This window comes from Neoarius graeffei, chromosome 23 (assembly GCF_027579695.1).
Source record: "Neoarius graeffei isolate fNeoGra1 chromosome 23, fNeoGra1.pri, whole genome shotgun sequence".
Classification (NCBI taxonomy): domain Eukaryota; kingdom Metazoa; phylum Chordata; class Actinopteri; order Siluriformes; family Ariidae; genus Neoarius; species Neoarius graeffei.
Genome location: NC_083591.1, coordinates 5622017 through 5854832, shown reverse-complemented (window position 1 = coordinate 5854832; position 232816 = coordinate 5622017). Strand labels below are relative to the sequence as shown.

At 40.6% G+C, this 232816-nt stretch overlaps 7 protein-coding genes and 2 non-coding genes across 11 annotated transcripts in view; 4 read left to right on the top strand and 5 right to left on the bottom strand.

Moving 5' to 3' along the window:
- The first annotated feature begins 19386 nt into the window (after positions 1-19386).
- On the top strand, positions 19387-98090 carry vipr1a (vasoactive intestinal peptide receptor 1a). The gene is made up of 13 exons (XM_060905653.1): positions 19387-19620; positions 32617-32704; positions 40689-40793; positions 66252-66358; positions 70204-70313; positions 70836-70965; positions 77783-77936; positions 80875-80935; positions 88326-88392; positions 88472-88563; positions 91646-91775; positions 94717-94758; positions 96713-98090. Exons 1-13 carry the CDS (start codon positions 19573-19575, stop codon positions 96893-96895), a joined length of 1317 nt encoding a protein of 438 aa, XP_060761636.1. The 5' UTR covers positions 19387-19572; the 3' UTR covers positions 96896-98090.
- Positions 42277-42350, bottom strand: trnat-agu (transfer RNA threonine (anticodon AGU)). Its single transcript has one exon. It is a non-coding gene; the product is annotated as a tRNA-Thr (tRNA).
- Positions 98091-101967: 3877 nt separating the features above from the next.
- trnat-agu (transfer RNA threonine (anticodon AGU)) lies at positions 101968-102041 on the bottom strand. Its single transcript has one exon. It is a non-coding gene; the product is annotated as a tRNA-Thr (tRNA).
- Positions 102042-104930: 2889 nt separating this feature from the next.
- zbtb47a (zinc finger and BTB domain containing 47a) lies at positions 104931-124221 on the top strand. The gene is made up of 6 exons (XM_060905650.1): positions 104931-105185; positions 112665-113897; positions 114044-114191; positions 114280-114395; positions 114503-114647; positions 115912-124221. The coding sequence occupies exons 1-6, from the start codon at positions 105183-105185 to the stop codon at positions 116232-116234; spliced, it is 1968 nt and encodes a 655-aa protein (XP_060761633.1). The 5' UTR covers positions 104931-105182; the 3' UTR covers positions 116235-124221.
- On the bottom strand, positions 124199-135279 carry klhl40a (kelch-like family member 40a). The gene is made up of 6 exons (XM_060905651.1): positions 134075-135279; positions 133544-133704; positions 130895-131002; positions 130571-130756; positions 127722-127871; positions 124199-124550 (listed from the first exon to the last, which is right to left on the bottom strand). Exons 1-6 carry the CDS (start codon positions 135194-135196, stop codon positions 124439-124441), a joined length of 1839 nt encoding a protein of 612 aa, XP_060761634.1. The 5' UTR covers positions 135197-135279; the 3' UTR covers positions 124199-124438.
- Positions 135280-136520: 1241 nt separating this feature from the next.
- On the bottom strand, positions 136521-155914 carry hhatla (hedgehog acyltransferase like, a). Its single transcript, XM_060905232.1, has 12 exons — positions 155590-155914; positions 151422-151561; positions 149844-149911; positions 145529-145642; positions 143549-143743; positions 143193-143402; positions 142701-142872; positions 141785-141929; positions 141658-141693; positions 141271-141472; positions 137235-137376; positions 136521-137070 (listed from the first exon to the last, which is right to left on the bottom strand). Exons 2-12 carry the CDS (start codon positions 151525-151527, stop codon positions 136946-136948), a joined length of 1515 nt encoding a protein of 504 aa, XP_060761215.1. The 5' UTR covers positions 151528-151561; positions 155590-155914; the 3' UTR covers positions 136521-136945.
- Positions 155915-158739: 2825 nt separating this feature from the next.
- On the top strand, positions 158740-186814 carry ctdsplb (CTD (carboxy-terminal domain, RNA polymerase II, polypeptide A) small phosphatase-like b). 2 transcript variants are annotated; one of them, XM_060905648.1, is made up of 8 exons: positions 158740-159529; positions 169215-169378; positions 172155-172187; positions 173878-173979; positions 177043-177099; positions 177710-177802; positions 180084-180269; positions 184897-186814. In XM_060905648.1, the coding sequence occupies exons 1-8, from the start codon at positions 159454-159456 to the stop codon at positions 185020-185022; spliced, it is 837 nt and encodes a 278-aa protein (XP_060761631.1). In that variant the 5' UTR covers positions 158740-159453; the 3' UTR covers positions 185023-186814. The 2 variants fall into 2 exon arrangements, with proteins under 2 accessions (XP_060761631.1, XP_060761632.1); XM_060905649.1 differs by lacking the exon at positions 172155-172187.
- Positions 186815-188913: 2099 nt separating this feature from the next.
- plcd1b (phospholipase C, delta 1b) lies at positions 188914-214469 on the bottom strand. Of its 2 annotated transcripts, none has more exons than XM_060905647.1 (15): positions 214175-214469; positions 205560-205718; positions 201746-201974; positions 201479-201608; positions 201157-201385; positions 200092-200293; positions 199454-199598; positions 198450-198602; positions 194488-194634; positions 194251-194410; positions 194032-194151; positions 193558-193736; positions 193290-193422; positions 191113-191262; positions 188914-189362 (listed from the first exon to the last, which is right to left on the bottom strand). In XM_060905647.1, the coding sequence occupies exons 1-15, from the start codon at positions 214200-214202 to the stop codon at positions 189271-189273; spliced, it is 2256 nt and encodes a 751-aa protein (XP_060761630.1). In that variant the 5' UTR covers positions 214203-214469; the 3' UTR covers positions 188914-189270. The 2 variants fall into 2 exon arrangements, with proteins under 2 accessions (XP_060761630.1, XP_060761629.1); XM_060905646.1 differs by lacking the exon at positions 214175-214469 and adding an exon at positions 206803-207085.
- Positions 214470-217383: 2914 nt separating this feature from the next.
- Positions 217384-232816, top strand: part of afg3l2 (AFG3-like AAA ATPase 2) — a 26660-nt gene continuing 11227 nt past the window's right edge. The window contains exons 1-8 of the mRNA XM_060905645.1: positions 217384-217515; positions 217678-217791; positions 227327-227417; positions 227582-227656; positions 227781-227890; positions 228234-228383; positions 228488-228562; positions 231854-231978. Coding sequence (XP_060761628.1) covers positions 217699-217791; positions 227327-227417; positions 227582-227656; positions 227781-227890; positions 228234-228383; positions 228488-228562; positions 231854-231978 — 719 coding nt within the window. The 5' untranslated portion in view covers positions 217384-217515; positions 217678-217698. The remainder of the gene's footprint in view (positions 217516-217677; positions 217792-227326; positions 227418-227581; positions 227657-227780; positions 227891-228233; positions 228384-228487; positions 228563-231853; positions 231979-232816) is intronic.

Below are 232816 nucleotides of genomic sequence, written 5' to 3'. Positions count from 1 at the left end.
CTATATAGAGTTCTTTTAGTTCATTATAATGAACTTATTCATTATAGTCCAGGTAATTTCCTCATTATCTGTGCTGCCTCTTGCTGAACTGCATGTACAGGCAAGGTAGCCTTGTCATAACTCCAAAGTAAGATGTGTTTTATGAGTTTCCACTTCAGTAGAACCATTTGTGACCGTAAATGCCTGGGAAAATTGCCTGCCATGACACCTCCCCTTTTAGCATTGCTCTTCACTAAATCACCTCAGCTGCCAGCTGGAGAATGGTGCTGTACAGCTCTCAGTGACAGAGCTATAAATATCTTTAAACATAATGAAAATCCCTAAAACTGACAATCTTCATATCTGCTGCCTGTAATCCAGAGTGATAACAGGTCAAACAGATTGAGATTTATTGCCTAAGTGTCTTAAAGGTGCAATCAGTGTTTACTGTTTATTTTTAAAGGTGCGGTCAGTGATTCTTTTTTTAAACCAGTAAAATTTGCTCTGTGGTAGCAAAATATATGTAAATTAAATGTGAGAAAATACAAATTATGTGGTATGTTAACATCAAATCAGGATAAGTAGACTTTTGTTGTTGCCTTCTGTTTCTATTTTGATCTTTTGGGCAAGTTTTTAAATTATAAATACAATTTATGGCTCAAGAATTGATCTAGTGGTGTGTGATGGTCTGATTTCACTCAAGAACGAAAGATCAGAAGCCTTTTAAGCATGGTTTTTTTTTACGTAAAATGAATGTACACAGACAAGACGATCAGCGATATGATTGGATGACTGATGCAGGCAACAGCTAATGAACAAGGTAGGAGGAAAAAAAAGGGAAAATTGTAAAGACATGAACAAACTTTATATGAACATTTCTGACTGTACCCCTATTTAAGATAGTGAATGCTAATCACACGTGCAACATCTACTTTTAGTTTTGTCAGGCAAGTTTCAACGAGTTATAATTTTTTTTTTTTCCTTTCATGGAAACTGTTGTGATCTTGGAGCTGGAAAGACATGTTTGGTCTCTTTTCTTTTCTTTGGCATTGTCTGTTGTTTTTCTTGGTGTGTGTCCATTTCCCGATATTGTAAACATGCACAGCTCTATAATAAATAGGTTTCTAGATTTCTATTAATATCTGTGATACCTGACAGGTTACTTTGAGCATCAAGAATGTAGGAAAGCCAAGAGGACAAGGAAAAAATTAAATTGAAAATCCTCTGATAAATGGGTTAAACCCTCATTTCCATCTTCATAGTATTTTTATAGTACATCTTTCTCTGTAAAGCTCTGCTCTTTTTCAGAACGAGAGGAAATTATTTGTTTACTTATTACTCTTTCCGAGAACACTCGGTAACTCAAAGCCACAGCTTTTGTCCCTGACCTTCCCTTCAGTTACACTGGAATTGAGATTTAACCAGATCTGATGTTCACTTTAGTGCAGTCAGAAAGGTGAGTGAGGTAAGCTGTTCGGTCTCTGAGGTGGATAAGCGACCCTACAGCATTGGCTCAGAACTGATTAAGCCAGAGCTTTTGCGCTTCAATAGAATTTCTCAGCACTTAATCACGTCACCTTGCCATTCAATTATCCTTCTCCACAAAAGCATCTTTAACGATGCGTTCCTCCTACCAGAGCACAATCATGGTGGCTGCTTTGGAACAAAGTGTTCGTCTTAAAGAAGTTTATCATCTGTAGAACTGATCACTCATTAAAATGTTCAATACACAGCACTTCTGAATTTGAGATTCTGAAGGTTGTGATTTAATTTTCAATAACAGCAAATAAGAGATTTAAAGCACTTGTTCTAATACATTAGCGTTTCTATCGTAACAACATACCCAGTGACAGGCGTTCCACATTATTGGATTATTGGTGCGGTGAAGTTTTCTGTAAGGAGAGCTTTGTTATCGTTGATGGAAGAATTCTCCAATGTCAGCTCTTTGTAACAGTCAGAAATAAAGCTGTAACTTTGTTTTCCATCATAGAGCAGTGCATAGAATGGAGCACCCCTCTCTACATCAACTTCATCGACTTCAGGAAAGCCTTTGACAGCATCCATAGAGACAGTCTGTGGGCTATCCTGAGGTCCTATGGAATCCCAGGCAAGCTCGTTAGACTCATCATTACCTTCTACCAAGACTTTGAATGCAGTGTCATCCTTGAGGGCACCCAGACTGAATGGTTTTCAGTCAAGACAGGCGTGCGACAAGGATGCATCCTATCACCAATACTGTTCTTGGTCTCCATCGACTGGGTCATGCGGAGAACAACAGAAGACGTACCTAGAAGCATCCAGTAGACACTGTTCACCCAACCAGAAGACCTTGACTTCACAGACGACATTGTTTTCCTCTACTCAAAATTCGACTCCAGACAGCAGAAAACTAGCAGACTGAGCAACAAAGCCAAGTCAGTCAGCCTTACCATCAGTAAAAAGAAGACCAAACCCATGTACATCAACATCACCCCACCAACTCCTGGCCTTACCCTAGATGATGAGGAACTTGAGCCTATGGAAGACTTCATCTACTTCGGCAGTCTCATCGCCGCGGACAACGTTGCAGAAAAGGACATCAAAGCCCCCCTAGGGAAGGCCTGGGGCGCTTTTAGTAGATTCTGCACCATATGGAAATCAAAACAGCTCAGCCTACAGACCAAACTTCGACTATATAACAGCAATGTGAAGTCCATCCTCCTGTATGGCACAGAATGCTGGCGCATCACGAAGAAGGACAACAGAGCAGTGGAGGTCTTCCACAATGGATGCCTGCGTCGACTGTGTAACATCTTTTGGCCGAACAAAATTTCAAGACCAACTCCTCCAACATCTCCATAGACATCAAGACCAGATGTTTGAGAGGGCTGGTTCATGTGCTCAGAATGCCCCAGGGACGGGTTGCTAAAACAGCCCTGAGATGGACACCGCCAGGGAAGAGAAAACGAGGCAGGCCCAAAACCACCTGGAGAAGGACAGTGTTGGCCGAGCTGAACGAGATGAACATGACATGGGGACAAGCACAGGCAGCAGCACAGGACTGGGCAGGGTGGAGAGCGCACGTTGTGGCCTTATGTCCCAGTAGGGATGAAGAGGATTAAGTAAGTAAGTTTGTTTTCCATCATAACAAAAGTGTTCAGGCAGAGAGATTGTTGTTGTTGTTGTCTTAAGAGTTTGGTGAAGGAATGAATGTTTATAGCTGCTATAACTTAAGTGATAACAGGAACTAACTTGTTTTATTGATGCTCCACAAATGACTAAATTAACAACTACAATAAATGTAAATATAAATAGAAAAACATATAATAGTGTTGGAAAATTGTGTGGTATGAGAGGAATAAAACCCATTGGGATGTGTTGTCAAAGACAGAAAGAATAATTTGACATTTTAATAGAAAAAAGAAATGAATGAATGAATGAGCTAGTCAACATATTTTAAAATAAAAAAGAATGAACAAAAAAAGAAAAGTTATTTGATGTTTTTGTAGAAAGAATGAAAGAGCTATTTGACATTTTAATATAAAGAAAGGAAAAAACAAATGAATGAAAGAAAAAAGAGCTATTTGATGTTTTTCATTCATTCATTCTTTCTTTTTTTCTTTCTATTAAGAACTATTTCATGTGTTTCAATAGAAAGAGAGAAAGAAAGCTATTTGATGTTTTGAAAGAAAGAAAGAAAGAAAGAAAGAAAGAAAGAAAGAAAGAAAGAAAGAAAGAAAGAAAGAAGAGCTATTTAATGATTTAGTAGAAAGTAAAAAAGAGAAAAGCAATTTCACGTTTCAATAGAAAAAAGAGCTATTTGACGTAAGAAAGAAAGAAAGAAAGAATAAGCAATTCAATATATTTTAATAGAAAGAGAAAAATAAAAATGAAAGAAAAAAGAGATTTCATGTTTTTATTCTTTCTTTCTCATGTCAAATAGTTCTTTCTTTAATTCATTTTTTCTTTCTTTCTATTAAGCACTATTTCATATGTTTTTATGGAAAGAAAGAAAGAAAGAAAGAAAGAAAGAAAGAAAGAAAGAAAGAAAGAAAGAAAGAAAGCTATTTGACATTTTGGTCGAAAGAAAGTAAAACAGAAAAAAGTGATTTCATGTTTTAATAGAAAGAAAGAATGAAAGAGCTATTTGACAAGAAAGAAAGAAAGGAAGAAAGGAAGAAAGGAAGAGCTAGTTGACATATTTTAATAGAAAGAAAGAAAAATAAAAAACAAAGGAAAATAGCTATTTGATGTCTTTCTTTCTTTCTTTCTTTCTTTCTTTCTTTCTTTCGTCAAATAGCTTTCTTTAATTCATTCATTCTTTGTTTTTAGTTAAGAGCGATATTTTTTAATGGAAAGAAAGAAAGAAAGAAAGAAAGAAAGAAAGAAAGAAAGAAAGAAAGAAAGAAAAAGCTACAGTATCTTCATGGTTTCTTCCTGGAGCTTCCAGCACAAATTCAAGGCAATTCCATGTCATTTTATCATGTATACATAAATATGTTTCTCTGTGGTGACTTCATGACCGATGAACAGTGCCGTTATGATACACTTCATTTGTTTGCATGATAAATAATTCAGTATTAAATCTGCCTGAAATTGGGTTGCTCACACAGCAGCATAGCTCTGTGCTCAGGACGTTGCATTGTGCCCTTACTGTATACCCTTCTAAATTAGACAGGATGTGAATGGAATACAGAACATTGAGATGATGTTGATTATCTCTCTGTCACCTGACGAAACGGGACCAGAGCTCGGGGTCTGCAATTAACGTAAGTCAGATCCTCAAACTGACTGAAATGCCACTGATTTAAGTGACACTAGATGTGATTTCTGAGCTCATCCAGGGTTATAATCAGCGGTGAAAGCAAGGAGCACTAAACTTTTCCACTCAGGGCCTGGCATGACCGAGAATATGTGTTTGAGTGGAATTAAAGGGACACCTGTGAGACTAAGGTGTTGATTAAAGTGGTGACAAGTCAGAGCTCTTATTGTAGATTACTTATAGAGACTGACAATACTGTCAGATTAAATATGCATATAAGGTCGATGCTTAGGTTTCCAACTGCATGTAGAAACTCAGTGAGGAATGGAACTTTTTTGGCCTGAGTAAGGCTATAGTCCAAAATCAGGACTAGCTGAGACCGAGTCAAGACAAGTGGGACGAGTCCAAGCCAATGTCAAGTCCAAAATGAAATCGAGACTATGTCAAGACTGAAACAGAAAGCAATCAAATCCTTTTCCAAGTCAAGAATTTATTTCAGTGTCATATACACCAGGCCATATTTACAAATTCGATTTGAATATTCAATTATAAATATGCAAAAAAAAAGAAAGTTTACTTGTTTGTTGATCATCCTGCCGTAAGTAAAGAGTTAGAAGATTTTTTAGCAGCTTATATCAACACTCATTCTTAAATAATTATTTGAATGAATAATTATTTTCATTCTATCCACATTCACTGGATATGAGCAATCGCACGCTCTGATTGGCTACTCTACTACTAGGATATCAGCTCATATACTGTGAGTAGAGAAAAGCAAAATGGCAGAGCGTGTTGCTTAACCAAACGAGGATGAAATAAAACCTCTACTTGAAAATAAAACCCCCCAAAAATAAAAAAGCAACAAAATATGGAATGAAAGTATTTGATGGTAAGAACGTATCTATTTTTATTTTTCAAGAATTATTATTATCGCAGGGCGGCACGGTGGTGTAGTGGTTAGCGCTGTTGCCTCACAGCAAGAAGGTCTGGGTTCCAGCCCTGGGGCCGGCGAGGGCCTTTCTGTGTGGAGTTTGCATGTTCTCCCCGTGTCCACCCGGGTTTCCTCCGGGTGCTCCGGTTTCCCCCACAGTCCAAAGACATGCAGGTTAGGTTAACTGGTGACTCTAAATTGACCGTAGGTGTGAATGTGAGTGTGAATGGTTGTCTGTGTCTATGTGTCAGCCCTGTGATGACCTGGCGACTTGTCCAGGGTGTACCCCGCCTTTCGCCCGTAGTCAGCTGGGATAGGCTCCAGCTTGCCTGCGACCCTGTAGAAGGATAAAGCGGCTAGAGATAATGAGATGAGATTATTATCGCATTTTTCACAAATTGCTCCTGTCATTTCGCCAGTTTTTTGCATTCTAAGCTGAAATGATTTTGTTGGACGTTTTGTATGAAGTTTTTTATTGATCAAATTTGCTAAAAATAAAAATGCTCTGTTTCTCAAAATCCAGTGAATGTGGATAGAATAAAATAGTTATTCCACTCAATCTCATCGTACATGGCTTATAGACAACTCGGTGCTACGCGCCTCGTCAGCGATCGGCTCATGTACGACTCGATTTCACGGAATAACTTAAATATTCTGGTTTCATTTGCACATAATGCCAATGATTAGGGTATATTTTCTAAAAGAACACAAACATCATTTTAACAATCTCTCAGTCATGACCAAGAACAATCCCCAAGTCCAATCACAAATGTCAATAAGTCTAAGACAAGTCAAAGTCAATACAGAAAATGTCTTGAGATCAGACTCAAGTTCTCCAGCCCAAGGCCTGGGTGTGTACCTGAGCTGGAAGTCTGTGTTTAGAAAACACCACCAGTTTGTCAGCTGTCATTTCATGACTGTTACAGACAGCCGTTGCTTGTATATGAGTGTGATGATGAGTATTATGACTGTTAGTAAGGAGCCTGTATGCACAGTGACGCTATCGGTGTTTGCATAGTGCTCTAAACATCTCATCTCATCATCTCTAGCCGCTTTATCCTTCTACAGGGTCGCAGGCAAGCTGGAGCCTATCCCAGCTGACTACGGGCGAAAGGCGGGGTACACCCTGGACAAGTCGCCAGGTCATCACAGGGCTGACACATAGACACAGACAACCATTCACACTCACATTCACACCTACGCTCAATTTAGAGTCACCAGTTAACCTAACCTGCATGTCTTTGGACTGTGGGGGAAACCGGAGCACCCGGAGGAAACCCACGCGGACACGGGGAGAACATGCAAACTCCGCACAGAAAGGCCCTCGCCGGCCCCGGGGCTCGAACCCAGGACCTTCTTGCTGTGAGGCGACAGCACTAACCACTACACCACCGTGCCGCCATTGCTCTATCTGAAATATCAGCAGTGTCATTATGGTCTGTAAATTCTGGCTCTGCCATTTCCTCAAACTCCTCATCACTTCTGCATATACAGTGGTCATTGAAAGTTTGTGAACCCTTTAGAATTTTCTATATTTCTGCATAAATATGACCTAAAACATCATCAGATTTTCACACAAGTCCTAAAAGTAGATAAAGAGAACCCAGTTAAACAAAGGAGGCAAAAATATTATACTTGGTCCAATATTACATATCTGTGAGTGGCAAAAGTATGTGAACCTTTGCTTTCAGTATCTGGTGTGACCCCCTTGTGCAGCAATAACTGCACAGCAAATTCCTCAGTGTTGAATTAACACTTTCAGAGTTAATTTGTGTCCAATTGGACCTATATAAACACAGTAGGGTGTTAAATCAACACTCTGGGTGTTAATTCAATACTGGGGATTTTGCTGTGTGCAACTAAACATTTCCAGTAATGGTTGATCAGTCCTGCACACCGGCTTGGAGGAATTTTAGCCCATTTCTCCATACAGAACAGCTTCAACTCTGGGATGTTGGTGGGTTTCCTCACATGAACTGCTCAATTCAGGTCCTTCCACAACATTTCCATTGGATTAAGGTCAGGACTTTGACTTGGCCATTCCAAAACATTAACTTTATTCTTCTTTAACCATTCTTTGGTAGAACGACTTGTGTGCTTAGGGTCGTTGTCTTGCTGCATGACAGTTCATGGACAGATGTCCTGACATTTTCCTTTAGAATTCGCTGGTATAATTCAGAATTCATTGTTCCATCAATGATGGCAAGCTGTCCTGGCCCAGATGCAGCAAAACAGGCCCAAACCATGATACTACCACCACCATGGTTCACAGATGGGATAAGGTTCTTATGCTGGAATGCAGTGTTTTCCTTTCTACAAACATAATGCTTCTCATTTAAACCAAAACTTTCTATTTTGGTCTCATCCATCCACAAAACATTTTTCCAATAGCCTTCTGGCATGTCCGCATGATCTTTAGCAAACTGCAGACAAGCAGCAATGTTCTTTTTGGAGAGCAGTGGCTTTCTCCTTGCAACCCTGCCATGCACACCATTGTTGTTCAGTGTTCTCCTGATGGTGGACTCATGAACATTAACATTAGCCAATGTGAGAGAGGACTTCAGTTGCTTAGAAGTTACTCTGGGGTCCTTTGTGACCTTGCTGACTATTACACGCCTTGCTCTTGGAGTGATCTTTGTTGGTCGACCACTCCTGGGGAGGGAAACAATGGTCTTGAATTTCCTCCATTTGGACACAATCTGTCTGACTGTGGATTGGTGGAGTCCAAATTCTTTAGAGATGGTTTTGTAACCTTTTCCAGCCTGATGAGCATCAAAAACACTTTTTCTGAGGTCCTCAGAAATCTCCTTTGTTCGTGCCGTGATATACTTCCACAAACATGAGTTGTGAAGATCAGACTTTGATGATCCCTGTTCTTTAAATAAAACAGGGTGCTCACTCACACCTGATTGTCATCCCATTGATTGAAAACACCTGACTTTAATTTCACCTTCAAATTAACTGCTAATCCTAGAGGTTCACATACTTTTGCCACTCACAGATATGTAATATTGGATCATTTTCCTCAATAAATAAATGACCAAGTATAATATTTTTGTCTCATTTGTTTAACTGGGTTCTCTTTGTCTACTTTTAGGACTTGTGTGAAAATCTGATGATGTTTTAGGTCATATTTATGCAGAAATATAGAAAATTCTAAAGGGTTCACAAGCTTTCAAGCACCACTGTAATTGGTGTCAATGCCAAAAGTGCAGGTTTTTTTTTTATTCTGATTTTTTTTCGTACTTGCCTGCAATATTTTGTCATAAAATTAGGTTACTTTTTTTTTTTTTTTTTTACAAATTATGGCCAACCCTGACCAGGCAGGTACTAAGGATTCTATAAATACATCTCAGAAAGAAAAAAACCCCACATGCACCTCCTATTAGTATCTACTGTATATCTGTATCTCTTTTGAACACATGATCTGTTTATTCTGAATAACTGATTTGTATTGGGTTATGTCCCTTATAAAGAATTATGGGTAGATGGGTTCCTCACCCCTTAAAACTGCAGCTCATTATTCAGTTGTTCATCTTAAAGCATCTTCTTCATGCAGTCATCACTATGAATTAATTAATGATCAAGATGGAAAAGTGTCCAGGTACTAGAACTGCTTGGTACGGACCAATCACATTTTTCAGTTTGTTCATTTTGATAGATATGATCTTACGGTAGAAACAGATAGCCTTTTACTTTATTTTAAAATTCTTCATTTATATATATTTTTTTCTAAATGATTCTGCGGCCCTGTATGCTGAACAGTCAATGTAATCTAAATCCAATAATAAACATATTAAAAATGTTCTATTATTTTGGAAAAAAAACACCATAATCATTGATGTGGTGAAGTTTTCTGTAAGGACATGTTTATTTAGCATTTATAGAAGAAGTCTCGAGTGTCAGAACTTTGGTAAACTTTATGCTTTCCACCACAGGAACATCTTCAGGACAGAGGATGTGTTTTGTGTTGCGTTTCTCAGGAACAAGGTGCAATTTTTGTGTTGTGGCTCTTGAAGGAACTGCTGTAGCTGAGGAATAAAGCATTTCAGAATGTGTTGTTAATGGAAGATATTTGTGGTAATAGCCACTGCTTCACCATGTCACCCAGTCTTTAATTATTTTCCTACAACAGCATGACAATGAATGTTTTATTCCTTGTATAATGGACATACGTGGTTCATGACCTCTAAGTTTATGGAATTAAAATGCCATGCCCCATAATGATTCGCAATACTTTGCATAGAGAAGCTATAAATGAAATGCAAAATAGGAAGTCGGTTGAGCTGATTTGCATATTAACATGCAATAACATGCAAAAACCACATTTCATTCCAGTTAGCTTATTAAATTTTATAGAATCTGGATACAAGATGAGATCTTTATTAAATGGGTTTATTAGCTGAAATACAGGAAGTGGTGCAAAAATAGTCTTTAGATCCAAACGACAGGAATCAAAGTGTCTTGCATGGTCATGATGTGACGTCATGGCTGCGAAAGTTTCACAGCTTGCTCCTTAAAACCTAGCAGCAGTAATCAATTGGATGTGGATGGAAACAGCTCATTCGTGGCACATTGAATCCACAGCAGTGAAATAAGGAAGAGGAATTTTTGCACTGAGACAGAGAGCATTCTCATTTGGATAATGACAATAAAACTGACAGAGGAGTATATCACCGTCATGCATCGCAGCTGCAGTATTTCATCAGATGCTACTGATAAGACATTCTTAGACAGGGCATTCTGATATTCCAGAACTGGAAATATTCAGGAATTGGGTTATGTACAGTTGTGGTCAGAAGTTTACATACAATGACATGAATGTCATCTTGGATATGAATGCCATGGCAATATTTGGGCTTTCAGTAATTTCTTTGAACTGTTCTTTTTCTGTGGCAGAATGATTGTACAGCATACATCTTTAATAAAAAAAAAAACCTAAGCACTAGAATTTGGTGCACAAGTTTTAATTTTCTTTGGGTTTTCTGAAATCAACACAGGGTCAAAATTATACATACAGTGTCAAAAATTTACATATGCTTACTTAGATTATTAATTCAGAGGTGCTGAAACTTCCAAAATGTCTCTTATCTTGCCAAGGCCGAGGTCTCTTAATTCCTGTTAGTGATCATGATTGACTACAGCTGGTAACTTCTCTGTGCCTTCATAAAAAGGGTTTGTTTACAGCACTCATTGGATCGACCAACACACAGTACAATGGGAAAGTCCAAGGAGCTCAGTGCAGATATGAGAAAGAGGATAGCAAATATACACAACTCCGGAATGTCTCTTGGAGCCATTTCTAAACAAATGCAAATTCCAAGATCTCATTTCATCATCTCTAGCCGCTTTATCCTGTTCTACAGGTTCGCAGGCAAGCTGGAGCCTATCCCAGCTGACTACGGGCGAAAGGCAGGGTACACCCTGGACAAGTCGCCCGGTCATCACAGGGCTGACACACAGACACAGATAACCACTCACACTCATGGTCAATTTAGAGTCACCAGTTAACTTAACCTGCATGTCTTTGGACTGTGGGGGAAACCGGAGCACCCGGAGGAAACCCATGTGGGTTTCTGTGCAAACTCCACACAGAAAATATATCAGCGCTAACCACTACACCACTGTGCCGCCCCCAAATTCCAAGATCAGTTCAAACAATTGTATCCAAGTTATTGTGAGGTGTAGTCACTTTGCCAAGCCACTTTGCTTCAAGAAAACCCAAATTGTCACCCTCAACTGAAAGGAAATTGGTTTGGATGGTCAGGAACAACCTGGGAACCACCATGGCACAGCCCTGCCATGAACTGGAAGCTGATGGATCACTGTCTACAGTTCAGATCACCATGGACTAAGAGGTTGCTATCCAAGAAATAACCCCCTGTTCCAAAATTGACACCTCCAAGCTTAACTAAAGTTTGAAGCTGACCACACGGACAAAGAAAAAGCCTTCTGAAGGAAAGCTGTATGGTCAGATGAGACAAAAATTGAGTTGTTTGGCTACAATGACCACCATGTACAGAGGGACACTGTACCAGCTAGTCGTGGTGGTAGCAGCATCATGCTCTGGGGCTGTTTTGCTGCCAGTGGAACTGGTTCATTGCACAAAGTGGATGGAATAATGAAGGAAGACTACCTCAGAATTCTTCAGCATAAACCATCAGAAACTTCAACACAACTTGGGACTTGGGAGTTACAACAGGACAATGAACCCAAACACGCATCAGAGCTGGTTGTGGAGGATAAAGCAGACTAATATTAAGCTTAAAACAACTCCTGACTTCAATCCTGTTGAAAATATTTGGACCGTGCTTATAAGTCAAGTCCATGCCAAGAAAAAAACAAACAAATTTAATTGAACTCTACCAATGCTACCATGAAGAGTTGTGAAATATCCAACCAAAATTCTGGCAGAAGCTCATTCATGGTAAACAAAAATGTTTGGTCAGGGTGAATCTTGCGAAGAGACATTTTACCCAAATATTAGGTGTGCTGTATGTAAATTTATGACCCTGTGTGTATAATTTTGACCCTGTGTTGATTTCAGAAAACCCAAAGAAAATTAAAACTTGTGCACCAAATTGTAGTGGTTTTTTTTAATTAAAGATGGTTGCTGGGGGTGTCGTGGCTCGGGTGGATGGGGCGCCATGCTGTGGGTCCGGGGACCTGGGTTCGGTTCAGGCCCAGGGTCATTTCCCGATCCCTCCCCATCTCTCTCCCGCTCGTTTCCTGTCTCTGCACTGTCCTATCCAATGGAGGTGGAAAAAGCCCAAAAAAAATCTTAAAAAAAAAAAAAGATGGTTGCTGTACAATCATTCTGCCACAGAAAAAGAACAATTCAAAGAAATTACTGAAAGTCCAAATATTGCCATGACATTCATAACCAAGATGACATGTCACTGTATGTAAACTTCTGACCACAACTGTATATGCAGCAGACATTCTGATTTCAAATGAAATCTGTGTTATAGGTTCAGTGAATTCATGATTTCATGGTATGCGTCTGAAGCAGAAAATGGGTGAGGAAGTAATATTCTCTCCCTTAAATTATTGTAAGAGGAAGTGCTTATGGTCTGTTGGTTATAAAATCTGGACATCTACAGTGACGTGATGCTGCTAAGAACTGACGTAGAAGCCGTGTAAGGTCATTTAAAAAATCCAGATGAATAATGCAAGTACACTATCATGCAGTTATAATTACACATTTGAGACTTTTCATCCAAATAATTTAATTGTACCACTCCCTAATGACAACAGCCTCAGACATCCTTTGAAAACGAACTGACGAAACACTGACACAGAGACGGGTTAAATGGGTTTGATAGAAACCTCAATAAGAATTCAGCAGGCTTTTAAAATAAAAGTTCATTTTCCAGCCAGTCAATGTATGTTTCAGGGATCTTCAAGGATTCCACTTCAAGATTATTGAAGTAAGCTGATAATGGGTAAACACACACATCTCTGAAGGCTTTCATACAAGGAAAAGGTCCTTGTGTGAAAGGGAACTTGCATGTCCACATGTCCTTGACGTACACAAAGCTATTAAACCTTTACAAGCTAATTTGAAAGGTAAACACATTACGGTGTTCATTAGAGCTCAACAAACCCTGGAAAGTGCAGCTCATAAACCACCAATCGTTAGAATTGACCTGTAATATTCGCACAAATTCATATAATGAGTAATATTGATTATTTTTAAACAAAGGACTGTAGACTCTATTGGAGTGGAAAAAATAAGGCATAAGGAACAGTTTCTTTTTTATTTATTGCATACATGTCAACCTTTGGTCAATCACACCTGTATAACCAACCTCCAAAATCCGTATTTCCCTTATAAAATCCTTATAAGATGCAAATTAAAATAATTTATCTAAAATTTGAATGATAATTAACAATGATATATCCAAGTTACTTTTTATTCAATATTAATAACAATAAACCTTCAGAATGAATACAAAGCTCCAATGTTCGACAAAAACACAAAGTGTCACTCTAATGTTCTGAATTGTACTCCATGACAGCTTTTTTAGCACTCTGCACCAATACCTCATGAGGCTGCATGTCACAGCAAGTGTCTGTGTTGATCTTGCCGGAGTGCCCATTCAGAATCTTTTCAGTCGCTAGTGAAAGTCGCTCAGGTGGAAATACGCTTTTCAAACAAAATGTTACTTCCCGGTTGGCGAGATTCTCGCAATGCGGTGTGCGCATGCTCAAAAGTGGAACGAAGTCTCGCTACCACAAGATAACGCGCGATTTCATAAGAGTCTTTACTGGCTGTTTGTGCTTTCTGTGGTGTACAGTACGTTTGTAAATGTTATGCGCTCTTTTATCATCGTCGGAATTGATTATAGCTCTAAATAAATTTTGAAGTTTTTTTTAAAGAATCCGTGTAACTTTATTTGTATGCCCGTATACTACGTTTATTGAATCAAATCCGTATAAAATACGGACATTCCGTATAGGCTGACATGTATGTTATTGTTACCTGGTGGATAAATACTATAGATTCAGTAGGCTGGGATTTTACTCTACATCACATGAAAACATGATTTTCTATCATTCCTCAGATAATATAGCAAGCAGGATCGCTGACTTTGCTATTTAGCAAGCTAGCTGTCATGCTTGGCTTTCTGTACCATGCTGTGAGACATTTGTACAAAATAAACTGCAATGACCTGTGACCCTGTGTAAAAACATGCTTTTCTGTCCTTCTACTGGGAAAACTAATAAATAAAGTAACAAGCTAGCTGTCATGTGAGCTCACAGACTCACAGACTGTATTTTTGACCTGTTGCAGAGAGAAAAGAGTCGTGTGTGTGTGTCTCAGGGCTGAGATGTTGCTCTGCTGTAGATGCAGTAATCGTTAAAGTTCAGTCAGAATGGTGGGTAATGGAAGAGGATAAAAGGAAATCGTTCAATAACGTGGGTTTTATTTCAACAATAATAAATGTAAACACTGCCCCAGGGTCAGGAAACTCTACTGCACTCCCATTTCTGCCTTACAGGCATCTGTTTGTATACCTGTCTGTCATTCATCTATCTATCTATCTATCTATCTATCTATCTATCTATCTATCTATCTATCTATCTATCTATCTATCTATCTATCTACAGTGATGATTGAAAGTTTGTGAACCCTTTAGTATTTTCTATATTTCTGCATAAATATGACCTAAAACATCATCAGATTTTCACACAAGTCCTAAAAGTAGATAAAGAGAACCCAGTTAAACAAATGAGACAAAATATGATACTTGGTCATTTATTTATTCAGGAAAACAATCCAATGGGCGGCACAGTGGTGTAGTGGTTAGCGCTGTCACCTCACAGCAAGAAGGTCCGGGTTCGAGCCCCGTGGCCGACGAGGGCCTTTCTGTGCGGAGTTTGCATGTTCTCCCCGTGTCCGCGTGGGTTTCCTCCAGGTGCTCCGGTTTCCCCCACAGTCCAAAGACATGCAGGTTAGGTTAACTGGTGACTCTAAATTGACCGTAGGTGTGAATGGTTGTCTGTGTCTATGTGTCAGCCCTGTGATGACCTGGCGACTTGTCCAGGGTGTACCCCGCCTTTCACCCGTAGTCAGCTGGGATAGGCTCCAGCTTGCCTGTGACCCTGTAGAACAGGATAAAGCAGCAAGAGATAATGAGATGAGATGAACAATCCAATGTTACATATCTGTGAGTGGCAAAAGTATGTGAACCTCTAGGATTAGCAGTTAATTTGAAGGTGAAATTAGAGTCAGGTTTTTTCAAATCAATGGGATGACAGTCAGGTGTGAGTGGGCACCCTGTTTTATTTAAAGAACAGGGATCTATCAAAGTCTGATCTTCACAACACATGTTTGTGGAAGTGTATCACGGCATGAACAAAGGAGATTTCTGAGGACCTCATAAAAAGTGGTGTTGATGCTTATCAGGCTGGAAAAGGTTACAAAACCATCTCTAAAGAGTTTGGACTCCACCAATCCACAGTCAAACAGATTGTATCCAAATGGAGGAAATTCAAGACCATTGTTACCCTCCCCAGGAGTGGTCGACCAACAAAGATCACTCCAAGAGCAAGGCGTGTAATAGTCGATGAGGTCACAAAGGACCCCAGGGTAACTTCTAAGCAACTGAAGTCCTCTCTCACATTGGCTAATGTTAATGTTCATGAGTCCACCATCAGGAGAACACTGAACAACAATGGTGTGCATGGCAGGGTTGCAAGGAGAAAGCCACTGCTCTCCAAAAAGAACATTGCTGCTCGTCTGCAGTTTGCTAAAGATCATGCGGACATGCCAGAAGGCTACTGGAAAAATGTTTTGTGGATGGATGAGACCAAAATAGAACTTTTTGTTTTAAATGAGAAGCGTTATGTTTGGAGAAAGGAAAACACTGCATTCCAGCATAAGAACCTTATCCCATCTGTGAACCATGGTGGTGGTAGTATCATGGTTTGGGCCTATTTTGCTGCATCTGGGCCAGGACGGCTTGCCATCATTGATGGAACAATGAATTCTGAATAATACCAGCGAATTCTAAAGGAAAATGTCAGGACATCTGTCCATGAACTGAATCTCAAGAGAAGGTAGATCATGCAGCAAGACAACACTAATCACACAAGCCATTCTACCAAAGAATGGTTAAAGAAGAATAAAGTTAATGTTTTGGAATGCCCAAGTCAAAGTCCTGACCTTAATCCAATCGAAATGTTGTGGAAAGACCTGAAGCGAGCAGTTCATGTGAGGAAACCCACCAACATCCCAGAGTTGAAGCTGTTCTGTATGGAGGAATGGGCTAAAATTCCTCCAAGCCGGTGTGCAGGACTGATCAACAGTTACCGCAAACGTTTAGTTGCAGTTATTGCTGCACAAGGGGGTCACACCAGATACTAAAAGCAAAGGTTCACATACTTTTGCCCCTCACAGATATGTAATATTGGATCACTGTCCTCAATAAATAAATGACCAAGTATAATATTTTTGTCTCGTTTGTTTAACTGGGTTCTCTTTATGTACTTTTAGGACTTGTGTGAAAATTTGATGATGTTTTAGGTCATATTTAAGCGGCACGGTAGTGTAGTGGTTAGCACGGTCGCCTCACAGCAAGAAGGTCCGGGTTCAAACCCAGTGGCCGGTAAGGGCCTTTATGTGTGGAGTTTGCATGTTCTCCCCGTGTCTGCGTGGGTTTCCTCCGGGTGCTCCGGTTTCCCCCACAATCCAAAGACATGCAGTTAGGTTGACGTGGGGCAGCCTTGGGCTGAGGTGACCTTGAGCAAGGTACCGAACCCCTGACTGCTCCCCGGGCGCTCTGGTGTTGCTGCCTACTGCTCTGAGTGTGTGTGTGTGTTCACTGCTTCAGATGGGTTAAATGCAGAGGATGAATTTCACTGTGCTTGAAGTGCGCATGTGACGAATAAAGGTTTCTTCTTATTTTTATTTATGCAGAAATATAGAAAATTCTAAAGGGTTCGCAAACTTTCAAGCACCACTCTATCTATCTATCTATCTATCTATCTATCTATCTATCTATCTATCTATCTATCTATCTATCTATCTATCTATCTATCTATTTGTCTGTCCATCTGTCTGTCTGTCTGTCTATCTATTTTTCTGAAGTGGTATGTGTGAAAGAGGGAAGTGTGGGAAAATCCCATATAAAGAGCTGACAGTAAGGTATGATTGAGGAGTGTTTGCTCAACAAAACAACTCAGCACATGAAATAAATGAAATAAATGAAATAAACACTTGAAGATTGCATAGTAATTCGAAATATTGATACACAATTCATTCAGGGTGGATTTTTCCTTTTTCCTAATTACAGGAATGATATTGTAGGGGATAACAATTTAATTTCATGCAGCGCAGACGCACTGGTTTGGAGCCACATTTTATAAAGATCTCACAGGACATTTTTTGGATTCTTTTCCTTAGTGCTCATGTTCGACACATGGATTGTCCCAGGCTCACTTTCCTTAATGTTTGTTTTCATTTCATGACTCTCCCTGTGAAAAGTTCTTTGCTTTTAAGCTGGAGTCATTTAAACTAAAGGCTACAATAGAAATGGCCTTCACTGTGGTGAATTGTATTTTTGACCTGTTGCAGGGAGAAAAGAGTTGTGTGTGTGTGTGTGTGTGTGTGTGTCAGGGCTGAGATGTTGCTCTGCTGTAGATGCAGTAATCATTAATGTTCAGTCAGAATGGTGGGTAATGGAAGAGGATAAAAGGAGCTCCAATTTATATGTGTGTGTGTGTGTGTGTGTGTGTGTGTGTGTGTATATATATATATATGATTTATAAAATGATTTAAAAAATATAAATCAAGGAAATGATTGTAATGTTTTTCTACACAGTACTGTAAAAACAAACTGGTTTAATCAAAACACAGATAATGACTATTTCAAAAACATTCAAAATACCCCAGATATTGTGATTGTAAACAAATTAAAGAACTCTGTGCTTATTACAGAAGTGGGGTGCTGCTTTGATTCCTACATGGACACTTGCTATTATTCCAAGCTACTAAAATACCAACCATTACAGGAACGCATCCTCCAGCTGGGACATGAATGCAAGTTAATAGTATTGGTTTTTTGGGAGCTTAGGTCATATATATAAGAATGTTGTTAGAGGATTGCAGATAGGGGGACTGCAAAAGGGGGGCGCAAAAGTATTGGCAAAATATTGTTCTGTTTCAGCTATCATTGGTAACATGCAAATATGGAAACGAAGATGTTTTGTTTATCCTTGAAAGTCGATTGATTTATTAACAACAATATTAGTATAAGTGTGTAAGCCATTAAGATCTGTCAGCTGGTCAATAACCTCTTCCAAGTTATTTGGATCTTGTATTCTTTGTTTTTCTCTTGGGTCCAAATAAAAATAATCAATGTATGCGTGTGTGTGTGTGTATATATATATATGGGCGGCACGGTGGTGTAGTGGTTAGCGCTGTCGCCTCACAGCAAGAAGGTCCTGGGTTCGAGCCCCGGGGCCGGCGAGGGCCTTTCCGTGTGGAGTTTGCATGTTCTCCCCGTGTCCGCGTGGGTTTCCTCCGGGTGCTCCGGTTTCCCCCACAGTCCAAAGACATGCAGGTTAGGTTAACTGGTGACTCTAAATTGAGCGTAGGTGTGAATGTGAGTGTGAATGGTTGTCTGTGTCTATGTGTCAGCCCTGTGATGACCTGGCGACTTGTCCAGGGTGTACCCCGCCTTTCGCCCGTAGTCAGCTGGGATAGGCTCCAGCTTGCCTGCGACCCTGTAGAAGGATAAAGCGACTAGAGATAATGAGATGATATATATATATATATATATATATATATACCTGTGAGTGTTTAGTCCATGTCTATTTCTTATCTAGAGTGTTTATACTGTTTATATTGTTTATTTCAGTTATTCTATTTTTATTTATTGCACTGCCTGTTTGCACCGTGGGTCAGAGAGGACTGAAATTTCATCTGTGCTGTATGTCGAGCATGTATAGCATATTTGACAATAAAGTTGACTTGACTTTATTTCAACAAAAATAAATGTAAACACTGTCCCAGGGTCAGGAAACTCTACTGCATTCCCATTTCTGCCTTACAGGCATCTGTCTGTCATTCATCTATCTATCTATCTATCTATCTATCTATCTATCTATCTATCTATCTATCTATCTGCCTGCCTGCCTATGGCTGTCTGTCTGAAATTCTGATTGGCTGTTGCCTGAGCACGTGACTGAACGTTTGCGTCGTTGTAAAACGGAGGCACTTAAATAGCGCATGCTCTCCTGAATCAGAACCCGGAGTCGGGGCCGCGCGCGGAGGTTTCAGGTTCGAGTCCCAGGAGCGGGTTTTACACTGCGGAGCTCCGGTGCAGGGCTGAAGTTTTATTCCCGGTTCTGCAAGAAGAAGAAGAAGAGGGAAAGAAAAACACAACACGAGAAAACCAACCCGAATCACACCATGGCTGTGCTGAGGAGAGCGCTCGTGCTGTGGCTGACCTGCTCACCGGTGAGTTTTACACTTTCACACTGAGGAATAATCTCATCTCATAATCCCAACAATCTCATCTCATAATCCCAGTAAACTCATCTCATAATCCCAGTAAACTCATTTTATAATCCCAGTAAACTCATCTCAAAATCCCAGTAAACTCATCTCAAAATCCCAGTAAACTAATTTTATAATCCCAGTAAACTCATCTCATAATCCCAGTAAACTCATCTCATAATCCCAGTACAATTTCCAGGAACACGCAGGGGTTCGGAAGGGCACTGAATGGAGTGTGTGCTGTGGAAGCGCGTGACTTCTTCACTAACTGACTTCACTCGGAATATCACGACTTTTCCAGCTGTGCAGAAGCTTTTTTCCCCCCTGAAACTGCAACGCGACTGATGTTGGTGGTTGAATAGCACATTATTTAAAAATCGTTTAAAATTATTATTTAAAATGTAAAAAAATGATTTATTATTATTATTATTATTATTATTATTATTATTATTATTATACAGCTAGCATAATAATAATGAGTTTGCCTTCATTTGAATGATCTCCGTTCCATCTTATAATTGAGTTTTATTAAAAATGAGAGATCAGCTAAATGTGTTTTGTGACTGCAAATATTTGTCCATTCATTCATCTTCATAAAGCACTTAGTGAGAATTGTAGTGGATCCACGATCTGTGTATTGTCTATCCCAGGAACTCTGTGTGTGAGGCGGAAAACACCCTGGACTGGACGCCAGTCTGTCACAAGGACACACACACACACTCCTCATTAGAGGAATTTACAGTCCCTATTCCATCTACTGGCATGTTTTTGAGAGGTAGGAGAACCCGGAGGAAACCCACACAGACATGTGGAGAACAAATCAAACTCCTGGAACCTTGGAGCTGCGATCCTGCACCATGTAAATGTTATTTATAGAAGACATACAATTAAATTTGAGATTACATTCCATACAACACCTCGACAGTAAGTGTTTACCCGATGCACTATCTGTCACTTTGTAGGAGAAAAAGGTCACATGTTTTCCATAAACAGTGTGGGTTAATCATTCTCTAGTGTTTATCAGTGTCGAGTTATGAACGCTGGTGGAGCTTATGATTAGAGGGAGATGGTTTTTGGTTGGTGCGCTGTCTCTCAGGCTGTTTAAACACACTTGTCACTGTCACTGTCAATGATCCATGCAGCTTTTACCTCATCTTTCACTGTTGCGTTCGTTCGTCTACGTCTTTCATACTTTCATAAACATAAGACGTGCTTCTTCAACGCTGGGAATTTCTGCATACTCACTGTACTGGAGAAGCTTTGTGTGATAAAATGAAGTGTTCTCCTTCCTATTAGTTTTGGTGTAGTTGTCAAATAATAGCTTGTAGTTTGGGATTAAATCAGGAATAAAGCATGTAGGGGTATGCTGTTATGGGAAAATAATCAGTGACAGAGTGGAGAAACTAATAACACATCAAAGTTGATTCTGAAGTGTTTTTTTCCTCGTACACCACAGCAACTTGGGAATAAGTTTTAATTATTAGCCGAAATAATGACATTTTTATCCATTTATTGTTTCATGCTGTGTACTGATCAGGAAAGGTGTCGGTTTTTTACAGGCGTTTTATTCTTTACATCTGAGAGACCTGCGTATCCTGTTTCTTGCATGAGGAGCACATCGTCTACAAGATACCACTAAAAGACATCTTTATTATGTTATTATGGATAGATAAATGGTTAATATTCATGATGATCTGAGATCACAAACCTTTTGGAACACTTTAGGATTAAAAGGCAAATTTGCTTTATGAACATGAAATAACCCGACTCAAATACAGGATTAGGGTGAGTCAAATGAAAATCTTATTTTTTTCAGATATGTATTTTTTTTTCAATTTGTATTATTTACTGCAAATAGATGTCACAAACATGCATAATTTTTTTCCCATAATCTGCATTTTGTTTCAATGTTCCAGCGCTGAATGTTTATCCGGATTGTTCTAGACAAAAATGAGATTAAATTTTAATTTATGTTGCGCTTTTAAGGTTTTCATTTCACTCTGTTTCTTACTGTTATTAGCGTGATTAGAGCAGGGTTCTCAATTCTTTTGCACCGAAGGAACCCTTTCATTATATTAAAAAAAAATCATCAATAAATAAATAAATAACAAAATAAAATTTAAAAATGGATAAAACGAAGTAAATCAATCCATGGACTCTTTTTGTGTCCAGACTTACTTTATGAATGCAGTAATTTTATAAATATCACCCAGCTATAATATTAATAGGATTGTTATTAAGACATGTACAATAGCATTCGGGCTTTTATTGGCGCGATAAAGTTTTTATTCCTGAATTTTGGATTCTTGTTTTAGATTTCAGTTTACACTTATTTATTTAGTTTTACAGTTTATTTACTTCTTGTTTTTGATTTACTGAGGTTTTAACTAAAGCTATATCAAACACGTGACTAACTTTAAGGACTCAATAATAAATATAGTAACATTATTAATGGTGGTTTGTGACTTCAAATACTGTGATGAAATAAAAAAAAAGAAGAAGAAGAAGAAATAGGAGCCCTCGGCTGTGCTTTAAGGAACACGCATCATTAGAGCTTTTTATTCCTGACCGCACACCAGTTACACTGTGCTAGAATATGGATCATTCGTGTAGTACTTTTTTTTTAAATTTAGCATTTCTCAGTTTAACAAGTTGATGTCTGTAACTATCTGTTTATACATGGCATTTGACCTTTAGGCTTAGAACTTCACCAGTTCTGTCTACACAAATGACTGCAGGAGCACTGATCCAGGTATAACATACATCATGCAGTATTCTATCCACAGTCACTGGATATGAGCAATCGCACGTCTGATTGGCTACTCTTCTACTAGGATATCAGCTCATATACCGTGAGTAGAGAAAAAAAATGGCAGAGCGTGTTGCTGAACCAACCGAGGATGAAATAAAAACTCTACTTGAAAACAAAACCCCCAAAATACAAAAAAAAGCAACAAAATATGGAATGAAAGTATTTAACAGTAAGAATGTATCTTTTTAAAAAAATATTTTTCAAGAATTATTATTATTATAGCATTTTTCACAAATTGCTCCTGTCATTTCACCGGTTTGTTTATATTCTAAGCGGAAATGATTTTGTCGGATGTTTTGTATAAAGTTTTTATTTATCAAATTTGCAAAAAATAAAAATGTTACGTTTCTCAAAATCCAGTGAATGTGGATAGAACAAAACAGTTATTCCACTCAATCTCGTCTTACATGGGTTATAGCCAATTCAGTGCTACGCGCCTCGTCGACTATCAGCTCATGTACGACTCGATTTCATGGAATAACTGTTAATTAGATACTCTGATGATACCGTGATCATGGATGCCACTAACTCGCAGGAGCAGTTACAGGCTAAGATTGTATGGAATCAATTTTGTGCCAAAATGTTCATACAATACTTTTGAAATATCAAACAAAAACGACAAATCAAAATACAAAAAAAGAAAAAAAAGTCATTTTTTTTAGACTGGCAAACAAATTATTTGTGTAATTGTGCAAAATATCAGTCTATTACTCTTCAGAAAACTTTTATTTTTGTTCTGCATCTTTCTCAGTTTTGCTTGACGTAATTTATTTTGGTTGCGATTCCAGCTTTCTCGTTTGCGCTCCCTGACTTTTTGCTTACAGTTTTGGCACAAACTTCACGTGTGGGTGGGCTGTCCAGGAATGCATTCCCATTGGCTAACTTGTGTTTGACTGACAGCTACGCTCAGCCATTCCCCGGAGGCTGTTGCGGCCATTCCCTACTCGGATTCTGGCAGACTGTTTGACGAGTGACCGATCCATTGACGGTAAACAAGGATCAAGTGGACTTGAGTGGCGACTATGATATTGAATTAATTCAACAAAGTGTAAATTCAATATCATAGTCGCCACTGAAGTCCACTCGATCCTTGTTTACCGTCAATGGATCGGTCACTCGTCAAACAGTCCGCCAGAATCCGAGTAGGGAATGGCTGAGCGTAGCTGTCAGTCAAACACAAGTTAGCCAATGGGAATGCATTCCTGGACAGCCCACCCACATGTGAAGTTTGTGCCAAAACTGCAAGCAAAAAGTCAGGGAGCGCAAACGAGAAAGCTGGAATCGCAACCAAAATAAATTACGTCAAACAAAACTGAGAAAGACGCGGAACAAAAATAAAAGGTTTCTGAAGAGTAATAGACTGATATTTTGCATGATTACACGAATAATTTGTTTGCCAGTCTAAAAAAATTGACTTTTTTTTCTTTTTTTGTATTTTGATTTGTCGTTTTTGTTTGATATTTCAAAAGTATTGTATGAACATTTTGGCACAAAATTGATTCCATAAGATTGATACGCCCCTCCTAGAACTGCCACCTTATTGTGGTGGAGGGGTTTGTGTGCTTGAATGATCCTAGGAGCTATGTTGTCGGGGGCATTATGCCCCTGTCAGGGTTTCCCAAGGCAGACAGGTCCTAGGTGACAGGCCAGACCAAGAGCAGTTCACCAAAAACCCCTATGGAGAAAAAAGCAAGGACCATGACGTCGCCCGGTATGACGCAGCCGGGGCCCCACCCTGGAGCCAGGCCCGGGGTTGGGGCTTGTATGCGAGCGCTTGGTGGCCGGGCCTTTGCCCATGGGGCCCGGCCGGGCTCAGCCCGAAGAGGTGACATGGGCCCGACCTCCTGTGGGTTCACCACCCACAGAGGTAGCAGTAGGGGATTGGTGCAGTGTGGATTGGGTGGCAGTCGAAGGCAGGGGCCTCGACGATCTGATCCCCGGACACAGCGGCTGGCTGTTGGGACATGGAATGTCACTTCGCTGGGGGGGAAAGAGCCTGAGCTTGTGCGGGAGGTTGAGAGGTACCGGCTAGAGATAGTCGGGCTCACCTCCACGCACAGCTTGGGCTCTGGAACCCAGCTCCTCGAGAGGGGCTGGACTTTCCACTTCTCTGGAGTCGCCCGTGGTGAGCGGCGGCGGGCTGGTGTGGGCTTGCTTATAGCTCCCCAGCTCAGCCGCCATGTGTTGGAGTTTACCCCAGTGAACGAGAGGGTCGCCTCTCTGCGCCTTCGGATTGGGGAGAGGGCTCTTGCTGTTGTTTGTGCCTACGGGCCAAATAGCAGTATAGAGTATCCGGCCTTCTTGGAGTCCCTGGGAGAGGTACTGAGGGGTGCTCAGACTGGGGACTCCATTGTGCTACTGGGGGACTTCAATGCTCACGTGGGCAACGACAGTGACACCTGGAGGGGCGTGGTTGGGAGGAACGGCCTCCCCGATCTGAACCTGAGTGGTGTTTTGTTATTGGACTTCTGTGCTAGTCACGGTTTGTCCATAACGAACACCATGTTCGAGCATAGGGGTGTCCATAAGTGCACGTGGCACCAGGACACCTTAGGTCGGAGGTCAATGATCGACTTTGTAGTCGTTTCATCTGATCTCCGGCCCTATGTCTTGGACACTCGGGTGAAGAGAGGGGCTGAGCTGTCAACTGATCACCACCTGGTGGTGAGTTGGATACGCTGGCAGAGGAGGAAGCTGGACAGACCTGGCAGGCCCAAACGTATGGTGAGGGTCTGCTGGGAACGTCTGGCCGAGCACTCTGTTGGGGAGGTCTTTAACTCCCACCTCCGGGAGAGCTTTTCCCAGCTTCCGAGGGAGGCGGGGGACATTGAGTCTGAGTGGACCATGTTCTCTACCTCCATTGTGGATGCAGCTGTTCGGAGCTGTGGCCGCAAGGTCTCCAGTGCCTGTCGTGGCGGCAATCCCCGAACCCGGTGGTGGACACCGGAAGTAAGGGATGCCGTCAAGCTGAAGAAGGAGTCCTATCGGGCCATGTTGACCTCCGGGACTCCTGAGGCAGCTGACGGGTATCGGCAGGCCAGGCGTGCTGCAGCTCAGGCAGTTGCGGAGGCAAAAACTCGGAACTGGGAGGAGTTCGGGGAGGCCATGGAGAAGGACTATCGGTCGGCCTCGAAGAAATTCTGGCAAACCATCCGGCGCCTCAGGAGGGGGAAGCAGTACTCTGCCAACACTGTTTACAGTGCGGGTGGGGAGCTGTTGACCTCGACTGGGGACATTGTCGGGCGGTGGAAGGAATACTTTGAGGATCTCCTCAATCCCACCGTCATGTCTTCCACTGAGGAGACTGAGGCTGATGACTCAGAGGTGGACTCGTCCATTACCCAAGCCGAAGTCACTGAGGTGGTTTGCAAGCTCCTCGGTGGCAAGGCACCGGGGGTGGATGAGATCCGCCCTGAGTATCTCAAGTCTCTGGATGTTGTGGGGCTGTCTTGGTTGACACGCCTCTGCAACATCGCGTGGCGGTCGGGGACAGTGCCTCTGGAGTGGCAGACTGGGGTGGTGGTCCCTCTTTTTAAGAAAGGGGACCGGAGAGTGTGCTCCAATCACACTTCTCAGCCTCCCAGGGAAGGTTTACTCCAGGGTACTGGAGAGGAGAATTCGACCAATAGTCGAACCTCGGATCCAGGAGGAACAATGCGGTTTTCGTCCTGGTCACGGAACACTGGACCAGCTCTATACCCTTCATAGGGTGCTCGAGGGTTCATGGGAGTTTGCCCAACCAGTCCACATGTGCTTTGTGGATCTGGAGAAGGCATTCGACCGTGTCCCCTGTGGTATTCTGTGGGGGGTGCTTCGGGAGTATGGGGTTCGGGGCTCTTTGCTAAGGGCTGTCCGGTCCCTGTATGAACGGAGCAGGAGTCTGGTTTGCATTGCCGGCAGTAAGTCAGACCTGTTCCCAGTGCATGTTGGACTCCGGCAGGGCTGCCCTTTGTCACCGGTTCTGTTCATAATTTTTATGGACAGAATTTCTAGGCGCAGCCAGGGGCCGGAAGGAATCCTGTTTGGGAACCACAGGATTTCATCTCTGCTTTTTGTGGATGATGTTGTCCTGTTGGCTTCTTCAAACCAGGACCTTCAGCATGCACTGGGGCGGTTTGCAGTCGAGTGTGAAGCGGCTGGGATGAGAATCAGCACCTCCAAGTCCGAGGCCATGGTTCTTGACTGGAAAAGGGTGGCTTGCCCTCTCCAGGTTGGTGGAGAAGTCCTGCCTCAAGTGGAGGAGTTTAAGTATCTCGGGATCTTGTTCACGAGTGAGGGAAGGATGGAGCGTGAGATCAACAGGCGGATCGGTGCAGCCTCCGCAGTGATGCGGTCGCTTTACCGGTCCGTCGTGGTGAAGAAGGAGCTGAGCCAAAAGGCAAAGCTCTCAATTTACCGGTCGATCTACGTTCCGACTCTCACCTATGGTCATGAGCTTTGGGTAATGACCGAAAGAACAAGATCGTGGATACAAGCGGCCGAAATGAGTTTCCTTCGCAGGGTGGCTGGGTGCTCCCTTAGAGATAGGGTGAGAAGCACAGTCACTCGGGAGGAGCTCGGAGTAGAGCCGCTGCTCCTCCACATCGAGAGGAACCAGCTGAGGTGGCTCGGGCATCTTTTTCGGATGCCTCCTGGACGCCTCCCTGGGGAGGTGTTCCAGGCATGTCCCCCCGGGAAGAGGCCCCGGGGAAGACCCAGGACACGCTGGAGGGACTATGTCTCTTGGCTGGCCTGGGAACGCCTCGGTGTTCTTCCCGAGGAGCTGGCCGAGGTGTCTGGGGAAAGGGAAGTTTGGGCTTCCATGCTTAGGCTGCTGCCTCCGCGACCCGGTCCCGGATAAGCGGAAGAAGACGAGACGAGATTGATACGTTTACAGGAGCGGCGCAAGCAGAACTGCCTCAACGTCAACATTGCCAAGACAAAGGAACTCGTTGTTGACTTTCGTAAAGAACCTCCCAGTGTTCCCTACTCTGTCAGTCAACAACCAGCAAAGAGATCGGGTCGAGTCATATCGGGTCGAGTCACCTTGAGACAGTAATTGATCACAAACACTAAAAACATCTTCTCTAAGTGTCAGCAGCGCTTCTTTTTCTTGAGGAAACTCCGCAGACTTCAGTTTCACCAATCAGTCCTGATGGGTTTTTATAAATGTTTTATCGAGTCATCTATAATTTCTTTCAATATTTCAGCCTGGTTTGGGTCACGATCTAACATTTATCATAACCCACTAAACTAAATCAGAACACTGAGCGGTAAAATAATTGGATTTGTCCAGGAAGCACTAAAGAAGGACTAAATTAAAAGGAACACAAATGGCCTTGGACACCACACACACACACACACTGCACAGTCAATACTGTCTTTTACGTTCAGGTCAGAGATACAGATCACTCACCTTCAGGACTGAGAAAGCCGTGTCGTTTTGTGTCTACATCCATTAGACTTACTGTTAACATAATTTTGAATAACCCTGTATTTAACAGTTATTCCACGAAATCGAGTCATATATGAGCTGAGAGCCGACGAGGAGCGTAGTACCGAGTTGGCTATAAGCCATGTCTGACGAGATTGAGTAGAATAACTGCTTTATTCTATCCACATTCACTGGATTTTGAGAAACGGAGCATTTTTATTTTTTTATTTTTTTCAAATTTGATCAAGGGCGGCACGGTGGTGTAGTGGTTAGCGCTGTCGCCTCACAGCAAGAAGGTCCTGGGTTCGAGCCCCGGGGCTGGCGAGGGCCTTTCTGTGTGGAGTTTGCATGTTGTCCGCGTGGGTTTCCTCCGGGTGCTCCGGTTTTCCCCACAGTCCAAAGACATGCAGGTTAGGTTAACTGGTGACTCTAAATTGACCGTGAGTGTGAATGGTTGTCTATGTGTCAGCCCTGTGATGACCTGGCGACTTGTCCAGGGTGTACCCCGCCTTTCGCCCGTAGTCAGCTGGGATAGGCTCCAGCTTGCCTGCGACCCTGTAGAAGGATAAAGTGGCTAGAGATAATGAGATGAGAAATTTGATCAATAAAAACTTTATACAAAACGTCCAACTAAATCGTTTCCACTTAGAATGTAAACACACCGGCGAAATGACAGGAGCAGTTTATGAAAAATGCTACAATAAGAATTCCTGAAAACTCAAAAAAGATATGTTCTTACCATTAAATACTTCGTTCCATATTTTGTTGCTTTTTTTTGTAGTATTTTTGGGGTTTTGTTTTCGAGTAGTTTTTATTTCGTCCTCGGTTGGTTCAGCAATGCGCGCCGCCATTTTGTTTTTCTCTACTCATGGCATATGAGCTGATAGTGTAGTAGTCGAGTAGCCAATCAGAGCGCACGATTGCTCATATCCAGTGAATGTGGCTAGAATAAGAATTAATATGCCACATGTTTACATCTTGGTTTCTTTTGTGTTCCTGTTTATTGATTGCATTGTCAAGCATTCGGGAGCGATCTTTCCGTATCTAAGCGCATCCAAAGCGTTTGATCTTCTTTGAAGGAATGATTCATTCGGAATAGTTTTCTTTGCTGGATGAAACACCACGGCAACCACTTCTGTTACTGGTTGGTTAAGTGACAAGACAGCAGTAACATCCTTGATAAAAAAAAAAAGCCATGTTTCTTTTCATTAAATAAATCGCATATGTAATTGGTGCTACCATAATGCACCAATCCAGCTGTCAACATCTGTGTACATTGCTGCCAATATACCTCCTCCCACACAAATGACCAGAGGTGTTGACATGTCAAGCGGGGCCGTATGTAACTGAGACTAGATTAAGGAAGCCTGCAGCGGAGTGAGTCATGGTTGTCTTGTGGGCTGTACGTAGTCCAGCTGTGTAACTCATATCAAAGGTTTGGACTCTGAGGAGTAGACATATGAGTCTCTTTTGAGGCTAACAATAGCAGGGGAAAAGATTTATGTCACTACAGAGAGCCTCCAAGTAACCGAGATAAATCTCTCCAACCTGGTTTGTGTTGTGAAGGAATCCATTTTGTCAAGCGATGAAGCGAGAACTTTTAATCAAATTAAACACAATATGTGTGGTCATGTGGTTTTCAAGCAATGCACACAATCCTGAACCTCACATTCTGAAATAAGATTGATAAACTGGTAACTCATGGTCCTGTTAGTATATAGATATGTGTATGTTTTCAGGGGCTGAGGAGGTGGGCGGAGTTGGGAGTGTAAACTCTTGAGTCTCGATGAGGATATATTTGAAAATGAGCGCACCTCTGATTTGATAGTGTTAACATTTTTTTTTTTAAATAAATATTTCATGACATAGAGAAGTACTAAAAGGTCGACTCTGCATCAGCATCAGCCTTGCAAGGTTCAGGATGAGTTTAAAGGGGAACTGAAGTCATTTTAAAACTTGCTTCATTTCTTAATTAACGTGTTATTCGATTACGTTTTCGGTTTTATTAACCTTATATCGTGACTCGTATTGGCATATTATATTACACTGATCGGCCTTTTCGCTTTTTAGCCATGTTGAATGTAGTTCGTATGGTGCACAGCAGGTGTCGCTTATCTGCGCGATCTTCACGAGACTTGTGCGAGACTTCGAAACGTGAAGTGCCAGCACCGTCATTTTGAAAACTCTTTACACAGCGGCCAGATCGCCATATCATTCCAATTTAGATTAATTTCGAGATTTGCCAGCTTCATCAGTGATGGAGATTATTCCATACGACTTCAAACCAACGTGGCGTAGAGAAGAGTTGGAAAGACGACAGGATAAGGACTAGTCCGTCGCACTAGTATTTACGTCATTACTGTCACACAATTAAAACGTGCCAGATCAGGCGGCTGGTGGGTTTTCAAAATAATAAATACATGCATGTATTTTTGTGATAAATACATATTATACTGGCGGCACGGTGGTGTAGTGGTTAGCGCTGTCGCCTCACAGCAAAAAGGTCCTGGGTTCGAGCCCCGGGGCCGGCGAGGGCCTTTCTGTGTGGAGTTTGCATGTTCTCCCCGTGTCTGCGTGGGTTTCCTCCGGGTGCTCCGGTTTCCCCCACAGTCCAAAGACATGCAGGTTAGGTTAACTGGTGACTCTAAATTGACCGTAGGTGTGAATGGTTGTCTGTGTCTATGTGTCAGCCCTGTGATGACCTGGCGACTTGTCCAGGGTGTACCCCGCCTTTCACCCGTAGTCAGCTGGATTAGGCTCCAGCTTGCCTGTGACCCTGTAGAAGGATAAAGCAGCTAGAGATAATGAGATGAGAATGAGATGAGATGAGACATATTATACTGAGCGCATTTCCCGCATAATCCTCACTAAGGTTTCGGACAGCACTACAAAATGGCATCTACACTATATAGTGCCCTATATAGTGAGTAGGGAGCGATTTTGGACACGGGGAAAACTTCCGGCTTGATTAGGTCAGCATTCGAAAGAGGGCACACACGTCTTTTAGCAACATTGGCAGATGTTGGTCACTTTGATTTCCGCTGTACGTTTTACTTCCATCCTACGATGTCTCGCACAGGTCTCAGCGAATCTTGTTTACGGCCGTTGCTTTGACATATGGACTGATATATTACAGAGCATATTTCAAACACTCATAACTTGCTATAGCAGTGACAAAATAGCTGTCAGAAATGCATTCCTATATTTAATAGAATGAGATAAATAGAATTTTGATCATAAAAAACTTGCCTTCAGTTTCCCTTTAAGCAGTAGATAGCGTTTTGGGCCATTTTGTTAGCTCTGTCACTTCACAGCAAGAAGGTTCTGGGTTTGAGCCCCGTGGCCGACGGGGGCCTTTCCGTGTGGACTTTGCATGTTCTCCCCGTGTCCGCGTGGGTTTCCTCCGGGTGCTCCGGTTTCCCCCACAGTCCAAAGACATGCAGGTTAGGTTAACTGGTGACTCTAAATTGAGCGTAGGTGTGAATGTGAGTGTGAATGGTTGTCTGTGTCTATGTGTCAGCCCTGTGATGACCTGGCGACTTGTCCAGGGTGTACCCCGCCTTTCGCCCGTAGTCAGCTGGGATAGGCTCCAGCTTGCCCGCGACCCTGCACAAGATAAGCGATTACAGATAATGGATGGATGGGTACCTCCTTATCCTTCCCTCTTAACTTCCTCTCCCTTTTTTCTTTTCTCCTCTTCCCTTTTGTCCTCCCCTTCCCCCCTGGCTGAGAGGTGACAGGAATGAAAGGCAGGACAAGAAATAAAGGGATATTAAAAAAAATTTGAAAAACAGAGATAATAGAAATAAAAGAGCAATGACCAAAAAAAAACCCCAAGAAAGATAAACCAAAAACAGATCTGAAAAAAAAAATATATATATATATCACTCTTGGCGTATTTTTGAGCGATAAGGCGTACTAGCGTGCTCTGATGTTAAAATGCGGGGCTTTTACCCAAAACAGGCAAAGATTGGCAGGACTGGGAATATCATTGGAATAAATGCCACTGGATATCATGGAAGTGTAAAATCATAGTGACGATGTCGTTCCATGGCACAAGTCTAGTCGTGGGTGTAATGAATGTGAATGAGGGGGAATATTTACTGGATCATCCTTTTCCACAAAATGCCTTAGGAAGAGAAGATAAACTAAAAATAGACAGATTAACCACACACTGTTCACCCAAAGCAGAAAAGACAGAAAGTTGTACTGCTTTTTTGTTTTAAATAAAAGAGTTAGAACATCAGAGGAAACACAGAATGAAGACTGAAGAGAATTACGGACTTGAAATGTGTAAAATAATTTAGAAATCATGAATGCAGCTGTCTATTTGATTTTAAGTGTGTGTGTGTGTGTGTGTGTGTGGGCATATAATAGTTTGCTCCAATATCATTCTTAGTATGCCATCATTAAGACTTCATGCTCCAATGCATTGCTTAACCTTGAGGATTTTCTTCATAGATTAGATTCAACAATTAACAAAAGAACCACATGGATCAGTATTTTGCTTGGTTTTATTCAGCAAAGAGAGATGCAGGCGTGAGAACATTCTGCATTTTTATACACACTTCTAATGCTTCTTTACTTGCACTTCAGCACTTTATTCAGGAATGATTGCTGTAAGTCGCCCAAAATGATGTCATCTGTAACCTTTTATCTGAATGTCAGTAAAAATGCGAATCGCTGAAATGCATACAAAACAGCATAACCTTTGTCCTATCTGTTTGACCAGATGTTATCAGTCCAGATGTGCGGCATCAGGATAGCCCTGGAGATGGAGAAAGATGAGTGCTTGGCTAAGTTGCAAAATGTCACATCAGGTTGGTTATCTCTTTCACATTATCACTGCGTTGGTGTTTGTGAATATTTATTCGAAACGCTCCTGTTGTGGTGGTGTGTAAGGGGAGAATATCAAAGTGCAAAATCTGAAAACGTTCTGACAATACACAATATTGAAAAGCTATTAAAAGAAAACTTGAAACGTTCTTGCGTTCAAAACATCCTGCACGGTGTCTATCCACTGAGGTTGTCCAGAAGGCATTTCCTCTCCGATTCCTGAAATATCTCTCATCCTTTGACGCGACCCTGAGCTCAGTGGCTCAGCGTTTCTGACTGCATCCTATACTGCGCTTTTTATTCTGACTTGCAGGCTTCGTACCCGTAATTGTGAAGTAGACGTGAGGACAGGAAGTAGCAGTTAATTATATGCACATCTGGGTTTGTTGACTTTAATCGAAGCTATCCTGTCGGTCCCATGGCTGTAGCTAATCAGACTGAAGTGGAGTCCATTCTCTCAGCCAGACGTAACTAATCTACTGATTACATTTTTAATAGCTGAAGCAATGACAAGTTGAGGCAGTCTAAAGTTTATCATGTATTAAGTGGAACTTTGATATTAAAAAAGTTCACAGTTCTTTCAGGGTAATGTGCAAGAAATTTTCACATCCTGTTGGATACAGGTACATTTGCATAATCTTGAAATAATTGCTTTTGGTTTGACGTGAACTGCATGTACAGTGGATATAAAAAGTTTACACACCCTGTTAAAATGATAGGTTTTTCTGATGTAAAAAAACAAGACCACGGTAAATAATTTCAAAACTTTTCCCACCTTTAATGTGACCTATAACCTGTACAATTCAATTGAAAAACAAACAAACCTGTTAGGGGGGATAAACATCCATCCATCCATCATCTGTAGCTGCTTATCCTGTCCTACAGGGTCTCAGGCAAGCTGGAACCTATCCCAGCTGACTATGGATGAGAGGCAGGGTACACCCTGAACAAGTCGCCAGGTCATTGCAGGGCTGACACATAGACACAGACAACCATTCTCGCCTACAGTCAATTTAGAGCCACCAATTAGCGTAACCTGCATGCCTTTGGGGGAAACCAGAGCACCCAGAGGAAACCCACACAGGCAGCATGCAAACTCCACACAGAAAGGCCCTCGCCTGCCTCGAACCCAGGACTTTCTTGCTATGAGGTGACAGTGCTAACCACTACACCACCGTGCCGCCCAGGGGAAAAGCATAAAAAATAAAAATGTACAATAAGCTGGTTGCATAAACTTGCACACCCTTCAACTAATACTTTGTTGAAGCACCTTTTGCTTTAATTACAGCATTCAGTCTTTTTGGGTCAGAGTCCATCAGCCTGCCACATCTAGACTTGGCAATATTTGCCCACTCTTCCTTGCAAAAACGCTCCAAATCTGTCAGATTGCGAGGGCGTCTCTTGTGCACAGCCCTCTTCAGGTCACCCAACAGATTTTCAATTGGATTTAGGTCTGGGCTCCGGCTGGGCCGTTCCAAAACTTTTTCGGGGTCATTGTCATGCTGAAAGATGAAATTCCTCGTCATCTTCAGCTTTCTAGCAGACACCTGAAGGTTTGGGGCCAAAATTGACTGGTATTTAGAACTGTTCATAATTCCCTCCACCTTGACTAAAGCCCCTGTTCCAGCTGAAGAAAAACAACCCCAAAACCTGATGCTGCCACCACCATGCTTCACCGTGGGTATGGGGTTCTTTTGGTGATGCGCAGTGTTGTTTTTGCGCCAAACATACCTTTTGGAATTGTGGCCAAAAAGTTCAACCTTGGTTTCATCAGACCATAACACATTTTCCCACATGCTTTTGGGAGAGCTTATGTATTTTCTTTGCTTAGCCGGGCCTGGATATTTTTCTTTAACCCTGTCTCATAGTCCAGACATATGGAGAATACGGGAGATTGTTGTCACATGTAGTACACAACCAGTACTTGCCAGAAATTCCTGCAGCTCCTTCAGTGTCGCTGTAGGCCTCTTGGCAGCCTCCCTGACCAGTTTTCGTCTTGTCTTTTCATCAATTTTGGAGGGACGTCCAGTTCTCGGTAATGTCACTGTTGTCCCATATTTTGTCCACTTCTTGATGACGGTCTTCACTGTGCTCCATGGTATATCTAATGCTGTGGAAATGTTTTTGTACCCTTCTCCTGACTGATACCTTTCAACAATGAGATCCCTTTGATGCTTTGTAAGCTCTCTGTGAACCCTGGCTTTTTCTGGAGGATGCAACTGAGTACCGTAAATGTCTGAACCTTTTTTGGGGTTAATCAGAGTCATTTTAATTGATGGCAGGTGTGAACCCAAAAAGACTGAATGCTGTAATTAAATCAAAAGGTGCTTCAATAAAGTATTATTTTAAGGGTGTGCACACTTTTATGAGTCATTCTATAATTAGGGGTACATTTCATGTAAAGCAAAATCTCAAAATATCAGTATTCTTTTTCAATAAATAACCTATATGTTTCCATGGTACATACCCTCAAGTTCCTAAACAAATTAATTGCCAAGCTTAATCTTAAATTACTTTTAAAATATTTTAATGAAAATGAACATTTGATTGTTTATTTTGTCAACCGTGTTACGGACAAATGTTATGTCATCTTAAACATATATAAAAATACTACACATTTGAAAACACATTTGTTTGAAAGTGCTTAGGTCCATTAACAAGATGTTTTTAATTAATGTTATGGAAAATATGAATTTTGAGCTTCATAAATAGGATTTTATGGTTCACTGTGATGCAGAATGACCCTTTTTTCAACATAAATCCTTGTTACGTCGAATTTAGAGTTGTTCTCCCTCCTTATACAAGACTTCCCTATCCAGAGATAATCCCCAATCTTTTATTTTACAGTTCATCAAACACATAAGAGATTTATAGCACAAAAACACTTGCAACACAGTTGACAGGCAATGTAACACAATTGACGGGAGTAACACAGTTGACAGGGCAGAAGAACAAGAGGACACTTTTTAGGATAAAAAGAGCTTTTTATTGTTTTAAATTTTGCTACAAATAAGCTGATGAATTCAGGTGAACTGTTAAAACAACATTTGGACACAATTTCAGAGAAACGTAGCTTATTTAACAAATTGAACATATTAAATCATTCTGTTTGTTTGTCTGTCAATATGAAGATTAAGTGACAAAAACATACTCCTCCTCAACTGTGTCATAGCTGATGGGTAACACAGTTGACGGTAACACAGTTGACATTTCGGCCATTTTTAGAGTGTTGTGCTAACTGCAGACCTCAGAGCTTTCACTACAAGACCTTAATCAATTCATATTTTTATTATCTTTAGCTGTATACTTTGTAAATACAATTTCTAAATCAGGTTTATATGAACATGTTGACAACACAGTTGACAGACAATTAACCCTCTCTAGGACTATACAACAGTATTGATGAAAATATCGAAGAGGTGAACTCAAAATAGGGTTGCCACCTGTGTCTGACAAAAATCCTGGACATTTCGACCATCCAATCGACCTTTTTGCTTGTAAGCAACGGCGCCCTTCGCACATCTAACCCAAGACAAAAAAAAAAAAATCGCCCTTCTACGCTGAAATTGTATTGCTCTAATTAGTAAAAATGACGCTTTTGCTAGTTATTTGTTTAGTTAATTGCTTTACATAATAAAGCAGGTCTTCATTATTTTGGTTTATTTCCAACAGTTTTTGGTTGTGGACACCTGGGGGCAGTAGTGGGCACAGGTAAAAGGGGAATACATAATTAAGTTCTGTTTGTTTGCTTATGTGGAATAAAAATAATTAATTTTTCATTGTATCTAAGAATACCTGAATGTAACAATGTAAGGTGTAGTGTCAAACAGCTTACCTGATTGCTTAGAGTGTGGTGTGTGCTTTGCTTGTGCTTGCCTGTGCCTCTGCTGCTTGCTGCTCTTGGCTAAACAAATACATAGGAGGACATGTAACTGATATAACTGGGCACATACAGGAGTATGTACTACACTACACTATTTCATTTAATTCACCAAAACCTTACCTAATCTTCCATTTATATTTGGTGTTTTTCTTTGCTGCTGCTATGAGTCCTGGCTGATTTTCAATGAATGTCTTTAACTCAGTACAGGACAACTGAAAGTTTAGCCTGACTTGAAGCTCAGCCTTCACCACTGCAACAGAGAGTCTGTTTCTTTTATCAGTCCAAGCATCCTCCATTGCCCCTTTTCCACCAAAGCAGTTCCAGGGCTGGTTCGGGGCCAGTGCTTAGTTTGGAACCGGGTTTTCTGTTTCCACTGACAAAGAACTGGCTCTGGGGCCAGAAAAACCGGTTCCAGGCTAGCACCAACTCTCTGCTGGGCCAGAGGAAAGAACCGCTTACGTCAGCGGGGGGCGGAGTTGTTAAGACCAACAACAATAACAAGACCGCGAAAGATCGCCATTTTTAAGCGACGAGAAGCAGCAGCTGTACAAATGCGAAGTCAGCCATCATCATCATTATTATTGTTGTTGTTGCTGCTGCTTCTTCCGTGTTGTTTTTGCTTTGATATTCGCGCCAAGGTTTATGCAAACGTAGCGCCGTAACTGACGTATACAGCAACGTAAGTGACGTATTCAGCGACGTAATGACGTATGCAGCGACGTAATGACGTGGCTCCCCTTAGCACGTCGAGCTCGGAAAAGCAAACTGGTTCTCAGCTGGCTCGCAAGTTGAAATACCCATTTTGCCCATTATGTACAAAAAACCGGGACATTCAGTGTCCCGGATTTTTTTTTTTTTTTTCCGGGACAGACCATGAAAATCCGGGACAATCAGGAAAAACCGGGACAGGTGGCAACACTAACTCAAAACTTACCACACGGTCTTCAAATTTCCCACCAAAGAGGATATGACATCACATGATGTTGGTCACATGACTTAGGACCAAACCATTTGCCGATTTATGGGGGGGGTTTCAGTGGGTAACACAGTTGACATAAGTTTCTCGGACGCACACAAAATTCTTCATTTAATTTATAATATAAAGCATTTTAGGCTTTTAAACACTTTTGTCATATTATAATAATTACCATGAATAAATATTTGTAAAAATTTTAAACAAAAACCTTTTTTTAAAATGTAAATATGAAGACCAAACCTGACATTTGGAAAATCAGACAGCATAAAAACACCAAATTCCAGTATTATATATGCATTTTTGCAGAGTAAAATGATGTAATTTGTTGACTTTTTGTATTATATAAAAGAGAAATGTGTGCTAATGTACAAAAGATCATTGGCTGAAGTTAATAGTTAGTGAAATTGACAAATACAGCACATGGACTTGAGATGTACCCCTAATTATAGAATGACTCTTATGCAACCAGCTTATTGTACATTTTTTATTTTTTATGTTTTTCCCCCGAACAGATTTGTTTGTTTTTCAATTGAATTGTACAGGTTATAGGTCACATGAAAGGTGGGAAAATTTTTGAAATTATTTATCGCGGTCTAATTTTTTTTTGCAAAAGAAAAACCGATCATTTTAACGGGGTGTGTACAGTTTTTATATCCACTGTACTATTCCTAAAAGATGAGTGGCGTGGAAGGAAGGAATAGAACACACTGTGTCATGCTGTTATAGAAACATAATCAGTGACGGAAAAAGTGAAACTATTACTGTCCTGAAGTTGTGGCATGTTTTTGAAGTGTTTTTGTTCCTTTTACACCACAGCGATTTGTCAACATTTAGAATTTTTTTCATTAAAGAAAAACACATCATACTTTTATCCGTTTGTAGTTACATGTAATGATCTGGAACATCCAGGGATGGGTTTCCCGAAAGCCTCTTAAGGCTAAGAGCGTCTATAATTCCGACAATACCATTTATTAACTTTTTAAACACCTTATATTTAGTTGGTTTTTGGTTAAAAATGAACGCCATGTGACCTCATTGACTGGATTTAGCAGCTACTAATGCCTTTATCAATTACTAATGCCTGTATCGTGGATGCACGCTGCAAAGACGCTCTTCGTAATGTTGCTCTTAAGACTCTTTACGACTGAGTTTGGGAAAACCACGTACAGAGACAACATTCGTTGTTTAAAGGGATAGTTCGGGATTTTTGACATGAATCTGTATGGCATCCCCATCAATAGTGTCGTGCAAACACACTGACTTACCCCTGACAGCATCCTGTGAGTCCAGTTCTTGTCCAGTTTTGGTCCAGACGAAAGTAGTCCGGCAAGTTTGTTGGGGTCACAAAAGTAAAACGTTTTTCGTCTCAAAACAGTACGTGTTCAAAAGAGTGATATATTTGCATCACAAAACCGTTGCCAAATAAAAAGTCAGACCTCGAAATCGCTTGGCACTATTTTCTCTCCCTTCTTATCACTGCGCGCTGCCGCCAGGTGACAGCGAAACGCAGACCCACTAAGCTGGTGGGAGACCAAGGCTGCACTCTATCCACGGCTTACACACGTGATGGCACGGAGGATGTGTATAGTGGCAGCATCTGTCCCCCCAGAGAGGATCTTTTCAAAAGCAGGACAGATTATAACTGAGAGGAGAAATAGAATCAGAATTAACTAGTTAATTGCAGCAATTAAAGGAATAGGTAGGAAAAGGAAGGTGCAAAGACACCGCGCAGCGCCTGAAAACGGGTTTTCAGGCGCTGTGCACCCGTTTTCAGGCGCTGCGCGGTGTCTTTGCGCCTGCAGCGGTGCTTTGCCTGTGCTGTGGCTGAAAATAGTTCCAGATATAAAGTGGTCTAGTAAATCCCTTCGTGTTAATTTGCATTGATATGTGTACTCGATGTGAATGTACAAGTCATGAGAAATAATTATAAAAAATCTTCCGAAAGAGCCGGCTCCTTATAATAAGAAGAGCCAAAAGAGCCGAAATTACCATCACTAGTAAACAATGAATGAAACAGCCGTGGCTGTCGCCTGGCGGCAGCGCGCAGTAATAAGAAGGGAGAGAAAATAGTGCCAAGCGATTTCGAGGTCTGACTTTTTATTTGACAACGGTTTTGTGATGCAAATATATCACTCTTTTGAACACATACTGTTTTGAGACGAAAAACGTTTTACTTTCGTGACCCCAACAAACTTGCCGGACTACTTTCGTCTGGACCAAAACTGGACAAGAACTGGACTCACAGGATGCTGTCAGGGGTAAGTCAGTGTGTTTGCACGACACTATTGATGGGGATGCCATACAGATTCATGTCAAAAATCCCAAACTATCCCTTTAAGAGCGTATGGCTCTTTAGCCCTAAAGGGCAACGTTATCGGGAAGTCTACCCCAGAACGTTACAGCGGCTATAAACATTCGATCCCTCACCAGCCTGTTTTTTCTTTCTTGAGATTTTTTTAAAATTTATTATTCAAATTTATTATTAGATTATTTAGGATGCTTGCTGGACAAATTCCTTGTGAATGAGCGTGTTAATATAAAAATTAATCTAAACAAAATATATGATGTAGAAATCCTTCTGACCCATCAGAATCGAGAATTCACCAGAGTTGTGGTCTGATCATCCTCTCCAGCCGTTTCTGGACAAATCAAATCAAATGCCAGAAAAGTGAAAAATATTTGCGCAAGTTTGCACTAAAGAGTTCAGGCCTTGTTTTGAACAGCAGAAATATCAACATATCTGTGATATCAGAACCAATGAAATATTTCGAGGGTCGATTGTTTAAAAAAAAAAAAAGATGCACTGCGTAGTAATTTAGTCCTGGTTTGTTGAGAAGGTATTTTTTATCCCCCACCCAAACAAAGGTTGATACTAAGAAATGTGAGAAATTTAAATTTTTAGCTCACCTGGACCAAAGGTCCAGTGGGTTTATGCTATGGGCTGCTCAGGTCAGTGTTGGTTTCCTGTAGCAGAACTTGAAAAATATGACAAATAATATCTTGAAACTTGGTATATGTTTGGTATATAGGGTGGGTGATATAGATGACTCTGTCTTCTTGTTAAAAATTTTATTTGATGCTTTATTTAAATAATATTTTTCCCTCTCAGGCTGCAGTGGCGAGTGGGACTTCGCCTGTTGGCCGTCAGCATCTGTTGGACAGCTGGTCACCATCCCCTGCCCGAAATACTTCACTCACGTCAGTGACCGGGAAGGTAACGGCGTTATTGTAATCATTAAAAATGTCTAAACTGAATTGAATTGAATCGAATGCCTTGAAATATGAATCATCGCTGTGATTTTGTCTGCTTTGGTCAAACTCAAGTAGCAAATATTTATGAGCTGCGAATTTAGATGTATTCACAGTCCTGACTTTTTGTTTCATGCACTATCTTTTTTTTTTTTTTAAAGAAACCTTTATTTGTCACATGCACACTTCAAGCACAGTGAAATTCATCCTCTGCATTTAACCCATCTGAAGCAGTGAACACACACACACACACACTCAGAGCAGTGGGCAGCCCAGAGCGCCCGGGGAGCAGTCAGGGGTTCGGTACCTTGCTCAAGGGCACCTCAGCCCGAGGCCGCCCCACGTCAACCTAACTACATGTCTTTGGATTGTGGGGGAAACCGGAGCACCCGGAGGAAACCCACGCAGACACGGGGAGAACATGCAAACTCCACACAGAAAGGCCCTCGCCGGCCGCTGGGTTCAAACCCAGAACCTTCTTGCTGTGAGGCGACCGTGCTAACCACCACCAGGGCCGCGTTAACCCTTGCCGAGGCCCTGGGCAGACACCCCCCCGATGCCCAACCCCCGCCTGTTGTCAACTGCGCTCAGCAAATTCACCCCCTCAGACGTGCCTGTCTAACTAGACACAGAAACTTAAATAATGACAGTGGCACAATTAGAAATACTATTGAACGATAAAACTTTATATCCATCAACACCTATTTAATCGAGAAAAGGCAATGGTGAAACAGGCAATTGCATGGTGAAAAAATCCATCAGACATCACGGTTAACAAGTCTGGTTAACTAAAGTTTAGCCTCAACAAGCCTTTGAATGAGTGAGTCAATGAACAACATGTCAAGAACATAACCTCGGCCTACAACAGTTTCTTTAGTATTCAGAACAAGAACATTCATTTGGTATATAACCGTTCGTTTTCATTTTAGAATCCAGGCGACTTTTAACTTGTGAAAACAAAGAGCGATAACAAAGAAAGAAAAATATCTTGCTTCTCAGAAATAAATCTCAAAATGTTAGGCTATGTGAAACATTTCATCCTTTCACACACGTAATGTCCCAAACAGCAGTGGCACACAGCTTTGCGCATTCAGTTTGACAGCCATGGGTCAACTTACAAGGGCACTTTCCTACTTTTCCGGAAAGCGAAGTCATTAATTAAATCATTGAACTCAAGTTGGCGTAGCGTGTGAAGACATGGTGGACAGTGATCATATTGACAATGACGGGTGATTTATGCGACGGGACAAGGTGGGCTTCCTTACGGGTGGCGAAATGCATCAAAAATGTTATCAATATGATCAAAACTTCTGAAAATATCATTTCATATTTTCTAATCTGGCTACCTCCAAGGCCCCGGGCAGCTGCCCATGAAGCCCATTCGGATAATGTGTCCTTGACCACCACAATGGACCCTTACAAGGGGTTCTAATTATTGCCCTGTATTAAGGCACCACTGGGATTCGAACCCAGGATCTCCTGTTTACTAGACAGGCGCTTTAACCAACTAAGCCACGGCACCACGGTCTTTCTATAGTTCAATCATTTTCCACATTGAATCTGAGAAAACATTGCTTTAAAGGAACAGTCCACCGTATTTCCATAATGAAATATGCTCTTATCTGAATTGAGACAAGCTACTCCGTACCTATCCGAGCTTTGTACGACCTCCCAGTCAGTCAGCAATGTAGCTAGGCTCAGCATGGCCAATGATATTTTTTGGGGCTGTAGTTAGATGCAACCAAACTCTTCCGCGTTTTTCCTGTTTACATAGGTTTATATGACCAGTGATATGAAACAAGTTCAGTTACACAAGTTGAAACGTAGCGATTTTCTATGCTATGGAAAGTCCGCACTATAATGACAGGCGTACTAACACCTTCTGCGCGCTTCGGCAGCGCATTGATATCTGAGCTCCGTATCAATGCGCTGTCGAAGCGCGCAGAAGGTGTTACATCTAGATGTTACATGTAGTAACATCCAAGCTGGAAAGGAAAAAATAAATAAATAAATAAATAAATTTCATTATCCCACTGAGGAAAAAAAAAAAAACTTATATGGACCCACAGACATACTTAAGAGTCAACAATGCTGGAGCACAACTACAGGGCAAGTCCACTTAAACATCTCATCTCTCTAGCTGCTTTATCCTGTTCTACAGGGTCGCAGGCAAGCTGGAGCCTATCCCAGCTGACTACGGGCAAAAGGCGGGGTACACCCTGGACAAGTCGCCAGGTCATCACAGGGCTGACACATAGACAACCATTCACACTCACAGTCAATTTAGAGTCACCAGTTAACCTAACCTGCATGTCTTTGGACTGTGGGGGAAACCGGAGCACCCGGAGGAAACCCACGCGGACACGTGGAGAACATGCAAACTCCGCACAGAAAGGCCCTCGCCGGCCACGGGGCTCGAACCCGGACCTTCTTGCTGTGAGGCAGCAGCGCTAACCACTACACCACCATGGCACTTAAACATAAGGCACAAATATTTTAATACTTTATTCCACTTTTTTTAAGTATATCTTGATCAAAAGTTTAAGTCTAAGCTTAATATACTTAGACTTTTCGATATACTTTTCAGTATAACCAAGTATACTTATGTATAACTTTATTAAGTATATCTCTGATAAGTAAATAAAAAGTCAACTGAAAGCATACTGTCTTATTTTTAGTTTAAAAGAAGTATACTAGAAGCACACTTGAATAAACTTCTTTTTTTGTCTACAGTACCTCTGCGCAGCTGTAGATTAACAAGAGACAATGGCTGTTTCTTATCTTTTTACTAGACGTATCAGTGTCTTTCCTCAGCTTCATACTGAATAATGAAGCTGTACGGTTTACAATAAATACTAATGCTCGATCAGATCCTGTTCTCACATCGCTCCCGAGAAAGCATCATTACGTGGTACAGATTGATAAACTGTATACATGGTTTTGACCTCTGACCTCCCATCGGAAAGGCCGTTTTTCTAAAGCCGTGTGATTTATGACACCAAATTCACCTCGAGTACTTTGTTTTGTGTAAGCTACAGTATCTTAAGCTTTCCATCGCAGGAATTTGCACAGATGCTCCGTTGTTTATGTGCTCTAATCCCACTGCGTCTGGATGTTTATTTCAAATTCGCAAGGAAATTGATTTCTCTTGAAAAATCCATTTGAATATATACTCATAGCAGCACTCAAGATTTGCATGAACAGTCTGATAAATTCTGTGTGCTGTTAGTGAGTGTGTCGCAACTGCGAAAAAAGAGGAATACAGAGAGAAAGTGAGAGGTGAGGCTTTTATTTTACATGCTACAGTGACACAGAGCTTTATACCGCAGTGATGCTGAAGTCTCGAATCGGAGCCAGGAGAAGATGGTGGTTAAGTTTTAATGCCAGCATTGATTTTTTTTTTTATGGCGGTACGACAGTCGCAAATCACAGATTTATATTAATGCAGTCTTTCTAATACGACACGACTCCTTCACAAGGACTTGTATAACGGACTAATAATAATCATTGACATGGTGATAGTTTCTGTAATGAGGAGATGTTTATGTAACGTTTTTGGAAGGAGTCTCCAGCGTCGGCGCTTTGTAACAATCGGAGTAAAGCTGTCACTTTAAGATTTCAGACACGGGAAAGTCTAAGGACAGAAGATGTTGCATTTTCTGAGTCTTATTAAAGCTAGACGGCCTTTCGATTTCATAAAATCAGTGAAATTTAGTTCCGTCTGAAATGTGGTCACTGTGATATATGTTTATTTCTGTAATATCTAACAAAATATCAGCCATTCTGTGGCTGGGAAGTTATTTAATTTGAGGGGATTAAAGCAAATAATGTGCATGAAATCGCTCAATTTGCATAGTCAAACAGACAGAGGAAGTCCGTGTGTGTGTGTGTGTGTGTGCACATGCGCAGGTTTACCTTTGACCGTGCACTGACAGTTCCATCATTCCGTCGCTAAACAAACAGCTGATCACACCGAGGTGCTCGCTGACCGCCGATATTTATTAGTTTGGTCCTGCGTTTTCTTTCCTTCGTACAGTATATAACATTTCATCTCATCTCATTATCTCTAGCCGCTTTATCCTGTTCTACAGGGTCGCAGGCAAGCTGGAGCCTATCCCAGCTGACTACGGGCGAAAGGCGGGGTACACCCTGGACAAGTCACCAGGTCATCACAGGGCTGACACATAGACACAGACAACCATTCACACTCACATTCACACCTATAACATCTCATCTCATTATCTGTAGCCGCTTTATCCTTCTACAGGGTTGCAGGCAAGCTGGAGCCTATCCCAGCTGACTACGGGCGAAAGGCGGGGTACACCCTGGACAAGTCGCCAGGTCATCACAGGGCTGACACATAGACACAGACAACCATTCACACTCACATTCACACCTATAACATAACGTCTTTTATTTTTTCGCGGTCCGGTTTCCATCAAATCCTGCGCTCTTATTGGCTGGCAAGCGGGTCCATATCCTACGGTACGGACCCCAGTTACGGAATCCCGGATACGGACCCCTGGCGACTCGCTCGTTCACAACACCACCAAACATAGTAGCATTTATTTTCGCATTTCTCAGGAGAATAGCATTAATAGATAGCGATAACGACAGTCTTCACAGCGAAAATGAGTTTTACTACCCTGAGGAAGAAGAAATAAAAGAAAACATTTCAGGAGAAAGCTAAAAACCTGTAACTTGCAAACGCCGAGCAAAAACATGGCTGAATCCTGAATGACTAAATTTTGTATAAATAGGGGACTACATAGGCAGCAAAATGTATTTTTTTCCTGCCATGGAAGTGTACTTGTATACTGAGGAGGAAGCAATTTGCATTACAGCCGTGAATGAGGATTCAAAATGGCGGCTCAGTTCGGCTCGGTTTTCCCTTTCGGGCGCTCTCGTTTTCTGTTAGAATTTGGTAAAAAAAAAAATATATATATATATATATATATATATATATATACCAGCTTAAGGTCGGTCCGTATGGTGAAATACCGTGATCTCGGCCTTGAATACTGACCTCAGCACAGAGGGCCTCGGTCAGTACTTTCAAGACCTCGGTCACAGTATTTCACAATACGGACCTCCCAGCTGGTAAATAACATATTTCTTCTCGCTTTCTTTCTGTTACTGTAGTCGGTCTTTCACGTTTCATTCGCACACTCACGTCCTCCGTTTTTCTCTCCTGTTTCAAATTTGTATCCCACAATGCCTTGCGCGAATGGCGAAAGCCCACCACATGATGGTGCATAACGTAGTATCTTGAATTGGGTCATGGTGAAGCAGGAAAAAATAGTGGAGAATTTAGGGCCGTGTGGAGATAAATTAATTAATTTTTCTGTTGAAAAAAAACTAATAAAATTGGAAGTCTGTGATCCGAATTCAGGCGGCATGGTGGTGTAGTGGTTAGCGCTGTCGCCTCACAGCAAGAAGGTCCGGGTTCGAGCCCCGTGGCCGGCGAGGGCCTTTCTGTGCGGAGTTTGCATGTTCTCCCCGTGTCCGCGTGGGTTTCCTCCGGGTGCTCCGGTTTCCCCCATAGTCCAAAGACATGCAGGTTAGGTTAACTGGTGACTCTAAATTGAGCGTAGGTGTGAATGTGAGTGTGAATGGTTGTCTGTGTCTATGTGTCAGCCCTGTGATGACCTGGCGACTTGTCCAGGGTGTACCCCGCCTTTCGCCCATAGTCAGCTGGGATAGGCTCCAGCTTGCCTACGACCCTGTAGAACAGGATAAAGCGGCTACAGATAATGAGATGAGATGATTCGAATTCAGTAGCTTTCGGTCCACTCAACAAAAATAATTGGATGTCGGGGGGGATTCTTTTTATGACCTACACTTGAAAAATCTGAAAGGCAGTCTAGCTTTAAGACACGATAAATGCCTATTTGCATTCAAATGCTTGAAAGGACTTGGCCCGTCATATCTCCGGAACATGTTTACCCACAATTCTGAAATACATAACTACAACACTCGAAACAAATCTAATATTCACATGGTCAAAAGATCATCTGAGTCTGGTTATCGATCTTTCAGATATTCTGCTGCTAAATTATTTAACGCTCTGGAGTCTATAGTTATAAACTCTAAGTGTGTGAAATCATTTTAGTCAAACTATTGGTTATGTATATAACTAAAAATGTTCTAGATTAACTCTAAATTGTCCAGTGTGTACTAACCTTTGCGTCATTATAATTTTCACATTTCTTAAAGTTTCCATCGTCAGTACAAATAGCTATGTTTTAATATTTTTATCTACATTATTATACTTATTCTATTTGTTATTATATATTTGCCATATTTACAGTGGTGCTTGAAAGTTTGTGAACCCTTTAGAATTTTCTATATTTCTGCATAAATATGACCTAATTTTTACTACGAGTAAAAATCGCAGCTGACTAGATGGCGCTTTGCACCCAGTGGTTGAGAAACACTGTTTTCTTTATTTTTCAGAGGAAGGAGTACAACATAAATTTTGACCTTTAAAAAAAAGGTACCTTTCATTCCATCGAGATATGAAAGTCATTTTACTGATATGTAAATGAAACCTGTTTTTTAGTTCCATGGAGAAATGGCTTCCTTTACACTAATCTATATGATTATCGCCTGATACAGTGGTGCTTGAAAGTTTGTGAACCCTTAAGAATTTTCTATATTTCTGCATAAATAGGACCTAAAACATCATCAGATTTTCACACAAGTCCTAAAAGTAGATAAAGAGAACCCAGTTAAACAAATGAGACAACAATATTATACTTGGTCATTTATTTATTGAGGAAAACGATCCAGTATTACATATCTGTGAGTGGCAAAAGTATGTGAACCGCTAGGATTAGCAGTTAATTTGAAGGTGAAATTAGAGTCAGGCGTTTTCAATCAATGGGATGACAATCAGGTGTGAGTGGGCACCCTGTTTTATTTAAAGAACAGGGCTCTATCAAAGTCTGATCTTCACAGCATATGTTTGTGGAAGTGTATCATGGCACGAACAAAGGAGATTTCTGAGGACCTCAGAAAAAGCATTGTTGATGCTCATCAGGCTGGAAAAGGTTACAAAACCATCTCTAAAGAGTTTGGACTCCACCAATCCACAGTCAAACAGATTGTGTCCAAATGGAGGAAATTCAAAACCATTGTTACTCCCCACTCCCCAGGAGTGGTCGACCAACAAAGATCACTCCAAGAGCAAGGCATGTAATAGTCAATGAAGTCACAAAGGACCCCAGGGTAACTTCTAAGCAACTGAAGGCCTCTCTCACATTGGCTAATGTTCATGTGAGAGAGAACATCACCATCAGGAGAACACTGAACAACAATGGTGTGCATGGCAGGGTTGCAAGGAGAAAGCCACTGCTCTCCAAAAAGGACATTGCTGCTCATCTGCAGTTTGCTAAAGATCACACTGACAAGCCAGAAGGCTATTGGAAAAATGTTTTGTGGACAGATGAGACCAAAATAGAACTTTTTGGTTTAAATGAGAAGCGTAAGGTTTGAGAAAGGAAAACACTGCATTCCAGCATAAGAACTTTATCCCATCTGCGAAACATGGTGGTGGTAGTATCATGGTTTGGGCCTGTTCTGCTGCATCTGGGCCAGGACGGCTTGCCATCATTGATGGAACAATGAATTCTGAATTATACCAGCGAATTCTAAAGGAAAATGTCAGGACATCTGACCATGAACTGAATCTCAAGAGAAGGTGGGTCATGCAACAAGACAACAACCCTCAGCACACAAGTCGTTCTACCAAAGAATGGTTGAAGAATAAAGTTAATGTTTTGGAATGGCCAAGTCAAAGTCCTGACCTTAATCCAATCGAAATGTTGTGGAAGGACCTGAAGCGAGCAGTTCATGTGAGGAAACCCACCAACATCCCAGAGTTGAAGCTGTTCTGTATGGAGGAACGGGCTAAAATTCCTCTAAGCCGGTGTGCAGGACTGATCAACAGTTACCGCAAACATTTAGTTGCAGTTATTGCTGCACAAGGGGGTCACACCAGGTACTGAAAGCAAAGGTTCACATACTTTTGCCACTCACAGATATGTAATATTGGATCATTTTCCTCAATAAATAAATGACCAAGTATAATATTTTTGTCTCATTTGTTTAACTGGGTTCTTTTTATCTACTTTTAGGACTTGTGTGAAAATCTGATGATGTTTTAGGTCATATTTATGCAGAAATATAGAAAATTCGAAAGGGTTCACAAACTTTCAAGCACCACTGTATGTCCCTGTGTAAGCTGCCCACTATGGGAATGATAACATATTAAAATGAGCGCATTATTAGTTGTAAATAAATCCGTGTTTTCTTTTAATTTTAAGCATGTCTCTCGGATACACTTTCTTCATTTGGCTCCACGTCAGCATATAGCTTTAACTTTTTTTTTTCCGTCTCCAGCTTTGATAGTTGTTTTACAAACCCAGTCCAGATATAGTTCATGTCTATCAGGTCACAGCTCCTCCTTGAAGCAAGGGACAAGCTTTGCCTGTAAAACGGGCCTCTGAGGGATTTCTTTTCAAAGCTTATTCCAAACAGGGTTTGAGGGATTTAGGTGCTTCAGGGCAAAGTGGCGAGGATTTATCATCCTGCTGTCGAAAGCCTCTGGAGTTTGGTGATACTGGCCAGATGTAATGGGGGAAGCTTGTTCCAGACGTGGGAGTGGGATGAGCTGACGATACAATCAGCCCCCTTCAGGGTTATGATGGGAAAAGCAGATGGAGAATCGACGGAATGCTGCGCTGCTCTCTACAGAGGATGAAGCCGTATATATAATTGACTGAATGATGATCTCGGTGTCGTCAACAAAAAGGAACAAAGCGAACGAGCGCAAGAAAATTTACAACAACCATATTGAGAGATTAATATATGGATTTACGTTCCTCTTTTGACCTTTTAGGAAATCCAGCCTTCTTGATATTTTGGAAGTGAACAAAACATATTAAAAGCTGTGGGTTGTTGGTTTTGCTTTTTTTTTTTTTTGACGTTGAAGCTTTTATGAATTTACAATACATGCCAGTAAGAAATTCAAATAGGAGCATAAAGTGCGCATGGAAATATTTATATGTCTGCCTTCTTCATCATGACACTGATGATAAATAGCTTGGAGGTGCTTTGTAACCAATATGGCAGTCTGTTTCTCTGACTCCTCCTGACCATCCTCGAACACAATTTTCTAGTTAAAATTATGAAGACTGTCCAAAATGGATTAAAGTGTTTAACCAAGCTGAAGAGAGCACAAAATTCAAAAAGAGTGAATTTAACCAACCAATCGTGAGCATCTGTGAGGTCATGTATGCAGAAGAGGGCAGATAGCGCCCTAGTAAGTGTCACGTGATGGGAAGAGCGAGCTCACTTGCAAGTGGGAAGTGACAAAAAATGACCTAATTGAGTAGAAATTCAAAGAAAAAATACTTTATAAAGTGTATAATTACATAAGCACTAGCTAATAAAGAAAAAGCCTTTGAAAGAGTTAACGTGAGCTGCCTTAGCGATCAGTGCAGCGGTTACAGTTAAATTTAATCTGTCCAGGAGAGATAAAAGTCCTAGGATAGCTGTGAGCCTTGATGAAACACAGAACTAATGTTATTTTTGGAAAGAAAAAGGTGAATCAGTGTAATGTCGCACTTTCACCCAAATATTAGGCCACATTTTAAATACGTCATTATTTTCAACCACTGTGAGAATGAAGGAGCGGATGAGAGAGAGTCCAAGGACTAGGACTGAGGGAAGGTGTAAATTGAAGTGTGTATTTGTGTAACATTTTTTCCTCTGAGAGATCTTGGCCCCAGGTTAAAGCCAATTCATGATCTGTGTTCTATAGCATCCACACCAGAGGCTGAAATATTATGTGTTCATTTCTTACGTTTTAGCCTTTGAATGCATAATAATACAGTCAAATCCCAAGACCCATGTTTGAACTTAAAGCTTGTTATTTTCATTTTGGAGGTTGTATAGTGGGGCGGCACGGTGGTGTAGTGGTTAGCGCTGTCGCCTCACAGCAAGAAGGTCTGGGTTCGAGCCCCGTGGCCGGCGAGGGCCTTTCTGTGTGGAGTTTGCATGTTGTCCGCGTGGGTTTCCTCCGGGTGTTCCGGTTTCCCCCAAAGACATGCAGGTGAGGTTAACTGGTGACTCTAAATTGACCGTGAGTGTGAATGGTTGTCTGTGTCTATGTGTCAGCCCTGTGATGACCTGGTGACTTGTCCAGGGTGTACCCCGCCTTTCGCCCGTAGTCAGCTGGGATAGGCTCCAGCTTGCCTGCGACCCTGTAGAAGGATAAAGCAATGAGAGATAATGAGATGAGGTTGTATAGTATGACAAATTCACGAAATATCACATGATTTGCTCGCATTATTAAAGATGATATGAAATATGATATACACTGAAGCATCAGTGCAGATAGTGACGTACTGAGGGAAAGCGCTGGAATAGTTTTGGCAGGGTTTTTTTTTTAACATGGATGCTGTAGTGGTTCAGCGATCATTAGCTAGCAAGCTAGTTTGGAGTCCATTGTTAATAACTGACTGTAAAAATTTAAAGTAGCCATGTTTCAGAAGAAAGAGACCGCAGCTCAATATTCTTGCTTTAATATTGGCTCACACTTCCAAGGTTGGGATTTAAAGCTAGACTGCCTTTCAGATATTTCAAGCGTAGGTCATAAAAAGAATTTTCCCCGACACCCAATTATTTTTGTTTAGTGGACCGAAAGCTACTGAATTCGAATCATAGGCTTCCGATTTTACTAGTTGGTTTTTTTTAAATATAACAATTAATGAAGGGGCGGCACGGTGGTGTAGTGGTTAGCGCTGTCGCCTCACAGCAAGAAGGTCCGGGTTCGAGCCCCGTGGCCGGCGAGGGCCTTTCTGTGCGGAGTTTGCATGTTCTCCCCGTGTCCGTGTGGGTTTCCTTCGGGTGCTCCGGTTTCCCCCACAGTCCAAAGACATGCAGGTTAGGTTAACTGGTGACTCTAAATTGACCGTAGGTGTGAATGTGAGTGTGAATGGTTGTCTGTGTCTATGTGTCAGCCCTGTGATGACCTGGCGACTTGTCCAGGGTGTACCCCGCCTTTCGCCCGTAGTCAGCTGGGATAGGCTCCAGCTTGCCTGCGACCCTGTAGAACAGGATAAAGTGGCTACAGATAATGAGATGAGATGAACAATTAATGAATTTTGGGCCATGTGGCCTTAAATTCTCCGCTATTTTTTCCTGCTTCACCATGACCCAGTTCAAGATACTACGTCATGCACCATCACATAGTGGGCTTTCCCCGTTCGCGCAAGGCATTGTGGGATACAAATTTAAAACAGGAGAGAAAAACGGAGGACGTGAGTGTGCGAATGAAACGTGAAAGACCGACTACAGTAACGGAAAGCGAGAAAAAGAAAAGACGTTATGTTATATACGAAGGAAAGAAAACGCAGGAAATATCAAACTAATAAATATCAGCGCTCAGCGAGCACCTCGGTGTGATCAGCTGTTCGTTTAGCGACAGAATGATGGAACTGTCAGCGCACGGTCAAAGGTAAACCAGTAGGTGGCAGTAATGCAACACTGTGGATGCCAGCTGCCATAAAACCCAAAAGAAGAAGAAGGAGAACATGGTAAACCTGCGCGTGCACACATACACAGACTTACTCTGTCTGCTTGACTGCACGAAGCGAGCGATTTCATGCACGTTATTTGCTTTAATCCCTTCAAATTAAATAACTTCCCAGCCACAGAATGGCCTGATATTTTTTTCGATATTACAGAAATAAACATATATCACAAAGGGCAAATTTCAGAGGGAACTAAATTTCACTGATTTTATGAAATCGAAAGGCTGTCTAGCTTTAACTAAACTCACAAAGCGAAGTTATTTAATACCAGAAATTAATTCTTATATTCTTATTTGTTTTTTTGTTTGTCTTTGAGTTGAGTCTGCCTACTGCTCATTAATCTTCATTAACGTAACAAAATTATTTTAAAAAAATTTATATACAGTAAAAAAGCTAAATTAACACTCACAATCTTGAATGAATACCTCTCCTGTTGAATTTATTGTTAATGCTTTTAATGTTGTTTGTGTTCACTTCATGCTGAATGCAAATATAGTTGATTGAGCACTGTGCAGCAAAGTAAAACGGAAAACAAGTGTTACGAAACAGCGAGCCACTCAAATCCCGGAACAAGTCATAAATTCAAGGTGGAAGGGCTCTCGCGTGTCCTGACACGTCTGAACTTTTTACCCAGAAGCTTTACAGTAGACAGCAATTTATTTTATGAACAAAGTGATTTGCATGGCCATAACTTAGCTTGTGTAAACAGCGTGCTTTCTCACACCACTGCCACACAGGCAACGTCAGCAAGCAGGAACCGTCAGCGTGATCAGTAAAGATGGCTGTTTTGGGAATTGACCTGTTGGCTTTTACAGTTTTATTAGATTGTGCTACGAAAACAGGCTGCGTCTTACACTCTTGTGTAATGTGATAAATTCGTAGCTTTATTTAGTTTCAGAGGGAAATGAGTACTTCTGCCTGTCAGTTTTATTTAAGGTTGTCCATTTATTCCAGCCCATCCTCACATCTGTTAGAAGGTGTTAGATTTGGGTTCTTACTAATAGAAGTTCCACTTTTGGTGCGTATCCACATTCACTGGATATGAGCAATTGCACACTCTGTTTGGCTACTCTACTAGTAGGATATCAGCTCATATACCGTGAGTAGAGAAAAACAAAATGGCAGAGCGTGTTGCTGAACCAACCGAGGATGAAATAAAACCTCTACTTGAAAACAAAACCCCCAAAATTGTGATCAAGTATTTAAAAGAAGCATAAATAGCTTAATATAGAATATAGTTTTTTGTTTGTTTTTCCCCCCACCTGTTCTACACTCCAACCCAGTTGGTGGCGCTAATGCACCTTTAAATTGGTTTGCCAACCACCAAAAACCCCTAAAGAAGAAGAAGAAGCCAAACCCCCCCAAAAATACAAAAAAGCAACAAAATATGGAATTAAAGTATTTGATAGTAAGAACGTTCTTTTTTTATTTTTCAAGAATTATTATTATTATTGCATTTTTCGGGGGCAGCACGGTGGTGTAGTGGTTAGCGCTGTCGCCTCACAGCAAGAAGGTCCGGGTTCAAGCCCTGTGGCCGGCGAGGGCCTTTCTGTGCGGAGTTTGCATGTTCTCCCCGTGTCCGCGTGGGTTTCCTCCGGGTGCTCCGGTTTCCCCCACAGTCCAAAGACATGCAGGTTAGGTTAACTGGTGACTCTAAATTGAGCGTAGGTGTGAATGTGAGTGTGAATGGTTGTCTGTGTCTATGTGTCAGCCCTGTGATGACCTGGCGACTTGTCCAGGGTGTACCCCGCCTTTCACCCGTAGTCAGCTGGGATAGGCTCCAGCTTGCCTGCGACCCTGTAGAAGGATAAAGCGGCTAGAGATAATGAGATGAGATCGCATTTTTCACAAATTGCTCCTGTTATTTCACTGGTTTGTTTACATTCTAAGCGTAAATTATTTTGTCGGACGTTTTGTATAAAGTTTTTATTTATCGAATTTGCAAAAAATGAAAATAAAAATGCTCTGTTTCTGAAAATCCAGTGAATGTGGATAGAATAAAACAGTTATTCCACTCAATCTTGTTGTACATGGCTTATTGACAACTTGGTGCTCCGCGCCTTGTCGGCTATCAGCTCGTGTATGATTTGATTTCATGGAATAACTGTTAAATATATCTCTGGAAACACGGGAATTTATGTCGTTCAACCACTCTTAAAAATAAAGGTGCTCAACATTTTTCTGGTTTTACAATTAAATCAAGAATCACGATTCATGTAATGGTAAGAAGTGATTCTTCAGGGTGTTTTTTTTTTGTCGTACTCGACAAAGGTGATTAAAGAACCATTCATCAAAATGTCCTTTAGAAGAGTTCAAAACGCTTGATAAGAAATATAATGGTTTAGTGTGCGTGTATATGGAGGTGATTATAAGAAATTGTGCACTGATTGGTTGAGAAATTCTGACTATTTCTCGATAATCACCTCGAGCAACTCGACAAAATGGCTGCCAATCGCTTTGTCACCGTAAGTGAGGAAGAATTGCAGATTATGAAAGAAAATGCTGTTCCTAAAATAAAAGCACTAAAGACGCTCTGAAGTTTGGTCTATAACTATTCAAAGGTAAGGTGGACTTGTGATTTATTTTATCGATTTCAAAACAAAGTATGTGACTCAGCGTAGATAAGTGACACAAGTCTGTGAGCACTGTTTTAATATTTGCATGCTGTTTTGGAAGCTTTAAATAAATGATTTTTTAAATAAAATTTTTAAAAAATTGTCACTGGTGTATTTATACTAAAACAATTATCCGCCTCAGGCTTAGTGAATATTGATGAATAATAACCTCGACTTCATCTCAGTTATTATTCACCTCGCCTTCGGCGAATAATTGTTAAATAATGTGAAGTTCTCAGTGTTTATTACAGTAAATCCAACAATCATGATAGTGCTTCATCGCATAGAGCCATGGCTATAGACAAAATCAACGACTGTTAAAAAAAAAAAAACCCAAACAACTTGGACGGTGTGGCTCCAAGCCCTTCTGTTTGATAGAACTGAAGCCTCCGCCATGTTGTCAAATTTGGAGCCAGAACCTGCGCAGTAGAGATGAGAGCCGAAGTCAGGTATACCTACTGATTTTGTAGGCCCGCCCCCTTCTCCCAGAACCCAGGTCCAGCATGTTGCCAAGCCTGTCAATCGCTTCATTCTCAAGTGTATTCACACTTTACAAAAAAATAGAAAAATGGTTTAAAAACTAATTTCTGGGGGAAAATAAAAACATGCAGATATTAGCATAAGGAACACTAATGGTTTGAATTGGACACTGTACATGGAAAGACAGTTTAGACTAGAAAAGTGAAATGGAAATGGGCTATTTTGTCATTGAAACACACGAGGATGGGCGGAGCTACACGTTATACTGCAGCCAGCCATCAGGGGCTGTAGACCTGGGGTTGCTTCACTTGTATCGATGTTATGCTATCCATGTTTTTTAGTCATTGGACAAAACCAGTGGAAGCAGGTGAGGGTCAAAACCAGGAAATCATAAAACAAGGGTTTGAGGCTCGGATTTAAAGATGCGAAGACGGTACACACAGGAAGATTTTGTGAAGAGACAAAGAAACAACAAATACACAAACTATTCACTGTTTGAGTGAGCAATAACTCAAATCATCACTCTTTACAACCGCGGTGAGCAGAAAACAATATCAGAACGCACAATATGTCAAGTGGGTGGCACGGTGGTGTAGTGGTTAGCACTGTCGCCTCACAGCAAGAAGGTCCGGGTTCGAGCCCCATGGCCGGCGAGGGCCTTTCTGTGTGGAGTTTGCATGTTCTCCCCGTGTCTGCGTGGGTTTCCTCCGGGTGCTCCGGTTTCCCCCACAGTCCAAAGACATGCAGGTTAGGTTAACTGGTGACTCTAAATTGAGCGTAGGTGTGAATGTGAGTGTGAATGGTTGTCTGTGTCTATGTGTCAGCCCTGTGATGACCTGGCGACTTGTCCAGGGTGTACCCCGCCTTTCGCCCGTAGTCAGCTGGGATAGGCTCCAGCTTGCCTGCGACCCTGTAGGACAGGATAAAGCGGCTACAGATAATGAGATGAGATGAGAGACAATATGTCAAACTTTGAAGCGGATGGTGGAACCTGATGTGGTCTTCTGCTCTTATAACCCATCCACATCAAGGTTCACTCTGATCTGTGAACAGACAGTGGGGTTCTCGTGTTTGGTTCCAGAGCTTTGTTCATCATGTCGATTCCCATTCGATCACTTTCAGGAAACTCCTAAACACTCAACTCTTCCAAGAAAACTCAGCAATGCAGAAAAGCCTTCAGTACTCAGTATGAGTGCATATGAGGTGATTGATGACCCCGGTTACGACATGTTCTTGGAATTTTATTCCAAGCTAGCTTTCTTGCACTTGTGAGATTGTATAACTTGTAGTTTCACTGCCTGCAGGAGCTCTTACACCATCCTGTACTGAGCTGAGACTCACTGAAAAACACAACATGCCCAATGTCTTATTCTTGTTTTTCGGACTGATGAAAGCATTCCTCTGGCAAGGCTTCAATTCAGATCCAATCCCGTCTACAGCATGGACCATAATAGTAACACATTCTCCATCGAGCTCGTCTGTCCAGTCCCTTTTGCCAGAGATTATCTTGATTTATATTATGTGCATCTGTAAAAACACTCATATCTGGATGGTAGCTTGCATTCCAGTCAGGCGGGGCAGGCGATATGATCTTGTGATGTTGATATCATGATAGCAAGAAGATATTAAGTCAGAAACTTAATTTTTTTAAGTATCAGCACTAGCATCAGGTGTTGCAGCTTTTATATTTTTTGCTATTTATTTACTAGAGAGTTACTTACTAGACTAGACTATATTTGTATATTATAAGTTTAATTTCCGCTCATTTTCTTTCTCATAATTCTTCTATAAGTATTAGATTTAAAAAAAATCTGAATCCAGACTGGCCCTTATTTCAGTTTTGTTCGCATAACTAAGTATATTGTGACGTAATTTTTAAATAATATTGGCTGGCTTTTTTTCGTGGTATATCAGATATATTCCATTCAGCTAGCACGATATTGAACGAGTCGAAGACAAGTTGCTGAATGGAATATATCTGATAGACCATGAAAAAAAGCCAGCCATTATCTCATCTCATCTCATCTCATTATCTCTAGCCGCTTTATCCTGTTCTACAGGGTCGCAGGCAAGCTGGAGCCTATCCCAGCTGACTACGGGCGAAAGGCGGGGTACACCCTGGACAAGTCACCAGGTCATCACAGGGCTGACACATAGACACAGACAACCATTCACACTCACATTCACACCTACGGTCAATTTAGAGTCACCAGTTAACCTAACCTGCATGTCTTTGGACTGTGGGGGAAACCGGAGCACCCGGAGGAAACCCACGCGGACACGGGGAGAACATGCAAACTCCACACAGAAAGGCCCTCGCCGGCCCCGGGGGTCGAACCCAGGACCTGTGAGGCGACAGCGCTAACCACTACACCACCGTGCCGCCCCCAGCCATTATTATTATTATTATTATTATTATAGATACATGTTTCTTTCGGGTGTTCAACGCTTCTTTCTCTTTCAAAATTCTCTCAAAATCTTCCATATTTAACAAAGCAAACCTGGCAGCCATGTTTGTTCACAAATTGTTGCAGTTGCTCACTAGCGCGAACGTTTTACGTCCTCGACATGTGGCGTCATGTTGTCTTGACAGCTGTGCAATATCTTAAACCATATTCAACGCTCATTCTCCATTGGGTAGAGTAGAGTGACGTAATACACGTAGGATAAGCGATATGCTAACGATATTGCATGCTATCCAACCAAACGAATGAAACCCGCTAGAAGGGAATAGAACAGTGATTCCCAACCACTGTCAGCTGGGATAGGATCCAGCTTGCCTGCGACCCTGTAGAACAGGACAAAGCGGCTAGAGATAATGAGATGAGATGATACGATATGATGCAATGTTTTTGCTGTCCTTTGAGATTAGATGCGCTTATGGATTGAATTTTCTCTATTAAGGATTTTGTAGGTATTATTTCATTCACATTCATGCATTTTTTTGTATTCATGTTATTTTTCAAAGCATCTCAAAATGTCGTTAAGGTTCCAAAAGCATTCGGTTCATGGAGCTTATCACTCCTCTCACTGATTAAACGTGAGTTGAAATTCTGGACAAAAACAAGACCATCATCAATTCCACCCGTTCCACAGGGAGAGCAATTCAGCCGCTCGCTGAGGAAATCAGCCATATCTCCAGTGTCACACTTTTTTCCAAGCACTTTGAGCATGTTCCCTACAGAGCTATGAAGCGGCTTCCTTATTCGTCAAGAAAATGAGCTGAGCCGCATCGAACACATGACAGCGAATCATCTATTCAGTGTGTTCAATATTCATGCAGCTTTAGTTGACAGGCGACACTTTGCTTTAAATATTGACGACCTTAATACATCTCCGCAGAGATTACTTTTATCTCCTTAGTGTCCGTGTTGGATAATTATTAGACGTAAGGAATAAAAACACTTGGGTTATGCTGTTATAGGAAAATAATCAACAACAAGGTGGAGTGATGAAGCAGTTTGTCACCAAGAAACCATGAAGCACAACATCCTCTGTTCTAATTAATTAAAGCACGTTTTATCCATTTATAGTTACATTTAATGTTCTGGAACGTCCACAAAGCAAGTTAGCTCCTGTTATCACTTATGTTATAGCAGATAACTGAGAAAAGGCCAAACTGTTCTCTGGCTTTAGACATCCATATCATGGAAAACTTGGTTAAAAATTATTGACACTGGAGACTCCTGACAAAAAATGTGAAATAAACATGTCCTCACAGAAAACTTCACCGTAGCAACAACAACTCTTATTCTATCCACATTACTGTGAGTATAGAGAAAAACAAAATGGCGGAGCGCATCATGTCAGATATATCACTTTGTTATCAAGTATTTAAAATAAACACAAATAGCTAAAAGAATATAGGGTTTTTTTTTTCTTCCCCAATATCTCCTGTTCCACACTCCAGCCCAGTCGGTGGCAGTAATGCACCTTTAAGTTGGTTTGGCAACCACCAAAAAAAACTAAAGAAGAAGAAAACGGCGGAGTGTTTTGCTGAACCAACCAAGGACGAAATAAAAACACTACTCGAAAGCAAAACCACAAAAATACACACACAAAAAAAGCAACAAAATATGGAATGAAAGTATTTGATGGTAAGAATGTATCTTTTTTTAATTATTTTTCAGGAATTATTATTATTATTATAGCGTTTTTCACAAATTGCTCCTGTCATTTCGCCGGTTTGTTTACATTCTAAGCGGAAATTATTTCATTGGACGTTTTGTGTAAAGTTTTTATTTATCAAATTTGCAAAAAAATAAAAATGCTCTGTTTTCTCAAAATCCAGTGAATGTGGATAGAATAAAACAGTTATTCCACTCAATCTCATCGTACACGGCTTATAGCCGACTTAGCGCTACATACCTTGTCGGCTGTCAGCTCATGTACGACTCGATTTTGTGGAATAACTGAAATATGCTGTACAAGTCCCTGTGTAAGTTGTTACCATCCATCCATCATCTGTAGACACTTATCCTGTTCTACAGGGTCGCAAGCAAGCTGGAGCGTATCCCAGCTGACTATGGGCGAGAGGCGGGGTACACCCTGGACAAGTCGCCAGATCATCGCAGGGCTGACACACAGAGACAAACAACCATTCACACTCACGTTCACACCTACGGTCAATTTAGAGTCACCAATTAGCCTAGCCTAACCGGGCGGCACGGTGGTGTAGTGGTTAGCACGGTCGCCCCACAGCAAGAAGGTTCTCGGCGAGGGCCTTTCTGTGTGGAGTTTGCATGATCTCCCCGTGTCTGTGTGGGTTTCCTCCGGGTGCTCCGGTTTCCTCCACAGTCCAGAGACATGCAGTTAGGTTAACGTGGGGTGGCCTTGGACTGAAATGCCCTTGAGCAAGGTACTTAACCCCTGACTGCTCCCCGGGCGCTCTGATGTGGCTGCCCACTGCTCTGGGTGTGTGTTCACTGCTTCAGATGGGTTAAATGCAGAGGATGAATTTCACTGTGCTTGAAGTGTGCATGTGACAAAGGTTTCTTCTTCTAACCTGCACGTCCTTGGACTGTGAGGGAAACCGGAGCACCGGGAGGAAACCCACGCAGACACTGGGAGGAAACCCACGCAGACACTGGGAGAATATGCCAACTCCACACAGAAAGGCCCTCGCCGGCCGCTGGGCTCGAACCCAGAACCTTCTTGCTGTGAGGTGACCGTGCTAACCACTACACCACCGTGCCGCCCCAAGTTGTTACAGTGGGGCAAAAAAGTATTTAGTCAGTCACCAATTGTGTAAGTTCTCCCACTTAAAAAGATGAGAGAGGCCTGCAATTTTCATCATAGGTATACCTCAACTATGAGAAACAAAATGAGGGAAAAAAAAATCCAGAAAATCACATTGTCTGATTTTTAAAGAATTTATTTGCAAATTATGGTGGAAAATAAGTATTTGGTCAATAACAAAAATTCATCTCAATACTTTGTTATATACCCTTTGTTGGCAATGACAGAGGTCAAATGTTTTCTGTAAGTCTTCACAAGGTTTTCACACACTGTTGCTGGTATTTTGGCCCATTCCTCCATGCAGATCTCCTCTAGAGCAGTGATGTTTTGGGGCTGTCACTGGGCAACACAGACTTTCAACTCCCTCCAAAGATTTTCTATGGGGTTGAGATCTGGAGACTGGCTAGGCCACTCCAGGACCTTGAAATGCTTCTTACGAAGCCACTCCTTCATTGCCCGGGTGGTGTGTTTGGGATCACTGTCATGCTGAAAGACCCAGACACGTTTCATCTTCAATGCCCTTGCTGATGGAAGGAGGTTTTCACTCAAAATCTCATGATACATGGCCCCATTCATTCTTTCCTTTACATGGATCAGTCGTCCTGGTCCCTTTGCAGAAAAACAGCCCCAAAGCATGATGTTTCCACCCCCATGCTTCACAGTAGGTATGGTGTTCTTTGGATGCAACTCAGCATTCTTTCTCCTCCAAACATGACAAGTTGAGTTTTTACCAAAAAGTTCTATTTTGGTTTCATCTGACCATATGACATTCTCCCAATCCTCTTCTGGATCATCCAAATGCTCTCTAGCAAACTTCAGACGGGCATGGGCATGTACTGGCTTAAGCAGGGGGACACGTCTGGCACTGCAGGATTTGAGTCCCTGGTGGCGTAGTGTGTTACTGATGGTAGCCTTTGTTACTTTGGTCCCAGCTCTCTGCAGGTCATTCATTAGGTCCCCCCGTGTGGTTCTGGGATTTTTGCTCACCGTTCTTGTGATCATTTTGACCCCATGGGGTGAGATCTTGCGTGGAGCCCCAGATCGAGGGAGATTATCAGTGGTCTTGTATGTCTTCCATTTTCTAATAATTGCTCCCACAGTTGATTTCTTCACACCAAGCTGCTTACCTATTGTAGATTCAGTCTTCCCAGCCTGGTGCAGGTCTACAATTTTGTTTCTGGTGTCCTTTGACAGCTCTTTGGTCTTGGCCATAGTGGAGTTTGGAGTGTGACTGTTTGAGGTTGTGGACAGGTGTCTTTTATACTGATAATGAGTTCAAACAGGTGCCATTAATACAGGTAACGAGTGGAGGACAGAGGAGCCTCTTAAAGAAGAAGTTACAGGTCTGTGAGAGCCAGAAATCTTGCTTGTTTGTAGGTGACCAAATACTTATTTTACCAAGGAATTTACCAATTAATTCATTAAAAATCCTACAATGTGATTTCCTGGATTCTTTCCCCCCATTCTGTCTCTTAGTTGAAGTGTACCTATGATGAAAATTATAGGTCTCTCATCTTTTTAAGTGGGAGAACTTGCACAATTGGTGGCTGACTAAATACTTTTTTGCCTCACTGTACCATAGAATCAATAATGTATTAGAACAAGTTCATTGAATACAAACCTCTAATGTGCAGCTGCTGTTATAGAGAATTAATCAACACCTTTTTAACCAACTAGAATTCATGATTCGGTTTAAATCAGAAGGCAGTGCAATCAGTCGTGTGTGTACAGTCTAGAGTAACGTCCTGGTTTAAAGCAACCACAATTAACGGCAACATTTGAATAAATACAGTTTCAGTCATGAGGTCTACTTTGTTCTGATATACAATAGTCAGTTGTTGCCTTGTTGTGTTGGCAATTAACAGTTAATGAATAATGATTCTCAGCTGGTGCTCGTCATCCCTGATTAATCTGAATTTCAACATCTGGAGAGAGTAATTTCTTTTTTGCACAATAATAATGTTGCTGGATTTTAAGCCACATGTGGCAGGAAGTTGATGCTGATGTGTTAGATAGCCAAGAAGTCTGGGGTCAAAACACGGGCATATCGGCTCAGCAGATGTAAATCTATAATGAAGAAGTGGTTAAAACCTGAAGTGTTTAGAAAAGCTAAAGTGATAGAATATACAGTACGTAGTGTGTATAATATGCTGACAAAGCAATATGTGAAGCCATTTTTTTGATACATGATGGGGAATTTGGTGAAGTACGAGCAAAACAGCATTGTCTGAAGATTTTTTGATCAGGATTTTAACATGAAATAACTAAAAGAAATACTTAAAGTGCAGTGTATTGCATTATTATACATACAGGACACTTTTTCCATGGAATAAAAACACGTGTTCTGTTCCCTTCTAGCGGGTTTCATTCATCTGGTTTGATAGCATGCGATATTGTTAGCGTATCGCTTATCCGACATGTATTACGTCACTCTACCCAATGGAGAATGAGCGTTGAAGAAGGTTTACGATATTGCATGGTTGTCAAGACAACATAACGTCACATGTCGGAGGCGTAAAACTTTTGCGCTAGCGAGTGAGCGACTGTGACAGTTTGTAAACAAACACGGCCGCCAGGTTTGCTTTATTAAATACAGAAGATTTTGAGAGGATTTTGAAAGAGAAAGACGTGTTGAACACCCGAAAGGAATGTATTGCCGCTTTTCCACTACAAACGCGGCTGAGTCGGGCTGAGCCGTGCCGTGCTGAGTCGAGCTGAACGGGGCTGTTGGAGTTACATTTCGACTACAACCGCGCTGAACCATGCTGGCTGGAAGTGCGTGGACACATTGGGTGGAGTTAGCGAAAGTGGGTGGACGTCACGTGATGTCGTTAAGCAGCGCAAACAGTGACATCAGTGAGCTTTTAAGCAGTAGTCTCACGACCCGGATAGTAAACAATAAACATGGAGGACATGGAGTCGTTAGTGTTGCTGGTCTTGGTTCTGTGGCTTGCTGTCACCGACAACGCCAACAGATACTGGCAAGAGCGTATAGATGAGGCGAGGCACATAAGGCTTCATAATTCTCGTAATTCGTAATTCTTCTTCTTCCGGGTTTACGGTGTTTACAGATCCCAGCGTGCTCGCGGGGCGTGTGTGGGCGTGTGAGGACACTCCTCCTCACCAATCAGTGCACAGGGGAGTGTCTGCTCACGCCCCTAGCCTCACTCGGCACGGTTTGGCTCGCTTCAGCCCTACTCCAAAACGGTGCGAGTTTTAGGGGCTAAGTCGAGCTGAGTCGTGCTGTTTTTTGGTAGTCGAAACGCGAGCCGTGTCGGGCTGAAGTGAGCTGAAGTGAGATGAAAAAGGGTAGTGGAAAAGGGCCATATATCTATAATAATAATAATAATAGCAATAATATTGGCTAACTTTATTTCATGGTATATTAGATATATTCCATTCAGCTACTCGTCTTCGACTCATTCGGTATCATGCTGGCTGAATGGAATATATCTGATATACCATTCAACACCAGCCAATATTATTTAAATATCAAATATAATATCAATCAGTTTTACAAAGAATTAATAAGAAATCTAGGAAAACAGGGAACTAGATAAGTACAAACTTGTATCTAAGAGTATAGATGCACTGATTTCATGAAAAGTAACTAGATGAGTCTCAAGGTATTCGATACTGGATTTGGAGCTTCGGTGTTCTGTGACATTTTACCTTCCGCTGTCGATGTTTCTCTGCCCTGATTCTCGTATTCCTCAGAAGTAAACGGAGCGCTAATTAGAGGAGAATTTACTAGAAGCAGAGACAATGTTTTATTCATTATGTTCACCAATTCATGTCTCCAATTGCGATGAATAATAGCAAAGTGACATGACTTTAATTAGAAAATGTCATAATTAGATGGAAAACTCCACATTTCATCTTGTCAGTTCTTCGAGGTGACTTTTAAGAAAGTCATTGCAAACTTTCGGTTTTAAAATCCAATTAAGCCTTGGAAGCACACTTTTCAAGCAAAATTGCATTAGTTATGAGGAGAACTTCTCCAGGAGAACTGCTCCAGTCAAAAGAGACAAAAAGCAGCAAGAAGTGTCTAGTCTCACCTCCTGGGTCTTTCTGAAATTAGTGTAATGGTCCCTGTTATCTTCATGAGTCACTTCCCAGCAGGAAATGAAAGTGGGGAAAAGAGGAAGTTGAAAGGACTCGTTAAAATCTTTATTGAGTCTTTCTTCAACCAGGAGAGGAGAATTACTCCGAAGATAAAGAATTCTCAAGTCTTCTTGTCGTCTGCAGTAAATCGGACACTCTTTTCCGCTCTCGTTCTGCTTCTTCTTTTTGCCCTGATTTTCAGGAACATTTAGCAGGGTTTGAGTCCAGGACTGTCAGCTCTCTGTCCTCCTCTGTTTTTAAGAAGACATCATGATGACTTAGGAAAAGGTGAAGGTTATCGGCAATGTTTTAATTTCACGACAATAACAAAAAAACAAAACAAAAACCAAGTGTTGCCAGGGGCATGGTGGTGTAGTGGTTAGCGCTGTCGCCTCACAGCAAGAAGGTCCGGGTTCGAGCCCCGTGGCCGGCGAGGGCCTTTCTGTGTGGAGTTTGCATGTTCTCCCCGTGTCCGCGTGGGTTTCCTCCGGGTGCTCCGGTTTCCCCCACAGTCCAAAGACATGCAGGTTAGGTTAACTGGTGACTCTAAATTGACCGTAGGTGTGAATGGTTGTCTGTGTCTGTGTGTCAGCCCTGTGATGACCTGGCGACTTGTCCAGGGTGTACCTCGCCTTTCGCCGGTAGTCAGCTGGGATAGGCTCCAGCTTGCCTGCGACCCTGTAGAACAGGATAAAGCGGCTAGAGATGAAGTGTTGCCAGGCAAAACAAACCTCGCCCAGTAGCACTTTTATGATAAATATGAAGAAAGATATCGCGAAAAAACGATTTTGACCTTTTTGTTGACCTTGATTTTGACCTTGTGTGTGAACATACTTGGCCAATAAACATGGTTCTGAGTCTCCTTCGCACACCGTACTGCTCTCAGCCAATCAGAACACACCTTGCTGCTCTCAGCCAATCAGAACCCATCTGAATGAATATGAAGGAAGATATCACAAAAAACAATTTTGACCTTTTTGTTGACCTCTGACCCTCAAAATGTTGGAGGTTCTATTTGAGACCAATGCCCATCTATCCTAAAAGTTTCACGAAGATTTGTCCAGCTGTTTTCCCATAATATCATTAACAAACAAACAAACAAACCCCACCGAAAACAATACCTCGCCTCCTAGTGGACTCCGTCCCAGGCGAGGTAAAAAAAAAAAATGAAATGAGGAAACCACTGAGGAACTATTAATGATGGGAACATCTGGGAGATGAAAGCAATCCATGTTTTGTTCTATTTACATCACAAAGGATTATTATAATTAATTTACCCTATCTACAGGCTGAAATTTCAGCTTCTTCTGTAGAGACTAGCTGTATTACCATTGCTGCTGGAGAAAGTATTTCATAGCTTGGTTAATTTCTACCTTCTTTCTGTAGGTAATATATCGAGGCTCTGTACGGAGGACGGCTGGACGATCGACGACCCTGCTTTGAATGCTGAGAAATGCGGCTACAGCATCAATTTCACGGAAACGGACATGATGGTATAATCAGGAATTCCTTTAAAGCTTTTAATGTGGATCATTCATTCTCTGTATTATTGTAGCTGAGCTGCTTTCAAGGCCATTGGAAAACTCTCGATAGACTGTACACACGCCTCCGCCTGCATCATAGTAATTGAATTCTGTTTTAATGCAGCAGGTTTGAAACCAACAAACTCATTACGCATAAGCTATCTCATCCATAGGATAGCTCTAACCTTTGTGTAGTATGTTGCTCAGCAACCAAAGCTGACTCTTAACAGACTACGTTATGTGGCGGAAGAACTGTTGATTGTGAATATAATTAATATTAAATTATTTAATGAATACCAGATTTCATTGGTTTTGTTGCAGTAAAAATAATAAACCACTCGAGAGAAGGTTTGCAATTCTACATTCCTCTGGATTTAAAAAAAAAAGGACCTCTATACAGTAGGCTTGGCACGGTTATGGGAAAAAAACCGAACCGTACGATACGCCTGTTGCGGTGCAATACGCGTATAAACCGCAGTACCCCTATTTAAGATGTTCGCCAAAAAAAAAAAAGCCGAATGCCCGTATGAAACCACGTGGTTCTCTTTCGCGTGAACAGGGGTGATAGCGTTCAATTCCCTTTACTGTCTATCTGTGCATCTCAGAATGACACAGGATAATGGGCGAACTAGATTTTTTTTTTTTTTCCGGCGCCGCGGTACGCCAGAAATCCGGCGCGGCGCCGGAACGCTATCACCCCTGCGCGAAAGAATTGAAGTGACAGCGGAGTGTGGATGGCAAGTGCAAAAATGGCAAGTGGGAGTGGAGAAGGCAGGTCGTCGTACATAGAGGATGCCCCCGCGGCATTCAAATCAGGTGTGTGGGAACATTTTGGTTTTCCCATTACATGCGATGACGCCGGCAAAAAATCAGTTGACAAAAACGTCACAATATGCAAGCTTTGTAAAGTAAGTTCATTTTTATTTCTTCCAATTATGAAAACTCTGTATGTGACAAAAGACACCTGGTTCCTCTAGATGCCACAACATGGGTGCAAACACTCCTGACACTTTGTATAAATACTGTAGTAAATAAAAAAGCTGTTGAACTCATCCATGTCTTCCCTCTTGCTGTTTCAAAATACTACCTGGCTTTTCATCAGAGATTGTTCATAAAATGTGCTTATGTCAACTCAAACTCAGTTTGTGCATGATTATTTCATTGTAACTATAATTTTAACCTCTCTTAAATGCTGTATCCTAAACTATGTTTACTTAAGGTAAATAGTAGGCTATATGCCCAAATACAGAGTACTTAAGATTAAAAAAAAAAAAAAAACGCAATACGTACCGAACCGCAGACCTCAAACCGCAATACGTACCGAACCGCGACTTTTGTGAACCGTGCCACCCCTACTATACAGATTGTTCCAGCCAGGATTTTTATTACAAATGAATATGCTCTTAAAGTAAATATTCATCAACAGAATTAATTATTTGTAAAAATATAAAATGCTGCTTGCATAAGTATTCAACCCTTTCAGACTAGTACTAAAGGTGGAACTAACTTTCGCGACAATAACAACTTTAAGACTATTGGGTCAAGACTAAGTTCGTACCAGATTTAGTTTTTAGAGCTGGCCTCTGGTGTCCACCGGAGGGCGCTGCACCGAGGTGCAAGGTCCTATTGTTTTCCTAAGGATTCTTATTATTTTTCTTTCTTATTATTATTCATTTTCTTCTTTTTCTTCAAGACTTGGACATTTTTGAGGTGGTTCCCATGGGCGAAAACTCATGAAATTTGGTACACACATCACTCCTGGTCACTGCTACTCGGGGATACAGGCTTGGCCCTGGGTGTGTCCCGGGGACTCCATAGCGCCCTGAGACTTTTGCTCTGTATATAGAGGCTTTGCACCATCATGTGACCCCATAGTAACGGTAACTAGGGCGCCATGACAGGGGGCATGCTTGTAGTGCTTCATTCAACCGAGTTAGTTATTATTAATCGGTATGGGAAAGTTTTGCTGCGTTTTTGGATGTATAATTCGTTATGAACGAAACAAAGACATCAGATTTTTTAATTTACCAAAAGTAATTCCTCATTGGGGGAAAAAACTAAAGAGATTTGTAAACATAGAAGGGAAAAATGTGCAAAAAACTTGAACAGAGAGGTCAAAAACCATACGGTATGTTCATTTCCACTAAGGTAAGAATTAAAAAAAATTTATATTTCACAACTACAGCGAGGTGCTCATTCTTATCCAGTGAGGTGAACATGAGCAACAACACAGCAGCTTGGCAGAGCTGCTTTCGCTGAGGTGCATTTACATTCGGGGATCCTTCGGAGTGAGTTGTGTGCGCGCTTGGGACCCAGTCATTATGGGAAACACCTGATACTGATTTGAGCACAATCAGCACGCGCATGTAAGGACACAGAGCCTGTCATGTTTGTTTCTAGCCATGTTTATGGCTTTCGGTTTCGTTTCTGTTTTGTTTTTGTAAATATCACACCTGCTAATAAACTCTCTTCTTGCACTTAGACCCGTCTACCGTCACATACCTGACAGAATACTTGCGAAGTCATTATGAAAACAGAGTCCTGATTACGCTCCAATCAGTAACAGGTGTTTCCCATAATGATTGGGTCCCAAGCGTGTGCACAATGCACTCTGAAGGATCCCTGAATCTGATTTCTTTGTTTCGTTCAAAACGATTTGCACGTCCAGAAACGCAGCAAAACCTTTCCATACCGATCAATAACAACTAACTCGGTTGAATGGAGCACTACAAGCGTGTCCCCTGTCATGGCGCTCTAGTTACCGTTGCTATGGGGTCATGTGACAGTGCAAAGCCTCTATAGTTTCGCCTATCGGTGTCAAATTTGGTAGGTGTATGGGGTGCCCCAAGACGAATAAAATTGTAATGTACACTGTATTAGCCATACTCAGCAGGAAGTGAGTTATTTTTGGTTTTGTGCGTTTTGACACGTTACATTTTGGCATTCTCCTCCTAGGCAGTTTGTTGGATTCATGCCACATTTGGTATACTGGAGGTGCTCGGGCCCTTCATCGCCGCTTGCGGCTATGTATATTTTTTTCAGCAGCCTAAAGCAGATTCTCTCGTAAAAAAAAATTCCCTCTGTATTTTGCTTTATCCATTTCCCCGACAATTTTGATAAGAAGCTCAGGCTATTTGGATGAAAAGCATCTCCAGATGATGATGCCACCACCATTTTTCACTGTCGGAATGGTGGATATTGACGTATGGCCTGCATTAACCCCCCTCATATTCACTGGGTAACTCTTGTGCTTTTCTTTCATATGGTTCTTTTAGAGCAACAGTTTCTTTCTAGACACGCTCCTATGCAGAGCTCTTGAAGTGGTTTTCTGGTCCAGCCTTCACTCCCCTCTCAGCCACTGTACCCTGGAACTCCTTCAGAGTGACTGTTGGCCTCACCGTAGCTTCCCTCACCAGTCTCTGTCCTGTTTTCATGTTGTGTTTTGAGGGAAAGCTTTGTCTAATTAGTGCTTGGGTGGTCTGATGCAGCTTCCACTTCCTGAATACTGATCTAACAGTGCTTACTGGGATGTGTAAATGGATCAAAAGTACGGCATGTAATGAATTTTAAAAAATTGTAATTGTTCCCAAATTGCTGTGGTATCAGAGGAATAAAACATTTGTGAAGTGCTGTGATAGTAAACAATATATGTTGGGGAGGTAACAGGAACTTATTCTTCATCACATCACCTTGTCATTGGTTATTTTCCTGTAACAGCACAACCCAAGTGTTTCATTCTTTACTTATTTGACACATGCCTGTTTCCTGTTTGTGTTTTGAGCCTGTAGATAGTTATGAGTGTGTACTGTGTGCAGGATGTCTCTCATGGTGAATTCCTGCGCTCGGTAAGGATCGGATACACCATCGGCCACGCCGTGTCTGTCGCGTCCCTCATCATCGCCATCTTTATTTTGTGCTTTTTCAGGTAAGCCAGTGATTTCCCACCAGTTCGAACAGGTTACAGCATGCAGTCATTTGTTTTCCTCACGGCAGTTGCAGTGCGTCACTGAATTACGCCACTTTACGTAACTTTACTGTCCATTAAAACATATACTCTATGATTAGCATTAAATGGCTCCAAACAAGTCCGATATTCAGATTTCTGTCATCACCTTCCAAAACAAGCAGCACAGCATCTGTTTCATGTTATCTCTTTCCCATTACACAGAGGTGGCTCTGATAACACATCTCTGTTTATTGGCCACATCTTAAGTAGCTTTTCCTTTTTTGTGCCTTTTAAAGCATCATACAGTCAATTAAACAGGAACATGGCCTCGTGCATGCTATCATTTCCCAAATAAAAACAACACGCACCAGATGGTTGTTGCGTAGAGCAATTGCTAATACCGTACCTAGGACAGTATGTGTCTCAGAGAAGAAAGCAATTTGTGGATATGAAAGATATAGTTAGGAGATGGATAATGGTTTAATGGTGTTTCACATCCAGGAAACTCCATTGTACGAGGAACTACATCCACATTCACCTCTTCCTGTCATTCATCCTGAAGGCCATCGCGGTGGTAATGAAGGACGTGGCGCTCTACGAGGTGGAACCAGACGAGTGCAATCCTGGATCTGTAAGCAGTTTCACACCATAATTATTCCGTTTTTAAATCTCTAAGCAATATTTCTCAGTACTGAAATCCCAATTATTAGGCATGACTATTTATTACAAAAATGTCACTGTCCCAATATAGGAACAAAAGTGTCTTATTTAAATAATATTGGCTGGTGTTGAGTGGTATATCAGATATATTCCATTCAGCTAGTCGAAGACGAGTTCAATATCATACTTGCTGAATGGAATATATCCGATATACCATGAAAAAAAGCCAGCCAATATTATTATTATTATTATTATTATTATTATTAATGCATCTTTCTCTTTCAAAATTCTCTCAAAGTTTTCCGTATATAACAAAGCAAACCTGGCGGCTGTGTTTGTTTACAGATTGTCCCAGTCACTCGCTAGCGTGGAAGTTTTACGTCTCCAACGTGTGACGTCATGTTGTCTTGACAACCGTGCAATATCGTAAACCATATTCAACGCTCCTTCTCCATTGGGTAGAGTGACATAATACACGTAGGATAAGCGATATGCTAATAATATTGCATGCTATCAAACCAAATGAATGGAACCCGCTAGAAGGGAACAGAACATGTTTTAATTCCATGGAAAAAGTGTCCTGAATGGATAATAATATCTTTTATAGTGTCTTATATGCACTTTATGTAGTTTTTTTTAAAAATGTGAACAGCTCTGGCTACAAGGTAAATCACGAGTTAATATTAATGCAAATGTAATATTTGTGATCAACGACATTTAAATTTTTTATTTCTTAAATTTAATCTTACATCTTGTGTAAGACCTCCTTAATATGATATTTCTTCTCTCCACATTCAGTGGATATGAGCAATCACACGCTCTGATTGACTACCACTAGGATATCAGCTCATATACCATGAGTAGAGAAAAGCAAAATGGCGGAGCGTGTTGCTGAACCAACCGAGGACGAAATAAAAACTCTATCTGAAAACAAAACCCCCAAAAATACAAAAAAAGCAACGAAATATGGAATGAAAGTATTTGATGGTAAAAATGTATCTTTTTTTATTTTTCAAGAATTATTATTATTATTATTATTGCATTTTTCACAAATCACTCCTGTCATTTCTCTAGTTTGTTTACATTCTAAGCGGAAATTATTTTGTTTGCCGTTTTGTGTAAAGTTTTTATTTATCGAATTTGCAAAAAATGAAAAGTAAAAATGCTCCGTTTCTCAAAACCCAGTGAATGTGGATAGAATAAAACAGTTATTCCACTCAATCTCATCGTACATGGCTTATAGACAATTCAGTGCTACACGCCTCATTGGCGATCAGCTCATGTATGACTCGATTTCGTGGAATAACTGTTAAATATTTGATATTTATCTATGATAGTAGTTTAATGCTTATTTATATTTTTTAATTTAGATCTTTTATGAGTTCGAATGTACTTGTGACAAGTTTTTGACTCATTGTACATATCGACGATAAATAAAGCCATGATTGATTGATTGATTGATAAACTCCACCTACTGGTTAAAATCATCCTGAACCTTGCAAGGCCGATGTTGATGTAGAGTTGTGCATTTAGTACTTCTCTACATCATGAAATTTACATTAAAAAAGAACGTAAAACTGCACTCATTTTCAATTATATGCAGATATAATTGAAGAGGCCCCACCCTCTTCATCCCCTCCCTTCTTTAAATAAATTATCATTTCAAACATGATTAGAGTCCAAATAAATAAATAAATAAATCACCACTGAAGGCCAATAAAATCACTGTTGTCTAAAATGTCTAAAGTTGGAAAAAAAATGTCTCTAATGTCCCACTACTGTATTTTTCAACTCAATTTTCAATAATGAGCTTAAACAAAACAACCACCATTCCTGGTCTGTGAGATTTCTGCATTTAATTTAAAGGAACCATCCAACCTTCAGCTTCACTTTCAGGAGCTGTGAGAGATAACGCAGGCTACATTTTATCTCAGCATTTAGAGTCAGTAAGTGTGTAATATCAGGAATCAGAGCTACTGGGCCTCGAATAGAGCTCCTCCTGGAATGGGTTAATGGTCCGAGCATGAGGCGATTTCACCAGAGCAGTTCAAGCTTCTCTGAGGAATTCAGATGTGACCTGCTACTTCAGAAATCTGACCAACACCAGCAGCAACCTCGCTCTGTATGTGTGTGTGTGTGTGTGTGTGTAAATTTATCAAGGAGTGTTTGTTTGCTATTTTGCTTTTAATCTGCTTTCTGAGTAGCATTTGTAGCCTTAAAGGGATCCTCCAGCGGATTGATTTTCAAACTTATTTCATGTAAAATTAGTCGTAGATTTCAAAAATCAAACTTGCATTTTCAGAGACCAAATAGTTGTCGAGAAAAATGCATTTTTTTTTTTTTTAGAATACGAGATGGGCTTCCTGTGGTAGTGATGTATGTGATGACATCAGGTAGTGGTCGCTTGGTGCAACTCAGCAGTTTATATTCTCTGTTTACATCAGAGTTTTGCTAGTTTTACAAGTATTTTTACTGAATTGATCAGTTTTTAAATTAGTATGCCTCACTGTGTAGCATATAAATGCCACAATGATGCTAAAAAGCACTTAATAGTGTTTCCATGTTTAAAGCGAAACGGCCTTTCGATTTCATAAAATCGCTGAAATTTAGTTCCGTCTGAAATGTGGTCATTGTGAGATGTTTATTTCTATAATATCTCACAAAGTATCAGGCCATTCTGTGCCTGGGAAGTGATTTAATTTCAGGGGATTCCTGAGCAAATAATGTGCATGAAATCGCTCGCGTCGCGCAGTCAAGCAGACAGAGGAAGTCCGTGTGCGTATGCGCAGGTTTACCTTCTTTTGGGTTTTACGACAGCTGGCATCCACAGTGTTACATTACTGCCATCTACAGGTTTACCTTTGACCATGCGCTGACAGTTCCATCATTCTGTCGCTAAACGAACAGCTGATCACACCGAAGTGCTCGCTGAGCGCCGATATTTATTAGTTTGGTCCTGTGTTTCCTTTCCTTCGTATATAACATAACGTCTTTTCTTCTTCTCGCTTAACGTTACTGTAGTCGGTCTTTCACGTTTCATTCACACACTCACATCCTCCGTTTTTCTCTCCTGTTTCAAATTTGTATCCCACAATGCCTTGCGCGAACGGGGAAAGCCCACCACGTGATGCATGACGTAGTATCTTGAATTGGGTCATGGTGAAGCAGGAAAAAATAGCGGAGAATTTAGGGCCATGTGGCCCTAAATTCATTAATTGTTCTATTTTAAAAAAAAACCTAATAAAATTGGAAGTCTGTGATTTGAATTCAGTAGCTTTCGGTCCACTCAAGAAAAATAATTGGGTGTCAGGGAAAATTCTTTTTATGACCTACACTTGAAAAATCTGAAAAGCAGCCTAGCTTTAATAGTTTAATAATGGGCGGCATGGTGGTGTAAGTGGTTAGCACTGTTGCCTCACAGCAAGAAGGTTCTGGGTTCGTGGCCGGTGGGGGCCTTGCTGTGTGGAGTTTGCATGTTCTCACCATGTCTGCGTGGGTTTCCTCCGGGTGCTCCGGTTTCCCCCACAGTTCAAAGACATGCAGGTTAGGTTAATATGGGACGGCCTTGGGCTGAGGTGCCCTTGAGCGAGGCACTGAACTCCCAACTGTTCCCCGGGCGCTGTTAGCATGGCTGCCCACTGCTCTGGGTATGTGTGTGCGCTCATTGGTCACACGTGTGTGTTCACTGCTTCAGATGGGTTAAATGCAGAGAGGAATTTCACAAGTGTGTGATGAATAAAGTTGTTCTTTCTTTCTTTCTTTCTTTCTTTCTTTCTTTCTTTCTTTCTTTCTTTCTTTCTCTCTTTCTTTCTTTCTTTTTCTTTCTTTCTTTCTTTCTTTTTCTTTCTTTCTTTCTCTTTCTTTCTCTTTCTTTCTTTCTCTCTTTCTCTCTTTCTTTCTTTCTTTCTTTCTTTCTTCCTTCCTTCCTTCCTTCCTTCCTTCCTTCCTTCAACTTTTTCCACAATTGTTTATCACTTTCTAGAATTCTCTTGAATGAATATGTTTGTTTCGTGTTTTTTTTAATGTTTTCTTCTTTGCTATAAAAGCTATGTTTGCTAACAGGTAATGAAAGACTCCAAAAGTCTCACCCATATGTTTATGTCCCCGCTTCAACTCTCAGTGTTATTTTTGCATAAAATAGCAACTATCCATCATCAAGATTTATAAAATTTTAAGTTCACAATATAAAATTATTATTATTATTATTATTATTATTATTATTATTACCTATATTAATTACGTCCCAGAGTACATTTAGTTCACTACTAACAGATACAAGTTATCCAAAATGGCCGCCTCCATATCTCTCCCCTGTGGTGTTGTTCATGTTGTTTAGAGATTAGTGTGTCACGCTACATCCGAATATCACTTCAGGAATTCTGGATGAGGTTTGAGGAAAATAACTATATCTTGACGATTTTCCGAGAGCAGCATGTCGCTGAGTGTTTTTATTCCTTTCTGCATTGAACACGGCTCATTTTTCTTCCACGGCATGTTTTTTTTATGTTTTATGTTTTCATCTTTAATTACCTTACTTTTTCATACTTTCCTTCGACTCTTAAGAAGGGTAATCTGTATTGCTGCTGCTGGGTGTGTGTGTTGCTTTGTTTTTGAGACTGTGGGGATTTTTCTTAGTCACGTGTCTGGCCCATGGCTTTCTACCCTGCTAATGTGTTTACATTTCTCTAGCACGAGACAGTTTTATATCATTCGAGACCTGTAGTGAAGCCTTAAGGGTTCACACTCGTGCCTTTCACAGTAACATTTCTCATCTGGGATCAATGATGGGAGGCTTTTAGAGCTTTTTTCGCTGATATTCTCTCAGGAGTCCTTTCTGAATTCGGCAAACAAATGACACGTAATGAAAAACAATCCGCTGGTGGGTGACAGACTCCAGCCGCAGAGACCCATACACTGTGTGAGCGAGAGGTTTTATTCCCGCTTTTTGCCCTCATTGTGACTTTTAATGCCATTTTATATACATGTCCTTGTACTTTTTTTAAAATTCTTGATCAATGATGAGCATATCCATGCTGTTGTTTCAGTCAGCCTGGGACGTTTTTTAAAAAGTCTTGAAAAGTTTAACTACGTTGGTATTAGTCACATTATAAAGAAAAAGCTTGTGAGTAGAGTAGTCGTCGAGATCTTTGGTAATTTTCATGAGTGTACATCGCTGGTGTAGCAATTACACAGTTATCTACAAATCTCTACTGTGTCTCGTATAAACTCATGGATTAATTGCTAAATATTTGAATCATATTGATCCGCATTGTACCACAAAAAAACTTTTCTTTCAGTCACACACTTTTTCATTATTATTATCGTTCTTATTATTATGAACGTTAAAAGACCAGTATGTCTGTTATCTGAGGTGAGTACTGACAGCTGTGGAGCAGAGAGAGCTTTACCCTTCCCTGAAACAAACAGAGTTAAATCAGTCACCAGGTTTTTTTTTTGCTCAGTTTATTCTGAGGCACGGTGTTTGCCAGCTCCTTCAGAGCGTTTAGAGAGGTTGGTAATTGTCTGCCTAAACAATGTGTGTAACGAGCGCGTGCTTGCTGGTTTGGTTTGATTCCTGTGCATTATTATGGAGTATTATCCATTCAGGACACTTTTTCCATGGAATAAAAACATGTGTTCTATTCCCTTCTAGCAGGTTTCATTAATTTGGTTCGATAGCATGCAATATTGTTAGCATATCGCTTATCCTACATGTATTACGTCACTCTACCCAATGGAGAATGAGCGTTGAATATGGTCTATGATATTGCATGGTTGTCAAGATGACTTGATGTCACACGTCGGAGATGTAAAACTTCCACACTAGCGAGTGAGCGACTGGGACAATTAGTAAACAAACATGGCCGCCAGGTTTGCTTTGTTAAATGCGGAAAATTTTGAGAGAATTTTAAAAGCAAAAGATGCGTTGAACACCCAAAAGGAATGTATTATAATAATAATAATAATAATAATAATAATAATAATAATAATGTCTGGATTTTTTTCATGGTATATCAGATATATTCCAATCAGCTAGCATGATATTGAACTCGTCTTCGACTAGACTAGAATTACTAACTTATAAGCGGAATTAAACACTTCAGGACGTGTTTTTATAGATAAGTGGTCAGCTGTGTGTGTGTGTGCGCGTGTGGTATAGAGTAGTTTAAGTTGGTAATCTGTTGTATAAACACTCCATGCGTCACCTGGCCAGAAGGATACGTCATGTCTGTCACAGTGGCGATGTGCAAACACTCCACTTCCTCCAGCTCACCCACTCATCTAGTGTTGGTCAACACACCACACCTGATTAAAGAGCCCTAGAAATGTTCCATGCAGCACTCAGGCTTTATGGCACTATTTCTGATATGCCAAGCCACACTGATAACAGCTGATAATGAAACCAAACAGGATTCAGGATTCTGACGGAGCAGATCCCAGATCAGTCCATTATTCACACGCCATTGAATAAACAAGTGCCAGGGTTTGATATAGTTATTTCAGCAGTGCAAACGGTTAGCATTTGTGATGTGGAGTATACAGGGCCCTCTGCGATTATTGGTATGCCTTGTAAAGATTAGGAAAAAGGGTTAGAAATAATCCACCTTTTGGTGAAGTCGATTCGTCTCGCACTGAAAAAATGGGAAAATATACACCGTGTATCTGACTTTTTAACTTCCTTCCCTGATGTAAAGCAAAGCATTCTCTTTATATAAACGTGGCAGGAACGTGATGCTTTATGTACACACATGCTAAATGATATTAAACATGGGCTTTATTCATTACAGGTAGGATGCAAAGCTGCGATGGTGTTCTTCCAGTATAGCGTCATGGCCAGCTTCTTTTGGCTGCTGGTCGAGGGCCTGTACTTACACGCACTCCTCGCCGTCTCCTTCTTCTCCCACAAGAAGTACTTCTGGTGGTACATCCTGATTGGTTGGGGTGAGTGAGCGAGCGCAGCAGATTTACGGTTGTTGTGATGTCCGTAATCAACAGCACGGTTACGGTGAGGCCGGTTTGAGAGAGTTGTAGGAACAGCTGCGCTTCGGAGGTTCAGCCTGAAGTCCGAATCAGATTATAGCACGCTAACCGTATACAAACTTTTATTAGGGTGATAAACAGGTTTTTGGGTTTTTTTAAGCGTACTTAATTCAGCAAAAGAGCCTGTATTTATACTGATGGAACTTACACCATCTGGTTGTGGAATAACTAAACAAAACACTCAGTGTTGTGATGATGTAGGAAAATAATCAGCCATGGGGTATTGTGGTGTGGCTTGACGTGAACCTGAAGTTGATTATTTTTCTTATAACAGTGCATTCTGAAGTGCTTTATTGCTCTTATACCCAGTGTTGTAGTCGAGTCACTAAACCTTAAGTCTGAGAACAAGACTCCATCCGCATCATTTGACGGTCGCTGTTGCTGCCTTTATGTGAAAGCGTCTCTGCTGCTATGCTGGACTAACGTTACTGCTCGACTGCCCCGTTTTAGTTAATAGGCTACGGCTTGTTCATTGCTCAGCAAGCCCCGCCCACTATCAACAGGGCAAATAACATGTGAGAGGGTTAACACTAGCTAGTTCATCGGTTAGCAAGCAAGCCCCGCCCACTATCAACAGAGCAATGAACATAGCGTGTCACTTCCTTCTCTGGGTGGAGTCTTACCAAATGACGATTGAAGTTCGAGGTTGTCCCCGTCGTCTCCTCGATAGTTCTTCTACATGTGGAACACATCGCAGTGCATTTTTTCCCACGGCACGAGAAGTCTGTAGAAGCAAAGCGGACAATCCTAGGGGCGTTCTCTCCAGGCATTTTAGCGCCATTAACGTTAGTTTGTTCCTGAACATGACATATGAACAGGTGAATGTGCATTCTCTTGCACGAAATTAGTAGAAAAATTAATGTAGATATAAATGTCAATATTTTATGCCAAATTATTATGGCATGTTACAAAAAATAAAGAAAAAATCCGAGTCCTCGTCTCCAATTTACGAGTCTGAATGCAGTTAGTTAATGCACGAGTCTGAGTCTTCAGTGCGTAAGTCAAAGTCAAGTCACGAGTCCTTAAAATTAGTGCACGAGTCGGACTCGAGCACTACAAGCCTGCTTATACCACAATTAGATATATATACTAACAGCTTTTTCATTTTTTTTAGTCTTTAAAGCACGGCATGTACTTATTATCTGTTTCGAGTTACATTTTATTTTGTGCAGTGTCTGCAAAACAAGTTAGTTCTTGTTATTACTACATTATAGCACTTGCTATGAACAATTGTCTTTCTTTCCTTACTTTCTCTTAAAGGTTATAAAAGCAAAAACAGGAAAGATAAACCAAAAACAGATTTAAACAACAAAAAAAATCACAAAAACAAACAAAAAAACCGTTTCCTTTTTTTCTCTTTCCTGCTTTTTATTTTTTGTCATTGCTCTTTTATTTCTATTATCTCTGTATCTCTGTTGTTCTAATTTTTTTATTTATTTTTTTTTTATATCCTGTTATTTCTTGTTTGGCCTGTCATTCCTGTAGCCTGGGGTGCGAAGGGAGGGGGAAAAGGAGAAAGGAAGGGAAAGGGCGTTAAATGCTGGCTACTTTGAAGAATCTAATATATGATGATTTTTTATTTCTTTTTTTTTAACACTTTTTATTTATCACATAATTCCATAATGTCCCAGATGTTTCATAGTTTTGGTGTCTTCAGTATTATTCTGCGGTGTAGAAAATGGTCAAAATACAGAAAAACCTATGAATGAGTAGGGGTGTACAAACTTTTGACTTGTACGGTGTATATACTACTGTATAAATCTTAAGGATTTAATTTGCACTTCGAAAATCTACCTCTTCCCTTTGTTTATTACACATATTTTGTATTCACGATCTATGCACTGTTGTCTTTTGTTTAGTTTTGTTATATTGTACAGCTTTTGTGTTGGTGTAAAAAAAAAAAAGATTACAAAACAAAACAGCATGTTACTCGCAAACGGCAAAGTGTAACCTTTTCTATCCTGTAGTCCTGGTGGAAAACTAAAAGCTGAGGCTTTACCTCGGAGTCTTATAAAGCACTGACACTGGAGACTCCTTCCATAAATGTTAAATGAACGTATCGTTACAGAAAGCTGTTAATTTAATATAATCTCCATGTTAGTTGTTTCTACAGAAACGATAACGTATTCGAACGATGTGTTTATATAAACCTGCGATTTGCAGCTGTGCTACTGTACAGCTGCTGTTTATAGAAAATTAATCTGCACCCTCTGACCAATCAGAATCGAGAATTTAACGGCACGATGGTAAAACGAAGAAAGAACCATTTAATGTGAGAAATACCAGGAGTACGCAGCTGATTAATACTGTACAGTCCAGTGCTACATTTCTAAAATGATACGATGTGATATGAAAGGGCTTTGGGTCTTGGTTTCAGTGTTCTGACCTTTAAACTGTGTCTGATCTGATTTTTAAACTATGCAAAGACAACATCTTATGAAAAAACATCCTGACGCAACATTGAAAGTTGTGAAACTGAGAAGTAGAAAAAAACCTGACATTTGAGATCTCAGTGATCTGCTGTATGAAAAAATGCGTTTAAAGCAATCACCGCTGTGAATCACACACACACACACACACACACACACACACACACACACACACACACACACACACACACACAGAGTGTTTAAATAGCACAGTGTAATAGAACTGATAAACCCCTTAGATATGTTGGCGAAATATTTTCAAGATTAATATTCAAGTCCACTTATCTCTGCTCCCCAGCACGAAAGCCGCCGAGTTGTGCTGAGAAACTTCAAATGGTCACTGATGACCAAATGACCTTTCGCTGTCAGCTTTTCCTCCCAGCCCATGTGTGTGTGTTTCTTTCTAACAGGCGTCCCAGCAATCTTCATCACCATATGGAGCATTACTAAAGCCTACTTGCACGATGTCGGGTAAGTGCCTCTAGAGTACTTGTCATTTTCCCCATGGAGCCCTTTAAAAAACCCCACACACATTTGTTTAATGTATATAAACATTTATTCTGGAAGACGGTTGCATCGAGATGCCTCACGAAAAGCTTACTTAACCTCGGAAGCCGCTACACTATCAGGGTTTGGTGTACACAAAAGAAATGTCGTGTCAAAACACATTTCTTCAAATAGGAAAGATGAGTGGTCGGTGTTTGAGTTGGAGGAAGGCGGCATCACGTACAGTGCTTCGCTTTAACTTTATAGCAAGTTGAGTGTCCAAATTAGTCATTAAAGTGCAGTAAAGAGTCCATATGGTCGTATTTCTAGCTAACGAGAAAATTCCGCTTTAATGATGTAACCGTAACTGTTTGCTTTTATACTGGAAATAGATAATGTGTCATCCTTAAGGTCAGAACTGTTTATTTGTAGAACAGAGCGTTCATTTATATTTATTCATCTCACAAACGCTTTTTATCCAAATCAGAATACAAATGAGTCAGAATTTAATCCAGTAAAGGATTAAGAGCCTTGCACAATGATATAACAGCAGCTCTTACAACTCTGTGCTCACTAATGCAAATTTACTGCTGTAAATATAACTCTGGGCCTAATTTTGTGCTTTGGAACATTGTAATTCCTCAGGTTTTTTGATAGTTTTTTTTTTTGCAAGAAATGGCATCATTACATCCATGGATCGAAATGTAGTGTCTGTCAATGTTGTTTTATTCTATCCACGTTCACTGGATATGAGTAATCGTGCGCTCTGATTGATTGGCTATTCTACTACTAGGATATCAGCTCATATACCGTGGGTAGAGAAAAACAAAATGGTGCAGCGTGTTGTTGAAACAACCAAAAACAAAATAAAAACTGTACTAGAACACAAAACCTTGAAAAATACAAAAAAAGCAATAAAATATGGAATGAAATTATTTGATGGTAAAAACCTATCTTTTTTTTATTTTTTTATTTTTCAAGAATTATTATTATTATCACATTTAAAAAAAAATTGCTCCTGTCATTTCGCCGGTTTGTTTACATTCTTCATCTTTAAGCATTAAAATTTATTGAATTTTTTTAGACTGGTTCAAAAACTCAAAGAAGTTTGAACATTACATCACTGAAATGTCCAAGGAAGAATTACATAAATGTCTAAAGCTATTCTATACCTCGGCACAACAGCAAGATGGCGCTTTCTACAAATAAATAAATAAATAAATAAACACTAAAGTCAATTTGTGCAGCCATCAATAGGTTTTTAAGAAGTCCACCTAAGCGGAAATGATTTTGTTGGATGTTTTGTATAAAGTTTTTATTTATCGAATTTGCAAAAAATAAAAATGCTCTGCCTTTTAAAATCCATTGAATATGGATAGAATAAAACAGTTATTTCACTCAATCTCATCGTACATGTCTTATAGACAACTTGGTGCTACGTGCCTCGTCGGCGATCAGCTCATGTACGACTCGATTTCATGGAATAATTGTTACATCGTTACTTTTTAGTAAGGCTAATAAATAGTCACTTGAAATGATAGGGGTTAATTATAAAAACTATAACTACAAAAGTATACATAATCTCTCATCTCATTATCTGTAGCCGCTTTATCCTTCTACAGGGTCGCAGGCAAGCTGGAGCCTATCCCAGCTGACTACGGGCGAAAGGCGGGGTACACCCTGGACAAGTCGCCAGGTCATCACAGGGCTGACACATAGACACAGACAACCATTCACATTCACACCTACGCTCAATTTAGAGTCACCAGTTAACCTAACCTGCATGTCTTTGGACTGTGGGGGAAACCGGAGCACCCGGAGGAAACCCACGCGGACACGGGGAGAACATGCAAACTCCGCACAGAAAGGCCCTCGCCAGCCACGGGGCTCGAACCCGGACCTTCTTGCTGTGAGGCGACAGCGCTAACCACTATACCACCGTGCCGCCCAGTATACATAATGCTAACTTCAATTAAATGACCGTTTTACTAAAACCAGGAAGTGCTTTTAAATATCCTGATGCATGCTGTTTCGACATCTGGATGAGTGGAAAGTTCAGGAATAAAAGAAAAAACTCTAATGGCTTGAATAAATGGTACATATTTGGTCCATGTTGTTCTTCAAATGAAATCTGTGCTGTGATTATAAGTTTGAGAACCCCTGTATTACATAGACTGTTTAGTACAAAATCGTTAAAAACACGTTGTTAAAAACATGGTGCTGGTAGCATTTTGTCTGGAAATGTGCAAGATTTTTTTTAACGGTATTGCTTGCATTTTGTGCACAATAGCAATGGAAATATATTTAAAAATGTTAAATGTTATGCCGATAAATGTATTATTGTTGCTCATACTTTATCTCTTATGGTTTCTTCTTTTATTATTATTGTTATTAATATATTAATTCTTTTTAATTTCCATGTGAAACACTTTGTACTTAATATACGACATGCTATACATAATAAGCATTACTGAGAAATAGCTTCACTTCCTGTTTGCCAGATTCACTGTGGAATGCGATCGCAGAACAGAAAATGGTAATGTCCAGATTTCAGGACCTAAAAAGGCATGCCTTCAAATAACAGTCATGATTTTAGACCAAAAATATGAAGAGCAGTAACAAAAAAAAAAAAATAAGAATTTTATTATTATTATTATTATTATTATTATTATTATAGCGCCCCCGAGTGGTAAAATGGGACACATTTTTCTGGACTCCCTTTAGGCAGGGTTGTGAGTCAGTCCACCAAGTTTGGTGTCAATATGTAAAAGTGTTGCTGAGATATGGGCTCACCTTCTTGTCAGTGGCCTCACCGTTGAGATCGATTGGACGACAGCAGCCATGTTGTTTGCCCTGGCAAAATTCTTTGAATAACTTTTGGTCAGAATTATCTGTCGATGACGCGTACTGTACCAAATTTGGTGGTAAAAAATTTAAAATGGTGGAAAATCCAATATGGCGGACGTTAACCGTAATGAGCACATTTGAATCGAGGTGATCCAAGGGTTCGGGGGGAAATGATCGCAGCCCAAAGATAAATGGTTCAAAAGTTCTACCTTGAAATTTGGTCTGTTGGTGGCACTACAGAGATAGATGGATCCTTTGGACTGTCCTCTATCAATTTTCATCAAAATTTCAATTAAAAAAAATCAAACGAGAGGTTCTTTGGGCTGCCATAGCCTCCCAGGAAGTATAATAGAGAAAAATTCTAACAGTTGCGATGGGTGACTCGTACCTTCAGTGCTTGACTCCTAATAATATAAGTATTTATACATCTAACAAATTATTTTATCCAAAGGTTCAAACAGCAGCTCTCAAGCACTTCTAGGATTCACAACCTTACAGCACCAAACCTTAATCACTCAGACACTTATTTGCATTACGTGTGTGTGTGTGTGTGTGTGTGTGTGTGTGTGTGAAATATATTTGGATATATAGCCTGTCATTATTGTAATAAGCACAGCAGTGCTATACTCTTCAGAGTAAACAGAGACCGATACTTAGTGTCCATTAACATTATACAGACATAGTAGTTTCACCTTAAATACAACCCAGCCGTTTTCTTCTCATAAAACAGCCCGGGAAATATCAAAAACAGGATTAACTGCCCTCAGTAAATCTGGTAGACATAATGTTCAGTGCAGTTCTGCAGTGAAACTCAGATCCAGGTTTCAGTTTATGAATCATGCTGCCTGGAAGTGAACGGAGTGTTTGGCAAAAAAGACCAAATTACACACATTTTCTCATTCTCTAAAGGCACTAGATCAGCCAAGAGAGATAGATAATAAGTGATGGCTGTTTGTAAGCACCAGCTTTGCATTGTGCATAAATGATCGCACACTCGTCTCAAACGTATTCGTCTGACTTACTCATGTGGTTTCTGACACTGTTTTCTATAAAAATGGACAAAGTGACATCTCGGAGCTAAAAACTGCTGAGTCACGTCCTTCCACAGCACACACTCTGGTATCAGGGACTCGGGTACACTCAGAGCAAAAAGGTACTAAACCGTACCTTTTCTTGTTTTAACTTTCATGCGTATCTGTCATCTGTACACAGTAAACAGTATACTGTATATAATGTGTGTATAGTGTATCTTTAAGAAAGAGTGAAGGTTTAGCTGTAAAGGTACAACCCCATTTCCAAAAAAGTTGGGATGCTGTAGAAACTGGAAAGAAAAACAGAATGTGATTTGCGAAACTGAGAAATCAAGTCAAGTTTATTTGTATAGCGCTTTTATCACAAAGCAGCTTTACAGAATTTGAACGACTTAAAATATGAGCTAATTTTATCCCTAATCTATCCCCAATGAGCAAGCCTGTGGCGACGGTGGCAAGGAAAAACTCCCTCAGACGACATGAGGAAGAAACCTCGAGAGGAACCAGACTCAAAAGGGAACCCATCCTCATTTGGGCAACAACAGACAACATGACTATAACATTAACAGTCCTAACATAAAGTCAGCTTCGTTGATGCTATAAACCCCCCACCGATGGAAACCCGAGCGCAAAACCGTTCACGACAACCACAGTCCCAAAGTCAGCAAGTCAACTGCAGCCCTAAAGTCAGCAAGTCAACTGCAGTCCCCAGCCACAAAAGCACCACTGCAAGAGTCCAGAGCGTCCTCCAGGCACGACCCCCAACTGTCCACATGGGGCCGCCCTCCACAGGAGCGATGCGATGAGACTCCAACCAGACACAGGGCACCAGGATGGATCAGGCAGGTCCGAGGAGCAGAAGAGGTCAGCATCTCGATCCCAGGACCGACATGTAACTCAGAGGGACAGATTTTGGGGGGGAGAAAAAACACAGGTTGTTAGGTATGCCCAGTGTCACCTGAATAAGTAGGAACAGTGTACATATTGCACTGAGTACAAGCAGGGACTCCAGCAACTAACTATGACAGCATAACTAAAAGGGGAGAGCCAGAAGGTAACACAGGCATGAGGGAGCCCTGGGACATAAAGCAGCAGCCACTACACCATCAACAAACTCGAGTGAGCAAGCGAGTGGGGACTGACAGCATCCATACATCCCAGTTTACCAAAACACTCTATGTCTGAGGACCCTCCAGATCTACAGGAACACTTCAGAAAACCATCATTTGTGAAAACAGTTCATTACTGCATCCACGAATGCAAGTTAAAACCAGATATAAACAATATCCAGAAACACTGCCACCTTCTCTGGGCCCGAGCTCTTTTACGATGGACTGAGGTGAAGTGGAAAACTCTCCTGAGGTCTGACAAATCAAAAGTAGAAATTCTTTTTAGAAATCATGGACACCACATCCTCCAGGCTAAAGAGAAGAGGAGAGGGACCATCCGGCTTGTTATCAGTGCACAGTTCAAAAGCCAGCATCTGTGATGGTATGAGGGGGCATTAGTGCACATGACATGGGTTGCTTGTACATCTGGGAAGGCATCATTAATGCTGAATGATGTATACACGTTTCAGAGCAATGTGCTGCCATCCAGACAAAATATTTTTCAGGGAAGGCCTTCCTTCTTTCAGCAAGACAATGCCAAACTGCTTTCTGCACATATTAAAACTGCATGACTCTGTAGTAAAAGAGTCCGGGTGCTAAACTGGCCTGCATGCAGTCCAGACCTGTCTCTCACTAGAAAGTGCAAAATACAACAAAGGAGACCCGGAACTGTTGAGCAACTGAAATTGTATATCAGGCAAGAATGGGACAATATTTCTCTTTCAAAACTACAGCAATTGGTCTCCTCAGTTGCCAAACCTTTACAGAGTTGTTAAAAGTAGAGGTGATGCAACAGTGGTAAACACGCCTTTGTCCCAACTTTTCTGAAACATGTTGCTGGCACCAAATTCAAATTGAGCATATATTTTTCAAACAACAATAAAATTTCTCTGATTCAACATTTGATATGTTGTCTTTGTACTATTTTCAATTAAATATAGGGTTTCCATGATTTGCAAATTCTGTTTTTATTTACATTTTACACAGCATCCCAATTTTTTGGAAATGGGGCTGTCCATGACTTACATGTGTCTATATAGAAGATACCTACGAATGCTACTTGAGGCTACCACATCAGTGACGAGGAATAGTACTGTTTCGTACTGAGAGTGTACAATAGGAAAATTTGTATGAGTGATCTGAACAATATAATTCCGGAGTCATTTGAATATTTTTTTTTTAATTGTTGTATTATTGGGGCGGCACGGTGGTGTAATGGTTAGCGCTGTCGCCTCACAGCAAGAAGGTCCGGGTTCGAGCCCTGTGGCCGGCGAGGGCCTTTCTGTGTGGAGTTTGCATGTTCTCCCTGTGTCCGCGTGGGTTTCCTCCGGGTGCTCTGGTTTCCCCCACAGTCCAAAGACATGCAGGTTAGGTTAACTGGTGACTCTAAATTGACCGTAGGTGTGAATGTGAGTGTGAATGGTTGTCTGTGTCTATGTGTCAGCCCTGTGATGACCTGGCGACTTGTCCAGGGTGTACCCCGCCTCTCGCCCGTAGTCAGCTGGGATAGGCTCCAGCTTGCCTGCGACCCTGTAGAAGGATAAAGCGGCTAGAGATAATGAGATGAGATGAGATGTTGTATTATTTATTTATCAGTCAATTCATTAATGTATATATCTTCCTGTTTTTATTATTTATTTAATGCATTATATTTTAAAATCTCATCTCATTATCTGTAGCCGCTTTATCCTGTTCTACAGGGTCGCAGGCAAGCTGGAGCCTATCCCAGCTGACTACGGGCGAAAGGCGGGGTACACCCTGGACAAGTCGCCAGGTCATCACAGGGCTGACACATAGACACAGACAACCATTCACACTCACATTCACACCTACGCTCAATTTAGAGTCACCAGTTAACCTAACCTGCATGTCTTTGGACTGTGGGGGAAACCGGAGCACCCGGAGGAAACCCACGCGGACACGGGGAGAACATGCAAACTCCACACAGAAGGGCCCTCGCCGGCCCCGGGGCTCGAACCCAGGACCTTCTTGCTGTGAGGCGACAGCGCTAACCACTACACCACCGTGCCGCCTATTTTAAAATCATTTTTGTTATTTTATTTTTAATTTATTATTATTATTTTTTAAGCTGTTTCTATTCAGCTGGTGTTTTTGCACCAAATTATGTTTTTCAAGCTATATTTTTTGAGCCAAGCGTGTATAATGATGAATGAGACTAGCTGTAAGCCACATTAGCAAAACTAAAGAGTTCGGATATCAAAAAACGAGATACGTGGGGGGGTGGAATTGTGTACATTTTAATTTTGACCAAATCAATCCATGCACCATTAAACCAATGCATTTATTCTGTTCAAGCTAAAAGAAGATCAGAATAGAAAAATCTGAATATATTGAACATAAACGGCATTTGTCTTCTTTCCTTTTCAGATGTTGGGATTTTATCGATGACGATGTGTGGTGGATTATAAAAACCCCCATTTTGATAATAATCCTGGTGAGTTGCTTTGTCTTTTCCTGTAGCCTGGAATCGTAGCTAAAGATGTGTCATAATCAATGAATGTCCATATTTGCAGTTGAATTTCATCCTGTTCATATGCATCATCCGGATTCTTCGTCAGAAAATCAACTGCAGGGACATCGGCAGGAGCGAATCGAACCAATACTCGTGAGTTAAACATAAATCAGAGAAGGTTTATGGTTTATCATTACAGGCTTTATAAAGAGCATGTTCATTCCTTGTTGAATTGTGTTGTGTAATTATATTGATTTTGCTTGTAGTGAGGATTTAATATTGAAACTGCACACGTTGTGGACCTCAGACATAACTACATGCGACAGTGCTAGACAAAGAGCTGCGCATATGCAGTGGAGTTTGTGTAAAATAGAGTTCTGGCTCATAATTCTGACGCTGAACTTCAGCATGTTTTTCTTGTGTGATATCGGCTCGAGCAAAGTGCAGGATTAAGTCCAGCCCGCTGTCTAACAGTTTGTTGTTAGCGCAATATGTCACACTGAGGTTTATGCTTTGGGCTGTAAAAATTCCCAACAAATGTATGGAATGCCATCTGAGGCTGATATTAAATATGCAAATATGCCACGATTATTATTCTATCCACATTCACTGGATATGAGCAATCACGCGATCTGATTGGCTAGTCCATTACTACGATATCAGTTCATATACCATGAGTAGAGAAAAACAAAATGGTGGAGCGTGTTACTGAACCAACCAAGGACGAAATAAAAACTCTACTTGACAATAAAAACCCCAAAATTATCAAGTATTTAAAAGAAACAGAAATAGCTAAAAGAATATAAATGTGTAAAAGTTTTTATTTATCGAATTTGCAAAAAAATTTAAATAAAATGCGCTGTTTCTCAAAATCCAGTGAATTTGGATAAAATAAAACAGTTATTCCACTCAGTCTCATCATACATGGCTTATAGCCAACTCGGTGCTACGCGCCTTGTCGGCTATCAACTCATGTACGATTTGATTTCGTGGAATAACTGTTAAAGATCCTGCTTGTAAAGACCACAGAACTTTTTTTTTCATATGGACAACATTCCAGAGGACACATCTTAATCAGAGACACTGCTTAATTTGAGGACAGAAACGTTTAATTTTTTTTTAAAATCATGACATTTAAAGTCTTCTGTAAATGTGGCATGTGAGTGCTTGGTCAGCTTATCCTTCAAAGCAGTACGTTTTCTGTACAGGAAAGCACGTCATATTCACCAAAACATTGGAATTGCTGTTTTTTTATCAATTGTGAATTTAAAAATATCATTATAAAATAAGCTATGTCTCACACGCAGATTATAATTTCACAACCTTGATTTAGGGTCTCATGGCTACATTAAAGGTAGACTGCCTTTCAGATTTTTCAAGTGCAAGTCATAAAAAGAATTTTCCCCGACACCTAATTATTTTTGTTTACTGGACCGAAAGCTACTGAATTCGAATCACAGACTTCCAATTTTATTAGGGTTTTTAAAATAGAACAATTAATGAATTTAGAGCCATGTGGCCCTAAATTCTCCGCTATTTTTTCCTGCTTCACCATGACCCATTTCAAGATACTACATCATGCACCATAACATGGTGGGCTTTCCCTGTTCGCGCAAGGCATTGTGGGATACAAATTTGAAACAGGAAAGAAAAATGGAGGACGTTAGTGTGCGAATAAAACATAAAAGACCGACTACAGTAACGGAAAGCGAGAAGAAATGACATTGTTATATACGAAGGAAAGGAAACGCAGGAAATATCAAACTAATAAATATCGGCGCTCAGCGAGCACCTCGGTGTAATCAGCTGTTCGTTTAGCGACAGAATGATGGAACTGTCAGCGCACGCTCAAACGTAAACCTGTAGATGGCAGTAATGCAACACTGTGGATGCCAGCTGCAGAAGGTAAACCTGCACATGCGCACACGGACTTCCTCTGTCTGCTTGACTGCGCAAAGCGAGCGATTTTATGCACGTTATTTGCTTTAATCCCCTCAAATTGAATAACGTCACAGAATAGCCTCTTCTTTTGAGATATTACAGAAATAAACATATATCACAATGACCAAATTTCAGAGGGAACTAAATTTCACCGATTTTATGAAATCTGAAGGCCGTCTAGCTTTAATGTTGTGCACATAATTAACTTTATTTTTTTCGCGGTCCGGTTTCCATCAAATCCTGCGCTCTGATTGGCTGGCGAGCGGGTCCATATCCTACGGTACGGACCCCAGTTACGGACCCCGGTTACGGACCTCTGGCGACTCGCTCGTTCACAACAACAACAAACATAGTAGCATTTTTTGTCAACATTTATCTTTTTTATAAGATTTATTTATAAGATTTTAATCAAAAATCTTATAAATTTTTGCCAGCATTTCTCAGCATAATAGCATCATGGATAGCGATAACTTTACAGTATAGCATTAATTTTACAGCATGGATAGCGATAACGACAGTCTGCACAGCGAAAGTGAGTTTTACTACCCCGAGGAAGAAGAAATAAAAGAAAACATTTCAGGAGAAAGCTAAAAACCTCTAACTGTTGCTAACGCCGAGCAAAATGGCTGAATCCTGAATGACTCAATTTTGTATAAATAGGGGACTACATAGGCGGCAAAATGTAGTTTTGTTTTTTTTTTCCTGCCATGGAAGTGCACTTGTATACCAAGGAGGAAGCAATTTGCATTACAGCCGTGAATGAGGATTCAAAATGGCGGCTCGGCTTGGTTTTCCCTTTCCGGCACTCTTGTTTTCTGTTAGAATTTGGTAAAGAAAAAAATAAATATATTATTTACCAGCTTAAGGTCAGTCCGTATGGTGAAATACTGTGACCTCGGCCTTGAATACTGACCTCGGCCCAGAGGGACTCGGTCAGTACTTTCAAGACCTCGGTCACAGTATTTCAAGATACGGACCTCCCAGCTGGTAAATAACATATATGTATGTTCATGCTATAAAATATTATGTAAGAATAATCTGATTTGCTGGCTCAAGTGCTGAGTAATGAGTGTGGAAGCCATGTTGTTAAATTAAACCAAATTTGTCGTGATGAATGTGACATGACATTTACATTACATTCAATAAACAAGAAAAAGAACGTGACCTGCTTCTGAATACGAAGAACTTCCCTCACGTTAATATGTAACTTTTGAACTTAAGTTGCTGACTCTGTGCATTATCCTTTATGATTATGGGAGCGAATGTTCTGTGTTTGTTCTACTCTAATTTACAGGAGGTTGGCGAAATCGACTTTGCTTTTGATTCCTCTGTTTGGAATAAATTACATCATCTTTGCCTTCATGCCTTATCATGTACGGTCTTACATGCGGCTGGTGGTTGACCTTATATTGGGTTCTTTTCAGGTACGTGATAGAACTTTGACTCATGCTCATACAAGGTCTTTATTTCACTCTCATTGTTGTTTATCTGGTTCGGATTCCTGAAATGCCAAGAAAATCCATAACCTGGCAGTAGCAGTGTTGAATACGTCCTGAGATCTGCAGTCCCTTTCTCCTCACGTTAGCCAGACTTTTTTTTTTCTCGGGCAAAAATGGCTGTCAGGGGAAAGAAGCACCACCCCAGCTCATCTCTGTTTCTCCAGAAGTTAATAAAGTATGTGGAGAGTGAAATACTCCCACGTCTTTGGCAGTAAATATAGTTATGTTGAATCTGTTCAAGTGGCTAGAATAAATAGAATTCCCCAAAGCATCATGAAAGGTTATGGAATATCGCAGATCCTACTGCTTGTTTGAGAATCTATTTTTTGAGGGCTGTAGGGCGAACAGAGAGGGCACACAGACGTTACATGTGATCTTTCAGTGTGGACTCCATAAAACTGTCTTATTAGCTGCTGAAGAATTGCACAATATTGCACACATCCTAAATTCTATCTATCTATCTATCTATCTATCTATCTATCTATCTATCTATCTATCTATCTATCTATCTATCTATCTATCTATCTATCTATCTATACTGTATATATCATGCCCAGACATAAAACCTGTTTGTACGGCAATTGCACAAGTACTGTATGTACAGCGCCCTCCACAATTATTGGCACCCCTGGTTAAGATGTGTTAAAAGCCTTAAAATAAATTCAATTTTTATTGCAGAAGCATAATCACACTGAAAATTGTAGAAAAATGTAACCCTTAACTCAAGTGAATTTAAAAAAAAATCCCTGACTAAGAAATAATTATTTTTCATAAAATCACCTGTTCCACAATTATTAGCACCCATAACAATTCCTAGAAAATAAATGTAATTGAAGCATTTCTGTCATTTCTACTGTAGTTTATAAAGTTGATCAGAGGATCTAGGAACCTTTAATTAGTAATTCATCACATCCTGTTTCCCTGGAGTATAAATATGATGCGACACAGAGGCCTATTTCTCTTATCCACTCTACTCTTCAACATGGGAAAGACAAGAGAACACACCATTCAAGTAAGGCGGATGTGTGTCAACCTTCATAAGTCAGGCAATGGCTACAAGAAAATAGCCGCTCGCCTACACCAGCCCATATCTACAATCAGAGGAATCATCAAGAAGTTTAAAACAACTGGAACAGTGGCAAACAAGCCTGGACGAGGATGCAAGTTTATCTTGCCACCACGCACAGTGAGGACGATGGGAAGAGAAGTAAAAAGTTCTCCAAAGCTCACTGTTAGAGAATTGCATCGAAGAGTAGCATCTTGGGGTCACAAAGTCTCCATAACAACCATCAGGCGCTATCTACATGCCAACAAGCTGTTTGGGAGGCATGCACGGAAAAAGCCTTTTCTCATCTCATCTCATCTCATCTCATCTCATTATCTCTAGCCGCTTTATCCTGTTCTACAGGGTCGCAGGCAAGCTGGAGCCTATCCCAGCTGACTACGGGCGAAAGGCGGGGTACACCCTGGACAAGTCGCCAGGTCATCACAGGGCTGACACATAGACACAGACAACCATTCACACTCACATTCACACCTACGGTCAATTTAGAGTCACCAGTTAACCTAACCTGCATGTCTTTGGACTGTGGGGGAAACCGGAGCACCCGGAGGAAACCCACGCGGACACGTGGAGAACATGCAAACTCCGCACAGAAAGGCCCTTGCCGGCCACGGGGCTCGAACCCGGACCTTCTTGCTGTGAGGCGACAGCGCTAACCACTACACCACCGTGCCACCCAAAAGCCTTTTCTCACAAGCATAAACGTAAATGTCTGGAGTTCGCTAAGCGGTACTGGGACTTCAACTGGGACCGTGTGCTTTGGTCAGATGAGACCAAGATAGAGCTTTTTGACAACAAACACTCTAATACATCACAGAAGATGAGTATGCGGAAAAGCATCCCATGCCCACTGTGAATTATGGGGGAGGATTGGTGATGCTGTGGGCCTGTTTCTCTTCCAAAGGCCCCGGGAACCTTGTTAGGGTGCATGGCATCATGAACTCTTTGAAATACCAAGACATTTTAAATCAAAATCTGGTGGCCTCTGCCCGAAAGCTGAAGATGGGTCGTCACTGGGTCTTTCAGCAAGATAATGACCCTAAACATGTGGCCAAATCTACACAAAAATGGTTCACCAGACATAAAATCAAGCTCCTCCCATGGCCATCTCAGTCCCCAGACCTCAACCCAATTGAAAACCTGTGGGGTGAGCTGAAGAGAAGAGTGCATAGCAGAGGACCCAGGACTCTGGATGATTTAGAGCGATTGTGCAAAGAGGAACGGTCGAAGATCCCTCTCTCTGTATTCTCCCATCTTGTGAAATGCTATAGGAGAATATTAAGTGCTGTCTTGTTGGCAAAAGGGAGTTGTACAAAGTATCAACATCAGGGGTGCCAATAATTGTGGCACACATAATTTCATGTAAAATAATTATTTCTTAATGTGGGATATTTTTTTCCCACTGAATAAATGCACTTGAATTAAAGGTTGGATTTTTCTCTTTTTTTTTTTTGCATTGTTGTCCTATATTATTTAAAAAAAATGAATTTATTAGAAGCCTAAGAACATATCTTAACGAGGGGTGCCAATAATTGTGGAGGGCGCTGTACATTTTACATACTTTAAAATTTCTTTTAAACTCTGTATACATACTTTTCAGCGCCTCATCCTCTACATTTTACTATTATGCTGTAACTTGATGTTAGTTGGATTGCTGCCAAATGAAATTTCGTTGCTTGTAAATCCATCCATCCATCCATTATCTGTAGCCGTTTATCCTGTTGCTTGTACAATGAAAAATAATTTTATCTTAAGAACGCAGGACTATTCTTATCATTTATTTACTGTTTTTTCCTCCCTCAGGGCTTCTGCGTTGCCATCCTGTACTGCTTCCTAAACGGAGAGGTAATATCAACTTTATTTCTCATTTGAATCAAATACTTAACTAACTATTGGGGTTAGTAATACGTCAAACGAATTAAAAGCGCCATTTGTAATTTTTAATGCAAATTTTTTTTTTAATCATTATCTCAAAGATAGGGTGAGAAACCGCGTGGGTTTCCTCCAGGTGCTCCGGTTTCCCCCACAGTCCAAAGACATGCAGGTTAGGTTAACTGGTGACTCTAAATTGACCGTAGGTGTGAATGTGAGTGTGAATGGTTGTCTGTGTCTATGTGTCAGCCCTGTGATGACCTGGCGACTTGTCCAGGGTGTACCCCGCCTTTCGCCCGTAGTCAGCTGGGATAGGCTCCAGCTTGCCTGCGACCCTGTAGAACAGGATAAAGCGGCTAGAGATGATGAGATAGGGTGAGAAAACTGTGACTTGCTGGTCAGCCATGTGAGAGATCTCGCTAGTCGTCATTTGATGTTCCATGTATACACTATTAATACATCATCGCCCCCTAATGGATATATTTTGAATTGCAGTAGCATACAGTGCATACTTAAACTTATGGTTAATTTTGTGTTATTGATGTTATTGTTTTAGGGTGGTTTTGAGAACGAGGATTCAGGTCCTCCGAGTACTCACCTTTAGAAGGCCTAGCGCGAGCACGTTTCAGTCTCCATCAAAAAAAACCAAACTTTGGCAAATGATTCCAGGTGCAATGGATGAACAAAAAACAATTACAAGGCGTTGTAATTATACTCTAATGTCCAGTTGAACTTTTGTTGTAACATACTCTGTCAACCAATCAACAGTCAGGGGCCAAGCATCCGTATGTGAATGAACTTTGATTAAAGGTGTAATAGTCAGGGTGTTTAATTTTTTATGAGTATGCACAACGTAGGAAAAAAAACAGTTTAAGCTGTCGTCTCAGGACACATACCTGGGGGAAAAAAGCAAAAGTTTCAAAGCCTGTCTTCTGGTACAGAATTTTCCCGTTTTATATTTGTCAGGGGGGCGGCATGGTGGTGTAGTGGTTAGCGCTGTCGCCTCACAGCAAGAAGGTCCGGGTTCGAGCCCCGTGGCTGGCGAGGGCCTTTCTGTGCGGAGTTTGCATGTTGCCCACGTGGGTTTTCTCCGGGTGCTCCGGTTTCCCCCACAGTCCAAAGAGATGCAGGTTAGGTTAACTGGTGACTCTAAATTGACTGTGAGTGTGAATGGTTGTCTGTGTCTATGTGTCAGCCCTGTGATGACCTGGCGACTTGTCCAGGGTGTACCCCGCCTTTCACCTGTAGTCAGCTGGGATAGGCTCCTGCGACCCTGTAGAACAGGATAAAGCGGCTAGAGATAATGAGATGAGATATTTGTCAGGTGCTTTTGAGACACTGCCCCTTCGCCTCCTCATAAAAAATGTTCTAGGTTGTAACTTGTCTTTCAAGCTTTTGAATGTCCAAGTGTGAATAAAAGTGATGTCTTTGCTAATGGTAACTCTAGTCGAACTGCCATACATTTTGAGGGCGGAGCATGCTCACTGATTTAAATCTTATTCAACTCCACTCATTTAACCTTTTATCACAAATAATGGGGGAATGGGGAAGCCATAACCTAAAGGTTAGAGATGCAGCTTTGGGACCAAAAGGTCACTGGTTTGATTCCCTGGACCAGCAGGAATGGCTGAAGTGCCCTTGAGCTCCCCAGGCTGCACTGGGTATGTTGTACGTTGCTCTGGATAACAGCATCTGCTAAATACTGTTAATGTAACCTCCCATTGACCTGATTTTCAGTTTGCATTACAAATCTCCTCAATCTCCACCCATAAACTCAAAACGTCCTTGTTGGCTTAAGTGGTGTCCCAAACCACGCTGGGTGGTTACTTTTTAAACATATTTTGCTAATTTTCCCAATAAAGTGTTAATCTTGTAAAATTGATTTTTCATTTCTCTCATGCATTTCGAATTTCGACTTGTGCTTCAGGTGCAGTCTGAAATCAAGCGGAAGTGGCGACGGTGGCACATGCAGAGGTTTCTAGGCACCAGCACCAAATACCACCAGCCGTCTTTTGCCAGCAATGGCAGCACCCAGATCACTATACTGACCAAGTGCAGCCCCGGTACGCACCACATCTCGGGCTGCATGGACGACTTCTCGAGCATTTGAGATGACAGAATGGCCTAATATGCAAATCAGAACTCTTGTACACTCCCGGGTCAATCCTGAGCCGGTTTCCATCATCACAATGTGAACGGCATGGCAGTGGAATGCTGTGGTGTTTAGATGGTCACTGTTTAATAGGCATGTGGTCTAGTGTAACCATGATGTGAATGCTGATGTTCTTAATCATTCTGATAGCTAGGCCCAGCGAGGGAGACTGGGTGGTCAGGACAGATTTTCCCATTTATGGTTTCATTATCAGGAACCTTTCTGTCATGCAAATTTTTTTATGCCATGGTTTTATTCAAGAAAGATAAGGCAATGCAGATCCATTAATTTCGATTCTTTTTTTTTTTTTTTGAGAACCAAATATTTTAATCATCATGTCCAGCATCTGAGAGCGAACAAGACAGACAGAGGATTCCACTCTGAAGTATTTGAATGTCGAATATGTTGCGTTCAAATTCTGAATCATCCACAACTCTTTCTCACACGCGCACACACACGTCCCAGGTTCGGATCAGTGATGTGAGGCCTGACATTTCGGACTGTCACCTCCCTTCATCTGGGCCTCATTAGCCTGCCCTGGTTGGATTAAATTGTCACTTCTCAAACCCTTAATTACCTGTATGGTGACCTCAGAGGTGTGTATTAGGCCTGTTTTATTTCCCTTTTTTCGCTCTTATTATCACTTGGACGTGACCAGCCTGAACAATCTGTCTTCTTATCTGCTTTTCCTATTTGCTTGTTATCCTGTCCTTCCTTTCTTTTTTTTTTCATTTTAATTGCAGACCCCTGGTCTATTCCACTGACAGTCATAAAGAATGTTTCATTTTAATTCTTATGTATGTATGTATGTATGTGTATGGATGTATTTGGGGTGTTTTGTGCCTGTAATGGTATTTTATAGATCTCTCTGTAAATGTTGGTGTTGTAAGCTCGAATTTTGTACATTTGTACTGTATATGAAGTGTATTATTGTGTTGTATTCGTTCAGGCAGTTCAGAATACTCTTATTTTTTTATATTTGTAAATGTAATGTATCATTTTGGGACCAGACTGATCAGAATCACATTTTCTGTGGATTGGTACGATTCGCATGAATGTTTACATGCATGCTCCGAATTCATGTGTAGAAGAGAACACGTGTTTATGTACATGATGTTATCCTGAGATTGGTCAATTAAATTTTTTTCAGATATTTCTCATTCCTGAAAGCTGGAAAAATCATACATTTTTGTATAATGATGTGTAACTAGGGCAGACATGAGGACAGTGAATAAGAATGAAGCAGACGCTGGTGATGAGGATATAAGAGAGATAACATCTTTGTTTACCCGTACTTTAAAATACATTCCTTCTTTTATTTATTCCATCCGGTAAATCTCTTGTTAAATGATTCCCATATCCCCCCTACTTTCAGTGACGTTCATCTGGGCCCAATGCTTTCCGACATCCAGCACTCGACCCCACCAGACGCAGGGCTCAGACTGAGCACTCAGACTTGGTTTCTAATTTGATAAGGAACCCTGAATATCCCAGTGTTTTAATAAACTGGATGATCCAACAGCAGATGCTGGTCTCAGGCCACTGACACTCAATCTCATAAGACAACACGGTCTTACAGACTTTTCTGTAGAAAAGAAAGAAGAGTGAAGGTTATTATAACGGCAAGGATTTTTTTTTTAATAAAAAATGGAGCTATGAAAAAGAGCCAAACCTGACTGTGAAGATTCTCAGTCATCCAGGTCATAGTAACTGTGGGTGGTAAAAGAGAGCAACTGGACTTGCTTGAAGATTCTTCTGCTGATAAATGATGTCTTAGACCCCCACCTCTGTTCAGTGATGGCCGTTCCAGGTTGACAAAAATGGCTTCTTTAACTCCTCGCTCATACCAACGATCCTCTCTGGCTAAAATGCATACGTTGCAATCCTGAAATGAGTGTCCTTTGTTGTTAAGATGAAGGTAGACAGCAGAGTCCTGGCCTGAGGAACTGGCTCTCCTGTGTTGAGCCATACGCCTGTGAAGCGGTTGTTTTGTTTCCCCAATATATGAGTCCGTGCATTCCTCACTGCCCTGAATTGCATACATTACATTGTCCTGTTTGTGTCTGGCTATTCTGTCCTTAGGATGGACCAGTTTCTGCTTCAGGGTGTTACTGGGTCTGAAATGTACCGGAATGTTGTGTTTGTAGAAGATCCTCCTGAGTTTCTCAGACAGACCAGAAATGTAGGGAATGACAATGTTCTTGCATTTGTTCCTGTCTCCTTGTTCCTCAGGCCAGGACTCTGCTGTCTACCTTCATCTTAACAACAAAGGACACTCATTTCAGGATTGCAACGTACGCATTTTAGCCAGAGAGGATCGTTGGTATGAGTGAGGAGTTAAAGAAGCCATTTTTGTCAACCTGGAACGGCCATCACTGAACAGAGGTGGGGGTCTAAGACATCATTTATCAGCCACCTACAATGCAGTCCTTGGCACACTTCCCAGACAACTGAATGCACACCAAAACCCAGCTGTTTTCAGTGACTCACAAGAGGACAGAGAGAATCAGCATTCCATTGATCACCCTAACGACTCTCGAGGCCGTTCACATCCAGCCCCCAGTGACCCACACCAACAGGATGACTCAACGACACCTTAGGTGGGGTTTACATTAGACCGTATCAGCGGATCATCAGATTAACGTTTTTAAAACAATTAGCGTGCACACAGCAACGCCAATACACGATTCGCGTGCACACAGCAACACCAATACACGGATACGCTCGGCTCCACAGGCATCCTGTGCTCCAAATCACTCCACCCTGAACAGCGAGTGACCTCTGGAGGGTGCGCACTCCGGCCCTGCGCAGCTCACAGAGCGCGCGAGTGAAGTGCACGAGCAGTGATTCGGGACTGAGCCGCCGTGTGTGTGATCCCAGCGCATATCACTTACCACTTGCAAGTGGAAGGATGGCAAGCCTAAAGACAATCATAACTACACAATGGGCAGTATTTGCATCAGTATTTGCAGTATTTTCATACTTTTATACTCTTTAATCAAAGGTGATACAAGGCGGAAGTCCGCGCCGTTTTTCAGCAGTCGCGTCACATGACCAACGCCAGCGAATCAGGAAGGTGGATGTCACAGTGACGTTGTCCAATGACGACGCCAGCTAGAGCTCAGCACAGCGTATCCGCGTATTCTCAATGTTTACACAGCACCGGACCAGACACGATCTGGATTGAATACGTGGACCCTGGCGGATTCCCGTTTCCCGGCGTTTCCAGGCGTTTTAATGTAAACGGACAGTGCATCCGCGAAGAAAACGAGACAGATACGGTCTAATGTAAACTTGGCCTTAGATGAGCTTTTCATCCATGAGAGGATAAATACCTGATACTCCCTACTAGTCAGACAGAACTGAAGAAGCCTTTCGGATGAGAGGTGAAATGTCTTCAAGAATCTTCAAGCAAGTCCAGTTGCTCTCTTTTACCACCCACAGAGCCAAACCTGACTAATGTCAATGCATTTTTCATTAATGTGTAGCTAAACACTCTGCTTATTTTAGATTTATTTATTTGCACAACTGACTCACTGTTTGCAGTTTGGCTAAAATATGTTCCCTGAACCACAAGGACAAAATAGAAAATAATAAGCTGCTGTCTCCAAGGCATGGTGATGGATTGCAGGATAAAACAATGCAATCAGTGGAGATTTCACGCTAACCTGCCACATGGGATACCAATTTAACAAACCATTTTGATCTAAAAGCTTTGTTTATGCAGCTTAATCTATTACAGTGATGACTTTTTTTTGTAGTCATGTGAACAGGAAATTAAACAAGTTTTAAAAAGTTCTGGTTTTCAATGGTTCTATGTCATAAATGTGTAATAGAGTGAATAAATCAGTAATATTGCTTTTCCAGTTGCATCTTTATGAGGAAGTCACCTAAATTTTGACATTTGGTGAGTAATTATTACTGTATTATGTAGTGTATTAGGGTGCTATATGTCCAAAAGTTTGTGGAAAGAAGAGTGAAGGTTATTATAACAGCAAAGGAGAACTAAACCTGGAATGGGAAGTTCAAAAAGCACATATAGATGTGATGGTCGGGTGTCCAGAAACTTTTGGCTATATAGTGTAATTAAAGACTTGTAATTTAATAGTTAAAGTTAGTATTTGTATAGCTGTTATATAACTATCATGCTGTTCCTCAATCATAAGTTTCAACATGCAATAAAATTAATATAAAATGACTCAGATTCTATCTATCTATTTAATTATCTGTCTGTAAACCTCAGGCATCCACACAATACACTATGATTTTGATAATGTCAAACGATTTTGAGATTTGACGATACTACTGAATACGACTTGATTTAGTAATCTTTGATATGTACACTACTGTGCAAAAGTCTTAGGCCCCCATATACAAAAAAAAAAAAAAAACAGTGAAAGCTACTGGATTTTGGTGCAAAATGAAGAAGTGAGTGTGACAGTCAAAGTGTCCAGAAGAACTGTGGCTGGTTCTGTAAGATGCTCAGTAAAACCTACAGATCATTTCTGCATAAAACTGCACTCATTGGACCTGAGACTATTTTTTTTTTCAAGCAAAGGGTCATCTTATGTCAAATATTGACTTTGTTTCATTTATTATGGCTTACTGATTACTGTTTATAGTAATTTTAATGCTGAAACATTTCATTTAATTGTTTTTAAGCCATTTTTGATCGACAGCACATGTGGCATTCACACAGGACTGTATGTGACCAACTGAGTTCAGAATCTAGGCTCGGCTTGCTGTTAATACTCAAATGATGCAGAGGATTACTATTATTATTATAATTATTATTATTTTACCAATATCATGGCCATGGGCAAATCATCTTGCTAAGTTAGTTGCATTAAAAATACAGGTATGAATGTCTAAATTGGTATTTATATAATTAATAATCCTCAAATGATCTAGGTCTGATCTCTACAGCAGTAGTCTGTAGCTGACATTCTGTGCGAGCTGTTCATGAAATGAACCTTTTCAAGGAGAGAAAATGGACCATTACAAGGGGTTCTGATTAATGCCCCATATTAAGGCACCGCTGGGATTCGAACCCAGGATCTCCTGTTTACTAGACAGGCGCTTTAACCAACTAAGCCACGGCGCCACGCCAGCGCAGTACAAAATAGTTCTTTTTGAACCATGACGTGAATGATATTTCATTACCTGTTCTGATTCAATTGTCGATCCGACCAAATTACATCAAAACAGGATTCAAGGAAGAGAAAGAAAATATGTGCATTATACAAAAATAAAGCACAATTAAAGGTAAAACCACAATACAGAAATAAAATAGAGGTTATCTGCAATGTCAAGAGCAGTAATTTTAATAAACAAAAATCTAAAAAAAAAAAAAGGGAAAAAAAGAGATCTCTGTCAGGTACCTCACTTTCTCCGAATAACAAAAACGCATCACTGAGATAATAATGATGATGAAAAATATGGAGAAGCAAAAATATTTCCAATATTGTGAAATCAAAAACAACAAAACACGTGCTGCCTAAGAGGATCATTGGGATCTAATGATAATTTAATTCCTTGCAAATTTGAATCTCTAACCTACGATATGATAAAACTGAATCTTTAACAAATTTGAATCTTAAACCTTTGAATCCTTTTAATTTTTTTTAAACTTTTCAATCTTTGAATCCTTTCACCTCTGAACCTTTGACTCTTCAATTTTGAATCTTTAACCTTTGAATCTTTGAACTTTTGAATCTTTTTAATTGTCGAATCCTTTCACCTTTGAATCTTGAAATTTGAACCTTTAACATTTGACTCTTTGAACCCTTTGAATCCTTTAACCTTTGACTCTTCAAATTTGAACCTTTAACATTTGAATCTTTGAATCCTCTGAATTTTTGAATATTTTGAATCTTTGAATCCTTTCACCTTTAAACCTTTGATTCTTCAAATTTGAACCTTTAACATTTGAATCTTTGAATCCTCTGAATTTTTGAATATTTTGAATCTTTGAATCCTTTCACCTTTAAACCTTTGATTCTTCAAATTTGAACCTTTAACATTTGAATCTTTGAATATTTTAACCTTTGACCCTTCAATTTTGAATCTTTAACCTTTGAATATTTTGAATCTTTGAATCCTTTAACCTTTGACTCTTCAATTTTGAATTTTTAACCTTTGAATCTTTACATCCTTTAACCTTTGAATCCTTTCTGAGTTGGCCGTAGTGGTGTGTTGGCGGTGTTCTTGCGCCCCCGTGTGGCCGGTGCTGTGTTGTGCTTGTAATGACCGCGCGCTCGGTTCACTCGGTTGTGTTGAACCCGTTCAACTCTGCCACGAACTCACTGAACCCGGCAGTCGCGCGCGCGTGAACGGCGCTGGAGCTCGGGTGGGGGTGCGCGAGCGAGGGCGCGCGCGCGCACGCATGCGACAAAAAGAGAGAGAGAGAGAGAGAGAGACAGGGGCGCTTATTCTGTGGTTACACAAACTTTTTTTTTGTGCACTTACACACATATACACACACACACACAGAGAGAGAGATAGATCTGCAAAAATGAAACACAGCCCCGAGTCTTCCATTTTCGAAACATTTGCATGACAAATAATAAATAAAATAATAGCGTGAATACGGTTCTGACTTGGAGCCTAAATTATGGAATTTCAATTAAAATAAATAAACAAACAAAACCCTTAGAGCAGGGGTTTTCAAAGTGTGGGAGAGTCATCACCCCTCAGAGAACAAATAAACAACAGCGCCCCCCCTCACAATTTTTGTTGTTGCTATACTTAATGTTCCATTCGTATTTTTAAAAAATGGTTGTTGTACACATTTTTATTTTTTTTCTTTTACACATTTTAAACATCTGTGGTTTTTGAAAAATCTTTTTTTACACATTTAAAACATCTGTGCTTTTTAAAACATCCTTTTTTACACATTTTAAACACCTGTGCTTTTTAAAACATCCTTTTTTACACATTTTAAACATCTGTGCTTTTTAAAACATCCTTTTTTACACATTTTAAACATCTGCTTTTTAAAACATATTTTTTACACATTTTAAACATCTGTGCTTTTTAAAACATCGTTTTTTTTTACACATTTTAAACATCTGTGCTTTTCAAAACATCTTTTTTACACATTTTAAACATCCGCTTTTTAAAACATCTTTTTTTTTTACACATTTTAAACATCTGTGCTTTTTAAAACATCCTTTTTTACACATTTTAAACATCTGTGCTTTTTAAAACATCCTTTTTTACACATTTTAAACATCTGCTTTTTAAAACATATTTTTTACACATTTTAAACATCTGTGCTTTTTAAAACATCGGGGTTTTTTTTTACACATTTTAAACATCTGTGCTTTTCAAAACATCTTTTTTACACATTTTAAACATCCGCTTTTTAAAACATCTTTTTTTTTTACACATTTTAAACATCTGTGGTTTTCAAAACATCTTTTTCACACATTTTAAACATCCGCTTTTAAAAACATCTTATTTTTTTACACATTTTAAACATCTGTGCTTTTTAAAACATCTTTTTTTATACATTTTAAACATCTGTGCTTTTTTAAAACCTCTTTTTACACATTTTAAACATCTGTGCTTTTTAAAACATCTTTTTTTTTTACACACATTTTAAACATCTGTGCTTTTTTTAACATCTTTTTTTTTTACACACATTTTAAACATCTGTGCTTTTTTTAACATCTTGTTTTACACATTTTAAACATCTCATAGCATCGTTAGCTAGCACCTCTTGGCAGACAACACACTGTGGCAGTGGAGCATCTTCAGATCCAGTCCATGAAAATCCAAACTTTAAATAATCGTGGTCATACTTCCTTCTTTTTTTGCTTGGCCCAGACTCTGTCTCCTCACTCACTGTAGCTTTAGGGACTAAAAATCGATCCATTTTGTCTCTGGCGAAGGCTATTTTCCCTCACGTTGCGCCCCCCCCCGAAGAACTCTGGCGCCCCCTGGGGGAGGCGCGCCCCACACTTTGCAAAGCCCTGCCTTAGAGGACTAAAATGCGCGCGCAGGGAAATCGCACCGCTGTCGCTTTAACGGCACCGGAGCGGAGCGGCCCATCTGATCTCCCTGCGCCAATCAGCGCTTCCCTCAGTCCGCACGCGAACATGGCGAGGAAAAGGGCAGCTGTTGAAGGGAAGGACGCCGCGCGGATGTGAGGCGGAAGTCGGTTCTTTCATGGAGAGGGACCGCGCGCGCACCCCGGGGAGGAGAATCGGAGCTGGTTTGCACCAAAGAGCCGCGGATTACAATGGTGTGATTGAGCTTCTGATCCGGATCGCTCTCACTGCTCAGGCCTGGCTGTTTGTGCCTCCAGGCCTGAGCAGCTCTCTCTCTCTCTCTCTCTCTCTGAGTCAATCATTTCCAAAGCTTTCAAGTGCATGAGTTAGCTGGTGTGTGTGTGTGTGTGTGTGTGTGAGAGAACAGGACTCAGCACTGTTTACTCCCTGTCTTGCACATTGTAATGTTTTCCCTGCACCTAACACACCTGATTCAGTCCAATGGAGTTGAAGGTGGTGTCTTAGAGCAGAGAAAGAACTCAAATGTTCATGACCTGTTGACGTGGAAACACTCTCTTTAAAGGTGCACCATGTAATCTTTAAAGTGTTTCTAGAACTGTGGTATCATCTTAATGACACTGATTCCTACCAGCTCCCTCCCCTGATTCTGCAGAATGCCCGGATCAATCAGGCCTCTGTTTACATTTTTGTCGGTCTGGAATTTGGCTCCGCCCCCAATACTGACAGTTTCGTCAACAGTCTTAAAGGAGAACTGAAGTCATTTTTAAACTTGCTTTATTTCTTAATTAACGTGTTATTACGTTTTCGGTTTGAGTAACCTTATATCATGACTTCATCTCATCTCATTATCTCTAGCCGCTTTATCCTGTTCTACAGGGTCGCAGGCGAGCTGGAGCCTATCCCAGCTGACTACGGGCGAAAGGCGGGGTACACCCTGGACAAGTCACCAGGTCATCACAGGGCTGACACATAGACACAGACAACCATTCACACCTACGGTCAATTTAGAGTCACCAGTTAACCTAACCTGCATGTCTTTGGACTGTGGGGGAAACCGGAGCACCCGGAGGAAACCCACGCGGACACGGGGAGAACATGCAAACTCCGCACAGAAAGGCCCTCGCCGGCCACGGGGCTCGAACCTGGACCTTCTTGCTGTGAGGCGACAGCGCTAACCACTACACCACCGTGCCACCCCTATATCATGACTTGTATTGGCAATTAAATATTATACTTATCAGCCTATTCGGTTTTTAGTCATGTTGAATTTGGTCCACAGCAGGCGTCGCTTATCTGCACGATCTTCACGAGACTTCGAAACGTCAAGTGTCAGCCAGCCCTGTGTCCGAAATCGCTCCCTACTCACTATATAGTGACGACGCCATTTTGTAGTGCTGTCCGAAACCTTAGTGAGGATTATTTACTCCCTATATAGCGCACTCGAAGTATCCCACAATGCATCACGAAAAGTAGTGTACAATGATGGTCACTAACCAAAGCAATATATCCCATCATGCATTGCGGTCGTGCTGAAAGAAATCAAATCCAAAGTCTCAAATGTGATTTAATAAAAGGCAGCGGCAAAGAAGAAAGTATTCAGCCTTGATTTAAAAGAACTGAAAGCTGTAGGAACTTTGCATTGATTAATGTTGGAAATGCGCTCAGTATAATATGGATTTATCACAAAAACACTGTACATGCATGTATTTACTATTTTGAAAACCCACCAGCCGACTGATCCGGCACGTTTTAATTGTGCGACAGTAACAACGTAAATACCAGCATGACGGACTAGTGTCCGAAAGCGTTTTTTCATTTTACCAATGAGCTCACTGTGTAGTCCTCTATATAGTAATTCCCTATATAGGGAGTAGTGAACAAGTGAGTGATTTCAGACACAGGGTTTGATTTCCGCTGTACGTTTTACTTCCATCGTACGATGTCTCGCACAGGTCTCAACGAATCTTGTTTACGGCCATTGCTTTGACATATGGACTGATATATTACATAGTATATTTCAAACAATCATAACTTGCTATAGCAGCGACAAAATAGTGATTAAAAATGCATTCCTGTATTTAATAAAATGAGAGAAATAGAATTTTGATAATAAAAAATTTGCCTTCAGTTCTCCTTTAATACATAAGATAAGATGTACTCCTCAATATCATTACTTGTTAATGTAACCGTTCGGTTTTGATCTGTCTGTACTGAAGGAATTGACAAAGTATAATCTACAGTGCCTTGCAAAAAGTATTCATCCCCCTTGGTGTTTGTCCTGTTTTGTTGCATTACAAGCTGAAATTAAAATGGATTTTTGGAGGGTTAGCACCATTTGATTTACACAACATGCCTACCACTTTAAAGGTGCACATTGTTGTTTTATTGTGACACAAACAATAATTAAGATGAAAAAACAGAAATCTGGAGTGTGCATAAGTATTCACCCCCTTTCATATGAAACCCCTAAATAAGAGCTGGTCCAACCGATTCACTTCATAAGTCACATAATTAGTTGATTAAGATCCACCTGTGTGCGATCAAAGTGTCACATGATGTCTGTATAAATCAACCTGTTCTGGAAGGACCCTGACTCTGCTACACTACTAAGCAAGCAACATGAAAACCAAGGAGCCTCCGAACAGGTCAGAGACAAAGTTGTGGAGAAGTATAGATCCACAACTATACAAAGTTTGGTTATAAAAAATATCCCAGGGAGCTCCATTAAATCCATTATAGCAAAATGGAAAGAACATGGCATCACTACAAACCTGACAAGAGAAGGACCCGCCCACCAAAACTTACAGACCGGACAAGGAGGGCATTAATCAGAGATGCAACAAAGGCACCGAAGATAACACTGAAGGAGCTGCGAAGATCCACAGCGGAGATGGGAGTATCTGTCCATAGGACCACTTTAAGCCGTATACTCCACAGAGTGGGCGGGGCTTTATGGAAGAGTGGCCAGAGAAAAGTCATTGCTTAAAAAAAAATCACGTTTGGAGTTTGCCCAACAGCATGCGGCAGACTCCCCAAACACATGGAAGACGATTCTCTGGTCAAATGAGACTAAAATTGAACTTTTTGGCCATCGTGGGAAATGCCATGTGTGGCGCAAACCCAACACCCTGAGAATACCATCCCTACAATGAAGCATGGTGGTGGCAGCATCATGCTGTGGGGATGTTTTTCATCTGCAGGGACAGGAAAGCTGGTCAGGACTGAAGGAAAGATGGATGGCACTAAATACAGGGCAATTCTGGAGGAAAACCTGTTTGAGTCAGCCAGAGGTTTGAGACTGGGACAAAGGTTCACGTTCCAGCAGGACAATGACCCTAAACATATTGCTAAAGCTACACTGGAGTGGTTTAAAGGGAAACATTTAAATGTCTTGGAATGGCCTAATCAAAGCCCAGACCTCAATCCAATTGAGATTCTGTGGCATAACTTGAAGATTGCTGTACACCAACGCAACCCATCTAACTTGAAGGAGTTGGAGCAGTTTTGCCTTGAGGAATGGGCAACAATCCCAGTGGCTAGATTTGCTAAGCTAATAGAGACACACTCCAAGAGACTTACAGCTGTAATTGTAGCAAAAGATTATAAAGTATTGACTTTGGGGGTGAATACCTCTGCACACTCCAGATTTCTGTTTTTTCATTTTATTTATTGTTTGTGTCACAATAAAAAAAATGTGCATCTTTAAAGTGGTAGGCATGTTGTGTAAATCAAATGGTGCTAACCCTCCAAAAATCCATTTTAATTCCAGCTTGTAATGCGACAAAACAGGACAAACACCAAGGGGGATGAATACTTTTGCAAGGCACTGTAGGTGGCGCCTCAGAGATTCTGCCTCACGGATCGATCCGGGAGCAAACAGTCACAGACACAGCTGCTCAAAGATGTTTCTCAGTTTATTGTAGGACAAACATGAGTATATATTCACATTTAAGAGTGTGTTGTAGCTATGTGATTGGATCGTGACGATGATGATGATGATGATGATGATGATGGTGTGATTGACGAAGCTAATTTATCTATGCATGACAGGGTAACGTAGCATTACATCACTGGTTTAGAGTTCACTAGTTTATGAAAGAAGAAAGACATTCTGTACCATTACATCATCTGTCAGGATCGTAGTCTTATGAAAAGAAGAAAGACATTGCTGGTCAAAGTAATGTTCATTAATCAGAGAGCAGAATGTGCGAGTGAAGATAAACCTCAAGGATTTAACTTAACCAAAACAAGTAGCGATCAGAACAGCCTGTTCCAGTTTCAAGCATGCCAGACAAATATTTCTATCAGTAACTCTGATAATTTTAGTTATAAACGTGCTTTAAGAACATTTTCCCCTAAAATGCAGCGCACTGAGAGGAAGGGGGGGACACCTTGTCAATGTTTTCACCACAACTCCAGAGAACAGTGATGTCTAAAATTACAAACTGCCGCTTTAATGCTTGTGAGTTGAGCTTTGGTGTTGGAGAGCAGCGGGGATGAAATGTCAGCTCACACGCCGCTCTTAATATAGATCATTTGTAAAAGCACTAATGGATCAGAACAACAACAACAACAAAAAAAACGCAAGAAAACATTCTTCCTCCTGGATGCACTCAATATATTTTAAAGGTGCAGTCAGCGATTTTTACATCAGAACGCTGTTTGTAATATTTAACAAAATTCTCATGTTCAGACATGTTTAAATTAGTCATTAAAAAAAAAAATCTGCTCAGAACAGAAACACTGCTATCTGGTATCAGATTTCGGTGTCAATTCAAAACGCTTGCACTTGCATTGTAAACGACGCAGTGCATGGGTTCTGGGGTCATAACTTAAGCCAGAAGTGAAGCAGAAGCCATTTTGCTGGTGTTTTAATTAAAGGAACTGTGTCCGATTTTGAGTTTTCATCATCGTTATGCACTTAACTTCCTAGGGCTTAGCGGTCACATGCGTGGACAGCACTTTATGGAAATTCGGAACAAGAATCCACATATGTGGACATACTTTTTCTCTAAAAGTACATCTTATCAAAAGATGATGCTTAGTTTTTATTCTAATCAGGTTCTAATAAGCCCAAATAGCAAAGAGAAATAAAAAATGCATGTAAAAAAAACAGCTTGGGCCTTAGGAGGTTAAAGGAACAGTCCACCGTACTTCCATAATGAAATATGCTCTTATCTGAATTGAGACGAGCTGCTCCGTACCTCTCCGAGCTTTGCGCGACTTCCCAGTCAGTCAGACGCAGTCAGACGCGCTGTCACTCCTGTTAGCAATGTAGCTAGGCTCAGTATGGCCAATGGTATTTTTTGGGGCTGTAGTAAGATGCGACCAAACTCTTCCGCGTTTTTCCTGTTTACATAGGTTTATATGACCAGTGATATGAAACAAGTTCAGTTACACAAATTGAAACGTAGCGATTTTCTATGCTATGGAAAGTCCGCACTATAATGACAGGCGTACTAACACCTTCTGCGCGCTTCGGCAGCGCATTGATACGGAGCTCAGATATCAATGCGCTGCCGAAGCGCGCAGAAGGTGTTAGTACGCCTGTCATTATAGTGCGGACTTTCCATAGCATAGAAAATCGCTACGTTTCAATTTGTGTAACTGAACTTGTTTCATATCACTGGTCATATAAACCTATGTAAACAGGAAAAACGCGGAAGAGTTTGGTCGGATCTAACTACAGCCCCAAAAAATACCATTGGCCATACTGAGCCTAGCTACATTGCTAACAGGAGTGACAGCGCGTCTGACTGCGTCTGACTGACTGGGAGGTCGCGCAAAGCTCGGAGAGGTACGGAGCAGCTCGTCTCAATTCAGATAAGAGCATATTTCATTATGGAAGTACGGTGGACTGTTCCTTTAAAGGAGAACTGAAGTCATTTTTAAACTTTCTTTATTTCTTAATGAACGTGTTATTCAATTAAGTTTTCGGTTTTAGTAACCTTATATCGCGACTCGTATTGGCAATTAAATATTATACTTATCTGCCTATTCGGTTTTTAGCCATGTTGAATTTAGTTTGTTTGGTCCACGGCAGGCGTCGCTTATCCGTGCGATCTTCACGAGACTTGTGCGAGACTTCGAAACGTCAAGTGTCAGCCAGCCCTGTGTCCGAAATCGCTCCCTACTCACTATATAGTGACGATGCCATTTTATAGTGCTGTCCGAAACCATAGTGAGAATTATTTACACCCTATATAGCGCACTCGAAGTATCCCACAATGCATCATGAAAAGTAGTGTACAATGATGGTCACTAACCAAAGCAATGTATCCCATCATGCATTGCGGTCGCACTGAAAGAAATCAAATCCAAAGTCTTAAATTTGATTTAATAAAAGGCAGCGGCAAAGAAGAAAGGATTCAGCCTTGATTTAAAAGAACTGAAAGATGCAGGAACTTTGTATCGATTAATGTTGGAAATGCGCTCAGTATAATATGGATTTATCACAAAAACGCTGTACATGCATGTATTTACTATTTTGAAACCCACCAGCCGACTGATCCGGCACGTTTTAATTGTGCGACAGTAATGACGTAAATACCAGCGTGACGGACTAGTGTCCGAAAGCGTTTTTTCATTTTACCAATGAGCTTACTGTGTAGTCCTCTATATAGTAATTCCCTATATAGGAACAAGTGATCGATTTCGGACACAGGGTCGGTCACTTTGATTTCCGCTGTACGTTTTACTTCCGTCCTACTATGTCTCGCACAGGTTTCAATGAATCTCGTTTACAGCCATTGCTTTGACATATGGACTGATATATTACATAGTATATTTCAAACACTTATAATTTGCTATAGCAGCGACAAAATAGCGATCAAACATGCATTCCTGTATTTACCGTTCTGATAAATAGAATTTTGATAAAAAATTTGCCTTCAGTTCTCCTTAAAGACATTCAATCCTGCATTACGAGCAGAACAGTAAATAGTTCAGGATGCATGGGTTCCTTATTTCAGGTGTTGAGTTACTGGAATGTTAGACAGAAGGAGATTTGGATTTGAAGTACAGGCTTGATGTCAACTGGATTTGTGAATAAAAGGTTGTTTGTTGGCTGAGCTGGGGCTTTCAAAAAGGCATTATTCAATCCGCGCTGGCATGCTTGATGTCCACTGCTTGCTGAGTTTAGTTTTACGTTTGACTTGTGAGGTTAAGGTGGTTTACATGTAGCGAAATACTTTTCGCAAATTCACATGAGAATGTTTCTTGATGTACTTTAAATAACATCCATCCGTTATCTGTAGCCGCTTATCCTGTGCAGGGTCACGGGCAAGCTGGAGCCTATCCCAGCTGACTATGGGCGAGAGACAAACAACTATTCACACTCACAGTCAATTTAGAGCCACCAATTTAAAAAACCCGCATGTCTTTGGGGGAAACCGGAGCAAACCCGCACAGACACAGGGAGAACATGCAAACTCCTCACAGAAAGGCCCTCGTCAACCACTGGGCTCGAACCCAGAACCTTCTTGCTGTGAGGCAACACCACTACACTACCGTGCTGCCCACATAAGGTCCAGCTTTCTAGTAAAAGTCCACATTCAAATTTTGGGAGCTGGGCCAAGATATGAAATTATGTGGGAAAAAAAAGACGAGCGGAAAATATTTCTTCTAAATAGCTGTTGCGCCTAAAAAGGCAAAGTTGTCCAGGACAGTTTTGCTTTATTACAGTTCTTCCTGTCTGGCCTGTTTCCTTGTAGCTGATAGTGGAGAAGACGGCTGAGCACCCGTCAGGGGAGTACTCTGTGGTGGAGGACATGGCCCTGCATTGCACTTTCCTGATGGAGCGTCTGAACGAGCAGCGGTTGCTGCAGCCAGACCTGTGCGATGTAGATATCGTGCTTCTGCGCCACAAAGCCACGTTCCAGGCACACAAGGGCGTGTTGGCTGCCTACAGCCCCTTCTTCCACTCGCTCTTTGCCTCCAGTAAAGAGCTGCAGCGCGTGGAGCTATCTCTGGAGGCACTACGACCACAGGGGTTGGTGCAGATCCTTGACTTCATCTACACATCCAGGTTGCTTGTAAACAGTGGAAACGCACGCGATGTGCTGCGTGCTGCCACCGTGCTTCAGATGGCCAATGTGGCGTCGTCGTGCCATGAACTGCTCTCACGTGGCTCGCTGCAGGACGAGCAGCCTGAGCGGGACATCCAGACCTGGAGCAGCAGCAGTGGAAATGGAGGAGGCGGTGACTCGAACTTCTCAATGGAGATCAAGCAGGAACAGGACGCATCCAGCGCTAAGATCTTTGGCTCAAAGAGCGAAAGGAGCCCGTATGTCGCACACATTGGAGAAAGACAGCTTTTGGGGACAGGCAAGGAGGAGTGTAATATGGAGGTATCAAGAGACTCGGAAGATTCCTTCAACAGGAAACAGATCATTGTCGAGCTCAATCTCAACAACCAGACCCTAAACTTGTCCAAAGGATTGGACGGAAGCTGCTCCTCTAGGACACCCACTGGCTTTGACGCAGAGAAGGACAATGCTGACTCGGAGGAAGACGGCGAGCAAAGCGAAGGCGAGGACGAGGTACCGGGAGGGACAAGCGAGGACGAGGCAGGAGAAGCAACGCATCTGGATTTCAGCATTCCCAAATTCCTTCCTCAAAGATCTCGCAGACAAACCAGTTCCTCGGTGGATGCCATGGCGACAGTTACGATGAGAACAAGTATGAGGGTAAGGCGTGGAGGACGTGGGGGTGTGCGAGGCGAGGAGGAAGGAGAGGAAGGGCTTGGACAGGATGTGAGACTGGAGGAGAGACGGAGCTTCCCGTGTGTGAGGTGCCCACAGGTCTTTACCAACAGCTGGGACATGGAGATGCATGCCAACGTTGAACACAACTACATGCAAGGATGTGACAAATGTGGCACCCGCTTCCTTCTGGACAGTGAGCTGCTCCTGCATCAGCAGACTGACTGTGAGAAGAACATACAGGTATACACACACACACACACACACACACACACACACACACACACACACTGCTCAAGTAACAATGACTTCGAGGTACTTTAATGAATAGGAATTTGTCCTAAATTTCGTTTCTTTTTGTCATTGTTTTTGTCTCCGTTTCTCTGCAGTGTCTTACCTGCGGCAAAGACTTCAAGAAGCTTTGGTCCTTGCACGAACACAATAAAATCGTCCACGGATACGCTGAGAAAAAGTTCACTTGTGAGATATGCGGGAAGAAATTCTTTACCATGGCTCATGTTCGCAAGCACATGGTTGGTGAGTTCGCAGGCTTTTGACATTCTTATGGACGCAGGCCAAAGCCACTGCGTTTTCAAGCTTCCTGAACAGTTGCTTGTGCTTTCAGCTCACACGAAGGAAATGCCGTTCACCTGCGAGACATGCGGCAAGTCTTTCAAACGGAGCATGTCTCTCAAAGTTCACTTCCTGCAGCATTCCGGAGAGAAACCCTTCACATGTGAGGTGAATGTGTTCACCTGGTATTTATTATCCAATCAGCGATTGGAGTATGATCCAATCAGTGATTCGACAAATAGCATCTGTTTAATTTGTACTTACATATTTTGCAGAATTGCAACGAACGTTTCCAGTACAAGTACCAGCTGCGATCGCATATGAGCATCCACATCGGCCACAAGCAGTTCATGTGTCAGTGGTGCGGCAAAGACTTCAACATGAAGCAGTACTTCGACGAACACATGAAAACTCACACAGGTAATGTTTAATATATAGATTTCGGCACTGCCTAAAAGCAGAGCTCCCATCTGTTTCTGGGTTGTAGAATTTTCTTATATCATAGCCAGCCTCTTTTGTTTTATTTCTTTACCGGCTATAACACTGGCCACTAGGCGGCGTGTATGACTGGTAATTACTAACACTGGCCACTAGGCGGTGTGTATGACTGGCAATTACTAACGCTGGCCACTAGGCGGTGTGTATGACTGGCAAACACTGGCCACTAGGCGGTGTGTATGACTGGCAATTACTAACGCTGGCCACTAGGCGGTGTCTATGACTGGCAATTACTAACGCTGGCCACTAGGCGGTGTCTATGACTGGCAATTACTAACGCTGGCCACTAGGCGGTGTGTATGACTGGTAATTACTAACACTGGCCACTAGGCGGTGTGTATGACTGGCAATTACTAACACTGGCCACTAGGCGGCGTGTATGAGTGGTAATTACTAACACTGGCCACTAGGCGGTGTATATGACTGGTAATTACTAACGCTGGCCACTAGGCGGTGTGTATGACTGGTAATTACTAACACTGGCCACTAGGCGGTGTGTATGACTGGCAATTACTAACACTGGCCACTAGGCGGTGTGTATGACTGTAATTACTAACACTGGCCACTAGGCGGTGTGTATGACTGGCAATTACTAACACTGGCCACTAGGCAGTGTGTATGACTGGCAATTACTAACACTGGCCACTAGGCGGCGTGTATGACTGATAATTACTATTACTCAAAGTCAAAGTCCCTTCCCACACCCTGTGGCACATAGGGCGGCGCCGATCTCCGTTTCCATAGCCCTCGGCCTCTGGCCTATTACATAGCTAGGGTTACAGTGGGAGGCTAGTCCTTTGGTAACCATGAGAGTTTGACTCCTCACTCGCATCTGTGTTGCAGCGTGCCTTGCCAGATGGCAGTAGGCACCATTTTTATGACGGTCTTTGGTATGACCCGACCGTGAGTAGAACTCGCGATCTCCCGATCGAGAGTCGGACACGCTAACCACTAGGCCACTCACCGGTTCAATTACTATTACTATAACACTGGTACGGTGGAAGCACACACAGGACCGAAACCATCAGAAAACAACTCAATGGGTTTCTTTATGTATCCACACTCTATGCCTATGGGGCTCCGCTCACGCGGGCCGAGCTCTGCTACAAATGGTTTAACACAGATCGAAGGTTCTACTCATTCATATTTACTCCATTTTATTTTATTTTTTTCTCACATGTCGTAGGTGAAAAGCCGTACATCTGTGAGATCTGTGGGAAGAGCTTCACCAGTCGTCCCAACATGAAGCGGCACCGGCGCACACACACTGGCGAGAAGCCGTACCCGTGCGAGACGTGCGGCCAGCGCTTCCGCTTCTCCAACATGCTGAAAGCTCATCGTGAAAAATGCTTTCAGGTCAGGAACCCTACTACAGATGCTCCGCCCACAGAGTTTAACCCCACCCCTAACAATACATCATATGTGATGGATCAGAGTTCTTCGAACCCAAAGGACGTCAGCCCACATTCTGGGTTCCCAACTGCACAGACCGACTTGAGAGACGCATAACTATTGAACTGTTTCACTGTCAAGAAGAGTCTAGAGGTACTTCCTGTTTAGCTTTTGCATATAAACCAAGTATCTAATGCTCCTCAACCTGAAAAAAAAAACCTATTACCTTGAGAGGTAGAAACCTAGTGTGCCATATTTGGTATTACAGTATCTAGCCTTCAAATGTAGCTGCCGCTGATATTAATATTAACATTAAAATCAAAGTGTATGTAAGTAATTATAGATAGATAGATATATTTGCAATATATAGTAAATATACTGGAGAATTATAGCTACAGTTAAGGTCATTACTCGTCATTTAATAGCATTACACACATCTTAGCATTCCATGGGAAATCAGGAGGATTGAAATGCAGTTCTTGTTCTCGATGCAGTCGATAAAACAATCTTTTAAGCCTACCTGGAAATGTGATCTGCAGTTTTTCAGTGTTATGAGACTGAAGGTGATGATGAGGTCACTGAAGACACTTCAAAATCAAATTTGCAAAGTCAAACCAAAAAAAAATTTTTTTTCTCCCTTGATCACGGTTTGTGATCAATCCAATTCTTAAGCCCCGCCTACTAAAATTAGAAGCTGGACTTGTACCAGATTTAAGGATTATCTATACTGTTGTGTATGTGTATACATATATATATATATATATATATAGAATTGTTTATTTTAAAGAAAAATATGAAAAAAGTAAGAACGGTTCGGCAAATTAGGTTTTTTTTTCATATATTTATTTTATATTTCCTATCAGTATTACTTGTGAGTCTTAATAATTGTCTCTAAATCCTCAGTTCTCAATTGTGTTGTTTTAGATATTGAGGGCTTTCTTTCCAAATTTTCCTCATTATCTATTTTTGTTTTGTTTGTGTAAAAACCTAATGCACCTAAGCCACGTGATTTCCAATCTGAGGTCACAATAAAGAGTACCAGTCAAAAGTTCAGACACGCTTTCTAATTCAGTAGTTTTGTTTATTTTTATTCATTAAAAGTCATTTCATGTCTTAAAGCAATGATGGATGTTGTTTCACTTTACTTAGTCGTTTGGTTCTTGATAGAGTATGTACGGATTACTGTAGTTGTGGCATGGAGTAGGGATATTTACTGTATTTTTATTATTTACTACATTATCATATGACCTGTACGGACCCACGCGCACGCTGTTAATAAAACCATTGGGGAAAGTCATGTGACTGGGCAGATACGAATTTTTGAATCTGGTCCGGAAAAAGTCGTATGCGGCCCTGGACCCGTTTCCTTCGCTTCGCTGTTTTCCGCTGTTTTCGTTTTGCTCTGTGAATAATAAAGTGAATTTTATTATTCAGAGGATTTATCAGACACAGACCTAATGACTTGACTCTATCCAGCCGTTATCCGTAACCGCTTATCCTGTACAGGGTCGCGCGGGCAAGCTGGAGCCTATCCTAGCTGACTACGAGCGAAAGGCGGGGTACACCCTGGACAAGTCGCCAGGTCATCACAGGGCTGACACATAGACACAGACAACCATTCACACCTACGGTCAATTTAGAGTCACCAGTTAACCTAACCTGCACGTCTTTGGACTGTAGGGGAAACCGGAGCACCCGGAGGAAACCCATGCAAAGACGGGGAGAACATGCAAACTCCACACAGAAAGGCCCTTGCCGGCCACGGGGCTCGAACCCAGAACCTTCTTGCTGTGAGGCGACAGCGCTAACCACTACACCACCGTAACTCTGTTTTGCTTTCAAATCAAAATTCTTTTGTGTAGACGTCATACCGGTAGGCTTGTACTGATCTTATCTCCATGAGCTGACCCCAGTTTGAACTGACTTCTACTAACGATGGTTTCTTAAAATCATTTTCGTTTCGAGAGAACAGTTGTATTTTATACAATTCAAACCGTTATTTCAAACTTGTACAAAGGTGATTCAGCATATAAATGGTTTGCTGTCAATTGAATAAAAATTGATTGGTTCGTTTTTCGCACACCATTGTTCATTGTTTTCCATTGTGTATGCTAGTTAAAAAAGGTCATATGATAGAATGCTTATTGGCTGAGTTAGGTCGAAGCTCCCACTTAAAGGAACAGTCCACCGTACTTCCATAATGAAATATGCTCTTATCTGAATTGAGACGAGCTGCTCCGTACCTCTCCGAGCTTTGCGCGACCTCCCAGTCAGTCAGACGCAGTCAGACGCGCTGTCACTCCTGTTAGCAATGTAGCTAGGCTCAGTATGGCCAACGGTATTTTTTGGGGCTGTAGTTAGATGCGACCAAACTCTTCCGCGTTTTTCCTGTTTACATAGGTTTATATGACCAGTGATATGAAACAAGTTCAGTTACACAAATTGAAACGTAGCGATTTTCTATGCTATGGAAAGTCCGCACTATAATGACAGGCGTACTAACACCTTCTGCGCGCTTCGGCAGCGCATTGATACGGAGCTCAGATATTTCACACGCGCGCCCTCCGTGCATTTCTTGCGTTTTTTGCATGTAGACCGGCCGTAGGAGCACGTACGGCCGGTTGTGACCTAGGCTTTAGTCAATAAGTAAATAGTATTTATTGTTTGATCTCGAACACATCAATAAGGCAAGAAACTCGTCTACTAATTAACTTTTGACGATGCACAGCTGTTAATTGAAAAACACTCCGAGTGACTACCTGACTACATGAAGCTGGTTAAGATAATGCCAGTAGTCTGCAAAGTGTCATCAAGGTAAACACTGGATACACTGAAGAATCTAAATTATCAAACATCTTGGGTTTTTTTAACACTTTTTTTTATTTACATCATAATTCCATATATGTTCCAGATGTTATTTTATATGCCCTGTGATGACCTGGCGACTTGTCCAGGGTGTACCCCGCCTTTCGCCCGTAGTCAGCTGGGATAGGCTCCAGCTTGCCTGCGACCCTGTAGAACAGGATAAAGCGGCTACAGATAATGAGACGAGATGAGATGAGGTGTTATTTTATAGTTTTGATGTCTTCAGTATTGTTCTACACTGTAGAAAATGCAAAATACAGAACAACCTGTCCATGAATGAGTAGAGTAGGGGTGTCCAAACTTTTGACTGCTACTCTACGTTAATGTGTATTAATGTCTGAGGCATACCGCACCTTATTATAAGAATTTGAAGCACTTCCTTGTTGTTGTTTTATCCAGCAGGATGTTTGTTCAAGACGATCCAAACCAGTGCCAAGATAATGAATACTCCACCTTGCTCAAAGCAGACTGGAGTTAAAACAATCTTTGATGATATAGTCCTCATTTAGTTTTTTTTCCCGTGGGATGGATGTAGAAACACGGTGCTAATGATAATGGTGATGAGTGTAGTCCAGACACACTTTGGAATGTGCTATATGGAGACACGTGATATATTGAGATAGTTGAGACAAACTGTTGTTACCAATTAGACATATATTGTTATTCTTGATGCACTGAATCAGGAAAACCTTACCTATTAGCATGGGGGAAAAAAGTTTATATGAACCAAAAATAAAATAATTTACTGATATTAAATTCTAAAAAGTACGATTAAATTAGAGCTAAAAGAGAACATTTAGTTCAGTTGTACGTGAATATGAATTCAACTTACCTGAGTCTAATACTCAGCTGGATAAAGTAACTTAAAATATCTGAAATTACTGAAAACGAAAGTAAAAAAAAATTCCTCTAAGATAAAAATACTAGCAAATAGCAACTAAAAAAATCTAGACTCAATTTCAGAATTTCAAGACCTCTGTTTAACATGTACATTATTATTTACAGCACTGTGCAAAAGCTAAATTCGGATTTGTTGTGAATTATTTTTTCTCATTTTACTCTTTACTATATTCATAATCATTATTTAGATTTTTTTGTGTGTTCACATTAGAGAATCCCTTTACAAATACTTTCTTTAAAACCTTCGCACAATACTAATACTGTACATTAAAGTTCATAGGCAATGGTTTCTAATTTATGCACATTTGAAACTTTATATGTTAAAAAACCCTCTGTAATTTTCTTCCGGTCCCAAGAAGTATTGTTAATAAGTAATAATTAAAATAAGTTAGCGCGGATCGTGGCGAATTTCTGTTCGGTGATTTTCGTGACCACTCGGCACATGACATCGTTCAAGACAAACAAGCCGCTTGAGTTGAGTCCACTTCCTTTTACTTACATTGCCGTTCGGCTTGAGTGCAGACGTGCGTTCAGGAATTTCCAAAGAAAAACTATGCTTTATTGTTGTGCAGTGAACTGTAACAGCGGGACCGGTTCAGGAAGAAGTTTTTACCTTTTACCGAGAGAGGAGAAGAGGCGGAGAGAGTGAATTGGCTTTTTCCGAAAGAGGAGAAAAGGCGGAGCGAGTGGGTTGGCTTTTTCTGAAAAAGGACAGGAGGCGGCGCGAATGGGTTGGCTTTTTCTGAAAGAGGAGACGAAGCGGAGAGAGTGGATTATGCACGTGAAGCCAGAGGGTTGACTTTTTCCGAAAGAGGAGACGAGGCGGAGCGAGAAGGTTGGCTTTTTCCGGAAGAGGAGACAAGGCGGAGCGAGAGAGTTGGCTTTTTCCGGAAGAGTAGACGAGACGGAGAGAGCGGATTGGCTTTTTCCAGAAGAGGAGACGAGGCGGAGCGAGAGGGTTGGCTTTTTCCGGAAGAGTAGACGAGACGGAGAGAGTGGATTGGCTTTTTCCAGAAGAGGAGACGAGGCGGAGCGAGAGGGTTGGCTTTTTCCAGAAGATGAGATGAGGCGGAGTGAGAGAGTTGGCTTTTTCAGGAAGAGGAGACGAGGCGGAGTGAGAGAGTTGGCTTTTTCCGGAAGAGGAGACGAGGCGGAGTGAGAGAGTTGGCTTTTTCCGGAAGAGTAGACAAGACGGAGAGAGCGGATTGGCTTTTTCCAGAAGAGGAGATGAGGCGGAGCGAGAGGGTTGGCTTTTTCCGGAAGAGGAGACGAGGCGGAGAGAGTGGATTGTGTGCGTGAAACAAAATCAAGCACTCAAAGAAGAAACGGAGCAGCAACGCTCAAGCAAAAAGGAGAAGATTGGAGGTAAACATTTTTACTTTTGCTTGCAATTGACAAGTCAAGAATCCTGAGGGATCCTGTACAATCATTGTGGAAATGAGACAAAGGGATATTTCCTCGCCTAGAGTCGGCTATAAATAGTATAATGCCGCGGATGGAAGGCTAATGTGGCCTACCGGCGCACTGTCAAGTAATCGTTACTTATATCCACTAGGGAGGGCGGTTTAATTATTCTTCAAAAGGGCTCTTATTTAGTATTACGACAAAAGTAGGAATTTATCATAACTACCAGGATAAATCGTTTGGGCGCGAGTCTTGTTGAGGTCCGGCGTCACCGCGATCAGAGTCGGCTGAGTCGCTGTCCAATTCCGAGGCCACACGGTCAAACCAGTGAGCCACATTCACCGATTGCCTCGCAACGGCCATAGGTTCATACATATATGGTTTCACCTCTCGATATTCAATTTGGAGAGTTCCTACTTCAAAATCGCTTTCAGACATTTTACACAACCTCTCACGACCAAAGTCCGTACACGTGTGTTCGGTTCGCAAGTAAACACAGAACTGCTCCCGGTCTGTTTGGCTTAAATGACATCATGACGACGGTCCCCTGGCAGTGAAAGTGTGCATAAGTGAGATGTAAACAAAACTTCGGAAATTGGGCAAAACAGTATATTTTAACCGTTTTATTCAATTTTAGGGTGCAAATTAGACACTAGGAAGATTGAATTTGCTTTTTGGGTCATTCTTCTAGACAATAATGTTGATATCCTACGTTTCACCTCCGACCCTTGCCTATGACCTTTAAATACAATATCAGCACGTGTCTTGATGAAGCACCTTAATTTAACAAAGTGAAGCCCCTATTTTTTAACAAACTTCCTTTTAAGATCATTCCAGGAAGCTGGGAAGCATTTTTTTTTCCTTGCAAATTTATGATTTTATAATCTTGGAGAATTTATAATCTCTGAGGTTTTTTTCTTAGAAATTTCCTACTTTAATCTCAGAAATTCTGAGGGGTTTTTGTTTTCCGAATATTCTCCCTTCCCTCAGCTCTGTATTTTTCTTTTAACCTTCTCTGGCTCTAATATTCCGTCGTAGATTGCAAATATAATCTTTTCTTATAAGGTAAAGATTTATTCACCAGATTACCTCTGCACCTCTACGAGCTCAACTGTACTAGTTAAATAGTATCGTCTATAAATATAGTATTAAATATGTTGTACTGCGTGCAACCACGTGTCAGAAGAGTATTTTTTCCAGGCCAAATATAAGTTCTTGTCTTCGTTGACGAGATTAACGTGTTCTTTATGATTTCTACTAGTAAAAGCCAATCTTGTATTAATGGAGTTTTCTTTAAAATGTTTTTGAATGTATTTCTGTCATGAGTACGATACTTTCTGGACTATAAAGGCGAAACAAAATGATCGGAAAGCTAAATGTTCTCCTCCGTAAAACGTAATGGAAGGCTGAGAAGATTAAGATGAGTTTTCAGATAAACAATCAGTCAAAGCTTTACTTACTTTAAGGTTTGCATAACTATCCAGGTTTCTGTTGTGCGCAAAATAGAAGCGATATTTTAAAAATTACGGTAAAACACAATTGTGAATGGTCTCCGTTTCCACTGAGTGATGTTTATGCAATTAAAGCTGGGTTTTCTCCTCTCGCGATAGCTCTTACAGAACACACTTTTTTTTTAAGAAAGGTAGCATTTCCATTTGCTCATCATGTCCTATCGTGTGAAAAACACTCTTCCGTTTCAATTTTGCAAAATATTGCCTTATCGAATCACCTCATGCGAGCATTTGCGATATTTGAGTTAATATTTGCAGCTTCATGGAAGCACAGTACTTGATTTGTCTTTAAAATAGTAAGTCAAATAATTAACGCCTGCATTATAAACAGTGTTTATGCCTTCAGTGAATAAAATTGACATGAATTTTTTTTTTAAATACTATCAGCATCTTAACGAACATGTTTGCAATTGTTAACGTTGCTTTTGGTTTATTAATGCTTACGTTCTTGGGTTGTTCATGTTAACTAATGCGGTAAGTACTGCTAATATTTTATGCATTTTGAAATTTAGCAACATTTTAAGGATTGTGATGAACCATGTACATTATTTTCACAGTCGTTTATATGATAACAGTGAGTATAGGCTTTGTGTAAGGACACTTTTCAGAAAAAAAAGTCCAGCTATGGAAAGAGTCTCCAAGGTCACGCTTTGGAAGAGTCAGAAGAAAAACCGTAACTTTTCCGACATCTTCAGGATGAAAAAGTTTCCGGTAACATAATGAGCTGCTTTTTTTTTTTAATTAACTTTGAGAGAGAGATTAGTGACTGAGCGACTGTTTATAGCTGCTATAACATAAGTGAAAATAGGAACTAACTTGTTTCAACATTAAGTGTAACTATAAATGGATAAAAATTATCACGTGTTGTTCTTTAATCACGATCATGTTTATAGGAAATGATAAAACACTTCAGGATGTCCTACGTACTACAGTATGTTACCATTTATAGTCCAGAAAATACAGTTCTCACGCCTTGATTTGGCCTTTTGATATATGATAAAAATGAAGAAATGACAAATTTAAAGCATTACAGTGTCTGTAGTGATACCAGCGTGTCTGAAATACTGTTTGTACTTGATGTGCATTGAAAGAGGACCTTTTTATAGAGTGTAACTAATCCTGGTCTGTATTCGCTCATCTGCTGTACTGTTGTATCTGTAAAAGCCTAAAGAAAGCTGGGTTCATTCTTCCCACAAGTGTATTTCTGTGTTTTTCAATGAACGCTGTATCATTCTGTCCTGTCCTGTCCTGTTTTGTTCATTTCTCTTTGTTTAAACATGCGCTAATGACAGAAATGGCGTCCATGTTACCTGTCATAAGTTTTATGGATGACATGGCTGTTTTGCGATGTCAGAAATCACAAGACGTATATTACTCGAATCCAGTCCAGCATAACTCTCTAATAAAGATGTCTTTAATTCAAATATGCAGAAATCGCATCACACCTTTGTGCAGACACAACAATTCATATGTCGAATGAAAAATGAAAAAATGGTCCGTTCTTTGTCTCCACCTGCTCTCCAGGTTTTTTTTACACTCATACATCTTCCAGGTTTGTTTTTTTTAAAGTTCATGCACGTATACTTGATTGTGAAAATCGTTAATAGTTCAAGTGCTCGTCACACGCTAAACTTCAATCGATTATATCTTGGTGAGTCGTAAAGCATTGAGGCGTACTCCTAACACTGTGGCGCCTGAAGCGTAGCGAATCTCCCGCAGCATCCCAGACCAGCAGTTTTCCTCCTCATCAAACCTGTGAGGTCCAGGAGATCAGGATTAGTATCAGAGCGAAGTAAGAGTCACACTGAAGATTCAAAAAGACAAAAATTAATATTTCAAAACGTTTAAGGTTTGCTTGCTTAGTTTTGCACTTTGTACACAACACTCGTTTTTCATACGAGCTCTATCCGGGACATGAAGAACCAAAATCGTGACATAAATCTCTATATGTCACTTGTGAGGTAATCGATGAATTGTTTTGATAAATTTGGGGACTTTTTGTTTGTGAATGTGTCGATATAATAAAAAGAAAATCACACATTGGCTTGAAGGTATGACGTTTATCTTCTCGTGTTGAAAAACTTGCATTTTTCAGACGAAATACATTGTGGATCTGAGTGACGTACTGTATTTAAGTAATACTGGCTGGCTTTTTTTCGTGGTATACCAGATATATTCCATTCAGCTAGCATGATACTGAACGAGTCGAAGACGAGTAGCTGAATGGAATATATCTGATATGCCACGAAAAAAGCCAGTCAATATTATTATTATTATATTATTAGTAGTAGTATTATACATTCCTTTTGAGTGTTGAACATGCCTTTCTCTTTCAAAATTCTCTCAAAATCTTCCATAATTAACAAAGCAAACCTGGCAGCCATGTTTGTTTACAAATTGTCCCAGTCGCTCGCGAGCGCAGAAGTTTTACAGTGGTGCTTGAAAGTTTGTGAACCCTTTAGAATTTTCTGTATTTCTGCATAAATATGACCTAAAACATCATCAGATTTTCACACAAGTCCTAAAAGTAGATAAAGAGAACCCAGTTAAACAAATGAGACAAAAATATTATACTTGGTCATTTATTTATTGAGGAAAATGATCCAATATTACATATCTGTGAGTGGCAAAAGTATGTGAACCTTTGCTTTCAGTATCTGGTGTGACCCCCTTGTGCAGCAATAACTGCAGCTAAGCATTTGCGGTAACTGTTGATCAGTCCTGCACACCGGCTTGGAGGAATTTTAGCCCATTCCTCTGTACAGAACAGCTTCAACTCTGGGATGTTGGTGGGTTTCCTCACATGAACTGCTCGCTTCAGGTCCTTCCACAACATTTCCATTGGATTAAGGTCAGGACTTTGACTTGGCCATTCCAAAACATTAACTTTATTCTTCTTTAACCATTCTTTGGTAGAACGACTTGTGTGCTTAGGGGCGTTGTCTTGCTGCATGACCCACCTTCTCTTGAGATTCAGTTCATGGACAGATGTCCTGACATTTTCCTTTAGAATTCACTGGTATAATTCAGAATTCATTGTTCCATCAATGATGGCAAGCCATCCTGGCCCAGATGTAGCAAAACAGGCCCAAACCATGATACTACCACCACCATGTTTCACAGATGGAATACAATTCTTATGCTGGAATGCAGTGTTTTCCTTTCGCCAAACATAAAGGTTCTCATTTAAACCAAAAAGTTCTATTTTGGTCTCATCCGTCCACAAAACATTTTTCCAATAGCCTTTTGGCTTGTCCACATGATCTTTAGCAAACTGCAGACAAGCAGCAATGTTCTTTTGGAGAGCAGTGGCTTTCTCCTTGCAACCCTGCCATGCACACCATTGGTGTTCAGTGTTCTCCTGATGGTGGACTCATGAACACTAACATTAGCCAATGTGAGAAAGGCCTTCAGTTGCTTAGAAGTTACCCTGAGATCCTTTGTGACCTCGCCGACTATTACACGCCTTGTTCTTGGAGTGATCTTTGTTGGTCGACCGCTCCTGGGTAGGGTAACAATGATCTTGAATTTCCTCCATTTGTACACAATCTGTCTGACTGTGGATTGGTGGAGTCCAAACTCTTTAGAGATGGTTTTGTAACTTTTTCCAGCCTGATGAGCATCAACAACGCTTTTTCCGAGGTCCTCAGAAATCTCCTTTGTTCGTGCCATGATACACTTCCACAAACGTGTTGTGAAGATCAGACTTTGATAGATCCCTGTTCTTTAAATAAAACAGGGTGCCCACTCACACCTGATTGTCATCCCATTGATTGAAAACACCTGACTCTAATTTCACCTTCAAATTAACTGCTAATCCTAGAGGTTCACATACTTTTGCCACTCACAGATATGTAATATTGGATCATTTTCCTCAATAAATAAATGACCAAGTATAATATTTTTGTCTCATTTGTTTAACTGGGTTCTCTTTATCTACTTTTAGGACTTGTGTGAAAATCTGATGATGTTTTAGGTCATATTTATGCAGAAATATAGAAAATTCTAAAGGGTTCACAAACTTTCAGGCACCACTGTACGTCTCTGACATGTGACGTCACATTGTCTTGACAACCGTGCAATATCGTAAACCATATTCAACGCTTATTCTCCATTGGGTAGAGTGATGTAATACACGTAGGATAAGCGATACGCTAACAATATTGTATGCTATCAAACCAAATGAATGAAACCCACTAGAAGGGAATAGAACACGTTTTGATTCCATGGAAAAATACACTCCTATTTCCCGCTGACTACACATGCATTGTCAAAATGGCGAACCGGTTCAGGATTAAAATTCCTTTGATTAGTTTGTGTATTTTTTTTGGGGGGGGGGGGGGGGGGGAATGAAGTTTATTTTCTCGCGTTGAAAAATATATCACTTGTTCACTTCGCTCACTTATGATATGTACATTAACCACTCGAAGATAAACTGCATATCTTCGCGCAACTATGTAATATCCTCTATATATTATCATTTAAATCCCTTCTAATACACAGTTGTGCCTTTGAATATACGATATCTTGGCAACATGAGTGGAGATTATCATCAGATTCAACAGGGAACTCTTATTATAGCTAGTACTAATAAACTAGCATCTTAACATGAGTTAATGTAACACTTATTACTCTAGATATTAGCTAGCTATGCTTTAAATCATGATCGCTGCTTCTTCATGAACTTCTGACCCAATTTAGTGACATTAATCGCCGTTTCTATGCACGTTCTAGATCTGTGTGACTGCCTGATACATACACGTTTTCACTAAAAAAAATAATAAAATAATATTTTTTTGCATATTTATGTCAAAAATTATGGGGAACCTTGATGGTCCAGGGGCCCGAAGTGACTGCTTATACTACATTTTGCAGGAAATTTTCCTTCTCATGATTATCTGAAGATTATGAGCTGATGACTTGCCTCCAGATATCGTTCATCTCTGTGGGTTCCAGCTTCTCCGTGGTGTCACTGGGCATCATGGCGAAGCCTCCCACAGCATACAAAGAGCCAGCTAGTGAGATCAGGTTCAGAGAACTTCTCTCCTGGGGGAACTCCTCGAATTCAGACCACCTGAGTCACACAACAGCTTCTTTAAACTTATAACCTTAGAAATATCAGGAGTTGTCTTCTGTTTTATAAAATTCATCATTGCTATAGTGTGACAATGTGAACAGAACTTAAACGTCATGCTAGTGAACAACAATACACAATCCTCGTGTTCCTTTTGACATTAATTTGATTGATTAAACTTGTCCAGGGCTTGATAATTACCAAACCTAACTTTTATTTATCTGTCTAGTTCCCTTCTATGAAAAGAAATCTCATCTCATCATCTGTAGCCGCTTTATCCTGTTCTACAGGGTTGCAGGCAAGCTGGAGCCTATCCCAGCTGACTACGGGCAAAAGGCGGGGTACACCCTGGACAAGTCGCCAGGTCATCACAGGGCTGACACATAGACACAGACAACCATTCACACTCACATTCACACCTACGGTCAATTTAGAGTCACCAGTTAACCTAACCTGCATGTCTTTGGACTGTGGGGGAAACCGGAGCACCCGGAGGAAACCCACGCGGACACGGGGAGAACATGCAAACTCCGCACAGAAAGGCCCTCGCCGGCCACGGGGCTCGAACCCGGACCTTCTTGCTGTGAGGCGACAGCGCTAACCACTACACCACCGTGCCGCTCGTGAAAAGAAATAAATGCTTAAAACTTTGTGCAGTGTAATTTTAATACTGCTCAAAATATGACATTAACCTGTAGAATATTAGCAAGGGCTAACTAGCAAGGGAACTAGTTATTAATATTACTGTGGCACAGTAAGGATTATGTGAGGTTGACAGCCACATAAACCTCTGAACTTTTAGTTTAAATAAAGTGTAGGCAATATGTTTTAGGGTTTTTTTTGTAACATATTTGCTGATTAGCATACTAGTTGTAGCTAAATTTACATGCTATTTCTAATGCTTAGACTGGGAAACTGACTGACTAGCCAAGTTGGCTTAATGTTTCATCCCTCACAAAGGATGACTGTTCATCTCATCTCATTATCTCTAGCCGCTTTATCCTTCTACAGGGTCGCAGGCAAGCTGGAGCCTATCCCAGCTGACTACGGGCGAAAGGCGGGGTACACCCTGGACAAGTCGCCAGGTCATCACAGGGCTGACACATAGACACAGACAACCATTCACACTCACATTCACACCTACGGTCAATTTAGAGTCACCAGTTAACCTAACCTGCATGTCTTTGGACTGTGGGGGAAACCGGAGCACCCGGAGGAAACCCACGCGGACACGGGGAGAACATGCAAACTCCACACAGAAAGGCCCTCGCCAGCCCCAGGGCTCGAACCCAGGACCTTCTTGCTGTGAGGCGACAGCGCTAACCACTACACCACCGTGCCGCCCAGGATGACTGTTGTTCTATTAAATATAAAATTTCTTCTTGAAAAATTTTAAATAATGTATTTAATGTCTGAGTTTTTGGCTTGGGTTAGAATTGGAGTGAAAGCAATATATAATTTTAGACTTTGGTGTAACACATTTTATCTCATCTCATCTCATTATCTCTAGCCGCTTTATCCTGTTCTACAGGGTCGCAGGCAAGCTGGAGCCTATCCCAGCTGACTACGGGCGAAAGGCGGGGTACACCCTGGACAAGTCGCCAGGTCATCACAGGGCTGACACATAGACACAGACAGCCATTCACACTCACATTCACACCTACGCTCAATTTAGAGTCACCAGTTAACCTAACCTGCATGTCTTTGGACTGTGGGGGAAACCGGAGCACCCAGAGGAAACCCACGCGGACATGGGGAGAACATGCAAACTCCGCACAGAAAGGCCCTCGCCGGCCACGGGGCTCGAACCTGGACCTTCTTGCTGTGAGGCGACAGCGCTAACCACTACACCACCGTGCCGCCCCGTAACACATTTTATGATTAGCATATTAGCTAAAGAAAACTGTGAGACTGAGAAACCTGCTAAGTATTTAAAGTAAGCAAAAGCTGTAAAGAAAAAAATGCATCTAGACTTTCTATCTGGGGGTGTAGTGGTTAGCGCTGTCACCTCACAGCAAGAAGGTCCGGGTTCGAGCCCGTGGCCGGCGAGGGCCTTTCTGTGCAGAGTTTGCATGTTCTCCCCGTGTCCGCGTGGGTTTCCTCCGGGTGCTCCGGTTTCCCCCACAGTCCAAAGACATGCAGGTTAGGTTAACTGGTGACTCTAAATTGACCGTAGGTGTGAATGTGAGTGTGAAAGGTTGTCTGTGTCTATGTGTCAGCCCTGTGATGACCTGGCGACTTGTCCAGGGTGTACCCCGCCTTTTGCCCGTAGTCAGCTGGGATAGGCTCCAGCTTGCCTGCGACCCTGTAGAACAGGATAAAGCGGCTAGAGATAATGAGATGAGATGAGATGAGATGAGATGAGATGAGATGAGATGAGATGAGATAATCCCCTGAAACATAACCTGCACTACCACTCCAGCCCAGTAGATGGCAATCATGGCACCAACTCCATTCCCCTTCTGCCACTTCAGACAAACACTACAAAAAGTTAAATCTTAAAGATATGATCAATATACATACTTTTTTCAAAATTAATATTATAGTATAAAAGTAAAGAAGTTGAAGATTTGATTTGCTCAAGGCTGAAAATTCAGGCTTTAGATGATTAAGAAGACCAGGAAGTTAACCATAAGATGTGTGGAGTCAAGGGTATAAAATCAGAGATAAGTGTGGTTTGAGAAGAGCGTGTCACTCACGTGTTTTTAGCGATGTCATAAACCTCAGCTTTGCTGGTCAGGCCGTCATCAGTGACTCCTGTCACCACATAGATTTTGTTCTTGTGAACGGTGACGCCAAACAGGGAGCGAGCAGTTTTCATCGGCGCCAGCTCCTTCCACTCGAACTTCGAGGGCTTGTAGACACACATTCTCCTCAGGCACTTCCTTTTATATCGAATAAACCCAGAATCTGTAGTCATGAAAGGTGGCTAAAGGAATTCTTTGGACAAATATTGCTAGCATAATATCAGCCTCATTGTGTTCCTTTAGCTGGTTTTGAACAAAGAAAAAAGACAAACATACTTGCTGTCTGATTTTCCACCCAGGACGTAGATGAGCCCATTATGTGAGGCAGTCCCATGGCCATAGACTGAATACGGAAGCGGGTCTGATTCGCCCCATTTGAAAGATCTACATGAAGAAAAACAAAGACAGTGATGTCCTTATTGCATCTGAGGAGTATACATCTACAGGATGATACAAAAGTCCTGGCACAAGAACTGGTTTTAATTCAGTTGTTATTAAAAAAGATTACTTTGACAAACTAAAACAAATCAATATTTTATTTTTAAGAAATTGAAATCATATCTGGATTTCTTGTTCACAGGCCTTCAGTCAAATATTTAGCACAGACAGCATGCACAACATGAAGCAATAACTGTCGTTATATTTTAACATGTAATGCCCAATATTAGATTAGTAGCATACTCTTTGTTACATATTATTATTATTATTATTATTATTATTATTATATAAAAATACATTTAATTTACCACATCTACCATACAGTTGGAGCCTACAAAGATAAAACTGGCAATAAAACACGACTGAGCATGCTGTTCTAAGGAAATAATCAACAATGGGGTGGTGTGATGTTAGCAATAACAGTGCATCTTGAAGTATTTTATTTTATTGATACCAATTATTTTGCCAGTAATTAATTTAATTACATTTAATCTGTTGGAACTAGAAAAACATGCTAGGCCCTGTTATCATTTACAGTATTGCAGATATTTTACAGTTATTCCACGAAATCGAGTCGTACATGAGCTGATAGCTGACAAGGCGCGTAGCACCGAGTTGTCTATAATCCATGTACGACGAGATTGAGTGGAATAACTGTTTCATTCTATCCACATTCACTGGATTTTGAGAAACAGCATTTTTATTCTTATTTTTTGCAAATTAGATAAATAAAAACTTTATACAAAATGTCCAACAAAATAATTTCGGCTTAATAAACTGGTGAAATGACAGTAGCAATTTGTGAAAAATGCGATAATAATTATTCTTGAAAAATAAAAAATATATATATATGTTCTTACCATCAAATACTTTCATTCCATATTTTGTTGGCTTATTATTTTTTTTGTATTTTTTGGGGTTTTGTTCTCAAGTAGGGTTTTTATTTCGTCCTCGGTTGGTTCAGCAACACACTCTGCCATTTTGTTTTTCTCTCCTGACGGTATATGAGCTGTTATCCTAGTAGTAGAGTAGCCAATCAGAGTGCACGATTGCTCATATCCAGTGAATGTGGACAGAATAAATTATTATTATATAATAAAAATACATTTAATTTATTACAAGTACCATAAGGTTGGAGCCTACAAAGATAAAACTGGCAATAAAACACGACTGGGCATGCTGTTCTAAGGAAATAATCAACAATGGGGTGGTGTGATGTTAGCAATAACAGTGCATCTTGAAGTATTTTATTTTATTGATACCAATTATTTTGCCAGTAATTAATTTAATTACATTTAATCTGTTGGAACTAGAAAAACATGCTAGGCCCTGTTATCATTTACAGTATTGCAGATATTTTAGTTATTCCACGAAATCGAGTCGTACATGAGCTGATAGCTGACAAGGCACGTAGCACCGAGTTGTCTATAATCCATGTACGACGAGATTGAGTGGAATAACTGTTTCATTCTATCCACATTCACTGGATTTTGAGAAACAGCATTTTTATTCTTATTTTTTGCAAATTAGATAAATAAAAACTTTATACAAAATGCCCAACAAAATAATTTCGGCTTAATAAACTGGCGAAATGACAGTAGCAATTTGTGAAAAATGCGATAATAATTATTGTTGAAAAATTAAAAAAAATATATGTTCTTACCATCAAATACTTTCATTCCATATTTTGTTGGCTTATTTTTTTTTTTGTATTTTTTGGGGTTTTGTTTTCAAGTAGGGTTTTTATTTCGTCCTTGGTTGGTTCAGCAACACACTCTGCCATTTTGTTTTTCTCTCCTGACGGTATATGAGCTGTTATCCTAGTAGTAGAGTAGCCAATCAGAGTGCACGATTGCTCATATCCAGTGAATGTGGACAGAATAAATTATTATTATATAATAAAAATACATTTAATTTATTACAAGTACCATAAGGTTGGAGCCTACAAAGATAAAACTGGCAATAAAACACGACTGGGCATGCTGTTCTAAGGAAATAATCAACAATGGGGTGGTGTGATGTTAGCAATAACAGTACATCCTGAAGTATTTTGTTTGATTGATGCCAATTAATTTACCAGTAATGACAATTTAATTACATTTAATCTGGTGGAACTAGAAAAACATGCTCGTTCCTGTTGTCATTTACAGTATTTCAGATATAAACCATTGTTCCCTTACTGGCCTCTCTCTCTCTCTCTCTCTCTCTCTCTCTCTCTGTTCCCCCCCACCCCACCCCACCCCACACTGGATACTGGAAACTTCACCATATCAATAATTACACATTCTTAAATCTGTTCATGTGGAGTGTCCACTATACAAGTTCCAGGTTCCTACAGAAACGATAATGTGCACATTAAAAACAAGCACATTTACATAAATCTGTGATTTGCCTTGCAGCTGAAGCTTAAACTTATCGTATTTTAAGCAGAAAACAATTGATGGCATTTTTTTTTTATTATTAGAATGACTCCTTGGCTGTACTCACTGTCTGTCGTAGATCATGACAGTGTCTAAAGCATGCTCTCCCTCTTTCAGCTCTTTTCCACCTATGACAAAGATGGAGTTCTCGGCATCAGCGAGCCCAAAGAGGCAGCGGGGGTTTGGCAGCGAGGGCATCCCGAGCCATTCAGAGCTCACGGGGTCAAACTGGCAGAGAGAGAAGTGGAAGAACATGCAGCATACAAATGAGCTTGGGCTATTCTTTACTTCATTCATTCACAAAATGTACCTTTTAAGCTAAAACATTGAGATGAGGAAAACCATTAAGGTTCACAAAGTTCATAATGTGATAATAGCATCAAAGATCATGATGTATAAAGTAGCCAGAATGATTCATAAGCTTTGTAGCACTAACAGCTGGGCGAGATGAATCACTGGCATCATGTATGGTGCAAGTGATGCGTGACATACTGCATGCGTTTGTCATGCAGATGAATTTAGTGTTGATACAAAGCAACTAAGAAAAAAATAGCACCAATATGAGAGAAGAAGAAGAATAGATTTTCTGAAATATTACCTGTAGGAAGTAAGAGCTGAAGGGTTCATCTGTGTTTTGCTCGTTATATATGAGCCCTCCAGCCACAAAGATCTGATTCTCTTTGGTCACCATGCTGCAGTGATTTTTTGGTATATCTGTAGATGAAGAGGCTACATAGCATTCATTTTCAGCAGGGTCATAGGCAACTGTCCCCGTGTCGCTAATCATTAATATAAAGTCCTTTAGAAACATTCCAAAGCGTAGGTTATCATTCAGGATCCCAGGAAGCAGACCCTCATCGATTTTATCCTCATCTTCATCACCTACTGTGGCTCCTCCTTTCTTTCCTGATGGCCTTCTGACTTTGGGCAACAGTCCTTTTTGTGCATCCTTGACAAGCTGCAGTTCTTTCTTGAGCTCCTGGTTGGATTTGATCAACCGGTGCCCCTCCACTTTCTCCTTAAAATAAGCAGATGGCATCAGGCGAAACCGTATGCAGTGCAGGAGTTCTGGAAGATCCTTCCGCCTTTCAGTCTGATCATACTCGACCCATTGCATTAATGCTTCAAACACCTGCTCTTCCTTTTCCACATTAAGGGAATCACATGTGATAATAGCAGCTAGTTCTCCACATCCCAGCTGGTGGTAGTCCTGGTCCCGGATGATGACCTCAAAGCGGTCACAAATGTAGTCCCGAGCCTTTGCTGCCAGTCTCGGGCACTCCAGTAGTAGTCCGAGCCTGAAGATGGCTAGACAGTTGCTCAGCACCATTTTATGCTCCAGGTAGGATACACATACACTAAAAATGGAAGGAATCTGGTACATGTTGGCTGCCATGAAGATGTCCTGGACATTCTGCTCAGTCAAGTTGATGTCACAGGTATAGATGTACCTCAGGATCATCCCCATGATTCCTGGTTCCACATCTTTCAGGACTACTTCTCGTTTTTTGCTCTCCTCCAAGTCAGAGAGGAACATGGCTTTAAAGTACGGGCTGCTGGCAGCCAACACCAGCTTGTGGCAAGGGAAATCCTGGTCCTTAATCTTCAGGACACAGTCCACAAACTTGTCATTCTCAAGTAGTTCACAAAGGCCACCCAGAAGAAGCGACTGCTGGTACATACGTGGCTCTGTCACTGGGTCCACTGGCGCGGCGGCCATCTTACCAAGGTTCTTTGGGTACTGTTTAGTGTGATATTTAAGTAGGAGGGTGTCCGGCTCCTCTCCCACTGCTGGACTGGTCCTGTTAACGGTGTGACTCTATGAGAGAGAAATAGAGGCTGGTGTAGTGTCGCTTTGCCACTCAGCTGCCACTGGCTATCAGCTGTGTTTAATTTTAGAACTGAGTAAAGCCATAGGACTCGTATTTGGAGGACCTGACATTTGAGACACCTTTATCTTCCCTCCCCCTTTCCTGCCGCCATCTTGACTAGAAAATTCTAACCAACCGCTGACGTGTTGGTCAAGTAGACTAGCACAAGGATAAGATGGTGAAGAAAAATTTAGCATTAAGTTTGCTTGTTGATCAAAGACGAAGAGCAGAACATGCTTGAAATGTTAAGAAGAGAATGCTGTTGAGGGTCATGAGTTTGAATGCAAACGACCTGCACTTTGGTACACATTAGTATGTAGCTGTTCTGCCTCATTTACATAGTGGGAAGGGTTTCTTAATTCTAACCCAGAAAAGTCCAGCACAGTTTGCTTCCATCCATTCTTCCTTCCATAATTACTTCCTTGTGTAACTACGTTCTTTTTGTGGCTACTGCCTCACATAGAGGCTGTAGCCACTATGTCATCGTGTTGTTTCCCCTGGCCTCCAGTTAATCTTATGGTGGTACTGAGAGCATTTTTCCAACTAGTCTACTCATTCATTCATCTTGAGTAAGACCTTTATTCTGGTCAAGGTCATGGTGGATCTGGAGACCATCACTGGAGCACTGGCCATGAGGCAGGAATACAGCTTGGATGGGTACTAGTCCACACAGGAAGGACACCTGTGTTAAGGCATGGAAATAGCCAAGCTGGATTGGACATCAGAACTTGAACTGGGGAACCTTTTCATACAATCCTTAAAAGGTTCCTCAAGAGTTCTTTGGATGATTTTGAAAAGGAATTTTTAATGGAGATCCTCTCTGAAAGGAAAATTGTTGGTTGGAGGTTTCTACAGAACCTTTATTAACGGTTCCTCCAGAGGGAAAAGCCAAGGAACTTTTTAGTATGATTTTTTTTTTTTTTGGTCAAATGAATGTTGATGGCCCACATTATTAAAGAAAGTGAGCTGAATAATGGATATAGAAACTTTATTTCCATTGGCTCATGTATAACACAAAAATCAGTAACTAGTCAACATACGCAGGTTTATGTTTGATGACGTAGTATGTGTGTGATGCGCAAAAATGTGTCATCTAATCTTCTCACAGAAGATAAAAAGATTCGTGGATCAGCTTCCTTTTTAGAAACACTATGATCAACAAACCCTTATAGCTGTCTGTTAACATGGTTATGAAGTAACAGATTTGAAGCGATTATAAGAAATAGATTTTAATGTCCAGACAAAACCTGCTATATTCAATGACAGGAACAGACAACAGACAAGACACAAACCCATAAAGACTTTTCATCTTTAATCATTCTATATATTATATCTGCATAAAATATTTGGCAAGCCCATTCTCCAGACAATCCATAATAAATGTAAATAAAATGAATAAAAAAATGCACTTGGTTCGTATGTGGCAGTCTCTGAGAAAGGAGTTAGAAATTGTACGGCAAGTGCACTTGAAGCCTATTCACAGTTTAGAAAAAAACACTTGTTAAACAGGCTTGTTTGGAGCAGTGACCGTGGTGACGGGAGCTGCTTGGGTTTGGTATGAGAAGCTCGGATTCGGCAAAACGTCGCTGCCTGTTCGTTTAATCGGTTTTGAGTTTGCTCAGCTCAAGTTCTTCGAGGAGAGCCTGTTTTCGCTCGCGCTCCTTCACCAGCTGTATTCCGCAGTAGGTCACTAAGAGCACTGAGAGAGTGGACAGGGGGAAGCCTGGGGGGAGAAACAACAGCCAGCAGAGCAGCTTTTAGAAAATCATTATTTTATTTTTGGCGAAACTATTCCTTTACTAAGCATTGATGCAATTACATATGGACTCGACTGAACTATACAAGAAATAGTTCTGCACTATAATTTTATGTTAAAATATCACTTACCCTTGAACAACAGTCTCTTGGCCACCAACTTGGCAAAATCCAGGCTGTTCAGCGCGAGAACGTTATACAGGACGATTTGCCAGAAGTTAACAGCGTTGAACAGCCCTCTGATACGCCGTGACGTTGCCTCGGACATAAGACCCTTCAAAGAAAAAAAAAATGTTGTTTAACCCAACTGACCTTTATTGCATTAAAACAATTTATACCACAGCACTGTTGAACTGTTTATTCTGATTGGTCAGAAGGTGTTGATTAATTTTCTAACATCAGCTCTGACAGTACTTCTTGTTCGAATACAATATCTTTTCTGTAGTAACAACTTACACAGGGAATTAAATAGCAGATGCTCCATATAAACAAAATTTTATGTCTATATATATTTATTCTATCCACATTCACTGGATATGAGCAATCGCACACTTTGATTGGCTACTCTACTACTAGGCTATCAGCTCATATACCGTGAGTAGAGAAAAACAAAATGGTGGAGCGTGTTGCTGAACCAACCGAGGATGAAATAAAACCTCTACTCAAAAACAACCCCCCCCCCCCAAAAAAAAATAAAAAATTAAAAAGCAACAAAATATGGATTAAAAGTATTTGATGGTAAGATGGTATCTTTTTTATTTTTCAAGAATTGTTATTATAGCATTTTTCACAAATTGCTCCTGTCATTTCGCCGGTGTGTTTACATTCTAAGCGGAAATTATTTTATCAGACGTTTTGTTTAAAGTTTTTATTGATCAAATTTGCTAAAAATAAAAATGCTTTGTTTCTCAAAATCCAGTGAATGTGGATCGAATAAAACAGTTATTCCACTCAATCTCATTGTACATGGCTTATAGCCAACTTGGTGCTACGCGCCTCATCTGCTATCAGCTCATGTACAACCCCGATTCCAAAAAAGTTGGGACAAAGTACAAATTGTAAATAAAAATGGAATGCAATGATGTGGAAGTTTCAAAATTCCATGTTTTATTCAGAATAGAACATAGATGACATATCAAATGTTTAAACTGAGAAAATGTATCATTTAAAGAGAAAAATTAGGTGATTTTAAATTTCATGACAACACATCTCAAAAAAGTTGGGACAAGGCCATGTTTCCCACTGTGAGACATCCCCTTTTCTCTTTACAACAGTCTGTAAATGTCTGGGGACTGAGGAGACAAGTTGCTCAAGTTTAGGGATAGGAATGTTAACCCATTCTTGTCTAATGTAGGATTCTAGTTGCTCAACTGTCTTAGGTCTTTTTTGTCGTATCTTCCGTTTTATGATGCGCCAAATGTTTTCTATGGGTGAAAGATCTGGACTGCAGGCTGGCCAGTTCAGTACCCGGACCCTTCTTCTACACAGCCATGATGCTGTAATTGATGCAGTATGTGGTTTGGGATTGTCATGTTGGAAAATGCAAGGTCTTCCCTGAAAGAGACGTCGTGTGGATGGGAGCATATGTTGCTCTAGAACCTGGATATACCTTTCAGCACTGATGGTGTCTTTCCAGATGTGTAAGCTGCCCATGCCACACGCACTAATGCAACCCCATACCATCAGAGATGCAGGCTTCTGAACTGAGCGCTGATAACAACTTGGGTCGTCCTTCTCCTCTTTAGTCCGAATGTCCCTGATTTCCATAAAGAACTTCAAATTTTGATTCGTCTGACCACAGAACAGTTTTCCACTTTGCCACAGTCCATTTTAAATGAGCCTTGGCCCAGAGAAGACGTCTGCGCTTCTGGATCATGTTTAAATACGGCTTCTTCTTTGAACTATAGAGTTTTAGCTGGGAACGGCGGATGGCACGGTGAATTGTGTTCACAGATAATGTTCTCTGGAAATATTCCTGAGCCCATTTTGAGATTTCCAATAAAGAAGCATGCCTGTATGTGATGCAGTGCCGTCTAAGGGCCCGAAGATCACGGGCACCCAGTATGGTTTTCCGGCCTTGACCCTTACGCACAGAGATTCTTCCAGATTCTCTGAATCTTTTGATGATATTATGCACTGTAGATGGTGATATGTTCAAACTCTTTGCAATTTTACACTGTCGAACTCCTTTCTGATATTGCTCCACTATTTGTCGGCGCAGAATTAGGGGGATTGGTGATCCTCTTCCCATCTTTACTTCTGAGAGCCGCTGCCACTCCAAGATGCTCTTTTTATACCCAGTCATGTTAATGACCTATTGCCAATTGACCTAATGAGTTGCAATTTGGTCCTCCAGCTGTTCCTTTTTTGTACCTTTAACTTTTCCAGCCTCTTATTGCCCCTGTCCCAACTTTTTTGAGATGTGTTGCTGTCATGAAATTTCAAATGAGCCAATATTTGACATGAAATTTCAAAATGTCTCACTTTCGACATTTGATATGTTGTCTATGTTCTATTGTGAATACAATATCAGTTTTTGAGATTTGTAAATTATTGCATTCCGTTTTTATTTACAATTTGTACTTTGTCCCAACTTTTTGGGAATCGGGGTTGTACGATTCGATTTCATGGAATAACTGTGAAATACAGTCCTGTGCAAAAGTCTTAGGCAGATGTAAAGAAATGCTGTAGACCAAAAATGGCTTAAAAAATAATGAAATGAAATGTTTCAGCATTAAAAAATATTATAAACAATAATCAGTAAGCCATAATAAATGAAACCAAGTCAATATTTGGTGTGAGACGATCCTTTGCTTTAAAAAATATATAGTCTCAGGTCCAGTGAGTGCAGTTTGATAAGGAAATGAGCTGTAGGTTTTACTGAGCATCTTAAAGAACCAGCCACAGTTCTTCTGGACACTTTGTCACATTCGTTTCTTCATTTTGCACCAAAACCCAGCAGCCTTCATTATGTTTTCTTTTTTAATCTGAAAAGTGCTCTCTTATGGAATATACTGTTCTGACAGGTTACAAACTTTTTTTTTCTGTAACATTTAATTTTGTACTGGAAAAAAACCCCGAATGTTTGGAACTCTAAAATGTTTTTGTAATATTGTGACTCGATAATGTAGAAGTCATAAAATAGAAATCTATAACAAAGTTTGTATGGGAAAAAAAGCACAGTACTGAATATGCTTAGGTTTTCCATACGAAGTTAAATTAGCATTTTTGAAAGGAGTCTCCAGTATCAGCAAAGGCAAAGCTCGAATTTTAGGTTTTCCAAAATGGGAAAGTCTTCAGGCTTTTGTGGTTTCTTGGTAACAGCAAGTTGCGCTTATTATTATTATTATTATTATTATTATTATTGTTGTTGTTGTTGTTGTTGTTGTTGTTATTTTTGCTTTATTAACCTGGTGAGGAAAAAGACATGCTATTGAGGGAATGAAGGAATGTTTATGCTACTATAACGTAAATGCAAACAGGAACTTGTTTCATGGACCTTCACAAATTTAAGTGTAACTATAAATGAACAGCATATCATCATTTAATTAATAAAAACATATTACATGTATAAGAGGAATAAAACACTTCAGGCCATGTTGAAAAATCTACTTCAGGATGCACTGCACTCCCCGTCATTGATTATGTTCCTATAACAACATGCCCTGATGTGTTTGCATGTCTATTAACGTCTATATAATAAGCGGCAAAGTTTTTTTGTTTGTTTGTTTGTTTGTCTTGAGCTAACGTTGCCAGTCCTTGACGGATTTTCACCAAATTTGGCAAGTAGGTCGGAGCATGACCCGGAATTTTGCAGATATAAACAAAATTAATGTACGGGCCCCAGGGAGGTCCCTGGGGGGCACAACATCCACCCACCCCTCCCTTAATGCCTTTCATGTTACATTTATCAACACAAACTCTGGACAGATGTTCACTAAACCTGGCACGGAGATAGCCACAATTTGGCAGAACTCAGAAATTCCATATTTGGGCCCCAGGAGTCCCTGGTGGGCCCCTGGGTGGGTGTTCGATGGATCTTCACCAAATTTGACATGGAAGTCTGGGGACAACCCAGAATTTTGCAAAACCCGGGCAACACCTGGATAACCTGCTCATTCCTAATAATTCAAACCAACTGCTGTGCCTGTGATTGACAGTATCATACCTCAATGGTAGACAAAGGGGGCAAGGAGAAGAGCTTAGCCACCCACAGCTCAAAGTTCAGGCCGAAGCAGTTGAAGAAGGACCAAATGTACACCAGTTCACAAGGTCCGAGCCACAGAGTAGTGATGCCAAAGGTGCAGATTGTCGCGATCAGCTCCCTGAAGATTCCATCATGATTTCCACCAATGTAATCATAGACATACCTTGATAATAAAGAAAAGGAAGACTTGTTCTCTGCAGTATATCTTATAGTATACTATTATAAGCCTTTTAGATGCATATCTTGCCTTCTGTGCCCCAAAATATATCATTCTGGAAACTCGTTTATATATATTCTGTATTTTGTGTTTGTTAGAGCAGTTTACATGAGACGGTTCATTTTGCTCACTTGCATAGCCAGTCGTTGATTCCTCTGTCAAAGTGCCTAGAAATTTTAAACCAAATGTAATGAGTTAAACAGAATTGCTTTAAAAAAAATCTGTGTGTCAAAGCACATATAATGTGTCTATACTTACGTTTCAGCGAAGACGTACAGCATGGTGATACACTTAGGGGGCTGGGGAGGGTCCAGGTGGTCTAGCCGAGACACTGTATTGATAACGCCAAACATGACGGCTGATTTCACCCAGTCATAAACCAGGTTCGAGTACGCCAAACCAGCTGGAAGGAAGACAAAACCAATCCATGTTGACGTACGAAAATTCTGGAATAGACTCCAAGGAATTTGATTTACAGTGTTTACAGCTCTCATTGTTCACTTTTCATCACTCCTAATCTAGCACCGCCCCAAACCAGACACGCCCACTGAGGTGTTAATACATACGATTTAGCTGTAACATGGACAATTTTGAATTCTTCCTATGGAGATATGGGAGACACCTGAAAACTACATTTTTCTGCCTTTTTTTTTTTTTTGGAAAAGCAGCCATCAGACCAAATGTGAAGAACATTCTTAGTCCAAATTCTGATGGAAAAGCAAATTCACAAAAGCGGAAAAGATGTGCGATGTGAAAGACGCACATTTTCTCCTATTAGTACTTCACACCAACTTTACTCCAGGTGAAACTGTCAATTCTTGTGAGTAGAAAGAAACCAAGTGGGTGGGACTTGGACTAATTGGTCAATCAAAAAATGGAGGAGCTGCTAATTATTAATTAACAGACATTTGCCTCAGTGTTTTCTTACTGAGATTCATGACGAAAGATTTTTATAATGCACAATGATTTTGTAAAGCTATCTTTTTTTTTGTTTCTAACTTTTATATCTTTTTTTTTGGCTTGTTCTAATTTCAAATATGGATTTATGTGAAGTCTGACCTCTGTTGTGGACTATTCATGATAATTAGTGATAATTCATGATAATTAGTCTGGTCACATGCATCTAATTACTTTTGATGACTGTGTTACATTATGATAGGAAGCTGAAACTGACCTAATGACCAATCAGACAAGTCTTTCACCAGCTTCATGTCACTCGGGATAGTCAAAATATACAGGTAATGGAAAAACACGTCCACCACCAAAATGGCTCCAAGGTGCACCAAAGCCCTGATGGTGATATTCCACATCTCTCGATCTTTACGAATCAGGTTTGGGTTGTTGGCCTGAAGATAGAACATCATCGCATTATAGAACTCAACGGTTTAAAGGAATACTCCAGCATTTTCAACTTAATATTGATGCAATTCAAAAACTGCATTATAACTGAGCTTTGAGGAAATAAGTTTTCGCTCTTTTCTCAGCAAAGCGATATGTACTGAAATTCCCGTTTGTGGTAAATGCACATAGACAACACATGCAATGAACAGTGATTAGGTTGGAAACACTGAAGAACTCCTCTAATACACTGACTATGTAAATGTCAATGTAGCAGTTCTAATAAAGTTAATATCAAGGTGTTAGAAATGAAACATAAGAGACTCGCCTGCACGTGGAATCGATCAAACGTCATAATGGGTCCGAAGAAGAAGAAAGGGAGGTAGAAGTTGTACTGGATCAAATCCATGAAGCTGTAGTGGCCGTCCTTCTTCTCGCAGTTCTCCAATGCGAAACTCATGCAGCGCATGATGGAGAACCCACAGCCTCCATAGAACAGAATATCCTGGAACTCGAAGGTTCCCGTGACGAAACCACCCTAAACAAGCCAGAGAGCAATTCCAGAATCAGAAATAAATATGTCAAAGCTTATGGAGATGTTTAAAAGGACTGAACACTGATGTTTTATTCGTGGTACATTTTCTGCGAAATGAACGAGAACAAATCAGTAGCACAGCCGCCCACCTGCCAAGAGCTGAAGGGCTCCATCTTGAAGGTGGCCAAGCTGGTAAGTCCAGCCAGGAAGCAGAGCCACTTCTTCTTAACAAGGGCTACACTGTAGAGGAGGATGCAGTGAGACAGGACGAGAGAGACATACGTCCAGCCCATGATGACCAGCACAGACACGAAGCCATACAGCATGTAGATCAGAGACCTGTGCTGTGGATCAGGATAAAGAACGCATTAGAAAAGCAAAATAATCTATTTATAGCACACTGAGCACGAAGATTATATGGTCACAGAAGGTCTTGTATTAAAGAGACTTCTTGTTTCTACATTATGTTAATGGCATTTAGCAGATGCTCTTATCTAGAGTGACCTACAACATACCCAGAGCAGCCTGGGGAGCAGTTGGGGGTTAGGTGCCTTGCTCAAGGGCACTTCAGCCACTCCTGCTGGTCCAGGGAATCAAACCAGCAACCTTTTGGGCCCAAAGCTGCTTCTCTAACCATTAGGCCCTTTGGTTTGAGCATTAGTAGTAGTAATCTAGTACTATTATAAATAAATATAGTAATGTTGGTGGACAGGGTAATGAACAGTATTGAATTAACATTATTATAATTATTATTATTATTATTATTACAATATATTTACAATATACTTACTGTAGGTACTGATATTGTGATGAATAAAACAAAGACGACAGCATGCCCTGAAATGTTTTATTCTTCCTACTCCACAGCAAATTGACAATGCTAGCAAATTTTATTTATTAAAGTACGATACATCATACTTTTTATCCATTTACAGTTACATTTAATATTACGGAATGTCCACAAAACAAGTTCGTTCCTGTTATCATTTAGAAGCTACGTCTGTACACTTGTCCCCTCACCAGCCTCTCTGGTTTCTCATCTCATCTCATTATCTCTAGCCGCTTTATCCTTCTACAGGGTCGCAGGCAAGCTGGAGCCTATCCCAGCTGACTACGGGCGAAAGGCGGGGTACACCCTGGACAAGTCGCCAGGTCATCACAGGGCTGACACATAGACACAGACAACCATTCACACCTACGGTCAATTTAGAGTCACCAGTTAACCTAACCTGCATGTCTTTGGACTGTGGGGGAAACCGGAGCACCCAGAGGAAACCCATGCGGACACGGGGAGAACATGCAAACTCCGCACAGAAAGGCCCTCGCCGGCCACGGGGCTCGAACCCGGACCTTCTTGCTGTGAGGCGACAGCACTAACCACTACACCACCATGCCGCCCCGCTCTGGTTTCTCTCTCTCAAAATTAGTAAAACAAAAATACATCTTGTCATGGTTGCAAGAAATTTAAAATTACTGTCTTGAAGAATTTCCAGGGTCGGAAAACGTACAGCTTTACCACCGACTGTTACTGGAGACTCCTTCCATAACGGCTAAATACATAAATGTCTCCATATCAACAATTATGCATTTTCTTAATCCAAGTGTAAGATCAAGTGCTTTGATTTCCATTTTAACTCCTCCTGACCAATCAGAATCGAGAACTCAACCATGCTGTGGTGTAAAATGTCATAAGCAAGCAGTTATTAAGAAAACCGAATATAAAGCAGTATGACGTAAGCACTTAAGATGAGTTAATGGAAATGAAATAGAAACATGCAAATGTTAAAGCATTTAAAAATAACTGTTACCTTACATCTGTCTATACCAATCTTCCAGGAAGCAAAAGAAAAAAAACCCAATGCATTTGCTACTTAGGACAATACACAGGCAGTATGGTACAGCTTTACAGTGCTTTATTCAAAATCAATTACTTTTATAGTAAACGACTTCACACTTAGAAGAGATATATACACACTGACGTGCCAGTTTATTAAGTACAATTTAATAATGAAATAAGCTTTCGACTAAGCGTATGTCAATCCATGCAGTCTGTAAATGCACATGCATAAATACAGGTAGTTATAGTTGTTATGGTAAAAAATATGCTACTCTGAAACAATCTGACCCACCTTGGGAGAAATCATGGAGCATATTTTGGCGAAGATCACATGCCCAGAGAAGGCGAACAGGATGTGGTTACGGAAGGTGGTGAACCACATCGCCCACTCAAAGTCAGCCACATCCTGAGGAGAGGAAATCAATTACTACACCAGGTCCAGACATCTAAGTGAACAACCAAGAGCTGATCTTATTTCATCAGCTACTCAAAAAAATGGCTTAAAAATTAATGAAATTAAATGTTTCAGCATTAAAAGTAGACTGCCTTTCAGATTTTTCAAGTGCAAGTCATAAAAAGGATTTTCCCCGACACCTAATTATTTTTGTTTAGTGGACCGAAAGCTACTAAATTTGAATCAGAGACTTCCAATTTTATTCGTTTTTTTTAAACAGAACAATTCATGTATTTAGGGCCACATGGCCCTAAATCCTCCACTATTTTTTCCTGCTTCACCATGACCTATTTCAAGATACTACATCATGCATCACGTGGTGGGCTTTCCCCGTTCACGCAAGGCATTGTGGGATACAAATCTGAAACAGGAAAGAAAAATGGAGGATGTGAGTGTGCGAATGAAACGTGAAAGACCGACTATAGTAATGGAAAGCGAGAAGAAAAGACGTTATGTCATATATGAAGGAAAGGAAACGCAGGACCAAACTAATAAATATCGGCACTCAGCGAGCACCTCGGTGTGATCAGCTGTTCGTTTAGTGACAGAATGATGGAACTGTCAGTGCACGCTCAAAGGTAAACCTGTAGATGGCAGTAATGCAGCACTGTGGATGCCAGCTGCTGTAAAACCCAAAAGAAGAAGAAGAAGGTAAACCTGCGCATGCGCACATGGACTTCCTCTGTCTGCTTGACTGCGCGAAGCGAGCGAGTTCATGCACATTATTTGCTTTAATCCCTTCAAATTAAATAACTTCCCAGCCACAGAATGCCCTGGTATTTTGTGAGATATTACAGAAATAAACATATATCACAATGACCACATTTCAGACGGAACTAAATTTCACCGATTTTATGAAATCGAAAGGCCGTCTAGCTTTAAAAAAAAAATACTATAAACAGCAGTAAGCCATAATAAATGAAACAAAGTCAATATTTGGTGTGAGATGACCCTTTGCTCTAAAAAAAACAGTTGTCTCAGGTCCAATGAGTGCAGTTTTATAAGGAAATGAGCTGTAGGTTTTACTGAGTATCTTATAGGGTAGTCACACTAGAGGCGGAATGAGCCGGAATGCTGTCGGAATGAAAATTCTTCGTATATTCTGGGATATGGGTGGCACGGTGGTGTAGTGGTTAGCGCTGTCGCCTCACAGCAAGAAGGTCCGGGTTCAAGTCCCGTGGCCGGCGAGGGCCTTTCTGTGTGGAGTTTGCATGTTCTCCCCTTGTCCACGTGGGTTTCCTCCGGGTGCTCCGGTTTCCCCCACAGTCCAAAGACATGCAGGTTAGGTTAACTGGTGACTCTAAATTGACCGTAGGTGTGAATGTGAGTGTGAATGGTTGTCTGTGTCTATGTGTCAGCCCTGTGATGACCTGGCGACTTGTCCAGGGTGTACCCCGCCTTTCTCCCGTAGTCAGCTGGGATAGGCTCCAGCTTGCCTGCGACCCTGTAGAACAGGATAAAGCGGCTACAGATAATGAGATGAGATGAGATTCCGGGATATTCGAAGTGCATTCTAAAAATTCTGACTGCATTCTGAGTGCATTCCAAACATTCAGGCCCATTCTTGTGGCCGGCCCGAATGTTTTCCTCATGCTCAAAACATTCGAGGTGCATTCGAAGAGGAGAAATATCGAACAGCATTCAAAGTGTATTCTAACTGCATTCTAAATATTCTTACGGCATTCCAATAGCATTCGAAACATTCTGATCATGTTTGAGGGAAAAATCAAAATGGCAAGCCACTTCAAATCCTGCCAGAATGTCCCGAATGTGCCTCGATTGAGCCAGAATGCCGTCGGAATGAAAATTCTTCATATATTCCGGGATATTCGAAGTACATTCTAAGTATTCGAGCTGCATTCTCTTTGAATTCTTAGACATTCGAAACATATTCGGCGGCTATTCCGGGAGCGTTCTGACTGCATTTGAGGTGAATTCGTACAGCATTCGAGGCACCTTCTGACCAGACTTTGGGTGGTATTCGGGCAGCAATCGAACCGCACTCGTACGGCATTCGAAGTGCATTCTTAATATTCTTACAGCATTCTAACAGCATTCTAGGTATTCCTACTGTGTTCCAACTACATTTGAACTGCATTTGAAAGCTAATACACCCGGAATATGCAAGAATCATTCGAGCTGGGTTCAAAGTGCATTCTAAGTATTTGAATGGCATTCTTACAAAGCTGTAAGAATGTTGGTCAGTTTGAAATTCCCACCCGAATGTGGCACGAATTTTGAAAAATTTTTCATTCCGGCTGGTTCTGCTTGTTTCCTGCTAATTCCGAATAAGTGTGACGGGGCCTTACAGAACCAGCCACAGTTCTTCTGCACACTTTGACTGTCACACTCGCGTCTTCATTTTGCACCAAAACCCAGTAGCCTTCATTATGTTTTCTTTTTTAATCTTAAAAGTGCGCTCTTATGTAATATGCTGCTCAGATACAAACATTTTTTTCTGTAATATTTAATTTTGTGCTGGAAAACGAACATTTGGAACTCTAAAATGTTTTTGTACTGATTCTATAATGTAGAAGTCATAAAATAGAAATCTATAACAAAGTTTGTATATATATATATATATATATATATATATATATATATATATATATATATATGCAAATGTCTTGTATCTAAAATTGTAACAATTCTAAGAAATAAAGCATATTTATTTTTTTCGCGGTCCAGTTTCCATCAAATCCCGTGCTCTGATTGGCTAGCGAGCAGGTCTATATCCTACAATACGGACCCCAGTTACAGACCCCAGTTGCGGACCTCTGGCGACTCGCTCGTTCACAACAACAGCAAACATAGTAGCAATTTTTGTCAACATTTATTTTCGCATTTCTGAGGAGAATAGCATTAATTTTACAGCATGGATAGCAATAACGACAGTCTTCACAGCGAAAGCAAGTTTTACTACCCTGAGGAGGAAGATATAAAAGAAAACATTTCAGGAGAAAGCTAAAAACCTGTAACTTGCTAACGCCGAGCAAAAACATGGCTGAATCCTGAATGACTCAATTTTGTATAAATAGGGGACTACATAGGTGGCAAAATGTAGTTTTTTTCCTGCCATGGAAGTGCACTTGTATACCGAGGAGGAAACAATTTGCATTACAGCCGTGAATGAGGATTCAAAATGGCAGCTCGGCTCGGTTTTCCCTTTCGGGCCCTCTTGTTTTGTTAGAATTTGGTAAAGAAAAAAAATATATATTATTTACCAGCTTAAGGTCGGTCCATATGGTGAAATACCGTGACCTCGGCCTTGAATACTGACCTCAGCCCAGAGGGCCTCGCTCAGTACTTTCAAGACCTTGGTCACGATATTTCAAGATACGGACCTCCCAGCTGGTAAATAACATATATATATATATATATATATATATATATATATATATATATATATATATATATATATATATATATTCAATAAATATCCAGGCAAATTTCACATATCTTCAAAAAGGATTTCTCTTTCAGCTAAAAAAAGAAAAAAACAAAACACCCCACACCCTTTATGAATAGTACTGTATAATGATTGTATATTATAATAATGTAACCACTTTATCATGCATCTGTTTGGTTAGAATATGTTGATTAATTGTCTGTAACAGCAGCTCTGACATTGTTCCAGTAGTTTATCTCAATGCGTTCGTTCAAATACTTCTGCATTTCATGAGTAACATCTTATACATTACATGGAATTGTGTAGACATTCTACATAAACAGATTTTTTTTTAAAAGGTGCAATTGTTGAAACTAAGTTTTCTGTAAAAAGATTACAGGAACTACTTGTTTCACAGATATTTCACAACATTAAATGGAACTATAACCTGATAAAAAAAATCACCACTGACAAATTGCTGTGGTTTAAGAGAAATAAAACACTTGAGAATGTGCTGTTATTGGAAAATAATCAACGTTGGGACTTTTGCATCAGGCCGCATCACACCACCCTTTTGTATCGAGTGTCATGAATAAAATGGAATAAAGTTTTCATGAATACTGAAATGTGCATCTCTTCTGTGCACTGTAGTACTGAATAATTGATGTAAGCAATCCCAGCGAGCTTTATTATGGCTTTTCGTGCCGCTAATAAGCTCTACCTCTTTCAGTGAACCTGTTTGAGAATACAATCGCTCATATTCACCATTTTTCTGCCAAAGTAGTGCCATCCTGGTTTCACAGTCCCCTTAAAGGCCTTCCTGTTAACATTCTCTGGAAATACAAATAAAAAGCATGCACTTAGTGAAGGAAATACTGTAGATTTGATTTCCGTGCTTAATTACATTTTTTAAATGTGGAAATAGTGCATCTTAGAGCTCTACAGAGTCTGTGGGTCGATCCTGATCTCAGGTTACTGCCTGTGTGGAATTTCGCATGTTCTCACTGTGTCTGTGTACGTTTCCTTTTTCCTCCGGTTTCCTTTTCTCCCATTTCCCAAAAACGCACCAGTATGTGCATTGGCAATATTAAAAGGTGTAAATGAGTGTCAAGCTGTATGGTGCCCTGTATGAATTGCTGTTCCATCCAGGAAATGTTCCCGAGATAAGCATGTACCCCTTGCTGCAGAAGCAATAATCTAGGCGGTGGAGTCAGATCTGATCCAGCTCCTCCTCCCTGGATGGAGTCGAGCCAAAAGTTGAGACAATTCAATATGTTTCCTGTTGGAAATACTGTATGTGTTCTGACATGTTCTGTTCCATGTTGTTGGGTTAAGGGTTGGGGTAGGCTTATAGGAGGAGTTGGATCAGGTCCAGCTCCACCTCCTGGACTTTTGGTTCTGTAGCGAGCACTTTCTCAGGATCCACCATGACCCTCACCAGGATAAAGCAGTTACTGAACATGAATGAATGAATGAATGAATGACCATGATCACATGACGTAAGACTTGCTCCAATTTGTGAAACTGTGACTATATATATATATATATATATATATATATATATATATATATATATATATATATATATATATATATATATATATATATTTTTTTTTTAAACCAAAATAATTCTCAGTGTATATCTTTTCAGCATTATATATATAATGTGCAGTATATATTGATGAAAGATTGGTTGGAAGACTGCTGAGATAAACCTGACACAGAGATCTTAACAATATTTATTCAACTGTAATAATTCAGATCTCCATCTCTATTTGAACAGAAACCTGTCTGTGTTCTTGGAAAATGAATAATAAACAGTTATGTAACACCTATTGCATATATGTGGGAGGATGGTTGGCATTAAAAGCTCCTTGTGATAGTTATGTCATTCAAATGCGACACTGACTCATGATTCACTCTGAATAACTTCTCCAAGCGGTAGATCTGATGCTTGGCATCTTTTGGTGGAGGTCACAAAAAATTTTTTAAATGGTTGAAGATCAATTCCAGATTCATGACCGCTGTGTACAAGTTCTCGTCTATCCATTCGGCAAGTGACTTAACAATGAGACAGAATCCAATCCTGACCTGAGCTCTTCATTTCAACTTTCAATAACTGGGCTAAAATTATACTGAACTTCATTCCTTTTAATATTCCATAATGTTTAAAATAGCACCAAATCCCTTGTGGGATGAAGTTAATTAGACCTCCTTCTGCGTGTGATATAATGTGAGTCACTCTGATCCTCTCATCACTGTCCAGTACGTCAGTGTCCTTCATAAAACAGGCTATATTAACCACATTCGTATCACTTTATCCAGAAATGTGGTATAACTCACCGTTGGATGCCTCGATGATCCAGCTTCCTGCCCACAGCAGAGCCAGAGAGAGGACAGCTGTGTAGAGGTAGAGCTCAGCCTTCGGCAGAGCCGCCTTGATCCCCATGATTCAAATCTAGCACCGAAATACAAAGTGGAAACTGCAATCCAAGAGAGGAATGAAGCCAACAGATAGGCAAACAAATGTTACATTACATTACAGGCATTTAGCAGACGCGTTTATCCAGAGCAACATACAATGTACCCAGAGCAGCTTGGAGTTAGGTGCCTTGCTCAAGAGCACTTCAGCCATTCCTGCTGGTCCAGGGAATCAAACCGGCAACCTATAGGTCCCAAAGCATGCTTCTCTAACCATTAGGCCATGACTTCCCAAATATTACTCAAACAAGCATGGCTACTGTGTCTGAACATATAACTCATTTGTAATACACAGTCGATAAGACAATGTTGTCATTTCCAGCATTCTATTTGTATTGTGTGAACAGAAAATATATTATTATAGAAATTATGGTGCTATATTCAGAACATGGTGACTAAATACATTATAATTTACTCTGTAATCTATATTGTGCTTTTATACTGTCGAGCTCAGCACTCAGGACTTTATACATTACAAAGTATATAAAACAGTTCAATTCTGCTCAATTCGATTCAATTTCTCTTCAATTAAACACAAGTTCTTTCTCATTAATGAACTTCAGTTTGTATTCTGTAGTTATACCCTTTATTTCTTTTACTGAAACAATTTTTTACTGAGAGAGAGAGAGAGAGAGAGAGTCTGGCTTTTCCTTTCCCACGCACTACAAGCCATCTGAACGCTGATTGGTTGAAAGTTTTTGCCACCCTACATCCGCCCCCCCCATTCGTTTCCATGGTTACCACAAGTGCCCTACTACGACAGTATTTTCACATTTTGAGCTCATGCGCGCTCCTGTGAGTCAGCTAGCTTGTATCGTGTATTATAAACTTTTCAGTCTTTTTAAAAAACGTACATTTTTGAAGACATTCTGTTAACGTTCTGTTGATCATAATATTTTTTGTATCGCAGTGTCAGTTTAAACGGCTTTTAACGAATTAATCTGTCGGAAAAGGTCGACAGAAAAGGCGTCTCAGGAGTAGCATAGCACAAATAGCTTTGTTTTTTTTAGGATTTTTGTCTGATATTATAGCCTATGATGATTGTCAACATAAATTTATACTGTTATAATAATCTATATTAATACATTTAATTGGTTAATTAATGTGACCATGGATGTCGTAGGTACTATGTTCAGCGATTCTTTTATGTGAATTATTCTTTTATGTTAATTGTTCTAATTAACTCCAATTCTAAGGTCCCTTCACTGGCTTCCAGTAAGCTACAGAATTGACTTTAAAGCATTGCTGCTGGTGTACAAATCTCTAAATGGTACAGGGCCCAATTACTAGGGCTGTAACGATACACCCAACTCACGATTCGATTCGTATCGCTATTTTTGACCCACGATTCGATACGCCCACGATTTTTTTAAATGCTTTTTTAAAGTAGTAAATTTGACTTATTAACATTTACTTACTTACATTAACTATTTAATAACAAATAATTCAGACCACTGCAGAGAATGAGTAATATGTATGCAAAAATGAACAAATGTATATCCAAAGATTGCTTTATTTCTCAAAATAATACTGTTGAGCCGGAAGCTCTGTTTTATTCGGTTCTGAAAAAGTAATTTTTCCAAATCGTGTAAATCCGTTAAGATTTTTTTTGGGGGGTGGCTCTCTCACTGTCTCACTCTCATAGGGCCAATGATTTTCTGTGATCGCGGAAAACAGATGGAAATTACGGAATTTTTATGGTGAAACATTGCTCGCGTGTCAAAATGTAACTGCCGCAGAAGGCTTCCGCCCAAGCAGACATGCCTTTCCGGTCAAGTGATTGTGATTGGCTTGTGGCACACCTAGCCAGCCAATGAGCTGCTTGTTTACAGATTCGCTCCCCGCGTCGCAACCAGAATGGCGACCGCTTAAAAGAAATGAATGCTCTGCCAGTGGCGAGTGTGGATGTTGCGTGACTCGCAGAAGATTGTCGCAGGTCGGCGAAAAAACGACTTACTAATAGATATAAAAAAAAAGTAATTTAAGTAAGTTTAAAATGTAATTTAAATAAAAAGTATTCATAAATTGAAGTTTGGAAGCGCCTCTGTTTTTGGGCTGAGGAGAAGTTTGAAAGGGTGTACCGCGATTCTGCCTTCTTGTATCGCGATACGGATCGTGGCTCTGCGTATCGCGATTTCGATTTCGATACGCATATCGTTACAGCCCTACCAATGACCTCTCTGATATGTTGCAGCGGCCTAACCCAATCAGATCTACCAGATCGCAACAGAAAAATTTACTATTAAAACCTGTTGTTAAAACAAAGTGTGGTGAAGCAGCTTTTAGCTACTATGCAATACAGCTATGGAACCAACTCCCAGAGGACATCAAAAATGCTCCTGCTGTTGGCAGCTTCAAATCTAGGTTAAAGACCAAGCTGTTTTCAGATGCTTTTTGTTAAATAATTAATATTGTCTTCTATACATGTTTTTATAATCTGTACTTTTACAGTTTCTGCATGTTTCAAATTTTACTTAACTTTTATTCTATTTTATTCTGCTGTTTTTTTTCTTCTCCCCCTATTTGAACTTCTACTTCATTTTATTATTTTATTTCTACTATTGTTTAATTCTTATTATATTTTTCCCATTTATTTTATGTAATTTTATTCTCTATTGTTTACTGTTTTGCTTTTACTTCTGTAAAGCACATTGAACTGCCACTGTGTATGAAATGTGCTATATAAATAAACTTGCCTTGCCTTGCCTAATGAATCGACTCTTTTTAAAGGACTCAGATCTAATTCATCAAGTGAATAATTTCAAGTAATTTCTCTCTTTTTAAAAAAATATATTTCAGGGTTTTTTTTTTATTTGATATTAATGATGCCACCAAGTTGCTATGTTTTAGACTAAACTCACAGAAACAGTGTGGTTAGACTATATCACTCATAAGTGAACTGGATTGTGGAATAAAAATTTAACCATTGGTAGGAACAACTTTGCAAGCCATAGAAAGGGTTGTTTTGCTATTTTTCTTTTAAATTTACTAAAGTAAATGTGATGATGAAGATGATGATGATATTTCCACTCTGAGTGGTGAGCTAAATGAATAAAATCTTGCAGAGTTGACCGAAAGAGTCGAATCAGTAAATTGATTCATAATAAGCAACTGATTCTGGATAATATTAAGTAGGTCTAACTACGGATGTATAGTATTTACAGGACACGCCTACTACATGACACGCCCACTTCGCAGAGCCGCCATCTTGCACACTAGGACAGACCTCAAGTTAGGGGCTGTTAACATGCCTTATCTCAGGGGGTGTGTCGTGTACTGAAGTGGGTGTGTCAGTAAGAAAGTGGGTGTGTCTTGTGGTCTGTGAGACTGCAGCTAGACCCTTCTGCTGTGGACTTACTGGGAATGGGTCGGAGTAACGATCTGATGTACTATTCCATTTCCAATCAAAATACAGCACGTCACCAACCCTAAGGAAATCCAATTCCTCACAAAAATCAGTAGAAATATTTATGTTTCTTTTAGCATGGTTAGAAATCATACATTAATAAACACCATCTAAAACTTACAGAATAAACGAGTTTCTTAATGTGTCATGTACTACCAAAGACCTGAGCAGATACAAAATAATTCAATAAAAGTAGTGCAACCATTTGCTTGTCAAATTCGGAGAAGAACTTGAAGACTGTCTGAGCGACTTAAGTGTTGGTGTCCGTTTCACAGCTCCTCAGAAACAGCACCGTCAGCTACTCAGAGCAGCCTCTTCCTATTATAGCCCGAGCAGTTGCTCATTGCTGCAGGGCTTTCACGCCACTACGGGGATCTTTATAATAGTGTCCAATAAATAACACACAATGAACTTTTATGGAGCTCAGTTGATCCTGAGTTCATCATGTAAAGTGGCTGAACTAGCTAAATAAACTATTACTTTTGTTTTAAAGTAAACATGAAGAGCATGCACACTGAAATGTTTATTTTGAAGGATGGACTGCATGAGAAATTTCTTAGTAATTCAGTAAGTCTGCAGTAAAAGTGTGTGGAGATGAAGGAAAGATGATCAGTAAGTACTAACCTCAGGTCCACTCTTGAGGGAAGCCCAGATATCAACCTCCAACCAAAAGAATAAAAAATGAAAAGAAAAGAGTTAAGGGTTGAAGGTGCGGTTTGTCTTAATGCATCTGTACTGATTTGAGAGTGCCGATGTTCCGGCAGTGCGGCTGGTGGTGGATGTTGAGGCAGGAGGGAGGGTTGTGGGGTATATTTAGCTCTCACTCACTCCAGTACTGCAGTGGATAGTTGTGCTGCGCTGTGCTGTGTAAGATAAACCTGCTGTTGGCTACAAGATAAGCTCAGCATGGCATGTTACACACTGAAGTTGCTTTCGTCCTGGGTGCATGATGTTTGTGTGTGTGTGTGTGTGTGTGTGTGTGTGTGTGTGTGTGTGTAGGTGGGGAGTGTCTCAGAGAACTCAACTGTCCATCTGAAAAAACAACAACAACCCCATCAATATACAATATATCTGGAATTTTTTTGATGGGGATGATGGGTGGTAATGCAGCCTGAATTACTGACACTATGAACTTCATTAGTTTCTGACAGGGTACATCTCAAACTGTTGCCTCTTGTACCTGAGAAATTTGCAGATGACTGCAATTTTTAAATGTAAACTAGCCATTTATCAACAAAGTTGATGTTGTAGAACATATACAAGTTATAAAGTCCTTCCCTTACCAGCCTCTCTCTTTTTTTCTCCTCCTCTCTTTTGAAGTTAAGAAGAAAATGGAAAGCTGACACTGGAGACTCCTTCCAAAATTGTTTAATAAAATCAGAATAAGCAAAGCTGAAATAATGAGTTGCGTAAAAGCAGAGGTATGGATGTATACAGGACTAAAAAGTGAATATTTAAGCCACTGTGATCTTCCACAGTAACGTGTAAAAAGTAAAAGGCGATTGGACGTCATTGTGTCATTGAAGGAACCAACTACATGGACTAGTGATGACCATAAGATTGTGACATACTGTACTCTTAATATGACATATGGTTTCAGTTTCTACTGTCCTTAATATCCATAGTTTCTGTGCATGTTCTCCCCGTGTCCTCGGGTTTCTCAGGTTGTCCAGCTTCCGCCTACGTCTTAGGCCCAGCGTTCCCGGGATAGGCTCCAGATCCACTGAAATGCTATCCAGTTACTGAAGATGAATGAATGAATTAAAGAATGAATGAACCTTTTTATAACAAGGTATAATGCACCTGTCTGAACAAAACAAACAGCTATTATTCAAGCAGGTACACAATAAGGCCAAAAGTATGTGGACACCCACCCATAATGCTCATATGTGCTTGTTGAACATCCCATTTCAGATTTAGTTCCCCTTCGCTGTTATAATACGTTCCACTCTTTTGGGAAGGCTTTCTACTAGATTTTTGGTGCATGATTGTAGGGATTTGTGTTCATTCAGCCACAAAAGCGTGAGTGAGGTCAGGCACTGATGTTGAGCGAGGAGCCCTGGGGTGCAGTCAGTGGTCCAGTTCATCCCATTGGTGTTCAGTGGGGTTGAGGCTCTCTGACGCTCGAGTTCTTCTATACTTTGTGCACAGGTGCATTGTCATGCCAGAACAGGTTTGGGTCTCTTAGTTCCAGTGAAGGGAAACATAATATTACAGCGTACAAAGACATTCTGTACAATTGTGTGCTTCCAAGTTTGTGGCAACAGTTTGGGGAAGAACCACACGTGAGTGTGATGTTCAGGTTTCCACATACTTTTGGCCATGTAGTATATTAAGGAATCCTTTGCATGATGGCATTGCAGGTTTTTTTTTTTTTGCAAATTCCTCAAATGAAAAACAATTAAATACAAAAGGAACAGCTTAGTTTAGCTTGAAAACATTACAATTTATTATATTTTAAGTTTGTTTAGGGATTTCACAGGGTTTTTTTAACCATGATAAGAATGTGTAGCAAAAATGAGAGATCTATAGGTCAACTAGTCTGTAATCATGTGAAAACTTGTAGGTTTCAAGGAATTTTTCAATGAAATCGCGTAAGGCACATTTATTGGGAGGGCCTGAATGTCAAAGGGTGGGGCCCCGTACGGCTAGGGGGAGGGCCCAAGGCCCAGGGGCAATGGCTCCGCCCCTGTTAAGGTTAATAGATTTTCAAATTCAAATTTTATTGGTCACACATAGAACCATACAGTACATAGTACGATGTGCAGTGAAACGTTGTGTGTGTGTTTTAAAGAATGTCTGGTGACTTAAAAACAAAATGTACTTGCATACAAGAATAATAAAAAAAAAGAAAACTATAAAACAGAAAGAACGATTCTCATCTCATTATCTGTAGCCGCTTTATCCTGTTCTACAGGGTCACAGGCAAGCTGGAGCCTATCCCAGCTGACTACGGGCGAAAGGCGGGGTACACCCTGGACAAGTCGCCAGGTCATCACAGGGCTGACACATAGACAACCATTCACACCTACGGTCAATTTAGAGTCACCAGTTAACCTAACCTGCATGTCTTTGGACTGTGGAGGAAACCGGAACACCCGGAGGAAACCCACGCGGACACGGGGAGAACATGCAAACTTCGCACAGAAAGGCCCTCGCCGGCCACGGGGCTCAAACCCGGACCTTCTTGCTGTGAGGCGGCAGCGCTAACCACTACACCACCGTGCCACCCCAGAAAGAACGACTGATGGCAGAAAAAATATCGACAGGGATATGGTTTATGACGCATGCGCAGTACGCCCAGGAACATAGTTGCTATAACATCTTCGAAACGCTAGAGAGCGACATTTTTACATTTCATAGTTGACTGTGAGGAAATCCCCGTAAACACTGGCAAATTAAAAAAAAAAAAAAAAGGACTTGGCCATATTTTCGGTACTTTCTGAGCATTTTTTAAGCTAACGTTTTCACACTTAATACTTCAAAACCGTACACAATGAAATTCCGTGTAAAGTAATTATTTCATCGTATGTGGTTTGATATTTGGATGGAAGTGTCGAGAGGGTGAGAAATTAACCCTAACCAGCATTGCAAATATTTTACTGAATTGCCTCATAAATATCTTTTTTTTAATATAACTAAAAGGTGTTGTAAAAGTCCTTGGAGGCGGTGGCTGTTGTGTTGTGTTATGCTCGGCATGCTTTTATTTTTAATCAGATGGGAGGGGGTTCCTAGAAACTCCCACCTCCTCCTGCTGTGTGTGCCATGTATCTGCTGAATTTTAAACACTCGCCGCCACCATATTGGACGGAGAATACTGAAAACACGGATATTACAATAGCAGATTTGATGATAACTTGAGTTATTATATTGTTCCTGATCACCGGAATCCCCCTTTTTTATTTTTTTTTGGACCGTTCTATGTTTATGGCTTTTGTGGTAAACTCGTAGTTAATTCTAACTATTTAGTAGCGAAGCTCGAACTAGTTAGCTAACTAGCTAGTAATAAAGCAACATAGCGCGGATATATATAAAGATATACATCTGTATATAAAGCGTGCACGAACATTTTTTATGCGTATAATATCGGATATAAGCTTTTCAAATGACTCAATTTCAGCCGAATAATTCAGGGGTTTTGAGGGCTAGCTAAACTAGCGCGCGCGCGAGCGAGACTTGGCTCACTCCAAAACAACGCCGCTGTGCTAACTCAAGTTAGCAACAACAACACAAGGGAAAAAAAACAACAACCACCAACGCAGCTAGTTAATCAGTGCACGCCAGGGTTAGTTGACTAGAGAAATGGTTTATTAGAAAGGAAATCTCCTCAGGACTCGCTTCGCCAGTCCGCTTTTGCTTTCGGGATTAGCTTTTTTTCTTTTTTTTTCTTTTCTTTTTTTCTAGCTACGTCTACGCACTCGGAGTGGAGAAGATAACGTTATAACTAGCTTAGCTTAGCTTCGGAAACAGGAAGAACCTGTCGTTTCCATGGACAACACGTCCATCATAACGCAAGTTACGAATCCAAAGGAGGAGGAGATCTTATCGTCAAATCCTGAGAAAGGTAAGATTTACGATTGTGTGTGTGTGTGTACGCTATTCTAAGCTAGCAGTGTTAGCTGTTTAGCTCCGAGCTTCACTGACTGGATTTATTACTAAACTTTTTAGTGTTATTAGTTTGCATATTTAACAATATTAATATAAATGTTTGTTTAGTACACACATGACTTAAAGGAAACATTCTATAAGTCAAACTTTCTCCCTAGAAAAAGACCAAAGTATTTTCTGTATTAATGCATTTCATGAAAAAATAATTTTTTCACAGAAATTATTCTGATTATTTCGATACAATCTTTTTTCCCCCTAAAGAAATACAGTTTTTCTTCCTAACCTTCCATCCTATCAAGTACATCAAGTCCAAGTTGAAAGTTTGCTGAAGTTTTTATTTTTCAGATTAAACGGATTCAGTTCAGGGCTGGGCGATAGCACAGTAATATCGATATCGCGATATTATAACACAGTAGCTACACCTTTTCTGAAATTTTGTGAGAGATATTGTGGGGGTTTTTTTTAAGTGTTAAAACCAGTATTGGCACAGGACCACTTGAACATCAGCCCATATGGATAAGCATGTTTAGATTGGATTAGATTCAGAGTTGTCATTGTGCAGAGTACAGGTACAAAACCAGTGAAATGCAGTTAAAAATGTGATCATCTTTCTTTAAAAACTCAGCTATAAAATGATTTAAAAAAAAAAAAAAAACCCTAAACTTAGGCAAAACTGTAGTTTTCTCACATGCAAAAAAAGCTTTAACACAAGTAAAAGTATAAAATATAATAACTAATGCTGAAAAATAAAATCAGGTCTTTTTTTAATATATAAAAATTTAAAGTTTTTGAAACTAATTTCTTTTCCATTTGTTATAGAATTGGATCAGATGTTTTTTTTTCCCCTTAAACAAACAAACCCTCTTTTTTTTCTCTCTCTCTCTCTTTTCACCATAATGGATTTAAGTTCCAAAAAAGTAAAATTTTTGCACTTAATCTTTAAAACTGTAAAATGCCAAAAAAATTATCCTTTCTGTTCTGATTCTATTTAATTCTTAAATTAATTAAAATGTTATTTTTAAATATAAAAAATCTTTATTATTATTTTTTTAGATAATAAATGGAGTATCGAACGTTTGTAAAAACTGTGACCCGGCTTTATTGCTAGATCGTGAGCTGATCTGTAGCTATATCCTGATGCATGGTGTTGAAGTGCCTTTGTGAATCGTGACGATATTTTTGTCGTATTGCCGCACTTCTGTTAATAGCTTTAATAAAGGTGAGTTGCGACTTTCAACAGAATTTTTAAAAATGTAAAAATTTGCTCACGTAGTTATACCACTGATAAAGTAGACATAAATTGTTCATGTAATCTTTAGAACTCTGTAACACAGCTATTATTAATTATTAGTATTATTATTCTGGATAACGTTCGCTCCTGCTTGTTTATTTCTACAAGAAAAACAATTTTGGATAAATCAGATAATTGATTAAGTATATCTTCTTTGACTGTTTGGGGAAATCACTGAAATCACAGAGTTGCTTTTAACCTTGTTGAATAGCTATGTTGTATTAGTAGTTAACTTAGCTTTGTAAGTAAAGCTCATCAGGGTGTTGTGATTTTAAAAAAAAGTCACTGTATGAGAACCTCGTCTAAAAATATCTTGGTAAAAAGAAATGCAAAGCAATGGTGAAAATGAGGGGGAAGTATTTATTCTGACATCTGGGGGGAAGATCAAATCCTGTAATTGTTCCTCAGACTTAAATTTTTTTGAGAGACTTCTGTGAAATCTTTTACTGTCAGTATTTAGTGTGGTGGTGTTGAGGGCAGAGAGAGAGAGCGCATGTGAGCGAGCGAGCGGCTGTGAGGAAAAGTGACATGTTGGAGTCAGAAGTAGAACATTGGTTTAGTTCAGTTTTATATCTGTTGTATATGTTAAAGAATAAAACAGAGGTGCTGTGGTGAATCTCGGGTGAGTGGGTTGTGAGATTTTTGGGTGTAACAGAAAATTCAGAAATTCATTTTAATCATTTTTAAGAAAGTCACCTATGATATGACACTAACGACTCTCATGAACACTTGAGACACGTCAAATCTGAATCCTCGATTAGTGCTATTTTCTGTGATTTTTAAACCTCAGACAGCTTTGTATTTAAAAAAAAAAATCCCCCTCCCCCTTTTCGGTTGCTTGTTAACTGTGTAAGTGTAACCCTGCGTTTGAGGTTCTCTCAGTTCTGCTGTAATGACGGGTCTGCACCTTACATAAACACGGACGTGCATACACTCAGCTATTCGCGGTGAAAAGTAACAGGGCTGATGGCATTTTTGTCTCGTTACTCATCCAAGTCAGATCTGGGCGTTGGATCTCCCTGGTGAATCGAGCAACGAACGCTTCAAAGCTTTCACCTTTGACCTCTCGGACAGCTGCTTTTTCATTCAGGCAGAGAGCAGAGGTCAGGATCCTGCACGCTGAGATTTTCATAGTTGTGTGTAACATATCTGCGTTTACGCATTAGTAATTGGTGACATGATACAATATGTAATCACAGTCTACAATAGGTAAAATGTTATAGCTTACATTAAGTTGTTTCAGTGTTTCTGTCCCAGAGATAACATCTGTCTCATCAGGAAAGACGTAAAAAATTAAAGATAGGCTTGTAAGGTTTCATATTTGAGTTTTAAGCAGGTTTTTTTTTTGGTGAAGGAAGACAGAATAATCCAATAAGTGAAGCAAAGAACTCTCTTACTCTCCAAAGAACCTTTAAAGGAACCAGTTTTTTATAAGTTTATCACACGGTTTGAAGTAGAACTATTTAAATTGAGTCAATTCAAGAGTATGGTGTGTTGCATGAAAGACAAAATTGTGTGAAGAGTTAGTTTTTTGACAGTTTGACTGTTCACTAACTTGTCTTAATTCTGTCGACATTGCGAATTGTCGTCTCAGGAGTTATTTAGTCGACTCTAGAAATATTGGCACCTTTCAGGAGAGTACGGGTGAAAATTATCACATTAAAGAAATGACTGTTCACTAACTTGTCTTAATTCTGTCGACATTGCGAATTGTCGTCTCAGGAGTTATTTAGTCGACTCTAGAAATATTGGCACCTTTCAGGAGAGTACGGGTGAAAATTATCACATTAAAGAAATGACACAGAAGGATTGGAATTTTGCACTAATTTAGCGAACCCGCTTTCCTTGAACATATTACTTTTTATAAGAAGTTCTTGTGTTTCTCTCCAAAACATGTGGCGCTGTTATCCCTTAAAATGTTTTAGAATGCTGGCCATTAAATCCTCCTTGGGGAGAAACAAATATTAGAGGTATGTTTGGAATGGTGCATTGTGGTCTGATGAGACCAAATCGAACACTTTGCCCAGGAAGACAGTTGGATTGTTGTTATTACTACTTAAACCTGTCATACCCGCTGCTGTATGTATGTAATTTATTTATTTATTTATTTATAGTTGATTGAGAACTTTTGGTCTGAATTTGTAGTATGTAAGAATAAAAAAATTTTTTCACAGAAGAGTGTTCATGATCTACAAGTCTCTCTAACCTTGTTAGAGATTACAGGATTAGGCTTAGTGACGGTTTTCCTTCTCTGGTTTGGGGTGTCAATAATTTTGAACGCAATGTTTTGCAGGGAATTGACTACAGAAACAAGTTAGATATACAGCGTTATGTTTAAGTGTGCTAATAGCATTTGTGGTTTTAAGAAAGGTGCCAATAATTTTGCATTCAGCCGTATTTACGATGTAGAGAACAGAAGTATGATGATGTCAGGACATGGAGTTGATCAAATTTGAACAGACCTCCATCTGTTGCTCTCTGTGTGCGCCTGTGTGTTTTTAACAAACCCTTAAAGGTCATAGGCAAGGGTCGGAGGTGAAACGTAGAATATCAACTTTATTGTCTGGAAGAACAACCCAAAAAGTGAATTCGATCTTCCTAGTGTCTAATTTGCACCATAAAATTGAATAAAACAGTTAAAATATACTGTTTTGCACAATTTCTGAAGGGTTGTTTACATCTCACTTATGCGCACTTTCACCGCCAGGGGATCGTCGTCATGACGTCATTTAAGCCAAACAGACCGGGAGCAGTTCTGTGTTTACTTGCGAGCCGAGCACACGTGTACGGACTTTGGTCGTGAGAGGTTGTGTAAAATGTCTGAAAACGATTGCGATTTTGAAGTAGGAACTCTCCAAATTGAATATCGAGAGGTGAAACCATATATGTATGAACCTATGGCTGTTGCGAAGCAATCGGTGAATGTGGCTCACTGGTTTGACTGTGCGGCCTCGGAATCGGACAACGACTCGGCCGACTCTGATCGCGATGACCCCGGACCTCAACAAGACTCGCACCCAAATGATTTATCCTGGTAGTTATGATAAATTCTTATTTTTGTCTTAATACTAAATAAGAGCCCTTTTAAAGAATAATTAAACCACCCTCCCTAGTGGATATAAGTAGCGATTACTTGACAGTGCGCCGGTAGGCCACATTAGCCTGCCATCCGCGGCATTATATTGTTTATAGCCGACTCTAAGAGAGGAAATATCTCTGTCTCATTTCCACAATGATTGTACAGGATCCCTCAGGATTCTTGACTTGTCAATTGCAAGCAAAAGTAAAAATGTTTACCTCCAATCTTCTCCTTTTTGCTTGAGCGTTGCTGCTCCGTTTCTTCTTTGACTGCTTGATTTTGTTTCACACACACAATCCACTCTCTCCGTCTCTTATCCTCTTCCGGAAAAAAAACAACCCTCTGGCTTCACGTGCACAATCCACTCTCTCCGCCTCGTCTCCTCTTCCGGAAAAAGCCAACCCTCTCTCTCCGCCTCGTCTCCTTTTTCGGAAAAAGCCAACCCTCTCGCTCCGCTTCTTCTCCTCTCTCGGAAAAAGGTAAAAACTTCTTCCTGAACCGGTCCCGTTGTTACAGTTCACTGCACAACAATAAGGCATGATTTTTTTTTTATTTTTTTTTGAAATTCCCGAACGCACGTCTGCAATCAAGCCGGACGGCAACGAAAATACACGGAAGTGGACCCAACTCAAGTGGCTTGTTTGTCTTAAATGATATCACGCGCCAAGTGGTCATGAAAATAGCCGAACGGAAATTCGCCACGATCCGTGCTAATTTATTTGAATTATTACTTATAAACAATACTTCTTGGGACCAGAAGAAAATTACAGAGGGTCTTTTAACATATAAAGTTTCAAATGTGCATAAAATTAACACCGTTGCCTATGAGCTTTAAGGCTCTGCATTTGTTCTGTGAAAATTCAGTTGATGTTTCATTGATAAAATTATTTTACGTGTCACATCAGGAACATGCTAATATTCATGTACAGAATCTTTTAGCTGTATTGAGCATGCCCTTCTGTGATTTATTTGGGAAGAGTTGACATTTTTGTGCTCTCAAGCGAAAGTCTGTCCCTTTAGAAAGGCAGCATGAGCATCTGCGTAGCGTAACGGAAAAGTGTTCATCAGGAGATCATGAGTTCTAATCCTAACGATGCCATAGCTATCCTTGGCAGAGTGCAAAACCAAGCGTGCTCTGTGGGTGGGAAGGACAGACACTCTTTCTCCTGTCAGTCACCTCGACACTAGCCAATTGTCGGTGTCTGTGAGCTCATGTTTTGGACAAATCTGAACGAACATCACATGAGCGGTTTCTGAAAAAGAATTCGGACTCCTTTAGTAGTATTGGAATTTAATATAGAGATAAGTCAAAGCTGTAACATTGCTCATAGTAATGGAAAAATGTTTTGGGTTGAGATTTAAGTGTCTCCTACATAGTTTTATGGAAAAAATACACAAAGGGGGTTTATAATAAAAATAAATTACTTTTAAATATAAAAACGAATACAGTTGTACGGATTAACTTTTTGTTTTCATTTCAGTGTTATTTTCTGAATAATTTTTTTAGAGATCTTCACAAAAATATACATACTGTAAATTAATGTTTGTGGTAATTAACTATGTAATTAAGCATAAGATTTTATTGCATCATAGCTTTGCAGCCTTTGAACAGACTGCTGTAATTTTTTTTTTTTCTGAAAGTCATATGAGTTGTTTCCACCAAATGGGCAGGAGAGAAATCCAGGCTTTCTATTGGCTGTGTGATCATTTTGTCCCCTCCTTCATTCAGCGTGCTCTCTCTCTCTCTTGCTCGCGTGCGCACGCTGTCTCTCGTTTGCTGTTCGCACACCGGAGCCTTCTTTCTTCTGTCTGGAAAAGAAATGAAATACCAGCGTGCCCTTAAAATGGAGCAGGAGGCCCATAGACGACAGGGTGGAGTCAGGAAGAGAGGGTCTCTCATTTCATTTTCTCCTTCTTTTCACCCCCACCTCCCCTCTTCGCTCGCCCATCCCTATTTTTAAAAGGGCATTCTCTTGCCGGTGACCTCAGTGTCGGCGTTTGGAGCGCTCACTGTAGCTCTGGTATGCACGAGATTATTATTAGTGCAGGAGAGAGAGAGAGAGAGATGCGAGTGACTCGGGTGGCATCTCGCCACACTGGCGCGTGAATGCATTCTTGGGGGGGGGGGGGGGGGGGGTGCATGATAGTAGCGTGAACTTTCATATCACCAAGCGTTTTATAGCACACCTCTTCTCATGTGTCTTGATATGACTTCAGGATGGAGAGGAACCTTTAGTGCCACTTGTGTGTTGTTGAAAATAAAAAACGTTTACATTTACATGTGCTCTTGTTTCCTGTAGCGATTCTATCCTGTTTTAATTAAGCAGTGTCGTGTGAATTTTAAAATTTTTCACATAGTCACGTTTATCAGTTAAACCTTTTAAAGCTCTTATTAAAGTTTAGCCAAGTTTGGAAACTCTGAGATTTGTTCCAAATAAAGGCACCTGAACGTTTACTTTTCTATACTTGAGTGTAGTGTGACAAACCGAGCATCTCTCAACTGAGACCCCGTCCACACGTAGCCGGGTATCTGCTAAATCGAAGATATTTTTCTACGTTTTGGCCTGTCATCCACATGAAGACACATCAAAAACGAATATTTAAAAAAACTCAGGGCAAAGTGAAGATTTTTGAAAACTCCGTGTATGCCTTTTCGTGTAGACAGAGATAATCGGAGTTTTGCGTTTTAGAAGTCACAATCTGCGCCAAAAATGACAACAAATCTGCCCTGACTAGCTCGCCCCTGTCATGAGGGAAGTCGTTAGAACTCTCCGCGGGATACTGCTCCAAAAACAGGGTCAATATGTCCACATATTTGCTTTGACAATGTTCCCAATCAACATTTTCTTGCGTCTTTTGAAGTTTATACTCCAAAATTGTGTTTAGAAGCAATTCTGTCTCCGAGTCTGTCCAGACAAACGAGCTTGGCGCCATGTTTTATGTTTAGGCGGAAGTGACGCCAACAGAGGGCTATTCTGATGTGATTAGGGGGTAGGATTTGGGGAAATAATGCCATCTACAGGTTTGGAATGCTTATGAATGTGATTGAAAACGCAAATATTCGGTTATGTGTGGAAGGGATTTTTTTTCGAAGACGAGGCGGTGTGGATAAAACATTTTTATAAACGGGGGGGGAGGGGGAATGTTTGGTTTTAAAAATACCCGGCTACGTGTGTACATGGCCTGAAACTTATCTATATGTTGTGTAACGTCTGTTCAATGACATCGCTGTTGAATTCTCAATTCCGATTGGTCAGAAGATGTTAATTTTTTCTTTTCTTTTTTAAATTAGAAATGTTTATAGTAACATTTAACACAAGCGTGTCTGTAATGGATGTTCGATATAATCTAAAACTCATAATAATCAGATTAATTTGGTGAAGTTTTCTGGGAGGAGATATTTGTTTAACGCTTGTGGACAGAGTCTCCAGTGTCAGCGCTTCATAACAGTCTTTAGGACGGAGGAGTTTGCACTTTCTGGTTTCTTGATAAGTTGATTTTATTTTTTGCCTAACCTTGAGAGCAGGGGGAATGATGTTAATGTTTGCTATAATGTAAGTGATTTTATAGGACTGGTCTATATTTTGCAGATTAAATGTAACTATAAATGGAGAAAAAGTACATCATGTCCCTCTTCATGAATTAAAAAAAAACATGTTAAACTTTGTCAAGTTGCTGTGAGGAATGAAATGCTTCAGGTAGAGATGACGGTTTTCCGCGATCACGGTAAACGGACGGAAAACATGGAATCCAGCATTTGAAACGGGATGTCCAAAAAGTTTATTTACACAAATAAAATTAAATATTTTATATCAAATAAGCCATTACGGTGCCGGACTTCGCCTTTAACTTCCTTGGGGGATTTCCGAGGCTCACCCATAGCATGCATAAGTTGCATGTGCCTGTTGGCTGTTTGGTATTTGAGCTGGGTGTCCTAGCCAGTAGCTTCGCTGCTCTCATATAAAGATCGGTATTTACGTTGCTGTGCCGAAGTGAACAAAAATGGTGACCAGACCAGCGTCACGCGCACACGGGGGGGGGGATGGACAGAGATATACAGAGATATACAAGAAAGAGGAGAGACTGTGTAGAGTGAGTGTGTCTCTTTCTCTCTCCCTGTGTGTGTCTCCCTCTCTCTCTCTCTCTCTTTCAAGTATCTCTGTCTGTCTGTTTGCCCGTGTGTGCACGTCTCTGGCTCTCTCCCCATGTATCTGTCTCTCCCTTTGTGTCTGTCTGTCTGTTTTTTATTTTTTCTCCATGCATCTGTTTGTGTGTGTGTCTCTCTCTCTCTCTCTCTCTCTCTCTCTCTCTCTCTCTCTCTCTCATATATTATTCTTTTACTACTCACTTAAATTAGTTGCAGATACTCAGTTTATGATACTCTTCAGTCAACATGTGCCAGTACAATGTTATTTTACGAGTCATTTAGATTACTTGCAACTAATTCACTAGTAATTTTATTCTTTCTTTTGTGGAAAATTTAGGAAACTGTTAATCGTTTTTAAGTGACACTTAAATTTATTTAAATATATTTTTATTAATTTCCTGTAACATTACTCTAAACTTCTAAAGTTGAGTGACCTTGAGTGAAGTTCAATCTAAACAGTTGGTGTCATCTGTAAAGGTGGACAACAGGCAAGATGTCGTTTTATAATTGTTAAAGTTTTAAAACTAACAGACAGAAATTTTCAAATAATGAGAAGTTGACCAAAAAGACTCTGAAAAATTAATACAAAGATTTTTGTACATTTATTGAAGTAGAAAAGAAGTACTCTCTGTTGAATTTTTGAATGTGCCAATTTAAGAATTTTGATCATTTTTGTGAATTCAGCATTTATTAAACTTTACAAATACAAATCAAAACGTCATTTGCAAGTGTATTTCTTTATTTTATATCTACCACACATACACAGTGCTTTAAAGCAGTCCTAAGTCCTTAAAATTTGTGTGTCATACAGGAAAACCTGAAACCGGTGTTGAAATGGAATTTAGTAAAACTGAAATGGAAAGATCCTGAATTACGAAGCGGGAAATCATTGTCTCTAGCTTCAGGTCATGCTGTTAAAGGAAAAATAATCAACTTCATGGCAGTAACAGTAACTTTGCTTCATCACACCAACTCATCACTGATTATTTTCCAGTAACAGCACGAACCCGGGTGTTTTTCTTTTTCGTTCGTTTGTTTGTTTTTTTTTCTCCCTGTACCTGATATTTTTATTCCCATAAATTCGTCCCTGTAATGTATTTTGTGATGTTTATCTCCTGGTCCAGTTTCGCTGTCCAGCAGCAGCCTGAAGAAGAAAAGTCATCGCAGTTTATTCAGCTCCTTCTTTTGCTGCTTGCGGAGTTATGAAGTCGATCCTCCTGCCAACACAAACAACAACACCAGCAGCCCTCTGCCTCCACCTGTGGAGGAGAACGGAGCGCCACCGAAGGTGAGACAGAGGCGCGCGCACGTCACACACACCTCACTCGCACATTCACTCTCATGTATTAATTACATGCTTTGTGATTAATTCATCAAAATTGATCAATATTTTCTGTGAGAAGCATTTAAAAATATTTCATGAATTAGAATACATATACGTCCTCTATAACGCATCCTCTCTTGCTCCCTTTTCGGAGTCATAAATCTGCTGGATTTTGGATTCAGTTGTATTTCTCGATGGCGGCTTATAAACTGTGTCCGAGGACGCAATCTGTAAAGCCTCCATTAACCCTCTGTCCTGTACCGCAGAAACTGGCCTGCAGTCCATTCCGTTTTGCAATAGCCATTTAGCTATTGAGTTGATTTAAGCTTTTTTTTTCTCTTTAGTTTGTGTCTAAACATCTGTTCGAGTGTAGTTTATCTCAGCTGGTTGCTCAAAGTAGCATCAGGAGCTGAGCTAGGTCTGACCTCCGAGCTCACTGGTCAGTGCTTTGTCTTGTGGCAGCAATATTGCGGTTGTAAATACAGTACATGCATTTTTGCTGCTAGTCAGAAGATCCTACTTCACGCAGCATTGTCACTGCCTTCACGTGCTGTCGGAATTATGGGAAACGCGAGTTGCTGTCTTGGAAGTTGTGCATGAACGCCATCTCGAGTGGGAACTTCAGAATTGGGGTTTAACTTTCACCAGTACAGGCAGAGAAGAGGACATTTCGCTCCGACAGCAAAGCACTTGAACATGACATGCTGGTAATTCCGATTTCACAAGTGGGAAGGCAGCATATATTCAAATTGTGCACAGTGACCTATGGGGTCGAGGGGCCTCATCGAGTCGATTAATCTGTTCATTTTTCTAGATGCTTTATTTTTTTCTGTAATTATTTAATTGAAATTAAGAGGCTGTTTTGACAACACTAATAATTTGTTTTAATAATTAATTTTGAGGCAAGAAAGATAATTAGGGTGATGGTATTTAAAAGTAACATTATTAACAGTAATATAATAAACTTGGCATACTGTCCTCAAAATAAACTACTAAATACGTGAATGAAGTATTTAAGTGTTATTTTTAACAAGTCACTAATTTATTTTGAGGCAATAATAATTTAACCCTGAAGATTATAATAAATGCATCACAATTATAAAAATAAATATTAGGATTATTTATTTGTTTGTTTGTTTTTTTAAATTACTTTTTCTTTTGAGGTGAGTAAAATATCTTATTATTAATAATAAACATATTTCCATCCATCACACTTGGCTTAAAATAAATAGAAAGCAGTCAAAAATGTATCATTATAAATGGTTGGGCTTTTTCAATGATCTGTTTATTTTGAGGCAAGGATGATGTTATTAAGTTTTGTGTAATATCGGGAAGTGTCAGTATAAATTAAATGAACTGTACTGGTCCACTTTGAGCTGTACTTTTATATGTATAATTATAAATATTATCTTGTGTACAATTCCACTTTCAAACTTTGTCCTGAGGAAGAAACTGATCTGGCTTTAAGATTAGGAAAAACAAAAAAAGAGCTCTGATTTCTGACACTGAAACAATCCAGTAAGGAAGTGTGTGTGTGTGATTCCTCCACACGTTTCGAGGCGAGTGTGTGGCGATGCAGTTGTACACAGGCCCTCACTGGTGGCTTTTTTTTTTTTTTTAACATGCTAGCCAAGTTCGCCAGACCGTTACATTTACACTACAGACACCTCGTCTGATGGACTGCATTTGGAGTGAAACTTTGAACACCTTTTTGTTTTTGTTTTTAAGTTCATGTTTCTTGCGGCCGAACTGTCACTTATGACGACTTAGGCCCTGTTTACATTATTTCGAATCAGCGGATCATCAGATTAACGTTTTAAAAACGATTCGCGTACACACAGCAACGCCAATACACGATTCGCGTGCACACAGCAACGCCAATACACGGATACGCTAATCACATGACTAATTAGACGGCACGTCACATGATCCCAGTGCATATCGGGCATGCGCAAGTCACTCACTACTTGCAAGTGGAAGGATGGCAAGCGAACACCTTCTCCAGCAAATAAACACACCTGGCTGTGATGTTCATGTTCTCACTGAGTTTAAGCGCCTGAAGGAGGTTGAAATGTGTAAATAAACCTCAGTGCGGCTCAGCGCTTCCTCCTGCGCTCCAAATCACTCCGCCCTGAACAGCGAGTGCCCTCTGGAGGGTGCGCACTCCGGCCCTGCGCAGCTCACAGAGCGCGCGAGTAGTGATTCGGGACTGAGCCGCTGTGTGTGATATCCCAACTCCAGTGAATCAGGAAGGTGGATGTCACAGTGACGTTGTCCAATGACGACGTCAGCTAGAGCTCAGCACAGCGTATCCGCGTATTCTCAATGTTTACACAGCACCGGACCAGACACGAACTGGATTGAATACGTGGGCTCTGGCGGATTCCCGTTTCCCGGCGTTTTAATGTGAACGGACAGTGCATCCGCAAAGAAAACGAGACAGATACGGTCTAATGTAAACTTGGCCTTAGTGAAGTTGTCGATTAGGTTTTCAGCCCTTTAGTTAAATGGTGTATGAACTAAATCCATTGTTGTGACTGAAATTAGAAGACATCTTAAAGGTACACAGAACGACCCCCCCCCCTTTCCCTTCCACGTTCAGTTTTGCTTTGCGTGCCCATTTCAGCCTCATTGTTCTCTCTAAACCCTGGAACGTGTTGTGTGTTTGTATCCCCTCACCCCTGTCCTGTGTTTTGTGTATTCTCTCTGTCTTCATCTCTCCCGGTGTGTCGTGGCCCAGTGTGAGCAGGCTGAGGTCATCCCTGTGCCCGGTGTATGTATTACTCCTTTTCTGTTCCTCATGCTTGTGTGTGTGTGTGAAGGTTTTTTTTTATTATGAGTTTGTTTTGCATGCTGAAGGACTGATGCTCTTTGGGTTTTTTTCCCCCCATTACTGGCTCTGGTGCTCAGTTCCTTTTACCATTCTACTTCCTGTTTGCTTTGGATTGTGCACGTGCTGTGCTACATTTTCAAAATCGCTGCACTCACAGGAATGTTTCTGATAACGCTTCCTGGGTTAAGTCTTTTTTTTTTTTTTCCTTTTTTTTTGTTTTAAAGCAGGCGTAGGTTGTATAGAGGCTTTATGTTCACACATACCAGACATGCACTTGAGACACGGAATAAAAAACCACGTTAACACAATGGAGACATGTTGTTCTTCTTTTGTGTGTATTAGGATGCAGGATGATCTAATTTAATCACAGTATTGCTATTCTGTCACAGTACTCTCTTCTGAGATATTATGGGTATTGTGATATATATGTATATATTAAATAACTAAGAATAATTAAAACTGATTTGAAGTTTTGTGATGTTTTTACATTTTTTTTAAAACAAATTGATCAGAAATAGTTTTCATAAATGTTAACATATTTACATATTTTGTTTTTAAAAATGGTTTGTTTTAAAAATAATTGTTTAGATTGTAAATAACATTTTTAGATTTTTTTTTAACAGACTGATCATAAACCATTAATATTTTGTTAATTTAGTTTTAATCATTTTAACTCATTGTTAATGTGGTTTTAAATCTTCAAAATCTCACTGTTAATTTCTTTAAAGATTTTTACACACTGATTAGAAGCAGTTGATTATTTCAAACTAACTTTTAACTATACTTTTAAAACTGTTTTAAATGGGGAAGATAAAGCTAAGTTTTTGTGCACTTTTAAATCGTAAAACTAAAATATTTATTTTAATTTAAAAAAATGATTAGAAACACCTGATTTCTTGTTCAACTTTTTTTTTTAATCTTTAAAAGTGTCGTGTGTTTGTCTGTTTTTCGGAATTTTTTTCTTTTTCATTTTTCCTCCTTATCCAATGTTTTTAAGTTAAAGTGCCATTTAAATAAATTTTTCACATTTTCTCATGTAGCATAAGATGTAGTGTCATATCTGGCATTCTTTTTTTCTCCCAAATCTACATTGAAAATAAATCAAACGTCTTCACACAATGATTACAAGATATTTTCGTTATAACGCACACCCCTGCTGAAGTTGTACAGCAGCATCTTGCAGTCTGTTTCCCGAATAAAATATCAGCAGGAGAGGTTTTTTTTTTTAATATATATTTTTTAAAAAGCGCATGAGTGTGCGCAGTACGTTTCTCATGTTTTTGTGCTGCTTGTCACTTTTTTTTTTTTTTTGGCCCTTCAGAACTTGGACTTGCTTATTAGTGCTTATTCTCTGACCAAATACATATGCACTCTGAGAAAGCGTAGGCTCACCATCATGTGATTGCACAGCATCCATCTGACCCGCTGTCATCTCCTGTTTGCGTGTGAGCTTTTCCCTTTTTTCCCTTTTTCTTGGAATCTGTGGTGTAGAGCTGGAATGTTGCTGCTGACTGCATTCCTTTTGACATTTTAACATCCACCTCAAATTACTGCAGCTTCAGAAGGTTCTCTTTTAACTCCCTCTTCCTTCCCAGGACACTCATCCTCATCCTGTGTTCTGTCCCTCCAGCCTCCGGAGAAATATCTCCTCCCCGAGGTGAACATCAACGACTACGGAAAGAAGTGTGTGGTGATAGACCTGGACGAGACTCTGGTGCACAGTTCGTTTAAGGTAGGCTTATTCGTTTCATCTGGACCAGCCAAAGGATGCATCCTAGTGCTTCCCTGTCTCGGGTTCTGGTTACCAAGGAACTTTAACGCAGAGCTAGTTATCTAGTGAAGTGCATTAATGCTGAGTAATGAAAATAAGTGAACGCTCCACTTCCTGGGAGTGGTGAGAAGGGAGGATTGTGCATAGCTATAGTCTTTGTCCTCACCTAATAATGTCTTTGACGCTGTTTATTTTCCTCGACATGCCATAAACAGTTTGTATTACGTTCAGGTTTGTCACAGTTTCCATGTTTTATTCAGCTTATAATTTCCTTTGGTGTCACTCCACCACGAAACCTTAATGCAACTGGACTTCCAGTATAAACACAAACAAAAAAAAAGATAAACCAGCCTTCTATCTGTTAAAACATCAACAAATTAAACCTACTTCTCTTCCAGGCAATTAGGACCAAACCATTAATAGTCCAGATGTGCACTCTGTCATTTAAGCCAAACAGACCGGGAGCAGTTCTGTGTTTACTTGCGAACCGAGCACACGTGTACGGACTTTGGTCGTGAGAGGTTGTGTAAAATGTCTGAAAGCGATTGCGATTTTGAAGTAGGAACTCTCCAAATTGAATATCGAGAGGTGAAACCATATATGTATGAACCTATGGCCGTTGCGAGGCAATCGGTGAATGTGGTTCACTGGTTTGACCGTGCGGCCTCGGAATCAGACAGCAACTCGGCCGACTCTGATCGCGGTGACCCCGGACCTCAACAACACTCGCGCCCAAACGATTTATCCTGGTAGTTATGATAAATTCTTACTTTCGTCGTAATACTAAATAAGAGCCCTTTTGGAGAATAATTAAACCGCCCTCCCTAGTGGATATAAGTAACGATTACTTGACAGTGCGCCGGTAGGCCACATTAGCCTGCCGTCCGCGGCATTATACTATTTATAGCCGACTCTAAGCGAGGAAATATCCCTTTGTCTCATTTCCACAATGATTGTACAGGATCCCTCAGGATTCTTGACTTGTCAATTGCAAGCAAAAATAAAAATGTTTACCTCCAATCTTCTCCTTTTTGCTTGAGCGTTGCTGCTCCATTTCTTCTTTGACTGCTTGATTTTGTTTCACACACACAATCCACTCTCTCCGCCTCGTCTCCTCTTCTGGAAAAAAAACAAAACAATTCTCTGGCTTCGCATGCACAATCCACTCTCTCTGCCTCTTCTCCTCCCTCGGAAAAAGGTAAAAACTTCTTCCTGAACCGGTCCCGTTGTTACAGTTCACTACACAACAATAAAGCATAGTTTTTCTTTGGAAATTTCTGAACGCGCGTCTGCACTCAAGTCGAACGGCAATGTAAGCAAACGGAAGTGGACTCAACTCAAGCGCATTGTTTGTCTTGAATGACGTCACGCGCCGAGTGGTCACGAAAATAGCCAAACAAAAATTCGCCACGATCCGCGCTAACTTATTTTAATTATTACTTATTAACAATACTTCTTGGGACCAGAAGAAAATTACAGAGGATTTTTTAACATATAAAGTTTCAAATGTGCATAAAATTAACACCGTTGCCTATGAGCTTTAAGTTTTGCTCTGGATAGCTATGAGCTGAACACGTTCTCACTGTTTGGCTTTCGTTTCATATCTCCGATAACACGCAGTGAATTGGAAAAGTAAGCAAGGTGTTGGAGAAACAAGCTAGCAATGTGTTTCCTGTGTGTCACTGTTGCTATATTTTTAAAAGTTCCTGTTTTCAGCTCAGATTTTTAAAAAATAATAATTTTAACCTCCCCGTTCAGAACACAATAAGAACTAATATATAAAGTCACTTTCTTTAGAAGTTCTTTTAAAAGCACTGCTGAGCGAGGGACTGGGGGGGGGAGGAAGGAAAGAAAAGGAAGAGGAAACAAAAATAGAAGAGGAAAAAATAGTATGCACATGCATGTACAGATTTAGATTATTAATGCAGCTGGCTAAGCTCTGTTTAGTGTATATATGAGTGAGTCAAATGGAAACCTTAATTTTTTTAACAAAAATCTTGCACTTTTTATTGCAAACAGGTATCAAAGTATTTTTCTCTTCAGTGCCAGTGTTCATGACGAGTGTTTAGATTGGGCAAGAAAAACAATTTCACTAAATTCTAACTTGTTGCACTTTTAAGCTTTTTTTTGGGGGGGACTCACCTTCAGATCATGTCCCAAGTTAAATACTCGTCTTTAAACACTATTATCTTGAAGTGAAGTGACAGTCGTCTGTTTGGATCGATATTCTGACCAAATAATCATTTCTGCTCATTTTATATATGCTGCTGAAATGACCGATGAAATGAAGTGAAGTTTAGTTTAAAAAGTTGCTAAGAATTCAGTCATCACTGCTACCCCTAGTGAGATATAAACTTTTCATCCTGCTCTGAGTACGCGTGAACCCTGAGCTTTAGCGTTTGAATACAGCAGAGATCAGCGAAAGCTTCTGAGTGAATGAATCACTGACCTTATCTCGATTTGATCAGATTCAGTTTGTCTGGCCTTTTAATCCTGCTTAGTCGTCTAGCTAATCCTAATGAAAAGAACATTCAGGAGAGGCTGATGGTAGCGGTGACTAAACAGGTATTTTAGGAAGGGAGATTCCTCTCCTCGGCAGATAATTTAAGACGAAAGTCAAAACTGTCCAGGTGGCAAATAGTTACAAGGCATGTGCAGTCTTGAATTCTGTTTTAAATCGAATGTTGTGAGAAGTCCTACTTTGCAAGATATTCCTACCGCGTATTGCTTTCCTCAGGATAATGAAGATGTACTGGATAATTTACTGTGTTCCAGCAGTTATAACTTGTATTATTTTTATCCTTATTCATATTATTGAGCGTTGTAAGCACACAGGCGCCCCCTGCTGTTTGTTAAAGCAACTACTCGTTATATACAGTGCGCATGTTACTCAATTGCACAATATTTTCCAAGTGTCTGTTTTACAACGTGCCGTTTTTTAGAGATGAAATGGAGGGGGTTTTGTTTGTTTATTTGTTTAAATGTGTAATGATTTGTTGTTTATTGTATTTTCTTTCCTCACAGCCTATTAGTAATGCTGATTTCATCGTCCCGGTAGAGATTGACGGCACAGTGCATCAGGTACTATAATCAAAAGTGACTTTGCTTCTTCAAAAGCTCAATTATATTGTACACTTACACTGCTGTGCATAAGTATTCAACCCCTTAATTTTTTTTAAACACATTTTTGAAACTGAAATAGACTACTTTGGGATTATTTGTCCTGAATCTACACAAAACAGCCTGTAATATTGAATTGAAGTGAACAGAACATCTGCGTAGTCTACGAAATGTTCAAATAAGTTGCGATTGCATAAGTATTCACCCTCACCATTGCTGTGAAACTTCTGAATCAGTTGTGTTACAAAAGAAGTCATCGAGGAGGCCCTCTACCCACCTCCGTCAGTCATTTTCAGTGTGTGTCATTTTCTGCTTGTCTAAAAATCCAGCTTTCAGATGGCTGTTACCTTGTTCAAGTAATCCAGGATAGGCTGTATCTGTCCTGGTTGGCCTATTCATGATTACTTGCACTGGGTGGCAGCTTTACATCTACAAACAAGCACTTCTGCTGCCATTAGCGCTGTGTTTACAGAGAGATGAGGACAGGCCTGACTATGCAAAGCACACATCCTGAGTGGATTTGGGTGCGCGTTTGCTCAGAGTCGCAGTAAAGGGTGTGTCTGCGTTTCAGGTGTACGTCCTGAAGAGACCGCATGTGGACGAGTTCCTGCAGAAGATGGGAGAATTGTTTGAGTGCGTGCTCTTCACAGCCAGCCTTGCCAAGGTTTGATCGCCCCGTGATATCCCATAATACCCCTTTTAATAATACAGTTTAGTTTCATACACACGACACAGGAGCTTGCGCTGAGCTCATTTTACCACCTGTGGGCGTTTTTCTGCTGCACGCTCAAAAACATAGTCGACACATGCCTGAGGCTCTGGTTTATTTTTCAACAACTGGAACAGTAAATATTAACCCGCTCATACTGGCTGCAAAGTAAGTGTGTAAAAAATGGCTCGGTGGTTGCTTTATGATTTTTATTTATTTTTTAATTGTGAAATTTGATCAGTGATGCACAATAAAATTCCAACCTTTGATTAAATTCTGCGAAGTGTGTGCAGGTTGACAAATTTATAAAAATTACTGCAAATGAACTAGACTTTTATTCTGATCGTTCTTATTAATGGACCAAAAAAACCCTGAAATGGGCAATTCCATGTAAATGTCAACCTCACCATGCAAAAATAAAGCAACATGTAATACATCAAAACCACTCCCAGAGATATCACCTAGGCCTGTATTTTACAGATGTGAATAAGTTGAACCAATTTGTAACCAACCTAATATGTCACTGTCAGTCTTTCTTTCTTATAATGTAAAACCCAAGCTAAAATCAACTTTGATCATGTACAATTCTATATTATTGCCACAAGCCACAGAAATGTATGCTAAAATCCACAAAACAGCAAAACAATAGCCATCCTAAATATTATTTAAGAACTTTGATAGTTTTAGCTGATATTTAGAGAGTTTTTCAAAGGGTTATGGTGGTTAAATTGCTGATTTTCTAAACATATGCCATGTCTATTTCAGACGCGTCACATCCATAACGCTGACTTTTCCTTCCGAAACTCTGCATGAAATACAAAATATTTTAAACAAAGATTTTTTAATATTCACCTTGGACCCCTCTATCAAATGGATATCTTCATTTCGACATTAGGTTTACAATTTCAGAGTTTGATAAAAATGTACAGTCACCCAAGAAAAGTGATACTTTTTCTGTCACATCCATAACCCATCTTTTATTGGCATTTTCTGGCATGCCCTAGATGTACTATGGGAATTGTTCTTGTTCTATCACTTCTCCAGTATGGTACAGCCTTAAAATATGCAACACCTGTTTAAATACTGGGAGACAGTAAAACATGCACTGGGTCATTTGTTGCCATTTTGAGTTCAAGTGTCACGTCCATAACGCTGGAATTGCTCAAATACTAATATTAAAACCATTAACCAGTCAGCGACAGTGCAGCCAATTCCATCCCCAGTACTATCAGTTCTGGTTAATTTCAGGCTGGCTAGTTTTCCCACCTGACACATGCCACCATTCAGGTTTTCTGAAGTAAGTTTCTGTATTTTGTGCAGTGGAGGGGAAAAAAAAAGGCCTTTTTATAGGAAGTTAGATTTCTCATGATAGTCATCGTGCTGTGAGACTCTGTGGAAATTCACCCTGGTTATTTGTGATTGACCTTTTTTTTTTTTGATCACTTTTTCGTTGTACGCCAGGACTTCTTGATGTGACGTTTGACATGAACCATTTCAGAAGGCTTGTGAATGAGTTGTGAAATCTTCTCCTGCTTTTTTTTCCTCCCAACATCTCCCCCCTCCCCTCTCCCCACCCTTTTCTGTCTCTATGTGGCCAGCATTTGTTTTAGCTGCTAATGCATGGGTAAGTGTCTCTCCAGCCTCCATGACTCGTACAGAATGTGCGCTAGTAATGTAAGCGTGTTAGCCCACAGAGCCTAGAGCCTACACCAGCTTTCACGTCTTGCTCTTTTCAGTCAGGACGCCTCGTGAAGTTTCCTTTTTATTTTTTAATTTTTTTTTATTTTTGCCGTGACCATATCTGACGTCTCAGATGCTGCTTTTTTTTTTTGTATATGTTGTTTAGTTGTACATGGCACAGTAGTTGTTAAGAGTCAAAGGCCGGTGCTTGTAGATTAGCGCTTTCTTTGCTAGGACTCTCGAGCCTGCCTTTGTAATGTCTGATAGGCTGAGAGTCAAACGGCTGTGTGCTTATTAGCTCAGCTTTTCTGATCTAAATGCTCTTGTTTGACTATCTTGATTTGATTTAAATGAAGCAGGTAAGTCCCCTGAGGCTAAAATCACTATGGTGAAGGAGATTTGCATGCGGTTATTTCTAGAAACTGGCAGAAGAACCAGTTCTATTTGCTCTGTTCTTACTGAGGAGAAATTAGCAATACAACCACTTTTAGTGTTACAGAGCCATCCTGCACTCTACTCTACTCTACTAACCCTGTGACCTCCTTCTGTGCTGCAGTATGCTGACCCTGTGGCTGACCTGCTGGACCAGTGGGGAGTGTTTCGGGCGCGGCTCTTTCGGGAATCCTGTGTGTTCCACAGAGGAAACTACGTCAAAGACCTGAGTCGGCTCGGCAGAGAGCTGCACAACGTCATCATCGTGGACAACTCGCCAGCGTCCTACATCTTCCACCCCGAGAATGCTGTGAGCCTCGTCACTCTCACCAGTCTGACTCAAAAACTTGATTTATAGTATTTAGTTCGTAATAATAGTGAGGTGGTGATATTGTTACCATCCTGGATGATCGAACATTCTGAAGTGTTTTATTCCTCTTATACCCCAGCAAGTTCCATGGACCATGATACAGACATGTCTCCTCGCAGAAAACGTCAATCCATACAAGTCCCTATAAGGACGATAACCTATAATAGGGGTCACCAAATTTTTTTCTCTGGGGGCCACATTGTCGTTCCTGACTGTGATGGGGGGCCGGGGTGGGGTCAGCTATATAACATAGAATTGTATGACCCAGACAAATCTGACCACCAGCAGGCCTCATTGTGTAGTAGAGATTACTAGCCTGGCACAGCCATCCCCACTACTATATCCACACTACTATATCCACACTACTATGGAGCACTTGCATGTGACGTCACAGCCGATCCAGATTGTGACAGACGCCATCTTGTCGGTCAAACGCCATATTCCGCCTTCTACTTCTACTTCTGCTTTTACTTCTACCTTTTCTTCTGGAAAAACCTACTATATACAATTCTACTACAGTGGCTGCGGCTACAAGCTCTCCCTACCCGTGCACGTTTTTTATGTTTTTTGTGTGTATTTTTGCGTGTTGTTCGTCTGTATCGGACTTCAATATCCACTACAGCCGTATGGACTTACTGGACATTGGTTTCCAGCAGAAAATGACGGTTTGTAGCGATTTCCATCGCATGCACAACATTCCGGACGAGGAAAAAGAAAAAAAAACATTCCGGACGAGATAGCGAGACCAGCGGGGTCTCCGTGGATTGTTATCGGAAGCAAAGCGAAGGAGGCGGCGCCGGGAGCGGAAGCAAAAGCGAGGCTACAGGCAGAGCCGGCCTGTTGACTAAGCTCAGAAAACAGCCACTCAAACCTCCACTGCCAAGCCTCTACCTCTCCAACGCCAGATCCATGTAAACAAGACGGACGATTTGGAATTACAGCTAGAATTACCTTATTCTATTCTATAATCGGCTGGTCAGTGCTATACTCAATACTTAAGTGACTTACCCGTCCAATGAGGATTCTTGTTTACAAGATGCCACATCTGAGTCGCTGACAAATCCTGAATTTCTGTAAAGATAACTGTCCAGAGATTTATAAGCACGCAGTGCTTCACCACTGAACAGCGAGGGAAAGTTAATGAGGTAATTATACACGTCCGGGTATTCCGCTGGCAGTTCAAAATCCGGTCGTGAAAACTCCGTCCGGTAAGCCATAAGGGTCACAAATCTGTAGATCGTTTATTTTAGACATATATCTAGTTATCTGTTCATTAGAAAAATGAGCCGTGTAGTCCGTCGGTTGAAATTGATCCATTCTGTACACGAGTGCAGCAGCATTCAGCTGTGTTTTTGACCGACAAGATGGCGGTTGTGTACTTTCCGGTCACGTGACTGCAAGATCTCTATATCCCCACTACTATATCCACACTACTATATCCACACTTGATTCCTGGCACACATTTGTTTACCTTTACTAGTGGTTTGCAAAAGTAGTAATCGAGTCTTCACACTGTTTTAATTTGAAATACCACAGATATTCCATTTATTTATTTTCTAATAAAAATAACATCAAAGCTGTCAAGGTAAGAAACATCTGCCTAGTTGAGGTGATTGACACTGGCAAAGGTGAGTGAAAAATTATAAATTGTAGGTAGGCCTGTTCATATTATTAATAATATTAATAATAATTGTGTGCAGCACTTAATAAAGGTCAAATAAATAGGCCTATAAAATAAATACATTTAAAAAAACAGTGAAATTATAATATGATCAATAGATCACAGCAGATGTGCTGTGTCCTGCACGTCATTGCTCTCATCCATGGCCAAAGCAAAAAACTCGAATTCTGACGCTTTCTCATTCAGCTGGTCATACACGTTGTCCCCCAAATCTTCGGTTCGCCTGGTCATAGTAGGTGCGGAGAGACTCACCGCATTGAGCGCATCCTTGTCGGGACACACCTCCTCGGCCACAGCAAGCATGCATACTTTAACAAAGTCCCCATCAGTAAACGGCTTTCCATGGGTAGCTAGTAGGTGAGCTACCTTATAGCTAGCTCGGACAGCAGCCTGGTTGATCTGGGTTTGGCGAAGGAATACATTCTGTTCTGCAGCCAGTCCGCATTTCATGCTCCGAATCCTGTCTTCTCTTGTTTGCCCTCGCAAACTAGCATACTCTTTGTGGCGGGTTTCGTAGTGACGACGCAGATTATATTCTTTGAAAACCGACACACTTTCTTTACATACAAGACAAACTGCACGGTCCTTACACTGAACGAGAAAATAATTGGTGGTCCACTGTTCTTTAAAAACTCTGCACACTCTGTCAGCTTTTCGCTGACCGCTAGCCATTTTGCTGTCCTGAACACTGACAGTTCTCTGCGCGTGCACTGCCTGTCACTGCTTGATCGCGAGCATATGACGAAAATTCGGAAAATGTGAATAGTTCATTTTATAACTAAATATCAATTTTAATTGATAAAATCAACAAAATACAAGATTCAGACATGTTATTATTTGCCAAAAAGCAATTTAAAAAAAATAGGCCATGACCACTTTTGGGGATTGCCTCATAGGGCCGGTTCAAGTGGTGGGGGGCAGAGGGGCCGGTCAAAGGGGGGTGGTGGGCCGGAGTCGGCCCGCGGGCCGGAGTTTGATGACCCCTGACCTATAAGAACAAATGCTTAGAGCTGCTATTAGAGAAAATTTAATCCACACTTTTTGACCAATCAGAATGGAGAGTTCAACAGCGATGAAGAAACAAGATTCTCAAGTCTTTCCTGACGGGCTTAGCCTGGCAAGCCAGACTAAATGTGAATATTTAGCCCATGTTTACATTAGACCGTATCAGCGGATCATCAGATTAACGTTTTTAAAACGATTAGCGTGCACACAGCAACACCAATACACGATTCGCGTGCACACAACAATACCAATACGCGGATACGCTCGGCTCCGCAGGTATCCTGCGCTCTAAATCACTCCGCCCTGAACAGCGAGTGCCCTCTGGAGGGTGCGCACTCCGGCCCTGCGCAGCTCACACAGCGTGCGAGTGAAGCACACTAGCAGTGTTTTCGGGACTGAGCCGCTGTGTGTGTGATCCCAGCGCATATCACTTAACACTTGCAAGTGGAAGGATGGCAAGCCTAAAGACAATCATAACTACACAATGGGCAGTATTTGCATCAGTATTTGCAGTATTTTCATACTTTTATACTCTTTAATGAAAGGTGGTACAAGGCGGAAGTCCGCGCCGTTTTTCAGCAGTCGCGTCACATGACCAACGCCAGCGAATCAGGAAGGTGGATGTCACAGTGACGTTGTCCAATGAGGACGCCAGCTAGAGCTCAGCACAGCGTATTCGCGTATCTCAATGTTTACACAGCACCGGACCAGACACGATCTGGATTGAATACGTGGACGCTGGCGGATTCCCGTTTCCAGGTGGTTTAATGTAAACGGACAGTGCATCCGCGAAGGAAACGAGACAGATACGGTCTAATGTAAACGTAGCCTTAGTCTGGCCTCGATCCGTAGACATTTCCGACGGGGGTAGGAGGAACAAACCACTGTCTTTCAAACTGTCTCTGTGCGTATAGGCCAACGCTCTGACCAATCAGCGCAACAGTGACTGTGACGTAGTCAGAGCGACAGAAAGCAGTGGGGGAGACCTTGAAATAAATAATTTTTCAAAATGCGTATTAATTAATAAACAGGTTCTAGATATTAAGAAGTTTGGAGATAATGACCACAAGTTTGGAGTCTGTACCACATACACTTCTCCCCCCCCCACCCAAGTGTTTTTCAAGGGTTTGCTTAAACTGTTTTTGAGAGTTTTTGTTTAGTGAAATCATTTCCATTGAATTTAAAATAACGGGAAAATAAGAAACAATCAAAAAGTTATGTTTCAAAGCTGTTTATTAATTCTTCGTACTGCACAAACTAACCCCATCCTTTTGGCTACCAGCGGAGCCAGCTGGTAGATCAGACTTTTGCCATAGCCGGTCGGCAAAACAGCGAAAACGTTCTTCTTGAAAAGGAATGAGCGGAGAGCCTCTTCCTGCTCATGTTTCAACGAAAACTCCAAGTCTAATTCTTCTAAAACTGATTCCAAAGCGGAGTCAAACGTGCGCTGTTCACTAGCCGTAGCCATCTTTGCTGCTGCGCTTTCTCCAGCGTCGCGCAGCTTTGTCGTCACTCCTGCAAAAGCCCGCCCAAAGAATCCAAACAAAAACCTTGCGTTGTGATTGGCGGGCACGATTTGATGCCCGGGGTGTTTTTGTTTATATGGTGCGAGGCTAGACCCATTCGCTAGGCAAAAATATTTTTGGCCGCTAGGCGGGTGGGTCTAGTTTACTAGGCTATGACGGGCTATTAAAGAAAAAAAAAAACCCGCATCGTTGCTGTGTCTGTGAAGGAAGACAGTTCTTGGCATTGCTTAATGAACTTATGTTTGTGAGATGAGCGACATGAGTATAAATTAATTTTTGTGCACAATCTGTTTTAATGTGAATTTAAGTGTTGAGCTGTACCAGATCTTTTAACCCTGTGCGTTTTGCTCCACAGGTTCCTGTACAGTCATGGTTCGATGATATGACCGACACCGAACTGCTGGACCTGCTTCCATTCTTTGAAGGACTGAGCAAAGAAGAGGACGTGTATGGAGTTCTGCAGAACCTCCGAGGCAGGTAGCAAGCTGCACCGTCCTGCCTTACGCGGGCACAGACTTCACCTCCCAGCAGCCCACTGCTCACTACACAGGAAGTGCAGACGTCCCCGCCCCCAATCCCACGTCTGCGGCCCACGCAGCGACGAACATCCACTACAGACCTTTACTGCTCACGAGAGACCCACTTGCTTAAGTGCTTAATAATAAACCAAAAAACGCCAAAACCCTTCTTTTCCCTTCCGAAACGAGAGAATCCAGATCTTTGGGTTGTTGCTATGCAGGCGTTACAGGACTGTGGGTTTTCTTTCCTCTTTGCTTACCCAACAAAGTGCCTTTTTTGAATGTCATTTTTACTGGGAAAACATTTTTGTACGTGAAAATATTTCCAGAGATTTTCAGAATTCTACTCTTTGAAAACAGAGGCAGGTTGTTATTGTTTTTTCTCTCCTGGTGAAGGCAGTGTTATTGAGGCTGGAGGTTTTTTTTTTTTTTTCCTCTTAATCATCTCCATCAGTGTTCCTTTTGCTTTCACTCATGCGGTCATATAGACGCGTGCATTTTTGTCTGCCTTGTAAAAGCAAAGGTGTTTGCACTTGGTTTGGTTTCTGAGATGAGGAACAATCTGAGACTGCAGATTGTCGTAATTGTGCCAATGAATCGCTGCATCATTACATGCTGAGGCTTTTTTTTTTCCTTTTCTTCCTCTCCCCTGTTGCTGAATTTTAGCACAGGTCCTGCGATGGTACAGAAAATGCTGACAATCGTGTCTGGCTGTTTCAGAGCGCATCGGGTAGATGGTTATGGATAAGCTGAGTTTGTGTTTTAAAGCTGGTGCAGATCCCGTTACTCTAATTTGTGAGTGAGATGTATCCTGGTCATTACAGGATCCACAAAATTGCCAATGTGTCCCTCAGGTGTTTATTTACTTTCATGTCATTGCATCAGTTTATAATCCTGTTCTATATTTAACCAGAGCTGCAGTTCTTTCTAGAACTCTGATGAAGCTACTTGTTCAAAGTAAGCAAGACAGCTTGACGCACATGCCTGTCGTTCTTTTCTTTTTTTTTGTTTAACCGTTACTTTGCTTTTATTTCTCATCACTTAAGCGTTTGAACTCATTCTGAGCTGCGACATACGAGACTTTAGTACCTCACCGATCAGAGAGAAAGCGAGCACATGTATGCTCTTGGTTGCGCAGGGTTAAATAAAGGTCCGTGTGGAGCCTGTCTTACCATGGTGCCTAGGAGAGGAGCAGTGGCGTATCCGAGCCGCCACCCATGCAATAGCCTCTCTGTTTTTTCCTATACACTAAGCCTGTTTGCATTAATTTCCCATATTTACACACGTTATTTATTCTTTTGCACTGTTCTTCCCTCTCTCTCTGCTCCACAGAAGAGTTTTTCAGTCTGCGGATGTATCAGTATTTAATTTCACACACACACTTTCATACTACTATGCCGTTTCTGCTTTGGTATAAAATAAAACACTGCCCTTTCATAGATTTCTTTACCTCATGTCCCCCCCCATATTAAACAAGTTGTCAGAGGTGGAGCACTTTGTGTTGGTCAAGAATTTTTTCTACTAATATTTAAACTAGTTAGCGGGTCAGGATTGTTTCGAATTGCTAAGCATTACATCCACTTGGGGTTCTGTCTTTTTATATATGTTTTTTCCTTATGTAGACAGACTCTCTGAAACTTGAGAGGACGGTGCCACGTTTGCAGTACATTTCAAGGTGATGTGATCCATGGTTTTGTTGCAAATTTTCTTCCAGACTCTGACACTATATTAAAGCACCTTTTTAGGAAAAAGAAACGACTCCTGTTTAATTCAGGCTCATGTTCAGAGGGAACCAGGTCCTACAGTGGATTTAAAGCAAAAATGTAAAAAAAAATTCCCTGCTTGCTTCATCATTTATTAACCAACTGCTGACAACTTGCATGTTTAACTGTATTAAATGGTTCATACATATCTCCAAAGTATGTCTTTCAGTAGTACAAAGTGTAAGCAGGCTGGAGAGGGTCAGTGAGTTGTGTGACAACCTTCAGTCAGAGAAAGTGTACAAGACCATAGTAAGAGCAGCAAGGTTGGATGGCTTGGAGGTGCTGAGATTCTCATTGGGAAAAGAATGTTCCTGTTGTATGTAGTGAAGGGACAGAAAGATGATCTGCAAATGTGTAAGTAGTAGGGCTGTAACGATATACCCAACTCACGATTCGAATCGTGATTTTTGACCCATGATTCGATACACCCATGATTTTTTTTTTAAATGTTTTTTTAAAAGTAGTAAATTTGACTTAACATTTACTTACATTAACTATTTAATAATTCAGACCACTGCAGAGAATGAATAATATGTATGCAAAAATGAACAAATGTATATCCAAAGATGGTTTTATTTCTCAAAATAATACTGTTGAGCCCGAAGCTCTGTTTTTTCGGTTCTAAAAGTGTCATTTTTCCAAATCGTGTAAATCCATTAAGATTTTTTTTGGGGGGGGGTGGCTCTCACTCTCTCACTCTCATAGGGCCAATGATTTGTGATCGCAGAAAACAGATGGAAATTACGGAATTATGGTGAAACATTGCTCGTGTGTCAAAATGTAACTGCCGCAGAAGGCTTCCGCCCAAGCAGACATGCCTTCAGTGTTGCCAGATATTGCTAACGTTTTCCACCCCAAAATATGTTCAAAACCAACCAAAAAGCACCTAAACCTGCCCAATCTGGCAACACTGCATGCCTTTCCGGTCAAGTGATTGGCTTGTGGCACACCTAGCCAGCCAATGAGCTGCTTGTTTACAGATTCGCTCCCCGCGTCGCAACCAGAATGGCGACCGCTTAAAAGAAATGAATGCTCTGCCAGTGGCGAGTGTGGACGTTGCGTGACTCGCAGAAGATTGTTGCAGGTCAGCGAAAAAAACGACTTACTAGATATTTTTTTATAAGTAATGCAAGTTTAAAATGTAATTTAAATAAAAAGTATTCATAAATTGAAGTTTGGAAGCGCCTCTGTTTTTGGGCTGAGAAGTTTGAAAGGGTGTATCGTGATACGGATCGTGGCTCTGCGTATCGCGATTTCGATACGCATATCGTTACAGCCCTAATAAGTAGACTATCCATTTGAACACCTAGTTTTATTCAGCCTGGGTTGACTTGGAGGGGAGAACCCCACAATATTGAATCACTAAAGAGATACCCTCAGGTGACAAACATTTCAAAAATGGTTAAAAAAAATGCTAAAAGAATAAAAACAAAAGGAATTTGGTGAACCTCAGGCCTAATGTACATGGATTTTTCTGAAAATGTCAGTTTCTTTTCCATAAGCTAATATGCAGCTTGACCTACCACCATGCAGAGAGGGGCATTTAGTTCTGCTCACATGGTTTGTACCTTCTTAGACAGCACTGTTGATTAAATATTTCATCCTGATGGGTATGGGTTCTCTCAGGATGACTCCACCCTCACCAGATCTCAGCTTAATGCTTTGATGGAGTGCACAGTTTTAAGTGAGGGGAAAAAATGTTTGTTCATGATGGTGCAGTTCCAGAAACTCATACAGGTCAATGCTATGGCAGATGTCCTGGTGCCTTGTGGTATTGGACTTCAGTCCAGTTGTTCCTACTTTCTAGGACCACATTCATGCAAACTTGTACTCTGATGCTATGAACAAATGGCTCTTCTCCATCCTTGATGATTTTATAGGAAACACCTGGCTCCATTATTAAAATGGAATCAAAAGCGTCTGCTCCATGTCCAGTTTCAGCTACTCTAAAATAAAGACACTCCCTGCATGCCATCCTCCTGCTGGCACAGGGTTTGTTTATAGCACATCCTTTCTTCAAACCTGGCACTGTATGAAAGGGTTTTTTTTGTCTTGCAGCAAAAAAAAAAAAACCCGTTGCAGCTTGCAGGCTTTTCTACAGATGGCTGTTTTTATTAGTTTTTCAAACTGTCATTCACACAAGTAAAATCATAAATAGTGCAATGTACTAGAAGCTAAATAACACTTAAAACCATCTAAAAACATCTATGAAAGAAAATATTGCTCTAGTTTAACAAGTGTATTGTACTATAGCTACATGTTTAGTTGCTTGGTGTTGACTGACAGATGTTGGAGTCAATTTAATGTCTCTTGCAGCTTAAAGTTCTCAACAAAACAGGTTCCTGGTCCAGCACCAACCCGAGGTTCGTATTCAGGTTTCTCTGCCTCAACCAGGCTGATGTATGTAGACTGGATGGGAAGCAATGGAATAAGAACTGGTCCATAGATTTATTCTGGATCCACAACCATGAGGTGAACAAACAGCTGAGCTGAAGAGAAGAGGTCTCCGTTGTGGTTGCACAGCGGAACATGACGATACCCTGCAGAGGGAACAAGTTCAGGATGGGTCATGTTTCTTCCCCTCCCAAACTAAATCTTTATCTAGCTTTAGATTTTTTTATAACTTAAAAAAAAAAAAAAAAAAAAAAAAAACCACACACACACCACCCTGTGATCATGTGACCATAATTGGAGTTACTCATGCTGACATCAGCTAATTGTTTCTGCAAATTCATGCATGTTTGTTAATTTCCTTTCAACTACAATTATTCCACAAATAGGACCTTTTGGTGTTACAATTATGCGTCGACTTATGACTGCGTTTGGTTACAACTGACCGGTTGTAAACCGATCTGGCCGTAAGTCGGCCCATGTTAAATGAACGCAAGTATATTGTAATTATCTTAGTCTTATTTTACTCAACATTTTATTTCATTACTGTGGCTCATTATTTGGTTCAAGTCAAACACTGCATACTACACTGCGTATAGTACAATTTGTTTAATATGTGCAAAACGAGATAAAATACAGGTGTGAAAAAATATTAGTTTGAAACATAGCAAAATACAAAAGTTGGTGACCCCTGGCATCACTGGTGCTTGGCTGTGGGTCATCTACGTCATCAGCTGTTGCAGCGCTCGGGCTGGCAGGAGGATTTGCTCATTTCATAAACATGGTAAGCCTTGTCTGAATTGTTTTTTTTCTCCTCAAATTTCATAAGCCAGTCTTTGAACAGTGCCTGCGTCATCCATGCTTTGTGGTTAGAAAAAAAGTAGACTGGCGAAGTGTTTTACATTCCTGAACGCCCGCAGGTTTTGCAAGTGATAAATTAAGAAAGGCTTCACTCGCCAGTCGTAACCAGACAGTCGTAAAGTCGATCAGTCATAAGTTGCATAGATCGCAAGTTGACGACTATCTGTATTTTGACCAAAACAAGAATTTTTTTAAATTGCTGAATTTATTCCTGACTAGGCCACATCAATTTAATTAGTTGGTTCTCAGATTTTTTTCAGGAAAGCTATGAAGCAAGCAGGCAAAATAAATAAATAAAAGCTCTGATGGTAAAAGTTAGCAGTAGAAATAGACCAAACAATACAGACAAACCAGTAAACAGAATTTCAACACCTGTCAAAGACTTTACGCTTCTGTTCACCGAATATCCTAACAATCACAAACACAGGCTTTGCAGGACTTCCCTTCACAGGCATGTTTCTTCCACAAGTCTTTATTGAAAGTGAAAGGGGCGATTTGATTGGTTTTCAATGTCACATGACCTTTTCTGTTGGCAGGAGTTTGATTTTGCATTTTCAAGCAGCAATCCCAAGAACCAACTAATTGAATTGGTGTGGCCCTAGCATCTCTAATAAGCCATTTAAAAAAAAAAAAAGTCTTATTAGTGAGGACATTAATTCACCAGGAAGTTCCTGTGGTACAAGAGGAACTCTACTATAACTGCTTAAAAAAATAATAATAATTCCTTACTTAAAAGGAGTAATAGTCTGATTTTTGTAGCCTCCTGTTTCTTGTTAAAGGGTTTACCTTTGTAAACAACTAAAGATAATGCCTCTTTCCAGAAAACTACATGTTTTGTTCACCAAGAACAGGGTTTTTCCATCTTGCTATATGGACCATCTGCTGTACAAATACCATTGAATAAGTTGTTACTATTCAAATACAATAAAACACCATCAGGTCTCAACAGGTTCTCTGTGATGGGCCAGGACTCTGGATGTTCAGGTGATCAGTTCTGTATTCAATCCTACAGCTGCATGGAATGGTGTGATCACTAACCCATCTGTAGGGTGGTGAAGGGGACCGTGTACTGTCCGATGAAGTCGTTACTGGACATGCTATCGTAATCCTCCACGACGAAGCGCACCAGTGCAAGTTCAGGCACGTACAGGTCAAACCGGAAATTCTCGTTCCACATAGGGTTGAAACCTGAGATAGAGAGAGAGAGAGACAGATATGCTCTAAAGCTTGATCCTCCTCCATAATTCCTCACTCCACACACAAACATCCTGCTTTGTGTCAAAGTGCCCTCGGGCTACGGATTTCAGGAGGTCTCCATTTCATAAGTTACAGTGCCAGTCAAGCATTGGAAATAAACGTGCAGCAACTCTGGAATGGGTTCTTCGACAGCATTGAGATTTCTAATGAAGTTAGACATTTTATCTTAATGCAGCCTGTACTGGAGTGAGAAACAATCCAGTCTTTTAAAGCGACCGCAATGTTAACTGTGCCCACAAAGCTGATCCTGTCAGCTCAAATGGATAAGCAAAAGTTACAGGACACAAGAAACATTGCGGATTTCGATCATGACTTTTACACACTTAAAAGGGGAAAACACAAAAGTAGTGCTCCCATCCTGTTTTTCCAAACCTAATGCATTCAAAATTACTACCAGTCTAAACTGCTGAACCCCTCAAACATCTCATGTAAACTACATGTTCACACTTATACCGGTACGAAAGTGGCACAACTCTAATCGATACAAAGTATACCAGTACAGTTTAGTGCATCTGTCCACAGTAACGAGAAATGTTTGTGGTTTTCTTTCACAGTAGTTGAAATGCGCATGCACGAAATGTTTCCGTGGTTACCGAGCAATTTCCTTCCGAGAATATATGGCATCCGTTATTTCGAGATCTCGAGAAAACAAAATTTTATAATCTCAGCTGGATCTCCATCAGTAGAGACGAAACCGGGCCAGTCTTCTGCAGAGGTGCCGCGGACTAATTTTGAAATTATCCCTTATTAAAAAGGCTTGATGCAATCTCTCCCTGTGTCAACCCCTGATCAAAATATTGCCTTATTAGGTGATCGATTATTCCAGACATTCTAATGACCAAAGTTGCATCTATACAGAATGAGAAATAGCCCCAAAGTCAGCATGTCACAAGTCTCTTGGCATTCCTGAATGAACCATTTCTCAGCTGTTTACTCGAGATCATGAAATAATTGTTGTTTTCTCGAGATCACGGAATAACGGTTTTGTTTTCTTGAGATCTCGAATTAGTTTTGGTGGTCAAGATCCTGAATTAATTATGTCGGTATCTCGGGATAAGGTGAATTTAAAAAAAAAAAAAAAAAAAAGGGGGGGGGGGGGATTATATGAAGGGCCTCTCTCGGCTTCCGTACAGATGAAACAACGTGTGTGCTTTTTGTTGTCAATGTACAGTCTATTTCTGGTGGTCATTTATTCAGTCGAATCATAAAACGTGTGAGGCAGTTGAGAAAGAAAAAGAATCTCCGTTCTTCACTATTTTATTCAGCGAAGACATCGATTGAAGTGTGACTTTGTGCATGCGCATTATATTTGTATCGATACAGAGCCGCTTCATCTGTCCACAGTACAGCGAAGCGCTACAGTACCGGTACGAAACCCATACATTTGTGGGTTTCGTACCGATACAGTTATACCGCTACAGTACTGGTATAGTTGCTAGTGTGGACAGGTGTTGCGGTACGAAAGTAGTTTCGTATTGGTACAAAATCCTAGTGTGGACAGGGCATACTTCAGCATGGGGGGAGGGGGAACCCACATCCCTCTGAATTCCACAGAGGCACAGATTTATGCTACATAAATCTTGTCCAGTAAAATTTATCCAGAAGTTCTGAATTAAACAGTTTCATTATACACATACTTCACTTTGAACTTAAAAACCCATCCACACCTTAAGCGTGAAATTCAATTTCAGTTCAATGCAAACTCCAAATAATTCAAGAGTTGAAATTAATTTCAAATGACGCCGTACACACCCCTTTTTACAGGATTTGACATGCACCAAGTACCTCCACTCAGTCAGAGAGAGAGAGAGAGAGATCTCATTAGCTTGTAATGTCCAATAGCTGAATGAGGCGTTGGAATTGAGAGTAAAATGCCAAGCTTTAGCATGTAATCTGGGATTTGATTTTAAACTGAATCCAAACATATACAGACTATTACATATTTGTTTCATGAGTACCGTTGTTATGAATGTGCTGCGTCTCTCTCTCGGACACGTCCGCAGGCACACCGTGGATCTCCACTCGCACCAGAGGATCTATGATGGAGCCTGACTTCTTGCTTATTTTAGGTAACTGCTGTGCCGAGATCACCTGATGCACCAGAAGGAGGCGAATAAAAACAATGCTTTTCAGAGAGACCGAGAATGAATCTCTCAAACAGAGTTAAGAAACAAATCATACTGTGATGGATATTTTGTAGGTATACAATGGAATTGGCATGCTGACCATCACATGGAACTCGAGGTGTTTGAGCCATGGTCCTCTGATGAGTGTGATGGGGTCAAATTCTGACGCTGTGGTCCGGAGGTAGGCTGGCTTCAGGACGTAGCCGCTCTGTCCGTTTTGGCTGAACAGGCCCTGGTTCAGATCCATGTCTGCACACGGCGTCTGGAAGTTCAGGGCCACTGGAGGGGAAATAAAAGGTGAGGCACATCACATGAGCCAATAGACAGTTATTCCATAACCTATTGTATTCAATTCCAAAAAAAGGTGGTAGAGGGGCCCGTCTGCACCTCTCAGGAATATTTTGTCCATCTTGCATTTGACATCACTTTCTTTTAAACAAATCCTCCATGTAGACAGACTGTAGTTACTGGTCATGTTTTGCTAGCTAACAGAATACAAAAAGACATCCCAGAACATCAAATGTAACCCTAATGGGATAAAAAGTACCCCTCTATTACTACAGCTCTGTCTTACCGATTTGGCATCCGGAGTTCCACAGAGGCACAGGGTTGAAGTTGGAGGAATTTGTCCTTAGTGCTCCTGAAGGGTAAACTCTACTCAGCTTGTCCACATTATGACAAATATATTCATTTGCTGCAAAATTTAAAAAATCTGATCAGTTATAGAAGATCCAGTTAGACATTCCTACATAACGTTAAAGGCTGTTAGTTATGGACAATGTGTCACTCTTACCCAACTTCTCTGCATAACTCAATGCAACCGATTCTTTAAAAGAGGACATCTCGTAAAAGGATTGGTTAGTCCGTGCGTATTCAAATCCTTTAAACTTGACACTTTTACAGTAGATAACGAGGTCCGAGAGCTCTTTAGCCAGCTTCAGGGTCTTTGACTTCTAAAGCCAGAGAAATAACGTCAACTCAAGCAAACCCAACAAATGCTGTACGTACACATCTAATGAACACGGCAAACCTTGTTTTCAGAATGCTCCACCTCTTCTTCATCACGGGAGTCGTCTTCTTCCGTAACAGACTCTTCTTCTGTAGTGGCCTCGTCTGATAAATAATCCTCCAGTTTGTTCAGGCATTTGCCTTTGATCACAAACCGACCCTTCAGCTCCTGATCAACAAAAAGCTCATAATGAGGCTCCAAACATTAAGCAGAGTATTCTGATCGTTGTGAAGATGCAAATCACAGGTTTTTTTTTTTTAAGAATGAGCATTTTAATATAAAGTGTTACCATTTCTAATCGCAACAGCTCGTTCCTGAAGATGTTGTACAGTTAAATGGCCCACAATCTATGCCAAATAAATTTACAAAGTGTGAAAGCCTTCAGGCAGATGAACATCGCTTTGGGATTTCCTGGGTAACAAGCTGAATGATACAGTCTTAACTTTAAGAATTTCATCACTTTCCCTTTAACAGGACACCCTGTTCCAATCCTTACTGAGCCAACATTAGTGGGAATCCAAACATATCTGGCTTTTAATCATAAATACAAAAAAAAAAAAGGTGTGATGCCAAAGAGCGAACATGATCACACCGTTTTGCTGATTGCTCATGGGTGAAAGTGTTACCATGGTGTTTATGAGCGGATCAATAATTAAAAAGCAGAGCCACACCTCGACTGAGGTGAACAGAGCCAAACAAAAGGCACGCTACAGTTACCCTGCCATCAAAACAGTCATCTCTCCACATGTCAAGGAAAAAACACTACAACCAAATGCCATCATGCCTGTCCTTGCCATGAAGCAATTCTAGTTTTCAGACTGGAGGAGTTTATAGAGCATTCCTCTCATACTGGATAGCTTTTCAGACCTGTTGCTGTGCCTTAATATGTCTAATGAGCAGCAGCACACCTGGCTACTCTAACATTAGCAGCATGTTTAGCCATCATATTTACATTAACGGACAGCATGGTCAGCTAGTTGTGTGTTCATCATGACATGCTTGTGCTCCATCAGCGCGTTGCGACATGTTAAACGGAGGCAGAAACACGAGTCTGTGAACAATGGAGAATGCTTACTAGACAGCGTTTATGTAAAGAGCATGGTTATGCACAACCTGTCAACCTCGATTACAATTCCCTAGCTCTGTATTGGCCTAATTTAATGTTTTAAAGTAATTATTTTTTCGACTAACGAGTGACTAAAACCCTTTGTTTTCGTCGACTAAAACTAGACCAAAACTATCAAGGATAGTATTGACTAAAACTAATAAGTATTTTGTCCAAAAGACTAAGATTAAATCAAAAATGGCTGCCAAAAACACTGAATTGGACCAAGGGAAGCTACTGTAAATCTGACATGAACTCATGTGCACGCAACCCAAAATGGTCCATTTTCCAGGCAGAAAGCCTTCAAAAATGTCCATGACGTTTCAGCTAGGTCTAAATAGGGCTGTGCGATGTCCCCTTAATTGGCATCGACCATGTTTACAGTGCAAACATCGTGACGGACGATCATATCGTGGGCGGGGCGCGGGGGGATTTTAATACCACATTATTAACCCCGCCGACAGTAGTCGGAGGGGTTATTATTTTCACCTGCGTCAGTCTGTGTCTGTCTGTGCAAGATCTCAAGAACCAATGGATCGATTTGGACCAAATTTTGTACATGTGTTGCCAATCACCCAGGAAGGAAACCATTAAATTTGGGAGGTCAAAGGTCAAAGTCATGGCAGAACTTCGAAATTTTCGCCCAATGTATTTTAATAGGGAAAAGGCGGGGTTTGCACTCGTTAGAGTGTCCCTGTCTAGTTAAATTTATAAGTATTAGATACTCATCCGAGGCTTTGGCACAAAGAAAAAAAAAAAAGCGCTAGGTGATGTGGAATATTTGGCCTTGATAACGGATGTGTGGTCCAGCCGCAACATGATGCCCTATATGTCAGCTACTGTACATTATGTGGACCGAGAGTGGGCAATGCAGTCTAAATGCCTGCAGACGAGTTTCATGCCAGAGACACATTCAGCAGACAATTTAGAAGACGCATTGCGCGAGACACTTGCCAAATGGAAAATAGAGGAGAAAAAGATCGCCTATATAACAACGGGGCGAATATTGTCACAGCCATCAGGCAATTGAAAATGGCCGTGGTTAAGTTGTTTTGGGCACAATTTGAACCTGGCCATAACCAACTCGCTTGCGCAACAGAGGGCCAGTACAGACCGAGCGTTTGGAGTTTGCCGAGCAGTCAACACTGCGTTTGCGCACAGCTGGCTTCGGAGAAATGAGCTGCGCAAAGCGCAGGTGGAAATGAACCTCCCCGAGCACTCACTGATCACGCCAAGATATTAATCTGCTCTAACAATGAAAGACTAGTATTCAAACTATGAGAAGAAACTACACTTAAGCTATTACTCACTGTTTATTTACACCATATCAATTGATGCGTTTCGGCCTTTAGTGCGCACTTGAACGCGCTAATTTTTCCAATTTATTAGTGTTTGAATTATTGCACCAACTTTTAAAATCATGATTTAATTTTTTTTTTTTTTTACTGTCTTTACATTTGTCAGAATCACCTTCATTCTTCCATTTGGTTTGACATTATGGCTTAGAGTGGACCATTTTGTGTCTGAAAGTAGGCCTGTTTACCAGATTAAAGTTATTTGACTTCTGCCAAAGTCCGCGCTTCACTGCCGTTTGGGGTGCAATATTTCCCGACGAAAGTTGTTAGTGACTTTGTTTGAACATGACAAATTTTACATTAAAAGTATAGTGTAGGCTAAAAAATGAAGTCAAAATTTATTATTAGTAGCATACTGTATTTGTGTAACCACGTTATGTTCACTAGCACATCCCTGCACCATAGCCTACGTGAACAAGCGGTAATAGGATATTACTTTAATGATTTATATAATTATGCATTTATAATTATATATGTTATATATTTATATATTAAACAAAGCTAACTAAACTAACAAAAAACTAACTTTTTAGGTTAAATAGGCCCAGATGATACCGTATATGCATGATTATGACAGGAGGGGGCGTGGTATCACGATGGTGGCTCTCCATCGTGATGGATGACCACCATCATCGATGGACGATGGCATCGTCTATCGGCACAGCCCTAGGTCTAAAGTGCATTTCTGGACCAGAACAATAATACTTTTACTATGGCTTTGTAAAACAGCTATAGGTAATTTAATTTGATGCCTCATTAATTGGTTGGCACCACACCAAATTCATTTTTGGCACTGTGCCAATTCAGCATTTAGCAGACGCTCTTATTCAGAGCAATGTACAACCTTTTGGTCCCAAAGCTGCTTCTCTAACCATTTGGCCATGGCTTTCCAATTTCTAAGACTACATTTATGGCAATATTCTGCCAACGACGACACCATATTAGTTGCCGATACTCCGTTTCTAACATGGGACCAACAAAGATACAAGAAAGTCATAAAATGGTGTTTATTTTTCTCTAACCTCTGAATATGCAGTGTTGAAAACATGGAAACCAGGACTCAGAAGTCAGTCAGTACACGTACGAACGCTGTCGAGTGTTGACTCACTTCCGGTTCTGGACAGTAACTACAGTAGTCATTTCAAACAAATCCCTGTCTCAAGTCCTTTAGAACCAGCCCCAGTCCAACACAGTCAGTCATGGATGTTTTATTAAAAAAAAAAAAAAAAAGTGGTAAAATGTACCCCATAAGAGCGCTACTGAAGTGGTAGTTCGCACTGTTCTCGCTGGCTGATCCAGTAACTATCCCAACACCGTTTCTACGCATTCTGTAAACAGAGAATCTGGTACAAAAATCCCATGGCGTGACAGTTTCAGTCCAGCAAAAAGAACCCCTTGATGCATCTATAAAGGGAAGTGTGAAAACCACTGCTCTGGGAACTGTTCTTGAGTTTGGCACACACAATACAGCCTTGTGTGAGAGAGAAAGTGAGAGATTCTTCATGCTCTGAGCAGGTACCCACCTCTGGAGAGGGCAACACTGTGGGCATGTGTTCTCCCAGGGGTTTGGTGATCAGAGCACTACCCAGAATAGAGGTCATGTGCTTGGCCATGAGCTTCTGTTGGTCTACGCTGCAGTGGTTCTCCAGGGACAGGATCACTGGGTACTCCGACACCTGACGAGACAACACAGGAAGTTTGACTTGCTTCTAAAATGTTTGCTCGGATGCTTTGTGCAAATTGCACACCCAAGTCACATCAAAGATTTTCAGGCGCATTGTTTACGCACAAGCCACAGAACACATCCAGACAAGCAGCACAGACTCAAACCAGGAGTAACCAAGGAAGCAGTCACTATGACGACAGACGAGGTGGAGACAATATAAGCATTAAGTACATGGAACAGAAAGAAACCACAGGAGTTGAGTGAGTACCAACAAAAGCAAATGGAGTATGGAGTACATGGGCTTTGTGTAAATGAAACTCAACGTAGGCACACAAAGCTAAAACGTCGCTGATGCAACATGCAGGTGATTCTGTAAAGCAAAAAGGCAGCACTCAACTGGTGGACAAAAAGGACATTGTGGAGTAAAAACCCCAGCCATCTTGTAGCCAAGTCACTTTTCACAGCACATTGTTTGGCATCACTGCCAAGAAATTCAGCTTCTAAAGTTCTTTCCATTTTTTTTTTGTAAAAAGTGCAAAGTGACAATGTTTTAACCTCCTGATGAAGTGCATCACAGGTTCGGGGGGGGGGGGGGGGGGATGGAAGACAAAGTGCTGGTGAAAGCCGTCTTGTTAAATGAGATTTACTACAAGTTGAATGGAAAAGACTCCAATGTTACTAAAAATAAAGCATGCATTTCTGGGATTTTCAGCAGCTACAGACAAGGCCATCACTGGAGTTACACTAATCTTCAGATCATCTAGGTTTCTGCCATGTAGAAGCCTTAGTATCAAAAAGTAAAGAAGCAAACGTCTTGATCGCCTGCATGTTGGAAAGAGGAGGAAGTATTCTTTCCGGTACCTTAAAGGCGTACTCGTTAATGGCTTGGATGGCATCCTTAAAGAGGATCTTTGAGGTCAATGTGTAGCCGTGGTAGATAACCGGCTCCCCGTCTGAGCCGTCCCAGATGTCCAGCTCCACACAGCGGCAGCCCTTCATTAGCGCCCTGTCCAGAGGTTAGAACAGATTAGTCATGTGTAATATGCACTGGCATAGACTACTAGGTTTTTTTTTTTCCCCTCCAAGTTCTGGCATGAACTCTCTGCTTAGTGATCATCTTACAGAAAAGCTTTTCTGTAATTCTTGGGTTGTGTTCATGCCCAGATTTTCCATATTTAATTTTTGACTCAAGTTAGAAGACTTATTTTATATTTAAAAAAGTCATTTTGTTCCTGAACACCAGCAAGTTGAAAATGTGAAAGGAGAAGGGGGGGAAAAAAAAAAAAAAAAATTGTGCATCACTCACTCCATCTCTTGCGAAAGGGCTGTAACTTGTTCATGCAAATGCACGTGATTGTTTGTATTGCAAACAGATGAGGATAAAAGCACCCCGAGTGAGGAGTACATTTTACAACATTAGATGATAAAAAACATGGTTTATACCCCACAGGATTATAACCATTGTGTCCGGGTTGTGTGAAAAACTGAGCTAGACGTACCGTATGTAGCCCTCAGTGCTGCTCGGGCCTTTAAGCTGGTCTTTCAGGAGGTACGTGTTGTGAGAGGAGGAGATAAAATAGTGGTTTAATGGTTGGCCCATGTCCTGGTACACGATCTTACAAGCTGGGTTCATGATCAGTGCGTCGGGCTGGTTCAGGAACATTAGAAAGCCATCTTTCGTCATCAGCTGCTTTGCTTTGGCTGTCAAGGTGGAAGCAAGACAAGCAAATGTATGCAAAAGGTGCAGCAACACATGACCAGCAAAAACCAAAATGTTTGTTCGAGAGGATTTCTAAAAAGATGCCATTTGAACAAAGATACTTTAAATGCGAAGCCCAGTTTTATAGTCATGTCAAGGATTTAAATAGGGAAAGAACCCCCCCCCCCCCAAAAAAAAGGCCACCCACCCCTTGATCTGAGATTGGCCAGTATCTTTTTTTTTTTTTTGCTTTTTTGTCTCCCCCCCCCCACTACATAAATACAAAATGGCCAAGGAATACAAGAGAAGTAATATTTAATCCTTCATGTAACGACTATTGCAGTCTTGTTTACACCTTAAGCTTGTCACTGATTGCAGAGATGTGTCATAAGGGCAGAAAGAACATAGTACTGGACAAGTCCACTGCTGTGCAGAGATTTGCCTGCAGAGAGTCATGCAAAACAATCAAAACGAACTTTAGACGACCTTGTGGGTGGACTCCTATTTTGTGCTCCCGCAGTCACAGATGAAGAAATCAAGTTTTTATTCAAGTGCAGTGGCGTATTCCCTGATTGTTTTTAGATGAAAAAAGGTGCAAATATGTTCTATATTGGATAGCATCAAACCTCAAGTATCACAGTGCCACACAAGAGACAATACAGGAGTCCTGTACACATTGTATAAGAGTGTAACGCATAAAGGGCTGGGGGTTTAAAAAAGATGCCCTGTACAAGCCATTACTATAGAAACAAGCAGACTAATCATCAAGTCATGGTTTTACCAAACTCCTGACCAATCAGATTCAAGGATTCAGCACTGCTGGAGTATAATATATGCTACACGTGTAAGAAAGCAGTGTGTTTACCCGTTTCATCTACTTCACAATTCTCGATGAGCTGTTCAGCATGAGACAGATCCACCTTCTCCTTCTGCTCCTTTACCAGGAAATCAAGGAGGTTGGCAGCGCTCAAGAGTCCTTCAGTTTTTGCATACGTTTCATAGATCACACTAATCTCTTCCCGGGCAGTCAGGGTCTCATAAAAGTACTTAATTTCTTTTCCTTCAAGTAAGCCAGTTTTGGACTGATCACATTTCTGCAAAGACACATGAGCATCTTCAATAACAAAACCAGCAAAAATGTAGCAGAGAGTGTTGGGTAAAAAATTTAAATTTGTTTTTTTTAATACCTCAAATAGCACCGTGACATATTCATCATCCACTTCTACGTTGATGTTTTGCAGAAAGCGCTTCACCTCTTCTGGACTCATCATCTGGTCACAGTTTATGTCAGCTTTACGCAAGCAGTTGAAGATCCAGCTGATGCACTGATGTAAAGCTAACACCGCACATGTTCAATATCACAGGTTCCTAAAGAAGTTTCAGAAAAACCTGGGTCTAATCAATCAACAGTAAGCTACATAATTGGGGAGGTGGGGAAGAACTACTAAGGATACTGTTCAGTCTTCTGTTGTTGACTGAGCTTGCTCATGTTGGTGATCATCTTCTCCAAGCCAGTCACCCAGTGCTTGGCCTCCTCCTCGGTGGTAGCGATTAGGTCTAGGTTTTTGTGGTGGCCCTTGAACAGGATGGAGAACGCCCGAGATTCCAACGCCTCTTCTGTGTACTTCCGGAGACCTTCCGTGTGCCGGCCAGCACGCACGCACTCTATATCCTCAATGGAAACTAAGGGAAGGAGGAAGAACAGTCCAGTCAGGGCTGGGGGATATGACCTGAATAAGGAATAAAACATTGAGGTATAGCACTGGTATAGGAAGAAGAAAAAAAAAAAAAAAAAAAAAGGGGTGGCATGATGGAGCAGAGTTAATTACACCACTACTGATTTTTCTCCACCACCAGAGTTTGTCATTACAAGAGGAATAGAACATTTGCTCACTTTTTTTTTTTTAAAGAAACAGTTTTTCCATTTAGGGATGCGCTTAAAGGAACAGTCCACCGTACTTCCATAATGAAATATGCTCTTATCTGAATTGAGACGAGCTGATCCGTACCTGTCCGAGCTTTGCGCGACCTCCCAGTCAGTCAGATGCAGTCAGACACGCTGTCACTCCTGTTAGTAATGTAGCTAGGCTCAGCATGGCCAATGGTATTTTTTGGGGGCTGTAGTTAGATGCGACCAAACTCTTCCGCATTTTTCCTGTTTACATGACCAGTAATATGAAAAAAGTTCAGTTACACAAATTGAAACGTAGCTATTTTCTATGCTATGGAAAGTCCGCACTATAATGACAGGCGTACTAACACCTTCTGCACGCTTCGACAGCGCATGGATACGGAGCTCAGATATCAATGCGCTGCCGAAGCGCGCAGAAGGTGTTAGTACGCCTGTCATAGTGCGGACTTTCCATAGCATAGAAAATCGCTACGTTTCAATTTGTGTAACTGAACTTGTTTCATATCACTGGTTATATAAACCTATGTAAACAGGAAAAACGTGGAAGAGTTTGGTCGCATCTAACTACAGCCCCCAAAAAAATACCATTGGCCATGCTAAGCCTAGCTACATTGCTAACAGGAGTGACAGCGCGTCTGACTGACTGGGAGGTCGCACAAAGCTCGGAGAGGTACGGAGCAGCTCGTCTCAATTCAGAGAGGAGCATATTTCATTATGGAAGTACGGTGGACTGTTCCTTTAATGTGCCAAGTCCAAAATAAAGACGAGTTCCTGTTAACACTGATTATAGTTGCTATAATTTGTCATTCCATCACCAGTCCCCCCCCCCAAAAAAAAAAGAAAGCCACTGCATAAACCTTTACCCTGAAGCCTTTAGACCCCTTCGCAGTAAACGTCATTCATACGAAAGCGGAAATTGCGCGTGCAGCCTGGACCAAAAAAAGACTCAAATTTTGTGTTGTGTTTTCGGGTGCCAGAATCGTAGCAGTGATGGGGTTAATGTTCAGAATTCTAGCAGGATCTCACCCATTTCAAAAAAAAAAAAAAAAACCCCCACCAACGTCTATGGCTACAAGCCATCAAACGTGTAGACTGGGATGAAAGCTCTATCAAAAATGCAGCGTCCACTTCATCACAGGTAAGATCAGGCTATTTATTAAATCTCTCTCATTCTTTCTAGTCTTCGTTTATTGATGTAGCAAAATATTTTGGTAACGTTTGTCTGATTAGCTGGGTCATAGTTACACAATGTAATGAATATTGTTAGCATGTTAACTTAGCATGCAATTTTGTTTGTAGGAGAGGTCTCGCTTGACTCAAGCGGTCCAGATTTTGTGCCATCATTATTTGTGTATGCTGAAAATCACAATTTTAAAGCAAGGATGGAACGGTAAAATTGTGTGCCCTCGCTCTAAATGCCAACTTATGTTGACTGCTCTAACCTAGCTCCCGCCCCATTCAGTTTCATTTCTGGTCTCTGCCTCTCGCTTTTTACGCAGCTCCGATTTCTCTTAGCTGCACTCTTTACACTATCATTCCTTTCATGCCATTACCTCCTGCAAATTGCTGTTTAGTGTTGGTATTTGCTGTTGTAGCTAAAGCCACATTGCCATCACATCACTGGCATAATTTGATTAAAACAATCAGTGTAAAACACGTTCTGTACATGCCCGCACATAATCATATGCGTCTAAAGACTTGTAGGCACGAAGTTTTTCGTGGGTGTACACTGAAGTCTTGTCAATAAGGTACGAGTATATCTGGCCATTGTATACCAGGGAACTTACTAACATCGTCCGTCCACTCTAATTAAATACGGATCCGGTAGGCGATGTCCACTTGTTAGAGTTAACTTATGTAGCATTCTCGATCTTGTAACGACAATTGTTTTGCATAATCTGACAGCTCATAATGCCAGTCTATGGGCAGCGCCATTGTTTCTGGGTCCAGGCTGCGCGCGCATCTTGGCAACGGTCGGTTTGTTTACAAACATGCGAAGGGGTCTTTTCCATTGTGGAAAACTTTAAAGTTCCAATTTTACAAAAAAAAAAAAAAAAAGCCAGCACTGGAGACTCCTTCAGTTTCCTCACAGAAAAACTTCACATCAACAATTAAAGTTAATTTACATACAGTAGCCACCATACAAGTCCCTACGACTTCGTTACAAGAGAAATAATAATGTATTAATTAGAATGTGCACATTATAAACCAGCGATTAAAGCAACCATTAAATCAACAGAAGCATTACTTTGGGACAGCACTAGCAAACTTATTCCTTACACTAACGAGTCAGCAGAATTGTATTAAGCCATCCAATGTGTTATCCATTTAAATATGGATGAGCATATAGATACTAAATACTACAAATATCAAAACGATTCATAAAGCATAGCGTACTATTTTTCAGGCATTTTGTTCACAAACCTAAGACTTGAAAATGTCTTGAGGTATCTAGAAATCTCGTGTAGTAATATTCACTATTCACACACTAGATCTACGCTAGGTTAGGATGTGAACATAAATCAGGATACGATTGCTGTAATTGTCAGGTAACGGAAACAGATAGCAATCCCGCAGCACAGGCAAACCTGAGGACCATGTACTTTGCGCCGACATAATACACAAATCACCTCCACTTTTACAGCATAAACAGTACTAGAAGTAGTGTGTGATTTGAAGCATGATTAGAACGATAAAATAAAGTTGCATAAAAGCACAGTCAGCCTGTCTTAATGGTTTATCACAAGTGTTGGAGCAATAAATGGTCATCGCTATGGCAACTATCACTTTTTCCTTGGTTTACACCCAGCTTCTAAATAAAAGGCGTATACTTAAACATAAGACCCATTATGGTACTGTAGGTCAGTCCCAGTGAAGGGGTGCGTCGTCTGGGCTGTCGGTCTCCTCTGAGGTCGTTACACTGAAGGAAGCACAGCCTCTGTGCCGTCTCAGTGTGCACAAGTCTTGAAAACTTAAGACTAAACTGCACCATACTGTTCGTCTCTTGCTTCATGATTGCTGTATTGGCCCATAAAATGTCCTCTGGCGCCTTTAAGTTTATCTTTTTACATACCTGGGACTGTTGATCACAGATTAAGATATGCAGCATATTTTTTTGGGGGGGGAGCCACTCCCCTCTACAACAGTCAGTAAAATGGTCCATTGGCAAAAATTTTTTTTTTTACACAAATATTCTCCCATGTCTGTCATATGACCAGAACTGCAATCAATCACATCTAGCACTCACATTCTTTCTTACAGGCTTCATTTGGCCCCGGCTGGACTTATAAAAACACTGTAGGTGTTATTTCAACACTGGCTATTGTGCTGTGTACACTCGTGTGGGATGGACTCACAGGTGTGCTTTGGCCGCAGGGTTTTTTTGGACTCGTGCCACACGGTCTTGCAGTCCTCCTGCAGCTTGTAGAATCGCACCTTCCTCCATGACCCCGAGCGAACCTTCACGAGCTCAGTGCCGTTCAGAAGAAAATTCAAATCTGGATCTCCAGCCATGCCTGTGATCAGGGAACCATGCACACATGTTTGAGCCACAGCTAAAGAATGCAGATCAATCACTTCACACTAGTATATACAAGATATGATTATAAACAATACACAAGCTGTTCAAACAGTATGCTTTTTTGGCTCCATGGTTACAGCTCTAGATTACTGATCAGAAGGTTAGGGGCTCGAGCCCCAGCAGCACCAAGCTGTCACGGTCATTCACCCTCTGCTTTAGAGGCCCTGTATCAAGGCTGACTACACTCAGACCCCAACTTCTTAAACTAGGATATGTGAAGAAAATTTCACCATGCTATAATGTACATACGTGAGGGTTTTTTTCTTGCAGGGACTAATTTAAAAAAAAACAAAAAAACAAAACGATACTGTTAATTGCATCATTTGCTAAGAATATCAGTTACATCAATCTTGATGGACCTGCATTACTCAGGCCAACTTCCATTTTACTAGATCATGCAAATACTATGATTTACCCATGCACACATTTGTTTACAGGGTCTGAAGGTCAGGAGAGGAGAAGAAAAATCACAGCACTAAGAGATCCAGAGACTAGTAGGAGTCATTTGCATACTGCAGGCATTCGGACACATTAGTCCAACATTGTTATCGCAATCACAATTGAACGATATATCGTGCAATCCTAACGTTTTAACAAGTCTAGGAAGCGAAACTTGCTGTTAGGAAAGACTATTGCATTATAGAGGAGAAAGAAGAAAAAAAACCCAAGGCGGCTTCATTTTCGATTCGGTTCATTTCACTGGAACATGAGCACAATGTCCACGGACTGACCCGCACTGAACATGCACGAAGCTTTCTGTGTCTTTTTTATTTAATCTTTATGGTATAAAGAAAGCGAACCAAGGGGAAAGAAAAAAAATAGAGGAGTTTCCTTGAGTTGAGAAACGGGCGCATTTCCGTACAAACATTCAGACTTCAGCAGAGCAAGAAAGAAAAGAAATACAAAATAGCACTAAACAGAAAGCGGCGTTACAGAAACGCAGGCGGCTTTTAAAAGGAGGGGAAAAAACCACTACATGTAATCAAACAGCATGTGAAGAGGAATGAAGCTGGTCCTACCCAGGAACTCCAGGTTCTCCCTGGTTATTTTCTTGCTGTGCTCATGATGAAGTAATTCCTGCGACTTGCTCCTTTTCGTCGGCTTCCTTACGCACTGCATGTCGGCCCTCTTTCCCGACAGGATCCCCAGTGAATAAGACGCACAGCCCGCACGGGGAAGTGATGAGCTCAGAGCTCACTGACGGGGCGTGGTGGACCATGCAAAAACCTGATTGCTGCAATTACCAAGTCCAAGCAACCTGGAAGTTGCGCGCCGATTAAAGCCGCCCGCTGCACATGTCGTGCGCCATCCGGGTCGTTTTGCGCCCTTTGTCGTGCGCTCAGGTGGGGGAGAGAGAGATCCAGGATCAGAAAGGAGACGCACGCGCCACGTTTCAGGAAAAATAAGCTCCATATTCTGTTAATTTCTAGGAGCAGCCGATAACATTGCACGACTTGCAAACTTTATCCTCATCACACATGCACTTGGTGCGGAACGGTTTGAAAATAATCCGACGTGAGCCTCGTTTATTTTTGGAACCTGGGTATCGTTTGAAATTGTTTATGCAACATGTATACCGTTCCTACTTATTCAGGTGACATTGGGCATACCCAATCCTGGGATCAAGATGCTGAACCTCTTCTGCTCCTCGGACCTGCCTGACCCATCCTGGTGCCCTGTGTCTGGTTGGAGTACGTCTCATCGCATCGCTCCTGTAGAGGATGGGCCCACATGGACAGTTGAAAGTCATACTTGGAAGACGCTCTGGACTCTTACAGTAATGCTTTTATGGCCAGTTGACTTGCTAACTTTGCACTCAAGTTTCCATCAATGAAGAGTTTATAACATAAACGAAACTGACTTCGTGTTAAAACGGTTAATGTCTGTTGTTGCCCAAATGAGGATGGGTTCCCTTTAGAGTCTGGTTCCTCTCAAGGTTTCTTCATGTCATCTGAGGGAGTTTTTCCTTGCCATGCTCATTGGGGATAGATTAGGGATAAAATTAGCTCATGTTTTAAGTCCTTCCAATCCTGTAAAGCTGCTTTGCAACAATGTTTATTGTTAAGAGCGCTATACAAAAACTTGATCTCATCTCATCATCTCTAGCCGCTTTATCCTGTTCTACAGGGTCGCAGGCAAGCTGGAGCCTATCCCAGCTGACTACAGGCGAAAGGCGGGGTACACCCTGGACAAGTCGCCAGGTCATCACAGGGCTGACACAGACACAGACAACCATTCACACTCACATTCACACCTACGGTCAATTTAGAGTCACCAGTTAACCTAACCTGCATGTCTTTGGACTGTGGGGGAAACCGGAGCACCCGGAGGAAACCCACGTGGACACGGGGAGAACATGCAAACTCCACACAGAAAGGCCCTCGCCGGCCCCGGGGCTCGAACCCGGACCTTCTTGCTGTGAGGCGACAGCGCTAACCACTACACCACCGTGCCGCCCCACAACTAAACTTGACAATTTTTAAAAAAATAAAATCCCCTCCTCTTAAAAAAAAAAAAAGCAAAAAAAAAAAAAAAGCGCTCAAACGTCACTTTTTTTGACCAAGATAAAGAAAAATTAAATTCACAACTGCTAGTTTAGGACATTTTATTGCTCCTCAAACAGCTCTTTTTATGGAGAATGGACTCTGAACCTCTGTGCCATATCTACACGAGCTTCCTTTTCTCTCCAAGTATCAAAAGGTCCAGACTCCAGGAAGTAGTAATTCAGCTCTCTCCACCCCCAAATTTCCTAACAAGTTAATCTTTTTTTATATATCAAGCACTGAGATGTAATATTTTTAATCTTCAAAAAAAATAAAAGGCACAAACTGGTAGTGAAAAAAAGTTACAGTACAAAAAAAAAAAGGTCTCTGCATAGTTTCTAGGGGCAAATCCTGTTATTTTCCTTCCTTAGAAACTTTTGAAAATTTTTTCCATAACATCTTACACCGAGTCCTATTTATCAACATGGATACAAACACTGATTTATGAATCATACAAGCATTTACACAAATTGAGAGAATCCTGTAAATTAAAACAAATCATATCAGGCTTGAGCTCCTGGGTGTGTAAATTTACACGCCATCAGACTAATGAAAACCTCAATTTGATCGACTTCAAAAGCATAATCTGCATGGATTACTACACATCTGGAATATACCATCCAGGTTGAATTGCTTATTTTTATATACATTACATTTACAGCAGATGCCCTTATCCAGAGACACTTATACAAATGGTTTAAAGTTTCTACCAGAAACAACATGCTAGTTCACTAGGTCAGGGACTGAACACCATCCAGAACATTGTGAAAACCGGCCGTTTAATATTACTGACATTAAAGAATGAAAAAAATAAGTGAATCAACACATAAGAAATAAAACTGATGTCAAAAGAAATGGCACCTTAAACAGAGGGTATGTATATTGCTGAATTAATATATCAGGGGTTTTTTTTTGGGGGGGGGGGGGGATTAAGAAAAACGAGACTGCATGTTTTGATTTACAAATGGAGTTGAGAGACCTCACAAGCTTGAGAACTCCAATGGTTCCTTAATAAATGGGCAGGGTGGCTATGCACAGAAGTGAATAGCTTCATACATACAAAATCTACATGGCGAATAAATCTAACCGCATAGGGGAGATGAAAATTTGGAACCTTTAAAAAAAAAAAAAAAAACACACACGCACGAGTTACCAGTTTATTGGACACCATTTTAAATACTGTATAATTGGAGCTATTAACACCCTAAATCTGAACAAACTTTAGGACTGATGCTAGAGCTTACACTCAGCACAATAGCATCATCTATTGGACACATTGCATAAAACGCCATCACATAAGGCACAGGAGCCACACTGCAGATTTATCCACTGAGATTAATTATTACACTACTATATTCTCAGTTCTTAGACTTCTTTCTACCTCTCTCTCTCTCTCACACACACACACACACACGGCCTCATTGGACACCGACCTAGCACACTGTTCTTCCCTCTCCAAGATATCTATGAGATTTCATATTGTTTTGTACATTATACATCTCATTTCATATATATCATCTTGTAGCTCATCTAAACACCAGCACTTCACCGATTTTCACTTAACAGGTGTGCCTTATCAAAAGGCAAGGCGTGGTCTTTCTTGCCTTCTTAATCCATACGAGATCAAACAGGAAATAATAAATAGTAAATGGCCCTAATTCGATAACTGCAGCAATCCATGCCAAGAACTGCTCAACTAAGAAAAACATCCATCACTGCTTTCAACCATGAAGTGTCTTGACAGAAGATAAAAATACATCAAATTAAGTGTCAAAACTTTTGACCGGTACTGTATATTCTATTGTATTACATCCTGACTTGAGTATAATGTAACTTGTTTGTTCATGCCGCATATTCAAGTTTGTATTGTAGTGCACACTTGTGTTACAAGATGCCAGCATTTCTCGTTGTTGTACCTGTACTCATCCTGGCTACATACATTCCTAAACTATTAGTTATGCTGTACTGTATGTAACACACTGCACAGTAGGATATCAGAACAGTGAGCAATATTTCACCTTTCTAACAGTTTACAGATGAAGTCATTTAAAAAAAAACCCTCAAATGTTTTTCCCCTTGTTTCCCAACACTAGTGTTTCCATAATAAGTCATAAATTAAGCTGTTCCTGTAACACATTACTTGGCCTCAGTCCAAACAGAATGAAGTACATCAAGTTTTAGTAGGCCACTTATTGCATTTTCATTTCATACTTATTCATTAGTACAACAGACTGGATTTTTAATCTCGTTTTTAGGGGTAGGCAAAAATATTTTCCCAATTGATTTAAGAAGTTGTTCATCTGATTCGATATTGATCTGCAAGATCCTTTAGGCTAACATGCATTTTTAGGTGAATGGCTTTCCAAGGTTTATTTATAAAACCTGGAGAGCTCACAGGGTGGTCAGAGTGAAGCCAGCTGGCCGCCATCTTACCACTCCCATCGCAGAGTGGAACTGTCGTTTCGACTACTGGGAGCTACACAAAATTGGACAAGTTATTTATGTAGGTGAGAAATTAGAAGAAAAAAAAGCCTACATACACAGCAGTGAACTGTACAAATCATTAGGTCAAAGGTTGTGGACAGACATTTCACCTGTGAGTATTGAAAGTTTTTTTTATACATCTCACACACACGAAGAAACATGAAAGGAGAAAGGTACACCAAGAGAAATACTCTAAAAATAATTATAGTAAAAAAAAAATAAAAATTCAAAAAACCCAACAACAGTGAAGGGGAGAGCTATAAAGCGATGTAAGGAATATGGGTAAAGTTGAGAAAATAAGGAGGTGGTAATGAAAGGGGGAAGTCAGGAGATTGGGAGGGGAACCCTAAATTTCCACATTGATTTAAAAAAAAAAAAAGCCAGGAATGAAAAATCAAATAAGGAAATCTGCTATATAGTATTTCATCCCTCATTCCTGTTGAACTGATATTGATACGGAATCGAGTCAGGGTATCTGTGCCAATACCCAGCCCTACTAGCTCTGCTCACATATCCAATGGTTCCTGGTTAAAGCCACTTCTTGAGAATGGCCAGTTTTAAAAGCGCCACACACAGAAAACAGAATTGAATAAAAGTAATTTGTCCCAAAGCTCTGAAACGGTGTAGTGTATTCAGAAGAATATTGCATGAAACTTTAAATCAACATACACAGGCAAACCACCCACCGAAAAGGAAACGGATGTTTGCGTCATTATGACGCTTTCATCAGTCCACCACGCAATTAGGATGCCACACAGTCCTGATGGTTATTAAGCAACTTGTGGTTAAGGTTAACTTGTGGCTAGGTTGTGTGAAGTCAAGTAGAATTACATGCACTTAAGCACTGGTGAGATAACACACTCGTCAGTGCCAGAATTCATCCCCTTCATTACAAATACTGCACCATGATAAGTCGTGCATCAGCAGGGGTGAAAAATACTCGACTAGTTATACATTATTATACTCAAGTGAGCATTAGTCACTGAACACTGGTACATTTACTGGAAACCAAGCTGCTCATTAGAAGTGACAAAAAGTCTCCTCTTCCTTCATCCAGCCAATGACTGGATGCTAAACTGAACTGTACAATCACGTTCATTATGGAGTTAGTGCTGTAGCTGTCAGTGCATTTGAACGTAAATAACCCACTGCACTTCAGCCTTGAACTTGAGAACAAACACCCCTGGCCCTACCGCAGGAAAAAATTAATATGATGGAATAAACAAAGACTCAAAATGGACTCCATCTAAATCGAAAAAGCACGTTGAGGTGAGTTCCACTAATTAGCCAATAAGATGTAGTCACCATACATTAACCTGATTTCTTTACTACGGCCAGAAAGCTAACAATTTATTCAAAGGCAGCAAAATCAATTTAATAAACAGTAAATATTGGTTATTTATGGAATTTCAATTCCGATTACTTCATTTGAAAACTGTCAATCATACAGAGACTGAATGTTTTCAGGCAAAATAGGATGGATGCTTTAAAACAGATCCTTAATAAAGTTTAGCTTTAATATGAACATTACACAAATTCATCGGATAAAACAATACTTCTGAAATTTTTATAAAGAACCTTCACCCTGCCCATACCGTGCACAAAGTGCAGAGTAATACTGAAGACATTGAGACCTTCAAGATGTTCACAAGGTCAAATTAGCAATAGCCTGAGGTGAGCAGTGGTGGTGTGGCTCTCAAACATTCAATATGTACAGTAAAACCAGTTCATTTGGCACTGCTGTATGTTTAACCTTCCTGTAACACATGACTGTTTTTAATAACGTCTTCACTGCTGACTAATAAGTGTTTATTAAACATGCCACAAGCTGCTTATTGCTACACACAGATCGGACCCAGAACAAGAGCTCTATATAACCAGGTGCAGTTTCTGTGGTCTGTGAGCTTGTAATTATCTGTGGCACAAAAGCAGAGTCATCCAGGTGTGCCATCATCCAGGTGTGCCGTGAGGTTCTATTCAGGAGAGATCGAAACTTATGGAAGGGTGGATTGTGTGTTCTTGGGTCTCCAAGTGAACGTGACTGCAGTCAGAAAGCAATTAAACCAAACTCTTCTGGGTTGTGGATTTTTTTGGGGGGTAGATGCCAGCTGATACACTTGTAATCTAAATTTGCCCTCGTCCAGACAGATCCTGATGATGCCACAATATTCCAATGGCAAGGCCAAGAGAACAAAACTGGCTGTGCTCTCAGGTGGACTGGATGGCATACACACTATCAAAATCACTCACAGTGACACTAGCCAATCATGGACTTATGAGAGCTCATGAATGTAGAAGAGGGCAGATAGTGCTTTCCTCCTCTCAAAAAAATTAATAAATAAACCCTGCAAGCGTAACAAGAATCAGCTCATTAGTTTGTTGAACTGTGGGGTCCCACCCAGTCCACAAAATTAAGTCAGTGCAGTACAAGATAGAGAATAAACTTGTACTGGAAGGGTGGATTGTCACATGCACACTTCAAGCATAGTGAAATTCATCCTCTGCATTTAACCCATCTGAAGCAGTGAACACACCCAGAGTACCCAGGGAGCAGTCAGGGGTTTGGTACCTTGCTCAAGAGCACCTCAGCCCAAGGCCACCCCAGGTCAACCTACCCACAGGTCTTTGGATTGTGGGGGAAACCAGAGTACCCGGAGGAAACCCACACAGACACGGGGAGAACATGCAAAGTCCACACAGAAAGGCCCTCACCGGCTGCTGGGTTCGAACCCGGAACCTTCTTGCTGTGAGGCGACCATGCTAGCCACTACACCGCCGTGCCACCCTCTGCATTTTTAGTTCAACTATGAATAAAGCCTAGTTGAACTAAAAACACAGCCACATGAACTTTATCTCTGGATAGCACCATCATGGGCTGTGTACAAAAAAATTGAATAGAATTTGGTTTAATACCACCAAATAAGAGTGCTTACAGTTAAAGTTATATAGCCATTTCTCAAGAGTTAGACTTTAAAAAAAAAGGATAGTTTATAGTTTTTGCTTTATCAATTAGGCTACTCCTTTCCTCCCAGGCTTTTAGAAAGTGACGTCATCATAAGCGGTTGCCGTGGTTACTGATTAGCCTACGCACTAACTGCTCGTGCACTACGTAGTACGTTAGTATGTCTTTAGATTTTGTTATACGCTTTCAAACCCAAAAGGAAAAAAGGCCATACTCCAGAACTTTGTTTAATAAGTGACAAGCAGTCAAATAAATGAATTAATTTTTAAAATAAAAAGTGCATTATATATAAACAAAACCCCACGCCCTTTTTCCTGAGTGAGGAAACTGCACCTGTCCAAATTGTATGCTACAGTCTTCAGTAGTCACTAATAAGTTAAAGTGCAAATTTAAAGAGCTTACCTTGCGTTGTTATGCCGTTGGAACTCATTCTGTCAAATAAATACCGTCAGAAAAAAAAAAAAACAACCCAAGAACAAACCCAAGGCTGAGTAAAGGCGTCACCAGTTACCTCAGAGCAACTAACAGGGAAAACTAGTTTTCTCTCCTCAGGAAACAAAGTACAACAGAATTGGTGGTGTTTTTTTTTTTTTAAGATAAGATTTAAAAGAAACAGAAACCAAGGTTATCTAACTTGGTTCACAAGTTCTCCAAAGCTCGACCTTGTCTCCAGAGCTGGGTATAAACATGATGAAAACCTGCGCCGCCCTCTGCAGCCATCGGTTTGTGTTGCAAGACCCAGGTGAAGATAGTAATTAAGATAATTAGGCTAATGAGCTCACTTCACCTGCCCAGGACAACCGGGTTCATTATTATTATTATTATTATGCAATTCAGTTCAAAAGATTAGATATTATATTCCTTATACAGAGTACTAGTTTTAGTGGCTTTGGGATTTAAGCAATGCTTTACTTTATTCAGATATGCTTTCACATAAACAGCATAAAAACAAAGTTCTGCTTCTGTTTCTCCAACTTACTGGAGTGTATATGGAACTTTGCTAAAATTAAAACAAGATTAATGACAGACATTAGCTACAAAAACCAAACAATAGTCTATAAATTCAAGTTTAATCTGAGTTTTTTTCACATCATTTGTAATAAAATAATTAAGGTCATTCAAAAAAAAAAAAAAAACCCAACCAAAAAACCTAGAAAGGCACTTGGTAGTACTTGAGTCATTTGAACCTAGGATAATACTAAAGCTGTGCACCTGTGCACCAAATTTCATCAAAATCCTTTCACTACTTTTTGAGCTACATTGGGAACAGACAAAAAAAAAAATCCTGAATCTACATACACACCCAGATTTGCATCAAAATGTAATCAATTGTTCCTTGGCCCACCTTTCCTCCAAATTTCATCACAATCTGTTCACTACTTTTTGAGATCTCATCTCATTATCTCTAGCCGCTTTATCCTGTTCTACAGGGTCGCAGGCAAGCTGGAGCCTATCCCAGCTGACTACGGGCGAAAGGCGGGGTACACCCTGGACAAGTCGCCAGGTCATCGCAGGGCTGACACATAGACACAGACAACCATTCACACTCACATTCACACCTACAGTCAATTTAGAGTCACCAGTTAACCTAACCTGCATGTCTTCGGACTGTGGGGGAAACCGGAGCACCCGGAGGAAACCCACGCGGACACGCGGAGAACATGCAAACTCCGCACAGAAAGGCCCTCGCCGGCCACGGGGCTCGAACCCGGACCTTCTTGCTGTGAGGCGACAGCGCTAACCACTACACCACCGTGCCGCCACTTTTTGAGTTATGTTGGGAAAAGAAAAAGAATCCTGGAGCCACATACATATCTGGATTTTCATCTCAATTTAATCAATTGTTCCTTGACCCATGGCTCACCCTTCCTCCAAATTTCATCAAAATCCGTTCATCAGTTCACCCCAAGATGGTCAATATTTAACTTATATTTAACAATGTGAATCACCATAGATCCTTGAGGAAGAGCTTTGTGTGCATGGCCAAGAATGGGGGTAGACTGACTGACTGAATGAATGAATGAATTTCCTCTTCCGTTTGTAGTTATGTAAATATGTAAACCCAGCTGAAAACGTCATTTAATATTGCATGTGCTATGTCAAAACATCAAGTGCTGTTTCTTCACCTGTTCTTACAACACACGGGATTTTGCTGTAGGGCTCCATGTGACTTTCAAATCACACGATGTGGAAAGCAAGTTGCCTTGTCAGGCTGATCCACTGATCACATATAAAAACAAACAAGCCTGTTTTGTATGTTCTGCTCTTGTTTGTGTGGGTTTACATGAGGTTCTCTGGTTTCCTCCCATCTCCCAAAAACAAGCAGGTAGTTGGATCAACGACTATAAATTCCCTCTTGGTACGAAAGTGTGTGTAAACAAATATATGCAATTGACCGGCGGCCCATCCAAGGTGTATTCCTGCCTCCCACCTGGTATTCCAAGACACAGGATCCATAAAGACCCAGGCTTGGATAAAGCACTTACTGAAGATCAGTGAGTTAATTATTTGTGAACACTTTCATTTATTTATTTCATTTTCATGATTCCCCCCACACACAGAAAGCCTGAAAACAAGTGTCTTTCAGACATTTTCCATATTTTGTTCCAGATCTATTCAGGAACCCTTTCATAAGTTCAAACTCAATGGACGTTCGTGTGCACTAGTTCGGTCGGAAACCCATGTTTACCTTAATTTAAAGAACACGTGAATGTAGCAGAGTAGAAGAAACGACCTTTTTTGTTTGTGTTTAAATACGATTTATATTGTCGATTATCCTCCACACACTTTCAGTCCTTGGTGTTTTATGTACAATTTTACAGCATGAGGAACTTTTAGAAAATACCAACTTCGCTCTTTTAAAGGACAAGATGTTCCAAGAAGAAATCAGAACAATTGTGGGTGCCGTTGAAGGTAGCATGATGGAAAATGAAACCCAAACGCGCCCCCTAGTGTTCAGCACTGAGCTCTATATAAAATCTGGAGCGCTGTAGAGCTGAGTGAAGCCGTCTGGTCGCCATATTACCACTCTCATCGCGTGTATTTGGCTTGTGTGTTAAACTGTAGTATCCGATCAAATTTGCTCCAAGAAAAGTATTTCCTGAATTTTTTCCCCTTTCATTACTTCCTCTTATTTTCTCAACTTTACCCACAGTCCTCACATATCTTTGTAGCGCTCCGCTTCACTGTTAGTGTTTTTTTCCTTTTCCAGTCCAGTCTCTGATCATTTTTTTCTGAATGGCTCTTTTTTACTACTATAATTATTTTACGGAATTATTTCAGTTTTTCTCTTATACAGTGTACCTTTCTCCTTTTATATATTTTTTCTTCCTTACACACACACAGTGATGAAACGTCTATCCACAACCTTTGACCTAACGATTTGTACAGTTGCACATGTAGGCATTTTTCTTCATTTTTTTTTCACCAACTACATGAATAACTTGTCCAATGTTGTGTAGCTTCCAGTAATTTAAATGGCAGTTTCGCTGCGCGATGGGAGTGGTAAGATGGCGGCCAGCTGGCTTCACTCTGACCAGCCTATGACCTCTTCAGATTTTATAGAGAGCTCAGCGGTGTTGAACTTGCGCATGCACCGGAAGTAAACGGAATTGATTTTCACGATTCCCCCCCAGAAGGTCTGAAAACGAGTGGCTTTCAGAAAATTTCATATTTAGCTCCAGAACTGCACAAGAACCCTTTCATAAGTTCGAATTCAATGGACGTTCGTGCGCACTATTTAGGTAGGATACCCGTATTTACCTCAATTTAGATAGCATGTGAAGGTAGCGTAGTAGAATAAACGACCTTTTTGTTTGTTTTGAAATACAACCTGTCTTGTATGTCAGTGTCATCGAGTATCCTCATTATTCACTGTTTCTAAAATCCATTTTTTGTTGTTTTAGCTCTGTGCCCTCAGTGCTGACATGGCCCACAGATACCTCCACCTCTCCAGAGGCTGCAGGAACCTTTACAGCGTTTTTCTGCCCAATTTCAGATCACCAAAGGCGGCGCGACTGGTAAGGTGTAAGCGGTGACGTGGGACGAGTCTCAAATTAATATCTAGTGCCCTAAGTAGGTTGGCTAAAACGTTATTACATTCATAAGCAATGTAGTGTATTTATATAGGGAATATGGAGTCGTTTGGAGTTCAGCCTCAGGCTTGCAACTTACTAGCAAGTATTAGCTCCACTTTTACACTTAAATTATCATTCATAGCAATTAGCGAACGGTTTTGTTTAGTGATTGACGTATGAAAATAAAGACTAAGATTTCTTCATTGTGTTGCTGTTTACGCTATACAAAGAGTTTAGTCTAAATGACATTGCTGCTTTGGGGAAAGGTGTGTTAGCAGGTTGCTAGCTCACTGCGTTTTATATGGTGAAGCTGACATGTAAGCTAGCAAGATGTCAGGTTTTTTTTTGTCCTACCCGTATTCAGAGAATTACTTCCTCCTGAGCGTGGATTGGTCAGTAGAACAGACCATGAAACTTTCCGATTGGTCTGTTTGTTTGAGTATCAGTGTCGTCCGGAAGATGAGCCAATTAACCCACAGGAGGCGGGTTTAGTGAGAATCCATGTGGGAAAAAATATCGAACTATTTTGTTATTGCACAGTTTTATCCATTTTAACTGTTTTTTTTTTTTAAATTATTATTGTGGATTTTCAGTTAGCGTGTTAACTTTGCTCAGAGAGTGTTGTTTTAAAGACCAGTTTATTGCTCAGGGAGTTTTGAGACAAGTCCATGATTCCTTCTTACTATTTATTTTTTATATATGAACACCTCATTCAGAGTAGTGGAAATATTTATAACCCACTACATAAGCTGCTTTATTATTATTATTATTATTATTATTATTATATGACCAGGAAGCAAGTGACCGTTATTGGATGTTACTGATTTATAGGGTGGGACAAATACATTCCAATGAGCATTTGATTGGACACCACTTGGCCGAGTTCAGAATGAGTCATCAAAAACGTTTCACCGGTTTCCTGGAAATACTCTACTATAAAATCCAAAACGAGAATATGTACGAGATACATTTTAAAATATGTGCTGGGTTTATTTGCGTCTAAGATTCTTGTATTTGAGAAAAAAAAAACTTTTTCCACTTTCATTTTACAACCCCGATTCCAAAAAAGTTGGAACAAAGTACAAATTGTAAATAAAAACAGAATGCAATAATTTATAAATCTCAAAAACTGATATTGTATTCACAATAGAACATAGACAACATATCAAATGTCGAAAGTGAGACATTTTGAAATTTCATGCCAAATATTGGCTCATTTGAAATTTCATCACAGCAACACATCTCAAAAAAGTTGGGACAGGGGCAATAAGAGGCTGGAAAAGTTAAAGGTACAAAAAAGGAACAGCTGGAGGACCAAATTGCAACTCATTAGGTCAATTGGCAATAGGTCATTAACATGACTGGGTATAAAAAGAGCATCTTGGAGTGGCAGCGGCTCTCAGAAGTAAAGATGGGAAGAGGATCACCAATCCCCCTAATTCTGCGCCGACAAATAGTGGAGCAATATCAGAAAGGAGTTCGACAGTGTAAAATTGCAAAGAGTTTGAACATATCATCATCTACAGTGCATAATATCATCAAAAAATTCAGAGAATCTGGAAGAATCTCTGTGCGTAAGGGTCAAGGCCGGAAAACCATACTGGGTGCCCGTGATCTTCGGGCCCTTAGACGGCACTGCATCACATACAGGCATGCTTCTGTATTGGAAATCACAAAATGGGCTCAGGAATATTTCCAGAGAACATTATCTGTGAACACAATTCACCGTGCCATCCGCCGTTGCCAGCTAAAACTCTATAGTTCAAAGGAGAAGCCGTATCTAAACATGATCCAGAAGCGCAGACGACTTCTCTGGGCCAAGGCTCATTTAAAATGGACTGTGGCAAAGTGGAAAACTGTTCTGTGGTCAGACGAATCAAAATTTGAAGTTCTTTATGGAAATCAGGGACGCCGTGTCATTCGGATTAAAGAGGAGAAGGACGACCTGAGTTGTTATCAGCGCTCAGTTCAGAAGCCTGCATCTCTGATGGTATGGGGTTGCATTAGTGCGTGTGGCATGGGCAGCTTACACATCTGGAAAGACACTATCAATGCTGAAAGGTACAGTTAGGTCCATACAGGTATATATTTGGACACTGACACAAATTGATTTTTTTTTTTTTTACCTGTTTACTGAAACAAATTCAAGTTATAATTATATAATGAACATGGACATAAAGTCCAGACTTTCAGCTTTCATTTGAGAGTATCCACATTAAAATTGGATGAAGGGTTTAGAAGTTTCAGCTCCTTAACATGTGCCACCCTGTTTTTAAAGGGACCAAAAGTAATTGGACAATTGACTCAAAGGCTATTTCATGGGCAGGTGTGGGCAATTCCTTCGTTATGTCATTCTCAATTAAGCAGATACAAGGCCTGGAGTTGATTTGAGGTGTGGTGCTTGCATTTGGAAGATTTTGCTGTGAAGAAAACATGCGGTCAGAGGAGCTCTCCATGCAGGTGAAACAAGCCATCCTTAAGTTGCGAAAACAGAAAAAAGCCATCCGAGAAATTGATACAATATTAGGAGTGGCAAAATCTACAGTTTGGTACATCCTGAGAAAGAAAGCAAGCACTGGTGAATTCATCAGTGCAAAAAGACCTGGACGCCCACAGAAGACAACAGTGGTGGATGATCGCAGAATAATTTCCATGGTGAAGAGAAACCCCTTCACAACAGCCAACCAAGTGAACAACACTCTCCAGGAGGTAGGCGTATCAATATCCAAATCTACCATAAAGAGAAGACTGCATGAAAGTAAATACAGAGGGTTCACTGCACGGTTTAAGCCACTCATAAGCCTCAAGAATAAAAAGGCTAGATTGGACTTTGCTAAAAAAAAAAAAAGACATCTAAAAAAGCCAGCACAGTTCTGTAAGAACATTCTTTGGACAGATGAAACCAAGATCAACCTCTACCAGAATGATGGAAAGAAAAAAGTATGGTGAAGGCATGGTACAGCTCATGATCCAAAGCATACCACATCATCTGTAAAACACGGCGGAGGCAGTGTGATGGCTTGGGCATGCATGGCTGCCAGTGGCACTGGGTCACTAGTGTTTATTGATGATGTGACACAGGACAGAAGCAGCCGGATGAATTCTGAGGTATTCAGAGACATACTGTGTGCTCAAATCCAGCCAAATGCAGCCAAACTGATTGGTCGGCGTTTCATAATACAGATGGACAATGACCCAAAACATAAAGCCAAAGCAACCCAGGAGTTTATTAAAGCAAAGAAGTGGAATATTCTTGAATGGCCAAGTCAGTCACCTGATCTCAACCCAATTGAGCAGCATTTCACTTGTTAAAGACTAAACTTCAGACAGAAAGGCCCACAAACAGACAGCAACTGAAAACCGCTGCAGTAAAGGCCTGGCAGAGCATTAAAAAGGAGGAAACACAGCGTCTGGTGATGTCCATGAGTTCAAGACTTCAGGCAGTCATTGCCAACAAAGGGTTTTCAACCAAGTATTAGAAATGAGCATTTTATTTACAATTATTTAATTTGTCCAATTACTTTTGAGCCACTGAAATGAAGGGATTGTGTTTAAAAAATGCTTTAGTTCCTCACATTTTTATGCAGTCATTTTTGTTCAACCCACTGAATTAAAGCTGAAAGTCTGAACTTCAACTGCATCTGATTTTTTTTTTTTTGTGATCAACTTTTTTTATTGTTTTTTCTTGGGGGGGGGCAGACGGTTACACAGTACATTCATTAAAAAGAAACCTTCTGGTACACATGGATAGATGCATACAGTCCATATAGTCCTTTCAGTCCAAACTGCATCTGAATTTTGTTCAAAATTCATTGTGGTTATGTACAGAACTAAAATTAGAAAAATGTTGTCTCTGTCGAAATATTTATGGACCTAACTGTATAGGTTCTAGAGCAACATATGCTCCCATCCAGAAGACGTCTCTTTCAGGGAAGACCTTGCATTTTCCAACATGACAATGCCAAACCACATACTGCATCAATTACAGCATCACGGCTGCGTAGAAGAAGGGTCCGGGTACTGAACTGGCCAGCCTGCAGTCCAGATCTTTCACCCACAGAAAACATTTGGCGCATCATAAAATGGAAGATACGACAAAAAAGACCTAAGACAGTTGAGCAACTAGAATCCTACATTAGACAAGAATGGGTTAACATTCCTATCCCTAAACTTGAGCAACTTGTCTCCTCAGTCCCCAGACGTTTACAGACTGTTGTAAAGAGAAAAGGGGATGCCTCACAGTGGTAAACATGGCCTTGTCCCAACTTTTTTGAGATGTGTTGTTGTCATGAAATTTAAAATCACCTAATTTTTCTCTTTAAATGATACATTTTCTCAGTTTAAACATTTGATATGTCATCTATGTTCTATTCTGAATAAAATATGGAATTTTGAAACTTCCACATCATTGCATTCCGTTTTTATTTACAATTTGTACTTTGTCCCAACTTTTTTGGAATCGGGGTTGTATTTCAAGTCCACTTTAATTTGTAAAGTTGGTTGTAAGTTAAAAAATGAGGCCAGTTGTTTTAATGTGCGCAGGAATTGAATTTTGTAATCTGAAGCATAATGATGTTAAACGAAATCAGCAAAAGTGCTGGTGATGTTAGAAAACTTTCAGTTCACACGTTTACCTTCTGTGATGGTGTGTGTCTGTAATAAATAAACAAATCCACGCTCTGATGATATATATATTTTTTTGTATAATGAAGTAATATTGTGCCTCATTTATCTGGATATGAACAGATTTATTCATAAGTCACTCAAACGCATTTACGCTTCTTCTTGCCTCGCCTGGGACGGAGTCCACCAGGTGGCGAGGTATTGTTTTCGGTCGGCAGCGGTCTCAAAAGTAGCCGGTCACCGGCGGCAAATTGCCGGCTATGGCTTGTTATGCCGCCGGCTATTGTCAGTCGAGTCACAAAATTTAATATTAAATATTTCTGACAGCAAAAAAAGTTGTGAACGTAAATTACATCCACTATGTCATGTATCTCCGTTGCCGCGTCAACTGTGTTTACATCCTCGACACGAGTGCAGCCATTACTGCCGCCTGTGTTGCCAGATTACGCGTTTTCCCTCCCAATTTGGGCGGTTTTAAGTGCATTTTGGCGGGTTTTGAACATATTTTGGGCTGTAAAACGTCAGCAGTATCTGGCAACATATTTTTTTTACTTAATACAAGAAATTAATGGATGCCAACGTTTTTGCCAAAATGGTATTTTATTTTCCATTGTTTAGGCAGCTTCAGCATCATACTGTGAGATTCTGTTCAAATTGTTTTTTTCTTCTATGAAGCCTGAGCCATTTATTTTATTAGTTTATAATTATTGTTTAATTTAGTCTTCAGGAGAGACTGCCTGCACACAGTACTAGTATTAATAGTTTTTTTTTTTTTCTTACATGAAAGCTGAGGCATTTATATTATATTTTAAGGTAACTTCATGTTGTGCTGTGAGGTTCTCTGCACTTTAACTTTTGAACCAACAGGTGCATTTGGGTAAGTAAAGCCTATTTTTCTGCATTTTTGTAGTCCTGGTAATCTTTTATATTAGTAAAGTTGTTTATAGGACCATTTCTCAGTGTCTGTTTTTTTTAATCAATAGTTTTTCAGTAATAATATTTAACATATCACTCAATTTTAAACAACCCCCGCGCCTCCCCCATAGTCTCCAAAATTTCTGTGGGAAACACTGGCGTGCGTAACAACGCTAATCAAGCTTAAGCTAGACGACCCGCCTCAAATACCCGTCCCGGGTAAATGTTATCCCAATTTTAGATGGCCTGTTCCAAACCATCCCGCCCCATGAAAAAATTCGTACTTGCATATCTATCTATCTATCTGTCTATCTGTCTGTCTGTCTGCACGCTTTGCGTGCATTATGTCTGCCAGACATTTTACCATTTGCACCCTGCTGTAAATTGTTTGTACCCTGCTATTCTCCCAAACTTTGAAGCCCCTGGGTCGGGTTTGTTTTTTAAAACAATGTTGCGGGAAAACGGCTGGACCAGTCTTCATGAAACTTTCAGGATAGCTGAGCATTGGTCTCAAATAGAACCTCCAAAATTTTGGGGGTTATCTGGTCAAAGTCAAGGTCACGGTGATCAAAAAGGTTAAAAAAATAAACCTCTGAGCTCAGACTGCAGGAACGCTGCCTTGGAAAGACTCCAGGAACGCTGCCTTGGAAAGACTCTTCCCACAAACACGCTGATTAGATCACAGCCCGCCTCATTTGCATACACTGCTGTCATCAAACCCCATTGATGATAACTTCTCTGCTCTGTTAATTTATTACTATAATTGTAAATTATAAATAAATGGACTAGACTAAAGAAATCGCTTTCAGACATGTTTATGCTTATTACAGAGGGAGGGTGCGTTCCACTGAGCTTCCACTGTCTGTACTATTATATTATTGTATTCTTACCTCTTAAAGTTTTCGAAACTGAAACCACCGAACCGAGGCTGACATACACACGCTGTCGCAGAGGGCGACAGAATCAGAACCATGTTTATTGGCCAAGTATGTTGACACACAAGGTCAAAATCAAGGTCCATCCATCCATTATCTGTAGCCGCTTTATCCTGTTCTACAGGGTCGCAGGCAAGCTGGAGCCTATCCCAGCTGACTACGGGCGAAAGGCGGGGTTCACCCTGGACAAGTCGCCAGGTCATCGCAGGGCTGACACATAGACACAGACAACCATTCACACTCACATTCACACCTACGGTCAATTTAGAGTCGCCAGTTAACCTAACCTGCATGTCTTTGGACTGTGGGGGAAACCGGAGCACCCGGAGGAAACCCACGCGGACACGGGGAGAACATGCAAACTCCACACAGAAAGGCCCTCGCCGGCTGCAGGGCTCGAACCCAGACCTTCTTGCTGTGAGGCGACCGCACTAACCACTACACCACCGTGCCACCCCTAAATCAAGGTCAACAAAAAGGTCAAAATCGGTTTTTTGCGATATCTTCCTTCATATTCATCACAAGTGCTACCGGGCAAGGGTTGTTTTGCCTGGATTATTATTATTATTATTATTATTATTATCTCATCTCATCTCATTATCTCTAGCCGCTTTATCCTTCTACAGGGTCGCAGGCAAGCTGGAGCCTATCCCAGCTGACTACGGGCGAAAGGCGGGGTTCACCCTGGACAAGTCGCCAGGTCATCGCAGGGCTGACACATAGACACAGACAACCATTCACACTCACATTCACACCTACGGTCAATTTAGAGTCGCCAGTTAACCTAACCTGCATGTCTTTGGACTGTGGGGGAAACCGGAGCACCCGGAGGAAACCCACGCGGACACGGGGAGAACATGCAAACTCCACACAGAAAGGCCCTCGCCGGCTGCAGGGCTCGAACCCAGACCTTCTTGCTGTGAGGCGACCGCACTAACCACTACACCACCGTGCCACCCCTAAATCAAGGTCAACAAAAAGGTCAAAATCGGTTTTTTGCGATATCTTCCTTCATATTCATCACAAGTGCTACCGGGCAAGGGTTGTTTTGCCTGGATTATTATTATTATTATTATTATTATTATCTCATCTCATCTCATTATCTCTAGCCGCTTTATCCTTCTACAGGGTCGCAGGCAAGCTGGAGCCTATCCCAGCTGACTACGGGCGAAAGGCGGGGTTCACCCTGGACAAGTCGCCAGGTCATCGCAGGGCTGACACATAGACACAGACAACCATTCACACTCACATTCACACCTACGGTCAATTTAGAGTCGCCAGTTAACCTAACCTGCATGTCTTTGGACTGTGGGGGAAACCGGAGCACCCGGAGGAAACCCACGCGGACACGGGGAGAACATGCAAACTCCACACAGAAAGGCCCTCGCCGGCTGCAGGGCTCGAACCCAGACCTTCTTGCTGTGAGGCGACCGCACTAACCACTACACCACCGTGCCACCCCTAAATCAAGGTCAACAAAAAGGTCAAAATCGGTTTTTTGCGATATCTTCCTTCATATTCATCACAAGTGCTACCGGGCAAGGGTTGTTTTGCCTGGATTATTATTATTATTATTATTATTATTATTATTATACGTTGTTATTGGCAGAGTAGTGAGTCAAAATAACATCCACTTAAGTCTTTTGAGATTTTACCCTGAATGTTCATTTTGTGCTCCCAGCTCTCTCTTCACGCCTTTTATGGAGTTTTGTGGGCGTCACTAAATGTAAATGAGCTGTGTCAGGAATGCACGTTGCAGGTGATCCACCATTTACAAAATACATATGAGTCACGGAATATGGATTCACGGAAAATTAAAAAAAAAAATGTAATATAAAGTACGGACCTTTTATTCACGGATATGTGATGTTTTCTGTGAAATATCAATATTCTCTTTGAGGGAATGGATTTGACTGACACTCCGTAGCATATCTGTGATTTCCATCTTCTTTTCTGTGGCGAAGGACACTTACCATCTTCTCCGTCTTTTTAATGACAGAAGGCTTTGGTCTTACGGATATTTTTGTTTGCTTTATGCAGTTTCCGTGTGCCTTCGGTTTAGATAGAGATTTATGACTGATGTAATGTAACACTGCGACGGTCTTAAAGTTTGGCGACAATGGGACGTAAACTTCATTTTGAAAACGCTTCTCCGTTACTCTTTTCTTCCCATTTGTTCCGATATGTCGATAGTAATAATACTTCTTTAACTCTCCAGAGTCCCCTTTTAACTTACGGGACCCTTCACAAGAAAAACTGAAAAATAGAACAAAAGAGAGAGAGAGAAAGACACGAAGAATACAGACAGAAAAATAAATGTAAAATTCATTCAAAGTAGACGATATATCTGAAATGTCATCATTGAAATGAATTTATCTGTGACCATCTGCTACCCAAGCCCTCTGGCTTTAGGTGAAATACGTAAACTTCACCCCTTTTTGGCAAAAATGGCATTTCAAAGTTGTGTTCTCTGTATATTATTAGATGTTCCACATCTCTTATCGAAAGACTCCTCTGCTGATCAGTGAGTTTTGGCTCGAATTTATCTGGCGCTTCGACCTCCATTATGTAACTACCATCGGCAGATAACGTCACCACGGTGCAATCTTTGTGATGTCCGTGTCATTGTTCCGTAGACTCTGAGCAACGTCTGGAAAATTAACCATTTGTCTGTATGAAACTGTAACCAAGACGTAATAATAATATACTGAAACGTCCATGACCGATCGGTAAATTATTAGCATCCGTGATGCATCTGTGTGAAAATCCGTAATCCTTCCTTATTTTGTATCTTTTATTTATTTTTTTTTATTATATTTCCGTAGTCCGTGACCGATCTGTTGTTTTTTTTTTTTTTTCTCTTCAACCACCCAGGTGATCAACGTACACACGCGTGTATGAAGAAAATCAGCATTTCTGAAACTTTTTGGTTTGGATTATGCACAACTTTTCTGAAAGATGAATAAATGAGGCCTGTTGTTTGTGTCCCCCCCCCCCCCCCCCAGGTACCTACCCAGCCTGAGGCTCTGCAGAAACGAGTGTTGCTTTCTCAGGTGCTGGACACGTACCGAAGGTTATGCTCAAAGCCTCCGAAAGGTATGACAGGCGTAATTCAGTGATTAAAACTGACTGACTGGAAAAACTTGTGCCTTATACTTGCATGGTTATGAGTTTTATTATTTTTAGGAAAAAAGTGTCAATCAGATGATGAATAAATGTAAAGATTACTGACATGCTTGGGTTTGGGCTTTTTCTCTAAGGATTTGAAAAATACTTCCCGAAGAACGGCAGCCCAAAGAATGGTGAGCCCAAACCCTCCAACGCAGAGGCCCAAGGTGACGTGTCCTTTTTTTTTTTTTTTTTTAAATTCCAACAGAATCATTGCTCCATTCATTTTGTCTAGGTGTAAACATGTCCGTGCAGTACAGTCACGTATTTTATGTCTCGAATTAAATCTAGAGGCCAAGCCGAACAACGGACAGAAGAACTCTGGGAAGTCTGATGGTGGGGGCGGAGGCAAAAAGGGAGGAAAGAAGGATGAAAACACCTGGTTCAACCGGATACAAAAGGTTCTTGTTGTGGATCAGTTCTAAAGTTTTTATTCGGGATGTCTGAGCTGCTGTTATAGAACATCAATCAACCCCTTCTGACCAATCAGCTTCGAGAATCCAGCAGCAGTGTGGTATAAACGGCTTTATTGACCATGTAGTGAAGTAGTGGCTCAAAATAGACAAACTTTTTTTTTTTTTCCCCCTCCAATATAAATATTCTCGAAGTGTTGGACAGCATTTCTTGTCCTCTTTGAAAATGTTCTCATCATACCATGAGTTTTCGAATTTATCACACCGTCCACCGTGAATCCTATCGAGATCTAAACCCTTTGATGTTCATTATCACGCTGTTCTATTACAGGGGGATATTCCGTGGGACGACAAGGACTTCCGCATGTACGTCATGGTTTCGGCGACTTTCTGGGTAGCAGTCGGTTATTTCTTCTTCCGTGATGCAGGAAAAGAAGTCACCTGGAAGGACTTTGTGAACGGCTACCTGGCTAAAGGAGTTGTGAGTTTGCTACTGTGACCTTTCGAACTGATCAGTCTGGTGTTGTTTCATGCGACGGATGGATGCAGATGTGGTATTGGATTTTCTGATTTGTGCTCCTGCAGGTCGACAGGTTGGAGGTTGTGAACAAGCGCTTTGTGAAAGTCGTCTTCTCTCCAGGGAAGGCGGAAGCTGATGGGGTGAGTTTTTGTGAGGGGGGGGAAAATGTTGTCCAAAAAAGTGAGTTCAAAGACAACAAAGAACTAAAACCATGACATAAATCTCTATATGTCACTCGTGAGGAAATTGATGAATTGTTTTTGATAAATTTGGAGACTTTGTTTGTGAATGTGTCGATATAATAAAAAGAAAATCACACGTTGGCTTGAAGATATGAAGTTTATCTTCTTGTGTTGAAAAACTCGCATTTTTCATACGAAATACATCATGGATCTGGGTGACATATTTAAATACTATTGGCTGGTGTTGAGCCAATGTTCCATTCAGCTAGCATGATATTGGATGAGCTGAAGACGAGTAGCTGAATGGAATATATCTGATAGACCATGAACAAAAAGCCAGCCAATAATATTATTTATTATTATTATACACATTCCTTTCAGGTGTTCAGTGCATCTTTCTTTCTCTTTCAAAATTCTCTCAAAATCTTCCATATTTAACGAAGCAGACCTGGCGGCCATGTTTGTTTACAAATTGTCCCAGTCGCTTGCTAGCACGGAAGTTCTACGTCTCCGATATGTGACGTCATGTCTTGACAACCATGCAATATTGTAAACCATATTCAACACTCATTCTTCATTGGGTAGAATGATGTAATACAGGTAGGATAAGCGATATGCTAACAATATTGCATGCTATCAAACCAAATGAATGAAACCCGCTAGAAGGGAACAGAACACGTTTTTATTCCATGGAAAAAAGTGGCCCGTGTGTATAATCTCATCTCATCTCCTCTAGCCGCTTTATCCTTCTACAGGGTCGCAGGCAAGCTGGAGCCTATCCCAGCTGACTACGGGCGAAAGGTGGGGTACACCCTGGACAAGTCGCCAGGTCATCACAGGGCTGACACATAGACACAGACAACCATTCACACTCACATTCACACCTACGGTCAATTTAGAGTCACCAGTTAACCTAACCTGCATGTCTTTGGACTGTGGGGGAAACCGGAGCACCCGGAGGAAACCCACGCGGACACGGGGAGAACATGCAAACTCCGCACAGAAAGGCCCTCGCCGGCCACGGGGCTCGAACCCGGACCTTCTTGCTGTGAGGCGACAGCGCTAACCACTACACCACCGTGCCGCCCCCCCCCCGTGTGTATAATAATTCCTGATATTTCACTCTGATGATGTCACTCCCAGTGTTTTCCGGCTGACTAGACGTGTGATGTCAAGATGGTGAACCGGTTGAAAATGAAAAATCTTTTGATTAACTTGCGCGCATATATATATATATATATATATATATATATATATATATATATATATATATATATATATATATATAAAGTGCTGTCAAGCGATTAAAACCCTTTGGTGACTGACCCCTTGAAAATGGTTCCTCCAGGAACCATGACGTTTCAGTTGTCAAGACAACGGAAAAACTAAAATACAAATACAAGAGCATTTTGTTTTGTGCACAAGAGCATTGTGACGTATCTTTCTGTTTTTGTATTTTAGTTTTTCCGTTGTCTTGACAACTGAAACGTCATCGTTCCTGGAGGAACCATTTTCAAGGGGTCAGTCACCAAAGGGTTAAAATATTTAATCGCGATTAATGTCGCGACAGTCATAGTTAACTCATGATTAATCGCAATTTAATCGCACATTTTTGTCACATAAAAAAACATTGTAATTCTCTTATCAGCATAAAAAAGTGAATGGGCTTGCTTTGTACCAATGGGTTTTTTTTTTTTTTTTAAATTGCAAAGCATAACACGTCTTGACACAGCCACCGCAAAGTGAAACCTAAGCCGAGCACCGGCGCGGGGCTAGCAAGAGAACCATGAGTGAAATGATCTACTGTTTGAGTTAGTCACAGGTTGAGTTAGAGACAGGTTACACAGTGACGGTAGGCTTGACATGCTTGATTATAATATAAAGTACACTATTATATTAACTTTAAGTTGTTCGTTGATAAATATTGCATTGAATCTGATCTTTACTGTTTCAGCTCACTTAACACATTTTGTACTTTTACACTTTCTGCCTATTGATGCGTCGCGCTGTCCAATCAGAGGCGGCCAAATTTGCATATTACAGGAAGGATTTCTGGGATAGCATTGAGTTTACAGTTCAGAGGGATCTGGCTTCTTTAGACGCTGTCTTCTTAAAACTGAATAAATATTTACAAAGAGCCAAATTAGCCAGTGTTTTGAACGGCTCTTTTCAAAGAACGGATCACAAAGATGCGGATCCCATCAAAGAGCCATAAATCCCATCTCTACTAGCGCGCCCTGCCCGCGCTGGTTCTTGGGGGGGGCAGAGGACTCTGGCTGTGCGGGGCGTGGCATTACAGTCTAGCTGCTATCGGTTTTCTAACCAAAGTCTCTGTTCCAAGTTCCTGGCAGTTTCAAAAGCTTATGAAAAACCTACATCATGTCACAGAGCGTTAATCTCGCGATAAAAAAAATTATCGCCGTTAAAATTGAGTCAAGTTAACGATTTAATAACACGACATTTTTGACAGCACTAATATATATATATATATATATATATATATATATATATATATAATATTTTATTTTTTTTTTTTTGGATGTGTCCATATAATATAAAGAACATTACATGGTGAGATGAAGATATGAAGTTTATCTTCTTGTGTTGAAAAATATATCACTCGTGAGTATGTTCACCACTTGAAGATAAACTTCATTTCTTTACGTAACTGTGTAATCTCTCTCTCTCACTCACATTCTCTCATATATAATTATTGCATTTATAAGCAAATCTTTGGATTTTTGGTTTGTCATTTAAAAAAAAAATTTTTAATTTGATAAACCAGTAAAATCGTATTAGCTAACAATGACCAACTGTAATTTTAGGTTGAAATTTTGTGCTGAATCTTTAAAGTTTATACAATGGTAACATTTTTACAATTTCTTCTTTTGTTGGTATAAAATAATTTAACTCTAGACATTAAATAAGTTTCATTAATTCTACATCTAATGTGTCATGAAAACATCATGTTTTAAAAAAAAAAAATCTCCACTCTTGCTAAGCAGATATGATAATCTGTGACTTTTGATTGTGCCATTTCATTTACATACTGACTGTGATCTGAGATCATTCTGTATTGCAAATCATGAAGCTAAAGTAACTTTTTATCCAGTAATGTTTACAGGAGTAGTGTAAATGAAGCCTAGTTTATTGGCACAGTTTAATTATACAGGATGAACTGGTTCATTTTATTCGATTAAACAGATGCAAGCTGTCAGAGAATTCAATTCCTAATTTTTTTTTTTTAAGAAATACGTGTGGTTCAACATTGGCAGCGTGGACACGTTTGAGCGTAATCTGGAAACCGCTCAGATGGAGCTGGGTATCGAAGGGGAGAACAGACTGCCTGTGGTTTACTCCACTGAGAGTGATGGGTAACTTTGGGACTTTAATACTGCAACACACCATCAGTTAATATTCATTCAGTATAGGGGTGTTCACACGGCAACTTTTACTCCGGTGTAGCACCGGGGCTGCCCCGGTAGAGCGTTCACATGGTACAAAGTGTAGCCCCTGAAAGCTGCTTAAACCGGTGCAAATCTAACCCTGCTCGGGAGGTGGTTTAAGAAATTTACTCTGGAGTAAATGCTAGTTTGCGGGGCAGCACCGATATAAAATGGGACGTCTGAACGCTACAGGGGTCGACTCGCTACGCGTGACGAGAGTTGATTACATACGAGCATTGCATAATTTGCATCCTGGTATTTTGCGCTTCCAAAATGGCGAATATCAACAACAACAGAACTGCGTGTCTTCCAGTGTTGCCAGATTGGGCGGTTTTAAGTGCATTTTGGCGGATTTGAACATATTTTGGGCTGGAAAACGTCAGCAGTATCTGGCAACACTGGTGTCTTCATCCACGTTGTTTTCCCGGCGCTTGGTGATGCCATGACAACCGGGAAAAGGAAGTACATTTTCACACATGCGCATATTTCATTTCCGCATGATTACTATCGTATAGCACGGTCGCAAAAACTGCCGTGTGAATGCAAGTGGGGCTGCACCGGTGCTAACACGCTTCTCTCTAGTAAGCAGGTTTGTGACGTGTGAACGCTCCACAAAATTTACACCGGTGTAAGATATATCGCCACAAAATACATCGGTGCAGCATCGATGCAAATGTGTGCCGTGTGAACACCCCTTTTGCAGCAGTGCTGTGGGATAATAATTCGTTATAATAATGAACCAGTCAGTACACAAGTATAAAAATTA

Coding starts and splice junctions, on each gene's coding strand:
- vipr1a (XM_060905653.1), top strand. CDS start 19,573: ATGGCTGTGCTGAGGAGAGCGCTCGTGCTGTGGCTGACCTGCTCACCG. Junction 70,314..70,835: donor TTTATTTTGTGCTTTTTCAG/GTAAGCCAGTGA, acceptor TTTCACATCCAG/GAAACTCCATTGTACGAGGA. Junction 88,393..88,471: donor CCATTTTGATAATAATCCTG/GTGAGTTGCTTT, acceptor CCATATTTGCAG/TTGAATTTCATCCTGTTCAT.
- zbtb47a (XM_060905650.1), top strand. Junction 113,898..114,043: donor ACTGTGAGAAGAACATACAG/GTATACACACAC, acceptor GTTTCTCTGCAG/TGTCTTACCTGCGGCAAAGA. Junction 114,648..115,911: donor ACACATGAAAACTCACACAG/GTAATGTTTAAT, acceptor CACATGTCGTAG/GTGAAAAGCCGTACATCTGT.
- klhl40a (XM_060905651.1), bottom strand. CDS start 135,196: ATGGCCGCCGCGCCAGTGGACCCAGTGACAGAGCCACGTATGTACCAG. Junction 133,705..134,074: donor TCAGCTCTTACTTCCTACAG/GTAATATTTCAG, acceptor TCTCTCTGCCAG/TTTGACCCCGTGAGCTCTGA. Junction 127,872..130,570: donor TATGACATCGCTAAAAACAC/GTGAGTGACACG, acceptor TGTGTGACTCAG/GTGGTCTGAATTCGAGGAGT.
- hhatla (XM_060905232.1), bottom strand. CDS start 151,527: ATGGGGATCAAGGCGGCTCTGCCGAAGGCTGAGCTCTACCTCTACACA. Junction 141,694..141,784: donor CTGTACGTCTTCGCTGAAAC/GTAAGTATAGAC, acceptor TAAAATTTCTAG/GCACTTTGACAGAGGAATCA. Junction 137,071..137,234: donor CAAGAGACTGTTGTTCAAGG/GTAAGTGATATT, acceptor TTCTCCCCCCAG/GCTTCCCCCTGTCCACTCTC.
- ctdsplb (XM_060905648.1), top strand. CDS start 159,454: ATGGACAACACGTCCATCATAACGCAAGTTACGAATCCAAAGGAGGAG. Junction 173,980..177,042: donor TGGTGCACAGTTCGTTTAAG/GTAGGCTTATTC, acceptor CTTTCCTCACAG/CCTATTAGTAATGCTGATTT. Junction 177,803..180,083: donor TCACAGCCAGCCTTGCCAAG/GTTTGATCGCCC, acceptor TCTGTGCTGCAG/TATGCTGACCCTGTGGCTGA.
- plcd1b (XM_060905646.1), bottom strand. CDS start 206,902: ATGCAGTGCGTAAGGAAGCCGACGAAAAGGAGCAAGTCGCAGGAATTA. Junction 191,263..193,289: donor GCAGCACATTCATAACAACG/GTACTCATGAAA, acceptor TCTCTATCTCAG/GTTTCAACCCTATGTGGAAC. Junction 189,363..191,112: donor CTTCACCACCCTACAGATGG/GTTAGTGATCAC, acceptor TTCCCTCTGCAG/GGTATCGTCATGTTCCGCTG.